The sequence below is a fragment of the Notothenia rossii genome (assembly GCF_949606895.1).
Source record: "Notothenia rossii genome assembly, chromosome: 6".
NCBI classification, from domain to species: domain Eukaryota; kingdom Metazoa; phylum Chordata; class Actinopteri; order Perciformes; family Nototheniidae; genus Notothenia; species Notothenia rossii.
The window spans coordinates 32,901,344-33,175,413 of record NC_136909.1 but is presented as its reverse complement, the minus strand read 5'-3'; the positions used below and the strand labels follow the sequence as shown (position 1 = coordinate 33,175,413).

The 274,070-nt window shown below is 41.0% G+C and overlaps 12 protein-coding genes and 2 long non-coding RNA genes across 22 annotated transcripts; 10 read left to right on the top strand and 4 right to left on the bottom strand.

The window, feature by feature from the left end:
• Nucleotides 1-57,530: 57,530 nt before the first annotated feature.
• On the bottom strand, nt 57,531-60,120 carry LOC307043399. Its single transcript, XR_013809367.1, has 4 exons — nt 59,998-60,120; nt 59,191-59,607; nt 58,891-59,014; nt 57,531-58,711 (listed from the first exon to the last, which is right to left on the bottom strand). It is a non-coding gene; the product is annotated as an uncharacterized lncRNA (long non-coding RNA).
• An 18,759-nt stretch (nt 60,121-78,879) lies between these two features.
• On the top strand, nt 78,880-82,272 carry LOC307042321 (C-X-C motif chemokine 13-like). Of its 2 annotated transcripts, none has more exons than XM_079686147.1 (4): nt 78,880-79,011; nt 79,871-79,988; nt 80,767-80,847; nt 81,604-82,272. In XM_079686147.1, the coding sequence occupies exons 1-4, from the start codon at nt 78,945-78,947 to the stop codon at nt 81,605-81,607; spliced, it is 270 nt and encodes an 89-aa protein (XP_079542273.1). In that variant the 5' UTR covers nt 78,880-78,944; the 3' UTR covers nt 81,608-82,272. The 2 variants fall into 2 exon arrangements, with proteins under 2 accessions (XP_079542273.1, XP_079542272.1); XM_079686146.1 differs by having other exon boundaries at nt 81,146-82,272.
• A 20,095-nt stretch (nt 82,273-102,367) lies between these two features.
• eeig1a (estrogen-induced osteoclastogenesis regulator 1a) lies at nt 102,368-135,115 on the bottom strand. The gene is made up of 12 exons (XM_079690203.1): nt 134,971-135,115; nt 134,573-134,850; nt 115,867-115,987; nt 115,064-115,093; nt 112,427-112,543; nt 110,600-110,646; nt 109,744-109,895; nt 109,080-109,184; nt 107,167-107,362; nt 106,942-107,063; nt 106,326-106,395; nt 102,368-105,389 (listed from the first exon to the last, which is right to left on the bottom strand). Exons 2-12 carry the CDS (start codon nt 134,713-134,715, stop codon nt 105,344-105,346), a joined length of 1,149 nt encoding a protein of 382 aa, XP_079546329.1. The 5' UTR covers nt 134,716-134,850; nt 134,971-135,115; the 3' UTR covers nt 102,368-105,343.
• A 1,994-nt stretch (nt 135,116-137,109) lies between these two features.
• Nucleotides 137,110-140,584, top strand: LOC307044812. The gene is made up of 2 exons (XR_013809695.1): nt 137,110-138,478; nt 140,235-140,584. It is a non-coding gene; the product is annotated as an uncharacterized lncRNA (long non-coding RNA).
• Nucleotides 140,585-142,261: 1,677 nt separating this feature from the next.
• On the top strand, nt 142,262-151,579 carry LOC307044811 (uncharacterized protein). Its single transcript, XM_079690204.1, has 2 exons — nt 142,262-148,018; nt 148,461-151,579. The coding sequence occupies exon 1, from the start codon at nt 142,359-142,361 to the stop codon at nt 142,896-142,898; it is 540 nt and encodes a 179-aa protein (XP_079546330.1). The 5' UTR covers nt 142,262-142,358; the 3' UTR covers nt 142,899-148,018; nt 148,461-151,579.
• Nucleotides 151,580-152,375: 796 nt separating this feature from the next.
• On the top strand, nt 152,376-161,277 carry slc25a25a (solute carrier family 25 member 25a). Of its 2 annotated transcripts, none has more exons than XM_079689210.1 (10): nt 152,376-153,689; nt 155,289-155,415; nt 155,543-155,630; nt 155,714-155,825; nt 157,090-157,248; nt 158,654-158,806; nt 158,903-159,010; nt 159,123-159,290; nt 159,454-159,604; nt 159,898-161,277. In XM_079689210.1, exons 1-10 carry the CDS (start codon nt 153,528-153,530, stop codon nt 160,077-160,079), a joined length of 1,410 nt encoding a protein of 469 aa, XP_079545336.1. In that variant the 5' UTR covers nt 152,376-153,527; the 3' UTR covers nt 160,080-161,277. The 2 variants fall into 2 exon arrangements, with proteins under 2 accessions (XP_079545336.1, XP_079545335.1); XM_079689209.1 differs by having other exon boundaries at nt 152,382-153,689; nt 159,895-161,277.
• Nucleotides 161,278-161,649: 372 nt separating this feature from the next.
• Nucleotides 161,650-176,185, top strand: LOC307043396 (palmitoyltransferase ZDHHC12-A-like). Of its 2 annotated transcripts, none has more exons than XM_079687827.1 (5): nt 161,650-161,998; nt 171,980-172,113; nt 172,508-172,588; nt 173,364-173,530; nt 174,238-176,185. In XM_079687827.1, exons 1-5 carry the CDS (start codon nt 161,902-161,904, stop codon nt 174,551-174,553), a joined length of 795 nt encoding a protein of 264 aa, XP_079543953.1. In that variant the 5' UTR covers nt 161,650-161,901; the 3' UTR covers nt 174,554-176,185. The 2 variants fall into 2 exon arrangements, with proteins under 2 accessions (XP_079543953.1, XP_079543952.1); XM_079687826.1 differs by having other exon boundaries at nt 173,361-173,530.
• A 5,264-nt stretch (nt 176,186-181,449) lies between these two features.
• On the top strand, nt 181,450-182,539 carry LOC307043397 (zinc finger BED domain-containing protein 5-like; the record flags this gene model as incomplete). Its single annotated transcript, XM_079687828.1, has 2 exons — nt 181,450-181,623; nt 181,862-182,539. The coding sequence occupies 2 exons, from the start codon at nt 181,450-181,452 to the stop codon at nt 182,252-182,254; spliced, it is 567 nt and encodes a 188-aa protein (XP_079543954.1). The 3' UTR covers nt 182,255-182,539.
• Nucleotides 182,540-182,676: 137 nt separating this feature from the next.
• LOC307043391 (serine/threonine-protein kinase N2-like) lies at nt 182,677-204,559 on the bottom strand. Of its 2 annotated transcripts, none has more exons than XM_079687822.1 (20): nt 202,924-204,559; nt 202,510-202,715; nt 199,839-199,984; nt 197,686-197,887; nt 196,647-196,763; nt 195,229-195,338; nt 192,313-192,456; nt 190,489-190,564; nt 190,196-190,388; nt 189,975-190,110; nt 188,924-188,976; nt 188,783-188,840; nt 188,600-188,691; nt 187,749-187,925; nt 187,369-187,431; nt 187,208-187,284; nt 186,520-186,662; nt 185,881-185,988; nt 185,492-185,572; nt 182,677-184,647 (listed from the first exon to the last, which is right to left on the bottom strand). In XM_079687822.1, the coding sequence occupies exons 2-20, from the start codon at nt 202,646-202,648 to the stop codon at nt 184,444-184,446; spliced, it is 2,319 nt and encodes a 772-aa protein (XP_079543948.1). In that variant the 5' UTR covers nt 202,649-202,715; nt 202,924-204,559; the 3' UTR covers nt 182,677-184,443. The 2 variants fall into 2 exon arrangements, with proteins under 2 accessions (XP_079543948.1, XP_079543947.1); XM_079687821.1 differs by having other exon boundaries at nt 202,510-202,654.
• Nucleotides 204,560-204,763: 204 nt separating this feature from the next.
• Nucleotides 204,764-207,939, top strand: LOC307043393 (protein SET-like). The gene is made up of 8 exons (XM_079687825.1): nt 204,764-204,990; nt 206,053-206,110; nt 206,317-206,459; nt 206,584-206,687; nt 206,767-206,880; nt 207,057-207,227; nt 207,398-207,529; nt 207,613-207,939. Exons 1-8 carry the CDS (start codon nt 204,918-204,920, stop codon nt 207,634-207,636), a joined length of 819 nt encoding a protein of 272 aa, XP_079543951.1. The 5' UTR covers nt 204,764-204,917; the 3' UTR covers nt 207,637-207,939.
• A 1,760-nt stretch (nt 207,940-209,699) lies between these two features.
• Nucleotides 209,700-227,341, top strand: LOC307043392 (outer dense fiber protein 2-like). 3 transcript variants are annotated; one of them, XM_079687824.1, is made up of 18 exons: nt 209,700-209,838; nt 211,035-211,137; nt 211,760-211,876; nt 212,039-212,178; nt 213,189-213,318; nt 213,403-213,534; nt 213,633-213,707; nt 213,782-213,853; nt 214,955-215,071; nt 216,479-216,685; nt 217,638-217,747; nt 218,302-218,437; nt 220,590-220,700; nt 221,551-221,814; nt 223,170-223,270; nt 226,003-226,165; nt 226,895-227,020; nt 227,097-227,341. In XM_079687824.1, the coding sequence occupies exons 2-18, from the start codon at nt 211,036-211,038 to the stop codon at nt 227,241-227,243; spliced, it is 2,250 nt and encodes a 749-aa protein (XP_079543950.1). In that variant the 5' UTR covers nt 209,700-209,838; nt 211,035; the 3' UTR covers nt 227,244-227,341. The 3 variants fall into 3 exon arrangements, 2 of the variants coding, with proteins under 2 accessions (XP_079543950.1, XP_079543949.1); XR_013809362.1 differs by lacking the exon at nt 227,097-227,341 and adding an exon at nt 225,301-225,313 and having other exon boundaries at nt 209,729-209,861; XM_079687823.1 differs by having other exon boundaries at nt 209,729-209,861.
• Nucleotides 227,342-227,459: 118 nt separating this feature from the next.
• On the bottom strand, nt 227,460-232,611 carry LOC307043753 (uncharacterized protein). Of its 2 annotated transcripts, none has more exons than XM_079688536.1 (3): nt 231,756-232,611; nt 228,547-229,385; nt 227,460-228,402 (listed from the first exon to the last, which is right to left on the bottom strand). In XM_079688536.1, the coding sequence occupies exons 1-3, from the start codon at nt 231,866-231,868 to the stop codon at nt 228,320-228,322; spliced, it is 1,035 nt and encodes a 344-aa protein (XP_079544662.1). In that variant the 5' UTR covers nt 231,869-232,611; the 3' UTR covers nt 227,460-228,319. The 2 variants fall into 2 exon arrangements, with proteins under 2 accessions (XP_079544662.1, XP_079544663.1); XM_079688537.1 differs by lacking the exon at nt 227,460-228,402 and adding an exon at nt 228,435-228,454.
• A 526-nt stretch (nt 232,612-233,137) lies between these two features.
• LOC307043752 (STAM-binding protein-like A) lies at nt 233,138-245,406 on the top strand. Of its 2 annotated transcripts, none has more exons than XM_079688534.1 (10): nt 233,138-233,287; nt 235,360-235,584; nt 236,928-237,003; nt 237,095-237,190; nt 238,801-239,200; nt 239,401-239,525; nt 240,035-240,172; nt 241,589-241,701; nt 242,573-242,672; nt 244,431-245,406. In XM_079688534.1, the coding sequence occupies exons 2-10, from the start codon at nt 235,382-235,384 to the stop codon at nt 244,485-244,487; spliced, it is 1,308 nt and encodes a 435-aa protein (XP_079544660.1). In that variant the 5' UTR covers nt 233,138-233,287; nt 235,360-235,381; the 3' UTR covers nt 244,488-245,406. The 2 variants fall into 2 exon arrangements, with proteins under 2 accessions (XP_079544660.1, XP_079544661.1); XM_079688535.1 differs by lacking the exon at nt 233,138-233,287 and adding an exon at nt 233,300-233,458.
• A 1,205-nt stretch (nt 245,407-246,611) lies between these two features.
• On the top strand, nt 246,612-272,167 carry ppil2 (peptidylprolyl isomerase (cyclophilin)-like 2). The gene is made up of 14 exons (XM_079688137.1): nt 246,612-246,775; nt 246,966-247,015; nt 248,133-248,178; nt 248,556-248,618; nt 248,866-248,917; nt 249,675-249,726; nt 249,955-250,046; nt 250,853-250,942; nt 253,795-253,870; nt 254,018-254,178; nt 256,474-256,549; nt 259,199-259,305; nt 263,057-263,146; nt 267,834-272,167. Exons 1-14 carry the CDS (start codon nt 246,744-246,746, stop codon nt 267,933-267,935), a joined length of 1,089 nt encoding a protein of 362 aa, XP_079544263.1. The 5' UTR covers nt 246,612-246,743; the 3' UTR covers nt 267,936-272,167.
• Nucleotides 272,168-274,070: the final 1,903 nt, after the last annotated feature.

Below are 274,070 nucleotides of genomic sequence, written 5' to 3'. Positions count from 1 at the left end.
AAACCACGAGAAGCAGGGAAATGAGTTTTAAGGGCAATGGGACGTCCTTTCCTCCGGAGCGTCACGTGAAGCGACATCCGTTTGCGATGACGCTGCACAGCTGATCGTCTGACAGCAGCCAGCTCTGTCCCCGTTATTTCCACACACACCCCAGCCTCTGTTAGTACACATTTACTGACACAAACATTTGTATCATCTGTTGTAGACCCAAATAAATAAAATAAAATAAGAACAAATTCTCAAAAAAGATAAGCGCCATTCTTAAAATGTACAAACGAACAATAGTTTGATTCATATTGATTAGAGTGCACAAAATAAATAAAATAATTGAGAGAAGAAAAAGAGATATGTTATCTATCAAAACCCAGTTCGATTAACATTATTTGGATTGCACACTTTGTTTGTTTGTTTGGATATGTAGCAAATTAACATTTTAAATAGCACTTAATGACTGACTGAATGGAAATGACAATAAATGAAAATGTAAAACGAAAAAAGCGTTCATGAAAATGTTTCCAAAAAATGAATAAAATGATTTTTGACCACTTTTTTGTTCAGATATATCACATATTTGTAACTAAATGATACATTAATTGAAACAAAACACGGTATAAACTGAGGAGTGACTCCCATGAGGTTCATGTATTTTCTTCACTCCGCGGGGAAACTACTCTCATGTCAAGAAACATCAGATCAGTGCATGCACTGCATCGTCCAATCAGTGAGCGATACACAGTAAGGGGGCGGGGCGAGTGTCTGAGGATTTCATTGAAGGATGGTCTGGTGCAGCGCCGTATAGATAGAAGAGTTACGACAGCGGAAGTCCAAAAACGGTTATCGTCACGTGGTTCATGTAGACGAGAATCGTTCCCCGGAAGTTCATGGCGGGCAATGTGAATGCATTGATAACAGGAGATGGAACTTCGACTTTTGGTAATTATTAGTGAATAAAGGTTTTGATTTGCAATATTTATACAACAAACCGATATGTGTATGTATTTACATCAATATGTTTTAAAAAATAAAATAGAATTTGCTAATATTAAGTGATAATATTAGAATTAGTGTGAACAACTAGTTTACATGTTAGGCTAACAGTGCCTTGGTTAAAGAGCCTGTTGCTGTTTATTTATAGCTTTGAATTCTTTCAAACCAATATTATCTTCTTAAACTTGTATAGTAGTCAGGAGCATCACTTTCTAATGTTTATTGATATATTTAGAGGGAGGGGATCTAAAGGAATGCTTCAAAATTCAGATTAGATTAATTTCTACCATTTTCTTAAATTCATGGTAGTTTCAGTAATCCCATGGTAATTGAGGACACAAGTTATCTAAATGACTAATGTCATCTTTATGGCTTTCAGAAAGGACAGGAGACCGACAGGTGACTATCAAAGGACTAGCAGCAGCAGCAGCAGCAGCAGCAGCAGCAGCAGCAGCAGCAGCAGCAGCAGCAGCAGCAGCAGCAGCATGATGATGATGATGATGATGTTACATTTGTTGTTTTAGGAACATCCATTGCAAATACATGGAATTCGATAAACATTGAATAGCATATCATGCAGTTTGTCCGTGCCTTTTCCTCCGTGTTGTCCTGGTTTGCTGTGCTGCCTCCTAGTCGCCACCATGGTTTGCTGTGCTGCCTGGGGATGCTCAAATCGCTCTGAGAAAGGAGTACGAATGTACGGCTTCCCCACTGACACAGAGCGGAGGAAAAAATGGCTGGCACAAGTCAGCAGGAGCAATTTCACGACCAACAGCAAAAAAAATATGTGAGGTTAGGTTATTGTATACAAACACTGCATTTGCACTTTTTCACAAAACGAAAACCACACCATTGGGAAAGCTTAATGTTTTGTTTAATACAAAAAAACAGGGAAAGGCTTGAAAAACACAGAGCTGAGACTCAGGGTGCAGGGTGAGGGTCTCAGTGCAGGTATTCAGGCTCCATTGAATCCCCCTGTGGTTCTTGTGCTGAAAGAGGGAGTAACAGACAGGAGAAAGGGTTATACACACCTATATAGCACACCTATTGGATGGGAAATTGACTTGGGGAGATAAGGTGTGGTCTTTGTTCCCAACTGAAGTTATGGAACTTTATTATTTGTGAGTTTAACAAAGTATGACAAATGGCATCAGTAACAGATGTGATATGAATTTCTATAAAGTTGTCTCACATTCTTGGTCATATTTTATATACAGTATATAATGAGTATAACATGTCCAGTAAGTATAAAGTGTTTCCTAATACTGTGTATTCAACCACTATGGTATAGTGTATGGTACTATGGTATGGTATCCTAGCTTAATCTGTTATCTGTAAACGTTCCCTAAATCTACTAATTTAGGGATAATCCACTGACATCCTTTAATACACATGTTCATTTGAATCAGATGTACTGATAATATCCACAATATAAATCTTTAAGCTTCTTCTTACCTTTAAAAGTCCGTCACGAACGGTCTATTATGCTGCAACTCTACAGCTCTGCTAGCCTTGGCGCTAACTTCCGGGGAACGATTGAGAGGCTCCACGATCCGCCATTGCTGTAAAAAAGTGGTCCATTGGAGTGAACGGAGATGACATAACTCTCAGTCTATACGGCGCTGGTCTGGTGGTTCCTCCATTATAGCTCCTCCATTATCGCTCCTTGGTTTTGTGTTATAGTCACGACATTTAATCTATTCATTCGTATTCACCAACACGATTTTCCCCTTTTTTTCGTGTCACACAGAACGATTTTAAAAGCAATGTATTTCTATTGGTAGTATGTTTCGTGCCTGCAGCACGTCTTTTTGCAATAGGGCCTGGCTCATTTCGTGGCATCTGCAGGCAGTGGCAAGTACTTCCGGCATCTGCCATAGAGGCCACTACTCTGTGGCATCTGTGGCATATGCCACAGATGCCACAACTTGCCGAGGCATCTGCTGGTGCTCAACGGGAGTTGCCACAAGATGCCTGAGTAAGAGAAGGTCAACTGTATAAATGTGTAGCTGCCACTCGCCTTCCGTGGCAAATGCTGCTATTTAAACCCGTATTTATCATGTAAAATGTCGCTGTTTAGGCATGACTTTATCGAACTGATCTGTACACAGGACTGATGTACGATCTCTATTTTTCAAAAAGATTATACATTATAATTTCTATTCAATTTTACTTGGAGCATGGTTTGCTAAAGTAAACAAACGTGCTATGTTTATGATGAAATATTGGCGAGTGAGGGTTGCAACGCCCTTGGCAATTGTCGCTTCTTGAGGGGAGTTTCCACTGCTTGCTACGATAAACCAAGTGAATTATGACTAGTAAAGACAAATAATTACAAATAAATATCTGTATTGACACAGCAACGTGTACACTGGTGTTATTAGACTTGGCTACAGACTTAGGGCAGCTGTAACTGATTGCAGTTGCCACTGCTAGTGAGATGCTAAGGTTCACTTTATAAATTAGGCAAAGGACAGTTATATTTGATTGTACACATGTATAAATGTGTTATTTTAAATGTAGGCATACTTACTTAATTAGGGCCCGAGCACGGAGCGCTAGGACCCAACGGCGTCCTAGCACGAAGTCTAGGACGTGCTAGGACACCTATCAAAATCCCATTTTGGAATAAATGTACAAAGTCGCACCGTAACTCCGAATGACCTGACATTTTGCACACATATCCGGGTGGACCTGCTCTACAAATAATCCTCTTGGAACCTTAAGCTCCGCCTACATATTTTTATTCTAAATTAGCATAATGTTCAAAACAGTTAAAGGCCCAGTGAAGTGTGCACCTGTGCATGATCTGTTATGCTAATACGTATAGTAATGACCAAAATTGTCCATTGGAACCCATATCAAAAAATGTTGGAATAGCAACAAATTTGACGAGTTTTGAATTTTCCGGGGAAATCTGCAGTCGACCTTCGCCTTCGTGGGCGTGGCTTGCGATCTACTGCGTGACGTCACGAGATGGACGCCGCTGCACTGTTTACATTCACCACCGTTCGTTTTTTCTCTTTTTCAAAGTCGAATTTCTCAACGTTTTTGAGCTAGTATTTTCCTGGAAAGTGTGTCGGAGTCGACTGGAAGTGATTTCCAATCGAGAAAACCTGACAATGGAGGCGACAGTGAAGAAAGAGGGATGAAAAACACAGGGGAAACGATGCATTGCCGCTGGCTGTAGTAATGTCAAGTCTGCCGAAGTGGCGATGTTTCTGTTCCCAAAAGATGAAGGTGAGCCTGGCTGGGGTCATTGTTTCGTAGATTCTTTGATTGATCATGATAAATAAAGGCCAGTGGTCGATTCGAGAGAGAGAGAAAGAGAGACTGACAGAGTTACAGGGTTGTTGTTAGCATCTGGTGCTAGCTCGGAGCTAACGGAGATTAGCTGTTTCAACAATAAGGAGAGGGAGAGTGCTCTCCTGTGGGACTGAGAGAGATAACGTCAGCTCAGGGAGGTAAACTGTAGCCTAAGTTATCTCAGTGGGTTTGGTCATCTATGTAAACAAATATTTCCATCTATGTAATATTAGTTGTATAAAATAGGTTAAGAAATCCTTCCAATGTTTTTTGATTATTGAAATATATGTTTCATATGAGTGTTGAGAGCTGTATCAATAAATCTCTTAATGTTGCCCTCAAAGTGCACCAGATTGATCACTTTCCTCATCTATCCTGTCCGAAAAGCTGTCCAAATCAATCATTTCTCTCACACTAGTATCACTTTCCAGAGTCTCCGCCATGTTTACAATCGCAACTGGGTACATCTTGTGACGTCACAGCCACTATCGTCTGCAACTTCCGTTAGGCTCAGACGGCAAAATTAATAATTCATTAATTCATTAATTATGAATTATTAAAAATTATTTTAGCCATGAACAGGCACAATGATATGTAAGGAATGAAACTGCCATTTCATTTTGGTGCAAAAACATGCACTTCACTGGGCCTTTAAATATTCACTTAAATTTAAATTTTCAGTTTTTCAACACCAAACTTCGTATACAGCATAGGTTGAGGGTCAGACACATTACTGCAGAAAATGAGCATGTTAGGACGATAACTATTGCCGCCGTCAATCAAAACGTTCTCGCAAAAAGGCGAGGCTTACAAATAAATGCACATAACTCATCAACAATGTATCCAAACATCACAGATTTTGGTAAATAGGTTCAGACTGTCTTGGGGAATAGGCACACCAAAGCATTTTCATTTTGAACTATAGGGGGTGCCAAAAACAGGAATTTATAACTCAATAGCGTATGGACTATTCTTTTTATTTATTTTTTATTTTTTTTACACATACTCTCGAGGTGACTACGAACTCAGATTTAAAGTGTCGCAACAAATCCAGAATGTGGGCGTGGCCTATACATTTTTTTAAAATTGTGATAGCATAAATTGAGCTTCGGACGTAAAACTTGGGACACACGTCAGAGCCCACGACCTTTTCGAGAATGTAAAAAAACACGTAATTTTTCAAAAATATGCTCACTAGCGCCCCCTAATGTGTGGTAGTCACATATAGTTTCTCAGAACTTCACAAATCTTGGCACAGACATCCCTCATGGAATTGCGGACATATTTGTGGATAGATTCCATTAGCCCCGCCCCCCAGGAAATCGGCCATTTTGAAAAATGTGCGTTTTTCATGCATTTTAAGCACATTCTTGCAAACTCCTCCTAGGGGAATGATTGGAAAAATTCCATTCCAGAACACTTTCAGCCCCTATCCAATATGATGCTAAATTGAGAAGAACATTTTTGATAGCTCAATCGTGGAGGTCGTAAGCTAACAGCGAATACACCATTTTTGACAATTTACATGTCGCAAATTACTCCAAACTACTCGGATATAGTTATTCCGATATTCACGAAACGCTGTATACATATTTCTATTATGATTGCACACAGATTTCAAATTGCCTTCCATTAGCCCCGCCCCCCAGAAAGTCGGCCATTTTGAAAAATGTGCGTTTTTCAGCCATTTTAAGCACATTCTTGCAAACTCCAACTAGGGGAATGATCGGAAAAATTCCAATGCAGCACAAGTTCAGCCCATATCCAATGTGATGCTAACTTGCGAAGGAATAGTTGATCGCTCAAACGAGGACTTCGTAAGCGAATGGAGAACTTTCAATTTTTGACGATTTACATGTCACAAATTACTCCAAATGACTCCAAACTACTCGTGTATAGTTTTTCCAATATTCACGAAACGCTGTATACACATTTCTCTTATTATTGCGGACATATTTCAAATTGGCTTTTATAAGCCCCGCCCCCGACAAAGTCGTCCATTTTCAAAAATTTTCGTTTTTCATGCATTTTAAGCACATTCTTGCCAACTCCTCCTAGGGGAATGATCGGAAAAATTCCATTCCAGGACAAGTTCAGCCCATTTCCAATGTGATGCTAAATTGCGAAGGAATAATTGATTGCGAAGGAATAATTGATCGCTCAAACGATGAGCTCGTAAGCGAACGGAGAATGTTCAATTTTTGACGATTTACATGTCACAAATTACTACAAACTACTCGCATATATTTTTTTCCGATATTCACGAAACGCTGTATACACATTGCTATTATAATTGCACACATATATAAAATTGCTTTTCATTAGCCACGCCCCCCAGAAAGTCGGCCATTTGGAAAAATGTGCGTTTTTCAGCCATTTTAAGGACATTTTTGCAAACTCCTCCTAGGGGTATGATCGGAAAAATTCCAATCCAGGACAAATTCAACCCCTATCCAAGATGATGCTAAATTGCGAAGAAAATATTTGTTAGCTGAAACGGGGAGCTCGTAAGCTAACGGAGAATGTACCATTTTTGACAATTTATATGTCAGATAACCTACTGACACCTTCCTGTCTGCCTGCAACATTAACTCACACACACGCACGCACGCACGCACACACACACACACACACACACACACACACGCACACACACACGCACACACACACGCACACACACACACACACACACACACACACACACACACACACACACAGAGTTAGTCCAACAACGCCCTTTGCTGGGGGCATATTCATTACAACAGACAACTATACATTCCCTAACCCTACTGTTTATTTGTAGATATCTCCTAAAGCCTACAAATAAAGTGTGAAATGTGGGCTGCCTGTTACATATATTATTGAGCGATATATATTATACACACTGTTCTGTTTCTGCACTGACCTCAGCAGCTGTTCTCACTGTAAACATTGTGTTACAATGAAAGCAGTTGTATTAAAAAAAGAAATAGCCTAACATCCAGGGGAGATGTAATTAGTGAGTAAACAAACGGAAAAGGGCAGAAAGTCTGATGCACATTTTATCATCTCAAATAACTTATAATCACAACGGGAACAGTTTGCAGAGCTGTGCTTCGTTGACATAAGTCCAGCCATGCGTCACGCCTCTTTTAAACATCACGGTTGGCTGAAATCGACTCCGGAGGATACATCCCTCGGTTATAGCTCTTCCAGAGAGACTCCTCTCTCCTCTAAATCAGTGTATCCTCGGTTAGGGCACCTCCAGACAGCCTCCTCGAATATCGATCCTCGACGAGTCTTTAGAGAAATTTGTTTTCCTTCGAGATGGCGCGCCAACATCCGTTTCCGGGTCGATGCCGGAGGACCTGGGACGCGAAAATTAGAGAAATGACAAACGGCTCATTTCCGAGGACTCGCGCGCGTCTGCTTGACGCCGGGACGACCGGCTGCCCTCCCCGACAGGCGCACGGACGCGAGGGCCAGCTCATCACTGCGCGCACAAGTGCGACCACAGTTTTAATTTGTATTATTTTCGTTGTTACTGTAATAAACAGAGTAATTTCATTGTCTCTGTTTTGTTGTTTAATATTTTAATTCTGGTTGAGCATTTTTATTTAAATGCTTCAGATTATTCTTATTTGATATTGATATCAGTGAATCCAAACAAACCATGTTATTCCATTAAGACAATCATGACAGTATAGTAAAAAAGCAAGACACAATTCATGTTTTTTTATCCAACCCTTTTATTGGGTTTCGAAACTGGCGAACAAGGTTATCTTTAAATTATCCATCATTATCTGAAACGATGTAATAACTTTTAAAACTTTTTACAGTCACTTGCCGCATGCATTCAGCAGCAGCAGGCCATTCACTTTGATTTTATCCCGTTATGAAATGTCATCATTTCGACAATAAAGAAATGCTACATAAACGTTATCTTGCACGTTTTATCGAACCATCTACGTTTCTAACTTTCAATATATTTCAAAAGAGATCTCTCTCTCTCATCTGCGTGCGGGGCGGGGCCTCACAGACATGCTGCTGCGCTGTGCACACAGTTCTGCCGGTAAAGAATATTACTTTTTGTGAGGAAACTTTTCCACCAATAATTCCAATAAGTATTCCAAAATGTATTCACTTCAGGTTTACGAAAGTAACTGTAATCAGATTAGTTGTTTTTCAAATGTAACGCGAGCTGAATACAGTTAGGCTACTTGATTTTTGTATTCTGATTACGTAACGCCATTACATGTATTCCGTTACAATCCAACCCTGTGTACAGATCATCAGTCCCAGGGCCGTCCCTGGCCAACATGAGGCCCCACGCAAAGTTATATGATGAGGCCCTCTGTTTCGCGAGCGGGGGGGGGGGGGAGTGCTAGTGGAGCGAAGCAGCGGATCCTCGCGGCTGAACTGCGTGGCTGAACTGCGCGGAAAACGCGGAGAGCTGAGGCCCTCTGGGCGGGGCCCCCTCGGCAAGGCGGTGCCCCATGCAGCCTGCGTGATTGGCCTGTAGGGAGGGGCGGCCCTGATCAGTCCTGTGTACAGATCAGTTCGATAAAGTCATGCCTAAACAGCGACATTTTACACGATAAATACGGGTTTAAATAGCTCAAACATCTTGTGGCAACTCCCGTTCAGCAGCGGCAGATGCCTCGGCAAGTTGTGGCATCTGTGGCATATGCCAGAAATACTTGCCACAGATGCCACAGAGTAATGGGTTGCGTTCGAATAGTCCATTTAGCTTAGGAACCTAACTAACCGAGTGAAATGACCCGGAATTCCCTCAGTGGCAGCCATGATAAGTGCCATTTGAATTCTCTAGAACGATAGGAAAGGAGGTTTCAAACTTCCTTTATAACCTCCTTTAGCTTAGGAACCACTGGACCTCCCTAACCGAAAGGAGAGGAGAAAATGCTGCCCCACAATGCCTTGCAGCCGCAGCATTTCACATCACACAACAGTCGGCCGTTCACGGACACAAACGATTATGACGGAGAAATTATATCATGGAAGTTACGGTGCTTATTAAGCATTTTAAAACGTATGTGGTAAGTTGCCAAAGGGCTTTGTTTTGAACGTTCATCAGTATTATAATCAAAAAGAGAAATATGAACGTTAGTTTACTGAAATGATCAAATGAAGTCAACATTTCACTGAGCTGTGTGGGGTTTGTTCAACTTTTAAAAGATGTTTCAATGGTGATATACACAGTGATAGGTGTTAAAGACTAATGTTTATAATAAATACATTTGAATTGATTTTAAGATATTTTCATAGTTCATACAATCATACGTATTGGGATCATTTGTATTAATGTGGACCGGAGGGAGAGGGTGACGAGCATAAGTTTCACTTTCATTTTTTATTTCAATTCCAATTTTGGTAATGAAGAATATGTTTCTCTGTTGTTCATAAACTATAAAGCAACAGAATCAGAGCACGGTGCAGAGTCTCTAGATGAGTCCGCCGTTCTTATTAAACATCCATGTTGGAGTCCGTTGTATAGAAAACTGTAGTTTCCATAGTTTCCCCACAGCAGCAGACGCACACAATGACGTCCGCTGGCGCATCATAAACACGTCGGATAGTGAAAGTGCATTCGGATTCTCTAAAGTACCGCAGTGTCTTCTCCTAAGTCCGTTTGAATTCTCCTATCCACTATCCCTTAACCATGCGACTTTTCACTCAGAGGTCAAGGAATAGGAGATAGGGTTAGAACTTAGGAGCTGATTTTTAAACTATCCGAACGCAACCATGGCCTCTGTGGCAGATGCCGGTGTCGGTACCAGATGTGTTCGGGGTACCATATGTGTTCGGGGGCCGTCTCTTACCAATGACGTCACGCATTGTACGCATTGTGATTGGCTGTACGGTAATTTACCCAGGGGGGCTCGGGGGCAAATCACATCTACAGATCATGACGAACCGAATTGAATTATTCCTATGCTCCTAGCGTGTGAAAATGTTTGTGAAAAACATGTTAAAAAAACATGAAAACGGAGCAATGGCTGTACGCCATTGGCTGTACGGCAACTCAAGAGGACCATCATACACGGTCAAATTCCGAACATTTAAACATAGCCTACACTTCATTCTTTACTTTGTCCGTTATTATATGTAGAAGATGAACTACCTCTCTGAAAGGTCCCAATGTGTTCATTTTGATGGGCTGTCTTCTGAGTGGTTAAACATCACTAAAGTTTTTCTGACTTCTGACTGCTTTGGATATATAATTACACCACAATAAGGTTTTACTATCACAGTGCACTGAGATTTGTGACAAACTGTAAAGCACTTACGCATCACTGTACACTGTAAACCAAGGCGGTTTTGCCATCACTTACTGTACTGAGGCTCAGTCACTGGTACATTTTCATTTAGAAAAGCCATGTTGGATAAAGTACCATCTTATATCTGCTCCCTGATCTCTCGGCAAATTGAAAGTACTTATTGCCTGAGATCTCATGCTGTGGTTTTATTAAATGTGCCAGGTGCTAGGACTGTCTTAGGGAAGAAAGCTTTTAGATGTGCAGCTCCACTAACTTGGAACAGTCTGCAAAAAGAATGTAAAATTACCAAGCTGGTACCACTACATGTTTTTAAAGCTCGGTTGGATGCTCCACAGTCAGATGCTGTTGGTACCTGTACATGTGGATAGATATGTAAATTGTAATCCCTGTATTTTTTGCTGTATGATGTCCTTTTGTTGTTCTGTTGTTTATGTTTTTATGTCTTCATGTGGAACCTACTGCTGCAGGTCTCCCTTGAAAAATAGATCATTGATCTCAATAGGATTTTACCTGGATAAATAAAGGTTTTGAATTGAATGTCGAGCATTAACTGCAAGTCACTCAAATGCATAAACTGGAGAATAATTATGTTACAAGTGTTACAGAAAACATATCCAAGTGTAACAAACATCCAGTATTAACCTTACTGTTTTTTTACTAACAGTAACCAACTAATAATTTTCATGAAGTGCATATTTATTCCAAACTCAAAATATATATATATATATATATATATATATATATATATATATATATATATATATATATATATATATGTATATGTAATAAAACCTAATGCACAATGGTACACAGTATCCAAACTCTTTAGGCACTGGTCAGAGGCATTCATGTAAAGCAGATCACCAGAATCCAATACTGGTAAAAACGTTGCAGAGATCAAATGTTTCCTTGTCTGAAAGGAGAAACCTAATTTTAAAACAACATTTTCAGTGTGTGACTTGAAAGATAAGTTCTGATCAATAATAAAACCTAGATATGTGTATGTAGTGACCCTTTCAATGTCAATGTCAGTCCCTTGAACAGTACAAATGCTGGGGAGAAAATAAGTTAACTTTTTGCGATTTGAGAATATCATGAGTTTGGAGTTGTCTGCATTTAATACTAACTTGAGTTGAGATAAATGGGATGGAATAACATCAAAGGCAGACTGGAGGAAATCAAGACTTGCTCTATAGAAGAGGATGAACAATAAATAACAGTATCATCTGCATAAAAATGGAAAGCAGCATTTGAAAGATTATTAGAGATTATTTACATACAGTATATGGTGAAATTATTGGTCCTAATATGGAACCTTGGCGCACACCCTTTCAAATCAAATCAATCAAATCAAGTTTTATTTATATAGCACATTTATAAACGATTTTTGGTCGAGCCAAAGTGCTGTACAAATAATAAAAAATACCCTACAGTAAAGACATTTTACAGCTAATACAACAGCAGTTTGTTCAGAATATCAGTATGAGAAGAAAACGACACCCTTTGTCCTTAGACCCTCAAATCGTACAAGGAAAAACTTCCAGAGAAAACCCACAGTTTAAAGGGGAAAATGGGAGAAACCTCGGGGAGAGCAACAGAAGAGGGATCCCTCTCCCAGGACGGACAGACGTGCAATAGATGCCGTGTGTAAATCGAGGAGATAATACATTATACAACATAGGTAGACCGAATGTTAGGAAATGCATGCGTCTATAATAATAGGATGAATCCACGAAGATGTCAACAATCCTGTGGGAGCCTTCAGGGAGGCAGCACAACGAGACCCAGGCAGGACCGCAGAGACAGGTTCAGCCACGACCCGAAGTCCACGACTTAATCCAGAACTCAGGATAGAGGATCCAGGATGCGGGACCACAGCAAGAGGATCAGCCTCGACTCAAGATCACATCAAGACACAAAAGAAGAAAAATTTGGCTGGGTTAATCGGAACATGAGAATACACAGATTCAGACAGACAGAAGGAAGAACAAGCACTCCCTTTGGAGTGATTTTTTTTAAATATTGAAGTTAAATGCATCAATCTGGTGCACTTTGAGAGCAAAATGAAGAGATATATGGATACCTCTCAAAATACATATGAAACAACTGTAAACAGATTTACTTTGTCTTTATGGATTCGATTGTGGACTTGATTGTGATTGCTGCACATTATCCCTTACTTAATAAATACTTTTTTTGATAATCTATTATATAGAAAAGTATATCATATTGATATATAATATATAATTTATTGATAATATATAATATAATCAAATATAACAATCAAAACGAAATAAGTAGTATTAAGTATTAGGGCTAAGAAAATATTGTACATATGAAATAGTTGTATGTATTGATTTAAATTGACATGCATACGCTAAGAAAAATAGTCCGTTGTTACTGTTTGAACTAACGTACCAACGGCACTGAACATATTACATATTACCTACCATATTACGTTTTATACTTCTTACCTTCGATTTCTCTTGTTCTTCTCCTCATTCGTCTTTGTTTTTCTTCAAGTTCTATTGTATTTCTTCAAGTTTTTATCTTGTTGGTCGAATGCACTTAAGCGTCAGCTAAATGTAATGTAATGATCAAAAAACCCCTCTATACTCTAGACAGCGTGGGTAAATTACCGTAGAGCCAATCACAATGCGTGACGTCATTACGTCGTGACGTCACTGGTAAGAGACGGACCCCGAACACATATGGTACCCCGAACACATCTGGTACCGACACCGGAAGTACTTGCCACTGCCTGCAGATGCCACGAAATGCGCTTGCCGTCCCTCTCTTTTTGTCCGTTCGGGTCTTAGAAGACCGGAAGCTGTTGGGTTCATATAAAATATCAAGCCATGTTTATTATTTTGATTTTGATTCGTATAATGTCTGACTTTTTTTGTCGTCTGTGAGGAAAACAAATGGGCCTCAGAATACTGAAATCTGTATTTTTAAAAAATCTTTTTTTCCTTCTAATTTGTTATTCTTTTCTAAATAACACACTTTTATTTACTCACCAATAACACACAATTATACTTGTTTGTATTTATTTTTTTCATTCCATAATCTCGGGCTTGTTTGGCGTCCGTCAGGAACTGAATTTCAAAATAAAAATAACCGGAAACAGACGTAGAATTTCGAGCGATTACCCACGATCCTCAGCTATTGTTTAAGCTCGCTGTTTGGATGTTTTAGCCGCAATGCATGTTGGGATTTGGTGTTTATATGATAGGAAATCGGAAAAACATAAAAAATAATAATAATAATACTTAATTCCGAGTGTTCTTGCTTTTCTCTTTGAAAGTCATCACATAACGGCATTGTAATACACAGTTTGGCAGCATTACATGTTACAGATATGCCGTAGTTCTTTATTTATAGAGCCCTGATGAGAAGACCTTTGGAAAAACTGGAAGAAATGCCGCCGAAACTGAATACTTCACGTGGATCATAAATATATCAACAATAAAACAACATCTTAAATTTCTCTTCACAAAATACGTCTCCTCGCAGTATCAACACTAATTCGGCTGATTTTTACATTTCATCTAATTCGTAGATACAGTATACACCGAACTATGACCACATTTCCTACTTTCCACTATTCTCAGTTATTAGTCAAGTTAACAGTATTACAATCTGTTATGTGTTAGAGTACACTCCTGACACTGGAAACAGTCGATTGACAAAAATCATAACTCACGGTTCAGTTACTTTGAGCCTTGCTCTTTGCTTTTCCCGGAGCTTTCAACTTCACCTTGGGTTTTTTTCTCAGCCAAAGGAATTTGAGTAATTCCTTTTATCAAATGAAAAGTGAACCTGAGCAAACTTTGTCCTCTCAGGAAGAAAGTGAGATGCTCTTCATAGCTCTAGAAAGATCTACCAACAAGAAGTGCCTTGAGTTTGAGCTTTTGTGTCAAAAACTATTTCAAGGTTGAGAATGGCGTTGACCCTTAACATCATTTTTGTTTCAACAATAAAACCAAAAGTTTAAAAAAGTGTCTCTATTGACACAGATGAAGCAGTATTCACATTTCATTCAGATTTTCAGAGGTTTCTCAGGGGTAAAACTTGTGTTCCATCTCCCAGTTTTTCCGAGGGAGCGCTGTATGTGCATCCGGACCATCTCTTCTCCCATGCCTGTCCGAGTCATCAAGAGAATCGAGGTGATTCCCATTTCAGGACTCTGCCGACGGACTGAAATCATGTGAGTAGTCAAGATTAATTTCAAAAACTGCGGAACCTTATTTATGGTAAAACATGTGCAAATATATTTTATATTTATGATTGATTATGAAAAAAAGAGTCCAGAGTTCAATTTTGTTTACATCACACAAATACTGTTAGAAGCCAAACAGCAGTGTTGGAAAAATTGCGTAAGCTGTTTTTTAAGAGGCAGTTTATTGTAAACACTCTCAATTACAATAAGTCTAAATTGTGTCTACTAAAAGCAAGTTATACAAGCATATACAGTCATTTAAGTAAGTATTTTTATTGCAACATAAAAATACAACCTTTGGAGAGAGTCTCTTGGGGGAATTCAAAACAACATATTTTCCAAAATGTTCTGCTATTGCTTAAAGAACAGTATTTGAGTACTTCAAAGTAACTGAACTTATGTGTTTGTGTCAATCGAGTGTTTCCAGTGTCAGGAATGTACTTTAACGCATAACAGATTGTATCACTGTTAACTTGACTAATAAGTACTTATAAAAGTGAAAGTACTGGAGAAGTACAAAGTTACACAGAATGGAAAAAACTAAAGCGTGCAACTTCAAAATAAACATCTACAGCACTTCAGGAAAGGTACTACATTTACCACTTTTGTTTAACTGAGACTTCTGCATCTGCATTCTGCTTCACCGAACGGGAGCAACATCCAAATACCAACTAGTAAACTCTAATTTTCTCTCCTGTCAATAATAAAAGTCCAACTCCTCCTCTCTGCAGAGTTACCAGAAGGGATGGCTCTAAAGTTTGTGTGAACCCAGTGGCAAACTGGGTCTACATACTGATCAGCAATCTGAAAAGGTAATGATAGGCTTATTTTAATTAATGACTGCAAAAAAACCAATTACAATATCTACTGTATAAACACAATAGTACTTTTTTCCATTGTAAACTGATATCTCTGAATTTTGGACTCTAGATTGGTAGAAATCCATTAGACTAGTTTCTGACTTTTAATAGACAAACAATTATGCTACAGTAAAGTGTCAGTTTACAGTTTATGGTAATGCTTATGGAGATGTGTTTTCTTTTGTTTTTCTTCCTTAAATGTATAATACATTCTATACAAAAACTACAAAAAAAATCTACAAATGTTGGAAACAGAAGATCTTCAACTCCCTGAATGATTCTTCAGTTCACTGTTTACAGCTTTCTAATCCTCGTTTAGCTTTACATGTCAACAGAGAAATTGACAAATGTTTGTGAGTGAGAGGCATTGTTACCTTTTTTCTGTCTTTATTGACATGGGAATGTGTCTATTGTCTCCCTCTGTCCCTGAAAACAAATACAAACAAATGAAGCCATTATTTTCTCGGCCCCATGCCATGGCAAAGTGTCTTAACTGATATTTCAATTCCCAAAATAAACCTGAAAATAAACAAAATAGCGCCCCATTTAATGGGGCGAAGCCTGCGAGCTAGTTCAGGCAGTCAACTCGAGCACTTATGCTGCATTCATACATAACGCCCCTTACAACTCTACAACCAACCAAACAGAGTCTCCTTAATATGCCATTCTATTTAACCTGCCAGATCTCTCTCTATGCATTGCTTGCTGCTGCTATTGCTGCAGCTACTTCCACGTCGCTGCTGCGTGCCTGCCCCACCACCACCCCAGCTTCCACCCCAGCTTCCACCTGTAGGCTCGGGGGTTAGTTATTCGATCATCACTCATCGTGCTATGTATATCTATGGAGTGATGATGCCCGAGCCTAGTCGCCAAACTATATGCTGCTTCTAATAAACATGTTAAAGAAACACGTGAGTTGTCTGACTGAAATAGGATAATGGTAATAAAAACTTAACTTGCATCATATAACGCTGAATATTTCCCCACTGGGGTATCATGTCCACCCTGATCACAATACAACATTTAGCCACTGGGTTTTATTGCCTTCTGTATAATTGTATTTAGTTATTTTGCTTGTCTTGTTTTAATTACAGTCAAGATAGGAACTCTGGCTCAACAACTGTGTCACCCAACGCTTCCACAAACAACTTCTGATCACAATCTGTGGCAACATGTGACATAACAATGGCTTCAATTAAATGTATCAAGCTGTGAATTAAGGTGGGAGGGCTGAGATATGTCCAGCTTTAAAAACGACCTAATGAATCAAATGATTCAACACTTTAATTAAAAATTCTTGTTTTGCCTTCCTTGTTTTGCCTTTTTCGGAAAATGTAAATAAACAATCTGTCTTGCTTATTTCTCAGATGCCTGAAGTACTGACAGTTGATAGTACTTCACTTTAACGGGGCTGCTTTACTCCCATGTTATATACATTTTAATATGGACTTCATTATTGCTGTATGGATACTCAGATTCTAAAATATATAAATGTTGCTTCTTTTTTTTTTAAAGCCATAACTCTGTACTGTGAAGTAATTATGTGATGGTTTTATTACAAAATCAATAGAATGCAAAGAATGCTTTTCCTGTATGTGAATACATAATGATGCTGGGCTGGTACTGTAACCTGTCATTGTAGTGTTGTGTCATGATTACTTGTCTTCTTATAAAGAATAAAAGAAGAGAAAAAGGCCATGTTTTTTGTCAAGGAGTGAACTCTGAGGCATGAACTCAATTGCACGACTCAAAACTCAGACTCGGATAGTGTTTCAAAATAAAGACTTTACTGGGATTTGCACAGTAATGAAAACAAAGAAAACAAGGAAAACAAAACACTCTTTCGAGGAAAACTAGAACAGTGATCAAAAACATAGATCCGTGAGAAGTCCGTGAGGTAAGCAGGAACGTAGGTCATAGAGAGACAACGAACTGACAATGAACAGGAGGGAGCTAACACCATATATACACAGGTAAAGGGGACACAGGTGGAAACAATCAGGGCGGGGGAAATAATCAAGGACGCAGGAGACAGAAGGAGTCGGGGAGCGTGGAGGCCTGAAATGAGATGGAGAATTAATTAAGGGAATAAACATAAAGCACAGGACAAAGGGACATGACAAAACTAACATAAAGAATAAACTTTCACTATAAGTTTCTTAGACATACCCCCCCTTCTAGGGACGGCTCCTGACGGCCCAGGCTCCTCTGAGTTGAGGCGGTCAAAATCCTCAATGAGGCTTTTATCTATGATGAAGCGGGAAGGAATCCATGCCCGCTCCTCAGGACCATAACCCTTCTAGTCAACCAGTAGCTGTCGCCCTCTACCCCTTTTCCGACTAGCCAATAGTGTCTTGACTGTGTAAACCGGACCTCCATCGATCATCCGGGGGGACGGGGGGGGTTTGGCGGTGGGAACCATAGCGCTCTCCTTCAATTGTTTTAGTTTCCCTACATGGAAGGTGGGATGTACCTTCATGGCCCTGGGAAGCCGTAGTCTCACTGAAACCGGGTTGATGACCTTGGTGATGGGAAAAGGACCCACAAACCGGGGAGCCAATTTACGGGAGAGTACGTGGAGTGGAAGGTCTCGTGTAGAAAGCCAGACTTTTTGGCCTGGCTTGTATACAGGGGCTGGTCGGCGTTTTTGGTCTGCTGCTCTTTTAACCAGTTGTGAATTCCTGCAGAGGATCTTCCTAGCCACAGCCCACACACGCCGACAACGCCTGACCAGAGCGTGGGCAGACAGGACCGTGACCTCTCTCTCCGTGGCTGGGAACAGTGGCCGCTGGTAGCCATAAACACAGTGAAACGGGGACAGGCCCGTGGCAGAAGTAGGGAGGATGTTGTGCGCATACTCAACCCAGGTGAGGTGCTCGCTCCAGGAGGATGGATTCTGGGACACAAGGCAGCGCAGGCAGGTCTCCAGTTCTTGATTTAGGCGCTCTGTCTGGCCGTTAGACTCCGGATAGTATCCAGACGAGAGACTGACAGTGGCACCGATGAGGCTGCAGAACTCCTTCCAGAAGCGTGACACAAACTGGGGGCCCCGGTCGGAGAAAATATCCTTAGGGAAACCATGAAGCCGAAACACATTCTGCATCATGACCTCAGCCGTTTCCTTAGCTGAGGGCATCTTGGGCAGAGCAATGAAATGTGTCATTTTAGAAAACCGGTCCACTACCGTGAGAACTGTGGTTTTACCTCTAGAGAGGGGCAGGCCAGTGACGAAGTCCATGGAGATCTCTGACCAGGGTCTGTTGGGAATAGGGAGTGGTTGTAATAGTCCTATTCGCGCCCTGGAAGAGGTCTTGTTTCGAGCGCAGACAGGGCACGCCTCCACATACTCCCTCACCTCCTTCTCCATGGATGTCCACCAGAAACGTTGTTTTATAATGAACATAGTTCTCTTGACTTCGGGGTGACAGGTGAGCAGCGAAGTGTGAGCCCAGTGAATCACCTGTGGTCGCTCGGCCTCCTGAACGAAAAGCCGGTTAGGCGGGCAACCCCTTGGTGCAGGAGCTCCAGCATTGGCTCGTATTACCTCCTTCTCTACTGACCAAGTCAGCGCTCCTACCACCCGGTTTAATGGGATGATGGGTTCCGGCTCCTTGACTGCAGGCAGAGGGTCAAACAGACGGGACAGAGCATCAGGCTTGACATTCTGAGACCACGGCCTGTAGGAAATAACAAAGTCAAAACGCTTTAAAAACAAGGTCCACCTAGCCTGGCGGGAGTTCAGTCTTTTGGCTTTTCTTATATACTCCAGGTTTTTGCGATCGGTCCATACCACAAAAGGATGCTCGGCTCCCTCCAACCAATGCCTCCACTCTTCTAGTGCCAGCTTCACGGCCAGCAACTCACGGTTTCCCACGTCGTAATTTCTCTCTGCTGGGGAGAGCTTCCTGGAAAGGAAAGCGCAGGGGTGAAGTTTGTTGTCCTTCTGTGGTCGCTGGGAGAGGACCACTCCCACCCCTTCGTTGGAGGCATCCACTTCTACCACAAACTGACGAGTGGTGTCCGGCAGGCTGAGTATGGGAGCAGAGGTGAACATTCCTTTAAGCCGAGAAAAAGCCTCCTCAGCCTGAGGAGACCACAAAAAAGGCACTTGAGGGGACGTGAGGACATGAAGAGGGGCTGCAATAGCACTGAAACTCCGCAGAAAACGTCTGTAAAAATTTGCACTGCCTAAAAACTGCTGCACTTTCTTACAAGAGTCAGGGCTAGGCCAACAAGCTACTGCGCTAACCTTCTCTGGGTCCATCGTAACCTGACCTGGAGAAATGATGAAGCCCAAAAAAGTGACTGTCTCTGCATGGAATTTGCATTTTTCTGCTTTGACAAACAACCTATTCTGGAGCAGCCCTTGTAGGACCTGGCGGACATGTTGTTTATGGGTGTCAAGGTCAGGGGAGTAGATCAGAATGTCGTCAAGATAGACAAAAACGAAACGGTTCAGAAACTCCCTCAACACGTCGTTGATCATAGCCTGGAGAACAGCAGGAGCGTTTGATAATCCAAATGGCATTACAAGATATTCATAGTGGCCTGAAGGGGTGTTAAAACCTGTCTTCCATTAATCGCCCTCCCTGATCCTGACCAAATGATAAGCGTTACACAGGTCTAACTTGGTGAAAACCTTGGCCTCCTGAAGCTGCTCGAATGCTGACGAGATGAGAGGAAGGGGGTACCGGTTTTTAACCATAATGTCATTGAGAGGTGAGTAGTCAATACATGGCCTAAGAGATCCATCCTTTTTGCCAACAAAAAAACCCCCCACTCCTGGTGGTGATGAGGAAGGGTGAATAAGGCCTGTTTTGAGGGAGGCATCAATATAGTCCTTCATGGCCTCTTTCTCAGGTGCTGAAATAGCATATAGTCAACCCTTAGGAATTGGAGACCCAGCAATCAGGTCAATAGCACAGTCATAGGGGCGGTGAGGAGGAAGAGTCAGAGCCTTGGATCTACTGAATACTTCACTTAAATCGTGGTAGCAGGAAGGGACTGAAAGTACATCAGGAAAATATATTTCTGGGATAGTTCTCTGCCTAACACTCCCAGTGTTACCTCTCCTGTCAATCTCCGCTACCTGCTTAACACAGTGATCTATGCAATTCTTTCCCCACCCCTCCACCCTCCCAGATTGCCAATCTATGTGAGGGTTATGAAGTTTCAACTAGGGAAACCCCAAAATGAGTGGATGTTGGGCTGAGTTAAATAAGTGAAATTACATTGTCTCGTGATGGTTATCATTACATCTTATTTCTAAAGGCTCTGTTTGGTGAGTCACTTTAAACAACAGCCGCCCATCGAGAGCACTCGCTTCAAGAGGCTGGGGTAGAGGTTTAGTTTTTATGTCAAATTTTGTAACTAAACTCCAATCCATAAGACTTCCGTCTGCCCCTGAGTCAATGAGAGCACCCTGAGTAACCACATTGTCTCTGATTTTTTTATTTTTTTAAACAATATGTTTATTCATTTTCATTCTTACAAATACTTACGACAACAAAACATTAAAATAAAACAAATGATGTGAAAAACAGAGACAAAGACAAGACAGGACATCATTACAAACATTTAATTAAATTGAAATATAAAATATATAATAAAAATAAGAGACATTAAATAAAATGACATTTTACAATAAAATAAAATTGGGCAGTAGCAACATTATCCTGAGAAGTGTACACAGTCACATCAGTTTAAGAAGTACTTTACTTTTCCATTCAACCAGATCGCTTTCATGGATTTCCGTTATTATTCCTTCGCATGTTTGACACATTAACATCGGCCAACAGTTGAGTAAACGGGCCCCAAACCCTATCGTAGGTTTCATTTGTCCTTTTCAGAATATACGTTATCTTCTCCATAGAACAGCAATTACTCATTTCCCTCAGCCATTGGCCCACATGTGGCCTCTGAGTGTTCTTCCATGACAAGGCAATCGAGCGTTTTGCTTGGAGTAAACACATGTTTACAGTATGAAATTCTTTTTATTCTTTGTTATGACCGGGGTGGAGGGGTAAAGTCCCAAAATAAACAATTTAGGATCAAGAGGTATCTTAACATCTAGCATTTTGTGAATTATTTGTGAGATCTCGCACCAGAAAGTTGCAATCTCTTTGCACTCCCACATGCAATGAAAAAGTGTCCCTTTAGACTGTTCACACTTAGTACATATATCTGGAATGTTATTATTAAACTGATGTAATCTCACAGGTGTTATGTACGTGCGCATCAGCCAGTTGTGTTGTAGTAATCTTAATCTTGTATTCGCAGTTTGTCTATGTGCCTCAGTACATATCACACCCCAGTCATCCAAGGAAATATCCTCCTGTATATCTTCCCTCCAGGCGTTAAGCCGGTTGGTAGAGGATTCAGTGGAGTTAAAAACAAACAAGTTATATAGCACTGAAATAAGCCTTTTCCCATGACAATTATCAGAGATCACTCGTTCCAGTTCAGAAAGTGGTGGGGGAGTTAATAACTGGTTGCGGGATGCAGTTACAAAGCTTCGTACCGGTAAGTATTTATAAAAATTGCTATTTGAAAGGCCAAATTTAGTATGCAACTGTTCAAATGACATCAACGTTTCATCTTGAAACATATCTCCTATTTTTGTTAGACCTTTCGTTGCCCAACGATGGAAACCTTGGTCCATTCTTCCTGGTTTGAATTTGTCATTTCCCCAGATTGGGCTAAAACGGGACATTGATGATTTTTCCCCGAGCACATCTTGAATTTTATACCAAACATTGATCATATTCAATACAAATGGGTTAGATGTTTGTTCCCTGAGCTTTTTAAGATTGGCAGAATACATGTATAAGTTAAGTGGCAATTTAGGGGTAAGTGAAAAGGCTTCAATGTCTACCCACGCTGGGACTGGGTCGGGGGAGAAGTAATACATTATGCTGCGTAATTGGGCAGCCCAGTAATACCACTGGAAGTTAGGAAGTTTGAGTCCTCCTCTGTCATACGTTAAGTATAATAACGTCAAACATAGCCTGTGTCTTCTATTATTCCAAATGAAATTCGAACAAGTTTTCCTCAATTTAGTGAAAAGCGATAGTGGCAAGGGTAAAGGTATGTTTTGAAACAGGTACAATAGTTTTGGAAGGATATTCATTTTCAGTTTATTTATTCGCCCTATTAAAGAAATTGGCATATTAGACCATCTTTCCAGTGATTTATAAATTGATTCAAGAGCAGGATCATAATTGGTTTTTACAATTTTTCCCACATCAGGCATTATATGTATACCTAGGTAGGTAAAAGAGTCTGTTGAGTTGAAAGAGGACACATGGTCCATAGGATTGCATCTTTCTTTTCCATTCAATAACATTACGGAGGATTTTGCATTATTCACCTTATAACCTGCAAATAATCCAAACGTCTTAATTACATTTAGTAAAGCTGGAATTGAATTAGCTAAATCCTTGAGGAACAAAATGACGTCGTCCGCGAAAAGAGCTATGCAATGTTCTAGCTGTCCCAACCTGACACCTGAAATATTCTTGTGTGTCCTGACTGCTATGGCGAAGGGCTCTATGGCGAGTGTAAATAGGAGGGGTGACAAAGGGCACCCCTGTCTAACCCCCCTATTAATATTGAATGGTTGAGAAATAACATTGTTAGTCAGAATTTCAGCTGTGGGTTGAGTGTACAATAACCTTACCCAATTGCAGAAAGCAGTCCAAAATCCAAAACGGTCTAGTGTTGCAAATAGAAAAGGCCATTCTATTCTATCAAACGCCTTTTCGGCATCGATTGATAGCAGAGCAGTGTCTGGCGAATCTTTCCTCTCGTGAAGTATATTTAACACTCTCTGTACGTTATGAAAGCCTTGTCTCCCTTTAACAAATCCATTTTGATCCATATCTATAATGACAGGGAGAACAGAGTCCAATCTACGTGCTAATACTTTGCAGAGAATTTTAATGTCCGAATTTAGAAGTGAGATTGGACGGAAAGATTGGCATTTATGGGCTGGTTTGTTTGGTTTTAAAATTAAAATGATCATGGCACCTCTCAATGAGGGAGGGAGTGACCCGTTTTTATAGGATTCCTGAAGCATTTCTATAATTGGAGTTAAAAGTTTCCTCTTGAATTTCTTATAAATATCGATTGGTAATCCATCAGGACCAGCTGCTTTTCCAGAATTCATGGCATCAATTGCTTCTATAATTTTCTCTGTTGATAAATCAGAATCCAGGTTGATTTTTTCTTCATTTGAGACACTTGGGAATTTTAAATTATCCAAAAATGAAGTTTGAGCATCCGAATTAGGTGGATATTCTGAGGAGTATAACGTTTCATAGAATTGTCTAAAGGTTACATTTATTTCTTCAACATCCACAGTCACATCTCCCTTAGAATTTTCGATTGCATTAATAGATCTTTCTGATTGTAGCTGTTTGATTCTCCAGGCCAGAAATCTACCTGGTTTTTCTCCCTGATCATAAAAATTATGTTTAAGCTTCAACAAGCCATTCGCAGCCCTCTCAGCAGATATTTTATTGTATTCAGCCTTCAGAAGTAATAGTTCCTTATGTGGGTTTTCTGAGCTATCCATAAACTTGTCTTTCTCTAGCACTTTAATTTTATAATCCAGCTCTTCCAGTTTTTGACGGATGCGTTTTAATTTAGGAGACGTAAAACTTATAATCTGTCCTCTCAAGAAGGCTTTAAAAGCTTCCCATCTGATACAAGCCGAGGTCTGACTTGTGTTCATTTAAAAAAATATATCTATTTGTTTCCCAATAAAGTCTATAAAAGCCGGGTCCTGTAGCCAGTTTATATGAAAACGCCATCTCGGAGGGCTATTAACCAGTTTAGAATCTACATATGTAAAAGATATCGGGGCATGATCAGATAACACTATGGCATCATAGTTGCAGTCTTTAATTTTATATCTTATCTGTGTTGATATTAGAAAGTAATCTATCCATGAATAGGTTTTATGTGTGCTAGAGTGACAAGAATATTCTATATTGTTTGGGTTCAGATCCCGCCAGATTTCTGATAAGCTCAAATCCTTCATAAAATGTAATATAGATGTTCTAGCTCTAATATGGGACGTGTCCGATCCAGTAGATTTGTCTATTTGTGGGTTCAGGGCCACATTAAAATCGCCTCCTACAATGAAATGACCTGGGAGCGTTGATAAGGTCAAGAATAAATTATCAAAAAATGCGGGGTCATCTTCGTTGGGGCCGTAAACATTCACTAAATTAAGTTTCTCGTACAGTAATATGCCCTGAAGTATAATGTACCTGCCCTTGGGATCAATTATTGAATTGACTACTTGAAATGGGATTGACTTGTGAATTAGGGTTAAAACTCCTCTGGCATGTGAACTATAGGAGGCTGAAAACACTTGGCCTTGCCATCTTTTTTTGACTTTAGACAAATCACACTGCATCATATGAGATTCCTGCAGGAAAACTATGTGTGAGTGTTTTTGTTTTAGTCTACCAAGTACCTGCTTCACTTTAGTTAATTTACCCAAGCCCCTGCAATTCCAAGATGTAACCTTAACCTTCATAGATTTAGACATACCTCAATCGAACATATATTGTGTTATATAGGTTGTTCAGTGAATGTAATAGTGAGTGGATAAACGATGCTGCCCTAACAAAATACGTGTAAAAAGACATATATTCGAACACATAAGTACACATAAAACCCCAACCCTCTAACATACATTTCCCCCTGAGATCTACAGAAAAATCTCCCCTCCCTCTTACCACCTCCGACATGGCCAACCTACCACCAGACCTGCACACTGTGGTGGGCTGTCCTTTGTCCCCTCTTTTACCCTCCCCCTGCAACGTGTTACAGATTCCCCTTAAGTTAACACTTTCAGAACCCACACAAATACATCCCCCCTCCCATCTCTTTCCCAAACTCCAAAAGTGCCATTCGTTCACGATAACAGCAACATTACCCTACTCCTAACTTTTGCAAGAACAAATATTGTAAACTTTGAACATTAAGGTGAATAGCTTGAATTCAAATAAGAATTATATTCCAACCAATGGAAGCGTTGTATAATTTACCAATCAAAAAATAAACAAACTGAGCCTCCATTCTAGGGGGCATCGCCTTTCGCTGCCCACTTGACTCCCAAAGCAAAGAGAGAGAAACATTGAAAAAATGAAGAGCTTGCCTATGTTGCCTTGTAAACTGGCAATCATAAAAACGTAAATTATTATTGGGGCATCCGCTCCGAAATTCACATATATATATATAAGCGGTGTTCACGTGGTTAATTTCAAACTCGGTTTAGACAAAACAGCCATTAAAACTATTTATCAGGACTAATATAGGTAAGGTAGGGGCAAGCCGCCCTGTCATCTCCCACCTGTGTATGTCTCATTGCCGGCTGTCCGCCTGTATTTGCCCGGCCGCTTCCGAGGTATTAGTCAAACGCTTCTCCTTTTAACATATTTTGATTTACGTCCGTAAATCATGTTCAGTTAGCGTTCACGCCGTCTTATTTCTTCTGTATGTCCTTGATGAAGTTCTCCGTGTCCGAGGGGTTGTCAAAAAAGTAAGGCCGGCCGCCGTGTGTGACCCTCAGTCGCGCCGGGAAAACTATTCCATATTGGACGTCCATCTCCAGCAGCCTCCGTTTAATTCCATCAAATCTCCTCCGTTGTTTATGCAGCTCTGCAGAGACGTCCGGGAACAGCATCACTTGGCGATCTTTGTAGAATATTTTACCCATTTGTCTTGCAGCATTCTGAACGAGGACTTTATCCTTGTAATTAAGGAACTTCATGATCAGTGGTCTAGGCGGGCCACCAGCCAGTTTAGGGCCAGAGAGCCGATGGGCTCGCTCGATAACAATAGGAGAGGCTGGCGGCGCTAGTCTCAAGGCTTCAGGGAGCCAGGATTCCAGGAATGCGCAAATATCCTTCCCTTCTGCCGCTTCAGGTAAATTCACCAATCGTAAATTGGATATTCTGCTCCTGTTCTCAGAGCTGTCCAGTTTCGAGGTAAGCTTGGCAACTTGTTCTTCTAGGCTCACGGCTCTCCTCTGCAGGGAGACAACGTCATCTTCGGCGTTTGATATTCGCTCCTCCGTCTCGGATATTCTCTTCTGACAACTGGTCAGCTCACTTTTAACGCTGTTGACTGCTGTAAGTAGCCCATCCAGTTTAGATGAAAAATCTGTCTTCAGGCCATTTATTGCTTGTAGGATAGCATTGTCGGTGTTGTCAGTGGTAGCGTTAGCTTCTGAACTACCCTTGCACTCCTTGCTAGCTGAGTTGTCGCCTTGTAGAGTGGCCATGTCGTCCTCACTTGCTCCGTCTTCTGTTGAGTTTTCCGCCTTTTTTGTTTTTCTTGACGGTTTCTGTGTCATAACGGATGTTGCGGGGGTTTGGAAGCAAATACCATGCAGTTTTAGGTGGGTTCCGATTAATTAGAATAGGATTTTAGTAGGAATAGCAACCGTGCCGGGGAGTGTCAGCCTCTCAGCTCAGCGCCATAACCGGAAGTCCTTGTCTCTGATTTTTACCTGGATGCGGGTCAGGGTGCGAGGAGGAAAGTCAGAGGAAGAGATCCGGATTACCAACGTACTCCTCTTTATTGGTTAGCCTCCTCTTTTACCGGACAAGCCGCTTGTGGATGTCCGCGCTGCCCGCAGTAGAAGCACAGACCCTCCTTTAATCGACGCTGACGTTCTGCCATCGAAAGCTTGGCGCGGCCCAACTGCATTGGCTCCTCCACGGAGCCAGGGGGCGGTGTTGTCCGGAACGCAGGTGGTGAGGGGTGACGGGGCCTCCAAGAAGAAGTAGTATCCAGCGGCGAGCGTCTCCTCTGGAGAGGCGGATCAACCGCATCCTTGGATTTATTCCTTCTCCTCTCCGTCAAACGATTGTCTATCCTGATTGCCATGGATATGACAGAGTCCAAGTCAGCGGGCAGATCGAGAGGCGCCAGCTGGTCTTGTAGAGGATCCGAGAGACCGCTGACGAAAGCGTCAAACAATGCAACGGAGTTCCAGCCGCTGTCGGCTGCCATAGTCCGGAACTCGATGGCGTAGTCAGCCACACTCCGCTGATGTTGTCGCAGCTTGATCAGAGCCCGAGCTGCTTCCCTGCCCGACGTGGTTTGATCGAAGATCTTTCTCATAGTGTCTATGAAGTTTTCCAGAGACCCGCAGATAGGGGAGCCTTGGGACCACTCTGCCGTAGTCCACGTTGCTGCTCGGCTGGAGAGATGGGAGATCATGAAAGCCACTTTGGAATTGTCCGTGGGAAAAGCAGCCGGTTGGTGGTGGTAGTGTAGCTCACACTGCACGATTAACGGCCGGCAGCCTTCCGAGTCTCCGGAGTACTTTTCGGGTGGAGCCAGGCGCATGGAAGTACTGTGCGGCTCAGTAGCCCGGTTGGGATCGAATCCGGTCACCGCTGGAACCGGAGAAGTCGTAGGAGGAGAAACAGCCTGCAGGTGAGTGAGCACACGCTGAACCTCTGCTGCCAGTAGATTTACTTGGGTCGTCACCGATGTTTGTAGTTCCCCATGGCTGTTGGTTAGATTCTGCACTCCCTGCTGCATGGTGGCCATATGCTCCTCTTGTTGCCCAAGACGTTGGCCCTGAGAGCGGATAGCGTTCTTAATCTGATCTGAGTCGGCTGAGTTCATTTTGTTGGTCAGTTCGTACTGTCAAGGGGTGAACACTGAGGCATGAACTCAATTGCACGACTCAAAACTCAGACTCAGATAGCGTTTCAAAATAAAGACTTTACTGGAATTTTGCACAGTAATAAAAATAAGGAAAACAAAACACTCTTTCGAGGAAAACTAGAATGGTGATCTATATCATAGATCCGTGAAAGGTCCGTGAGGTAAGCCGATACGTAGGTCATCACACAAGACAAAGGGACATGACAACTCTAACATAAAGAATAAACTTTCACTATAAGTGTCTTGGACATGACAATATATCCATTATTACAGCTCCGTGGGATGGCAGTAAGACGATATGGGTCCGTTCTTATTGTGCATCCATGGGTAAAGATAAACGCAACTCACATTGGTTTCTCATACAGCATCTCTGTAAACTACGTGTATTTAAATGATTGATTTGGCTTTTCGGACAGGATAGATGAGGAAAGTGATCAATTTGGTGCACTTTGAGGGCAACATCAAGAGATTTATGGATACAGCTCTCAACACTCATATGAAAAATATATTTCAATAATCAAAAAACATTGGAATGATTTCTTAACCTATTTTATACAACTAATATTACATAGATGGAAATATTTGTTTACATAGATGACCAAACCCACTGAGATAACTTAGGCTACAGTTTACCTCCCTGAGCTGACGTTATCTCTCTCAGTCCCACAGGAGAGCACTCTCCCTCTCCTTATTGTTGAAACAGCTAATCTCCGTTAGCTCCGAGCTAGCACCAGATGCTAACAACAACCCTGTAACTCTGTCAGTCTCTCTTTCTCTCTCTCTCGAATCGACCACTGGCCTTTATTTATCATGATCAATACAAAAATCTACGAAACAATGACACCAGCCAGGCTCACCTTCATCTTTTGGGAACAGAAACATCGCCACTTCGGCAGACTTGACATTACTACAGCCAGCGGCAATGCATCGTTTCCCCTGTGTTTTTCATCCCTCTTTCTTCACTGTCGCCTCCATTGTCAGGTTTTGTCGATTGGCAATCACTTCCAGTCGACTCCGACACACTTTCCAGGAAAATACTAGCTCAAAAACGTTGAGAAATTCGACTTTGAAAAAGAGAAAAAACGAACGGTGGTGAATGTAAACAGTGCAGCGGCGTCCATCTCGTGACGTCACGCAGTAGATCGCAAGCCACGCCCACGAAGGCGAAGGTCGACTGCAGATTTCCCCGGAAAATTCAAAACTCGTCAAATTTGTTGCTATTCCAACATTTTTTGATATGGGTTCCAATGGACAATTTTGGTCATTACTATACGTATTAGCATAACAGATCATGCACAGGTGCACACTTCACTGGGCCTTTAATGACTGACTGAATGGAAATGACAGTAAATGAAAATATAAAACGAAAAAAGCGATCATGAAAATGTTTCCAATAAATGAATAAAATGATTTTTGACCACTTTGTTGTTCAGATATATCACATATTTGTAACTAAATGATACATGAATTGAAACAAAACGCAGTTTAAACTGAGGAGTGACTCTCGTGAGTTTCATTTATTTTTCTTCACTCCGCTGGGGTACTGCTCTCATGTCAAGAACAAGAAGCATGAGATCACTGCATGCACTGCATCGTCCAATCAGTGAGCGGTACACAGTAAGGGGGCGGGGCGAGTATCTGAGGATTTAATCGGAGGATGGACTGGTGGTTCCTCCATTATCGCTCCTCCATTATCGCTCCTCGCTCCTCAATCCTCGGTCTTCCGGCAGAAATAAGAGCCATGGGACGGTACTCAAGATGGGGCAGACAAATCAACTTCCGGTGAGACCGAGGACCGAGGAGCGAGGAAATGAAAATAGTCGACCTGAGACAGGGCCAGAGAGTGAAATTCAGTGAATACATCTGAGCGGATCACTGTTTACCACAGCTCTCCATGCTGCGTTGGAGATGGGTGTAAACAACTCAGACAGACTGTATGTTTCACTAACAGACGGTATGAAAGTATAAACGGGTCTCAAATCAACTCGACATCATATTAATAACGATATATGATACACATATAAGACTGACAACAAGAACAAGCCACAGAAGTCGTATCACAGCCCCACAGCTGAAGACTTCTCCACGCTGCTTTCAAACTGTGAGTAAACAACGTGTGCTTCACTTGTAGGCTGTCTGAAGGTATACACAGGTCTCAGATGGACTTGGTATCACATTAAGAATGATATTCAGTAATAAGTCTGGAAAAAATAAATGGTTAAGTGATTTATTCAAGCTATCAATGTTTTGAACACACATACATTCACCTCATGTGTCTTTTTGTAGTCCTCGCTGTACGCGTCCGCATATCGGCATCGCAACCACAACCTCACACACTGTTACTGAATGTGCATCAAAGTGTTCCTATGGAGCCAAATATACCAAAAGATGTATGTAAACGACAGAAGAAGCGATCGAAATGTGTATTTCTTGGTTATTCGACAAAGGCCACGCCCCTGATACATCTGCCTATACCGTTATAGAATATCACCAGTTGTTCGGCCCACATCTTATTCGGTAACACCGGTAGCGGAGGTAAGGCACACACACCAAGTGTTCAGGACATTGTTAATACAACGAAAATCAAAGCTGACGATCTCTTGGTTTGATATGTTTTCTCCCCCAGACAACATGGACATAAGAACATTTTTTTCAAAGAGGAGGAAAGTAAGTAATCAGCTGGCAGCAGTTAATCAGTTAACAGTGATGGCGGCGGCAAAAACGTCTCACTTCTGGAGAGGAGTTTCGTCTTTATGTCATGATAGAGAGATACAAATACTGAATAGTTTAGATGAGAAAAGACATCGAAATGCCAGGTTACTAGTATTTATCATGTAAACAGGGAACATGAATAACCCGATCTCTCTGTGCTCATGTAAACACCATGATGTCCATGATGCAGTCAGTGTGTTTTACTGGAGCCTCAGTTCGATAAGAGATTATTTTCTGAGTTAACTATTTATTTTCTGTGCACATTACATAGACTAGCTAATATTCTACCTACTGCTTGGGACTTTGAGTCTTCAAAATGCCCAATGTCACAGACTGGGACTTATTTTAGAGTCAGTTGTATTTACATTCAGTATGGCTTGTTATGATTCAATGCGAAAGAGTATACTGCTCAATAAATAATGATCACTTCACCACCTCTCTTGACATCTAGGCGCTTGAGAGTGAGTCAGAGGCAGAATACAGGGACAGTGGAGAGAGGTCCATTGCTGAGGTGAGTGATGAAAGGGAAATTACAGTTTAGAGTAAATTGTGATGTGGACTCTCATCCCAGAATTTTAAGGAAATCAGTGGGGATATTGAACAGGAAACATTTCAGTCAAGGGGCATCATATGACCAATATAGACAGAAGAGCAACATTTATTTGAACATTTAAGTCAATGATACCATTCCTAGGTGAACTTAACATCCGTATGGAGTCAGATCACAGAAGGATTCACAAATGTATTTTGCGATTTATATATACATGACTCTCCACAACAATATCTCTCAATGCACTCACAAATATTTATTGTTGTATATAAATGTACAAAAAATGGGCATTTAAACTGCTTCTTATTAATTCAAAGACAGCTCTGAATTAATCATCAAATATGTTTCCTTTCTTTACGACTGGATGAAATTACAAAATGTACCCATCATTTCCCTCATGCTAGTATAGCCACATAAAAGTATCAAACCACCTGTTAAAATGCAGCAGAATACAGGTAATCTATTTTTTTTTTCGTGGGGGGGATCCCCAAACCCCCCATTAAAAATATCACCCACACATTCAGGATGCTTCCTACGCCCATAATTAGATCTATTTCAGAAACTTTTGCTCATAACTATTATCTTGAGTCAAAACATTATTAGGATCTGTGTAGCTCTGCAATGTATTTCATAATTCATTACATTTATTTATTTTCAATTCTGGTCTACTTAAAGAAACATTTCATCCTTTTAACCACGGATTAATGTGTGGAAGTGGAAATATGGGAAGTTTGAACATGTCACAATTATTCCTTTCCTTGTATGGTTTCCTGTTCGTGTGGCTAATTATATTTTACATGGTCTGTAGTCGAATTAAGGAGTTTCTCACTATGGCAGGTATGTATTAATAAATACCATATTTGAGATCAGCCCACAATTTGGGCGTAACATCTTCTAAACTGTAACAATAGTAACAAGTTACTTTACTTTAAAAATAATAACAATAAAAATATAAGTTTTTGTGTTGTTTTTTGCTGACTAGTTCTCTGAAGGCATGCAACAGACTCGACCGTTGCGATGGGCATCATGTCCTCAACAACATACCTGTCAATCAATCTGTTTAGTTGACTCTGGATGACATGTGACATTGTTTTTTGGCTGTTTAGATGGTGTTGCTCCATCTGGCTCACTGCCGGTGGTTGAGACGGTGGGGTCTTTGGCGACTAGTTTTATAGCCCCATGTACATTAGTTAAGTGCTTCAGGAGATTGGCATTGCTGTTTTTCGATGTGGACAATGCTTTCTGTCCTGCACACAGTTTACATTTTACCGTAATATTTTGTGCGTCCTTTATCCCCACAAATTGAAAATAGTGGTTATATTTCCAAATTGCAAATGCGCTGCTGTTCTCGCTGATACTTGCATCTGCCATTGTGTGTGTGTGTGCGCTGGTGGTGAGCGTTGCCGTGTGTGTGACGTTAGCATTAGCAAGTGTTTGTGTGTGTATTTTCCCCATAAGGGAAGACCCGCCCAACTCTGTCTCTGATTAGCTTACCCTGAAATGTTACCCCGCGTTAACCAATCATCACTCCTCTCTGGTTACTTTCACTTTTTCATGGTACTGTGAGAGGACATCATTGTATTCGCCTGTAGATTACATCCGCAGGGAGATCCGGTTCAGTTAAATCACATAATGTAACGCAGTAACGCACCCATTTAAATCACAGTAACTACAATGGCGTTACTTAATGGAAATAGGTAACTGGTAACGCTATTAGTTACCGCAAAAAAGGAGTTGCGTTACTGTGTTACTTTGTAACGCGTTCGTCCCAACACTGCCAGGGACACAACGACATGCTAACTGCAGTGGGGCTTGAACCTGATCCCTTGATTCGAACACCAACGCTCTATCCACTGCGCCACACCTGTGTAACACATGGTTCCTCTTGTCTGAACCATTTTTTAAGCGATTTGTAATCTATTCTTGTCGACTTGCAGCCTAAATACAAATATAACTCCACTCTCCTACCACTTACCTCTAATGAGCCTTGGTAGAACTAGGGTCCGAGTCATGGAGTCCAGGATTGACTGAAGACATGTGGAACAGAGGACAGGCATGGTTCGATGTACAGGAAACTGGAACTTTGAACAGGTGCTTTCATCTTTTCTGTCTGAAGATTCACAACTTCTTGATCAGGTGTTTGATGTGGGCTGGCATGATCCTTTCTGCAGCCATAAATAAAGAAAACAAAGAAAATCTTATTAATAATAGTAATGATGGTAACAACAATAATATTAGTATAACTATTTATATAGCACTTACATAATTGCAAAGTGATTCTCACAACAAAAATAAAGAACAAAACAATATCAACAATAAAAAAACAAATGATTATAGGAATGTTAAGACACAAAGAAATCATAAACATTCTGAGAGGCCGACTACAAAAGCTAGACTCAATGGCTTTTGATGACATCAAGGAGCAGTCCCAATACATGCTGTTGTATAAAAACAAATAGAATAGGTCCAGATTTCTTCTATTTCGTGTTGGATGATTTGTTTTATTGATTGCTGATGGATGTATATATATAGGGTTTATTCAACAGCAGTAAAGCATTGAGTTGCTAAATTAACGTACACTGAACTGTGAAACAACTTACCACTATTTAGGAAAGGCTCTGATCAGGAGGGTTGACTAGTAGGACAGCAAAGAGGTGGAGGAGGTCTATGTCATGTACAACCATTGGTAGATGTTACACCTGAAAGAAAGATAAGGAAATAAGAGAAGACAGGAGGACAAACATCTTCTTAAGTAAAAGACCAAATCATGTCAAGCTTTAACCTGAGCCTGTTTTTTCAGTCTTTACAATGCACTGTTGGAAAATACATTCCAAAGGCTAAATTCAAACTCAATACCATAAATAACTGGGTACCAAAGTGCTTTACCTGAGAGAACACGTTCCACACTGAGCAGCAACCATCCGGCTCCGCCTTTTGCTGCATATCATCTCCTGCCTCTCCATTGTTTCCAGTAGATCTCTACTATCCAATAAAACTGAAATTCCCCAAAAAATCATATTAAAAAAGTTAAAAACAATAACTTGCTTTTGGCATTGAAATGGATTAGAATCTCACCTTTTTCCTGGATGTCAGGAAGGCCAGGAAGTCGTTCCCTTCAAGTCTGCAACCAGTCATAGGAGTTCAAATGCAAAGCCTGACTGTTGGCAAGAGTGGGAGACTTTCATTTTACAATTATATTTGTAATTAATACCAGAGCAGTGTGTACATAGGCCCTGTACGACATGCAGAGAACAGATCTAATCCCCTGACCGATTCACACACTTTGGTGATGTCCTCATCTGATAATGTTTCATTTTTGGCCATCTATCCACAAAAACTCTCACTGGGTCTGATCTGACTCTGTTTCTGAGGACCAAATAACCATACACCTTTAAATTAAAAAGTTGGTTACTTAGTAATCTAAATAATTGTTAGATCAGTTTTTAAGGGAGTGGGTAAATTAAACGTTTTGTTCAAGCAAAAAAAGAATAATAAGCAGTGATCATCGGCTTGGAATAGGCTTGATCTTATTCCATTTAATACTATGTTTTTATTTTTGTTTGTTTTAAATTTCATTTGTATGTTTTGTTTTATTGTGTTTTTATTGTGTCTTAAAATATGCTCTGGTGCTTTTATGACTTCTTAACATGTGGGTTCATTGATCATTGTACGCCTCCTATATGGATGTCTTATTGTTTTGTCTGTGAAAAGCGCTTTATAAATAAACTTTACTTACTCACTTACTTACTATGTTATCAGATATGTTCTACAGTAGTTCTGACTGGACACACCTGTTGCGACCGAGGTAAATATCTTTTCAGCTGAGTCTCAGCCATTTTCAGCTGCTCTCCGGTCAGTTCCATGGTCACTTCTGGTAAAGTCTTTCCAGTCAGGAATATCAATGAACCCGTACAGAAGTGCAGTAAACAGACCGGGAACACATGGAAGTGTGTAGAGCGTGCCAGTAAAAAGCAAAGCTAAAGTTGGCTTCCGAGCATAGACTGGATATCCGAGTCGCACTTTCGACACGTGACTAAAAAAGGTAGTAAAAATCATGTGACGTGACAGATCTGTTTTACTTGTTTTACTTATGTGCTATATTGCTATTCGTTTGACATTACTGTTTCATAATTTCACCTCATACAATTTATGAGATAATGTTTAATATCCGACTTCAGTGTTGTAGCTAGAAAATGTTGTGGTAATTTAAACACTGCATTTACTGAGGAGCATCTTAATCCAAAATGATACATAATAATTTATTAGGTGATATACATTTCGTAAAATAATATAAATCTGCATAAAAATGTTTAGTCAAAAGTAATAGATTGGCCTGCAAAATGGTTGAGTTATAGTATTCAATAGCATATCATGTGAATACTCATGTAAAGTACAAGTACTTCAAATGTGTAGTTAAGTACAGTACTTGTGTACATTTACTAAGTTACTTTTATAGCACTGATGTCCAGTGTATTATTTAATGTGTTTGTAGACCATCTGTCTAGTATAACTAGACTGATACAACAAAGATGTTTTAAGCTTGTTTCCGAAGTGTGAATATTTGTTTTATTGTATTGAAAAAATCCTCTGGACTGACCTGTCAGTGGGAAGCTGCTGAAGCTTTGATGCAGGTACTGTGAAAAGAAGAACATACTTTTTAACAAAACATTACTACAACACGTATGCATGACATGTCTTTATTTAGGGGAACCATTGTTACCAAACAGGTTTTGTTGCATTGTTTTGGAGAGCCTTTAACATTTGTAAAATGAATAGTTTGCTCTCATATTAATTCACTGAGAAAAACAATGTTTCCTTGATATTATGTCAGCTATAAACTCAATCACAATGAGTACAAAATCAAAAGTTAAATTCCAACCATGCCGCCCTGTAAGAGGGTTCCTCAATGAAACCCAGATTTTGAAAGAGCTTGTAGGAGGTGTCATTCTCCTCCTCTATGAAGCATTACTCCAGATAGCCCTGAGAGTGGAGTCTCTTGGCCATGGCGCTGACCAGGACTTTTGCCGAAGCCTTTCCTTCTGTGCTCTGGCGGAGTGTACAACAAGCCCAATGCACAGTAATCATACACCAGGATCCAGGACAGCGGCTGACCCTGGCCGTCAGTGATGCAGCATGATGGGAAGTTGCTGATGAGGTTTTCAATGTTCCTGTAACCCTGCTTATTCCCTCCAAACTTCCAGGCTGTATTCACCAAGTCAACATGGGAAAGGTTAAGAGATGAAATCCTTGACTCAAGCTCACTGCAGAGAAACTGATTATGATAACCGTCATCTTCAACATTATTTTGCTTTTTACAGATATGAGTGAAATGTGCACACATATCCTTAAAAGTACATTGTAATGATCTGACTGTACCTGTAAGCTGCTGGCTTGAGCAGATGGGTGATGTCTGGCAAATACAGAATGCGCACTGCAGTATAGCATTGTTTGTTGATTCCTCTGTTAGAAGACACTTATTTGAGGATGGGGGCATGAGAAATGTCAAATCCTGCAGGACAAAGAGTAACCACATGTTTACATCATTCTGAAATTTTTCTTTGCAAGAGTTTCACCATGAGTAAATGATGTAGTTTATCACCCCTTCGACTGAGGAAAAAATGTAAAACCCCATTGTAAAATTACTTAATTACAGTTGTAAGGATTGCAATCAAAATGAAGGTTCTAAGGATCATATAAGTGATGTTTTAATATCTAACAACCGTGTTACTGTTACGGTTGTTACGGCCTAGATGGAGTTCAAGTAAACTGTTTGGTATTTCATAATAATGTATATTAACTGTTGTCATACTGTACGTTTCCTGGGTAAAATTGTTTTCATAAAGTTGTAACTATTATAATAGTATTTAGATATATATGTTGAAACACTCTCCTCTCAAGAAAAGCCATGCATTCAACATTTTTCTCAAGTATTGTCACCAAAATATACATAATTTACCGAAAGTAAAAGTTTTCACCATGCAGAATGGCCCATTTCATAATAATATACATTATATTACGGTCACGTGGAGGTAATATAATAATAATCTAGTCACTTAATATTTTAGAGTTCAAAGTAGGCTACATGTGTATAAAAATGTGGACTGAGAAAATATGGTTCCTTCACAAAATGCAAATAAAACATGTCAAATATAGTGAAATAAAATGTACAAATATAGAGTAACTTTGAATTGTAGTATTGCTAAAAGCCATAAGTGACCAGTGAAATATTACGGTTACCTACGTAGGCCTAAAGTATTTGATTTAATGAAGGGTTACTTACCTGTAGTTATATTCAGTGTTGTGCTAGTTACTGAAAACCAGTAACTAGTTACATTACTAGTTACTTCATTTCAAAAGTAACTCAGATACTTTACTAATCACTTACACCCAAAAGTAATGCGTTACTGTGAAAAGTAACGTTTTAGTTACTTAAAAAAAGGGCTCCCAAAAAAAAAAAACTCCCATTAATGCCCTTATAGCCTTCATTTAAGTACTGTTATTGCATTGGAGAATAATACAATCTGTTGATCAACTTGACATGCATTTGCATCACTGAACTCTGCTAAGCAATGTGGTCTATACTGTAGCGATCTGCATTTATTGTTCAAGTGTTCTGTTAACTGTTTGTGTCAGGCTTCTGTGAGGAGAGCAGGTAGGGGCGGGGTTGGGGAGCAGAGGGTTTGGTGTGTGTGTGTCTGTGTGGGCGCGTGGAGGTGAGTGAGAGGTTGGCGCGAGAGGAGAGAGAGTGAGAAAGGACGGATGAGAGCCGTTGGTTGTTAATAAACCTGTTTAACTTGAGAACGCTTCACTCGTCATTCCGACACGTCCGGGTGGACGTTACATTGGTGTCAGAAGTAAAAAAAACAACAAAAAAAACAGAGTTTTATCCGCTAATCGCCGGTAGCCGCAGCTAGCACTGACTCGGCTAACGTTAGCTCTGCTTCATCGGCCGGTAAATAATGGAAGCACAGATGAACCGGACCGGAGCTCGTCCGAAAGTCAAGGAGGAGATGGATGGCTTATGGCGTGACTCAGAAGACAATTTATGGCGTGAATTAAATGCTGCTGCCGGTTTCGACTCGGCCGGCGGGAAGCGGCACGTCGGCGCAGGGACCTCCCCCGGGAGTGGCGCGGCGCCGGTTGTAAACAATGATGGCGGCGCCCGGCTCCAAGTTAAAACACCGAAATACAACGGTAAAGCCGACTGGGAAGCCTTCCATGCCCAATTTGAACTGTTATCACGGGCTGTGGGCTGGTCTGAGGACAATAAGGCGCTCCAGCTGGCCCTGTGTATTACAGATGAAGCTTTATCCTGTTTGCTACTGCTCAGCCCGGCTGAAAGAACTGACTATGGGGCCTTGGTTGGGGCTCTGAAGCGGCGGTTTGGACAATGCAGCCAGCCTGGGGTGCTGCGTTCGGAGCTGTCAAGCAGACAGAGACAGCCGGGTGAGCCGCTCCGCATATTGGCTAATGACATTGAAACCCTGGCGAGAAGGGCATACAGCCACATGTCCCCTGAGGTGCAGAGCGAGCTGGCTAGGGACCAGTTTATCCGGGCCATAACCCCCAGGGAGCTGCGCGTCCAGACACAACTGGCACATCCCCGCTCTCTGCAGGAAGCACTGGAGCTGGCGTTGGAGAGAGAGGTTGTAGGAGGGGCGGCAGAGAGCACGCACACGGGAGGCGGCCCGGTTGTGAGAACGGTGAGACAGGAGGAGCCAGGACAAGAGAAACCAGCATGGGCGGCTGAGTTGACTGAGCTAATCCGTGCTATGGCACTGCAATCGCCGCAGGGCAGCAACCGTCCTCGTCGGGGTCCTCTGGTGTGTTGGGGGTGCGGCCAGGTCGGCCATATTAGCACAAGGTGCCCCATGAATGCTGATATTCAGGGAAACGCCCCCGGGTCTGTGTAAATGGGACGTCACAGACCCCCGCCGTTGGGTCCCATCCTGCCTGGTCTCCAGTGGACAGAGCCCAGCTGCACGGAGGGGGGAGCGGGGCTCCGCTTCCCCCAGAAGCAAACGACATCGCAGAGTCTGTGAGGGTGGTGGGCTGGACTCACGCGGGGGATTTCTGCCATGTCCCCGTCACCCTGGCAGGGGCCCCATGGACGGCCCTTGTTGACACCGGCTCCACAGCGACACTGATGAGACCGGACGTGGTCCCAGCGGGGACACGGTTGACACCCACTCTGGTGAAACTGCGAACAGTAACCGGTGAGCTAGCCCCTATGCTTGGGAGAGGGGTGGTGGTTATACAGGTGGGGGGGCTGTCAGTGTCTGTTAAGGTGTGGGTTGCGGCAGTACAGGACTCCTGCATATTAGGACTTGACTTTCTGCGGGTTGCACGCTGTGTGCTAGACCTGGGGAGGAACACGCTGGCCTTTCCAGGGGGTCCCACAGTTGAAATGGTGCACCCCACACTTGCCACGACACCACACCCACCTACATCAAGAGTGACTGAAACACTTCCCCCACCCCAAACCCCCCCCCCCTGCAGCCATGCCCCCTGTCATCAATGCTAACCCCAGCCCCAACCCCACACCCCGTACTCCAGTTGATGTACGGCCCCCGGCCCCGGAACAACAACCTGCAGCTCTAAAGGGGGACAGACGGGCGGCAGTGAAGGAGGTGTGGAAACGCAGCTGTGATGACTTAAAACCCGAGCAGCGGGAGGAACTGTGGCAAGTGCTGTGGGAGTTTAAGGACATTTTTGCTCTGACAGAAGAGGAAGTGGGCCTGACACACCTGGTGCAGCACGATATCGACACGGGCGACGCACGGCCCGTCAAGACACGCCCCCGCCGCCTTCCCCTGGCCCATCAGACAGCAGCAGACAGCGCTATTGATGAGATGCTGTCAGCTGGCATTATTGAGCCCTCTGACAGCCCCTGGGCCTCGGGGGTTGTGATGGTCAATAAGAAGAAGAGTTCAAAGATGAGGTTTTGTGTGGACTACAGACCGCTGAACAGTGTGACCAAGAAAGACTCATACCCGCTGCCCCGCATAGATGAGTGTTTGGACTTGGTGTCTGGCTCATCCTGGTTCTCCTCTTTAGACCTTCGCAGCGGGTATTGGCAAGTTCCCCTCAGCCCAGAAGCCAGACCAAAGACAGCTTTTTGCACTGGGAGGGGGCTGTGGCAGTTTCGAGTCCTCTCCTTCGGCCTGTGCAACGCTCCGGCCACGTTTGAGCGGCTGATGGAAAGGGTGCTCGCTGACGTTCCCCGACAGGAGTGCCTGGTCTACCTGGACGATATCCTGGTCCATGGTAGCTCCTTCCAGGCGGCTTTAGGAGCCCTGCGGCGGGTTCTACAGAGGATAGCAGCAGCGGGGTTGAAGCTCCACCCCGACAAGTGCTGTTTCTTGAGGAGAGAGTTGGAGTTCCTGGGGCACCGAGTCGGAGGAGAGGGCATCAGCACGCTGGAGGAGAAGGTGCGGGCAGTAAAGGACTGGCCAGCCCCCATCAATCTGCGGGAGCTGAAGAGCTTCATTGGGTTAGCGTCGTACTACAGGCGGTTCGTGCGTGGCTTCTCTTGCATAGCTGCACCCCTGTTCCGCCTGCAACAGAAAGACTGTGATTTTGCTTGGACTCCAGAGTGTGAGCTGGCCTTCAGCTCTTTAAAGAAGGCCTTGACGGAGTCTCCCATCCTCACTCCCCCAGACCTCAGCCTACCGTTCGTCCTGGATACGGACGCCAGTGACGTCGGGATGGGGGCGGTGTTGAGCCAGGTGGGGCCTGGGGGGGAAAAAGTGGTGGCGTATTTCAGCAAAACCTTCAACAAAGCTGAACGGCGCTATTGTGTGACACGCAGAGAGTTGCTGGCAATTGTGAGAGCAATCAGCCATTTCAGGTACTACCTGTGTGGCCTGTCCTTCACAGTGAGGACTGACCACGCAGCCCTCCAGTGGCTGATGTCCTTCAAGGAGCCCGAGGGACAGATTGCACGCTGGCTAGAAGGACTGGCGCCGTACGTCTTCACAGTGGAGCACAGGGCGGGGGTTCGCCATACCAACGCTGACGCCCTGTCCCGGCGCCCCTGTGCTCCCAGCGGCTGTCGGTACTGTGAAAAGAGAGAGGACCAAGAAAAGGAGCTCTGTGCAGAGGAGGAGCGAGACCACAGGCATAAACCAGCCGAGCCGGTCTGCAGAGGTGCACGGATCATCGACTCACCCGAATGGAGAGCGCGGCAGGAAGAGGATGCTGACCTACAGCCAGTGCTGAGGTGGGTGGAGTCAGGACAAAAGCCACTGTGGAATGAAGTTGCTGGGTGCTCGCTTGCCACCAAAGGACTGGTTGCAAAGTTTGAGGCTCTCCGGACGAAGGATGGAGTGCTGCAGAGAGCCTGGAAAGAGCCTGCAACGGGGGAGGAGAGGTGGCAGGTGGTGGTCCCCAGGGCGCTGAGGGAAGAAGTGCTTAAGGCCTCCCATGGAACTACTGGGGCAGGACACTTTGGGGTCTCCAAAACCTTGCGTCGACTCCGCCAAAGCTGTTACTGGGGCCAGCTCAGGAGAGATGTTGAGGACTTCTGCCGCCGCTGCGACCTTTGTACGGCGTACAAAGGTCCCACTGATCAGTCACGTGCCCAGCTTCAGCAGCTAGCGGTGGGGGCCCCGATGGAGAGGGTGGCGGTGGACATAATGGGCCCATTCCCGTGCACAGAGAAGGGGAACCGTTACGTCCTGGCCGCCATGGACTATTTTACAAAATGGCCAGAGGCGTATGCTATACCAGACCAGGAGGCGGTGACCGTTGCAGGTGCCCTGGTGGAGGGCATGTTTGCCAGATTTGGAGCGGCCGAGGTCATTCACAGCGACCAAGGAAGAAACTTTGAGTCGAGGGTGTTCGCCGCTATGTGTGACCGGCTGGGCATGCAAAAGACGCGGACTACTCCTCTGCACCCGCAGAGTGACGGACTGGTCGAACGGTTCAATAGGACTCTGGGAAAACAACTCGCTATCCTCACCGCGGAGCATCAGCGTGATTGGGACATGCACCTCCCTCTTGTTCTTTGGGCCTACAGATCGGCTGTGCAGGAGTCCACCTCATGCACACCGGCCCTGCTCATGCTGGGGCGAGAGCTGCGGACACCAGCAGAAATGGCTTTTGGCCGACCCCCCGACACACCAGCGGTTCCTCCGGGACCGGAATATGCCAGGAGGCTCCAGGATAGAATGGAGTCAGCACATGCCTTTACCCGCGATCAGCTGCAGAAGGCGGGCATGAGACAGAAAAGAAACTATGACACGAGGGCTAGAGGGGGGCCGGGGACCTGGTGTGGGTGTATAGTCCAAGAAGAAAGAAGGGCCGGTGCCCTAAGTTGGACTGTCACTGGGTGGGCCCTTGTGAGGTGCTGGAAAAGCTGGGAGAGGTGGTCTATAGGGTCCAGCTGCCGCCTAGAGGGAGACGGGTGGCCCTCCACAGGGACCGGCTGGCCCCATACAGAGGCGATGCACATCCGCGGCCTAGACCCCCAGCATCGTCTAGGAGAAACCAGACAGTCACTTCCCCCGATTCACTGACTGTGTCCCCTGCTGACCCCCCACATTCACCCCCACCCCCAAACTCACCCCCTGTTCCGGGACAGGATGTTCCAAGCCGGCAAGCGCAGCCGCCTGTGTTCACTCCAAGGCGGCCTCAGAGACCAAGAAGAGCCCCGGGCCACCTCAGAGACTTTTTATGCATTCCCTCGGGGCGAGGGACTTAGTAAGGGGGGGGCAATGTAGCGATCTGCATTTATTGTTCAAGTGTTCTGTTAACTGTTTGTGTCAGGCTTCTGTGAGGAGAGCAGGTAGGGGCGGGGTTGGGGAGCAGAGGGTTTGGTGTGTGTGTGTCTGTGTGGGCGCGTGGAGGTGAGTGAGAGGTTGGCGCGAGAGGAGAGAGAGTGAGAAAGGACGGATGAGAGCCGTTGGTTGTTAATAAACCTGTTTAACTTGAGAACGCTTCACTCGTCATTCCGACACGTCCGGGTGGACGTTACAATACAAACACAAACACAAAGATATGTTTCAAAGTGCCAATTTATCGTCGTCAGAGAGCGATTCCGGTTGATACATGGCAAAGGCTTTCACAAAGTTAGAGCCGTTATCAGTAACCGTGGAGGTAACTTTTGTTGACACTCCATACAAAGAGTGAATGTGTTCAATCTCACTAGCAATAAGATCGTACGTGTGCCTACCCTTTATCCTCTTACAGGCCAACGCAGCTTTCTGGCGTTGTAAAGTGGTGGGGTTTATCCAGTGAGATGTTATCCAGAGGAAGCTTCTGTTGTGGACAGACCAAATGTCTGCGGTGGTCGAGATGTATTCCAGCCCCTCAAATGTTTTCTTTAGCTCGCTATCCATTTTGGTATATTCTTTCTCCAGGTAGTTGGAAAACGTTTTGCGTCCCATATGCCGTGTGCCGCCCGGACATGGTATCATGCTTACTAGCTCCCTGAAAGCGGGTGACTCCACTGTAGAAATAGCCTGCACGTGTTCAACAACATACCGTGCAATGGCTTTATCCACTTTCACCTGACTAGCAGTCCCTCGGTTGAAATCCAGCCGCTGTTGCTTGGGTGGAGGTGGGGTGGCGTCGGATGGCTCTGGGTCTGGGGTCTTAACTAATAGCTTCGTCCCAGCATGTTGTTTTTGCAGATGTTTTAACAGATTGGAATTGCTGTTTTGAGCAGTAGATCTTTGACCCGCCAAGACACAACTTACACTTAACTAACACATTATTTTCTTTATGCTCAAGAAAAGTAAAATAGTGAGCATATCTCCATGCGGAGAAACTCGACTTGTGCTCCGCCGTCGCCATGATAGTATTGTTAGTAGGCTAACTAAACACAAACACGCCCACAAAGCGTCTCCGCATGTGACACAGGAAGTATCTAAGTACATTTACTCAAGTACTGTACTTAAGTACAGTTCTCATCTCTGTTCGCCTCGCTGTTGGCGCCGCTCACCAACGTCTGGGAGCCGAGACTATATAAAAAAAATAACGGAGTAACGCACCATGTAGTAACGGTAACTGAGTTACTGAATCTAAAAAATAACGCGTTAGAGTACTAGTTACTGCCAAAAATAACGGCGTTACATTAACGCGTTACTTTGTAACGCGTTAGTCCCAACAATGGTTATATTACACCAATGACATAAACCTGCACTACCTGTGGAATGATAAGCACTGATATAAACGTAATCTCTATCTTTGAACTCACCTTTGGGTCGGGTCTACAAATGATGATGTTAAAATTAGGCCATGTATTAACGATTACCTCCAGTGTGCTTGGTTTATTCCTGTTTATGCCATAGAGGAAACCGTATACCTGAAAACAAGAGTTGTTTAGAGCAATAATAACCTGTATTAGGATGAAAGACACTGCGAGTACGCTGACATATTGGCTGGTGTCGTATACCTTTAAACTCCTGGGTAAGTGCTTCAGGAGAACTCCTTCTGCAACCTTTAGTTCGTCTTTGTTAAGGATCTTTATGTTTCGGGAGTGAAGATTCTTTAATGATGCAGTTTCCCTGTGTTCATTTTTAATAGGCAAATGTAGAATGATCTGTTAAGCTTTGTCGTCTAGTTAAAATGGAGGAGGCAGTTCTCCTCCCTGACTTCTCTTTTGCAGACAGCATCAAACAAAACCAGATGACTCATGTAGGGGAAGTAAGTACCAAATTATTTCAAAATCTGATAGTTTGTGGTCTATTGTTGAAGATAGCAATACAAGTGTACTGTATGGAATTTAAACATTACGTCTTAAAGCTTCCAATTAATAAATAAAATTGGGGTTTATTTCTTCATGAAGCTGAGATTGGAGCCTCTTAATAAAGTCCTTACCAGAGCTTGGACTGGGTCTTGGTGAATGGGACACACTTCGTTTGCAGTGCCCTTTCCGCAGGGGGTCTTCCCCATTCTCACGGTTATGACGTATTTCAAGCCAGCAACCAACTGTAAAAATAACTGGTTGTTAGACAAACAAATCGTTGAAAACCTTTATGATAAAGCCCTTTAGCAATGCAGAATCAAGGCAAAACTGTCAGCTATTACATCCCATCAAAGTTTAAAAGATCACAACAATTGTCATGATCAGATTCTTAATGTCTCATTTATGCATTTTTAAAAGCTTGGGTGGTCTTCCATGACATCTTATAGTGACAAACATTCAGACTTCATATAACAGGGTTTGATTTGATTAGGGGTGTCTGTGCTCAAAGGGTCAACATGTTGTTTGAGTCCAAATCCATTATTTACTTTCAGTATCCGTGCATAAATAAAGAGATTATCACTCAAGTACTGTACTAAAGTACAATTTGAGACACTGAGTGAGTACACTTTGAAACACTAAAATTCAGAGGTAAATGGTGTACTCTTACACATTTAGGCTACATTTATTGTGTAGGCTACCTTTAGTTACTTTGCAGACTTGGAGTAATGATGAGAAAAATAAACATCAATTAAATAATACTTAAATTACATCTGGAGTAACATTCAGTAACTACCCTACAGTATACAAAGTAATTAAAACTAGCAGCACCTTTACCAGCTTTGATAAACACATTAATGCATCATTAATTATAATCAAATCTGGTACTTTTACTTAAGTACAAGATTTGAGTACTTCTACCCCCGCTGCTGTTGTGTGTGCCTTTATGTGGATAAGGAGTGACAAGGAAACATTTAGCCTGACGGGCGCAGGCGTAAAAGCAGGCCCAAGACAATGGTTGCATATAAACAAAGTATCTTGATTTTACCATGTCTGTAAAGTCAAATGTTAAGACATTCAAAAGCCCAGCTTAAAGGTTACTAACCTGTCTCTTCACCCCCACCACTTCTGCCATCTGGCTGAGGAACATGCTGTTGGATTGCTTGTTGTGTTCGACGACAGCAAAGTTGAGGGCATTTTGAGCCCCTTCGTCATTGACATCTATGTTTGTATACCCCCCGACATTTTTTGATGATGAGCCGACGGCAAAAACCGCTGCAAGAACAGGGAGGACAATCTTCCACATCATGTCTCTTACGTCTTACAAGCAATACCACAAAACAACAGCTCGAGGTCTTTCTTCCCTTTTATATAAACAACAAGAAAAACTGCTGTTTTGTTCACGGGGATTGACACCTCTCGCAGCCAATCATCAACCTCTGCAACACAAACGAATGTCGTGAATGTGTTCGATTTGTTCATCGCCAACTCCCGTAGTGGCCTTTTCCACTACCACTTGAACACATTCCTACATTATCTGAAGGGAAAACTTAAGAGGAGGCAACCAAGGTATTTTGAAACGCATGTGATTTCGGATTTTTTGCTTTGCACAAAATTTGATGAGCGGTGCGGAAAATGAAACTTTGTAACTCTGCCCTACAAGTGCAGGCTAAAAAAAACTCATCTTTGGAACTGCGCAATGGAGAGGACAGGGTCGGCGGGATAGTCACCGGTGTTCCCGGGACAGGTGTTCCCGACGAAATAAGGGCTGGTGTCGGCAGGACCCTCAACGTAGCACGTGTCGACGGGACCTCCAACAGGAAAGGACATGGTGTCGGCAGGACCCTCAGCGGAACCCCCAACAAAACAAGACATGGAGTTGGGAGGACCCCCGACGAAACAGGTGTCGGCTGGAACCTCAATGGAACAGGACGTGGAAGTTGGCAGGACCCCCGACGAAACAGGTTTCGGCTGGACCCCCAACGGCACAGGACATGGAGTTGGCAGGACAGTAGACCACACAGGGCCTTAAAGAAAAAACTAGAAAGTCTCATTTTATTGTTGTGTATCATCATAACATTATCATAACTTTTTCCAATCACTGTTTAACGAGCAATCATTGAAGGAGAAAAATAATAACTGTCACGATTCTTATGTCATGTCACGGTTTTAGTTTTGTGTGTATGGTAATGAGTTTTGTTTTGCTGTTTTTTTTCTCCCTGTGTTTTCCTCCCTGTCGTTAGTTTCCCTGGTGTGTCTGATTGTCTGATTGTGTTCACCTGTTGCCCTTATGTTTCTCCTTCTCTACCCGGCTGTTTCTCGTCTCGTGATTACCCCTCCCTGTATTTAGTCTTGTCTCTTCCTGTGTTCGGTGTCGGTTCATTGTTTGTCTTTCCCTTCATGTCACGCTCCATGTTTGTCCTTGAAGTTTTGGTCCTGGATTATTTACTCGTGCTCCCCTGTTTTGGTAATGCTAAGTCTGTCTCTTGTTTTCTTTGGTCATTGGCTTTCTTTTTTGTAAATTAAAGCTTTCTTTTTGTTAATACTGCATTTGGGTCCTACCTTTTCCACGCACCCTGACAGAATGAACCGACCAGTAATGGACTCAGCAGTTTCTTTTTCGTTGGCTTAACAGGCGGATCACCTCAAGTACGCCCTAGAGTACATTTTTTACACTTGGTTGGCAGCCTCATCCAGACAGGCTAAAGAGGCTGCTTTGAAGGAGGCACGCCGGGAGGTTGCTCGCAAGCCCTGGCTCAGGAGCACGTTGCCTGAGTGGCTTAAAACTTTTACAAGCAGCCCTGAAAGCTTGTTTCGAGCCTCTGACCCTTTCTTGGGGTCTGGCCTGGCGTTTGGAGGTCCACGGAGCCTCCAAAGGACCTCTAAAAAACACAAGGTCAGGAAGCCAGCTCGTACTTCTGTTCCGTGCCCAGCAGCCATGATCCAGGCTTCAGTTCCGGTTCCCACAGCCATGGTTCCGGCCCCAGCAGCCATGGTTCCGGCTCCAGAACCGGCCCACAAAGCCATGGATCCGTGCACCAGTACCGGCCCACACAGCCATGCTTCCGTGCTCCATTACCTGGCTTATACAGCCAGGTTCCAGGCTTCTGTTCCGTGCCCAACAGCAATGGTTCCGGCTCCAGAACTGTCCCCAGCAGCCATGGTTTCGGCTCCAGTACTGGCTCTCCGGCCGACGCCAGCTCCCTTGTCCTGTCGGCAGACTGGCCGACTCCAGCTCCTCGTCTCCTGTTGGCTCTTTGGCCGGTGCCAGCTCCCCGTGTCCTGTCGGCGTACCGGCCGACGCCAGCTCCCCGTGTCCACTCGACATTCCGGCCGACTCCAATCCCCTGTGTTCTGTCGGCGAACCGACCGTCTCAAGTTCCTTCTCAAGTCCCCTCTCAAGTTCCCTCTTGAGTCTCCTCTCGAATCCCCTCTCCAGTCACCTCTCAAGTCCCCTCTCGAGTCCCCTCTCGAGTCCCCTCTTAAGTCCCCTCTCGAGTCCCCTGTCCAGTCACCTCTCAAGTCTCCTCTCGTTTCCCCTCTCAGGTCCCCTCTCGAGTCTCTTCTCAAGTCCCCTCTCGAGTCTCTTCTCGAGTCCCCTCTCAAGCCACATCTCAAGTTCCCTCTCGAGTCCCCGCTCAAGATCCCTCTCGAGTCCCCTCTCGAGTCTCTTCTCAAGTCACCTCTCGACTTCCCTCTCAAGTCCCCTCTCTAGTCCCCTCTCGAGTCCCCTCTCTAGTCACCTCTCGAGTCCCCTCTCGAGTCCCCTCTCGAGTCCCCTCTCAAGTTCCCTCTCGAGTCTCCTTTCAAGTCACCTCTCGAGTTCCCTTTCGAGTCCCTCTCAAGTCAACTCTCGAGTTCCCTCTCAAGTCTCCTTTCGAGTCACCTCTCGAGTTCCCTCTCGAGTTCCCTCTCAAGTCCCCTCTCAAGCCTTCTCTCGAGTCCCCTCTCGGGTCCCCTCTCAAGTCCCCTCTCCAGTCCCTACTCAAGTTCCTTCTCTAGTCCCTATTCAAGTCCCTGCTCAAGTGCCATTGGAGGTTCTGCTGGGGGTCCTGCCAACTCCATGTCCTGTCCCGTTGGGGGTCCCGCCGACTACTCTACTGCCGGGGGTCCTGCTAACCCTATGTCCTGTGCCGTTGGAGGCCCCGCCGACTACTCTTCTGCCGTGGGTCCTGCCAACCCTATGTCCTGTGCCGTTGGAGGCCCCGCCGACTACTCTTCTGCCGGGGGTCCTTCCAACCCTATATCCTGTCCCGTTGGGGGTCCCGCCGACTACTCTTCTGCCGGGGGTCCTGCCAACCCTATGTCCTGTGCCGTTGGAGGCCCCGCCGACTACTCTTCTGCCGGGGGTCCTGCCAACCCTATGTCCTGTGCCGTTGGAGGTCCAGCCGAAACCTGTTTCGTTGGGGGTCCTGCTAACTCCATGTCCTGTGTCGTTGGGGGCTCCGCTGAGGTTCCTGCCAACTCCATGTCCTGTTTCGTTGGGGGTTCTGCCGGATTTCCTGCCAACACCTGATCCGCCGGGTTTCCTGCCAATACCATATCCTGTCCTGTTAGAGGTCCCGCTGATACGTGCTCCGCCGGGTTTCCTGCCAAAACCATGTCCTGTCCTGTTGGGGGTCCCACCGACACCTGCTCCACCGGATTTCCTGCCAACACCATGTCCTGTCCTGTTTGGGGTCCCGTCGACTCCAGCCCTTGCTCCGTCGGGGGTCCCACTGACACCAGCCCATGTTCTTTCCAGGGTCCCGTTCACGCCTAACCCGCCAGGGGTTCCACCAGCTCCTGCCCATCCTTGTGCCCGGTCCCCTGAGTTCCCTAGCTGCTGTCTTCGCCCTCGAGCCCGGCCCCCTGAGTGCCGTGTTCTTCGTCCTCGAGTCCGGCCCCCTGACTTTCCCGGCCGCGGCCCTCGCCCTCGGGTCCGGCCCCCTGACTCTTCCAGCCGCTGCATTCACCCTCATGCCCGGCCCCCTGAGTTCGCCCGCTGTGGCCTTCACCCCTTTATGAACTCTGCCTTGCCCCCGGGCCGTCCGCCTGAGACCACCACCACGAACTCTGCCTTGCTCCCGAGCCGTCCGCCCGAGAGCCGTCCTCCGGACCCCCTCTGCCCACCCTTTTCGAAGTTTGGACTTTGTTAGTGTGTTATGGACGTCTGGGATCCGTCTCTTGAGGGGGGGGGGGGCTCTGTCACGATTCTTATGTCATGTCACGGTTTTAGTTTTGTGTGTCTGGTAATGGGTTTTGTTTTGCTGTTCTTTTTCTCCCTGTGTTTTCCTCCCTGTCGTTAGTTTCCCTGGTGTGTCTGATTGTCTGATTGTGTTCACCTGTTGCCCTTATGTTTCTCCTTCTCTACCCGGCTGTTTCTCGTCTCGTGATTACCCCTCCCTGTATTTAGTCTTGTCTCTTCCTGTGTTCGGTGTCGGTTCATTGTTTGTCTTTCCCTTCATGTCACGCTCCATGTTTGTCCTTGAAGTTTTGGTCCTGGATTATTTACTCGTGCTCCCCTGTTTTGGTAATGCTACGTTTGTCTCTTGTTTTCTTTTGTCGTCAGCTTTTTTTTTGTAAATTAAAGCTTGCTTTTGTTAATACTGCATTTGGGTCCTACCTTTTCCACGAACCCTGACAATAACATCAATATCAGAGATGATTCCAAACTCAATGTCGGTATAAATGCTTGTTTTCTCCGTCTTAAGGAAGCCAATAATACCAGAATGAGACACTGTGCATCAAAACGTGGTGAATGGATACTCAACAGCGCCATCTGGACGGTGTAGGGTGAATCAGTGACTGAGTCACCAGGTAAGAGAGCAGGAAATGAATAATGAAGCCTAAAGGCCCTGACACACCAAGTAGTCATCAGAGAACTCGCCGACTGTTGCGTCGTCGTGTTCTCCTGCGTCTTGGCCATGTGTCGCACTGGAACACACCGCAAAGACTTCAGCCGAGCACGTACAAACTGCTCATGCGTGAGTGGTAATAACTCTCCTTACCAGCAGGCGGCGGTAGTGTGTATTTGTCATTCAAAAGAGGAAACAACTGGAAGAGAGAGAAGAAGAGCAGAATGCGTGATATAAACAAACAACAAATAGCGTGTGCGTTCCATTTTCATTCTCGTCCATCGAAAACATGTTTCGTGCGGTACTGGAGGTATCAGCCATTGGAGTGTTGCTTGTGGAAGACATTCTCAAGCAACAGTCTCTCAAGAGGCGGAAGCGATCAGAGTGAATTCTTTGGCCGACTGCCTGTGGCCGACGCCATGAAAGGCCAAATAAGGCGTGTCACGGCCGACGGTGCGGGACACACCAAATTGAGTTTGGGCGACAGGGCGCTTCGCCGTCCGACTAAGGAAAACGGCCGATTTCGGCCTGGTGTGTCAGGGGCTTAACACTTTGAAAGATTTGGATTTGAAAAAATATTCTCTACGTTTTTTTTTTTTTAAATGCACTTTTTTTTTTCTTTGCAAAGACTGGAGGTGCCCAGTTTATGTGGCTGAAGTAACTTTCATTATTTGATGAAACTGGGGAACTGTGGTGAACGGTGGTTAGTTTCTTTCTATAATGCAGGTAAAGTTGTAGGGGTAGTGAGTCTTACTTGTCCCGTTGTGACTCGTAAACTCAATCTGGTGCGGGCACCATCAAACAATAAGGCTTGGAGTCACAGTGTTCTAACAGCAGTGATACAATTATATATTTAATCCTACAATATACATTGATTTTTTGGTCGATTAGGGGCAGCACAACCTGCTGTAAAAACAAAACAGACATGTAATCACATCCAACAGATACCGAGCAAAACATCAGCCTTCATTTGATGTTGTATTGTTTCAGCATATTGATTAGAAATCCAACAAGATAGGACAAGTCACACAAGATTGAAAGCCCTATGCATAAGAACACATAATAAAAAATGGTAAAAAATGCAAGATTAATTCAAGAGTAGCGTGTGGCGTAGTGGGTTGTCCGTAGGTGTTCGGATCAGGGGGTCACAGGTTCAAACCCCACTGCAGTTAGCATGTCGTTGTGTCCCTAGGCAAGACACTTCACCCCAAATGGCTTCTGTGGGGATTGCCCACAGTACTGAGTACTATATGTACGTCGCTTTGGATAAAAGCGTCTAACAAGTGACATGTAATGTAGAAGAGTATGCAATAAAGTTGTCATTTAGCTCTGATTTCATCTTTAATAAAAATACGTTTGATTAAGAGCAACAGTACCACTTGCAAACCACTTGATCAAATAATATACAAGTGTAACTCTGCATTTTCAAGTAGGCCCACATTAAGGTTCTAATACCTCTGTACTTCAATTTAAGTATACTTTTGAATTCCGGACTTGAATTGATTATTTGTATAATGTGCTATTGATGCTTCACCTCTTAAGTGAACGATCCAAATACTGTTCCACAAGTAAAAAAATACCTCATTCTGTTAGGTAGTTTGTTGTTTTTGTTGTTGTTGTTGTTGTTTTTTTAAAATATATTTTGGGCCAGACAGTGCCTTTATTGAAAGATTGCATATGGGCAGAACCAAAAAGAAACTGTCAAATATTTTAAAATCAAGCAATCACCTTTTTATTGTTCATTCACTACATTACATGTTAGCTATATTGCGACCCTCAGCAGACAACTCATAAGGCTGCTTTACAAATGAATATATCCAGATTAGCAAAAGGCCAACTATACTGAACAGATTTGTGTGATGGAGAGAAAGTGATTTTTTCTCATTTATTGCAATCAATTCACAAATGTCAGGAAATGATAGTTTATCCTTAGCAAAAAGTAGAATTTTTAAATGATTTGCTTTAATCAACAGGTAACAAGATCCCTGGTATCTCAATCACTGTTTAGAGCGAATCTAAACAGTCTTTAAAATTCAGCACATTATTACACAATCTGGCTGAGTTCAGCAGGTTTCCAGTACACTCTTACTCAGCACTATTTCTAACCTTTCTATTCTGATGCAGAACGCCGGGAAATTGATGTTCGGTGGTTTCTTTTGTTGGTAGACAGATGTGTTCCTCATTAAGAGGTAGTACCTCAATATGCCAACAGACTGCAGAGTGTTTTATTTGGCTGGCTGCACTGCCAGTCATGAGGAAGTAGTTGAGGATGTTTAGTTTTTAGTTTTCTCTGCAGAGTCCTGTAGTTTCGCTTCTGCAGCAACACAGAGCCTTCACAGTAATGCTTTAAGTTCTGTCTTCACTTGAAGATGAGGACAAATAAAGCAAATTCTGGGAGTTTCTTAGTGTGAAAGAAAGTCCAAGGTTCACACAGTACATAGCAGAGGTGTGGACTCGAGTCACATGAGTTGGACTAAAGGGAGGGCATATGATTTTCATGGGAGGGCACACAAAACCGTCATGTGCTGCGGGCCTGCGGCACAATATATATCAAACAGCAAGGCCAACAGCCAGTGGTGGCGCCAGAGTATTTTTGTTGGGTAATCTATGGTAGGGCTAACCCAGGGGTCGGCAACCCGTGGCCCACGGGCCGCATGCGGCCCTTTAAGCCCTCTGCTTTGGCTCCCTTGAGCTTAGACAAAAATAAGAAGGAAATAAAATATAGTACTTTTAGGACTATTTATATTTTGTTGCACGGTTGAAAATGTTTTGTATCTTGTATTTTGAGGTGATACTGTGACACATAAATAAAAAACAAAACGGTTTTAATTAGGTCAACTAAAATATGCGTCACATCCTGCTACGGTCCCGCGCGAGCGCCTTTTCTTGGAGGCACTCGCGCGGGGACCCCCGGCTCGATGAGCGAACTATGGATAAATCAAAGAAAAATACCGGAGGAACACAGGATTTAATTCTGTGTGGACAGAGTTATATGCTTTCACAGCAAACGATGCTGGTTTACCGGTATGTCTGATATCTAGAGAGAAGTTGTCAAAGGTGCCGCAGCCTTTACGTATCGAGGAACAACATGGGAGAGGAAGACAGCTAACGATCTTCAGTCATAATTCAATGGGGTATGTAATTTATTTCAGAAAACACTTTTTGTTATATTCCATGGAATGCTCTTAACGTCCCGATAGCAATGAATATATTAAATGCTTTGACAATAAATACATACAAAAATTCATCTCTGGAAGCCGTAGCGCTGTAAAAAGCACAACCAATCATTTTAGCCGACCCGGCTAAAATAACTGGATGGCCTACCATCTCTGTTCCATCTGTGCACAAACTTATCTCGTGGCCTCATTGATGATGCGCGTTCGTATGTGTTGGAGGAGGGACTCTGTAAGAAAGTCTGAAGAAAGAGGCCTATTTTTTCCGGTTGTGTATTTTCAAATTCTAGCGCACTCAAGCTGGTTTCTCCATTCTTACCTACCCTACCTTTAACTCTTTTTAGGGTGCAGCTATATGTTTTATTTATTTCAAAGTGGGCCCATTTTAATAATATTTTTTTTTTCCTTCAAATGTTCAAGTGCTGTGTTTAATTTATTTTAAAGTAGGCCTGTGTATTATTTGTAATTCTCATTATAGGAGTTATTTGTTTCTTATTAGAGGTTAACAGTTGTATATAATGTAATAAATAGCCTAATAAATGCAAAAAAAACTGTAGTTTTTGTCTGATATAACAATAAATACAACTTTATTAGCTATCAAGCTATGAAATATGTTTTGCGGCTCCAGACAAAAAAATTGGGGGAAAAAGGAGCAAAATGGCTCTTTTGGTCAAAAAGGTTGCAGACCCCTGTTCTAGGCGGACGGCATGGGAGGTCCTCTGGGTCACTCGGTAGGGGCCGGAAAACCTGGGGTTGAGCCACTTAGGCCTGATGACTTTCAGCCAGACGAACTCTGCTGTGTTGGCCTCGTGCTTCTCGGGTCCCCCTTTGGCGTCAGTAACCTGTGTGGAGAAGTCTGATACCAAGCCCTTAAGTTGCCGGTAGTATGGTTTTGAACACATGACCTCTACTTCCTTTCCTACGCTCAAGGCTCCTGGGCCCGGGAATTGGTGCCCATGTGTCAACTCAAATGGGGAGAAACCTGTTCCTCTGTTAATGGAGCTTCTGATTGAAATGAGGGCTAGAGGCAAGGCATCTAGCCAGTTCATGCCTGTCTCCTCACATGCTTTGCTGAGTTTCTGTTTGATGTTCTGGTTCATTCTTTCTACCTTTCCCTGTGACTGTGGATGGTAGACTGCTCCAAAACTGTGTCTTAGTCCTAAGGACTGTTCTACTGTATGTAGGTCATTGTTCTTGAAATGGCTGCCATTGTCTGACCTCACTTTCCTAGGAAACCCATGTAGTAGAATGTAATGCGTGACTAGGAATTTGATCACTGAGTCTGCATCTTCTCTCCTGCATGGCATAGCTTCTGGCCAACCTGTGTATGCATCTACCACAACTAGTAAGTACCTGAACCCTCTTACTTTGTCAATCATGTCAGTGTAGTCAATGATGATTTCTTCTCCTGCCATCTTAGGTAAAGGGAACTTTCCCTGGTGTGGTTTTACAGTAGCTCTGATGTTGTGGATTAAGCAAATTACACATTCTTCCAGGTGATTAGCTATCATGTCAGGTAGGTAAGGGTGCCACCAGTGAGTCAGGTGTCTGCTCATTTGAGTTTTACCGCAATGTGTTGGGCCGTGTGCTTCTTTAAGCATTGATCTTACCCATCCTGGGGGTATCACTGGTCTCCCATCTGGGGAGTACCATATCCCCTCTTTGTTGGTAGATCCTCTGTCTAACCATACTGTTTTATCTTGAGGCGACCCTGCTGATGAGCTTCTTTGAGAGTATCATCTGTTACTGCGGGCAGTAAGTCAGCAGATTTTGCAACAAGCATTTGAAACCAGGATGTATACCCTGCTTTGGCTTTAGCTGCTTTGTCTGCTGCATTTTGAAGTATTATTTGAATTATTTGAAGGATTAAAGTAACGTGTTATGGAACGAAAGTTCAATCTGGTATATTCATTTTAATGTCACCTTATATAGAATGTGTGTTAAACTTGTGATTTCTGCATTGAGTGACTTCTGCCTAGCAGATACCAAGAAGAGGCCCCTAGGGTCTCTCTGTTAATTATCAATAGTCCTTGCAATTTACAGGGGAATTCCCAGATACATTTTCAGATAATGCAGTTAAAGTCCAGTTAATGAGTGATTCATGTCCAGCATGCATTAGTTAAGAAACGATAAGGGTGTGTGTTTTGTTTGATTTCTTTGTTTTGTTCTTTCATGTGTGGGTACTGAATTGCTACAACATTTGTGCAGTGGTTAGCTAAAACCAGCGCCGTATAGATAGAAGAGTTACGACAGCGGAAGTCCAAAAACGGTTATCGTCATGTGGTTCATGCAGACGAGGATCGTTCCCCGGAAGTTCATGGCAGGCAATGTGAATGCATTGATAACAGGAGATAGAACTACGATTTTTGGAAATTCGTAGTGAATAAAGGTTTTGATTTGCAATATTTATAAAACAAATCGATATGTGTATGTATTTACATCAATATGTTTTAAAAAATAAAATAGAATTTGCTAATATTAAGTGATAATATTAGGATTAGTGTGAACAACTAGTTTACATGTTAGGCTAACAGTGCCTTGGTTAAAGAGCCTGTTGCTGTTTATAGCTTTGAATTCTTTAAAACCAATATTATCTTCTTAAACTTGTATGGTAGTCAGGAGCATCACTTTCTAATGTTTGATATATTTAGAGGGAGGGGATCTAAAGGAATGCTTCAAAATTCAGATTAGATTAATTTCTACCATTTTCTTAAATTCATGGTAGTTTCAGTAATCCCATGGTAATTGAGGACACAAGTTATCTAAATGACTAATGTCATCTTTATGGCTTTCAGAAAGGACAGGAGACCGACAGGTGACTATCAAAGGACTAGCAGCAGCAGCAGCAGCAGCAGCAGCATGATGATGATGTTAAATGTGTTGTTTTAGGAACATCCATTGCAAATACATGGAATTCAATAAACATTGAATAGCATATCATGCAGTTTGTCTGTGCCTTTTCCTCCGTGTTGTCCTGGTTTGCTGTGCTGCCTCCTAGTCGCCACCATGGTTTGCTGTGCTGCCTGGGGATGCTCAAATCGCTCCGAGAAAGGAGTACGAATGTACGGCTTCCCCACTGACACAGAGCGGAGGAAAAAATGGCTTGCTCAAGTCAGGAGGAGCAATTTCACGACCAACAGCAAAAAAATATGTGAGGATATTATATACAAACACTGCATTTGCACTTATTCAAAAAACGAAAACCACACCATTGGGAAAGCTTAATGTTTTGTTTAATACAAAAAAACAGGGAAAGGCTTGAAAAACACAGAGCTGAGACTCAGGGTGCAGGGTGAGGGTCTCAATGCAGGTATTCAGGCTCCATTGAATCCCCCTCTGGTTCTTGTGCTGAAAGAGGGAGTAACAGACAGGAGAAAGGGTTATACACACCTATATAGCACACCTATTGGATGGGAAATTGCCTTGGGGAGATAAGGTGTGGTCTTTGTTCCCAACTGAAGTTATGGAACTTTATTATTTGTGAGTTTAAAAAAGTATGACAAATGGCATCAGTAAAAGATGTGATATGAATTTCTATAAAGTTGTCTCACATTCTTGGTCATATTTTATATACAGTATGTAATGAGTATAACATGTCCAGTAAGTATAAAGTGTTTCCTAATACTGTGTATTCAACCACTATGGAATATGTATGTGGGCAGACAAAACTGAGTTGTTCTGTTTGTGAAGTAACCTCAAGTCACTCCGCAGGCACATTTTGATGCAGACCAGTTTGTCAAGACAAAAAAGGGCAAGACTAGGCTGAGAGCAGAGGCTATACCCGCCATCTTCGTGCATCGCCCTGTGGTCAAAAAGAGAAGGGCCCCTGCACCACGATTCACCCCGGGACCTGTATCTACAAAGCCCATAGCTCATGATCACAGCTATAGTGTGAAAGGTGACACAGGTATAATAAGTATGAACTCTTAGTAACAAAAGTCATATTTCTTATTTTTAAGTGGTATAATATTTTAAATGTTCGAAAATCTACAGTGCCATGTCTTCTACTTACATTAGTCTCAAAGATTGAGGGAAGAAGGGATGAGGAGACTGAGAGAAAGGAAAGTGAGGGTGAAGAAAGAAAGGACATGGCTAGTGAGGAGAGACAGGGAGGGTGGACACCACCCACTCAGCCAGCAGCCAGTCAGCATACGAGGGAACCAGCAGCCATTCAGCATACGAGGGAACCAGCAGCCAGTCAGCATACGAGGGAACCAGCAGCCAGTCAGCATACGAGGGAACCAGCAGCCAGTCAGCATACGAGGGAACCAGCAGCCAGTCAGCATACGAGGGAACCAGCAGCCAGTCAGCATACGAGGGAACCAGCAGCCAGTCAGCATACGAGGGAACCAGCAGCCAGTCAGCATACAAGGGAACCAGCAGCCAGTCAAACAGATCTATTAAAAAAATTAAAGAGAAAATTAAAGAGCCAAGAAGGAATCACCAAAAAAGCAAAGTCTGCACTAAGAAAAATCAGGAAGGAAAATGCAGCTCTCAAGAAAACAATGAAAATTAGGGACAACAAATATAAGAAAACGTTTTAAAAAGACCAACCTAAGGCATTAGGCAGACTCACCACAAAGGGGATGAAATGGAGCAATGAGACAATTAAGAAGGCTTTAAAAATTCGCTTTGCGTGCGGACCAACGGGTTAAAAAACTCTGCAGGAATTGCAGATTCCCCTTCCAGGATTAAGGACACTGCAAAGAAGGATGCAATGTGTTAAGTTTGAGCCTGGTGTGTAACAGCTAACATCAATGCCCCTCCACCCGTAACATCACTGCCCTCCACCTGCCAACATCACTGCCCTCCACCTGCCAGCACCCAGCCAGAGGAGCGCAAACAACAAAAACAAGCAAGGTGTTCCGTCATGTACCTGGACATTTGGGTTGGCAAAATGGAGTAAGAGATGGACTTGAAAAACCTTGGTGGCTCTCTACTCATGTTGTTACAGTTGTCTTGGTTGCAGCTCTCAAGTTTTTTTTTGTTGCCATTTCCACATCTTTAGAAAATATGAAATAAATGAAGTGAAATCAACCTCTTCTCTGGAGAACAAACTTTGATTTCTCTGTCTTGTGAGTTTGCAGTCTTGCAGTTTTGCTCCTCCACCTGTAACATCACTGCCCCTCCACCTGCCATACAGTAGGTTACTAACAAGATGACTTATATAATACAGTGATAGAATACATGTTTAGTATGCTTACTTATATAAAACAGTAGTATTAAACTTACCTTGTGTTTTCACTCTCACTTAAGTCCCTCTCCCTTTGCCATCAATCCAAAATCAGCTGAGCTGCAACATTATACAGACAGGTAATAATCAACATAATCACAAGGACACAATATGGCTCTGCTAAAAACACTCACTCTTACACGCACCAAAGTTATATTTATCTAATAATTAACTCCCTCCACCCCCGCATACAATCACTTTTAGAAGACCCTCTTCTCTAATTCAACAACGTTGGACGAAATGACATTAAGAGAATGGAATTTACAATTAAAAGGCTGTTCAACGTGTGTTGCTAACTTGATCCGGAATCCTAGCTTTATCTGTTATCTGTAAACGTTCCCTAAATCTACTAATTTAGGGGTAATCCACTGACATCCTTTAATACACATGTTAATTTGAATCAGATGTACTGATAATATCCGCAATATAAATCTTTAAACTTCTTCTTACCTTTAAAAGTCCGTCACGAACGGTCTATTATGCTGCAACTCTACAGCTCTGCTAGCCTTGGCGCTAACTTCCGGGGAACGATTGAGAGGCTCCACGATCCGCCATTGCTGTAAGAAAGTGGTCCATTGGAGTGAACGGAGATGACGTAACTCTCAGTCTATACGGCGCTGGCTAAAAGATGTTTTATTACTCTGAATGAACAGAGAGCAGTTCTGCATTCCAGTAGATTGGAAGAGCTGGGGGAGGGGACATTCTTCTTAAAAGATCTCCAGCATGTCAAATATTAGGGAAGTCTACATGATAAATATATGTGTGTGTTTAATTACTTTGTATCAAGAATAGCAGTAATGTTTTCCTCGGTATTGTGGATATTAAGGTAACTCACATGTGATATTTGTATAATCCAACTATATCTTAAAAGATGCCAAGAGTAGGTGAAACGAAAGGTGCTTTAACAACTGAGGGGGGGAAGATGGCCACAGAGACCAAGAGCCATAAAGGGGAATATGTGTGTGTGCTGGCTGCAAGATGTGAAATAAGATAAGGAAACTTGTTATTTATAGCAGGTTCGTTCCAGACACCAAAAGGTATCTGGTTTTCGTCAAACTGAAAGAGACTTTTTGTTTCCGGGTTTCTTCTGTTGCGTCGCGCTGATTGGGTACGACAGGCCATAAGTTGGTCTCTCCCAATGAGATGACCTCTGGGGGAAGCATCCACACACCTCCTCCTGTGTTTTTAGTATGAAAGCCTGTGTTTTCCTTTGGTTCGCTCTCTTCTTTTCTTCATACGGCCGAGGGGTAAGACCTCTCCCAGGAGAGGACCAGAGCAGGGGCACCCGAAGGGGGGCCCCTTTTGAATTGTTTTGTGATGTATTGTATGTTCCACTATTATCCTGGTGCTTTGACTTTTCCTTCTTGTAAAACAAACTCATAGAGGAACGCGCGAAACAGAGATTCCGCCTCAACAATTGTTACCCCAAGTCAAGTAGTTGTCTGCCTTGCTGTGACCTTTGCACTTGAGTAAAGCTAGCTTGTTAGGTAACATTACTGCTTCTGCAAGCCTTTTGATCTCTTTCTCGTGTTTGATGGGGGTATTGGTGGATGTTACAAATCCTGCTCTCATCCACTTTCGCATTTTCACATGTATGACACCATGGACATATGCTGAATCAGTATAGATGTTTACATCTTTTTCTTTTGATAGTTCTAATGCTGTAATGACTCCCATCACTGCTGCCAATTGTGCTGAGACTTTCCCTGTTACTTTTCCTGCTGCTCTTTCCTCAAACTCTCCCTCAGCTGTTTGACCCACCACTACGTAGGCCGCTTGGAGCCCGTTGATGGGGTGTCTAAAACAACAGCCATCTGTGAACAGGTTTTCTGCATTTTGCATAGGCTCGTCTCTGAGATCTATTCTTAGCTTCACATCCTGGATGATTCTTTCCTCACACCTATGGGGTTCTCTGCTAACCATGGTGTCTGCGCTGTTAACTCCCTCATGTGTGTAGGTAATGTGTGCTTTTGTCAGAGTTTTCTCTAGCCTGGTCTGTCTTGTGGAAGTCATTGTGAATGCACTTGAGTTCACAAAAGAGACAATGCTATGTGTTGTCAGTACTGTCAAAGGGTGGTTCATCACAATGTGTGAAATCTTGTTTAAGATACGTGCTGTACCTGCTGCATGTCTCGTACATGGAGGTTCTCTGTTCTCCACTCTGTCCAGTGTGATACTAATGTACATCAGTATTGACCTGCATCCCTCTTTTTTCTGAAATAGAATACCATTTACTTTGTTTTCACTTTCAGAAATGTCAAGGAAAAATGGCAATGCATAGGATGCATTGGCGAGAGAGGTGACCTGAGACATGGATTGTTTGAGAGAAATGAACGCAGCTTCTGCAGCTTGTGTCCAGTTCAGTGTGGCAGTGAGATTGTGCATGCCTTTCTTATTGATCAGTGTTCTGAGTTCAGCTGTTCTTGGGTTATACTCTGGGATGTAGTGTCTGCTGTAGCCTGTGAGACCCAGAAAAGATAGCATGTCTTTGACTGTCTTGGGTTTGGGGTGGTTTAAAATGTGTTCCTGATGTGCTGCTGACATGCCCGTACCTGCTGGAGAGATCACTCTGCCCAAAGATGTCACCTCTTTACGGGTGCATTGTAGCTTTTTCTTAGGGACCTTGAACCCTGTTGTGTGGAGGCGAACCAGTAGGTTCCTGGTGGCCTCTAAACAAGAGGCTGCGGAGGGTGCTGCAATGAGAAGGTCATCTACATACTGTATCAATACCACCACCTCTGGCAATGAAACGCCGTCTAGCTGTTCCCTGAATATTCTGTTAAATATTCCTGGAGACAGACTGAAGCCTTGTGGTAGTCTTGTGTACTGCAGTTTTTCTCCGCCCATTGTAAATGAAAAAATAGGTCTCATACTCTCTGCTAGAGGTATGCAGAAAAAAAGCGTTGGCCAGGTCAATACAGGTGAACCATGTATGTTCAGGTTAGATATTACAGATAGCTGTGTATGGGTTAGGAACTGGTATCAGAGCTGTAGTCGTGATAGCATTAATGGTCCTCAAATCATGAGCCATTCTGTACTCCTCGCTAGGTTTTGATACCGGGAGTATTGGAGTGTTCCACTCGCTTTGTGAGGGTTCCAACACCCCTGCTCTCTTTAGTCCCTCAACTGCCTTGCTGATACCCCCTTTGGCCTGTGGTTTAACAGGGTACTTTGATAGGTTTATAGGCATAAAGCTGCTCACCTCAAATGTTATTGGTACAGCCTTTGAGCAGAAACCTACGTCATGAGAGTCAGATGACCACAGGTCAGGCGGGGGGTCACGCAACATGTCATCAGTGAATGCATGGTCAGTCTTCTCCCTACCATGATGCCTATCCACTTCGTGTTTTTCCATGAAGATGCGTTCTTGTGTGCAGATTTTTAGAGCATAAGCTTTGTTTGAGGGAGAGTATGTGAGGGCTGCTATCTGAGTTGGTTCCCAATTTTCGACTTCTAGCAGTGTTTTTACCATTGGATCAAGTTCTTTAGCTTCATAGCCCTTTCTGATAGCTAATGAAATGTGTGGTGTAGCTTCAGCTGACACACGGTACCAATAGAGTTGTTCATCAGTGAGGTCAGCAGATGCAGCCACCCCCGCTTGTCCCACAAATAAATTGGTTGTGGTTACATCCCAAACGGACATAGACACCTCTGCGTCATACGCATATTCATAACTTTGGTCGTCTTTTCTATCATAATTTAGCGTCAGATGGGGAGGGTCTGGAGGGGAACCATAAGGCCTGAGGAGGTTAATCCACGGCTTCCATTGTTGAAAAATGGAAAATAGTCCTGGTATATTATCTCGGGGCCGGTCGAGCAGCCTCCAGTATATAGTGGCATACTGAGTTGCTTCTGCTTCAGTGGATTGGACCAACATCATTTGAGAACCTGACTTTATGTTGAATAATGAACAATTGAGGCGAGTGCCATCTGTGAACGATATTATTAGTCCGTCGGGGGAACAGAGGATGGAGGCATTAGCTTTGACAAGAACATCCCTTCCCATGAGGTTAGCCGGGCTTTGGGGTGCCAGAATGTACTGATGAAAAAATATCTGGCCTGCTATTCTGGTGTTTAATGGCGTAGTGAGCGGTACTTGCTCTATTTCTCCCGAAAACCCTATGACTGAGACTGTATTCCTCGAAATGCACGTGTTGAAGATGGGGGAGTTGATAGTTGAATATCTAGCTCCTGAATCAACAAGGAATGGTAGCTTCGAGTTTTTTACAGTCATGTCCATGTACGGATCCGCTAAGCCCATACATTCAGAGTTCTCTGGGCGACCTCATTGTGGTTGGTTATAGTCTTGTTTGTTCTGGACAAACTGGCCATAGGGGGCAGCCATTTCGTTGGGTGCAATGTGACCTTGGTCTTGGTGTTGGGCCTGTGGGGCGGCGTCATGGTGCTTCTGGAAATATTGCATGTCTGATCGGTTCTCTTGTCCATGCCCTCTCTGTCCCTCTTTTTTCCGCCCTCTCTCTGGTGGGGGTCCCTGTGGGCACTGCCTGTACCAGTGGTCGGTCTATCCACAGGTGAAGCACACCTTCTGCTGATTTTGGTTCACTCCTGGAGCTGTTCCAAATGCTCCTCTACCTCCAGCTGTGCCTCTGAACCCGCCCCTCTGTTGCTGAAAACCAATATTGTAGCCATATTGGGCCTGGTTATATGACGGACCTGGGTGGGGAAAACCCCCTTGTGGGTTTTGCGGCCCCGGTGCTTGCTCTGCTGGCGCCACCGGATGAACAATCAGCTGTCTGGCACTCTTTTTCTCATTTTGGACTGTTTTACGGGCTATTTCTAGCTGAGTACGGAGTAGTTGCACTCTCAACTCTTCTTCCTCGGTTTTATTCTTTGTGAGTTGTTTGTTAAATTTGCCTAAATGATGGACCAAATGACGCTCCCTTGTCTGTGTGTTTATGTGATCTATTTCTGGGTTGTCCTCCTTAAGAGTTTTAATCTCGGCAGGTACTGCTGCCATTATTGCTTTACGGAACATCTGCATATGTTGGTCATTATTATCGGGACTACAGTCAGTAGTCACTGTGTATTGTTGGCGTGACCTGAGCAACATGGTTGCTGCGGCCTCTCCAGGTGTGAATGTGAAGGACAGTGAACAGTAACCTCCTCCTGTCTGTGGGAAATGTTCTCTCATTAATAATAATAATAATAATAAATGGGATTTATATAGCGCTTTTCTAGACCCAAAGACGCTTTACAATATGAGTCAGGTCGACAAACAAAACAAGAACAAAAACACAAACAAAAACAAAACAAAAACAGAAAAGCAGTCAGGAGGATGTTGGTTCAGAGGGGGGAGGGGCGGGTTTAAGGATAATTGCCATTGCCATGCTCAGCAAGCTGTGTATGTTGTTGGAAGAGATGGGCTTGTCGTCGTTCAATCTTCCTGTTCCTGCTCTTTTCTCAACTCTCTCTCCCTCATAGTGGGAAGTCTGTTGTGCTAATATCCTCCTGAAATCTCCAAGGCAGATTGTTTGTCCTACTGCCATATCAGCAAACGTACTCATCCAACGTCTCCCTCCCTCAGTAGGTAGGGGCATTTTGTCAACTATAGAATGTATGTCTCCTAGTGTGAAAGGGTTGTAAGCGATATTCCCACTGGGGAGAACCACTAAAGGCGCCTGTAATGCTGCGCCCATAAAGGCATGAGACGTGGGGTTTTCTGAGGTGTGTTGGGATCTTAAAATTTTACGGGGGAGTGTAAGAACCTGTTCTTCAGGCAGTTCAGTGATTGTTCCTGTCAGAGATATATTCTTAACCTTGCTCCTACGCTTTCTGCAGTTGTCTTCTTCCTGTTCTATTAGCCCTTGCTGAACAGTGTCCTGATAGCTATCTCTGTGTCCTGTGTCTTCTGCTCCAGAGTAACACTTATCACTTTCATCTCCAGCTGCTCCTCCTGTACTGACTGGGTAATAGTGGGTCTGGGCTCCTCTACTTCTGAAAGGGTCACTTGACCCCCCCTCCCTCAGAGCATCTGTCTTCTGTTCTGCCCTGGCTGTCTTGTCTATCTATGCTTCTCCTCTGTTTCACAGGCTCCCTCTCAGCACCCTCCATTCCTCCTATTTGTTCACAGGCTTTTATATAAGCTATTGCTCCAGGGCTTCTACCCTCTCTGTCGCTTCCTACTCCTGTCTGCTTTCCCTGTTTTTGTCTAATTTGCCTCCCTTGTTCTTCATAATCCTGCTTGTTTTGTCTTTCCCTTTCTTCTAATTTTTCTGCCATGTGGAGTACTTCTTCCTGTGTGGGGTCTGCGTGGCTTCTTGTAATATTTTTCAGAATGGAAACAAACCGCTCCCTCTCTATATCTGCTTTTCTTTTGTCTGATGGGCTTTCCTCGGAGGAGGAGGAGAAGAGCATCTGTTCTGGGCAAGCTGTCTGTAGTAGAGATGTTAAGATTCACCGATTCGCATCGGTGCACCGGCATAAACGTTCAAGATGCGAGTGCACCGGTTGAAAGAGTGCACATCGGCTACAGTTTGGGTTGAACTCGCGATGCATCGATTGCGTAGCGTCTTTGCATCGGTAAAAAACCGATTCATTCATATAAAATCCCCTTATCTTGTCAACGTTCAGCAGAGACGATCTTTGATATTTGCTTCGCCACTACGGAGAACGAGAGTCTCAGTTATCAACACACACGGAAGTTGAGGAGAAAGAGAAACACAGCACTGCGAAAAATACCTACAAATCAAACGTTTGGCAACACTTCGGATTGTTCAAGAAAGACGGTGTAATAGTCATTTATGCTATATAGTTGACCGCAGGTCATGGAGAGTAATAAGGTATCCGTAGACCTTTGTATGAGGTATCTTTATTACTTAACAGGTCTACAGCCATGATACATAGATCCGTCCTAGATGCGGACTTGCATACACACAGTATCACTCCGCAGCCGCACCCCATCAGTAACGTCCTGATGGTATATGTGCGCGGCACTATTACTACAGACGGTCAACTTGAAAAATCACTCGCAAATTGTTAACGATGCCGAGCCGCTTTAAAGTACACAAGTAGTACGAGGAACTTAGCGACGCACATAAAGAGGCGACATGGGGTCTGCGGCTGAAAAGAGAAACCTGAAAGTGAGACATATGAGTTAAATCACTCAGTGAGGTGTTCTGTCAGAGAGAGGTGTTTAGCTTACAGCAGCCTGTGACGGCCAATAATAATTTAAATGTCTTCCTTACTGTAAGCAGTTATGAAATACCTGTTTGTGAAAGGTTATTTGTTTTCTTTATTGTTCAGATAGAAACCAATGCTTTCTGCTCACTGGTGTGTTAGCCTCTGAGTGTTCAGCACATCAGGCTGGCAGCTGTATGGGCATTGCTCTATGGTAGCTGTTATTTGCACATTGTTAATCATGACTAATGCATCCTTACATTGTTTAACTGTGAGGTGTTATACAATTGTACTCTGGAGAGCTTTTAAAGGTAAAAAAATAAACGGCATGATGGGATGTGCAGTACCAAATATGTAAAGCACTTTTTTGTTAATGTATGATTTGCTGCATATAAGGAATAAAACAAAAATCCTCTGTCGTACCATATTGAAGTATCATTATTTTTGCATCGTGTTGAATCGCATCGTATCGCCCCGAATCGCATAATGTTGAATCAAATCGTATCGAACTGTATCGCAACAGGGGTGAATCGTATCGTATCGCATCGCCTGGTGTTTCAAAGGTATCGTTAATGTATCGTATCGTGGTAACGTATCGAGATGCGCATCGCATCGGCCTCAGTGATGGAGATGCACATCCCTAGTCTGTAGGGTTTCATTTATTTCCTCCCTTTGTCCTTCATTCCCTCCAAGTGAGGCAGAGTTACTCTTACCTTCTGATCTTGTCTTTGGAGTGGGAGTGTTCCTTAAAGGAGTCAATGCTACATTTCCCACTATTTTCAAATGTCCCCCTCTTATAGCAGCTATTTCCTGTTCTGAATCAGATGATGTGCCTGCTACCATCATTTGTAAATTAGTCACGGGTGGCGCGCTTGGGGTAGGGAGAGAATAAGGGGGGAGGGGGGGTGTTTAGATAGATCGGCTAGGTCCGAGTAAATGAGGGGGAAAAGGATGGGAGCAGACGGGTCCCCTAGGTCCTGCTGGAGACCTCTCCTCTGACCTAGCCTTCTGTGCCGTGCACTCCTCATTTACAGCACTGCGGATAGTTTGCCTCCCTATGTCTTCTCTATCAGAGGCAGAGGTTTCCTCTTTATTTATATCCCTAAAAAATGTGACGCATTTTGCAATAAAGTCAAATATTTCTCCATCAGTAGGTGCATGTGTTGACACTGGTGTTTCTTTAATGTCCTGAGGGAACAGGAGAGTGCCAACGTCACTAAAGCGTTGAAACTCCCCTCCCCGTGTTTGGGCTGCTATCATGGTTGAGGGATTTTTGTCTGGGAGGAGAGTAATAGTTGTTCCTTTCATGGCGAGTTCTGCGTTATGGCAAATCCTCCTTAATTTATCTACCACCTCTTTTTCTTCGTTTAGTTTCTTACGGCCAAATAATACACGTTTAGGTTTCCAAGTTTCTTTAAAAGCTGTCGCTCATAAACATTTAGCGCTGATCTTAAACTTCCAAAAGTCTCATCTCCTCCTACCCTGTCCTCTTCCATCATTTTATTTTTTAGGAACCTCAGATCTGCACAAGCCTTTTTCTTGTCTCTCTGTTTGATTCCACTGAGAATCAATATCTCAGTCTGTCGCCATTGTTCGCGGAAGCTTCCGGGAATTGGAACGCCTAAATCACTCTTTTCAAACTCTCCTTCCATGATTGACTTCGTATCTATTATCTGACTAGGTTGATATGTGTTCACTTGTATTTATTAATATACTGGACAATTCTTGTCGTTACTCTTAATGTCCTTATTCTATTTATTTGAATGCCCTGTCCTTAATTCAGACGTGCACACAGTCTGAATCCAAAATTCAAAGTTTCCAGCGTGAAACAACACAGAATATTGTTATACACCCTGTTCGCCACCAGAGGGCAGCAGCTGACCACGAATAAGCTTCCTCTGTCTGATGAAGCTCTCAGCTCTGCAAACTTTGTCTCCTGTCGACACTAAACTATACTTCTGCTCTTTCCTCTCAATTATTACACAGATTCGACACACAGAGTTTATTCCCTTATACATTCTGTCCGGCTTTTTTTGTGCGATGTATATTTCAACAGATAATTGCGGCTTCTGAGAGCGCTTCTACACCCCTCTTTAGAGATGCGACCCTCACATGGAGTTTAACCCAAGCCACAAAAATCCTTTATCGTCACGTTTAGCCTTCCAGATTAACCCCACAGCAAGAGTTTGCGAGATGCGGTCGTTTCAAATTGATTTTGAAAGTTGCGTATCTCCTCTTGGAATACCCACTTATTAAATCGACTTCAGCTTTTTATTAGCCTATAGTCTACAGAATTTCTCCGGCGAGTCAGCCGTGCAGGACTAGACTACCTCACGGGGACCTCGCTGGTTCACTTTACTTTCTTTAGTGAGTTAAGGTACGGGAATGCACTACCCGACTCTTACAAACACTTATAACTTATAACTCTCTTGGTGCCTTAGGTACAGGAATGCTCTACCTGACTCTAAGCACTTTCTTTAGTGAGTTAAGCAGTGGCGGCCGGTCCATAGCGGCGCTAGGGGCGCCGCCCCCCCTCTTCTCACATGTTTGATTGTCATTAAAAATAAAAAATTCATAAAAAAATATATTTCCCAAGAATATATATTTTTTATTTTTATTTTTAAAGAACAAGGTAAATATTATATAGTTGGTATCAGTAAAATGTATAATCTACAATAAAATCTTGTTTAAAATTGTTTTACGATGTCTAAAGTTACTGATAAGTCACATGTTTCCTGCCTGGCCGCAGCGTGTATCCTTACCCTCTCTCGTCCGGGCAGTAGAAAAGAGCCCTCAGCCAGAGCAGCTGCAACCAACAAGCTGACTGTTGCTATCTGTAAACTATGCCGCCGAAACATAATTTCAGCCAATCAGCGTCGTCAGATCTGATACTCAAAGGGCGCCCTTTCAGCGCCCTGGCCTGTGTGTCTGTTTAGACTCGTATCCAAGGTGACGCTACAGTAGGGGATGGCTGCGTCTGCAGTTGTAGACTCCGGTGCTAGTGCATCGCCGGAGCTGTAGATTAACATTTGCATGCTTATTGTAGTTGTAACGGCAAGGCCTGTGGCACCATGGAGCATATGTGTGGGCTGACCTGTATTTTACAGGAAAGGAGTGATCAGAGGGTCGAGTTGTCGATTCTTGTTCAGTTTTCATCTTCCTCACCCTCTCAGACTTTGAATTGCGCGCGCTGCTAAAGAGACGCGCTACCATGGAAACCAAACAATGGTGTACCTGTATTAAAGTCCGAGTGGAAACAGTCGTGAGTAAAAATCTAATTTTGTCAGAAATCGGGAGAAATGCGGGTGTCTCCCGCGAAAATCGGGAGGGTTGGCAAGTATGACACACACACACACACACACACACACACACACACACACACACACACACACACACACAATGTTCGTATTTAGTCTCCTGATTTTAAATGCCCTAGTATGGTTTTGTCACCATTTCCATAGCCCCACCAAAAATATTTTCCACCAGCCGCCACTGGAGTTAAGGTACGGGTATGCAGTACCCGACTCTTACAAACACGTATAACTTATAACTCTCTTGGTGCCTTAGGTACAGGAATTCTCTACCTGACTCTAAGCACTTTCTTTAGTGAGTTAAGGTACGGGAATGCACTACCCGACTCTTACAAACACTTATAACTTATAACTCTCTTGGTGCCTTAGGTACAGGACTGCTCTACCTGACTCTAAGCACTTTCTTACTTAACTAAAATATGTAATGTATTTTTTACCGTGACTAAGAACACTGAGAACGCCACTGACAATTCTAACATTTTGTAGTATAGCCAAATCACAGATTTTGATAATCAACAGGTATCTGCTTACCTTTGTATTTATGTAGGGCGCCCTGGTTTGGTTGTCAGTGGTATCGAAGTGTCCTCCCCTGGACTGAATTCCGTCTGCTGGCTGTCGGTGGTCCTTCTACAGACCTGCACTCATCACGTCGGGGTTCACCAGAATTGTAGGAGCAAACACAGTGGTGGTGGCTTAAAGCCCACCTCTGCTCTCTCAGATTAATAAAAGAAGGAGTTCAAAACACCGGAATAAAAGTCATAACAATAATCTGATTTTATTCTACTGCCGTACGATACAGATATTGGGACCAGCCAGTCAGAAACAGGGGGCATCGTGAGAGCTTCGGGAGTAAACAAGGACAGAGTCAATCTTTATCTTGCACCTGAATTCACTCCTTTACTTTCCCAAGGAATATTTCACACAAAGTATTCTTTCCCAGACAATCAAACATTGTACACAGATATATTGGTGCCTGAGAATATATTGGCACCAGAAAGAACCTTGAAAAGAATATGTGTGTGTGCTGGGATCTGGGTCAGTGAGTGTAAGTGAGAAGGTTATATATATAGGATTACTTGAAAACAGTCTAAAATAATACATGTTCACTTCAATACAGTTTAAAATAATACATGTTTACTTTAATACAGTATAGAACAATATCTGTTGACTTTACCGTTCAAGACCGGATGCCCCCTCCCCCGGGGGCAGACATGCTAACGCTAACCCTACATTAGCATCGGCGATCTTTTCTACTTCATGCTATCTGCACAAATGGTTAACATTGAACATTAAAAAGATCAGGCAGTTCAGGGAGAATCGAAGGAAGGCAGGCAGGCAGGCAGGCAGGCAGGCAGGCAGGCAGGCAGGCAGGCAGCGTTGCATGACATTCTTTGGACGTTTTTCATTGTGGTGATAGTGAGTCAATCCCTTTTTTGGCAAGACAGTACTACTTACGGCCATCTTGGTGTTGGTGACGTGTGTTGTGCAAGACCAGAGATGTAGTTCATTGAGGGGTTTCACACAGACAAGTGTTACTTAACAATTTTACGGCAAAACATTTATTTTTTTACATGCAAAATTATCTTTTTTAAATTGACAAACATCATATGTGTAATTCGTGGCACAATTCAAACGGAATCTAAAGATAATATTTCTCTGACCCTTGACTTCAATACATAATTGTTCCGAAATAAGGTCCCATGGAGGTCCACTGGAAAGGGAGGGACTTCGGCTCTCTATTCAGCTGTTTCTGCACAAATGTTAAACCGAGTTGGAAAGAAGAGATGGAAATCTCAAGGAAATATTTTAACAACGGATATAAATATGATGTTATCCTCGACATGCTGTCAACCCATCACCACATCAACATGTCCCAAAACATCAGCCGTTAGCTGTTAGCACACAGAGCTCACAGCTCCTCATATCTGTTCAGAAACTGGAGAAAGTTATGAATATACAAACCACAGACTGTCTGTGTAATGGTGAATAGAGTCGCTGCTTTATTTCTGTCTGTATGACGTTGTTGTGAGTTTGGACGGAGCAGCTACAGGTTAGTTTAGCCTGATCGATCCAATCTCCATTCAGAAAACACGCATTTTAAAAGGTTTTTCGCCCGCCGTCTTGTCTGCACACTTGTCAACTTATAATTCGTTTTTTACTAACCGGTTGTCACGATTCTTATGTTATGTCACGTTTTTAGTTTTGTATGTCTAGGTTTGAGTTTATTTTGCGTTTCTGTTCTCCCTGTTTCTTGTCTGGTCCTTCTCCCTGTGTTTTCCTCCCTGTCGTTAGTTTTCCTTGTGTGTCTCCTGTGCTCATCAGCACCAGCCCCGCCCCTGATTGTTTTCACCTGTGTCTTGTTGTCGTGTGTTTAAATTCCCCAGTCTCCCAGTGTTCATTGTCAGTTCGTCTTGTCTCATGCCATAGTCAGGTCTATGCTCTCTTTGTGCTCAAGAAAAGTTTTGTTCCTCACTACGTGAGCGATTTCCTTTTGTTCTCATTTTTTGTCATCTCATCCTGAGATTAGATAGTGAACACTTTTTTGTTCATCTTGTTTTGGAAAAATAAAGTATCTTACCAATACTTTACCTCTGTCTCCCGGGTCGTGCAATTGGGTCCTATATCCTGAGTAGGGATGGGTATCGTTAGGATTTTATCGATACCGATACCGGTACTGCTTATGAAGCAACTAATTGAGTACATAGATTGCACCTTGCACTATCGACACTACATTTTTAAAAGTGCACCCAGACCTTCGATCGCCTCGCTCTGTCCGCCATGCCTGCGGGAGTCTCACAACAATAATAAGAGCGCTGTTGAGAGAGATGACGAGTGGCATTTACAGTGGCCAATCAGAGGGGTCTCAAACCGGATACATCACACGGGATGGTTTAAAGTTAAACTAAGGAAGTAGACGTAACACATATACCGATAGCAGCACCGTTTGTCCAGCGGTTTAACGGTATACCGATACCGTCCAATCAGGTACCGGTATTGACTTATGGCACATTTCCACTGCAGTGGGGAAGCCCCGTTTAAGCGTCCCTAAGCGTCCTTGCTCAGGCCTCAGGCTGCCTCGCTGGCCGTCCGAGGCCGTGGCGCATTCCCATTACAGTTTAGGACCTGGGGCAGCCTCTCAAGTTCCTTCTCAGGTCCCATCTCAAGTCTCCTCTCGAGTTCCCTCTCAAGTTCCCTCTGGAGTCCTCTTTCAAGTCATCTCTTGAGTTCCCTATCAAGTCACCACTCAAGTCTCCTCTCGAGTTCCCTCTTGAGTCTCCTCTCGAGTCCCCTTTCAAGTCACCTCTCGAGTCCCCTCTCAAGTCCCTACCTACTCTTCTGCCGGGGGTCCTGCCAGCCCTATGTCCTGTCCAGTTGGGGGTCCCGCCGTCTACTCTTCTGCCGGGGGTCCTGCCAACCCTATGTCCTGTGCCGTTGGAGGTTCCACTGGGGGTCCTGCCAACTCCATGTCCCGTCGGGGGTCCCGCGAACTACTCTTCTGCCGGGGGTCCTGCCAACCCTATGTCCTGTGCCGTTGGAGGTACCGCCGACTACTCTTCCGTAGTTCCGTCTACGCCTGTCCCGCCAGGGGTCCCACCAGTTTCTGCTTTCGATCCCAGTGCTCCGGCGATCCAGCTGACACTGGAGGAGTCCCGTTGTGGCGTGCGTCGAAAAATAAAGTATCTTACCAATACTTTACCTCTGTCTCCCGGGTCGTGCAATTGGGTCCTATATCCTGATCAAGGCCGTGGGAAGTAGGGGTGCTGAGGGTGCTGCAGCACCCCCTGGTGGAGGACAGGGGATCTGCACTTCCACAAGATTAAATACAAATATAATACAAAAAAAATGAATTTTCAGCCTTGATGTAACAACATTCATAATTAAGTAAAGATAACAACCTTTTCACCCCGGTTACATTTTCCATTTGCCCTGTACGATGGGCGCTGTAAGTGATGAAAGTGGGGGATGTTGGCTTATCAGGCGCCCGCAGCTCACAGCCAGCGCGAGAGAGAGAGATAGATAGATAGAGAGAGGGGGTGCACCGGTACCGGCGGGAATTGTTGTTAGCTTCTGCTGCGCTAACGGATATAAGAAGATGTTTCTACAGTAATGTGGAGGGAGAGCTCTCCTGTCAGACTGAGAGGTTCAGTGAGGTAAAGGACTCTGAGTGTTTAGATAGTTCACTTTAGTCTAAGTCAGGGGTGGCAAACTCATTTCAGTTAAGGGGCCACATACTGCCCACTTTGATCTAAAATGGGCCGGACCAGTAACATCATAGCATAATAACCCACAGGCCCTACATAACGACAATATTTCTGTTTAAGTGCAAATAAATAGCTACAAGTACATTCGGAAAATGTCCACATGTAATGAGACGCAAAACGTTATGAACAAACTGAAATGTATTAAGACAAACAAGTGCAATTTCAAGTGCTACACACGTTCTTTACAAAAGATCACATTTTCCACCTGAACTGACTCACCACAAAATACAAATAAAAACGTGGGAGCTATTAAGTGAGGAGTTTGAGTTACCTCCCTTGCCTTGAAAATATAGAATTTTTATATTGGCAGTGCAGCCACAGTGTCACATCAAATCAAACTATTTTTTGCCTAATGAAGCTGCTGATTGACATTATAATACACAATGTTCAGTGACAGAATAATATAACATTTTCAAATATTTCAGTAGGTTCTTATTTTCACAGAACTGAGGTCACAGAACTGATTAATTTGCTCCTGAAACTTGACATCTTTTAGCCCTCACAAGGGCATCAATATCAGGCTTAAAATCCTGACTAGCAGCCAATTTAATTATTTCATTCAGGCACTTTTGTGTGAGTCTTGAGCGCAGCTTTTTTTTAGTTATGTTCATTACAGAGAAAACCTGTTCACAAAGGTAGGTGGTCCCAAACATGCTCAAAACCTTTGCTGCCAGGGCTGTCAATTTGGGGTATCCTGGCAAAAGATACCGATAAAATGTGCCCAAGTCCGACGAGGCAAATGTGTCCTTTAAATCCTGATCACATTGTAAGTCGATTATCTCAAGTTGTATGTCGACGGGTAGATCCGCAGCCTTAACTGCAAATGGCGAGCGAAAAACTGCAAACTCTGTCTCAAGCTCACCAAAGACCTGAAACCGCCGCTCAAACTCCCGCAGCAATTCCGTAATTTTGTCTTTGTTCCGTCTCATGTCAGCAGTAACTCCGGTCATATGCACATTTCTTAGATGAGGGAAATGAGCAGGGTCACCACTTGACAGCTGTGTCTCCCACAAAGCCAGCTTCAACTTAAATGCGCGTATGCTGTCATAATATTCTGTGACAATTTGTTTGCGACCTTGCATCGTTATGTTCAGATTATTCAAGTGCTCTGAAATATCCACCATAAATGCAAGGTCCTGCAGCCATTCTGGTTTTTTTTATTCATGCACTGGCTTACCCTTTTTCTCCATGAACTGTCCAATTTCCTCGCGTAGATCAGAAAAACGTTTCAGCACGGCACCTCGGCTCAACCACCTTACATCAGTGTGATATGGTAGGCTACAGGTGATGTCTTTATCACTGAGGAGGAGGAGGCTGTCGAACTGACAGTGATTCAGCCCTCTGGCTCGGATGAAATTAACCATTTGGACAACCACTTTAATGACGTGATCCATTTTTAACGACTTGCATCTCATCGATTGCAACTGAAAATGCTACGAATGACTTGACTTTTGTTTTTTTCTGGCTATCCAAATCTGCTGAAAGATCGGCAATCCTATCCTTCACTGTATTCCTCGTTAGACTAATGTTGGCAAAAGCCTGTCACTTCTCAGGGCACACAATTTCTGCAGCCTTCAGCATGTATGTTTTCACAAACTCACCCTCAGAGTATGGCTTTGAGGCTGATGCTATTTCGTTAGCGATGAGATAGCTGGCTTTCACTGCTGCGTCACTTATATCTCGGCTCCGGGTAAAAACGGCCTGTTGTTTCTTTAGACCTGATAGCAGGTCATTTATCTTTTCTTTTCTCCGTTGTCCTTGCAAGCAGTCGTATTTCTCTCCATGGTGAGTCTCATAATGACGGCGAATATTATATTCTTTGAGCACAGCAACTTGCTGCGAACACACCAAGCATACAGGTTTTCCATTTACCTCTGTAAAAAAATAGGATGTAGTCCATTTTTCTTGGAAAACTCAGCACTCCGTGTCCACTTTTCTGTCTTTTGACAGAGACATTTGGGGATGAGGGTGTCAGAGGTTATTGACTGCAATCACTACTCTTACTCATCACTTGTTTTACAGTCTGGCTGCGCTCTCACTGGTACCGGTGCGGTAGTGCGCCCACTAGTGGAAGGATTCAAAATAGCAGTTTTTTATTCCTCCTCTCATAGCCTACTTAGCAAAGTCCTTCAGCTCCGTGGGCCAAGCTGAAAGGCCTCGAGGGCCGGATCCGGCCCGCGGGCAGTATGTTTGCCATCCCTGGTCTAAGTTATCTCAGTGGGTCTCAAACGTTTTGATCACAATTTATGTAAACAAATATTTCCAAGGCACTCCTTTATAATTATTAGGATGAATAAAAACATGTTTGAAATCATTCCAATGTATACTATAGGACAGTAAACCAAAAATATTGTTTAAAACTGGAGATATTTAAAAATATGCCTAAATAAATACATGTTAACTGCTAAAATAAGATATAAATGAACCACAAAGATAAAACAAGTTAGCCTACATTTATTTGTTATTGGCTATGGTAGGTTATCGGTTATGTTCACATACTTATTTGATTATTAAAATGCAAACCGAACTTTTTCATATGGGGGTTTAGAGTTGTATCCCCTATATCAGTCTCTAGTAATTGGGCGCTCAAAGTGCACCAGGTTGAAGCATTTTACTTTAAAATGTTAAAATAAATCTTCCCGGGGGGGCACCCCCCAAGATGATGTGAACTTCACCCCCCAATTAAAACATGTTCATGCAATACTAAATACATTTGAAGCCTTTCTATATAAGCTGTCCACCATGTCAATATGTTTCTCTTTTTGTTGTGTATTGGTCTTTTGTAGAGGTTTTTCATTGCCAGCTAAAATCTTGCCTAGGGCAGCAAATTGGTCAAAACCGGCCCTGGTTTCATCCCCACAGCACCCCCCATTTGAAACATGTTCCCACGGCTATGATCCTGAGTGTCTGAGTTCATAACACCGGTATCAGTATGTTGTTACTTCGGCATCAGTTTGAAACGTGTATTACAATTAAATCACAGTCAAATATGTTCATTTTGTTGTAGTTGGTATCTATTTGCATGGATATAAGCCCTGCCCCCTCTCCAGCACGTCCTGTTTGAATGACAGGAGTAAACACAGCTGACAGCCGCGGTGAACTCGAACATTTAGAGCGATGCGAATATTCGGGGCTTATCTCCATAAATACTACAACAAAATGAACATATTTTACCGTGAGACAAGACGGCAGGCGAAAAACCTTTTAAAATGTGTGTTTTCTGAATGGAGATTGGATCAATCAACCTTGATTGATCTGTAGCTGCTCCGTCCAAACTCACAACAATGAACAATAAACTCAATACATGTAAATATATATGTATACTGGAAATATATACGTTTAATATGCATATGGATGTAAAAAGTAGTCTTAAGCTAATGAAGATGAAACTTTTATTTCTCTTTCTCTTTTTTTAGACCCAGTTGTAACCCTCTCGTGTTAGTTTGGGAGTCCCCAACTTGATTCCTGCAGATTTCTGTATTTACAGTACATGACTGAGCTTATTCAAAATTGACATTAAAATATACATCTTATTTTCATAAATGGGAACTAAAGTCTAATTTCGTGATACAAGTCCACTTTGATTAGTTACTTACCAGAAAAAGGAATGTGGTTATCAGTCTGTGGTAAAATACAGAAGTACAGCTCTGTTTGAGTTGGTTCTTGGTACTGATTCCGGGTTATCACAAACTGGTGCCTAAACACATTCTATCAGTCTGCTTTGGCACAAATTTTCCAAATGAAAATATGTATTTTTGAATGCAGCCTGACTGCTTATGTATCTTTTTAAATGAACAGCTGAAAGTAAAATGCTGAATCAATTAATATCATATTCACGTGTCACCTCTGTAGGTAACTGTTGTAAATCATCTTTGGAGTAGAACACTTAAATTAAGCAGACCCATAAACCAATGAGATGCATCCTCTTGTGACTAGATTGCATGTTTGTTTATATGGGGTATTATATCACTTTAGTCCGGGTTGGGAAGGTTACTTTAAAAATGTAATCCGTAGTAACATTAATTTAAAAAAACCTAATCTAAGTATCAAAATATAAAAGTAATGTAACCTGATTGCTTTCCGATACTTTTGGATGACCTCAATATCAAATGCAATGCAAATTATAAACAAGAATAAATAAATATCATTCAAAAATGTTTTACTTAAGTGTATGTCAATAAGTGTATGTCAGAATGTAACCTTAGAAAAGAAAAAACCAAAAATATTTCACAACAAAAATGTAGTTACAGTAATAGTTTACAAATGCTGCAAAAGCTCAATATATTTATAATCAAACATAATTTCTGACTCTTACAGTATACTTTATGTCTATATGTTTACGTAAACATCCAATGGTAATTGCATTTATTGTTACCAAAGTCAATGCAATACAATTGTTCCATGGTGTCAATGTGGATTTAGTTTGCTTGATAGATCAGTAAAAATAAAGACCTTCAGAAATAAACTCCAAACTCATTTAGCAGAAACCCCCCTAAAAAATTAAGATGCCACCATTTTTACATTGTATGTGTCAAGACAGGAAAGGTGTGGCATGCTTCCTTGTTTGCTACTGTATAAAGCCAGACTCCAGCACATTGACCCACAGAGCACTCTCACACCACTCTCACATCACTTTCACACTACTCTCACATCCTCATCGGTGCTGAAAGATCAAAGAACCGCCAAGATGATGACTAAAGCCACGCTCCTCCTGTCCACTCTGACGCTCTGCTGCTGCATCGCCTCTCTGCAAGGTAACACATTTATTTTTATTTTTTAGTGTTCTTAACTGTGTAATCCAGTATGTTGGAATGCTTCCTCTTACTTTATTTTGTAATTTGTGAATCCTAATTTAGCCAAACACTAAACTGCCATCTGCATCTAATGATAGTTTACCTATATTGAAGCTGTACATTTTTAAGAACTTTATGTTACTGTAATTTAAGACTATCATGGTATAACACCAATTTCATTTTGATGATTTGCTATAGGCAGGCAATTTGACAAAAACACAAGAATTATGTTTCAACGAGGATGGTTTCATTGTTTTATTTTTTTTTCTATTTTTGATTTATTGTTCCTTTTCATTTCGAGTATAATTATTATCTTGTTTTCTTTGACCACATTTCCTACTTTCCACTATTCTCAGTTATTAGTCAAGTTAACAGTGTTACAATCTGTTATGTGTTAGAGTACACTCCTGACACTGGAAACAGTCGATTGACAAAAATCATAACTCACGGTTCAGTTACTTTGAACCTTACTCTTTGCTTTTCCCGGAGCTTTCAACTTCACCGTGGGTTTTTTCCTCAGCCAAAGGAATTTGAGTAATTCCTTTTATCAAATGAAAAGTGAACCTGAGCAAACTTTGTCCTCTCAGGAAGAAAGTGAGATGCTGTTCAAAGCTCTAGAAAGATCTACCAACAAAAGAAGTGCCTTGAGTTTGAGCTTTTGTGTCAAAAAACATGACAGTGACCCTTAACATCATTTTTGTTTCAACAGTAAAACCAAAAGTTTAAAAAGTGTCTCTATTGACACAAATGAAGCAGTATTCACATTTCATTCAGATTTTCAGAGGTTTCTCAGGGGTAAAACTTGTGTTCCATCTCCCAGCTTTTCCGAGGGAGCGCTGTATGTGCATCCGGACCATCTCCTCTCCCATGCCTCTCCGAGTCATTAAGAGAATCGAGGTGAATCCCATTTCAGGACTCTGCCGACGGACTGAAATCATGTGAGTAGTCAAGATTAATTTCAAAAACTGCGGAACCTTATGTATGGTAAAACATGTGCAAATATATTTTATATTTATGATTGATTATGAAAAAAAGAGTCCAGAGTTCAGCTTTTTTTTTACATCACACAAATACTGTTATAGAAGCCAAACAGCAGTGTTGGAAAAATTGCGTAAGCTGTTTTTTAAGAGGCAGTTTATTGTAAACATTGTCAATTACAATAAGTCTAAATTGTGTCTACTAAAAGCAAGTTATACAAGCATATACAGTCATTTAAGTAAGTATTTGTATTGCAACATAAAAATACAACCTTTGGAGAGAGTCAGAATGCTTTCAGTTTTTATGCTACATGGCCTCTAACATATCGTCTCTTGGGGGAAATCAAAACAACATATTTACCAAAATGTTCTGCTGTTGCTTAAAGAACAGTATTTGAGTACTTCAAAGTAACTGAACTTATGTGTTTGTGTCAATCGAGTGTTTCCATTGTCAGGAATGTACTTTAACGCATAACAGATTGTATCACTGTTAACTTGACTAATAAGTACTTATAATAGTGAAAGTACTGGAGAAGTACAAAGTTACACAGAATGGAAAAAACTAAAGCGTGCAACTTCAAAATAAGGTAAGGTACTGCATTTACCACTTTTGTTTAACTGAGACTACTGCATCTGCATTCTGCTTCACCGAAGGGGAGCAACATCCAAATACCAACTAGTAAACTCTCATTTTCTCTCCTGTCAATAATAAAAGTCCAACTCCTCCTCCTCTCCGCAGAGTCACCAGAAGGGATGGCTCTAAAGTTTGTGTGAACCCAGCGGCGAACTGGGTCTACGTACAGATCAGCAATCTGCAAAGGTAAGGATAGGCTTATTTTAATTAATGACTGCAAAAAACCAATTACAATATCTACAGTATAAACAGAATAGTACTTTTTTCCATTGTAAACTGATATCTCTGAATTTTGGACTCTAGATTGGTAGAAATCCATTAGACTAGTTTCTGACATTTAATGGACGAACAATTATGCTACAGTAAAGTGTCAGTTTACAGTTTATGGTAATGTTTATGGAGATGTGTTTTCTTTTGTTTTTCTTCCTTAAATGTATAATATATTTTATACAAAAATTTACAAATGTTGTTTTTTTGGAAACAGAAGATCTTCAACTCCCTGAATGATTCTTCAGCTCACTATTGACAGCTTTCTAATCCTTGTTTAGCTTTACATGTCAACAGAGAAATTGACAAATGTTTGTGATTGAGAGGCATTGTTACCTTTTTTCTGTCTTTATTGACATGGGAATGTGTCTATTGTCTCCCTCTGTCCCTGAAAACAAATACAAACAAATGAAGCCATTATTTTCTCGGCCCCATGCCATGGCAAAGTGTCTTAACTGATATTTCAATACAAAAATAAACCTAAAAATAAACAAAATAGGGCCCCATTTAATAGGGTAATGGTAATAAAAACCTAACTTGCATCATATAACGCTGTATATTTCCCCACTCGGGTATCATATCCACCCTGATAACAATACAACATTTAGCCACTGGGTATTATTGCCTTCTGAATAATTGTATTTAGTTATTTCGCTTGTCTTGTTTTAATTACAGTTAAGATGGGAACTCCGGTTCAACCACTGTGTCACCCAACGATTCCACAAACAACTTCTGATCACAATCTGTGGCAACATGTGACATAACAATGGCTTCAATTAAATGTATCAAGCTGTGAATTAAGGTGGGAGGGCTGAGATATGTCCAGCTTTAAAAACTACCTAATGAATCAAATGATTCAACACTTTAATTAAAAATTCTTCTTTTGCCTTTCTTGTGTTGCCTTTTTCGGAAAATGTCAATAAACAATCTATCTTACTTATTTCTCAGATGCCTGAAGTACTGACAGTTGATAGTACTTCACTTTAACAGGGCTGCTTTACTCCCATGTTATATACATTTTAATATGGACTTCATTATTACTGTATGGATACTCAGATTCTAAAATACATAAATGTTGCTATTTCTTTTTTTTAAAGCCATAACTCTGTACTGTGAAGTAATTCTGTGTGGTTTTATTACAAAATCAATAGAATGCAAAGAATGCTTTCCTGTAAATGTGAATACACAATGATGCTGGGCTGGTACTGTAACCTGTCATTGTAGTGTTGTGTTATGATTACTTGTCTTCTTATAAAGAATAAAAGAAGAGAAAAAGGCAGTCCTCCACTCATTCATGTAAAAATTATACAAGTGTGTTTGGAAAAACATTATACTGAATTGCTTTTTTTGGGGCCACTCACTTTATTAATAAACCCCCAAAAGTCTCATTGTTTGTTTTCATTTTCATTTGCCGGGGATTTAGTGTTTGTTTCCCCTTGTAAAGCACTTTATAACTTTGTTAAAAGTCGTCCTCTAGTATGTTAATTCAGCAAAACGCAACATAATTTAAAAAATGTTGCTATGGAGAGGATTTTAAATTATATGTAATGTATGAAAAATCCCCAAATTAAGTGAGAAGGTGTTCATAGCAACATGATTAAAGTTCCGATACTCACCAATGATGGAAGGTAACTAAGTTCATTTACTCATGTGCTGCACCAATTGAGTATTTTCACATTATGCTGTCTTTTTACTCCAATACATTTATTATTCAGTTGTTGTTACTAGCTAATTATGATATATTATTATAAGTTTAGCTTCCCAGCAGTAAATAAAGTAAATAAACCCCACCTTTACAAAGTGCAACACAATAATGCAACAATAATTATCACACAATAATTTAAAGCTCACCAATTATGCTATATTTGAACAATATATTATAGGGCCATATCTATACAAAACATGTCTCTGAAGTGTTTTACTCCACATACCAAACAGATCACCCATTGTAGCCATGCCTCTCTATTTCAGCCCTGTTACGAAAGTGCTGATTTTGGGTCCGTAGCTTCAAATGTTACCAGGCTGCAGCATACATGCCAACCTTTCCAAATCCAAAAGAGGTAGGTCTGGGCGCAGAAAATGTGTACGCTCAAATGAGGTAATCAGAAGAAATGGAACCCCAGTAATTACATGTATAAACCATGTATTTAACATATATTGCATCATTTTATGCATTTTTCAGAAAAAGTGGTAGTTTGGTAAACAGGGACATCAATGACATGTCTGGTCTGTAAAATGCCCGAAAAGTAAAAGAATGGGAGATAAATATCCCAAAGTCTCCACATTTTATCATATTTTTAATGTGCTTCTGGTCTTCTTTCAGTTGAGACAGTGTAGATGAAGAATGTGTCAGGATGTAGAACTCTTGTGTGAACATTGGATAAACAAGCCAGGTTCATATTCTTGTTTCATGTTGTTGACATATTAGAGTCAAAGGTTTGCACAGAGCGAAATGTCTTTGTGTTGCACCATAAATCAGAAAATATCAGCCCCATCAGCCCCGGGGGTGCAGAGGAAAGGCAGCGCTACCCCCGGTCTGCACTTTGTTTCTCTTTCAGAAACACAGAGGACTGTTTGTATGATGCGATCACAGACACGCTGCAAATGGTCTCCGCCAAAAGTCGAGTCCAGTGTCTATGGAGTGTCATTTTTATTTGTTATAGTTTGGGAAGATTGAAAATCTGTAGGAAAACTCAGCTAAGTCGTTAGGCGGTAGAAACATGTCAAAAGCGGTAGACTAACGCCCAAATCGGTAGGGTTGGCAGGTATGCTGCTGCTGGCCAAGCCCCTTTGGAGCGCATGCAAGTGGTGAGCTCTGTGTAAAGAAGAGTGTCTACCGGCAGAAACTCAGTTTAACGCTGCCGTGATTAAACGCCATCTTATGTTCCAAACCACATCAAGCATTATTTCTGAAATGGTATGGAGCTCAAACGCTTTTTCTCTTGCGGGTTTACCACAAGGACAGTACATCCGTCTTCTTGACACATGTTCTCTCCCAACCCAGTCTCATGACATTTTGAGTTAGAGTCACGACATTTAATCTATTGATTCGTGTTCACCATCACGATTTTCCCCTTTTTTTCGTGTCTCACAGAACGATTTTAAAAGCAATGTATTTCTATTGGTAGTATGTTTCGTGCCTGCAGCACGTCTTTTTGTCCGTTAGGGTCTTGGAAGACCGAAAAACATGTTTTTACTCAATATCAAGCCACGATTAATGTTTTTATTTAAAATCGTATAATGTCGGACTTTTTTTGTCGTCTGTGAGGAAAAGAAATGGGGCTCAGAGCCTCAGAATACTGAAATCTGTTTTTGTTTTATCTTTTTTTCCTTCTAATTTGTTTTGTTTTTCTAAATAACACACTGTTATTTACTCACCAATAACACACAATTATCCTTGTTTTTATTTATTTGTTTAATTCCATAATCTCTGGCTTTTTTGGCGTCCGTCAGGAACTGAATTTCAAAATAAAAATAATCGGAAACAGACGTACACTACCCATAATCCCCAGCTATCGTTTAGGACTACTGTCCCCGTGATTAATCTTCAAACTCTGGGATTGGATGTTGGAGTGGCAGTGCGCCAAGGTTACGCTGAGCGTGCTGTTTGAAATGGAACGAAACCACGCCAGACTATTCAAAACTGGAATCGAACGCCCCCCCAGAACTACACATGCTGGCTATTGTGTTTTGCAAAATGTTCTATGGGACGTCTCTACTGAACGTTTTCTTTTTTACCCACAATTAGAAGTTGCCAGTATTAAAAACATTGGTGTTATCATATGTAAAACATATAATTAATAAATGGGTGACAATCGCTTGTGTCCATAATGCGCAGCATTAATATATCCACATGACAGCTCATTGTTACTTTGTAATTCTACTCCACTACAATTCAGAGGTTAACCTGGTATTTTTTACTACATTTATTTGGGTTACTTTGCAGATTCTGATTAATGATGTGAAATATAAACAACCCTTAAATCAGACTTTAGTTACACCTGAGTAAAATTCAGGTAAGGTGATTGTCAAGTGCCAACAATCAGGAGAGATATTTGATAGTTGGTGCTTGAGAAAACTAAACATTTATCTGCAATTGACATGAATGGAAACGAGTAATAAAGTATATTCATTACTCGTTATTCTCTACTAATAGTTAATTAAAGACTGTATATTATGGCTACTTTGCACATCCCTTTCAAGATTTCAAGATTTTCTAAGGTTTATTGACATATCATATACACAACTATGGTGTAGTTATGCAATGAATGAAAAACTTGTCGCAGCTGAGGTTCCTCAACAGCGCATTACAAGACATCTATCAATATGTGTGTATACCTCCACCATTAAACTGTCATATTCTGCACATTTCTTATACTATCTACAAACATAAGAGTATAATTCATGTATAATATCAGTTAAAATAAGTGCTTCAACATAGTTAACATTGCAGGAAAGCAATATATTAGACGTTAAAGACCCTGTGAAGTGTGCACCTGTGCATTATCTGTTATGCTAATATGTATAGTAATGACCAAAATTGTCCATTGGAACCCATATCAAAAGATGTTGGAATAGCAACGAATTTGACGAGTTTTGAATTTTCCGGGGAAATCTGCAGTCGACCTTCACTTTCGTGGGCGTGGCTTGCGATCTACTGCGTGACGTCACGAGATGGAAGCCGCCGCACTGTTTACATTCACCACCGTTCATTTTTTCTCTTTTTCAAAGTCGAATTTCTCAACGTTTTTGAGCTAGTATTTTCCTGGAAAGTGTGTCGGAGTCGACTGGAAGTGATTGCCAATCGAGAAAACCTGACAATGGAGGCGACAGTGAAGAAAGAGGGATAAAAAACACAGGGGAAACGATGCATTGCCGCTGGCTGTAGTAATGTCAAGTCTGCCGAAGTGGCGATGTTTCTGTTCCCAAAAGATGAAGGTGAGCCTGGCTGGTGTCATTGTTTCGTAGATTCTTTGATTGATCATGATAAATAAAGGCCACTGGTCGATTCGAGAGAGAGAGAAAGAGAGACTGAGAGAGTTACAGGGTTGTTGTTAGCATCTATCTGGTGCTAGCTCGGAGCTAAAGGAGATTAGCTGTTTCAACAATAAGGAGAGGGAGAGTGCTCTCCTGTGGGACTGAGAGAGATAACGCAGCTCAGGGAGGTAAACTGTAGCCTAAGTTATCTCAGTGGGTTTGGTCATCTATGTAAACAAATATTTCCATCTATGTAATATTAGTTGTATAAAATAGGTTAAGAAATCCTTCCAATGTTTTTTGATTATTGAAATATATGTTTCATATGAGTGTTGAGAGCTGTATCCATAAATCTCTTAATGTTGCCCTCAAAGTGCACCAGATTGATCACTTTCCTCATCTATCCTGTCCGAAAAGCTGTCCAAATCAATCATTTCTCTCACACTAGTATCACTTTCCAGAGTCTCCGCCATGTTTACAATCGCAACTGGGTACATCTTGTGACGTCACAGCCACTATCGTCTGCAACTTCCTTTAGGCTCAGACGGCAAAATTAATAATTCATTAATTCATTAATTATGAATTATTACAAATTATTTTAGCCATGAACAGGCACAATGATATGTAAGGAATGAAACTGCCATTTCATTTTGGTGCAAAAACATGCACTTCACTGGGCCTTTAAGTACTTTGTCAGGCTTAATATGTATCTTTTGATACCCCCAACGCTTTTTTCTTATTTAAAAGAAGACTTTAATCTAAAGTATTATTTAATGTTTAAATAAAGGTTAATTCGTTTTTCTGTTTTGCACCTCCTCATATTAATATCTTTGTACATCCTGCACTAAACTGTTTTATTGTAGAGATCACTTATAGTATCTTCTTGATTTTTTATATTCTATATTTCTATCATTGACCTTCTACTTTCCCCCTATGAAAGTATGTACTCTTAATATGTTTTTAATCAAATATAACACATAAAAACCATAATTCAATAACGTGCTTTAACCACTAGGCGGTGCACACAAGGTACACACAGCTATAATAACTTTGTATTATTAGTGTAAGACACTTATGTCTGTACAACATCTGAAGATGTGTAGTTTTATTGATGTTTTCACATAATTTTACAGCATATTGCTACTATTTCAGACTCAGTATTTACATTCTTATATTCAAAGAAAATCAGTAATATCTTTAAAAACTACAAGTCCTTTTATATCAGATGTGCACTGTTATAGTGTAAATATAACCTACTGTAGTTTGATACTTATTTATATATATGATATGTATATATTTTATTAAGTTTATGATAATGTTTATTTTATGTTAAAACTCATTTAGAGTGTTATACTGCACCTTACTTACTTGTATGGGTTGTTTTACATTTTATTAAGTTGAACTACTTTAAAATAAAGGTTTTGTTCTATCAAGTACGTGACCGTCCAATAATTGAGTGGAGTGCTATGTTTAGAAATTCTATAGGTTTTCTCTTTGTTTGTTAAAAGAAATACATTATAACACCAATACCTTCTTAGTTCATATTAAATGTAATGGTTACATTTAAGTATTTATCCACAGCACACAAACCATGAGCTTCAATACAGGTCCATATTGGTTACTTCAAAACTATCCCTGATAAAGAAAATAATAATAATTGTATGTAATAAACTTGAAAGAAGTAGATACGTTTTACTTAATATTTATTAGAAATATATCATATTTAATAGAAATGTGTTAATAGTTAACTGCATAACAAACGCATACGTTGTTGGTCTTTATTAAAGTGCTTCTGTATATATGTAAAATACTTTTACATGCTACAGAAGGGAAACAGGGAGCAAGAGAATATTTTTTTCTCCTCTTTTTCCTCTCTTTCTCCCTCTTTTTTCTTCTTCCCCCTTCTTCCCCCTTCTTCTCCTTTCTTCCCCCCCCCCTTGCAAGACTATTGTTCCCCAGCTTCCTCTTAATGGAGGAACACATCTGTCTACCAACAAAAGAAACCACCGGACATCAATTTCCCAGATTTCTGTATCAGAATAGAAAGGTTAGAAATAGTGCTGAGTAAGAGTGTACTGGAAACCTGCTGAACTCAGCCAGATTGTGTAATAATGTGCTGAATTTTAAAGACTGTTTAGATTCGCTCCTTAAAGTGCATAATTCATGAGTGATTGAGATACCAGGGATCTTGTTACCTGTTGATTAAAGCAAATCATTTTAAAATCCTACTTTTTGCTAAGGATAAACTATCATTTCCTGACATTTGTGAATTGATTGTAATAACTGTGAAAAAATCACTTTCAGTATAGTTGGCCTTTTGCTAATCTGGATATATTCATTTGTAAAGCAGCCTTATGAGTTGTCTGCTGAGGGTCGCAATATAGCTAACATGTGCTGTAGTGAATGAACAATAAAAAGGTGATTGCTTGATTTGAAAATATTTGACAGTTTCTTTTTGATTACCCATATGCAGTCTTTCAATATTGGCACTGTCTGGCCCAAAATATATTTAAAAAACAACAACAACAACAACAACAACAAAACTACCCAACAGATCGAAGTATTTTTTACTTGTGGAACAGTATTTGGATCATTCACTTAATAGGTGAAGCAGCAATAGCACATTATACAAATAATCAATTCAAGTCCGGAATTCAAAAGTATACTTAAATTGAAGTACAGAGGTATTAGAACCTTAATGTGGGCCTACTTGAAAATGCAGAGTTACAATTGTATATTATTTGATCATTATTATTGATGAATTATTATGCACGTGGTATTGTTGCTCTTAATCAAGTGTATTTTAGTAAAGATGAAATCAGAGCTAAATTACGACTTTATTGTATACTGTAGAGCCGATGAAAGGGAGTCAGAGGCAGTGTGTTCAGTATAGAATTCCATACTTTCTTTCTTTCTGCTGCTCTCAAGCAAGCATAACCACCACACAGTGCTCTCACTAACTTGTCCGTGGTGCAACACACACTATAACACACAGTGAATTATGTCCCGTAACTGTCACCACACAAGCCCCCCTAGAATTCACTCGTACACAAAGTCTGTGCGGCGGGGAGGAACGACAAGCCGACCACCCCGACTCCGAAGAATGGGAGCCGGGGAGGCGACCTGTGAAAGGGCGACCGCTGAAAGAAATGGGACCGGAGCCGCAGGCCCCAATTCCGTGACAGGGGTCGAGGCCGGGGGGCAGCCCCATCGCGGAGGTCGAGCCAGCACCACCGGCTGGTCCAAGTCCAGGTGAGCAGACTTCACCCGGTCCACCGAGACGTGCTCGGCTCTGCCACCCAGGTCTACCACCAAGTGCTTGGCCCCGTGTTCCAAGACCCGGAAAGGCCCATTGTAAGGGGGCTGCAGGGGGCCTCTGTGCGCGTCGTGTCGGATAAACACATGCCCTGCCGAGCGGAGCTCCACGGGAACCCGGGACACCTGAGTTCCGTGCCGAGCAGTGGGGATCGGAGCAAAGGCCTCAGCGGCGTCCTGCAGTAAAGCCCGCTGGGCCGTCGCCGACCAAGGAGCCAATGCGTCGGGGAGTAAATCCCCCGGAAACCTAAGCAGCTGGCCATAAATCACCTCGGCCGTGGAGCACTGCAGATCCTCTTTAGGCACAGTCCTCAGGCCCAGCATCACCCAAGGCAGCTTGTCGACCCAATTACCGTCCATAAGGCCGGCCTTGAGGGCCGCCTTCATGGAACGATGGAACCGCTCACAGAGGCCGTTAGCCTGAGGGTGGTAAGCGGTAGTCCTGTGCAGCTTAACCCCCAAACCACTCGCCACGGCGTTCCAGAGCGCGGACGTGAACTGTGATCCCCTGTCCGAGGAAATGTCTAACAGGGTGCTAAAAAAAGACACACCCACGTCGCAATGAAAGCCCGGGCAATGTCTGCGGCTGGTGTTGACACGAGAGGAACCGCCTCCGGCCAACGGGTCGTCCTGTCCACCATGGTGAGGAGGTAGGAAAAGCCCTGAGAGGAGGCACCAGGAAACGCTCCAAAGGGGCCTTTGTGTGTCGGTGCACCTTAGCGCGCTGACAAGCCACGCACTCACCAGCCCAAGTCCTATCGTCCTTTTTCAGCCCATGCCAGACGAAATTCGCGGCCACCAAGCGCACCGAAGGCTTAACGCCGGGGTGTGACAGTCCGTGCACTGCCTCGAACACAGAGCGCCTCCAGCTGGCGGGAACGATTGGCCGCGACAGGCCCGTGGAGACGTCACACAGGAGGGTAATGCCCGCGTCGCCCAACACCACGTCCTCCAAGCGCAGCCCCGCACCCTCCACCTTTAGAGCCTGGACGCCGGGGTCGGTGACCTGGTCCGCCGCCATGCGAGTATAGTCCAGGCCCAACTGGACGGCTCCGATGACGACTCTGGAGAGGCAATCTGCAACCAGGTTGGACTTGCCAGCCACGTGCTTAATGCCTGTAGTGAACTCCGAGATGTAGGAAAGCTGCCGCTACTGACGTGCCGACCAAGGCTCCGCCACTTTAGACATGGCGAAAGTGAGCGGCTTGTGGTCGACAAACGCCGTAAATTCACGGCCTTCCAGCAAAAAACAGAAGTGAATACCTACCTGAATGCGCGCAAGACACACCGGCATAGGCGGAGTTTGACATTTGCGCTTGGGGGGGCAAACCTTTTTTACTGACGTCACTCAGTACACAGTCCCACCGCTCACCGCACTGAGTATGACTTTTCCACATGCGAACACAACTCGTCCCGTCATGCACGCCTCATGCCCGCCGTACACACACACTCATATGGAATGGGCGGTCACTCCCCCCAACAACAGTGCATTACATAACTGTAAAAAACGTATCAAAACTGTGCTTATCTTATACTTATTTGATAACTACTATATCCCTTGGTGTCCTACCTTAGTTCAGAAGTAGACGCCGTTTTTTACGTTCCGCATATACGTCCACTATCCCCTCAGGTGACAGCTGTGCGGTTATGTCATCCTCAATGTGAAGAACCGCAAGTGAGGAAAATCTTGTTCCTCCCATCGTTGACCGCAGCCAGTTCCGAATTCTCCTCATTGCAGAAAAACTTCTCTCAGAGGTGGCAGATCCGATAGGCAGAGTCAGTGCCAACTGGAGCATCTTGTATAGATTTGGATAGCTCTCCTTTTTAACAGTCTTTCGGAGATGCTCAAGTGCAACAGGTGCGACAGCAGAGGCTTTAACAAGGTCCATCTCTGCTCCAAGAAGGAGAGGGTGAATTTTGAGCAGCTGTGCGTATTTTTGTACGAGAGGTTCAATTCCTTTTTTCTGACATTTAAACACTGCTCCACATGCTCGTGCCAGCTCTATGGACTCTCCCGTGAATCGTCTGTCTAGTTCGTTGATGAGGGTGTCCAGCACAGGGAGATAGAGGTGCTGCTGATATCCAGCTGTATCACTCTGTGACATTTGTGCGCCACTTTCATCAGTTTCTCTTTGGCCCAAAGTAGTTGTAACCAGGAAACTGTCGAGGGAGGTCGGGGTTTTGTAACCCGTTTTCTTTTGGGTGCAAGGGGACCCGGAGTCTGACACTCAACATCTGCATCCCCAGGTACTGGCACGTTGTTGTCCCGGCAGAACTGTTTCACTGATCCCCACATATTGCTCCACGTATCTGCTTGTCTCTGAGATTTGAAGTGCGCCTTCAGGTTGTCGGTAAGCGCTGCAGCTTCGGAGTGTGCAGCTGGAGGACTGTAGGGCCTTGTGCGTAACATGAATCACACGCAGTATGTCTTCCAATACAATAACACATGTAATGAAAGACATTCTGGTCATGTGGGCATAAAGGCCACTGGCCTCCACAGACCACTTGTCTCCCTCGTCACTCATTTCTCTCAGGCACCCTATAATTGCAGAGTAGTGAGTTTTAACGGAATTCACAGATCGCCACTATTATTTCAGTTTGTTTCAGATTCAGTGATTTCTGCATTTCAATGAATCGATGATGGTTTGACGGCTCTGCAAATACAGAGTAGAGTTTGTCAATGACGTTCAGGAATGTTTTCACGCTGCGGTTGACAGCACAACACTCCATAAGCACCAGATTTAGTTTGTGTGCCATGCAGTGCACGTACACTGCTTATGGGTGGGTCTCTTTGATGCGCTGCTGCACACCAGAAACGTGACCAGACATGACGGAGGCACCATCGTAACTCTGGGCAACAACTGGGATATGTTTCAGTCCACACATCTCAAGTCCTTTGTTTATTGCTTCCACAATCCCAGCCGCGTTGCGAGATGCTGAGCAATCAATAAAACACAAAAAACGCTCCTTGATTTCAAGCTGCTCTGCATATCTGATACATACTGATAATTGTTCCGTTTTGCAAGACCTGGCCTCATCTGCAATTATAGAAAAAAATCCAGTATCCTGCACTTTCTCTTCAATTTCTGCACGAACTAAGTTAGCGCATATGTCAATGACTTCGTTCTGGAAATCCGGGCTAGTAGCATTGAAATAGTTGGACTGCATGTTTTTAAAAGCAGAATCATACTTGGAGAAAAATCCACAAACCTCAAGAAAATTTCCACGCGACTCTGACTCGCTTCCCTCCCGATGCCCACGAAAAGGCAATCCGAGTTTGGACAACAGCCTCACAATATCAACAATTTTGCACAAATAAGATCTGTTCTTCTCAACAGAATCTTTGTGGCTTCGGGAAAGTTTCGCTGCAATAGATCCAGAAGATGCAGTCACTTTATAGTTATCCCATTTAACCATGCAGTTCAGATGGGCCTGGGATTGTGCATGTTTCTCCAGTTTGCTGCTTAGTTTTTTCCAGTCACTCAGGCCCTTTCTAAAGGAATCCTCCACACCGCTGTCAGTCTGGAAGTGGCGGCATGAAAAACAGAAGACGGCATCAATTCGTACTGAATATTCCAGCCAGGAATAGTTCTTGTAATAGTACATGGAAAATGATCGTTTCGTTTTCCCAAACATTTTTGAGGGGAAATCGGATAAAGTAGGCTGCTTGGGACAGCTGTGCTTTTCCCCAAGATCATCATGACCCACTGACGGCCCCGGTGCCGGTGGTCTCCCTGCTGTGGGGTTAATGTTAGCTGGTCCTGCTAATCCAGAGCTCTACGCTGTGGGGCTAACATTAGCTAATCCAGAGCTGCTCGTTTGCGTGTCTGCCACTTGACATTGTGACGGCTGCTGGTTGGTAAAGTTAGGCTCAGTCGGTGGCTCTTCTGTTGTTGAAGCTGAAGACGAAATTGGACGTTTTAAAAATCGCCGAATATCCATTACTGCTAATTCAATAGCTGAATCACTTGGATACAAAAAAAAGTGAGGGAACTTTTGTCCTTAACTTCACACGTCACACACACACACACACGTCACAACCCTTTATATATAGTCTATGGTCACAACATGCGACTGCTCAAAAATGAAATTATTTCAAACAAAAGATGATATTATTCAGATTTGTATTGTAACAATCATTTTATTACATCTATTAAAATATTTATATATACAAAATATTTGTATTGGAACAGTTTTAGATTTAGTAATGATATAACATATTTCAGCCACCAGGGGGGCAATGCCCCCCCTGCCCCCCCGCAAAATCCGCCTATGCACACCGGGCACCAGGGTGTCCCGCTGCCCCGGGACAGAGACACCCTGGAATATCTGGATAAGATGTTCAAGCTTGGTAGACCGATGACGGCTGCGGTCAAAAATCTTGGCGTGTTGGGCGTCTCCCTGATCACCCCTCAGGCAGACGCCCCCCCCCCCCCTCTCGCCTCAGGGCGGGACCGATTATTCGGACCGCGCTGTTGGTCAGATGAATAATCTGATTTATGGCATGGCCACCGCAGCAGGGCAGATTATTTCCCTGTCCACAGTGGCGTCTCGTCACGTGTGGCTGGGACTCACCGCGCTGTCCAAGAAGGACCGAGAGGATCTCCTCGGAGCCCCCATATCTTCGGAGGGGCTCTTTGGGTCGATCTCCTCGGTCACGCAGCCTTTCAGTTGCATGGAGGAAGAGAAAATCCAGCTTAGCCGCATGCTACCGCTGGGCTCTCCTCAGACCCGATACGCGCTCCTCCATGGGTTTCCATGCAGGTGAGGGAGCGCAGTGCGACAGTTAAATGGAGGGAGAGGCGCCGGATGGCAGTCACAGGCCCCTCCACTTCTACGGCCCGCCCCGTGGAACCGGCGTACCATCAGTCACGGGGAAGGGCTGCCCGACCGAGGCAGGCTCCGCAGCAGCAGAGAGCACCCGGGTGGAGAGCTCCATCTTCCCGGAGTTGACTAGCAGGGGGACCCGACCAATTTACTCATTGGCCCACCCTGAGATTTTTTTTATTATTATTATTAAAAACATTACTCACCCATTGAGAATATCCAAGCATTCAAAGTGAAAATCAAGTGAACAAATATCGAGTTTAGTTAATGTTGTATGTGTTTTGTCCTCTGAACCAAACTCATTTACGGTAAAAACTGATTGTTGGTTCCGGCGCGCGCCATACTAACGTGAGAGAGGCAGAGGGCTGCCTGCAAAATAAATGATGGCTGAAAGTTCACTAATGAACTTTGTTTTTTTTTTAAAAAGCCAGACTCCAAGAAGAGCCCCCACTGCCCTCATCTAGCAGTGATCTATTCGATCATTTTCTGATAACGATGAAATAGCCCCGCCTCCCTCTCCCCACCACTCCCCACCTCTCCTGCTGCTGGGCTGTCCGAAGAAAGAAAAATGTTAACTGAAACTCTGCCGCACGGTTCCCTCGTTCCTTGGAAGAGGCGGAGAGGTGGGTGTTTTTCATCTGCTGGTGGAACGCCGGAGAGATATACACAGGGTTGGGTTGTAACGGAATACATGTAACGGCGTTACGTAATCAGAATACAAAAAGCAAGTGTATTCAGCTAGCGTTACATTTGAAAAACGAGTAATCTAATTACAGTTACTTTCGTAAACCTGAAGTGACTACATTTTGGAATACTTATTGGAATTATTGGTGGAAAAGTTTCCTCACAAAATGTAATATTCATTACCGATTATATTCATTTGCGAGTGACTGGAAAACGTTTTAAAAGTTATTACATCGTTTCAGATAATAATAATAAATAATAATGATAATTCATTCTATTTAGGGGCGCCTTTCAAAGCACCCAAGGACACCTTACAATTCATAACATATTCTAAGGAAAGGTTTTAAGACAGTACAAAGAATGCAGTCCGGGTGAAAAAACACCCGGACTGTAAAATACGTGTCTCCTGTTCACCAAAACATACCCATCTGTTATGGAAAAATAAAGTATTCTAAAAGTAATCTGCCATCGGTACCGGCGGGGATTGTTGTTAGCTTCTGATGCGCAGAAGAAAAATCTGGCCCACCCTATTTTTTACAGGCCCACCCTAAAGGCCCAGATACACCGGCCCGAAATCGGCAGTAAATGGGAGTCAGGCCGAACATGAGCGTGGGCACGCCCTATTCGGAGTGGTGTGCGCCGCACCGTCGAGTCGGGTCTTTTCTGCCGACCTGACGCCATCGCGTCGAGAACACCACCGGAAGTCGGACAAAGGGATAACACTGATTGGCTGTTCAGCTAGCGAATCAGTGCATGAGAAGCGTTAACGGAAGTGAGGGAGGTAAAAAAATGATTTAACACAAGCGTGAGTCCAAGGGCTGCTAGCTCCAGTACCTCCCGTTCGTCCTGCTCCTGTTCGTTCATGTTTTCAATGGACGAGAGTGAAAATGGAAAGAAAAACGCTATTTGTTGTTTGTTTATATCACGGAGTCTGTTCTTCTTCTCTGTCTTCCGGTTGTTGCCTCTTTTGAATGATGAATACACACTACCGCCGCCTGCTGGTAAGGAGAGTTATTGCCACTCACGCATAAGCAGTTCATACGTGCTCGGCTCGGATTTGCGGTGTGTTCCAGTGCGCGAAGTTGGCAAATACGCAGGAGAGTCCGGCGACGCAACAGTCGGTGTCGGCGACTTCTCAGGTGACTGGCTGGTGTATCTGGGCCTTTAAGTACATTTCTGTCTACGCGACCCCCGACGGGGGAATCTTCCCTTCACGGGGAGTTTTGCGGTGGAGCGGGTCATCGAAGAGTATCACAGCTTTATAGCTGCGGCCCCACAGCTTAGGGCTTGCCCATTAACACAATGTTACGGGGAATGGGAACTCAGCTGGGTACTAACAAAGTGGATGGACAGGACGCTGAAACGGGGCTATTCACTCCAGTTTTGCAGCATCCCACCTCCTTTTATGGGCATCAAAACGCATTTCAATGGCCAAACTAACCTTAAAATAGGCATTTTCCATCGAGATTAAAACGAAGTTCGGCCATGTTTTAGTGGATCGCCGAAGCTGTATTAGATTAACATTAACATGCTTATTGTAGTTGTAGGTACACTGTCTTGCGGCCTGTAGCACCATCCTTGATGGAGCATATGTGTGGGCTGGACCTGTATTTTACAGGAAAGGAGTGAGCAGATCTTCCCTTACGAAAATGAACTATAGTATTACTATAGTATACTATAAGAGTTGTATAGTATCCTATAGTAAGTTTGTAGAGTTCTATAGTATTTTTTCACCAGCTATCGTATTACTATAGTTTTTTCTGTAGTGCCATTGTATTAGCTATAGTAGCCCTATAATATTTCAATAGTAATACTATGTATTTAGATCTTTATAGTATTCCTATATTATTTTAAATAGTATAACTATAGTATAATATATAGTGTTTCTGTAGTTGTTTTTTGAACACACTATAGACCACTCCTAAAGTAATAGCATGATATTGTCATAGTGAATGCATATTATTGTATAGTGTTTGTAAAAGTATTACTATAGTGTTTTTTTTTGGTGTTTCCATATTAAGACTATATTATTTTAAATAGTACTACTATAGTATAATATTTAGTGTTTCTGTAGTTGTTTTTTGAACACACTCCTAAAGTAATAGTATGATATTGTCATAATGAATGCATATTATTATTATAGTATTTGTATAGAATTAATGTCATTTTTTTTTAACACACTGCTGTGTCAAAGGCAATTCAACACATTCAGTATCATTTCTGAACTATTTTACACACACATGTGTGTACATAGAAAAAAAAATGCACATAGTCAACACATTAGTGCAGGGGTACTCAAATACAAATGTTAAAGGTCCAAAAAAAAGTTTTTAATAAGACAAAGGTCCGATTATTACGGTCATTCAACATTTAAAAGAATTGCAACAAGATTCTTAACACGAGGTTGCAAAAACAAAAATAATCTGTATGCAGCAGTTTTCATTGTTATTGCGTCTGTGCTTGATCCCTCAGAGTCGCAGAGCTGCACAGTTATGAATAAAGGCAGCCGCACCCTCTTTCATCCAGCATTCCCATCATTGCTTTATAAGTGTCTTGCCCCCTTGTGTGTCCACTGAGGTTCGTCAGGCCCAACACATCTTCAACAAACTCCCCCTTTGCCTCATCATAAAAACTCACAAACACCAGCAACTGAGCATTGTCAGTGGTGCCAGTGGACTCATCCACAGCTAAGGAAATGCACTGTGCATTTTGTATTCCATCACAAAGCTGATTAATCAAATCACCAGCCAGTATGTATGTTCTTCTGGTTGCTGTGGAATCTGAGAGGGGGATTTGCTTTATTTGACCTCTTTGCTTTATTTGACCTGTTATTTCCTCTTTTTGTTTGCCTTCAAACATGGTCTCCATCACTTCAGTCATGCATTATTTTATACTTCAGTTATTATCGAGTGGAAAGTCCTTACCTACTGGCCTAGTGGTCACTTTTTTTTGACTGGGCAGTGTAGTTTTACACACCGTCTTATTTGACTTTCTCAGGACTTAGAACAGTTTTTGGGGGAAAGACCCCCACAAAGAAAAAACACGTAAGGTCATCATCTTAACAGTTTTGTATGCTCATCCCGTGAACAGAGCATCATGTCTATTACAGCTGAATGCGGCGATTACCATTTTGTTCAGCAAAACGCCTCACAAAATTAGTAAGATCCAAAGCTTTAGTGCGTTTTGATTCAATGCTGAGTACAGCCAAACTTGAAAGTCTCTTCTCTGTCATTGTAGACCGCAAATAACTCATTCCTTCAGTACTTGGGTCCGAATCAGTCTATGGTCCGAATGCTTCTCGTTTTGCGCCGTACCGTTCAAATGAAATCGCCGCCAATCATATTTCAACGCTCGCGCCATGGGTTGACGTGCGTTACAAGACGTGTGTCTTGTGCTGCATTCACTTGCACTCGGACATTAGAGACGTTCTCTCATAAATGTCTGATGAGCCACAACTTTTCTTTCAAAACAAAGCTGCCAACTGGGGTGGCAGCTGGGGTGGCAAGGCCTATTTTTAGGGTGGCAGTTGCCACGCCATGCCGCCCCGGGGTCCCAGGTAGGTGAAACTAGGCTGCTAGCTACAGTACAGATGCAACTAGATGAGCTGTTAACTCTCGCTCTGACTTATTTTTTTTTAAACACACATTTTTCCCACCCGCATTCCTTGAAGACCCGCCCTACTGTGCCTCTGATTCGCAGACTGTTGGAGGGGGGGAAAAAACGCTGATGGGATGCTGAATGTGATTGGACCAATGCGTTGACAGACACACACAGACACACACAGACAGACAGACAGATAGAGCGCTGTTTGTACACAACGGAGAATTTTTACTCGTTGCGTTGTCTCAAAAATAACACAGATAATACAGATAATACATATGAAAAGTATAATTTCGCTCAGAGTCCAGAGACAGTTGTCGTTCGGTCCGGATCCGGACCGGAGTCCGGACTTTGAGGATGCCTGCATTAGTGTATCCAGACCGATCCAGACCTATGATCCAGACCCAGTCTATGATCCAGACTCTGAGTGTATCCACTGTCCTGCCCAATCACGGTTGAGTTATTTCAAATGTATCATTTTTCAACTGTCCAACTGTCCATCAAATGTCCCAACTGCCATTTCACCTCTGGCTGCTGAGGATGGATGTCAGCGGAGTAGAGTCTAACTCTAGGTAAGTTATACAGAAACAAAACGTTTTTAGCAAAGTGAGCAAATATATTGTCATAATGTGAGCAAGCTAGGGGTCTAAATAAATATTTTTTAGCTTAAATAAATATGATTTGCCAATGTTGAACAGCTAACTATTGTTTGAGTTTAGCTGCCTGGATGACAATTATTTTCCTTCAGGCCGTTCTTCTTTTTTTATTATATTTATTTTTATCTTAACTTAATGTAGCTTACACTCTTTTCTGTGACCATCATTCTTCAATCGACATTATATTGATAGCATTAGCAGCTATATGTTTAATGCTATCTAGCTACTTTGGCTAGGTTTCATTGTTCGGCCAGATGTGGCGAGAAAGTGCGAGTGAGCAGACCGACAGATGCTGCGTTGATATACAGTCTCTTACAGTGCAAATAAGTAACTTACTCGCACTAAAGTTATTTATTTGTAGTAAGTTTACACTGCAGTTTACCTGTTTCTGACTAAAACATCAGCCACTACTCTATACTTGCAAATATTATATTGTGTAGAAGGGAGATTTCTGCCTCTTGTCGCTAAGCAACTTGTATGTGAGACGCAGCGTCATGCACGGCAGGTCAGGCACGATTTGATTGGTCGGAAGGAAAGCCCGCCGGCCCTTCCCTTCCGATTATTTGATTGGTCGGAAGGGAAGGGCCGGCGGGCTTTCCTTCCGACCAATTAAATCGTTGGAAGGGAAGGCCGCCGGGCTTTCCTTGACATGTCCCTGCCACAGCGGACTGCGGGTGTAGTATAGAGTGAGTGTAGCGTGCAATACTGTGTTTCACCACACATTAATTAAGAGGGGCGCTGTTTCAGTCTTTGTAAAATACTCACTGACAACAGCGGAGAGATGTTTTTTAATACAAATAAAAAATATAAAGAAATACCCAGCTTCCAGGAGAAAACGCCACTGGAGGCTGAGCAGAATCTCCCCTGTGCTTCTCTAGAAGTTGTCTTTATGGGTGAATATAATTACCTTAAAATTACCATACTGCTTATAATTTATATAAGGTGTGTATTAATGGGTTTAACTAGAAGATGATAGATGATGGCATTTAATTTAATCTGGCATAATATGATTAGTCAACATGAGGATGAATTTGCCTTTTTCTTATAATTACAGGAAGCGGGAATGAGCAGCAGGAATTTGTTAAAGTCCTAGCAATTTCATTTAAGAATGGAAAGGAAATTAAAAGAAAAATCTACAGTGTCCACTCTCCAAAGCACAAACCATCTCCTGGAAGTAACAGGTGAATTTGAATTTGTCCTTGATAGGATTTTTAAATACAGCACAGACTTCCAAGAGTTTATAGATATTGATAGAAGTGAGAACGTCAGTAACTTTGACAGATTCCAAGTGTACTTTTCTGAAGCACCGGATCTTCAGCCTGTCCTAAGAGAAGTCTGTCAAACTCAGGTATACATGTACCAGGCGTGTTAAATTGTGTTTCAAAAAATCACACAGGCCAGAACTTTACTTTGTGCTGTGCTTGCTCTTATTGTTTTGTTCAGCCTACACAATAACCAGTTCTTCTGAATGGCCTAACTGATCTACTTAAGAAGAAAATTCCAGAAGTATTTCATGAACTGCAAACTAATGGCATTCTTACCGAGAAGACCAGGCTCAAACTTGTCAAAGTTTGCATCTCTGACTTGGTAGAGAGGCATGGATTGTAAGTATATGAATGTGAAATGTGTTTATATATAGGGGTTGGGACACTTTTTCCCTTAATTTCATTGCCCAACCATTTCTGTTTCGGGCCTGAAATTGTTCTTGTAAATGTTTTACATTTAAGTTATTCATATTCTTATTCTGTGAACAATGTATTTTATTTTGTTAATAAAGTCCCTATCTTTCAAATCGAAACTGCTCTGCTTGCTGACTTTTATTTGTTGATACGATACTTACTATAGGGATGACTACATCATTATTAAAGCTAATTAACTATAAATTCACTATAAGATCACCATAGCCAATTCTATAGTATTACTATAGTAATTTTCTATAGTGTGTTCCAAAAGACCATAGAAATAATATAGAAAGCACTATAGTGATACTACATAAAACTCAATAGTATAACTATAGTAATTTCCTATATTGGCCGAAAAACCATAGAAATACTACAGGAAACACTATAGTATAACTGTAACTTCACTATAAGATCACCATAGCCAACTCTATAGTAAGTAATTCTCTATAGTGTGTCCCAAAACACCTTAGAAATACTATAGCAGTTTTTTGTGGTATTTCTATAGTAATTCTTAATAGTAGCCTAATACTATAGTGTTTTTTCGTAAGAGGGTAGAATAGTCGATTCTTGTTCTGTGTTTTCTGTGATGCCTCTCACCCTCAGCCTTTCAGTTGCGCTCGCTGCTAAAGAGACGCGCTACCATGGAAACCAAACAATGGTGTAGCTATATTAAAGTCAGAGTGCAAACAGTTGTGACAAAATCTGATTTTGTCAGAAATCGGAAGAAATGGGGGAGACATGACCCCGGGAGGAAACCGGGAGAGGTTAATGCAATCGGGAGTCTCCCGCGAAAATCGGGAGGGTTGGCAAGTATCGGGGATCCCATTGACACCAGGCCATTTTTGGATCTTGGCTCGCTCCTATTTTGACTGTCCTTTGTCATAAGTGTCTTTCAAGTCCACTGCTGGAAATGTTATCAAACAGGGAGCATTATTGTATGCCTCTGATAAATATTTGTGAGATTAAGACCATAGAAACTAAAGATCAAAAGGTTCTACTACCTACATTTCCTCTAGTTTTCAGTATATTTAAATGATTTCATTTCAAGGGTTTCCCTGCCCTGAATTAATAATGTTGAGCAGAGCGCCCTCTTCTGGGGAAACGAAAATTATTTAATAATGTCTGGGAATTCTTATCAATATTATCAGAATTTGGCCTCACAGATTTGTATTTCTGTCATCTAAATTATAATGTAAAAGAAAAGCAATTTAGGTTCTTCGTGTTTGACAACAATATAATAAAGTTAGTTAAATAACTTCCATTGCCCAAGGAAGTATAATCCATTATTTTCCAAAGAAAGCCAAAACTTGATCCAAGAAATTAAAGCTTTGTTTTCTCTTCTTTTAATAATACTATGACCTCACAGATTTATCTTTTGACCTTTGGAAGGGCCCGACCCCTTGATTGACCCCTTAAACCTGGACTAAATAAACTGTTCATAAAGAAGTTCAAACTGGCTAATATTTATAGGTATCAGTTGTTTTTCAATACAATGCTTATAGTACATTTAGCTGCTCTAAATTATAAAACATAAATGAAGAAGTTACTTAATATATGGAAACAAATTCCTGAGGAACATTGTGTATTTTTGTAGAAAGCTCATCTTCATGTCATTGTGGAAACACATGATGCCTTCAGTTACTGTGATACAGGAGCTAGAACAACACTGATGATTAAAAACACAACACAGAAACAAACTCTAATTAGCTTTTTATTGTTTAAAAGTCAATTAAGCAGAAATACACAAAGAAAAACTTGATTCTCTATAAAATAAGGTTATACTAGCTTTGTAGGAATAGAATAATTTGTTAGAATTACTAATTGTAAAAATAAAAGACTCAGGGAGGTGAGTTGTGTGCATAGCTTGTTAACAACCTCCAGACAATGAGAAATATAAAGATTAAAAAGGGGAAAAAATATATAAATAAATGCTTTAAAACGAATACTAAAGGCTGTGGTGATGTAAACCCAATTTCAGACTATACAGTCAGTGACTCACCCCGAAAATTGTGAGAAACCACGTGATTAATAAACAAAAATACAAACAGGTGTAAAGAAAAGTGATTCAACTTGTATATAATGAGCTGGATTCAACCAGTGTAGAAGTGTGAAGAAGAATGAGAATCAGAATACCTTTATTAGTCCCACAGAGGGGAAATTTGCAAATAAGATGTGGAAGGTGGAAAACTAAAGCTTCACCGTAAAAAATATTGTGCTTTAGTATGTTTTCAGATGAAGAACAGAGTCTTAAAAGCCGATTTTCTTTGAAAACAAGGCCAAAATGATTATTTTATTTGTTTCGGATGCAATTAAGCAATGTTTCGATTTGTCGTTTGAAAGGAAACAAGTTGTAATAAAAGTTGTTTTTTTTAAAAAGCTTAAAAGACAATCATTTGCTGGTTTCAAAATGTGCTGATTATCCCTATTTTTGATTGTAGAATATCCTTAGTTGGAGCCAAATCTTGGCAAATAACATCTGTGTCATTCAACTAAATTCAAGTGGACTTAACCTGCATTTGAAAATAAAGACTTATTCCTTTTTTAATCTTTTTACAAAAGACATTTTTGGATTTTAAGACTCTTGAGAATAAAATGTTGTTCTTTATGTGGAAAAGTATCTGGAGTACAAACCCAAATGGAAAAACTCTTTGATAAAAAATAACCCATCAACCAGCCAGCTGTGTGTGTGTGTGTGTGTGTGTGTGTGTGTGTGTGTGTGTGTGTGTGTGTGTGTGTGTGTGTGTGTGTGTGTGTGTGTGTGTGTGTGTGTGTGTGTGTGTGTGTGTGTGTGTGTGTGTGTGTGTGTGTGTGTGTGTGTGTGTGTGTGTGTGTGTGTGTGTGATCTACACAACTTTAGTGTTTGTTCATCCGAAGACAGCTGTAAACAAACTAACTAAACATCCATGCGAACACCAAATGAGCACAGACTCGTTGCTCCACCAGGGGGCAACAAAGACTTTTAGAGTCTGCAGAAATCCCTCTTCATGGATTAAACTCTGTCTTTCAAAATAAAACCAGAACAGTTTGTACCACAAAACTGTGTTTCTCAGATCGACCTCACATTCAGTTTGAACTTCGGATGGCGAAGAGAACTAAATGATAAACAAGTCATCCTTCACGGAGATGGAGCAGCAACATGCAAGTGAGTATAGGCTGGGATTCCTCGGCACGTTACAACATAGAACACAATTAAAACAAAGAACAAGAAAAAAATATTTCTCTCCTCTCCATCACTAGCACTCACAGATTTCCTGGTGCTTCAGGATCATTCAAGAGAAACTTTACAGGCACAAAGTGGTTCCACTGCTTTCCCCCGATCAACAGGGAATAGCAACAACTAAAAAAAGACAAAAAAATAAGCGGTTCAGAGTTTTTGCATCTTTGTAGTGGTTTTCTAAACTTTTACTTTAAGCTTTAACAAAAATGACTTCTGATGAACATATCAACACTGCAAGTGTTGGGGGAAGAACACAGTTTATGACAGAAGAATAAATCAAGTAGTCAATTGGCCAGGTTTCTACCGTTGGAAAACAAACAAAGCAAATCAGAAAGTCACTCAGGGCTAGCCGGCAATGACTTCCTGTCTCTTTCAGCTCTAATGTAATGTCATTACTGTCACTTCGCACACACATGTTCAACACAGATGGTCTCTGGCAGTCAGTCTTAAAATATCCTTTTGAAATTAAATGTACCATAACCACCTAGACGTGGAAAGGTAAAGTGGATCGAGCTAAGTACGATGTAAACGTGTCAAAATAAATCTGTAAAAGAAATGGAATTGAGTAATGAATTTATAATGAAATTGGCTTGAATTTGACTGAAGTTGGACACCATGTGGATTTAACTCTAGTCTGTCCTATTCAATCATTTGTTTTTGAGCAGTGACATAATATTCTTGACAGTAACTGAAAAGGAAATGGCTTTAAACATTTTTACCTAAATTAACGCAGGCCCTGACAAGACACCAATATTTTTTGATCTAACATTATCAGCTTGAAAGCAGGCTCCATTTTAAACAGATAAGATACTAAAACTGAGCAGATGTTTGTTCTGTAGTGACTTTACATTGTTTAATTGACTAAATGATTCATACTCAAAGAATGAAATGAAATAGAGGAATGGCTCAAAGTAAGAACAAATATTTCAGAGTCTTACATTTTTAGAAATAAAAAAAAGTGTTTTTCGTTTTGTTGATTTGTATACTAACTGCATAAAAAGTATACGACAAATAAGTATACTGTACTTCAAGCAGTTGGTATTAAAAAGGGGAAATATCAGTCATCTCAGACGTAATTTTTAGCCGTTTCCCTCCTTTTACGCTACAGTTAGCATAGAGCATCAGTCAGAAAAATAAAACCAGGGACAAATGTATGATGTTACTGCCTGTATCTGTTATCACCTTACAGGTAAAACAGATTTACCATCAAGTGTTATCTCTTTAAATCTCCAGGCTTCTTTGGATATAAATCCCATCCAAAGTCTAGTTAGGTAAACACACCACAAGGCAGTACAAGAAAAACATTTGTGCAGAGAAACAGCTGAACGGAGTGCAGACAAACTTCACATAAAGTGCAAACTGACGAGGTTTCTCCCCCTCGCAGCATCAGACCGGCTGAAGCTCCGGGGAAACCAGCGAGACAGGAGACGAGACGATCCACCGCTCCTGCTCCAGGTCTAATGGATCTCTATCACCACAGGCTCGTACCCGCCGGCAGACACCCTGCAGACACCGAACACACAAGAACCAGAGTCAGAGTGTGTGTGTGGACAAGTTCATTAGTGTGTTTGATGTGCTGGAGGGTTATCACAGTTACATCACTTTAATCCTTACTTTAATTGGTACCATGGACATTTATGAACAGTTTATTGTGTAGTGGCAAACAGATCTCAGTCATAAAAAAAGGGGGTAGGCTTTCAAATTAAGTCTTTTTGAAAGATCTGAAACATTTCGTTTATTGCAAGTTTTTGTTTTTCCAAACTAATGCTTGAAAGTGAATATAGTTTGTTAAAGTCTGTTGATGTGGTCAATTTGTTTCCGTAAACCAGGAAGTTTATGTACTGCATTTCTTTGCAATTTGTTTGAATTGTACCCACCAAGGATAAGAGTGCCGGCTAAATAAATGCTATGTAAAAGTCAAGTCAAGTAAAATCTATAAATCATGAATTTGCCTCTAAAGGACTTCCGAATCGTCCCTAACCATCTATGACAGCCAATCATTACATTTATCACACTGTATTTGAGTCTAAAGCAAAGAGCTGCGCCAAGAACTGTAAACATTTAATCCAATCTTAGATCAGCAAAAAGTATTTAATCAGGAACAACCAAATTAAATTGAAAAGGACATATTATGCTCATTTTCAGGTTCAGATCAATAACATGCACAAAAACCTATAAAAACACATAACAGGGAAGGGAAAAGCACAATAGGGCCCCTTTAAACTAATTCTGACCAGATATGTGTTTCTAAACTTCAACACTTTTTAAAAACGTTATGGGGTTTTGCTCAAATTCTTGACAAGGAAACTGTTTAGCGCCACAAACTGACAACAATAGAAAATGTCTCTATAGCTAAAACTCCAATCTGGAAGGAAGAAACAAAGAGCGGAGGAAGTGTTTAAAAAAACCTCAATAATAGAAAGTCAACCGAGCTCTCACCTGTTCCCGAGCCTGATGCCGCTGAGCGCAGTCGTTCCGTCTCTGCTTACAAACAGTCGCAGGTTGCTGTCTGAAAGCCAGAGACACAGAAACACAGTGAGCTGCTGCTGAAGGAACCAGAAGGCATCGACCCGCAGACAAAACACAGAGCTGAGTGTGTGGGAACGAAACTCCATCCCACTCAGGGATTTTAGCCTTTGCAGACCATTTACATTCACAAAAACCTACTTTATATAAACACACTACAGGGAAGGGAAAACTCTAAAAAGCATAATAAGGCCCCATTAAATCTAGTTCTCTTTAGTGTGCACGGGCTGTAATCAACCCCTTTTAGCAGTATACAGTATAGCCACTGCTTTCCTAAAAAAAGGAACATTTGTTCTGGACTCCATCCTGCAGTTCCGCATACATGTACATATACAAACATAGTGGGACATTAAGAGACATACACATATCATCAGTGATACAACCTTTAAAGCAATCACTACTGAGATACAAATGTGCAGCTGTTGTTTTAAGTACTGTTTTTGTCCTTTTGAAACTCACAATAAAGGGAAAACATACAGAAAAGGTTGACACAGAGCTGCGCTATTGATGTTAGATTACTCCATAGTACCTTCAGTGTTGTTGACATCTGCAAAGTTTTGGCTTTGAACAATTTTCTCCACAATATCATCTGCGTCCATGCGGGTGTCGTTTACCCAAGAGGGGTGACTCTCCACCGAGTCCTGCTTCCTCCTGAACCAATACAGTAAATGAAAAATGCATGTGTAGTTAGAAGAGGCCAAACCATAGTACTCTCCTGAGCAGAGGACTTATGCACTGTACTCTGTGTTCGTACCTAGACGGCCTGTTGGGGAGTAAGATGGGCCGCGGAGGTCGAGGGGGTCTCTCCGGACGTCCGGCGTCCTTGTCGCCCTCTGCAGGGGTGTCAGCAGGGGAGGCCACGCCCCCAGAGGCGCTGCTTCCTGTCGAGGTGTTCCTGCGGTGTGTGAGGTCCGACAGGCTGGAGGAGCAGGAGTGCTCAGTGCTGTAACCTGCAGGGACACAGGCTTTTAACACAACGCTTTTATCCTCTTTACAGTGGCTTCTAGTCAGTTTAGAATAGATTTCATGGTTCTTTTGATTATTAACAGAGCACTCCATGGTGTAGTTCCGATCTTGTATCTCAGTATTTCCCTGCTGGCACTTTGATATGGTCAGGCAGAGGCCTTCAGTCTATTCCAGTCAGGACAGCTCTCGAGATAACGGGCTCTGGAACACCATGCCCAGGCTTATACTAGATTATATATCCTTTATTATTCCAAAATGGAATACAACAATATTTTATATATATATATATTTTTAGGTAGAATACAAAATAGCAGGCCAACCTACCACTAACAAATATAAACATAGAATATTGTATTGCGTACGTTATTGCAAAGGGAAAACTGAGCGTAGTCCAATTAAGAAATAAAATAAAAACATAAGAAACTACAAAGCTTTGAGCGATTTATTTTATTTTAAAGAGGACATACTGTATAATGCTCATCTTCAGGTTCATAAATGTATTCTGTGCCTCTACTGTGACATGTTTATATGATTTAATACAAGCTACATGTGACTACATAGAAAACCTAGGGACATGAGTACTCAAAACAATGTATATAGTTTGCAGGTGAACTACTCCTTTAAATGACACTTATTACGCCATGGACACTATTAGCTACATTTATTCTCTTTTCATAAAAAAAGAACACGATTGAGTACACATTTTGATTGTAATTCTGGCTACTTTCTATTTTATATACAGTATCTTATCTTGACTCTTTTCCTTATGCACCAAAACACTAAGACAAATTCCCATATAGGATATATATAGTGCACTTAACACTGGAATGTATGCTTTTCAGTAGCCTTAAGGGTTCCCCACGTGACATAAATATAATCATCTGTCAACAGGTTCGCCAAATAGACATGTGTGGACCATGTGACCATGCATTATCACCCAGTGGGATAAGCGCAAATGAAGGGTTCCAGAAATTGTGTATAGGACACAAAGTGACAGCAAGAGACCTTTAGGCGATTGTCATCACTCTTTCTCTACCAATGTACCTGTATCTCTACATTTAAAAGTGCAACAACAGAAAATGCCATGACAATGGTAGATTTAAAGAGGACATATTTTGCCCTTTTTCAGGTTCATATTTGAATTGTGTGCCTCTACTGAGAATGTTTACATGCTTTAATGTCCCACCCCTAAGCCTATCATGTAAAACGTATTGGAGCGCTAGCCAATAGAAGTGATGTCAAATAGAAGGGATGTCACTATGTTATGTAAGTAAACAAAGAGTCCAATGGAGGCGTTTCAGGCGGGGGGAATGTGTGTGAGAGAAACTCCCTCAGGGGATTTTAGCCTTTGCAGACCATTTACAAGCACAAAAACCTATATAACACACTACAGGAAAGGGAAAAGCCCCAAAAGCATAACAAGGCCTCTTTAAATCTAAGCTCAAAATGCTTTTATTGCACTGCCTGCCTACCCTAGTTTGACTTGATTATGGGTTATGTGCTATTAAAAGTATAATTAAGTATAATATTATTATTAAAAAGAAATCAGATGAGACCTTAAAAATATTACAGATTATCAACGCGATATTTTGGCGAGGTTACTTCCTACAGGAGTATTGGAAACTACAGGTCTTGTATAATAAAGAGTTTAATCCCCCACAAAAAAGGGCTACATGAGACATTTGTTAGTGAGTCTTGTACCTGAGATTTTGCTGTGCTGGCTGGCATAGCTGGAGTTACGAGAGTGACCAGAGAGAAAACCTTCTGCAGGGCCGGAGTGGCTGGCTTCTGATTCATTAAGGAGACCTGAAGGCACCAAAACAAGAAAAAACAAAATGGTTACCACCTCACATATATTTATTTCATGTCAAAATGTTTATTTAGTTGCTTCCTCTGCAGGATCAGACATCAAGCAGTCTTTGTTTACTTCTGTTTCTGTAAATGCAAACTGTTTTTCCGCAACTGCAATTGTAAACTACCTTTTGTTGAAATAAAACCTGTTGTTTTTCAAGTATTTTATTTCAAAATGAAGAAGTCTTAAACATTGCCAGCAAGGACAATGATTCTTTTTTTGTTTACTTCTTCCAGGAAGTTATGTTTCTGATTGAAAAACTCTTATCGCTGAGGGGCTTAGCCAAGATCTAAGACTCAAGACTGTGTCAGATGTTTTTGTACTACTTCTTACTTCTTTGTCTTTTTGACACCATTTTACTGAGATTTACCTTTTACTACCACAGTTTGGGAACCAATGGTTTAAGATAAACGTGTAGTTTAAGGACCAGATTCAAAATGTAACCTGGTCTCGGAGTACAATACAGACTAAAATAATCCTCTTTAAATGTTTCAGCTGAGACCTGAGCTGTACCTGAGCTGATGATGGAGGGTCGAGGCTTGGAGGCTCGGCCCAGAGAGACCCCCCCAGCAGGCCCGGGCTCGGCCGTTCCCTCCCCCTTACAGTCCAGCTGCAGGGTGTGCTCTTGTCCCGGGATGGAGATGGATTTGGCTGCGCAGGGAGGCCTGCAGGAAAAAAGTAAACACAAGTTATCAGTCTGGAAAAGATTAAATGAGCACAGAGCTGCTTAGCTTGGCAGCCTCTTCACATTCATTGGATTGCCTGCGGGGGAACTGAGTCATTGCAGCAATAAAGGACGGACGAGTGGAAATATGATGTTCAACAATCTGGTTAAAAGGTAAAAAATGTCCTTAAAACACAAGGAAACCAATTATAATGTATGCAGAACTCCATCAACAGAAAAACAATGTAACTTTACAGATTCACTATTACAAATATCTTCAGTTAATCAAGTGGAGAATGTATGGCTTGGTTTAAATTGATCAGCTTTAATTCAGTGTTACTAACTTTTCCATTGTTAATGTTTCCAACAACAACAGAGGGAAAAGAACCCACACAACCTTGGCGTATAAAGTTAACAAAGCTACAATAAAGTACCCTGAAATGAGTGGGTATAGAAAGAACTGTAATTAAGATACAACTGCATATTAATGTATATACAAACACAATACTTCTACACACTTCTAATACTGCAGTTCCAGTCTGATCTCCATCAGATAACAATGTTAAAATGGTAAGCAAACTAATATTGAGAGCAACAGGCTGATGTGATAGACGCTCTGTGATGAACTTTGTGTACTATACATTGAGAAATGACTGAGACATGAATAAAGCACATCGTATATCTCAAACTCTTTCAAATACTCACGTCTTAAAACACGGATCTCCAGACAGGAGGGTCATCCCAATGATCACCTTTAAAAAAGAAATACAAATACATTTTACCACACAATTTAATTTCAGTTCCTATTGATTAACCTATATGTTTGCTATTAAGAAGAGTCAAAGTGCATGTTTTGACCCAAATGTCTGTTAAGGAACTGTAAAAGTGTGGAGTGCTTTCCCAGTAAGCTCACTGACGTACGAGTTAACAGTATGTCTTCCAGAGGAATGAGATGACAGAGTTACTCGTGACTGTCTTGGCTTTGTTTTACAGCGCAGTGTACCCTGACGGCCTCTGGGTGGTGCTGCAGAGAGAATGATCCAGAAGCTCCTTTACCCACAGAGACATTAAACTGTTCAGCTGTGTGTGAAGATGACTGCTTTTCGTTTGGTGTTGATGTTGACTTTTGGGTTTAGATGTCTTCAAAGTGATTTTATTTTGTTTAGCCAATAGTCAAAAAGCACTAAATCATTTAGCAAACATGGGGCCCTATTTTCCCATTTGTAAGGAGGATTTCCCAACAACCCGAGATTAAGGTTTTGTCTCCTTTAGATCGGTAAAGACATTGGACTTATTGTGGTGAGGAGGAAGTGCAGTAGCTTTATTATTCTTTATTTAATCTTTTTTTTTTTCTTAGGTCATCTTTACGAAAAATACATCCTAATAGTTGCATCCCAAGTTATTAGTATTCTAAAATGTTAACTTTAGAATATATATAAAATCCTAAGTTTATATTTTTAGAGAGATTGTGTTTATATTAAAGAACCTTTTTACTTATAGAGTGGTGCAGGGATGACGTTTTTAGCCGGAATTAAGCTGCGCATGGGTTCCCTCGAGAAAAAAGCAATGGGATTTCTCCATATGATTTGGGAAAATAGTTCGAAATAAGGTCTGTGGAAAACGAACCTGTTAGATAAATTCACGTTTTGTTCAGCCGGATAATATCTACATGTCTACACTACTTTTGTCATTTTCAAATCATAGATCTAGTCGCCAGAAGCAAAATGCTAACGTTATGCTATAAACGAACTACAGCAGGGTCGCTGCTTCAACGTCACGCCATCTTAAGATCCATATTCAAAAATACAGATTCAAAATTGTACAAGTTGAAGCTTTTGTTTTAACAGTTTGCAGGAGGCAGGTACTTGCTTTCAAGCAGAACAGGGCAAACAAACTTAGCAGGAGTGTTTACGTGTTCGGTGTAATGACGTACAACGTCCTCAACTTCTGTAGTCCTATTCAGCCACTTGTTAACAACCATCGTTTTTCAGACACGTAAACTCTTCAGAAATCACCAGTGGGGTCACTGCTGATGTATTTAATGTCGTAGAACAAAACGTGATCTTTCTCTTAAATTTGTGTCAACCACAGACCTTATTTCAAGGTATTTTCCAAAATCCTATGGAGAAATCCCATTGACTGAGACGAGGGAACCGGTAGTGGTAAAATGCTAACTCACTTCCGGGTTTTAGGACTCGTCACTGCACCACTCTATTCTGTGTATTTAGAGTGTGCATCATTTAGACACCCACTGTTTGTTTGTCCTTTGGACAGAAACACCAAAGCACTTAAACAGAAGTCACCAGGTTGACATGACAAAGAGCCTATTGATCCTCTACCTTTCCAATCAGGTCCCTTCTGATTAAACTCGTGGAGTGGAAGCAATCAATGAAAAGGTCAAAGGTCAAAGTGTCAGAGTTAATGATTTAGCTTGCGTCAGGCATTAAATTTACGACACAATAAAATTCCTGTTTCTACAGTGAGGGAACAGCCTTTTTGTCTTTTTTTGTCCCAGAACACCCTTCTCCTTGCCTTCAATATAGAGTTGTCCTGCCGTGTGTTCTTGGTGTCGTATCCTTCCAGCAGACAGCAGCGCACGGTGGAGCCAGAACCCGCAAACTCTGCCATGTTGAGGTCTGTGAAGCCCAGCTGAGTGAAAAAGTAGAAAAAACAAGTTAATTCTAGATTCACTAATGGACGGGTTCATTGGCATTTTATTTTTGGCATGAGAGATCTCTGTGGCACCCATCATTTACTAAATGACCGTCGTTAAAAAAAGTCACAAGCATCTGAAGTCTTTATATGACAGGGTTTAGAAACCACATGTCACTCTTAACAGACATCAAACCTATATTTTTGTTGAATTGATGAAGAGAATTACATGTTACATTTAAAAAAAAAAGGTAGCTGGTTATATTCTCTGGATATACAGCCAGTGGGAAAATCATGAAAGGAAGGCCAGAGCAACACTGATGATAGTATCACATTTGGGAACGACTCCTTGGAATCTATGGCACACCTAAACAGTGTGCACTCTGGAAAGGTATTAGGACGGCCTCTCCCTGCATGATGCAGTCTGTTTGTAATATTTTTCTCCATTTACCCTCCCAAAAATCAAAAGATTCAGAACCTTGTTTGAAAATAAATGGGAAAATAGTCACAGAGAAAGGGGGAGTTAGGACGAGCTGTGACGGCACAAAAAGCTGAGCAAAAACAACTTTATATGGTCTATAATTGTGGTTTCTTACTAAATAAATAAAACAATTCAGTAAAGAGGAAAGAGGCCCTATTATTGTAATTTCCTAGATTTGTGTAAATTGTGTTAACCAGTTAAGCCCCAAGCCTGTTTGTTAAGGTCTCAGGCTCGAAAATGACATTCCCAGAACAAATGACAATAACTTCCCTTTTAAAAAGGGGAAAATTAATCCCAGTAGTATTATATATTATTACTCAAAGTAATGATAAACCTGTGAGTTGGATGTAGAAAAGTCAGAATCAATATAGAATTTTTTTATTTTAAAGTAAATTCAGATTGAACACAGTAAAACATTTTAAATGATAGTGTCCATCCAAAAAACAAACCATTACTTATAGTGAAAACCACCCTTGAAGGATGGGATAGTAGACTAAAAGCTTTAGGAATCCAAACGATAACATATATTAAGTACCCTGTATCAAGATTGATGCAAAACAAGTGACATTTGAACTTTTTAGAGAGATTTAGAAGAAAAAAAGCCACTTCTGGGGTAATTTGGGTGCATTTTCCATTAGAGCCAATAGAATCGAGGGGAAGTTCCTAAAATCCATCTAAACATTACCCATTGGTGAATGAGTGAAGCGCAGTCAGAATGCCCAAAACCGGAAGCTGTCATACACTCTCGTAGCTATCATAGCAGCTATATATGAAAACTCTGTTTTTTGCCATAAATATGAAGATGGATTATCAGTAATCATTTCAAAGTGACAGACACATTGGATTAACCATTGGATTAACTTTCAGCAGCGTTTTATGCGTTATATTGCCATTGAACACAACCTTTGATCAGAAAACAGCAAAGGTAAGACTTATTTTCCATTTTGGTCCCGTAAAGCTACGTTGTGTGATGTCTGGGTTTGCTTCCCCTGCCGCGAGTTTTGATGATATCTTGTTTGTGCAGATCCGATAAGTAATAAAGTATTTCTACCATGAATTCTGTGCTAAGTTTCGCTCAGGGCTAATTCAGAGGCTTGTTATTACCCTTGTGTTTTGTTTAGCGAAAAATGGTTAATATTGTCTGATAGCTGAGTTTCTTCCCGTTAAGTGGGTATGACACATTCATAGTTTGTTAAATGTTAAGAAGCCCTCAGACGCTGTTTCTTGCAAGATGTTGCATGGGGCTTAATGTTTATACAAGATTCTTAATAATATTAAGCTATCTTTGGCTCTTTACTTGGTGTAACAATGAAACTTTCCCCTCTGTGGGATGAATAAAGGTATTCTGATTCTGAAACCGGCATTAGAGATCCAGATTTAGAAGGTAACACTGAAATGGACCCTACATGCCTACATGACTGTACCTTTAAAAATAACCTCACAGCTTCTTGCCGTGTGGAAACTGCCTTTGTCTGAAGCTCATTTGGGATGTTATTTTAAATTAACTACAATTTACAGCTCCTCTCAATCTAAATGTTCCCATGCTTCATTCTCCAGGTTTCCCTTTTATTGAGGAGCTTCTGTTTTCATAGGTGTGTATTTAAAAGGAAGCCAACTTCTAAAGAGGGAAGCTGGGTATATATTTAGCAAAAAGGAAACCTAAATGGAGAATAGGGAAAACAGAGGAAACGGTTCCTGTCCGGCAACAACGTCCACGGATCAACAAAAGTTTATCGCCTTGAGGGGTTTGACCTCGTAATTTCATTGCACGAGACGTGACTCATTTGGTAGGAGCTCTTACAGTTACGGTTAGAGAAGTGTTGGCAGGATGTTCTGCAGATTCCGGGCAAAAGTGAACGTCGGGAGGATGCATTTTCTATTTATTGTCAAGCTCTGCCCTAGCAGGGCTTGACAATAAATCAAAAATGCGTACTCCCTACCAGTGCAGCGAGAAATGCTAATATTTACACAATGTGGCATTAAGGTTTACACGGAGCTCATCGGCAACTTCATGAATGTGAGACACAAGCTCTTACCTTCGTATATGCTTTTCCTCCTTTGAGTTCCTGCGGGGAAAACAGGAAGACAGTAATGAACCTGGTGATCCAACTGATCCAACTTCATATTACAGTGGCCTCCAATTACAGGGATCCCAAAGAGAGAGTAAAAAATTACAGACTGAGACCACACTCAGGGTGCCTCAGAGCATGGCATCGACGCGCCGTTCACATGGGAGATTTCAGCATCACTGAAATATCCTGGATCCTGGATATACCTCAGACTCAAAAAGTCTGTACATTTATTTTGGTTGCATCTAGTTTGTTGGTGGATGCAGTTCTTCAGGGCTGGGTATCGGTACAAGAGTTGGTTCTATATTGGTAAAGGGTCATTTATGCCTTTACAGTATTCCCACGTGCCACGCAACAAGTTTGAATCATTTGATTCTTTTTTTGGGGCAAAAGCCATTTCAATAGGGAAGAACAGCCGATTCAAAATGTTTGAACAGTAGTGTGAATCATTAATAGCTCCAGACAACCTTTTAATTACTTCTAGATCAGTGATCAATTATATTTGCAGTTAAGAGCATGGCAGTACTGGGGATTCCTGCAACTGTACCTGTTGTTAAATGACTCAAACTAACATAAACATTATCAGACATAGTGGTTCATAAAAATAGCTTATTTGTTGGTTAATCTCTTTTGTAATTCAGTACTGCTCCATGCCAAATCTTGTTAATGAATGGCTCAGATGATTATCACCTGACTACCTTTAAGTCAAAACTAATTAAAATCATAGTTTTTTTATAAACACTGATTGACCTGTTGTATAAAAGTCGTACCTTCCTGACTGACAACCTGCAGACAGAGGGATCCAGGACTCCGGTATGGGGGTTTGCGCTCATTTTGGACACAAAGGTGAACCTCTTCCTCCAGCGAACACAGTTCTCTCGAACCTCCTGTCTGTGAAGAAAAGACACACAGCAGGGGCATAAATCTCTGCGATTTACAATTTATGTACTGCACATTTCCATGAATGACTTATTTCGAAAAGCCTTTCCATTTTTGCTTACTCCTCGCTTCTAGAGTTGCAGACTTTATTCAATAAAAGTATGATTTATTGTTATATTTGCTGAGGCAATACAACTGAAAATGACACTGATGTCAAAGCAACCATAAATTATGTATTTATGCATATACCAGGACTTACTTCCTGACATGTAGGTCAAACCCAAACGTTCTCAAGGCTCGGAAAACACATAATTCTGATTTGTTATACTCAGACTTCAGAACAGCACATTCTTTACAGTTATGTTATCCCAGTCTCATAGCCTCATGACCAGTGTGCCCAACGAGGATCAGATTTGTCAGAGCAACACTGAGAAAACATGTTGTGAGCAAGTTTTTCCAAAACGACTGAATAACAGAGTGGATTCCCATGACTAATGACACCGGGTACATTTTCTTATTTCAGGAACTTAACTGATTATTTCATTGATTTTGAGGATAGGGGCAGCGTTTCGCAGTGAACTGGTGACATTTTAAACTGGTAGAGTTTTCAGGATTTCCCCTCCTCCTTTACTGATAAGAAAGCTGTCAAAGAAACCATGTGATGGTCAAAAGATTTCTGTGAAAACACAGAAAATGCCAGTGGAAAACCTTGAAGTATCCATACATCCTGGTTAAAGGCTGGGAACACAGCAGTAGGAGTGAAAACAGACCTGGTCACCGATCTTTTTGTTTCTGAAAACAAAGGCTGAAGAAAAAGTCATAGAAACACCAAAACATGGAGCAAGAGGGCAATGAATGTTGACTTGTTGTTTATTACGGTATATCACTTGTGGCATGTGTTGTGTTGCCAGAACAAGATTTCTGTACAAATGCAGCCCCACATTGTAATCTGTAAATTAGGCTTGGAGTTGAAAACAAATGTACAATAATTAGAGGATGGGATCAACAAAAAACATATCCTTTAACTATTTTTGATAACTCCAGATGTTCTTAGTCTAACATTTATGAATTAAAATGAAAACAAAGTGCAGCTGAGGCTAAAGGGAATGTCAACGCAATTGCGTGATCATAAATCAAAAGGGAATGTCACTAAATGAGAAGCTTAGTTTTATTAGAACCGTTCAATATTTGTTGGTATGGTTGATATTTCACTCAAAATCATAAAAGCTTCAAAGTCAGCAAAGACTTGTCTAAAAGCGTTTTCGCTGTAAGCAAAATGTATTCTACTGTGTAATTTGTAGTTAATTATGAGCATTGCTGCTTTTAAAACTGGAAGACGTCCGAAAAAAGACTGCACTTTTGAAGTTGTACTCTAAAATACTATAAACTAATTATGGGGTGGAAAAAAATGCATGTACATGTAGGTCTTTATTATTTCTAAGTTACGAGAATCGACACTGTTCTGTGATAGACCATCATTTTGTCAACCTAACATTTCAGTTGAATACCATCCTGTTTCTGAGCACAGTCATTTGTGTGAATGTTCGGACGATCAGCAGTAAGAGGAAAAGTTGACAACAATGTTGTTGCTGAAAAAGGAAAACGTCAAATCTTGGATAATGTCAACATGCTGAGAAGAAGCGGATCAACTTAACAGCCTACTGTTTACCGAGTCATTTAAACTGCATGACGCATTTTCATTCCCACACATGTAAATCACAGTCCATTGATGTGGGGTGTGGCTGTATTTTGAGCTAAAGTCAGCCTCTTATGGCGCATTTCCACTACAGGGCCTCGCTCGGTCTCGCTCGGTATGGCTAGGCCTCGTTAGGCCTTGTTAGGACTGGCTCACTTTATGCTGCGTTTCCATTACAGTTTAGTAACTGGGGCAGTAACTATAGAAACGCAGTGTAGGCGGAGCCGTGACGTCATCTTCAGTGAGAACCACAAAACCAACATCAGCCATTAGCTGTTAGCACTCAAGTGGAAACGCAACCAAAAACGGGCCGGCACGGCACGCTTAAAGCGAGCTCCGCGCTGTAGTGGAAATGCGCCATAAGAGATGTCCGACCCCTTAGCCTATCACATACAATGTGTTGGGGCGCTAGCCAATAGAAGCGCAAGTGTTTCATAGTGATGTCATTGTGTTACGGAGGTAAACAAAATAGTCCAATGGAGGTTTTTCAGGCAGGGGGGGTGCTTATGCAGACCATTTACAGACACAAAAAACAATATAACACTCTACAGGAAAGGGAAAAGCACAAAAAGCGTAATAGGGCCCCCAAATGATACCAAGTACTGAATATAAAGTTGCATAAGAGTGTTCTTCTGTTGGAACTCTTAAAACCTAACTATTTTTACATGCTCCACAATCTATATATGATTTACTCGATGGTAAGAAGTACGCCGAGGGAGAAAGAGATCTCTTGGCTGTATAGCTAATGTCACATTTTTGAACCCCGAAATATTAACAGTGTGCCATGGACAAAGTGAAATACCATCCATAAACCTTGGACCAGATCAGGGAACAAAAACATGCATTTTTTTAAAGTTTAATTAATGAGTATATTTGCTCGTTCAAGACCGGTCCATGTTTCATCGTCTGGATTTCCTGACACTCTACCCATTAGATTGAAGTATTTCCTGTTTACTCATTTCAGCCTGATGATAGTGCTTGAAGCAAAGTCATCAGAAAAAACATTAGGATGTATCCTCTGGGGAAACATTAATGTACACGCAGCAAATGTAATGGCAATCTGGCCAAAGGTTTACGGAGAGGTCTTCTGAAACAAAGTGTTAAAGAGATTGATTAGGGAAAAAACTGATCTTTCAAGTCCTATTGCCAAGAGAACAGAAACAATTGCGTTGACACAACTAATGGGTTCATAGACAAATTGATTTCCACTCATTTTGATTGATTTAAAAAAAAAAAAAAAGCAGTTATCATGTGACAGAAGGTGCTAATGTACAACTGACACGCATAACAAACAGCAGCTGCTCCTCACACTCCCCTCCCCCCATCACCGTATTCACCATTATCCACCATCTCTCCACAATGTGCTGTGGGGTTTCTAACATGCATCTGCTCTCTCTTACTTTAACCACTTTTGATTATTTTCACAGTTTTCTGAGCAACATTTTATTTGAGCTATGCATACACTTTTGCTTTGCTTGTACAATAAACTGTTGGCATCAATAGTAAAATGAACAATAAAATCCTCTATATGTATCATTTAAAAATGTTCCATGAGGACATCTTTTGTTATTGCCATTGCAGAATCAGTGACATCTATTAAATCACTTTGCAATTTGCTTTGTTATTAATGCTAGCACTGCTAAAATGTCTTCCATTTTATTTTTTGGGTTGATTTGATTTGTCTGTGTACAGACCCTGTATGGCATGCAGGGTCTTTTCAGTTTACATTTTTTAATTTGATTTATAATTCATCAATTTATGGCTCACTTAAAGCAGGTATATTTGCTGATTGAAACATGTCATATGAAGTTTTAATGCATGTCTATTTAATATCATGCTAATAGATATAGATAGCAATAGCATATGAATATAGCATAGATAGCTATGTTATGATGTGTTGTGTAAATCAGATATATTAACCATTAAGCCCTAGATTACTTTAACTACTTGGACACTATCTTGCTATTCCACAAATGGTGACAGTAAAACGTCAAAAGATTAAAAAAATGCCAGGAAAGCTAACAAAGAAGAAGACTGTGAGCTATAACATAGATGAAAACCATGCTGGATTAAAAACACTTCAAGCTTTTCAAATGTTTAGTAAAGTGGGAAATGAACTATTCAAGGATACACATGGTGCGTGTTGTTGAATAACACTGAATGTTAACATAACTTTTGTTTGTTTACAAGACAACTCCGCAAGGCCTCTTTAGGCTTTGTCTGCTAATGTTCATCCATCCAAACAACATGAATTCAAGGCTTATGAAGGCATAGCCCAAAATATAGCGAATGCAAGGGTGGATTCACAACTAAGAGATTTCAAAACAGACACACACAAAATACAAAACATGTATTAAATCCTGTTTAAGTTCTAATCCTACATTAACTATTAGTGTAGAGAGGTGGAAATGAGGCTTGGAAACAAGAGAGGTGGTCAGAAGAGTAAGAGAACAAAAGCACACGCACACTCTTTCTCTCAGCTCTTATCAGGACCCTCACACCATTGGTTGTCCAGTGTGTAACGGGGAGCGTTCCTAAACCACATTCCTCAGTCCAGATGGCTTTGTTCTGACTCCATGGAAACCTCACACTCTTCGAATCCAGCGACGCTCTGCCAGCAGCCCAGAGGAGGAGGAGACGCTCACATCGACACTCTGTCTTTGAGCCTCTGGACGTTTTTATAAGCCCTCCGCCATTTGTTTGTGATCTCACCTACAACCTGTGTCTTTTCTGTGACTCTTTTTATTCGCATTTGTGAAAGGGAGACTGTGGTGTAACATTTAACAGAAATGTGTCAGAGGAGGCCTTATCAGAGAGCTTTCTGGCTGAGTATCAAAACTTTGACTTTTGCCTTTCACATGAGACTAAGATGTTTTGCAATCAACAACAGAACCTTCCATAGAGTCATGCTGTTTTCTTTCTGTTTAATACAAGATTAATATCCGCTCTAACTTGCCCCACATATGACTCTAAATGTAGCTAACCATTTGTCTGGTAACACCTAACATCATACAAAAACTTTCATCTGAAGTTTAACTGACCACATGTGATCGGATCTCTCTTTAGCAGAGCCCCTGCAGAACAAATAAGGGAAACAGTGTTTCATCGTCTTACAAGCTGGTTTGGATCACCTCTCTCTGAGGAACACACACACAGTTGAGTAAGCGCTCCTTGATTTCTGCCCAGGACTCATTAGTGTACACGCTAGTGAAAGAACATGGCCATATGCGTCCCAGAGCCCGTCCAAATGTGGTCTAAGAGATCAGATCTTAACGCTTTCTTGGTGTTTCTGCTATGCTTTTACCATCTGAACTAAGAGCTGTCCACCTGTGATTGGATGACAGAAAACGCATGTTTACACCAGGCCTGAACAGGGCCTGGGTTAAAGCAGGCCACAGTAACAGCAGACAGACACTGGAGCTGCTCTCACTCCAGCTGAACAGAGCTCACATAAACAGAGGACTGAGGGCGGCATCATAACGCCTGCAAAGACTAATACAAAGGCCGTCCTTGTGCGTGTACTCTTCCATGCATTTGTCCTGCGGGCGACTACTTTGATCATGTTGAACCAAATCAGTGTTTCTGAGAAAAACTGCCTCAACCAAACATAATTTCCAACAGCTGAAAATAGAGTAAAACCTGATGTTTCCCACACACGTCATCCTGAGGATTGAGCAGACTACTCGATGTTTACAGAAAAATAAGAGACGCCGTCCTGTGTTGAAAAGACACAGCATCTAAAAAATGACCATGGGTTTATAGCTTTTAACCAAAAACAGAGATTAAAACAATAGCAAAGTCAGATGGCAGAATGATTCCCCCTCTCTTTGACAATTAATGTATTGTAATGTAGAACAGGCTCCTTCATTATCAACAAGTAAACAAAGATTAAAGTAAGGAGGCCAAGAGTCAAAGACAAGAGATGGAACATAATATTCCTGTGATTATATAATGTCCAGACTAGATTAGGAAGTAGTCGGGAAGCAAATAAGAGCCAGGGAGCTGATTTGTCATCTCTAAAAAACCTCAAAGGAGCGATAGATGAGGGTTTGATTGGGACCGCTTAAAAGCTCAAATGATTTCTTCGTATTTGTATTAGTATCTTGATATATAAAAAAATGTAAACTTCAGTCACTTGATAAGTCAATTAAATGTGAAACAAAGAAAATAGTTTGGAGGATTGCAAGTGAACTCCTACTTCTATTAATCTATCAGCTGTTTCTGCTAATGGAAGACCTTACAAAATCAATTAAAGTTAAGGCTAAAGTTACAGGAACTGGAATCAGATTAGTTTTGACCTTCTGCCTGTTGTTGTTTTGCAATCTAGTCAGATGACAGGTTATTTAAAAGTTGTCCCATAATAGAACTGTTTCTGAGTCAATGTAACTTAGGTTTAAAAGTCTTGTTTGGCTTGTTATGTAGCAAAGGCTGCAGCTAAATAAAGCAAGGAAAGAAAAAGAAGACTTCTCCAGGATGAATCAGACTGAAGAAGAGTAGCTAAAGTTCTGATTGTGAAGTCATCAGAAAGCCTTAAATGTAAACATGAAGTCCCTGATTTTAGTTGCCCCCCACAGGACCCCAGCTTGTGATGAGTCATCATGTCAGCAACGCAGCAGTATGGGATCCTTATCTCCCATCCTGGCTGCGTGGCTCCTGGGGGCCCCACAGCTCGCTTGCAGAAAGACAAACAGCAGCCGGGTCGGGTCAGGCTCAGATAAACAGCGCAGAGAGACAGAGAGTGCTGAGGAAGCAGACAGATCCTGCAGGGGACGCTGACGTAAGGACGCACCAGCAGGGGGGGCGAGGTGTCACAGAGGGGGTTACCCACAAGGTCCCAGGATCCATCAGAGCTGACGACCTTTAAACAACCATGTGTCCAGATAAAGAGAACCCAGGATAGAACACCCATACCAAAGTCGTTTTTTTGCACTGTGATAATGACTAGAGCTGCACAAACAATTGAAATGTTATCAGAATAGCAATAGAGTGGTGCAGGAATGAGTCCTCAAACCCTGAAATGAGTTAGCATTTACTCCAAGTCAAGGTTTTTTTTTTTGACAACTAAACGTCATCACCCTGAACATTAGCCATCTTTAGAGACCGTGGTGTAGTTCCTTTAGTCAAAGTCAACTTTATTGTCAATCTCAAAATATGTTTGTACACACAGAAAGATCGAAATTGTTTCCCACAGTCCCGAGGTATACAAAAAACACATTAAACACAAAATACAAGAACACTCAATAATTACAAAAAAACACAAAATAACCATTTCATTCAAGTAAGCAGGATATATATAAAAAAAGATGATGTACAGTACATAGTGAAAAAATTTCCATAGCAGCGTAAAAGTGGCTGGTGCTGGATTTGTTGTGTCTGTGTGTGTGTGGGGGTGTTAAAGTCCCGGTCCAGTGGGGGCAGGGTGGATAGGTGAGATAGAGGGGAGAGAAGGGAGAGAAGGGAGAGGTGGGAGGGGGGGGGGGGGGGGGGGGAGAGAGAGAGTTCAGCCTCCTGACAGCCTGGTGGACAAAGCTGTTTTTCAGTCTGGTTGTGCTCGACCTCGGGCTGCGGAACCTTCTCCCTGAGGGCAGGAGGGTGAAGAGGCAGTTGGAGGGATGGAAGGGGTCACCCACAATGCTGAGTGCTTTGTGGGTGAGGCGGGTGTTATAAATGTCCAGGAGTGATGGGAGTGAGGCACCGATGATCCTCTCAGCAGTGTTTACGATGCGCTGCAGTGTCTTGTGGTTAGCATAACATTAGCTTTTTACTTCTGGCAACGCATTTAGGCTTTATAAATCACAAAGTTGTGTTAATATGTGGAGATTTTCCTGCTGAGCAAAACGTGTGAGCATCATAAACATGTGTTCGCCACAGATCTTATTCTCTGCAATACTCCAAAAGCCAATGGAAAAATCCCATTGCATAGTTATCATCACATTCACACAAAAACGGGAATATCATATTGTGATTCCTATACTGACGTTACAACTTCAAAAAGACATGTTTCTAATATATTACCTTTATAAGATTATTCCTGAGATGCATTGTGGGCCCTCCGAAGTACTGGAACCGTTACAGCACAATTATAATGATTGGTTATGAGTTGTTTTTTACACTGTGAGAAAATGGACATGTGGCGTTAGAGCGTGTGAAAAGTGTCACTTAAATTCTCACAATCAAGGTGCAAGAGTTAGCAGTCCTATCACAACAAATATTAGGAGTAACCGTGCATGTAGAGCTGAGAACAACATGCACAGCTCAGGACAAGAGGCCACCTGGCTATGTTTACTAAATAACTGACAAGCAATTCATCAATTAATGAAAAACTTAATAAAAATGATAAGAAAGGTCGATCTTGAGAGAGAAGCTTGAAAAATCTATTTCACAGGAATTCCTCTGTTTTGAGAAAGAGACATTTTGATTACCTGGCCGGATACCAGGGGAATAATGTCCAAACAGCCCCCGCACCATATCCATACACACTGCTCCCCTCACATCCCACCAAAACGCTAACGGCTGGAAAAGTGAGATGAAAACAGGAAACAGCTGTCGAGAAGCTGCTCGTCCCAGTTGATTTCTAACTCTCTTCACAAACTCCTTCCTTCCTTTCACTCACCTCCTCTCACAAGCCAAATGTCAGGTCAGGTGGCAGAAATGGCACGAAAGGACTGCAGGTACATTTGGTTGAAAAGGCCCTTCTTGGGGCAGAGGTAGTTCCAGGGAGGGTTTCCGGTTTCCAATAGCCCTGGCTACAGATTCACTCGGAGCCTGATTGTATTGTGTGTTCCTAAAAACTTTCAAATCCTGAAGCAAACCAAATGATCAATAATTGGAGGATTCTTAGTAGATCAAAAGGGGTGTTGGGTGAAGAAGATGTTTTTTCTTTGTGTGGTTTGCAACCACAGTCATCAGTACTGTACTGCCAATATCAGTGGTACAATGCAACTAATAACTCTTACCGTACTAAAGTAGTTTAATTTACATATTATGATTTTAACGAAGGAATTTTACTTGGGTTTTTGTACTTTTACGTAAAGTAAATTATGTTAATACTGCCAACACCAATGGTTTTATTTTATTTATTTTTGACCAAGTCCTATGAAAGCCTACAACAAGGTATTTCTCTCGTTTTGTATGCTTGATGAAAGATTAACTGAACTGTTGATTTACTGATTACATTATTTATTCTCTCAGTAGGGTGGAAAGAGTTGTGAAATGGATTGGTATATATTTTAAAACCTTACTTTTGTAACGCTTGTTTGGTGTTTGCCATAATCACAGCCCATTATAGAGAGACACTGTTGAGGGAAATGAGGCTCTCACACATCATCATTAATACCCGAGCTGCACTATGGTTGACCAGTCTACAGCCAATAAGTTTAATGGCGTATTTCCACTGCAGGGCCTCGCTCGGCTTAGTACGGTATAGTTAGGCCTTGGTAGGCCAGGCTCACTTTATGTTGCGTTTCCATTACAGTTTAGTATCTGGGGCAGTAACTATAGTAACGCAGTGTAGGCGGAGCTGTGACGTCATCTTCAATGCGAACCACAGAAAAACAACATCAGCCGTTAGCTGTTAGCACTCAGAGCTCACAGCTCCTCATATCTGTTCAGAAACTAGACAAAAGTTAAACAAGTACAAACCGCTGACTGTCTGTGTCATGGCGAATACAGTCGCTGGTTTATTTATGTCTGTATAGGCCGTTGTTGTGAGTGTGGACGGTCGGAGCATATACTGCGTTAGCTTAGCCGGTCTCCATTCAGAAAACATGCATTTTAAAAGTTTTTTCGACTGCCGTCTGTCTGCAGACTTGTCAAAGCATTAATTCATGGTTTTTACTAACCGGTATCAGTGTGTTGTTACTTCGGCATCATTTTGAAACGTGTATTACAATTAAATCACGGTCAAATATGTTCATCTTGTTGTAGTTGTAGCCCCCTTGCCAGCGATTCTCTCTCTAGTTTAGCATACTCAGCCCGGTTGTTGGCCCGGAAAGAACCTCGATTTTATGGGGCCAGAAAAACTGTGAAATAGTACCCGCTAGCCGGTACTACGCCAAGTGGAAACGCAACCAAAAAGGGGCCCCGCACGGCTCGGCACGCTTAAAGCGAGCTCTACGCTGTAGTGGAAATGCGCCATTAGAGTATAGGGGACAAACCAGGGGACTTTACTTCCTCTTGACACCGTTGGTTATTTACAAAAAAACACCTAAACATACTTGTTATTGTGCTTCTGTCTTTCTGTGTCTTTTCATCTGTAAACTCCCTCTTCTCTTGATCGCCCTCTCACGGGAGAACATTTTACTTTCCGCTTCATTGTAGGATTTCTGCCATGTCTCTACCATTTTAAATTTGACCATCTCTGTTATTAAGTTATGGAATACTAAATAAATAAGTAATTATATACATACAATGCATTGAAACGCTAGGGAATAGAATCATGAGTATTACATAGTGATTTCCCTTCGACGTGTTACAGGCACCGCAATGTTGTGACGAAAACAGAGCTGAGCCAGAAGGCAAAGCTCTCTGTCTTCTGGGCCATTTTCGTTACTACTCTCACCTATGATCATGAAGGATGGGTCATGAGATCGCGGATACAAGCGGCCGAGATGGGTTTACTCCACAGGGTGGCTGGCGTCTCCCTTAGGGATAAGGTGAGAAGTTCAGTCATCCGGGAGGGACTCAGAGTTGAACCGCTCCTCCTTCGCGTCGAAAGGAGCCAGTTGAGGTGGTTCGGGCACCTAGTAAGGATGCCACCTGGGCGCCTCCCTAGGGAGGTGTTCCAGGCACGTCCAGCAGGGAAGAGACCAAGGGGTAGACCTAGGACCAGGTGGAGGGATTATATCTCTTCGCTGGCCTGGGAGCGCCTTGGGATCCCCCAGTCAGAGCTGGTTGATGTGGCCAGGGAAAGGAACGTTTGGGGTTCTCTGCTGGAACTGCTACCCCCGCGACCCGACCACGGATAAGTGGGAGAAGATGGATGGATGGATGGTGTTTCAGCCAGGTGGGGGTGGGGGGACGACGACTATATCAGGGAACTATTTAACGCTCTTCAGGAAAAGGAGAAACCCCAAAAAGCATAATCGGTCCCCTTTAAGAATGCTAGGGACATATTCAGATAAACAACAAATCCATGAAAGCACCAAGAGGAATCTCTTTAAAACTTCAAAACAACAATGCCATCTACAACAATTCAAACCTGTCAAGTGCTGCGTGGCGCCTAAAAACAGACAGTCAGGAAGCTCTGCCAACTCCACCCAAAGGTTTCTGGTACTTTTGAGGCTCCTAAGAACTACATCCTGAATGCTGACACATGACACGATACCGGATTACAGTACAGATTTTGCTAGTAAATTCTGACTTACTGTAAAACGTTTGGGAAACGAACACATCATCTGTCCCTGTAATACCCATGGCACTGTGTATTTGTGAAACTTGGCTCTTACTGAATGTGGTGAGTGTGTTCCTGCACTTCTGTGGTTAAATATCTTAACAGGAAACAAACATAATCTGTCCATGTTGCCACAAGACTCACGTTTTTACTTCCTCTTCTCTAGATGAACAATCTCTGAACCCCATCCGCAGGTTTATAGCTTCTTAATTCTGCAACATTCCTCTATTATATTAAACTTTAAGAAAGTAAAATCCCCTCTATCTTCTTGGCACTTAAATTGCAATACTAAAATCAAGACATAGCTGACAAAGCCTGCTCTGGAGCACCACTGAAAACCTTATTATTTTGCCAAATCCAAATGGAGACCATATGGTTACTAAAGCTGCACAGAATGATAATGGAGCGTTATCCATTATCAAATCTGACTGGCTGCATGAACTCCGAAGCTGGCTTGATGTAGTGGATGCCTGAAAGCACTAGAAATTCAACACCAGTCTGCATAGTATTCCTTTGTTATCTAATGAGGATTTAACTTAGAGCAAAGTGCAATCACAAACAAGAGAAATACATTTTAAATATGATCTCAAAGCTTTAACCAAAAACGATTTGGTTTGCATGCAGTCTTTTCATTACAGAATGTTGAAGGCGCTTTGAAGGGTGCGGTTTCTGGAGACTCTGAGCACATAATACATTTTTGGGATTTTTTTCAATAACATGATTGTGATTTTTACATTAAATGGCAGAAATGTTTGCAGTAAGCAAATGTAAGTAGAATATTAAGATTAAGTCAGTAGTCGTTTGCAGTTCTGTCCCAGTATTCATGCTATTCAGGTCCTGAGAGGAAAGCTGAAAATGCACAAAGAGTTTTATGTAATTTCTCTTTTGCCTCTGGCTCTTCTGTTTGCTGAGTCCAATAGATATAAATGCACCACATTGTTTTATGTAATATCACTAAATCTGTATAACCACAAGCCGGAGAAATCACTGAAGGCCCTATGTCTGCTCATTTAAAAGGTTCAATAATCGGAAACAGATCAGTCGCCAATCTTATCAACTTTAAAGTGGTAAAATCCTTTGTCAGGGTATTATAAACAACTTTGCTGTCTGATTAGCCTTTAAATTCACAGAGCTGTAACTTGGAAAAATAAGACGTATTGTATTTTGTTTCTTTAATCATGGTGGCTTGTTTAAACTACATTCTACTAAAAATGTACCATTTAGCCCATTGTTTTACACATGGCTTACTGGTCTGAACGTCCACTAAAACTGACGACATGTGTCCTCTTTCTACAGCTAAAATCATTCTGACAATAAATTCATTGTTAAAATCAATTATCAAAGTAAAAGAGAAACATGTGGGTTTTTTCATCTCAGATTTGACAATTTGCCGCTCTCTCTTTTCCCCTGCTTTTCTCTGACATAAACACAGAAACAGAACCCTCCCAGCACTTCTGAATTTGCAACTTGTAAAATCTAAAGGAGAGGTTGGGGTATGTTGATATAAAACTGAAAAAGATGCAGCCAGTATACTTGAGATGAGCTCCTCTGGAAAATGTTACACTCTTATTGCAGTCATTGGTCAGCTGCTGACCTTACTTCACATCCCCGTCTCCTCACTGTGCTTGCTGCAACTTGTGGTTAATTCTTCAGGAAATGCACTTTTAAAAAATGGGCTTAAGAATCCGTCAGGATGCCAAAACTGATGAGGAAACACATAAATATGTTTTTGTGCAGCAGCTGAAGCCTGAGTCATATTGAATTATATAACGAATATCAGCAAGGCCAAACTAAACAGAAGTATTGGTCACTCAAGAGTGGAATGAGCCCTAAAAACCTGGAAATTAGTTAGTATTTTACCCTTCCGGTTGCCTCGAACGTGTTTTTAAAATGTGTTTTTGGTTGGATGGCTGATATAAAGTCTGAAAAACGAGATTTCATGTTTTGTTCTATGACATAAAATACATCAATAAATACCTCACTTGGGGAATGTATTACGTTTCTATATGTCATAAAAACAGCGATTGCTATCAAGTGATTAAATGAGACTACTCATGCCATCATTAGCCGGTTTTCGTGATGAAGTTCGTTAATAGCCAGGGTTAGCTTTGAACATCTGGCGACTGCATTTACGTGTTAAACATCATATGTGGAAATGATTGTGCTTTACAAAATTGTTTAAGTATCATAAACATGTTTGGCACAGATCTTATTTTCTGCAATATTCCAAAAGTAAAGGAAAACTCCCATTACTTTTTGTCGAGTTAGCCCTTGTAATGCTTTCTTCATGGTCATCCTAAAAATATGTGATCAGCGCACCACTCTGTACGTAGCCATTGATTCTCTGTGCTAACAGTCAGACTTGGAGTAAACAGGGACTCAACATGGATGTTTTCCACGTGGTACCGCTCGGCCCGCTGCATAAACTCGCTGTTAATTCCCCCGGGTGTTCCCGACCCACAACAAAGGGAGGCTAGGCTGAGCCCGGGTACAAAGGGCGAGTTTGTCTGATCTGTGACATAACGCTAATCTCTGTCCGCCGTGGAGGGAGCCTCCCTGCGCCGTCTCCTCGTCCTCTGAGAGGGCCTTGTTGTTTGTCACAGAGATGATAACTGAGATGGGAGGGAGGGAGGGGGTCTGGGCTGTTATATAACCTCCCGAGAGGAGAGTGACCTCTGACCGAACAGAGGCCTCGCATATCACAGGCCTCACTGCTGAGGACAGGGGCTTTCACTTTGTTATTTCTGAGCAAGGCCTTCTCTCTCTCTCTGTGTCTGTGTGTGTGTGTGTGTGTGTGTGTGTGTGTGTGTGTGTGTGTGTGTGTGTGTGTGTGTGTGTGTGTGTGTGTGTGTGTGTGTGTGTGTGTGTGTGTGTGTGTGTGTGTGTGTGTGTGTGTGTGTGTGTGTGTGTGTGTGTGTGTGTGTGTGTGTGTGTGTGTGTGTGTGTGTGTGTGTGTGTGTGTGTGTGTGTGTGTCCTCATTCACACCAACGCAACTCCGGTTCAAGCTCCGTGCTAGAGCTTTTCAGGTTCAGAACCGGTTCTTCGGTTTAGCTCCGGCTCTTTCACACTGCCCAGAGTCCGACTGGTGCTGCGTCATCGTTTGCGTCATGACGTAACCGTTTGCATGCCTGCTTCATAAAGCCAAACCGCGCGGAAACCCCTCACAGCTCACACAACAACAACAATGGCCGATTGTGCTCCAGCTTCCTCTGTACCTCTTCGGAAGACCAGATTCCCAGTAGGTAGCTGGTCTCTTCAGTGGACCACTGCTGCTTGTTAAGTTTCTCCATCGTTGTGTACAAACTGGATAAAACGACGGCTTTTTGTTGTTGTTCAGGAGTTGAAAAAGAATTCGCAAACTGCTCTCCCCTCGCTGATGAAAGGTAAGAAAACGGGAACTTCCTCTGACAAGAAACCTGATCAAGAGTGTTTACTTTCGCACACACGCATACATGCAGACACGCACACACATGCACGTACAATGATCTACTTTTACAGAAAGAAAACATTCTCCAACAAACGCTTCAGTAATGGCGCATTCACACTGCAGCGCGGAGCTCGCTTTAAGCGTGCCGAGCCGTGCGGGGCCCGTTTTTGGTTAAGCTTCCACTTGGCCTAGTTTTGGCACGGGGCTACTTTTTCACCTTTTTTCTGGCCCGACTAAATCGTGGTTCTATCGAGGCCAACAAGCGGGGCCAACAACCGGGCGGAATATGCTAAACTAGTGACGACTGCTGATTGGTCAGAGAGAACCGTCACAATTCTCGCGCGACTTAATCCCTAGTGTCGCATATATTAAGGGACGCCTGCAGCATTTTTGAAAACAGTGAACCTTGCAGCATTTTTGAAAACAGTGAACCTAAGAAGAAAAAACCACATACCAAGACGCAAGGACACGATGGCTTCCACATCCTCCATTGTTGTTTTGTGTTTTGTGAGTTGTGTCGCATTGAAGATGACGTCACGGCAGTTGTATGCAGCGTCGCTCCGCCCGCCAAAAAGCCAATCGCCCCGCCTACACTGCGTTACTATAGTAACTACCCCAGTTCCTAAACTGTAATGTGAGCGCAGCATTAAAGTGAGCCGGGCCTAATAAGGCCTAACCAAACCGAGCGAGGCCGAGCGAGGCCTGCAGTGTAAATGCGCCATAAATCAGCTCTGGGGATTTAGAAGTTTAACGGCCGTGTTTGAACAAAGGTAAAAACCCTTTCGGAAAAGTCCTGATAAAAAGAATAAGTAATGGGCTTTTCCCTCTTCTTTTACACCACGAGCCATGACAAAACTTGAGTCCTTGATCGGGCATCTTTTACTGAACAAATCAGAAGTCATGGTAAACCAGCACTATGCTCTTATCCAAAAATGGGTACGCAGCAGTTCAGACATTCTCTGTCAATAAAAACCTTGACAATTTGCCGCCTCATGTTCTTTTACAAGTTGAAGGTAGTTCAGTAGATCAGAGCCAGTAGGAGAGATCTGTCATGCAGAGATGAGGCGCTTTCACACCGCAGTACTTTTCCCACAAAGGTTCATGAGAACTTAGTTCATCAGAACTCTTTAGTTCTGATGAACTAAGTACAGATCGCGTTCACACCGGAATAAGTCCCTGGGGGTGGATTAGGCAAATGAAGCCGCTGACGTCACTTCATCTTCTTCTGCTTTGGGTTTACTGGCAGGCCGCAAACAACTTCACCGTGTATACTGCCGCCCAAAATCCCCGGCCAGAAGTCCCCGGAGTTGGGGACTGGCTTCAGTAGAAGCTGCTGGGACTCCCAGCAGCTTCTACTGAAGCCTTCCGAGTAAATCGCCAGAACGCCGACACCTCCTCATCTCCACCGCTCCCATGTTTTATTTTGTGTTGCCATAAATTAGTCTCTCTGCGTTTCTGCGCTGGGCTAATGCTAATGCTAATAATGCTAATGCGAGGATAATAAAATGGTGAGTTTTACGGGGCTTGGTTTGCAATCCGCCCAGCCAATCAGAAATATAGCTCTTTTCTCACAAGAGAGCCGCATGAGAGTCCCTGCTCTCTAGCAGCGACGGAAAAGGGGGTAAAAAGGTTCTCATGAACTAATTTTAGTTCCGGCTCTTTTTGGTGTGAACGCGACATTTCAGAACTATATCGGAACTAAAGTGGGAAAAGTACTCCGGTGTGAACGCGGCTTTTGAGTACCCAAACCACTTAAAACACAAAAGACCTATACAAATCCCTATATTAAGATCAACAAAAGAACCATATAGAATAATATAAACTCTAAGTGCAAATAAAGTCAATACATTTGCTATATAGCTCTGACAAGACATGGTTAAAGTTCCTGTAAGTTTAAAGGCGCCCTATAAGGCTCTTTGGGGTTGTCCCTTTCCTGTAGTGTGTTATATAGGTTTTTGTGCAAGTAAATGGTCTGCAAGGGTTAAGGAAACACCTCGATTGGACGTTACACTCACGCTTCTTTTTGCTAGCGCTCAAAGACATTGTTAGTGATAGGCTAAAGAGCGGAACATCTCTAAATGGTTGTCCAATCGTAGCAGAGCCGGCCAGCTAACCAATCAGAGCAGACTTGACTCTGGTTTCAGACAGAGGGTTAAAAGAGGTGTTGCAGCACAAGCAGTACGAGAAAAATAAAGAGCTTTTTGAACATTAAAGCATGGAGACATCATGTCACAGTAGAGGCACAAAATACAATTATGAACCTGAAAATGAGTATAATAGAGCCCCTTCAAAATGTGACTTTAAAAAGCCTTGAGGACATTTTATTTGTATGTAGGAATTGATACCGTTTAAATGTAGAGGTAAGAATGGAGAAACCAGCTTGAGTAAGCTAGAATTTGAAAGTACACAACCAGAGAAAATCTGCCACTTCCTTCAGACTTCCTTACAGAGCCCCTCCTCCAACACACACAAACACGCACATGACCAATGAGGGCACGAGATAAATTTGTGCACAGATGGAAGGCTGACAGGCAGGTTGGCCATCCAGTTATCTGCCGCGGGCCGAGGCAGATAACTGTACATGCTTTTTACAGCGCCACAGCTTCCACAGATGAAATATTTGTATATATTTATTGTCAATGCATTTAATTTATTCATTGCGATCGGGATGTTAAGAGCATTCCATGGAATATAGCAAAAAGTGTTTTTGAAGTGAATTACATACCCTACCTTTAAGTGTCCTGATTAGTTATCTGTGAAGTTTGCTCACTCATTTAGCTCATGTAGGACACAGTGAGGCCAGTGTAACACTTGTACACCTGTAATGGACATGTCTGTTATCTGCTAAAAAAAAACGTCCTAAAATGAAGTCACAAAAGGTCAACCTGTCTCCAGACACGCACTGTGTCCCATCTTTAATCTTAAACAGAAACAAACTGGAAAGACATCTGACGAGACTTTCAAGGCCTTCTAATCTCATCTAGTGAATGAAAGACAAGGGAGGGAAAGGGGGAAAAGTTGTTGAGGTTTTCAAAGTCGAGGGAGGGAATCTTGAGTTCTGTGACGTGAGGAGGAAAAAGACAATCTCACTATCAAGTTCACCACATCCTAGTGCCATGGTCCTACAGGGCATTTGGCCCGTGCAAACTGGTTTGAGAGGTGTATGTAGATACACAGAGGCCACTTAACAGGCTACACCCTGCGTTTAAATGTGACTGAGGAAAGTAGTCTTTCATCAACCTGCCTGAGCTGGTGAAATGTGCATCTGAAGTTGTGCAACAAAGAAATAACACCAATTGTTTGGGTACAGAAATGCAACAACAACGACATCTGTTATCAAAGAAGTATGTTACAATAATAAAGGGGAAAAAATATAAACTAGAGGTTACAACATCCTATACGTATGATCACTGCAACAATCACCATATTTTCCATATAGCACACCAAAAACAAGTTAAGGAACCATAAGAAATATAACACCATGTTGGAAAAACATATAGGCCTATACTGTAAGGATATAAAATGTCACTAGAAAGTTCCATAGATGCACTTTAACCTCTTGTACGAGTTTTTAAGTGACTTGGACAGGCTAAAATGTTTGTCCTAAAATTGTATTAAAATTTACCAAAATCCTTTTTTAAATGCATTTTAAATAATGTTCGCATGAATTAAAGGGTGTTTAGAGGTGGTATGATGTGAAAACAGCAACTAATTGAATAATTTGTGATTCTAAAAAACTAAAACAAACCAACCAGCAAAAATATAATAATAATAATAATAATAATAATAATAATAATAATACATTCGAAATCACTATTTTTCGTATAGTTAACACATCGCAAAGAAAGTTTAGAAAACATTAAGAATACTATAGAAAAATATAAAATGAACAACTGGACAATTTTAATTAACATGCAAATGATGTCACTTAACAGAGCCATATGTGCACGCTTCTATAAGTGTATTAAAGTGACTTTAAACGAGGATAATCTTTGTGAAAAGCTATATGTACCACAACTTGTGCATCATTGACGGGATGTTTCAGGGTGATTTGGGGGGGGGGGGGGGGGGGGGGGGGTTACCTGGAAGAAGTAGCGACAAAGTCCCCATCCAGCAGCCTCATCTTGCAGAACAAAACTCCGTTGACAAAAGGCACAGCGGTCAGCTCCTCCAGCGTCAGTTGGGTCTGGAACTTGAATTTCTTCTTTTTCACGAAGAACGCCATTGTTTCAGTGTCTTCACTCGCATAAAACACAGCTAAAGCCACCAGACAATAGTCAAAGCTAACGCTGAAAGAAATTCCCCCTGCTGAGAACTACTTTTAGTGATTTTATTCTGTGTTTTCATGCGAGCTTCTCTTCTTCAGAGATGATTCGGCGAAGAAATAAAAAAAAAAAGAATGCAAATATTTCCGTTAATAACATGTCTAAACGTGGAGAACATATTAACGTCTCTGTTTAAGAAGTGACAAAAGACTTACCGGGAGACATTTCGGTTGCTTTAGTAGCCGCACAACAACATACATTGACACAAAAAGAGGTTTCTCATCCGTTTTCTTTCGGGACCGAGAGGAGGGACTTGGCGCAAGAAGCATCAAGCTAGCTGAGAGCGCACCTCCTGACTACTTTTCAGAATAAAAGCTCATATCTAAATACATTCTTAAAACATCAACAACAAAAACATTAAAATGTGACAATACATATCTTGTTCCTATGTTGGAAAGGTGCTGAAGACTTTTGCATAGCTGTGCCCAGGGGCTCATTGTCTCATAATGCACACAGTGGTCGTGCAAGAAGTCGTGATGGTGTGAAATGTAAAGTATGCCTAAGGTTTATTCATTTATTTAAAATGTTTAGAGTTACACTAAACATAAAGAGAAGAGAATGCATAAATAAAAACAATTGGTTAATACTTGAAAAAAGCAGAGACCACCCAAAAAAGTAAAAGTAACATGTGTTGGTAAAGCACTCAGATCATGTTTTTTAAATGTATTTGATACAGAAGACAATTTGCCTTAAAATGATCCAAGAATATTGGAAAATTGGTCCTGGGTATAAGTTTTATTTGTTTAACTTTCTTTACATAAATTATACATAACTATATAAATATATATATACTTATATTGAAACAACAAATGTAAAATAAAATAAGAATACATCAAGTTGTAAATTATATAATTTAATTGCATAGACATTTCTTTTTTTAATAAATGTTTTTCCTACTGCTTGTAATGTCCAAATTCATCAAACCATTTTGTTTAAAAAGTTATTTAGTAGGCTACATCCCAAATGTATTATGTATAATTAATTCAAACAAATTAAATCCATTAAATGTTTTTAAAGAGTTAACGAGTGCAGATGTGTATGTGCAGATCCCTTTTATATTTTATTGTTGAATGCAAGTCGCTCTCCAATCAGCTCACTCTCGTTAGCTTGACTCAGATCCGTGCAGCCTCGTTCACTGCCAGTCATTCTGCACCCTCAGCGGAGAAACAGCGCCCCCGTGTGTCAAAGGTCTGTCAGTTTAATGTTTACTTCAAGGAACTTTTGTTAATTAATTATCTTCCCTGGACATTATGTTTGAGACTTTTGGCTGTATTTTATGTAATTATTATTTTATTTCTTCCATTTTACATTGTAAAATGTAAACTTTATTTCAGGATTAAACAATTGAGCTGCTGTTTAGTTCATCAATGAATCAGTCTATGTATTCAGTAATTAATTTATATTAATATTCACTCACATAGGCTACTTAATAACACATCTATTCCCAATTTCCCATTCATGATTAGTCAATTCTACAGTCCGTCTTAAAATCAATAAATTAATAATAGTATATTATTTATAAAGACTACACTACATTAAGGTGTTTCATCCACATGACAGTAGGCATATACTAGCTTTGTGGTATCATCTCTGTAATTTGTATAGTATTACATGTCTGAATACATGTTTGTTTTTCACAAGGGGTAATAAAGTATTCAAACATTAGATTAGTAGTAAATGTCATACTTTTGTGTTGTCAACAGAGGGCAGCAGAGTACAGAAGAAAAGCAGAGCGAATATATCCAACACTTCTATTAACCAGTAAGTCCACACAGTGGATTGGTATTGTATTTTTATTTTTACTTTCCACGACTATGGCTTGACACCCTTTACAATTTCAGACACTTGCGCTCAAATATGCTTCTCATTCATCAGACATTTCTATTTTTCCCCCAGGAACAGGCTCTCATCACCGATACCACATTACTGCTGCAAAACCCAGATGAAAAAACAGTTTCTTTCATAACCAGAAACATAAGCTGTAAATTACATTTAACTCAAAACGAACTTTAGAGAAAATATGGGCATTTAAATGATGATCACACTTCAGACCGGTGCAGCATTTCTAGACGGATTTTTAAAGAAAAGGAAAAAGGGTACCGGGCTGATGGGATATACCTGACCAACCAAGAGTGGATTACTGTACTAACTGCAATTGTAAAACTATAATGTAAATAAAAATTAAAAAACTAAAGAAGGACATCCTCCATTGTAACTGAGTTTCTTCATGTCTATTGTGTCATGAAAAAAAAAAAAAAAAAGAAACTCTGTATAATGATGCTCTTTTCTCTGTGTATAAGTCATCACTATAGGCGGATTGTTATAATCAAACATTTTGTTATTGTTTCTCATGCAGGCAGTGGTTAATTTGAGCCGGATCCTGCCGGAACAGGATCCGGCACCTCTTCATTTTGGCCACCCTGTGTTCCGGCACCTATTTGGGCAGATCCGGTACCTCTCACAAAAAATAAAAATTAAAAATGGTTAAAATGAAATCAAATATGCAGATATTAATTTACAGAAAAAATCCCAAGAATTTTATGTCGTTTATTAAGATTAAGATTTGAAAGAGTCGGAGATCTGTGTTGACGCACTGAAAAGCTGGACCAACGGACAAACGTCTTTCACTTTTGAAATTCGCCACATGAGGAGCACGTCGCAGAGAGGAAGAAACGGTGATTCAATGCAAGCATGTCAAAAAGACAGTTACATTTACTGTCTTTCTTCAAAAAGAAGGAAGAGGTAATAGACACTTCAAAACGAGTCAGAAAAGCCTCCACAAGCAGCGACGAGGGCAGCTGCAGCGGTCATGTTGATGGTCAAAACCAGGAGGAGGTTAGCGCCGCAACAGCTAGCCAGCTAGCTAACCGACAGCTAGCCAAGCCCGGGCAGCGGGTCAGGTTCACCGCCAGCCGGAACAGGAGCCAGCTACCGTCAGCCAGGTGGACCCTGGCATCAACTAGCCCGGTACAACAGCCGGAGCAAGAGGCGAGCGGAACCGCGACATCAGCTGGCTTACAGCAGGAAGATTCAGTAGGAGAGGAGAGCGCATTGAGCGTAGAAGAGTGTGGGACGTCCAGCGACAGGTCAGTTTTTTCTAACTGTGGCCAAGAACTTGGAGGACCGTATGTTATCTCAAGGAGGCCGGATGCCAGATAAAACTGGATATAACAAGTTCATTGAGGAGTTGAAGGTGCTTTACGCACAATACTGGCCCGAGGACGCAGGTGCGCTGTATGGAGAGACTGAGGTCGAGTCACTGTGTCAGCGCTTCAACATTGCCAACCCGCGCGCAGTCATACGGGCCTACAGAACGTACAGAGACTCAGATGGTAAAGACACCCCCGATGAGCTGATGGAGTTACTTGTTGCTGTCAACAGCATTCCCATTGCAAGTGCTGAATGTGAGCGCGGATTTTCTCAAATGAACTTGATTTGCACTCCCAACCGTAGCTCTTTGCTCACATCCACCATGTCATCTTTACTCTTCCTAAATCTTGTTGGACCCACCCTGGCTAAATTCAATCCAGTCCCGTACGTGAGGTCCTGGGTGGCCAAAGGACACAGAACTGCCACAGACACACGCAGTAAAAGCAGAAAAAAAGAGATAGAGGACAATCCGGACATGCTCGTGATGTGGGGTGTTTTAAACAACTAAATATGGTGAGCAAACATACTGTCTATTAATAGGCCGCCGTGCCAATCTTTGAATAGGCCTAATAAATATTTTTTTTACACGTTAAACCTGTTGAGAAATTAATTTAAGTCCCACCTGTGGTGATGTGGGCATTTGCCTATGTTGTGCGTACTAGCCTAAAAAATTATAAATGATCGTCATAACATTTATACCATAGATACTATTTGAAATTGAGGCTTGTAAGTCCCACAGCGTTGCAAGTGGACATTTTCATGTTGTTTTCAGCACCTTTTCTGTATACGTTCCGGGACCTGTACGCGTCTCGTCATCCCTGAGCTGTCATATGTACTTTGCGTTCCGGCACCTTATGATTTACAAATTAAGCACTGCATGCAGGTAACATAACATTGACGTTTGTATAATTATAACAGAGTATATAGTTATGAAAGTCTTGCTATTTACAGAATGGTAGCGACTGTTTCAAACTATTTTCAGTCCGGAGTGACCAGGGATCTTGGGAACTGGAGGGTCGCCGGCTCAAGTCCGTATCTGACAAAATACAAAGTGGTAGCTGGATAGATGCCAGTTACCTCCTGGGCAATGCAGAGGTGTCCTTGAGCAAGGCACCGCCAACCATTGCAGGGCACCAGAACACTGGCAGCCCCTTTCGCTCTGACACCTCTCCGCTAATGCATGCATGTCCTGTTAAGGCATGTGCGTATTTGATCCCACGTGTGTGATGTAAATAACACCAGAGTGAAGAACTGAGTTTCCACTCAGGCATGGATAATGTGATGTCTTGTAATATAAAATAAATATATTTCATTATTTGTTGTCATGTATGCACAGACCCAAAATGGGTCCAAAATATCAAAGTACTATAAGGATATCAAAGAAGAAGAAGAGTATGACTCAGTTTGAGATATGAGATATAAATGAATGCTCTGGACACATTTAGTGTTACGATGCGTGGAAAAGGTAGGACCCAAATGCAGTATTAAAGGATAAGCGGGTTTTAAGGGATAACAAAAAGCGAGCTTTATTTAACAAAAGCCGATGACAAAAGAAACAAGAAACAAACTTAACATTAGCAACTCAGGGGAGCACGAGTAAAGAATCCAGGATCTAAACTTCAGGGACAAACATGGAGCATGACGTGAAGGGAAAGACAAACAATGAACCGACAGGGGAACACAGGGAAAGACAAGACTAAATACAGAGAGGGGTAATCACGGGACAAGAAACAGCTGGGTAAGGGATGGAGAAACACAAAGGCAACAGGTGAACACAATGAGAAAATCAAACACACCAGGGAAACTAACGACAGGAAGGCAAACACAGGAAGAAGGATCAGACAAGACACAAGGAGGAAAACATGCGACAGGGAAAACAGAACAGCAAAATAAAACCAAAACTAGACACACACAACTCAAATCCTGACAGTTAGGTTGGTACCAAAATAGTATTGTGGTCCAATTTCCCATTTAGATCTTTATTATTATAATGATATATTGTTTATATGTCCCTGTTTTAAGTGCACCGATTGGTTGACAGGCCTCTGCACAGCTGTTTCCATGATTTAATGTTCAAAAAGCTCTTTATTTCTCTACTGCCTGTGCTGCAGCACCTCTTTTCACCCTCTGTTTGAAACCAGAGCCCAGTCTGCTCTGATTGGTTAGCTGGCCGGCTGTTTTGGGATTGGTCGACCACTTAGAGATGTCCCGACCATTACTCTATCACTTACAATGCACCACCCTACTAAAAAACAGTTTTTTCCACCAGGCTGTCAGGAGGCTGAATTCTTTTCCCCCCTGCCCCCACTGGAAACACACTCAGACACTCAAATCCAGCACCAGACACTTTGTACGCTGCTATGGACAATCTTGCACTAATGCACATTTTTCAAAGTTATTGAAGTGACTGCTATTTCTTGATTGTTGTGCTTTTATTTATGTTTTAATGTGTGCTATGTGTAAATGTGTCTTTTGATTGTGTATAATAGGATATACATATTTGTATACATATTTTTATATATTTGTATTTATGTATTCGGGATTGTGAAACGGCATTTCTATCTCTCTGTCTGTACACACAAACTGGAAGATCGACAATAAAGTTGACTTTGACTTTGACTTGACTGACTACAATGTGTTAGTAGCACTGGCATGCCCGCCCCTCCCTACGCAGATCAGATCACACAGACTGCGTGGGGCCTCACCTCACGAAGGGAGCCTCATCTGATGCGCAAATGCGGCGCAATTAAACATGCCAGTTTCGCCGCGCGTGCTCCACTAGCCCCCGTAACCCCCGTCAACACTTGCGACAGAGGGCCTCATCTCATAACTTTGCATGGGGCCACAAGTTTGCCAGGGGCAGCATTGGCCAATAAAAACACGAGTGTTACATGGTGATGTCATCATGTGACATCCCTCTGGAGGTGACTTTGGGATTTTAACCTTCGCAGACCATTTACATGCAAAAAAACCTTTATAACAGACTACTGGAAAGAGTTAATCCTAAAAAGCAGAATATGGCACCTTTGAGTACAACATGCTTCCTTTTTCTTTATACTAAGGTTATTGTGACTCAAAGACCAAGTGAACCTTTGGTGATAATGAACATCCTGTTCCAGTCCCAACAACAACCTCCATAACAATCATAAAAAGAGAATGATCAATCGGTGACTCAGGAGCTAGACAACAGATCATTGTGTTGTAGCGCTGCTGTTGATAACACGTGCGCCCCCTCACCTCTCCCCTGTGTTATTCCTGCAGATATGGACTGTTTGTCTGATCCTGCCGGTTAAAGTGTCTCTGTCCCTGCACTTTATCGGTTACCTCCAGCTGAGTGACGCAGGTTATTCAACAACAGCAGCCACACCAACATGTTTTCACTCTCACTCAACTGCGCTTGCAAGCTGCTGAAAACATTGTAAACATTTCTTTAAAGCCATTGCTGGAAAAATATCATAAATACAATTAGTACAGTATAGTATTAGTAAAGTTCAGTTTTCAGGAGCAGGGTATTAAGTGTTCTATTTTTTAACTTTACTTCACAACTGTGCATTTCAGCATTAATATTCTAAAACACCATTGTGTATATTGTAATATTCATGTGATGTGCACATTTCTTTTTTTAATATTTTATTTGACATCTAACTTCTTGCGTTATAAAATGCAGTATATAAATAATTTAATTATAATAATTTATATATAATAATTTAATTTTCTATTGGAAATGTTTGACTTTAACTTCCTATTATTATTATTATTATGAGATCTTTTTTTACCATTATGTTCATATCAATATATTATTACAGTGTTTTTGTTGTTTTGTTTTTATTAATCTTTTTTTTGGACATTTTTACTCTTTTTCATATACAAATTATAAAATGATGCAACTGTCCCAAAACCTTATTTCCCTCAGGTTAAATAAAGTATTCAGATTTTGACTTATTCTGATGCACACATACACCTTGGTAAATAATGAGTGGAAGACCAACTCAGATCATTTACAAAAGTATTTATAGAAATAGCAGTCTTAATATAAGTCCGGCATTCAAAATGTTGCCAGAGCAAGGAAAGTCGTTTTGGATCGAGTTGTGGTCAACAGGGCTCTGTGCAGGGTTCTATTTCGTATATGGCTTCGCCCTCTAAGGCTATCGCTATTGGGTAATCCCCCTGCGCCCCCGCGCAGCACTGAAACACTTGTAGTCCACGCCCACCCGCAAGGTGGGCCCCACCCTCGGGCCTCCTTCCGGTATAAATAGGAAGGGGGCCCGGCAATCTCCTCCCTCTTTTTTTCAGCAAACCAGCACAGTTACTGAAGCACAGCAATTGAGAATCATCATGAGCAACAACTGCGTCCGTGATTGTCCCTCATGTGGCTCTGGGTTCATAATGAGTCATGACCTGCAGAGATAAAAGCAGTATGCGAATCCTGCCGGGGGTCAGAGCACGCCTACGTGGCTCTAAACCAGCAGGTAGCATGCACTGCGCTCGTCTCCCCTCGGGCGACAGGAAGCGGAGAGCGGACACTCTTGCTGCTGTGGCCGAGGAGGACGATTGGCCCGTCCAGGCTTACGAGCCCGCGGACGGGGCCTCGTGTCCCTGGGGCAGAGTGCCGGGCAGGAGTCGGAAGCAACTCCTGCCCCGCCTCCCTCCACGGTTCACCGTTCGGTTCTCCCCTCCCTCCTCTCCCCCGGACGGGGGAGACAGAGTCGGAGCAGGGTGCCAGCTTGGCGGCCGAACAAGCTTTCCCCCTCTCCGTCACCACAGCGCGGCGGCGTCTGTTACGGAGACGGCCAGAAAAGTGCTACTGGACGCTCCAATCAGCCCGGACGGGCTGTTCGGACCCCAGTTCCACGCCATGGTGGAGTCCATGAAGACGGCCGCGGAACAGGTGGACGGCATTCGCCAGCATGTACAGCTGGCTCCAGTCGGCTGAGCTGCCACAGCGGCACCAATGCCCGCAGCAGCCGCGGCGTCCACGCCGGCCACAGGAGGCCGCAAGCGGAGAGACGCCCACAACCACGTCTCCGCTCCCCCGCCACCCCAGAGACAGGGTCTCCTGGCGGCGAGTCAAAGGGGAGTGAGGCTCCCCCGCTCCTGGTCTGCTCCGCGAGAGCCTCCAAGGAAGCGGAGCCGGTAATTAAGCCGGCTGCCACTAATCTGTTGATTAAGTAGGCAGCAGGGCTCCCTGCAGAAGCCTGCTGGTTTTAACCTATCGGTTAATAAACCTGCAGAGCTCGCGGCATTCCCCTGTCCGAGATACGCCTCCTACACACGGTCATAATAACCCATGAGCGCCGGTATAACGCCTCATGTGGACAGCACTGCACACACCTCCACTCATCCCCTGAGCGTGTACACGCCTCATGATGACAGCCGGAGCGAAACGCAGCGTGTGGAGGTTTCCTCGCAGCCCTTTCGCCTCACGGGGAGCGGCGGCGAGGGCAATGGCGTGGCTCGTCACCATGACGACCATTACAGCACATCACAGAGAAGCCAGAACGGGGGAATGAACAGTATTCCAGGCTGAGTGCCCCCAGCGGAAGCGCCCGCAGCGCCACGGCGCCAGGGCTCGCTGCAGAAGCCTGCTGGTTTTAACCTATCGGTTAATTAACTGCAGAGCTCGCTAATTAAGCCGGATGCCACTAATCTGTTGATTACCAGCAGGGCTCGCTGCAGAAGCCTGCCCGTTTTAACCTCGGTCAATAACCTGCAGAGCTCGCGGCATAGGCCTACCTCTGTCCGAGATACGCCTCCTACACACGGTCATAATAAACCCATGAGCGCCGTTATAACGCTTCATGTGGGCAGCACTGCACACACCTCCATCCATCCCCTGAGCGTGTACGCGCCTCATGATGAGAGTCGGAGTGAGACGCAGCGTGTGGAGGCCCCCGCGCAGCCCGTTCGGTCCAAGCCCACCTGGGGTTGCCTCACGCCCTGTGTAAACCAGCTGCCTATAACCTGTCGGTTAATAGCCTGCAGGGCTCGTTGCTAAAGCCTGGTTTTAACCTGTCGGTTAATAAATTTCAGAGCGCACTAATTAAGCCGGCTGCCACTAATTTGTTGATTAGTAGACAGCAGGGCTCGCTGCAGAAGCCTGGTTTTAACCTGTTGATTAATAAACTACAGAGCTCGCGGCATTCCTCTGTCCGAGATACGCCTCGTACACACGGCCTTAATAAACCCATGAGCGCCGTTATAACGCCTCATGTGGGCAGCACTGCACACACCTCCATCCATCCCCTGAGCGTGTACGCGCCTCATGATGAGAGTCGGAGTGAAACGCAGCGTGTGGAGGCTTCCTCGCAGCCCTTTCGCCTCACAGTGGCGGCGAGGGCAATGGCATCACAGAGAAACCAGAACGGGGGAATGAGCAGTATTCCAGGCTGAGTGCCCCCAGCGGCAGCGCCACGGCGCCAGGGCTCGCTGCAAGAAGCCTGCTGGTTTTAACCTATCGGTTAATAACCTGCAGAGCTCGCTAATTAAGCCGGCTGCCACTAATCTGTTGATTAAGTAGACAGCATGGCTCGCTGCAGAAGCCTGCCGGTTTTTAACCTCGGTTAACCTGCAGAGCTCGCGGCATTCCTCTGTCCGAGATACGCCTCCTACACACGGTCATAATAACCCACGAGCACCGTTATAACGCCTCGTGTGGACAGCATGCACACACCTCTCATCCCCTGGGCGTGTACGCGATTCATGAGGAGAGACGGAGTGAAAGGCAGCGTGTGGAAACTCCCTCGCAGCCCTTTTGCCTCACGGACAGCGGCGGCGATGGCGTGGCTCGTCACCATGAAGACCATTGCGGCACTTCACAGAGAAGCCTCTCCCCCCAGCAGTTCCATGGGATACAAGAAACACTCCTGTCATCCCAGGAACAGTGTCTTGCGCGGTTTTTACCCCCGCTATTTTTCTAAATCTCCTCTGTCCTCTGCGCGCGCTGTCTTGCTAGGTGGCGCACCCGGCTGCCTTGCGCCATTCTCAGCGCCTGTTTGTGCACTATAGAGAGCGCTCGATCGGGCAACCTCTGTATGCACAACGGCTGTCACACAGGTTGTGTGAGGCTGTGTCACAGGCATGTCTCCTCGGGGGTGGAGACCCCGGAGAACATCAATGCGCACTCTACCAGAGGAATTTCCTCCTCCACGGCTTTGCACGGAGGAATGTGGAGTGGAAGATATTTGCACTGCTGCATCTTGGTCTTCCCCCTGTTCGTTTATTCATTTTTATTTGAGGGATGTCTCCCATTCCTCTCTGACACACCCTGTACTGGGTGTCCTGTCGGAGTGAGTGACGTCATGGAGCCAGCTGTGCGCCTCTCTCCTGCCTCTCGGCACGCGGAGAGCGGCCCTTTTCCCCTCTTATAGGAGGGATGTTCCTTTTTCCTCTGACACACTTTGTACGGAGTGCCTGGTCAGAGTGAGTGACGTCAGGGATCCAGCTGGGCGCTCTCCTACCTGTCTGACACGCAGAGAGCTGCTGTTCCCCCTCTATTATCGCTGCGCAAGGTGGGACCTTCGTCTCTACTTTCTCACAGCGGCCGGTATGTATTGTTCCCAGCCTTCACCCCGTCGGGAAGATAGGCATGTTTTGCTATGTTCCAGGGACGTTGATGCGCCATTACGCATGGCACAACAGGCATGGGGTGTTATTTAGCAGGTGTGTCTGTGCTTCTAGTGCCGGGCGGACCCAGTGGGGCGCAGACTACATCATGCTTCGCCCTTAACCCAATAGCGATAGCCTTAGAGGGCGAAGCCATATACGAAATAGAACTGAGGTTACCTACTGTAACCCCAGCTTCTATGAGTACATGGCGCAGCCCTCTAAGCGCTGGGCCCCACTGGCTCTACGAATAGCTGAAGAAAAGTTATTTGGTATGGGAGCAGATTGCCGGGCCTCCTTCCTATTTATACCGGAAGGAGGCCCGAGGGCGGGGCCCACCTTGCGGGTGGGCGTGGACTACAAGTGTTTCAGTGCTGCGCGGGGGCGCAGGGGGATTACCCAAAAGCGATAGCCTTAGAGGGCTGCGCCATTTACTCATAGAAGCTGGGGTTACAGTAGGTAACCTCAGTTTTTGAGTCGAGTGTGTCAACACAAAATTGTGAAAACAACATTGTCATGGGTGTCAAGTAGAGACAGAAAGGGGCTTAATTGTCTAAAATATAATATGTATTCTGCAGCAAGAATTGCATGTTTTGTGTATTCTGCCGGCGTTCCTTCAGATCCATTTTTGGCTTTTGGTTCTCATCCTTTCCCAGTTCATTTTCGGTCCGTGTACGTTTTGTCAGTTAGATTTTTCGTTTAAACCAAAAGCCAAAAAACGAAAATACCTGCCTTTTTCCCTCTTTTCGTTTTTGATTTAAAACGAAAAAACGGAAAACCAAAGCCGTTTTCCCGTTTGTGTTGTTTGAATCAAAAGACGGATAACGAGAAAACTTAATAAAAAAAAGTCTGTACGTTTTGTTAGTTAGATTTTTCGTTTGAACCAAAAAAACGAAAATACCAGCCTTTTTCGTTTTAAATCAAAAACGAAAAAACGGGAAATCAAAGCCGTTTTCTGAATCAAAAAACGCATAACAAGAAGACCTAATTAAAAAAACGGTCCGGTTTTGGTTTTTGATAACAACTTCTTTAAATTTTCCGTTTTGGGGAATGAAGAAAAAAAGTCAGGTGGACCGGAAGTTAAAGAACATATTTCAAAAATAAAAGACACGAGGCTATAATGGCAATGCTGTAAAAGTTAAATCCTGGAACCCAGAAGTCTGACGACCCTTGGCCTCCTTACTTCCGGCACCCATGCTGACGAGGATACGTTTATTTCTGTATTCACATGCAGATATGCGTTTATGGAGAATACAAGTAATCTTTGCATAACTTTATTTCGCTGACTTCCGGTTTGTACTGTGTCGGCAAATCCAGTGTCCAGCTTGTCGCTGTGTGACAACGTCATGTTTGTTGCATACCTGCAAGATTTACCTGTGACAAATGTCAGCGATGTGAACAGAACTGTCGCCCTACTTTCACCTGCACCCAGCAGCAAGCGGGAGAACGATATCTCATACAGTTCACACAGTAATGGAACAGCTGTTAAGCATTATTGTGTCCTACTAGTCTGTACATTAGGAATGTGATGTTTGTCTAAACTGCTAAGAAGCTGACAGCTGAGTTAGAATAGAAAGACATGCAGGCCATAGTCACTGCTAGACGCTCAAAAGAGGAATGTGTGTGTGTAAAGCTTACATGAACTGAATTGAAACACATTAGCTGATTAATAAACAAGACATTCAAGTCAAAGTTTTAGGCATTTTCATTTGTAGCACGCTGTAAATATGGACTATGAATGAACACATGCAATGTGGAAAAACACAAATAGTTTTATTCTCAATACTCATAACAGTATTAGACACAATTACTTTACTGAGAGTGAAGATGACATAAACATAGTTACTGTATGGTACTGAAGACAAAATACAATATATTGCATTTACCTCTTCCTCTAACTCTCTCTCCAAAAGTGGCCTCCATTGTTGTGCACAACAAAGTGTTCAAGCTCAGGTTTCTAATTTGTCACATGGCTTTTAACATGTGCATTCTGGGTGCAGGGGCTTGATAATTGAGTGTGGTATATCAATGGCAGTGTTTTGCAAACAACACACAGGCTGTCGGTTTTGAATAACGTGTCAAATGTAAATAAGAGTGTGTTGTTATTTAGTCAATCCAGTGTCCAGCTTGTCGCTGTGTGACAACGTCATGTTTGTTGCGATACCTACAAGATTTACCTGTGACAAATGTCAGCGATGTAAACAGAAATGTCGACCTACTTTCACCTGCACCCAGCAGCAAGCGGGAGAAATGTTTCAAGTTGTACTTGTGAAGTAATTGGTGAGTAATTAAGCTTTTATTTCTGTAACGTTAAACTTATTGTTTTTCTTCAACAAGTTTGACTACATTGAAAGACAGAGGAGGGACAGTATGTGCATTCTTAATGAACATACTTTGTATTTTTTATGTGTCAGGGAGGTGTTATGCTACAGGTCCATGAAGACAGGCACAGTGAGTTCAGGATGAAGTGTTGTTACTGTCTTAGTTACCGTCTGGTTCAACCATACAGTCTATGGGTTCAACATGCTCCTGGGGATTCGGCTCATTTTAGTCATGTTAGACACAGCCAATAGTAAAACATAAACTTTAATATAACTAGCACAAGGTAGCCCAGAAATGGACTGACTGGTCTGTGTGTGCTGCACAGAGGTCACAGTTGTGTTTTGTTCCTGTTCTGTTGTTAAAGTATGTTCATCGTTCATAGTATAAAAGTAAATCAATTCATATCAGTATGTATAAGAAGTTGTAAGTATAGAAAACATTTAGGAAAAAATATATGACTTCTTATTTACTCCTTAAAATAGCACACTGTTATTAAACCAAAATGTTACCATAGAAGAAATAATACAAAAAGCAAACTGAATACGTATTTATTTTGTTTCTCTTCTTACAGGTGGGCCTGAAAGACTCGACCCCCGTTGAGCTGGAGCATCATGGCTGCAGGTGTGACGTGTGTTACTCTCCTGCTCCAGTCACATGACTCCCAGTGGGTCCCCAGTACTCAGCTGTACAGAGCAGCAGTGGTACAAACCAAGAACTATGGCAAGTCTGAGAATAATGTAATTGTAATTCAAATACTAAAACTACACACTCATCATGTCTCATACACACATCATCTCATCATTTCTATATCTTGCTTAAACCCACAGTGTGTAAAACCAGGCCCGGTAGAGAACATGGCTGCATGTCCGCAATCCAAAGCAGAGAACAATGTCAGAGAAAGTAAAGTGAGAGATTAGTAGTTATGTGAAAGTAAGCTATGCACACAGAATAGTTTATGTGTTGATGTCTCAGAGAGCTGAGAGGTGCTGGATCTGTCTGCCCTCAAAGTGCCAGGGATCTACAAGGACTTCACTGCTGCTTCTGCACCATAGGTTTGCCTGTGAGGTGCCACTACTGGACTCTGCTCTCGGTAAAGTTCAAGCTGGCAGTCCTTTGTCATATGAACATCACCATGACAGCTAGAAGTCACACCGCTGCCCACCACGGCCAGATCTACCACTGTTTGGCTACAGAGTACAACCATCTGCGTTTTTTCGTTGTTGTGAACATCAACAGCTGCCCTTAAGGGGATAGTTCTGGTCTTTTGAAGTGGGGTAGTATGTCGTGTACTATATATCCATAATCAGTGTACTACCTACAGTAGTCGTGTGGAGAAACATACAGGAGCCCCGGCACTGCTGCTGAGGACGTGGGCAAAAGCAACATTTATTTTATCCACCCAAAAAAGTGATATCAGTTTAAGTGTACATTATTTAATGCTAAAAATAGCGATTTTCTTTTCAGGTGGGCCTTCATTTTTGGGTGGATAAAATTGGTCTTGCTGCTGTGTTTTTAGAAACATTTGATTATTTGTGGCCTATTACAGCTTTGTGCAATTACCAAGACACAAACTGGTACATTTGGCACAATTATTAAACTCAAGTTGCCTTTCATCTATTGAGCAGATATGCTAAATTTGATATGCTATTCAAAACCAACAGCCTGTGTGTTGTTTGCAAAACACTGCCATTGAAATACCCCACTCAATTATCAAGCCCCTGCACCCAGAATGCACATGTTAAAAGCCATGTAACCAATTAGATCACTTAGAAACCTGAGCTTGAACACTTTGTTATGCACAACAATGGAGGCCACTTTTGGAGAGAGAGTTAGAGGAAGAGGTAAATGCAATACTGTATGTTGTCTTAAGTACCATATAGTAACTATGTTCATGTCATCTTCACTCTCAGTAAAGTCATTGTGTCTGATACTGTTATGAGTATTGAGAATAAACCTATGTGTGTGTTTCCACATTGCATGTGTTCATTCATAGTCCATATTTACGGCGTGCTACAAATGAAAATGCCTAAAACTTTGACTTGAATGTCTTGTTTATTAATCAACTAATGGACAGTGATTCAATTCAGTTCATGTAAGCCTTACAAACACATTCCTCTTTTGAGCGTCTAGCAGTGATTATGGCCTGCATGTCTTTCTGTTCTAACTCAGCTGTCAGCTTCTTAGCAGTTTAGAAAAACATCAAATTCATAATGTAGACTAGTTGAACAAATTAACAACTGTTCCATTTACTGTGTGAACTGTTTTAGGGGTCGACTGTATGATATATCGTTCTCCCGCTTGCTGCTGGGTGCAGGTGAAAGTATGGCGACAGTTCTTATCTTATCTTGCAGGTATGTAACAAAAATGACGCTGTCACCAGTCTATGCTTGTCACACAGCGACAAGCTGGACACAGTGCAAACCGGAAGTCAGCAAAAATAAAGTTATGCACAGTGCTTGCATACTTGTATTGATCTCTATAAACGCATATCTGCATGTGAATGCAGAGATAAACTTATCCTCGTCAGACTTCTGGGTTCCAGGATTTAACTTTTACAGCATATCCTCGTGTCTTTTATTTTGAAATATGTTCTTTAACTTCCGGTCCACCGGGCTGCTTTTTCACCTACGTCACTTCCGGGAAAAAAATATGGCCCCGCCCACTTTTGGGGGGAAAACAACGCTGTCATTTGAATGGCGGTCAATACAAATTCTGAAGTTTTTGCCCATCCGATCAATTTTTTTTGAAAACCGTGGATTTTTGGTTTTTCAAAGAGCTCGATTACGATGGCCAGTCAGGCAAACAATTACATTCGATCATTGGTAATCGACAATCGGTGTTGATATATGGTTAAATTAAAATCAGTGGGCGAGGCTGTAATTTCTCCAGCTGTTACTCTCATGAGTGAGGCGGAACATAATAGTTTTATCATGCCAAAAAAGCTGCTGTGTCAATTATTGCACCTCAAACATTAAAACAAATCCAGAGTTACGTGTTTCTGTACTTCCTCTGAGAAGAAAGGACAGTAACAGAAGAGCTCTGTGGCTTCAGGCTCGATCGCCATTCAAATGACACTGTTGTTTCCCCCAAAAATGGGCAGGGCCGTAAAGTGACGTAGATGTTACTCTCATCTATGAAAATCGATAGCCTACTGCTATATTTAACCATATATTGAGTCCGATCGTCTATTTCTAATGGCTTAATGCAATTGTTTGCCTTTCTGGCCATTGGAATCGGGCTCTTTGAAGATCCAATAATCTCCGGTTCTTACATTTCTGATCGGATTGGCCAAAACTTCAGAATTTGTATTGACCGCCGTTCAACTGACAGCATTGTTTTCCCCCAAAAGTGGGCGGAGCCGTTATTTTTGCCCGGAAGTGACGCATTTGTTACTCTCATCTATACAAAACGGAAAATTGAACGAAGTTGTTATCAAAAACCAAAATCAGACCGTTTTTTTTTTATTAGGTCTTCTTGTTATCTGTTTTTTGATTCAGACAACATAAACAGGAAAAACGGCTTTGGTTTCAAGTTTTTTCGTTCTTGATTTAAAACGAAAAAAGGCTGGTATTTTCATTTTTTGGTTCAAACGAAAAATCAAACTAACAAAACGTACACTTACCTTTTTGAATCCGTGTATCTACCGTCCAATTGTTTCTCTTTATTAAACACGTAAACTGAAGAGCGTCTGAGAGGCCTTTTTGCTTTTTGCTTTTTACCTTACTAAATGATCTAATGGTCATTGGAGCGAGGGGCGGGGCCAAACTCACGGAAGTGATTTCAAAACAAAAGCACTCGTTGGCTAAAATCACACTTTGAATCACTAAAGTATCCTTCTGCTTACACAGTAGAAGTACTCCATTTTATTTCTGGTAGAAGTCAAACTAGAACCGAGTCCAACAGTGTCAGTTTCCTTAAGAACTTGTGGTAACAAATATTTGTATCACTTGTCAAATATAGCAGGAATAATGAAGAGCAGCTGATTTGAAAAAGCAAACTCGAGAGACGGCTGAGTGACCGCAGTGCAGAACCGCTGTACAGTTTAAATCTCCTAACAATGTTGTCCATTTTAGACATAGGCTTATTATATTTACAGCCCTTAATAACATCCATTCTCTTGGCTCAATATGTGTCTTGGCCTTTTTTGTTGTGATCGCTAAATTCACCTTGTTTATAATAATCACCGTTCCTTCAGCAGGATACTGTGGTGATTCAAAGTGTGATTTTAGCCAACGAGTGCTTTTGTTTTGAAATCACTTCCGTGAGTTTGGCCCCACCCCTCGCTCCAATGACCATTAGACCATTTAGTAAGGTAAAAAGCAAAAAGCGAAAACGCCTCTCAGACGCTCTTCCGTTTACGTGTTTAATAAAGAAAAACAATTGGAGGGGAAACAATGCTGTCCGGCGGTCAATACAAATTCTGAAGTTTTTGCCAATCCGATCAGAAATGTAAGAAAACCGGAGATTTTTGGATCTTCAAAGAGCCCGATTCCAATGGCCAGACAGGCAAACAATTACATTAAGCCATTAGAAATCGACTATCGGGTTCAATATATGGTTAAATATAGCAGCAGGATATTTATTTTCATAGATTAGACTAGAGTAACATCTACGTCACTTTACGGCCCCGCCCACTTTTGGGGGAAACAACGGCTGTCATTTGAATGGCGATCGAGCCTGAAGCCACAGAGATCTTCTGTTACTGTCCTTTCTTCTTAGAGGAAGTACAGAAACACGTAACTCTGGATTTGTTTTAATGTTTGAGGTGAAATAAATGACACAGCAGCTTGTTGGCATGATAAAACTATTATGTTCCGCCTCACTCATGAGAGTAACAGCTGGAGAAATTACAGCCTCGCCTACTGATTTTAATTTAACCATATATCAAGACCGATTGTCGATTACCAATGATCGAATCAATTGTTTGCCTGACTGGCCATCGTAATCGAGCTCTTTGAAGATCCAAAAATCCACGGTTTTCAAAAAAAATTGATCGGATGGGCAAAAACTTCAGAATTTGTATTGACCGCCATTCAAATGACAACGTTGTTTTCCCCCAAAAGTGGGCAGGGCCGTAATTTTTGCCCGGAAGTGACGTAGGTGTTACTCTCATCTATAGGAATTTACTTAATTGTACATTTTTTTTGCAATACTAAAACACATACTAAACAAAGGTTGGCCCTCCATTACTAACTTATGTTGTGGCCCTGTCTTGTAAATGTAGGGTGTAATCAAACGTATTCTTACATTCTGAATATTTATTATTTCAACAGTAGTTGGGAGATCATGGCATATATACCGCCAATTTGCCCAACTGGCCGCTTCTGCAGCTGTTTGAATGACACTAAGGACTGGATTGGACAATTGTTCACTGCACAAGAATAAGGCGGGACCAAGCCGATCCCCATCAATGGGCGGGCTCAGCGATTGGTCAATAGTAAAATTACGTTTTATGACGCAGGACAGCCAATGATGAAGAGCTATTCCGGGAAGAGGCGTGGCATAGATGATATTCTTCAGAAGCCGGGTGCTTCCTCTTTACCGGCATTTCAGTATTACCCCGTGGAGGAGTGAAACTGACAGAGCTGAGCTATTTATTTATTTATTGTAGTGTATTTTAAGATTTACGGAACCCAAGATGCTCGGCCTGTGCCTTTACGTCCCCGTTTCCAACTCAGACCCAGTTGAGGTGGAATATTTTGAGTCAAATGGACTGCCGTCGGAGTTGAAGTCTCTGTTCAACAAACTGAGCGTGTTCCTGCCTTCACAGGAATTTTCATCCTACAAAAGATGGCGAAAGGTGAGGAAAATGTCCCTGATATCGTTTCATATCTCAACACACATTCTGTGTAGCTCTACAATCAACAAGTTATTAAGATATTATTACTATGACCGTGACTAGACCTTTATTTCCGGCCGCCGGAAAAATTAGCGTGGGTTTGTGAAAAGCCTTACGACTAGGCCGCAATAGCTGACCGGCTTCAAAAAAAGCTGCGACTGAGCATTTCAAATGGAAAACTTGTCGAAAAACAATGCAATAACTATTTATATAATGCTAAACGTAGATATGTGTTATGGTAACTTGCTTTTCGCCTATCCAATGTAATTCACATTCATATGTTTTAATACTGAACTGAACCGGCGCGGGCTAAACATTTTCAGTGAAATTCCACCCTAAAAAAGGAATGTATGCTAATGCTATGCTATGACATAGGGTAAGGAAAGTCAGTATTTGCTGCCATTGCCATGTGTGCAATGTAAGTCAAACTATTCAGGTTATGCACTTCTGAACTCAATATTTGTCAAATGCAAAAAAAAAGTGTATTTCTAATATTGTATTGAAAATATATATATATGTAATCCAAACATCCACCCTGAGACCAAAAGGGACATTGGTAGTCTATATTAAATAGGTGGTTACAACTTTCCCTACATACTTGATTAAACTGTGTTCTGCTGTAAATTGCTCCTTTTTAGGGTTAAGAAACTCTTGTTACTTGCACATGAATTACAAATCTGGCACTTTGATTTTGTGATGAAAGGTTCCACTGAGCTTTGACTCATGCACCATCAGCAATCATTTGGTGGTTGACCTATTGCTAAATTGTTAGAAGTTTTAGTTCTTGGGCTCAGCTGAAGTTCACATTGTTGTGCAGCTTGCAATACAGAAACAATCAGTAAACACATTATTTGGTCTGGCAACACCATTTAGCAACATTTGCCTCCAGCAAACTCAACTGCAATCTTTGTGTTTGACTGAATTAGACTTTAGGGAAAAAGGCCCACATGTAGCAGAGGAATGGCAATACATATTTTACCTGTATGCATGTGTACAGGTAGTAAAATGTGATCTGCAGGAAAGAACAGGATGTCCTGCAGAGTGTGGTTACAGTGTGACAGTCATATGCCTGCACTGTGTGTTAGAAGCAGTGTCAGATATCAGCACTTGACTGCTGGTGTCCTCATCTTGTCTTAGGCTCAGCAGGTTAGCGCTGGATTACAACAGTTGTCTGCCTGTCGTTGATGTCAAACATAGACCAGATCTTACTATCTAATTACCCCCCCACCCCACCTGGTCCTGGGAAACGGACGTCATTCGTCATTCCAGAACACTTTGCAGCTTAGTAAAAGGCCATAGCTCTGTCCAACATGGTCATAACAAGCCACAAGCCAGACACCTTGTCGTAAGGAATGCAGGACTGGCAGTCAGACAGTACATTCCAGAACATGTGACCTGTGTGAAAATATTGTATTACCACACTTAGTTTGCGCCTTTGCCTTTTATAAAACATTTAATTCTTAACCCCCCCCCCAACAAGCCTCATTATTCAAACTGCACACTTTTATCTGAAGTTAAGTACCATGTCTCACTGTTGTTCACATATATTTTTCCTTACAGAAAACTTTAAAAAGGGAAGAAAGTAACTCAGGTGGACAGCTGGACTTTGAAGAGTTTGTTCACTATCTACAGGACTACGAGAAAGATCTAAAGCTGCTGGTGAAAAGCCTCACCAGCAAGAATACAGGTATGAGGCGCTGCCTGACATTGCAGATGTGGCCGTGCTAGCTTGGTGTCACCTTTCACCTTGATAGTAGTTCACTTACATTGTGCGAGACCTTTTCCTTATAACTTGTCTGTGTTCCCTTTTTTAGGCCACGTTGATCCTCAGGAGTTCATGCAGTCCCTCCAGGACCTTGGTGTGCATATTTCCCCGCAGCACGCGGAGAAAGCCCTTAAAAGGTAATTTCCTTCATCCGTTTCATCCACTACAATTGTTCATTGTTGGATAAAGGGACTCAATTATTATTTTTAATTTTTTAAAGCATGGATAAGAACGGAATGATAACTATCGGCAGTAAAGACTGGAGCAACTACCCCGTGGAGGAGAAAACAGAGAACATCCCTGAAATCATCCTCTACTGGAAGCACTCTACGGTAAGTTCAACCAGTTACACATTTAGCCTCCAAAATACCACAGGTAGAGACAGTTGTGCTGTGACAGGGAATATCTGAAGGAACCAGACGTTTCTGCTCTCTGTATCTGTCGTGGGTGATGCATGCATCCTCTGATGACTTATTTTCACAAATCCTTCTCCGGTAAGGCTATCAGGGCGTCCGATCATGGTATCTGGAACTAATCAAAGGGCAGTGTGTTACACCTTCCGTCTGGAAAGAAGTCAACTGAAGAGCTAATTCTCTTAAAGCTCTATCACCACAAACCGTGCGTCAGCAATTAAGCCATATTAAGCTTTGAGAGGCATTGGTTACATTCCTAATGGATTATGTCCAAAGGATTTGTCTGCAGTTATGTAACGCAGCGGTCAGTGAGAGCAGGTTGAGATGAAAGTGCTATAGCAGTGCTCCTGCTAAAGGGCAGCGTGATCCTGAGTGTTATTTCAAGGCAGGTCTGTCTAATGAGTCCAGCTGCCTCAACCCTGCAAAGAGGAGACACTGACAGGCTGAACTAGGGCCAGGAATAGGGCGGGAGTCACCCCTCCTGGGGGCCAAGCAGTGACTCGTGATTTACAGATGAAACATGAGCTGCTAGGGTCCTTTCCCTCTAAATAAATCTTATATTAAATTGGTTTTCGAGACACCTGTATAATCCCCACAGCAAAACCAGTGTGACCCTGTGTGACAGTGAGACTCCCCATCAGCTGAGTATGGGGAGGCTGTTGATGCCCTCTAATTTGAGATGTGCAATATATAGTTACAAATATAATTTAAGTCAGATTGATAAATCAAAGATACAATTTACCAAATGTATTTGTTGAAGAGGACCAGATATCTAAAGCTGCAGGTTTAATCCGAACCAATTGTGCCTTATGGACTTTACTCCTTTGCCTATGGAGCCTCATTAACATTATAGCTCAGTACAGTACATCAAAAGCAGTACAGCGGGTTCCTTATTACCCACTGCAAGCAATATATTTTGACTTCCACCTGCAGTGTCTCAATGACAGGCAAACAGGTTGAACATTATTGTGGAATGAGGATCTGTTGAATGGTGTGGTGCCAACAAAGATTGAAATTGTGTGGTTTCACTGTTTTGTTTTGTACAGTAAATGTGCAGCTTTCAGTGCAATCTGTAAAGATGAAGCAGCTACAAATGTGTCCTGTGTGGCCTGCAGTCAGTGGGGGATTAATGGTGCCATTCATCTTCTCTGTACCTAATACTTCATGTATGTTCTGTTGACAGATATTCGACGTGGGGGATAACCTGATGGTGCCCGATGAGTTCACTGTGGAGGAGAAGCAGACCGGGATTTGGTGGCGGCACCTGGTCGCCGGCGGAGGAGCTGGAGCTGTTTCAAGGACCTTCACCGCTCCACTGGATCGACTCAAAGTCATGATGCAGGTAAGACTAAACTTAATCCCAGGTTAAATCTCATTCTAGAAATGTTGACTTAATCAGAAAACTGAAGTTGGGGAAGGTGTTCTTCAATTTTCCAGGCCTTGAGAACTAGACAATTTGTGGGGAAGCTTATGAAAATCTTACCGTGAGAATTCTCAGCAGCTTGTTGGTAATTTAGCTGGCAGGTGCATCACGCTACAACCCTCAGGCCAAATGTAAAGACTTGAAAATCACTTGATAAATGAAATCAAGGCCTTGAGCCCATTATTAAGCTTATTTCATAAGTGTCCCAATTGATAAGAAACCCAATTGCGAAAGACTGAGTTTCCCAAGCGCAATAAACCAGTTAATGGTTGACACACCGTTTGTGAGGGTAGGGGTTCCACAGTCCACTGATTAACCGTCAGAGACAGAACACACCAGCGACCAATGGCTGCGCACATTCGGTCATCACACACTCGGCCACGTACACCTTGCCGAAAGCAATGGGATAAAGGTCTACTTCTGATTCAGGATCTGGGTCAATGGCCCCGTTGTGTGTCACTAATGGAAGATTGACTTTGAGCCCCTGGGCACAGGAGTTCAAAACTTTTAATCTCAATCAGATCCGATCCGATTTTGAAATCCCATTTTTTGTGATCCAGGATCAGACAAGTCGGCCAGATTTTGTCCCTGGAGTTCAAAGCAATTCAGGATAGGATCAGCCTGATCCAGATTACGATTTTTCAAGATGACTAGATCCTGAATATCAGTGCTTTAATCCTACCGATTGCCATCTAGTGGACATGAAAAATAATACAAGGAAGACAAGAGACCACATTGCAGAGACATCTATAATGTCTAATTATATTTTTTTATTTGAAAGGTGATGACAGATGATGGGACTTTTTTTTTTTTTTTGAAGATATTTTTACTTTAATCTAACAAACTTTGCCATCTTATTTAAATTGAAACATATTTTAAAAATAAATTGTACAGTACATTTTGCTCTGGTAATCCACTGGAAATCCACCCCTTTGGTGGGATCAGGATAATCCAGTTTTTTGGGATCAAACTGATCCCAATCCTGTGTTGTCGGTTTGAACTACCCATTTTGAAGATTTGATCCAGATTAAAGCTTTGATTGGATTTCCTGATCTGATCGGATATGAAAGTGATCCTAATCCTGTTTTTTGGTTTTGAACTCCCCAAAATCCAAATCTGATCTGATCAGATAGGGATTAAAAGTTTTTGAACTCCTGGGCCCTGTTGATTAGGATTGATTTGCTTTGGCCTTCTCCCAACGATTAATAGAATATGCCTAGTTTTGGACCGATACATCCCAAATAGCAATTGTCATTTTCTAAGTTCCAGTTAAATCACATCAGATCTTTTAAGGCTATAACAATTATAATTTCTTCCCCTTCAGGTTTATGGATCCCGAACCAACAACATGTGCATCATGACCGGGATGATGCAGATGATCAGAGAGGGTGGTATGAAGTCATTGTGGCGAGGAAATGGTGTGAACATCATCAAAATCGCCCCGGAGACGGCCCTAAAGTTCATGGCGTATGAGCAGGTATGATGAGTGGCTTTCGCTTTGCCTAAAATGAATAAATTATGATGCTTATGGTCCTGTATTAATGTGTCTTTCTTTCTCTATCGACTTGTGCAGATAAAAAAATTGATCTGTAACGATAAGCAGACTCTGGGGATCTTGGATCGATTTGTTGCAGGGTCTCTGGCCGGAGTGCTCGCACAGAGCACTATCTACCCAATGGAGGTGATTACCAGCTAAATTACCTCCACTCTAAAATAAAAAGCCAACTGGAAACTGTATATAGGAGTTCTCAAGACTTTATAATGAAACAGAACTGACTTTTTCTGTCCCCCAGGTCCTGAAAACCCGTCTTGCTCTGAGGAAGACCGGGCAGTACTCGAGTATCTCAGACTGTGCCAAGCAGATTTTCAGGAGAGAAGGACTCAGTGCTTTTTATAAAGGCTATATTCCCAACATGTTGGGCATCATCCCCTACGCAGGCATCGACCTGGCAGTGTACGAGGTGAGCAGTACTATAGGCACTCCAACAGTGTTAGACCTGTGGGTCTACTTCTATCCCTAAGAATGTTCCTATCTTATCGTTAACCTCTTTAACACATACCAAAGGACATTGTACTAAGAAAATGGTAGTGTCTTTTCCTCATCTCTTTCTACTCCATCCTCAGACGCTGAAGAACAGATACCTGCAGCAGTACGGCACCAACAGCAGCGACCCCGGCGTGCTGGTCCTGCTGGCCTGTGGCACTGTGTCAAGCACCTGCGGTCAGCTCGCCAGTTACCCTCTGGCTCTGGTCCGCACCCGCATGCAAGCACAAGGTGAGGCTCCTGAAAGAATGCACCTTAGTCATAGCTTTGCTCATACCAAAAAGTATTGTGCAGATAAGAATGTAGAACAGATTCCTTTTTAAATGCGTAAACAATTATCTTAAGGAAGTATCAGCTTCTTAAAGGACTACACTTACTTTTATGTTTCTCAGGTAATGAAGATGGTTCAGATAATGTCCTCATTTCAAGATCTAAAATGATCACTATCTCCCATTTATTTATTCCTCACCATTTTGTTTCTTGCATTGTGTTTAACTGTTTTCTTTTGTACCTTTTTACAGCAGCAGTGGAGGGCAGCCAGCAGATGACCATGTCCGGTCTCTTCAGGCAGATCTTGCAGACCGAGGGCCCGACGGGGCTGTACAGGGGCCTCGCCCCCAACTTCCTCAAAGTCATCCCTGCCGTTAGCATTAGCTACGTGGTGTACGAGCATTTGAAGACACAGCTTGGGGTGAAATCCCGCTGAAGCTCACCCTCTCATCGTCAGGACACTTCTGAAGATTCCTGTGACAAGTGACCCTCACCCACTCTCCCTCCCATACCGCTCCTGCTAGGGGAACCCAGGGGCCTTTTGGTTCCTGTAGCGATCTCATTCTGTGAATGTCTGTCTGAATATGAAAGACGAGAAAGGACACTTAAGTTGAAAAGGTGGAGAATATGGACTCTGTGAGCTCACGTTGTCGGTATTGTAAACTGCTGCTATTTTTATTTAATTTTTTTTAAAGAAGTTGAAAGGAGAAAAATGATGGATGTGGGTGATCAGCTATTGGAGGACCAAATGCTTATATTGTCCCTGCAGTTTGGTGCCTGTGACAGCTTTTTTTCATAGTAGTGTGATTGCAAGCTCTGGGCCGTTCACCAGCATTTGTGTTATGCAACTCTGGGGGGGGAAAACTCCAATTACGAGTAACTTTAGATGGCAGATAGCATTAATAAGCAGTTACATTATTCAACCATTCTGCCTATAGGAAGAAATGTGTTCTTGACTAAGAGAACTTTGCACACGTGAGTTTGATCTCTCCATCCCTCTGCCGAATGAATCAATGAATGGATGAGCAGATTTCCTGAATGCCAGTCTGCAATATTTATTGTTTTGAATGTCTAGGAAAGGAGGTACAATGCTGCGTGATCCTGGAGAGCCAAATGTGCGACCTTTATAAATGCAGTGATTGTATTCAGGGTGAAAACTAACAACAGAGACAGCCTTAACATGCGCCTTTGAAACGCTAAACATAGTTGTCCGGTGAAATGTGGTTTGTCTACTCATGAGTCACTGTAGCTGATGTTAGACCTGGAAAATAACTTTTGTGGTGTGTGTGTTTAAACTGTTTCAGATTATGTCTGTTAACTTGTGTAGATGTTCTTACCCGTTGTCAAGGTATAAAGGTCTTAATGTTCACCTCAGGTTATGGGCAGATTATTGTTTAATTCACAGAAAAGCACACAAAGCCAATGTTTTTTTGTTTCACTACATGTTCACTAAGAAAAACCAGGGCTTTAAAAAAAGATGGGTGAAATAATGCACTTTAATCGATGCTGGAAGGGCCTCTGAATGAATGTCATATCAATCCAGGTATTAAGATTTAATTATTCTTTTGTAAAGAATTCGTTTTAGTCTTGTTTTATTGGACAATTTTGATGCAAATAAATGCAAATTCTTGTAATACTGAGTCTGATGTCTTCATTTTTGTTGGTGCAGAATGATGTAGATTTAGGATTTGTATCACATTACTATTACAGTTTCACCTCAACAACAAGCTATATTATTCCTGCATTCAGCAGCCACTCGTACAAGTTTAATATATTAATTTGAACACAATTTAAAACATTCTTTTAGGGATATAATACAAACATATATAATTTAATAAACCAGATAATGTAGTAACTCGTCTAAGATATGAACTCGGAGAGGTTCCTTAATTTGACTAATATCCAGAGCTAGACGTATAACAATATAATTATTTTTGCAGATTTATTTGTTTATATCTGTAAAAAAAACGTTTGACTTCCTCCTTTGCGCACGGTTCGCCTATATGTCCCACGCAGGCTACCGTACAAGATGCAACAACAGGATGGATAACATAGAACCAGAGATCAATAAAATATATAAAATGCTCGTATATTACGTTCACTAGATACATTATAACTCTATGGACTGCATAGTTATTTGTCTAACATGGTTAACATGGGATTTATGATGTATGTATTGGTCTTATTATAAAATAACTATGTTCCTAAACAGGCTAGCTAGTTAGCACCAGCAGCGGTGCTAATGAAAGATATTTAAAATGGGGCAGAACATGTTCCGGACCGGGTTTCTGGTCCGGGCCACACACACCCTGCTCACCTGGGTCATTACCCTCATACTGTTCCTGCACAACACCGGTAAGTTCATTACATTTTAGACTAATACAACTTATCTGAAACTACTAGCATCGCGACTTACCACTAGGGCTTTTAACCCTCTGGTATCACTGTGGACGTTTTTGTCCATATGGGTCATTTTTCACTTTTCATTTTGCAATAACTTTGGTTGTGTTGGTGCAAATGGCCTGATTTTTTGTAACACGGCTATTTTCTCGATCTATTTTGGAATTTCAATTTTTCAAATCGGTCTTTAATTCACTGTGTAACAAATCGACTTCGCAAATTAGTCATTCGAGACAAAAACGTCCACTGCAAAATACTTTGATAAAAACATTATATTAAAAGGTTTTTTACACAACTTTTTGGGGTTCAATCTTTAAAGCAACTTCCGCCCTAATAGAAAATACCAAAAATGTAATCATTTTCAGAATTTTAACCCTTTAAATGCCATTTTGAATACTTGAAACCGCTGTTTTTTTTCATGATGAAAACAGAGAAAATGTGTTATTTTCCATATAATAAATGTTGGGGGGGGTTGGCTTTTTTTATCACAGTCTTGGATATGTCAAAGATTAGCAACAACATTGATTTTGATTGATTATTAGTTTTTGCACAAAATCAGATTAAACAAAAAAACTCACACATTAGTCATTCGGGACAAAAATGTCCACTTCCAAAAACTGCTCTAAAATGACAACAGATTAATATTTTTTAAAACTTTTTGGGGTTCAATCTTTCAATCAACTTCAGTCCTGATCAAAAATACCAAATGTTAACTTATGGTCAGGATTTTAACCCTTGAACTGCCAGTTTAAAAACATGCAGAAAAAGGCAGTTATTTTCCATACAATGAATGTTGGGGGGCTCGGCTTTTTTTTTATCACAGTCTTGGATATGTCAGAGATTAGCAACAACATTGATTTGGTGGATTATTAGTTTTTGCACAGAATCAGATTAAACAAAAAACTCACACATTAGCCACTCGTGTCCCATCCACTCCCATTATAACCACATCTTTTGATCTTTCCGCCATACCGGTATAAAATCATGTAATTTTTAATATCAGAGTTCTATATTGGAGGAAAATAGTTCAATTTGTCCTTTTCAGCTGCAGGACTCATCCTCTGAAACAGAAACACCCTGAGAAGGAGAATCTGGTGTGGATCTGAACTGTGCTTGAAAGGAGTCAGCACAAAGATAAAACACTTTTTGGCCCAACATGAGATGGAGAATCTGATGTGGAGTTTGTAGTGGAGTCTGACCCTTCTACGTCCGACCCTTCCCCTGAAAGTGGAGAGGACACAGAGGATCCCATCCCGTAGCTGCGCTACATGCCTCTGCACTATCCTATCCGGAGGATCGTGTCCATCGTGGCAGTGGGCCTGACATCAAAACATTTTTCAAATCTGGTTTCCCTCTCACGAGGAAACACCGCTACATTCCTGCTGCCAGAGGTTTGGTTTCAGGGCCCACACGTTATGCAATTATTATAATTGTATTATAATTACGAGTGGCATGAATAAGAATTGATGACGTGGAATCCTTCTTTGATTTATTCTTTACCCCTGAGATCATCAGCAGTATTGTCGACATGACACACCTGCATGGGGGACGTTCGGTGGCAAACTGGAGGGATGTTGATGCCACAGATGTTTGAGCAAACATTGGATAGGATAGTGCAGAGGAATGTAGCGCAGCTACGGGATGGGATCCTCTGTGTCCTCTCCACTTTCAGGGGAAGGGTCAGACGAAGAACGATCAGACTCCACCACAAACATCTGATTATTTCTCTAAGCATGGCTTCACGTGGCGGCGCAACGAATATTTTTGTTACTCCTGGGGCAATCTCTGGTGCTATCATCCCCTTTGTGGTGTGATTGAGGAAGAGATCACTAAGCACTTCAGGCTTTTTCCATCCAAAAGGTTTTGTAGTCCTTCATACATCTCAACCTCATCACCATCGTGTTGTTCCTCAGCAGCTCCTCAGCAGCTCCTCTGCAGCTCCTCAAACTCCTCAGCAAAGGACCTCATCGATTCCTCTGTATGTCAAAAATAAATAAAGATTCGGGACATAATTGTTCCTTCTTCTCTGCCCCCATTCGATAAATGAACTGTTAGGCAAGCTGTTTGGCAAAAAAGTGTTTTATCCTTGTGCTGACTACTTTCAAGCACAGTTCAGATCCACACCAGATTCTTCTTCTCAGGGTGTTTCTGTTTCAGAGCATGAGTCCTGCAGCTGAAGTTACGGGCTGCATGAGACCTCTTGTCCCACAGAGAAGCTCCTCTTCATCTTACTGCTTGTTGCGTATCAAAGGAATGAAATTACCATCCAGCCAAACTACACATATTTGAAGCTTTGGCTTTGCAGCCAGGTGTTTTTATTTACTTCAAGGAGTGTACGTACGGCTGTGTATGTCTGTTTGACATTATCAAAGGACTTTGAAGTTCCAAACAATTCAAAACATCGAGGTCAAGCTGGGTCAAGATCATAGACTGTTTACCTCAAAGAAACATGAAACAGCACAAGTGAAAAATAAAACTTCATGAGAGCACACTTACTCCTGTCTCATTCTCACACACAATCGCTCACACACATACAAGGTATAAGGAGGTTTCATATGTAAGAGTGTGTATGAGTTTGGGAATGAGGGAGTGAGAGAAAAAGAGAGAAAGAAAGAAAGATATGAGGCGAAAACTGCGACTTGCTGTAAACCAAATCTACTGTATATTGTTGTCTCTGTACACACACTGTACATCCACACACACACACACACACACACACACATACATACATACACACACACACACACACACACACACACACACACACACACACACACACACACACACACACACACACACACACACACACACACACACACACAGACACACATCTCAGCTGATACCACTATTCCACATCCATACCAACACACCTACATCATAATAGTTGCATACATGTATTCCAATGGCTGTCAGGGCCCCGTTATACAACAGGCAAAGAAACCAAGAAATGACAAGCATGTAATTAAATGGTCAAATGTCACATCTGGTGATATACAGTAAAAAGGACAAATTGAACTATTTTCCTCTAATATAAAACCCTGACATTACAAAATGCATGATTTTATACCGGTATGGCGGAAAGATCAAAATATGTGGTTATAATGGGAGTGGATGGGACACGAGTGGCTAATGTGTGAGTTTTTGTTTAATCTGATTCTCTGCAAAAACTAATAATCAACCAAAATTAAATTTTGTTGCTAATCTTTGACATATCCAAGACTGTGATAAAAAAAAAAGCCGACCCCCCCAACATTCATTATATGGAAAATAACTGCCTTTTTGTGCAGGTTTTTCATAGAAAACGCAATTTCATGTTTTCAAACTGGCAGTTAAAGGGTTAAAATCCTGAAAATAAGTTAACATTTAGTATTTCTGATCAGGACTGAAGTTGATTGAAAGATTGAACCCCAAAAAGTTTTTTAAAATATTAATCTGTTGTCATTTTAGAGCAGTTTTTGGAAGTGGACATTTTTGTCCCGAATGACTAATGTGTAACTTTTTTGTACAATCTGATTTTGTGCAAAAACTAATAATGCAAAAAAATCTATTTTGTTGCTAATCTTTGACATATCCAAGACTGTTATAAAAAAAAAGAGCCAGTCCCCAGATATGTATTTTTGGGGAAATAACACATTTTCTCTGTTTTCATCATGAAAAAAAACAGCGGTTTCATGTATTCAAAATGGCATTTAAAGGGTTAAAATCCTGAAAATTATTACATTTTTGGTATTTTCTATTAGGGCGGAAGATGCTTTAAAGATTGAACCCAAAAAAGTAGTGAAAAAAACCTTTTAATATAATGTTTTTATCAAAGTATTTTGCAGTGGACATTTTTGTCTCGAATGACTAATTTGCGTAGTCCAATCGAATGGTACCGGAGGGTTAAGCACACCTGGCTTCAAAAGGACGATAGTAACAGTAGTATTAGCAATAGTTAAGTAGTTAAAGAATGGCTTGTCCCAGGTCGCCCTGTCCGGTTCCAGGTTCATTAATGGCCCAAACCTTTAAATACCCTCTCAATGCATTGGGTATTATTTATGCTCCTTCTTATTTTGTATAATTGTTTTAGGAGTAAAGCAGCACTCCTGCATTGTAAATGTAAAGGTAAAAGTACAATACAGTTAAAATACGTGTATAATCAGGAACATGTACTTTAAAGGTGGGGTATGTAATTTATTTCAGAAACACTTTTTGTTATATTCCATGGAATGCTCTCAACACCCCGATAGCAATGAATATATTAAATGCTTTGACAATAAATACATAAAAAAAAGTAATCTGTGGAAGCCGTAGCTATATAAAAATTACGACCAATCATTTCAGCGGCCCGGCTAAAATAACTGGATGGCCTACCTGCCTGTCAACTTTCCATCTGTGCACAAACCATAGACTGTGGCCGTTTCTCAATCGCGAGGATGCTGGCTTGGTAGTCGCGTACTTCCAAGTCACTTCCTTCAGAAACGAAGCAGGAATACTTCCAAGCCACGGCTTCGCAAAACGAAGAAGAATGGAACAGGCTAACAAGAGTGCCAATCTCTCTAACGGTTTCAACATAAAACTGTACCGAAAATAAATACTTCACGATGTCTATCTAATTATGAACTTGCTTTACTTTCACGGAACACATTCTTGGTGATAACAAATGTTACAAAGTAACATATTTACCAACACATGTTCTACGCCACAGTACATACTTACATTTAAATGTGTGCTGCGTCGGTTCAGCCATTCTCCGCAAGGATTTTTGAAATTGGTCCGTGCGCAAAGCATTGTGGGGATTTTAAGGACGCAAAGTCTACCCATGTGCAGCCTCGAAATTACCTCCAAACCAAGGACGTGACCTCGGTGGAATTCCAAGTATGCTGAAGATTGCAGTGTGCGAAAAAGCACACGTCCCACCGTCCGGGACGTGTTATTTACAGTATCGGACAAGTAGATCTTTCAATTGACTTGTCCGGTGGACAAGTGACATTTTTCGCCCTCATTTATTTACAAATTATTGATAAATTCAGTTTAAAAAAGGCAGAACTCATTCGCAAATTGTACGTGTCCGCCATTGTTCGTTTAGAAATGTTAGTTTCGGTTCTGCTTGTCGATTCCTAGGGAAATACATCTCGCCGCTTCTAGACGGGGGCGGGGCGGGGCGGGAAGCACAGTGGCAGGGTTGGGAAGCAAAACTTGGTTCCGAGTAGGAACAAATAACAATTGTCCGGTCCCGGGATTAATAAGAGTTGTGAGGACAGGAGGTGAGGCCGAGCCCCGCGGACCGCAGCTCAGCGTCTCTCTCTCTCTTTCTACACACAGCGGATCCGCTGCCCGTTTAACAGCCTCACCTTTGTCAAACTTTCTTATGTTCTTTCTCTAACACGTAATGAAGGTTATTAAGCGTTTTAGCTCCTATGTTGTTAATATTGACCACCATTTATTTTATGAAGTGAAGCACTCTCCCTGTGTCCTCGCGCTGTCCTTACATCTCCGGACCCCCAGACTAGGAGGAGCACAGGAATGTCAGTATTGTTTATGAAGCAGGGTATAGAAAGTACGTTATTGAAATGAAAATACTATTTATTTACTTTTACAAACACTGAGCTGCTGGGCAGCTGCAGTATGTGTATTGCAGGACATGTGTAAGCGTGCAAGCGTCTTTGAGTTGTAGAAAAGCTTTAGGCCTATAGGCTATAAATATAATGTATTATTATTATTAGGCCTATGTGTTGGACATGTGTGGTTGGACTCTGTCTCACAGGCAGGTTGCAGTGTAACACCAGAGGAGACTGGGCCAATTGTACATTCTCAAACTGCACTGCTTAGAACTAACTAAACAATGCAGAGATTATTTTTATATAATTGTTTTCAATAACCGTAAGAAATTCAACAGTATGAAGTGATTTGTAAATAGGAATACAGATTTGACTTAATGTTTTCATGAATATATTTTTCTCCCAGTTTGTCATGGGACTTATTTTTACCCTCTCAAAGAACCGGAATCGAGAACCAAAAATAACCGGAATCGTAAAGCAGAACCGGAATCGTTAAAATCCAAAGGATACCCAACCCTATGTGTGATGCAGTAAAATCTTACCGTTCACTTACGTTAGCGGTGTCGTAAAAAACGTGGGAAATCTAAAATACGATGGCAAAGAAGAAGATTCCGTGGCCCCAATTTTTGTCCATTCTGGAGAAGTGAAGAATGTATTCGGACAAGTAAATTGCCAAAGTCTCTTGTCCATGGACAAGTACTCACTAAAAACTTTTTCTCACACTGGAACAGTCCTTCGGCGGCACTCAATGATGTAGCATCCTTGAAATATTAGCTTGGAAGCCAGTATCCTCGAGATTGAGAAACGGCCTGGCGAAGTCACGCCCATCTACTTCCGGTCCATTGGACCTTATTTCGGAAAAATAATGTATTGAAGTCAATGGAGAGAGAAAACTTATCTTTCGATCCCGTTTGAATTGTTCCATGAATTACACATGATGTTTGCCAATCTTAAAAAAATAATTTCCATGTCAAAAAAGTCACAGTTTGCCATAAAACTGTTGAAATATAGGACTATGAAAAATACGCAACTAGAAAGACTACAAATCCCAGAGTCGCGTAAGTGATCTCACAATTGTTTTCCTCCACTAAGAGATAGCTAAGATCAGCGCCATATAGATATAATCTATCTATTACCTCATTCACACCAACAGTGTTTCAGGGCCGGTTCGGAGCTGGAGCTTGAAAAGCACCGGGTTTTCGTGTTCACACCGCAGCGGAGCAGCCTCTTAGCTCCAGAATCCGGGTTCATTTCGAGCACCAAAAAATTGTCCAGCCAGAGCAAAAGCACCACATACGTAACGCTTACGTCGAGGCGGGGGGAGGGCCAGGGGCGGGATCAACTCCTGAACAACAACAAAAAGCCGGCGTTTTATCCAGTTTGTACACAACGATGGAGAAACTTAACAAGCAGCAGTGGTCCACTGAAGAGACCAGCTAGGAATCTGGTCTTCCGAAGAGGTACAGAGGAAGCTGGAGCAAAATCGGCCATTGTTGTTGTTGTTGGTGTCAGCTGTGAGGGGTTTCCGCGCGCTTTGGCTTTATGAAGCAGGCACGCAAACGGTTACATCATGACGCAAACGATGACACAATGACGCAGCACCAGTCGGACTCTGGGCAGTGTGAAAAGATCCGGAGCTAAACCGAAGAACCGGTTCTGAACCTGGAAAGCTCTAGCACGGAGCTTGAACCGGAGTTGCGTTGGTGTAAATGAGGTATAACACGGAGCTTGAAACGGAGTTGCGTTGGTGTGAATGAGGTATATATGGTGCTGGCTAAGATAAGATAACTTGCCTGTGTGCTTAGTACCAGGTTGTTATCATACCAGCAATGGGTCTTGCTCGTTCTTTCGCTTCCCGTCTGATGAAAGGACCAGGAGTGGCTGGATCAAGATAGCTACCTAGCTAATAGCTAGCACGTTAGTTAGCATTACAGCCTTGTCATTTTTATTAGCCTTAATATGAAGTAACATTAAGTCACCCAAAATGTTAAACAGTAAGAGTAGTCATATTTTGTGAACCCTTTGAAGAGTACTGTCACGGATGTGATCATTCTATAATACACAATTTAAGCCCGGGGGAGAAATGCTAACGCTAGCATCGGCGATCGTCGATCTTTTCTACTTCATGCTATCTGCACAAATGGTTAACATTAAACATTAAAAAGACCAGGCAGTTCAGAGAGAATCAAAGGAAGGCAGGCAGGCAGGCAGGCAGCTTTGCATGACATTCTTCTGGACGTGTTTCATTGTGGTGATATTGAGGGTAGCCAATCATTTTGTTGACAACAGTAGTGACGGCCATCTTGGTGACGTGTGTTGTTGTGAGAGTCTGCGAGACCAGAGTTGTAATTCATTAAGCGTTTCACACAAATAAATGTTTTACGACAAGTTTTTATTTTTTTACTTTTCGTAAAACTGTGAAGTAACACATTTTTTTGTGTGAAATGCTCAATGAACTACATCTCTGGTCTCGCATAACAACACACGTCACCAAGATGGCCGTCACTACTGTCTTGTCAACAAAACGATTGACTACCCTCACTAAGGGTTCACGAAATATGACTACTACTCTTACTGTTTAACATTTTTGGGTGACTTAATGTTACTTCATATTAAGGCTAATAAAAATGACAAGGCTGTAATGCTAACTAACGTGCTAGCTACTAGCTAGGTAGCTAACTTGATCCAGCCACTCCTGGTCCTTTCATCAGACGTGAAGCGAAAGAACAAGCAAGACCCATTTCTGGTATAACAACCTGGTACTAAGCACACAGGCATCTTGTTAAAGTTATCTTATCTTAGCCAGCGCCATATATACCTCATTCACACCGACGCAACTCCGGTTCAAGCTCCGCGCTAGAGCTTTTCAGGTTCAGAACCGGTTCTTCGGTTTAGCTCCGACTCTTTTCACACCGCCCAGAGTCCGACTAGTGCTGCGTCATCGTTTGCGTCATGACGTAACCGTTTGCGTGCCTGCTTCATAAAGCCAAAGCGTGCGGAAACCCCTCACAGCTGACACCGACAACAACAACAATGGCCGATTGTGCTCCAGCTTCCTCTGTACCTCTTCGGAAGACCAGATTCCCAGTAGGTAGCTGGTCTCTTCAGTGGACCACTGCTGCTTGTTAAGTTTCTCCATCGTTGTGTACAAACTGGATAAAACGCCGACTTTTTGTTGTTGTTCAGGAGTTGATCCCGCCCCTGCCCCCGCCTCGACGTAAGCGTGACGTATGCGGTGCTTTTGCTCTGGCCGCACAATATTTTGGTGCTTGAAACTAAACGGATTCCAGAGCTAAGAGGCTGTTCCACTGCGGTGTGAACAGGAAAACCCGGTGCTTTTCAAGCTCCAGCTTCGAACCGGCCCTGAAACACCGTTGGTGTGAATAAGGCAATAGATAGATTCTATCTATATGGCGCTGATCTCAACTATCTCTTAGTGGAGGAAAACAATTGTGACATCACTTATGCGACTCTGGGATATGTAGTCTTTCTAGTTACGTATTTTTCATAGTCTTATATTTCAACAGTTTTACGACAAACTGTGACTTTTTTGACATGGAAATATTTTTTTAAGATTGACAAACACCATATGTGTAATTCATGGCACAATTCAAACGGAATCAAAAGATAAGTTTTCTCTCTCCATTGACTTCAATACATAATTTTTCCGTGATAAGGTCCCATAGACCGGAAGTATATGGGCATGACTTCGCCACTCTATATATAAAGGCACAAACTTATCTCATGCCCTCATTGGTAATGTGCACGTTCGTGTGTGTTGGAGGAGGGGCTCTGTAAGGAAGTGGCAGATTTTTTCCGGCTGTGTACTTTCAAATTATAGCGCACTCAAACTGGTTTCTCCAAAATTACATACCCCACCTTTAAGTATTCAAAGTTTAAAAATTCAATGTTAGAAAGAAAATCCACATAATTTAAAATAGGTTGATATCAAACTAGATATATCTCTTCTTACATGTTGCATCGTAATATGCCACACATTCTTTTTCTGATGTTAAAGGCTCCATAATACTAAAGTGGTGTCATTTCTCTTGGCTTACTAGACTGTTCTATCTGCCCTACTGTTTGCCTTTAGCCATTTGTTTAATTAAAAAAAAGTTAAGCCCTATTTAACCGTATTAGTTTCTAAAATAAATTACATATATGCAAGAGACTACCATATATCATTGTGGTGTTTGGTTATTGTTAAATTTTTATGATTTAATGTTGTAATTTCCTGGTCTTAATTTCTATTTACAAGTTTCTGAAGTTATCAGACTGTTCTAGGTCATATAATCCAACTGTTGGTTGGATTAACTATTGCATGAAATCACTAATAGTCTTATTGCAGCACTCTATTTAGGTTATGCTAGTTTATCTCTATGGTGTGTGTTTGCAGATCTGCGGAGATGTGAGGAGCAAGGAGAGCTGCTGCTGCCGCTCCTCTTCTTCCTCCTGGTCGCGCTCTCAGTGCTCTTATACTTTGCTGTTTCTTTAATGGACCCTGGCTTCATTCTCACCGACTCTGTCAAGGTGAGTTTAACTAACACACACCTTAAAAAGCAATAATGCTTACTGTCATCATCAGACTCTCAGGTCTTAAATGGAGCTTAAAAGATCTCACATGATGATGCAATAATTATAATGCAACTCTAACAGAAAAACAAGTCAAGCTGTGCTCTATAATGGAACATCTTGTTACCTTTCACATGTTTTAAAGTCTGTGGAAATAGATTTTCTGAGCTGCGTAGATTAAAGGAGTTAATCTAGAAATCTACTGTACCTCAGAAATTGGACAGCAATGCTGTAAGGTGATTTTAGGTAAACAGGCTACGTGCAGTTAAATTACAGAAAGTCCTGTCCAGGTCAGAGTGTGCATATTTGTGTGTGTTCATGTGTGACCCACGTCATTCTGTGTTGCGTTCAGGGTTCAAATGAGGAAATGGAATCAATGATTCCTCAGTCTTTGACCCCTCGGCTGAGGCGCTGTGGATACTGCCTGCTGCAGGTAACCAGCTGACACCAACTCACACCGTTCATCAGCATCTGGAGTTCACCATCAGTTTGTTTTCTACATGTCTGAAAAGTCCCATGTTTTTATACTCTTTGTTCATCTCATTTTTAAACCTGTCTAACTCAAACACAGATTATGTATATCACCTTGCTGTGTTGAAATGCTCAAGACTTACATTTTATATTATCGTTGTCTGTTTGTATTTAAATGTTTTTTTTTGAAAGATTTGTATTGATAGTGTAACTTGGGCAAAAATTCAATCCGACAACATGTTGACTGTGATAGAACAACTAGTCAACCTTTGGCATGATGATGTGTGGAAGACCATTTCTACCAATGAGATGGGAGAACAACCCTGTTTGTCATAATGTAAAGAAGCTAAGTTATCATTTGAGATATTAAGTCAATATAAAGAAACAGTTCCTCATTATTTAGAGATATTAAGTCAATATAACGAAACGGTTTATCATTATTTTGAGAAACTGTCATTATTTACCCTAAGTGATATTTTAATATACTAAGTCAATATTTTAAGATAAGTGATTCATTATTTAATTATTCTATTTATGTTTAAGTTTTACAAAAAAATAAGTCTTACAAGCTTGAGATCAGTGCACTCAATCAGGCTTTAAAGGAGAAAAGACACTGAAATATTTTGACATGGTGCTTATATCCTTCCATACCTACATCTCCTTCTTGAATAGTGGATTGACTTCTCCCAGTTACAATACAACTTGTCTCTCTCTCTCCCTTACACATTTTTAAGCAGCAGCCAATGAGAGCGAAGCACTGTCAGATGTGTAAGCGCTGCGTCCGTCGCTTCGACCACCACTGCCCCTGGATCGAGAACTGTGTGGGAGAGAGGAACCACCGCTGGTTCATCGTCTACCTGCTGGTGCAGCTGCTCGCTCTGCTGTGGGCGCTAGACATTGCTCTGTATGTCTGCTGAACACTGAACCTACCTTGTGCTCGTTAAAGATTGCACTTTTTGGGGTTTCCCTTTGCTGTAGGGTGGTAAATAGTTATTTGTAAATGGTCTGCAACGGCTAAAGTTCCCTCCAGAGGGTGTTTTCTCTTCCACACTATGTAACACTGGCGCTTCTATTAGCTAACTACAACTAAATGTAAAGGCTAAGGGAAGGCAAATCTCTAAGTGGTTGACCAATCACAACAGAGCTGGCCAGCTAACCAATCAGAGCAGACTGGGCTCTGGTTTCAGACAGTGTGAAAAGAGGTGCTGCAGCACAGGCAGTATGAGAAAAATAAAGAGCTTTTTGAACATTAAAGCATGGAAACATGTCAAAGCAGAGGCACAAATTACAAATATGAATCTGAAAATTAGCATTATATGGCCTCTTTAGAAAAAAAAACAGCATAATTTAACAATGAAAGGACATGATGTGCATATGCATGGAAGAACACATGTATTCCATTTTAAATAAAACCTCAGTGAGTAGGGCCTGTTACGTTTAATTGAAGAAAAGGAGAGACATAACCAGTTAATTGGTTGAGGTGAATGGCAGGTACAGGATCGGTGTTGAACACAGCTTGGCAAGACACTCAGCCTGCCAGACCTTGATCAGGGCAGAGAACAACCCCAAAGACAATAGTGATTCACCTGAACATTTGTTTTTGTCCTCCAGGTCTGGCATCACCCCCACCCTCACCTGGGAGCAGTGGTTCAGAGTGAACGGGTTCCTGCTGGCGGCGCTGGGTGTGGTGGGGGTCTTTTCCATGGTGGTGATGCTGCTGTTGGGCTGCCACCTGTACCTGGTCTCCATCAGCTGCACCACCTGGGAGTTCATGTCACGCCACAGGATCTCCTACCTGAAGAACTTCAGTGACGAGGAGAACCCGTTTGACCGCGGAGTTATCTGTAACCTGTGGGACTTCTTCTGCGTTTGCAGCACGGTGGTGTGGGAGAAAATGTACACCAGAAACACTCCCAACTCTGTCTGACCTCCAACCAGACGGAACATGAGAATCTAAACCTGGGTTGGACACTACTTTCAGGGAAATAACCTTTAATCATTATTTAATTTGCCCTTTTGGGTAGGCCTTAACAACTTGAGTGGACCATGAAATATGTACTTACTACCTGCGAAAGTTGAGATACAGTGCTTATCAGGTATTTAGCAAACTAACTGCTGGTTTTGCTTATTTACTAAAATTGTACAATGTTTTTTAAACATAACAGAACATAACTCTTTGCTGGAGTAAAAACAAGGTTTTCTAAAAAAAATACGCCCTTTAAACCATGCTAGCAGTGATGCCCCAAAGATGGCAAGGTCCGTCTGAATGTCAGTTTTTATGTTGGCCCAGAACTTTAGACCTGACTGAATTCCTCAAAAACGTTTAAATGGATTGCCTTAGAATGTTGTACAGACACTCATGTCCCTCAGAGGATGGATCCTATGCAGTTTAACGGGGCAGGGCTTTCCATTTCAGCATTTCAGTCTTTTTAATAGATCCAACCACAGTTGTTTATTTATTTGTCTGTTTGTCAAGAGGGTTACGTGAAACTACTGCCCTGATTTTGTATGCAACTTTTGAGTCCTTGTAACCCATAATATTTTGGAATGGATCAGAAACAGTGGCAAATGCACACAATTTTTGCACTTACAGAAAAGGCCTTGGCAGGGGGTCCTCTCTGATTAATCCTTATAGATTATTAATACTTTTGTTCCAATCCACTTTACCTACAGAAGTCTAAAATATTATTTTCATACTGCTTTCCTGATAGTGTCAGTTGAAGCCCAAACTATACAGCGCCTATAGCAAACATGTCTCTCTTTTAAATTCTTCCTCTAAGACTTCCAAACATCAGATTTAAAATGCAGTCCAAATACAAACTGAATGCCGAGCACAATTATAGGTAAAAGCTTAATCTGATTTAAAAATAGAGAACAAGGCTAAAGATCTGACATTCTGTGCTCATTTCTGGTCCTTCTATGATCTATGATCCTACAGACAGATACAATTTCAAAACCATGATTAGTTCAGTGGATGGTTATTTTCCGTGGTGGAAGGTACACATACTAGTAATGTAGTTAAGTGCCTAATTGAGGTACTATAATCAATGTACTTTACTTGATTGTTACCATTTAATGCCACATTATAATTATAATTCAATACATTCTGGAGTCAAATACTTTTCACACAAAAAAATCTAGTTACTTTGCAAATTCCAATTATTCAAGCAAAAATATGTTCAACTTATTCTGCATAATAAGTACTTTTGGTTTTGTTACTTATGTATTTTGATACTACTACTTTTTTTAACTTTTTCTTGAGTAACATTTGACTTAACAGAAATGCATTTGAAAAGATCTCAATTGTTGAAAACCTGTGTTTTCCTCTCAGGTCTGGTCATTACTTGCTCTACTGTAAATCGTTGTTGTTGCCTTGTGAGAGTGGTGATTTTCAGATTGAACACCTTTTGCCTTTATGTCTAGGGCGATTCAGGTCTTGTGCCTTTGCTTTACAAATTGATAATCTACACAAAGTGAACCAAACATCTTTTTTTTACTGTATTTGTTTTTTGTTTTTTTTGTATTTATTGACAAGAGTACATTAAAACACTGATATGCATGTTGTTATAGAGTACATCTGTACAGACTGACATTCCCTTGTTCACATTCATACATAAATACAGTACTGACACAAAAGTAACATATAATATTCAGCAGCATGAACTTAAAGTGCTATTGCGGCTACATCAACGTTGTCTTGATAGAATTCATTCAGTTAGCTGACGGCCTTCCCCGGGGTCCAGCTTCTTGCTCAGGGGAACTTCAGCAGGACATACTGGCCACTTTTTAATTCAAGAACATTCTATTGGTTTAAAGAGCAACTTGACACTCTGTTAAAGCTCTAACAGATAATAACTCCCTTTAAATAAAGTTAAATAAATAAGTGACAAAGAACTGAGCGAGTACGAAAATTCCTGCAAGAGAGCGTGTTTCAGTTCGCCCCATAGATTTGACATTACATCTGGACTCAAATAAATGTATATCTGTCTGTATAGGTAGGTAAACAACACACAAAAAACAAAACATTTTTAGAAGGCAGACAGAAAGGAGAGGTTAGGTGCTTAAATTGATTTTGCTCTTGCATGTTGACTTGCAGACTGAACGGCGCCCACATTTGTAACTTGCTCAGTCCTTTTCTTGTATAAAGGCCCACATTTTCCCTCTCAATTGTAATCAAAGGGGGTGTTTCATTTCTTGAGTTTCACTACTATCTTTCCTACATTCTCCACCTCGTTTGAAGTTACAACTGAGGTTCTAGGAATGTATGACACCCAAAACTGCATTTACATTAATATCTTGGTTTCCAGCATCTTTGGCAGTCAGGAATAAAAAAACAGACCTCTTCAAACCGTTGGTTTCTGATTCTGCCTTGTACTTTTTGGGTGCACAGAGCACAAGACAGCAACACACATTTGTATTATTTTTGTTCTAGATTACATATTTACTCAATATTGCTCCGGAAAAAAGGATTCAAAACAGCTAACACTAAAGACAATCAATTAATAGTATGATACAATTATGCTTATTTAACTGGTTTTAGTGTTAAGTTACTCTTTAAAGTATAACTCTGTTCTAGTTCTCAATAGTTTATCCACCTCTCCCGTCAGAGTTAGGGTTTTTCTATTCAAATGTGAGTGTGATAATATCAAAAACAGATCTTAAAGGGATTCGTTTTTTTATGAATTTCAACTAAATCAAGACATGCTTCTAAAACCTTCGTCCCTGCGGCTCCTCTTCTTCCTCTTGATTTATTGCACTGACATCATGAGAGCTTCAGTATCACAGAATATTATTTGCTAAATTCAAAATACAGTTATTTTTCTTAATTTTATGGCTATATAATATTCTCTATGGCTTCCCTTTTATATATATATACATATATCACTAGTATTTATAGGATTTCTAGTGCACAAGTTCATCACGGTGCCATGCACTTCTAATGAAAAAACAGTTGGTCAGGTGAGATGGATGCATATTTGCTTTACGAGGGAATTCCTTGAAATATTTCCATGTTTTAAGAAAATGCTTGTTACCAGAAATTGGGTAAGCGTGTTTCATTTGTTTGGTCAAGGCAGTGAGCAAAGCCTGTCACAGTGATGTATATAATTGGCAGAATGTACTGTATTTCTGAAGGACAAATATTGTATAATAACCAAAGGCCAAGCTAGCAGAATCTGTCTAGAACACACGGGATGCTTAAAGAGGCTAATACTGGTTATTCATATGTAGCCTATTGTGTAATGTTTCTGACAAAGGACATGCTTGATTAGCATGAAACAAGTGCTTGTTAGCATAGGTCAAGTCAATGTGATCTAACACTTGTATTGCTGACAGCTATGGTTTTAGTTAAAAGCCTTGTAGTTAGCTTTAGTCAAGTAAAAAAAGCATTACATTACACATTTTAATTGGTTTCAGGAGGGACTAGGCAGTAAAGTCTTGTAAAAATAAAAACGAGTGTTAACAGCTAGCATACAAATATTATCATGAGTGACTTAGCGAAAGCTAGTTTAGCTAGCTCTTGCAATCGTTTAACTAAGCTAAATTGTTTTGGAGGAGTGATTTTTAACCGAACAGGCTTGGATTTGTTTAGACCGATATACAGTCTATAAACACCAGGTGAAACTAATAAATTAATGTAGTGTTTGTTTTTTTTACATAATCAAGAGTGTTAACATGCTATGTATTTAAAAAAAAATGTGAGGACATTTTCCATTCTGCTAAGTGTCCTGGTAGTTTTCCTTTGTGATATTGTGTTGTGATGATTTGTGACACATTTCCTCCTCCCCCATCACATACAACCCTGTTTTTGAACGACACACCAGCAACTGAGGCAGCTTACACTGCTACACAAGTAAGTCAGCAATACAGCACGTGTTAACCTTCAGAGATGTATGACAATCATAATTGTATACATTTATGTCGCAACACAAGGCAGCTTACATACTCTAATGCGGCTTTCACACCAGCGCTTTTCCCTTTCTAGCTCCGAGCTAGAGCTTTTCTGGTTCAGCTCCGGTTTCCCTTTTCTGCTCCTGCTCTGTTCACACCGCCCAGAGCCCGACATGTGCAGCCGCTGCTGCGTCATGACGTCAACGTTTACATCGCTGATTTGCTCCCCAACGGCGTTACGGCGCTCACAACAACAACAATGGGGGACTGCGTCAGGTCGATGATCGTGTTGCTTTTAATCACACGAAGCCAGATTAAATTAAATAAAGACTTCTCCAAGCTATACTTCTCCAGAGTGCCGTGGTTCATTGTTTATTAATGTGTTTCAGCGTTATTTACCGACCGCTGCAGTGCTGGCTGCTCTTCCACGGGAGTTTATTCTCCCGTTAGCTCTCGGTTAGCTCACACTGCAGCGGCCGCTCTAAAGTATTCACTGTCCGACTGTCACACAAGCTGATACATATCCCCCAGTGTCAGTCTGAATTGACGCTGTTTGGCATCACAACGCTGTTATGAAAGTTTCTCTGGTATAAAATGGGTGATGTTAGCTAAGCTGACTACTTGCTATTGCTATCCTATTGTGGCATAAACCGTTTTCTACAGGCACATTTTACCGGCGTATTTTTATTATGATTCTACTTGTGATAGTTGGACACGAAAACCTGTGCAGCCCATGTATTGATTCCATCCGATAGCTGCTATAATACAAAACAAAACGTCTGCCTCTCTCCACAATGATCAATAACAGTGAACGGATGGTCAAAGTAAGGTACAAATAAACAGAATCACACGAAGCCTGGTTAGTGTTGCCTGACTTTATAAAGTGTGTTTATAAGCACTACTGCTTGTAGGCAGGCATGACGAGACTCTTCAGTCGACCCATGTTCAGGGGAGGTGGGTTTAGTTTCCTGCACGCCTCGACGTAAGAGAGACGTAAGCGACGCCGCCTCTTAGCTCCGAGGCTCTTGCGTCTAGACCACTGGTTCTCAACGGGGGCGGTACCGCCCCCCAGGGGGCGTTCAGAGAACATCGGGGGGCGCTGGAAGCAATATTTTTGAAAGGGGGGCGTTGAGGTGTTCTTGGGGGGCGTTCACGCATAATGTATTTTTGTCATGAAAAACGCTGGCCACAGCGTCTTTTCCTGTACAAAAAGCAGCTGTCAGCATCTTTTGTTGCTATAGGAAACCACAACTCTGCTTGCGATTGGTCAGCTGTCAGCAGTGTTATTACGGGTACGTTCGTAAATGCACGAACGGTCAGTCCGCTCGGACAACCCGTCTGTTCCGCCAGAGCACCCAACTGTGAGCGCTCAGAGCGCAGCGCTCTGGACTGTGGAACGGGGACGCTCGGAGCGCTCTGAGCGCATTTACGAACGTACCCTACAAAAAGCAGCCGGGAGCGGACCGGAAGTCGTAGTAATTTTGGGATCGCGACTGTTAATAATCTTTGTCTCTTTGTTAAATTTTGATATGTTTTGATATGACAAATTCCACTAACAGATTCGAACTAAGTGGTCAGTTTATGAAAATAATACCCGTTTCTATGTCTGCTACGACATTGAAGAGCTGGCTAGCCAGGCTGCTCCACACAGAGCTCTGTTTGTTCAAAATTACAACGACTTCCGGTCAGCTCCCGGCACGATGTCTCGTCATGTCACCAGCTAGCCCTCTAGCGTTTGCCGCCATATCGTGACACTACCCCCCCCTAAATATTAGCATCATAAAACAACAAAAATCATATCACATCAGCAAAATGGCCGCGAAAAAGATAAAATGCAGTCAGTACTCTATTGAATTTCTTAGCTATGGCTTCATACCGTCTCCTACCAATGCACAACTCCCAATGTTTTTACTTTGCGAACATGTATTTTCGAATGAGGGAATGAAACCCTCACGTTTAAAAGGAGCACCTTACCAAGATCCACCCGGATAAGGCAGATAAGGAGCGTCCGTTCTTCCAGGCCCTCAAAGAGAAACATGGTAGGAGCACCATCAGCAGTCTCTTCGCAAGGAAGACCACCCAGACTGACAGCGGGCTAATAGCGTCATATAACATCTCCTTGCTGATAGCCAAATGTGGGCAGCCATTCAGAATCGGAGAGAAGTTGGTACTCCCTGCCATCAAAGAGGTCATATCTACTGTGATGGAGCGTGATCCCACACAGGTGCTGAAATCCATCCCACTCAGTAATGACACCGTAGCACGCAGGATTGATGAAATGGGCGATACAGAGGAGCAGCTGTGTGCCATCCTGCGGGAAACTCCATTCAGCCTTCAGCTGGATGAGACAACCACTTCTGACAACAATGTTCTGTTGATGGCCTATGTCCGCTATAGCACCTCCAACAGTCAGGAGATGACTGAGGAATTTTTATTTTCCAAATATCTGGTCACAGACACCAAGGGCCAGACCATTTTTAATGCACTGGATGCTTATCTACAGGAGAAGTCAATCCCGATCAACAACATCCTCGCATGTGCTACTGACGGTGCCCCTTCCATGGTTGGCAGGTACCGTGGCTTCACCACTCTGCTGAAGGAGCAGGTCCCGCATGTCCTCACAGTCCACTGTGTCTTGCACCGCCACAACCTTGTGGCCAAATCTAAAAGTCCACCTCTCCACGACTCTCTCAATGTTGCAGTAAAGGCAATAAACAAAATAAAAGCCCACGCCCTGAATAACAGATTGTTCCGATAGCTGTGTCAGGAAAATGATGAGACCTTTGAGCGTCTTCTTCTCCACACTGATGTCCGCTGGCTCTCAAAAGGAAACTGCCTTGCTCTTTTTGTGAGCTGTTTGACAGCATCGTGGAGTTCCTGGAGGAGGTGGATGCAGCTCTCGGGGAACAGGTGTCATCCAGCCGCTGCGACATCATGTACCTCGCAGACTTCTTTGGCAAAATGAATGAAGTCACGCTGAAGCTCCAAGGAAAAGGAGTTACTCTGATCCAGAGCAAGGCGGTCATCCACAGTCTCACCTCCAGGCTGGATCTATACCGGCAGAGCATAGGCAGGAGGCCGTTTGCTCATTTCCCGCTGTTGACCAAGGTGATCTAGCCTAGGCTACTAAATAATGATAATAATAAATAATACATGTAATAAATGTAGGCTACTCTATGCAACACTATATTTGTGTTCCTGGTTAGTATAAATAACTTATGTTCTGAATGTACTATGAGAATAAAGAAACATCAATTAGTAAACTAATTCGCAATAAAATAACCAGTTTAAAATCGGATGGTAACATTCTGCACCGATAACAATTTCCTGGTTATACTCATTGCAGGTGTCTGAGGCTCTTACCGATGAGCGCCTCCTCATTTACACAGACCACCTGAGGATGGTGAATGCCGACTTGAAGATCCGCTTCAGAGATCTTTTGGACCTTGATGTTCCCACCTGGGTGGTGCAGCCCTTTCAGGCGGACGTGGCGGAATGCGAGCCAGCAATACAGGAGCATCTCATCGAAATCCAGAGTGACGATGAGGCCCAGGCTATTTTCCGCTCCTTTGGCTGGGGCAACATGTGGGTCAAATACTCTCAGGGTTACCCGGCTCTCTGGGAGAAAGCGAGGCTGCTTCTTCTGGCTTTCCCAACCACATACCTCGTGGAGCAGGGATTCAGCCAGGTCCTCCACATGCAGTCCAAGTACCGCAATCGCTTGAACTTGACGGCCTAAGGTGCACTGCGACTGAAACTAAGTTCTCTGCAACCCGCAGTGAAGAAACTGGCGGAGAACCACCAAGCGCAGGGCTCACACTAACCTTCCCCCCCCCCCGCAATTTGGCGAAATGCAACACCTTTCCGACCTGCTAGTTCTGTAGGCCTAATGTACAGTTTTGTAGCCTACTGTTTGTTCTGCACTGGACATGTGTGAAATTGCTGCTGTTCCGTAGCAGTCTGTTTGTATTCTCTGCTCTTGTCTGAGTTTGTTTAACACTCATAAATATCATTTTTATTCACATTCACATGGCTTTTCTGCTCTCTGGTAAACTAATGATAATGATATTCCAACTGCCCAGTTAAATCAAATCTATTATTTGGCATTCAGTGACATGCTTTTTAAATGAAATAACACAGAATATTAGTCAACATTAATATTCAGGGAAGAAAATAAGTCTACTTTTTTTGATGGGGGGCGGTAAGAGACCTGGATAATGGACAGGGGGGCGCTGGCCCAAAAAAGGTTGAGAACCCCTGGTCTAGACCGACAATTTTTTGGAGCTGGAAGGGAACCGGATTACGGAGCTAAGAGGCGGCGCCGCTGCGGTGTGAACAGGAAAAAAAAGGTACTTTTCAGGCTCCAGCTCCGAGCCGTAGCTGAAAACGGACGGCAGCTGCTGCCTAAATTACTGGTGCATCAGATTCAAAATTAGAAAAAATATGTAGTGTATCAAGAGGAAAAGTGGTAAAATTATGTCAATGGACTGACAATGAACAATGGTCATCTTCATTAGGCTCACAAATAGTCATTGGAAGACATGATTTTCAACCTCAAAAATGGAAATAAATTGATCCAAGACCTTTCTTGACAGTCTTACCTGCATGGCTACAATAATTTAAGATTTAGTTTGCACTATTTTATAAACCCCCTGCATTTGTTCTGATACGGAACACATTTTCGAGCATTGAATTCATGAAATGAAACCCTAAAGATGGCGTGATAACGTTATAAACTCTTCAAGCACCCTGTTTGTAGACATTTCACCTGACCAGATCTCATAAATATACTCTTTATATCAACAGCATGTGAGTTATTATTATTACTGCATGAACAAACAGAGCAAAGCTTGATTCTCCACAGAAAATATAAAGGGTTATACTCACTTTCTTTTGCTCTGTTACAAAAACAAAATTCTGCCTCGTTTATTTTATCGACTATTGGCTGTCGATTGGATGGCGGTCAGAACAGTCAGCAAAATCAGCCATGGGATTGTATGTAGAGTTCCTGTTGTAATGATTGAGCTGCAGAATTATACAGGGTGTTAGTTCCGTTGGTGCTATCGAGACCAGGCTGGGAAACGTATAAAGGTACTAAAGAGGTACTTGTATTTAACTTCAGTATTTCCATTTTATGCTACATTGTACATTTTACTCCACTGCCTTTTAATGTGTCCTTTTAGGCAACTTTGCAGACTTTCAAATCTATCTGCCGACTATTTTCAGGTTATTCCCCCTCAATACATTTGATTTTTTTGGTTATAGTTTGGTCTATAAAATGTCCAAATATTTGTGAAAATGTTCCTTTTTTATTTCCTCAAAGGCCATGTTGATGTCTTTAAATGTCTGTTACATCAATCAAAAACCTAGGAAATGAAATAGAGAGAAGACATCTCTATATTTGAGAGCGTGAAAACAGCATTTTTTGCATTAAAAATAACCTTAGTGATCAATTGAGTTCACAAATAGTTGCCATATCATTTTCTGTCTATTGAATAATAGATTGCTTCTCTAAAACACATTATTGCACCAATAAAATATAATCCAATTATATAAAATGCATTATTCTAAAATGGGCTACACTGTTATAGTACTTTTACTCTTGGTACTTTATTTTATATTTAGATGATAATCACTTATAATAATTGTCACTTATTATGCTCATTTATGCCAATTGACTGATAATAAATGAGCTGATACAGCACATTTTAAGTGTTGTTTACAGTCATTTGGCTAAACCGCTAAACCATTAATGTTTTACAAAAAATTGTAAATGGCTCGTTAATTTATTTATTTTACTTGCAAGTATAGTGGGGTTGGATATACAAATATGTAAATGATGATGGTTGGTGACTCCTAAAGTGGACAGAGTTCCATCTGCAGACTAAAAGTTATACATTTCCCACCCTGGACCTTTCAGCTCCTCTTTTATCCGTGCAAAGCACAGAAGTCAAAGTCTGCGAAGGCTTCCTGCTGCTCAGCAGAGAGGATAAAGGGTTTGGCGGGAGGCGACAGGATTGGCTGGAGTTGAGTGAACTCGCTGTCAAAGTTTCCGACATCCATTGACTCTTTGATTGACGGCAGGAATGGTGGCTTGGCTGTCTTAGCCAGGAGGGCTTCCCAGTCGATGGTCTGAAAGACAAAGTTATATTGTCTTGTTGAATCAATATTAAATGCCGTGCACTCTTTTTTGTAATTTAGAACAAAATATAGCAGTAGTGGAAACATTTACTCAAACACTGTGCCTAAATTCCAGGTATGTACTGGAGTATTTCCATTTAATGCAGATTTAGACTTCTACACATTCCAGAGGCATATGTTTTACTCATGACTCCACTACATTTATCTGACAGTGAAAACCATATCTCCAGATGGGTTGATTAGCCTTTTTTTCTTAAAGGGGCCCTGTTATTCTCCTTTCAGGATTCATATGTATATATTGTGCCTCTACTGCAAACCGTTTCCACGCTTAAATGTTCAAAAAGCTCTTTATTGTTCTCATACTGCCTGTACTGCTGCAGCACCTCTTTTCACCCTCGTTCTGAAACCAGAGCCCAGTCTGCTCTGATTGGTTAGCTGGCCGGCACTCTAATGATTGGTCAACCGTTTAGAAATGTCCCGCCCCTTAACCTATCATTTACAATGTGTTTCAAGCGCTAGCCAATAGAAGCGCACATGTTACGTAGTGATGTCACTATGTAACGGAAGTAGACAAAGGAGTCCAATGGAGGCGTTTCAGGCTGGGGGCGGGAGTGTCTGGGAGTGAAACTCTGGAGGGAACTTTGGGGATTTCAGCCTTTGCAGACCATTAACATGCACAGAAACCTATATACTGTATATACACACTACTACTTTTAGCTAAAGAAACTGTTTTAAAAGCCTTAAATTAAGATCCTTCTAACACCCCTTTGGATTTGATTAAATACACAAAATGATTTATTTAAAGAGTACGTAAAGTTAAATAAAGGGATTTTACCTCAAAGAATTTCTCCCCTTTCACCTCATTTGCATCTCTCTCTCCAGCGCCGAGTCTTTTCAGAGGATTCCTCTTCAACAGCTACGGAAGGATGATCGAGTAATATAACATGATAGTTACAGCCATCTTAACCAAGGATCTCAAACGCTTAACATTTCTGCTATCAACATTAAACCTAAGGACCATGACAAGATAACTCGTTTTGTTATCCTTGTTTTCTGCTGGTGGTACTGTTATCATCTTCTTTTATGTCTGTCTTATGTCTACAATTATACCAAAAGATGTTAAGCTGAACTAACAAAAACATTTAGTATGAAATGAAGCTTAAACTCCTCAAGTCATTGAAATAGAATCAGGGTTTATGTGAGCCTTAGATGAGAGGCTTTTACCTTCTTGATGATGCAGACCGCATCAGGAGGAAGAGACCCTGGATAATGCACATCATCATTGACGATGCTGTCGAACACCTCCTCCTCATCCTCACCAGGAAACGGAGACTAGCAGCAGGGCAGAGTAACACATTTAAAGGGGACATATAATACAGATGTTCAAGCTTATACTTGTATTTTGTGTTTCTACTAGAACATGTTTTTCTTTCTGAATACACCTGTATTCACCCACTGTCTGAAACGCTCTGTTTTAGCATCTTTGTCTTTAAGGCTCTCCATAAAAAAGGCCAGTCTGTTCTGGTGAAAAATATGGTACACCTTTATAAGGGTAGTTTTCAAACTGTTGGTGGAGATGCAGGGCAGTTCATTCTAATACACCTGCATGTGACAAAGGAAGGGGGACCAAATCCAAATGGCTTGTTGAATCCTTGTGGGGCACTTCTTATACCAAAATATATGAGCACAAGCACTGAAAGAGTGAAGAGTAAAAATCACCTTTACCTATAGTCCATTTAGGAATTTGATAATTGATCATTTAAAGATAAATGGGTACAGTTGCAATGGATGTTAGAATTGTCATCAATGTTTTGAAAACTAACAGAAACTAATTGAAGAAACACAAAAACACGTATTAGCTACCTCTCCAACGAGCATCTCAAAGATCAGGACCCCCATCCCCCACCAGTCCACCGCCCGGGTGTAGTTGTCGTCTGTCAGGACCTCGGGAGCCAGAAACTCAGGAGTCCCACAGAAAGTGGAGGTCCGATCTCCGTGACCCATCCCTATCGAAATAAGTAAAACAAAATTATTACAACTATTTTACCCCAATTATTACAATTATTTTTAACAATCAAAATCATCCAGGAAAAATGTTAAAAGACCATAATCAATACTAACAAAGCACTTATATACTAATAAAGGAATGGCTTATCTAAAGCCCATTGAGTAGCACTTGAAATGTTTGGCTCTATGAAACCTGGTGTACTTATATGATTCTGTTTTCTTCAAGTTCGTATCTTCCTGGTCGAATGCACTTATTGTAAGTCGCTTTGGATAAAAGCGTCAGCTAAATGCAATGTAATGTAATGTAATAATCTCATACAAACACACGACATAAGGCTTTCTGTAAACCTTTAAATTGTACTGAATAAATAGGCAAAAAGAAGGAAAAAAAATACTGCAAAACAACAAAATGTTTTATAACATAGTTCTAAAAATATTATATTAAAAGTTAGATAAAAAAAAACTGTACCAAAAGTAAAAGCCCTCATTATGCGGCCCATTACTGCTGTATTCCAACTATTGATGCATTTAGCGATCAACTCACCTTCTTTACAAAGTCCGAAGTCTGTGATTTTCACAAACCCATCTGCATCCATCAACAGGTTATCCAGCTTCAGATCTCTGTGGAAAACACCCAGCGCATGTATAACCACGTCTGAAGCTACAGTACAATCAGGTGAAATCCCTTTATTCTGTATGACTTACCGATAGATGATTTTATTCAGGTGGAGAAACTCTAAACCCAGCAGGACACATGCGGAATAAAACCTGTAGAAAACAACAAATACATTAACAGTATAATACTGAATACGAGCACACTTGCTGGACTTTCTTTCTATTTCTGGTGTTTTTTTTTAATGCATTTATAGAATTTCAAGTGTTGTCATGTTGCAGCTGATCAAAGCGGAGCTCATTTAATCCCTTTTTATACTGCCGGGCGGCTTCATTTTCTATAAGATATCATAATGTTTGAGTTGATTTGCATAAAATACTTTATACAATTACCTCAGAATAATGCCTAGTAAACATACTTAGTTATATTCCACCGCTGCATTACACAAACATATAGGAGGACAAACAGGAACCTGGTCTGGGCCTCGCTGAACACATCGTTGTGGATGTGGATCATGAGGTCTCCTCCAGGTAAATACTCCATGACGAAGCAGACGTGGTCGCTGGTCTGGAAGCAGCCGTGGAGGTTCACCAGGAACGGATGTCTGGACGCGTTGATCATCTCAAAGATCCTCTTCTCGCTCATGAGGCTGCAGAATAACAACTCAGATTCAATACTCTAAACGTCATATATTCACGAGGCCTGTATAACAAATGACCATCTCTATACATTAGCTGAGTGTCTTCAATTTTGTTAGATTTTTTGTTGCTAAGTTTTAACTCGAAGTGAGTACTTTTACTGAGTTCTTAGTTACAATCTCCGAGATATCTGTTTTATGATCTTTGACTTATTTTGATATTTGCTGGTGTGTTTTTTGGAACTAACTTGCCAGGGATCCAAACAGTATTGGAACTAGTCTTTTTTTTTTTATGCTGCCAATACAAGGGCCTTTTCTCAATAATCCTACAGATTATTACTTTAAGTATAGCCTTGGTTTACTAGTCGGAAATTCACAAACAAATTAGTAAGAAGACACAAAAAATGCCCTTCAAACTTAAAGCCTGAGAAATACAATCAGCAAATTGTAGCTATTTGTTTAAACTCTGTCTTGTTTTAGCTTTAAACTATTTTAAATTACAGCAGACTTTTAATGTGTCTTTAATGGCTCTGCTAATTTCTTGAGAAACTCCCTCTAGCGTGAACTTTGGGATTTTAGCCTTTGCAGAACATTTACATGCACAAAAACTATATAACACACGACCACAGGAAAGGGAAACCTCCAAAAAGCATAAAGGGCCCCTTTAAAGCTTTCCCTTCACACACCTGTCCACTTCATCTCGTGTCACAATGTCTCTTTTCTTCAAGGCTTTGATGGCGTACAGTTTTCCTGTCTTCTTGAACTCTGCCAGCAGAACCTGAACAGAGAAGATTCACAACAAACAACTAAAGATGAACACCAGAAGAAGATCATTTAACAGTTTAAGTGAAAAGCTTTCAAACTTTTACCTTCCCAAAGTGTCCTCTGCCCAGAACTGAAAAGTATTTGAAATCATCCATCTGCATCCTTGTGAAAGAAGAGCCAAAATTCACTTAAAAGTCATTAGGATTTGTTTATACATATGCGTGTGTTCGTTTGTGTGTGTTTACTTTAGAGCAGATACAGGCTGGTCTCCACTTTCTTCTTTGTTGTTTATGGAAGACTACAAACAAACAGAGACAACGTTGGGAACATTTTATCATTCAGTCACCTCAACACATGACATCCTAACATCACCATGTCTACAAGAGCTTTCTTAATGATCCACTGCATTTGGTATTATAACTATGTTAAGGACTGTTGCTTGACTCTCAATCGAGCTTGTGTTATGAAAGACTTTCTACTTTAAAGCTTCCGTTTGTGATGATCTTAGTTTTTGTGTTGAATGCTTCTGGTTTTATTTTTAAACGTATTATTCTCTTTGTGTCTTGTCTGGTTTTACTTCCTGTCTTTTTGTTTTCCAACCTGTGTGATTGTATGATTGTGTTCATCTTGTGTGTATATAGGCCTGTCTCCCCTTGTGTTTGTAGGTTTGTCGTCTTTGTTCCTGTCCGGTTCCCCGAGTACCTGCCTGTGTCTTCGGGGACATGAACACTGGTCCTGTGTTTGTTGACCTGCTGTTGGGGGAGTTTCTTGAAAATCCACACTCATTTAGACTCTAAAAGGTGCCTGGTGCGTCAGTATGAAGACGCTCTGGGACTGAGACCAACTGTATTTGAAGTAGTTAAAGCCATTTTTTTCCAGCTTCGTACCATGGCCAAAATCTATCTGTTTCTCTCTTCCAATAATCTTGAGAAAGTTATGCACGCCTCTATATCGTCCCGTCTAGGCGACTGCAACTCCCTATATACTGGGATCTGTCAGTCATCCCTGCAACTGGCCCAGGTATTTAACTGGTACTCAACTCTAACTGGTATTTATTTATTTGATGAAAGGTTGTCTTGGCCACCTGCTCTGTTATGTACAGCAGTTTGGTGAACGTGGTTTGTTTTTAAATGTGCTTTATAAATAAATGTGATTGATTGCTTGATTGCTTGATTGATTGATTGATTGATTGATTGATTGATTGATTGATTGATATGTATAATATTGGAGGTCAAACACTTTAGTATTTAGCTACTGTCTTCATTGTTTTAAAATACATTTTAAAAAACAGTGTACCAGATTTTCTTGCGAGGCAGGCACAGAGGATGTTTTGTGTGCTGTGGTGATGATGGCGGGGGGGTCTTCTCCCGGCTGGAGGCTGGTGGGAGGCGGCTGATCCTCAGTGAGGCTGAGCCTGACTTCTGGAGACTCGCTGCGAGATACAAAAACATAAAAGATGTTGGCTCACACAGTTTGGGCAGAGATTTACACCCTACTAAGTGTCAGGTGATTCTGACCTTGGCAGTGGAGTGGTAGCTAGAGGCTTCTTCTCAGTTGGAGGGGGGGGGTTGTTGGCCACGAGGTCGGGGGGCGTATAGATGGACGAGCTGAAGGTGGTGAAGGAGCTGTAGCGAGGGAGGATGTTCATCATCAGGTGACCCCATGTGGCGAAATTCATGTTCATCTGGGCCGCTCTGAGGAAGTTCTTCCCTGAGGAAGAAAAGGTTGCCATGTTACACCAGAGGAACAGAAACAAAGACGAAATCCTTTGAAAGTAAATTGTTTGATGCTTTAGGTATTTCCTCTGTACCTCTCTCTTTAGTGAAGATACATCTCTGACGCCTCAGCTTCGGCTGCCGCTCAACAACAGTGTCGATGAATTGAAGCTGAAAAAAGATAAAAGGAGAAGAATTATTTTGGACATTCACTTGTGTTATTGCTCAATTTCTCAACATCTTATATTCAAAATATATGCATGTAAATGAATGCAGCTAATGCTGGGAGAGTTGTTCTTGTTATACTTTGGTTTGTTTGGTGAATTGGCTAGTGACCTCTCTTTGTTTTGATTCATTAAAACATTATCTTTTTAATTTTGCTGATCAGTTTCTCCTTCTTTTCTCCCAGTTATTTAATCTTTTGTCCTTTCATCCCTAGACTAATAGGGAACGTAACAATATTAGTTTTTTGGAATCATTTATTTGCTATACTTCGAGTAACCCAGAATGTATATATTGCTGTACTTTTTGAGAATGTATTTAAAGGAAAGCACATATTAATGATGTAAAAAGCATTGTTTTTTCACCACATATTAGGATGTTGAGGCCTCCGATGTAGAGAGAAACAGGTTTTCAAATGTTTCCGAAAAGTACAATTGCTTTTGGATCCTTTTGTTTTGATGTGTACACCAGTAAAAGGCTCTATAGTCCAGTTGTCATTGTTTGCCTAAACAATTTCTCCATAATACACATTCCACTGAAATCACACTAGCCTCTAAAGCTCTCCACTTATACATAAAGGGAACCCCTGCTTCCCCCTAAAACACTTAACATGTCCACACTCAGGAACATTCTCACCTGAACAATGTAATAACCATTCTTCATAAAACTCCAGTACGTTCATAACCTGTGTGTCTGCTTGCAACAAGTACCTGAACATTTCATTTTGAAACTGTAGGCCTTAAAGCAGGGGGGTCAAACTCAAGGCCCGGGGGCCAAATCCGGCCCGCGACTTCATTTTATGTGGCCCCATAAGAGCTTGCAAAGAATATAATATGTTTGTTATACGGTTACATGGCGAAGCACGTTGCCCATAAACTACATGTCCCACAATGCATCTCAAATTGGACTTTTTTCTCAGAATTTGCCTTTTTTTTCAAAATATGCCTTTTTTCTTAAAATGTGCATTTTTAGCAAAATGTGATGTTTCAAAATGTTACTTTTTTTCCAAAATGTTAATTTTTGACCCAACATTTCACTTTTTTTTTTTTTTCTAGAATGTGGCTTTTCTTTTTAAATCATTTTGTGACATTCTCACTAAAGAGATTTGCAATTATTTGCCCTAGACTTCTGCTTTCAGATGTAGTTAATGATGAAGTTATTACCCTATCTGATAATAATCCAATGCAGAGGCAATATTGTAATATAATACATTATTTTATATATATTAAATATTTGTATATGTATTTTTATATAGTCTTAAAGTTACAACTGGCCCTTTGAGTGCAACCATAATGCTGATGTGGCCTGTGATGAAATTGAGTTTGACACCCCTGCCTTAAAGGATTGATTTAATCATCAAAAAGATACCCTCCTCAGAAATATGATCCGTACAAAAGCCTGTTTAGAAATTATAAGACTTTTACTACCAAACACCGAGTGGTGACACAAGTATTTAAATATTTTATGTAAAGGTACTTACCACAATTTGAAAATAAGTACAAATTCTGCATTCAAAACCTGACTTAAGTAAAACTATGTTGGAAGTTATGAGGAAATATGAGCTGCTGCATTAAAGCCTCATTATACTGCTTTAGATGTTTAGAATATATATTTTGAGTCCATTTACATGTATTTAAGTAATTTTTTATTTCAGTTACATTCCAGCACTGCAAACACCAGGAAGTTGTTACATGTACCTTGGCATGGAGGAGGCCCTGTGGCTCCAGAGGGAACTCCTGGTTGTGGTCCTGGTTGTCCATCATGTCCTCCAGTCGCAGCAACTTGACGGCACACATCGCCCTCCGGTCCCGCCAGAACACAGCCACCTCCAGCTCTCGAGACTTTTCAACAATAGGAGAGCAGACAGAACAAGCACAACAGTTAATGAACACAAACAATTACTGATTATAATTGATTTACAAATGTGATCCAAAAACACATCCCCACAATATGAAAACAATTAGAAAATAACTCCCAAAGCAAAAGCCATCTTATTCTAAAATAATAGTGTCATTGCATGTAATGAATGATTGAGCTGATGAAAGAATATCTGCAGGTAGTAGATGGACACCTGCTGGTTCCAGACAAAACTACAACAATAATACATTAAAGCTTAAGAAAATGATGATACACTCTCTTGCAAGTAAGAATTCAAAAATATATCAACAGTATCATCAGGAAAATAACACAAGTTTCTATCTTCCTCGAAGCCCTCCTCCATTCCTCCACCAAATGCCCTTGGACTATTCCATCATCTGCCCTGCTGAAATTACCACGAGTGATATTATTCAACGAATAACCACCAGTAGATGGCATCACTGTGACACTGCACCATCTAGTTTGCCAAATAGGAAGAAGAAGACAGTGGCTCTGTGCTGCTTCAGTCAGCACGACCGGTAATGGGACGGGCATGACGTCAGCTTGGCGGGAGCCCCTGGGAGCAGAGAGCGCTGTTATTTTCTCCCTTTCCCTTTCTGTTCTACATACATGGAAGGAACCATGGAAGGAACCCATCCGCAGCTTACTTCTGGGTTTTAGGACGCGTCACTGCACCACTCTATATCAAGTCGGTGGTGTTTTACTTTATCACGACAGGACAGCCTATATTTAACATACAGTATAATGTTTTTTGCCTTTATGAAGGTATCAGAGGACATTTAAAACATTTCTTTTTTTATTGCGGTCCTCTATAAAAATTCCCAATCCCTAGTCAGGCTCAGGACCCCGTGGCATTTACCTATTGCCATTTAAAGACACACCAGAAAAACACAAACTGACTACAAAAAGGGGCAAAGTAAAACAAAAAAAAAAGTGATATAAAGACCAAAACTATATTTAAATTACACAAAACAACTACAAAAAGACTAAAAATGACAAAAAGTATATACTGCCAGTATGTAGGTAATTGTGGAGTATTTTTCATGATTATTCCCAGGATCCCATCGGTTCAAGTCTCAGAGGGAGTGTAAGTACACTGCAGGTTTCAGTGTCTGGGTTGGGGCATGTCAAAAAAATGCAGCCATTACCATGACATCCTGCATAATGATAAAAAAGGGCACGAGCACTTCTGCTCAGGACAGCGTGCCAGCTCCCCCTTTTCTTCAGAAGGAGAGCAGCCCAGAGAACAATCTCCTTCTCAACCCAACGGAAAGGCACAAAATATACAAAGAGGTCGGACCAGATCCAGATCCCCACTTCCAGCAAGCACGAGAGCCCACAGATTTATAACTTCATTTTTGTTTTAATTGCCTGCCTATAATATAATAAAGAAAATAAGTGTTATTAAGAGTTTACACATGTAAGTATTTAAGTTATCTAGATGCAAGAAACATTAAAAAGATTTCCTTCTCAAATATATATGTATTATTTTGTAAATGTCCCCTGTAGAGAACATTGGGTCAATCTTTTCCACAAAAGCTTTATTACATGAACATTTGATAATCAAATTCACTTCCAATAATTATATTAAAGTTCATATCAAATGTTTTTTGCTTGCTGTTAACTGGTTATGCATAGTTTTACAAGGCAAACAATCAGTCTGACTCTACCTCAATAAGTTTAAACAAATTTTTTTTTCCTCAAGGTATAGTTGAAAATGAGATGAAGTCAAACTGACTCCAAAAATATCATGAATTAAAATGTGTATTTTGAAAGGCTAAAAGTTAATATACACTACACAAACTATTCATAAATTAAACACAAAGAATATAATCTATGTTCCTATAATTGCATCACTTGTTATCTCCCTTAATGCTATTGAATATATTTATTTTAAAAAGACAAAACCCACGGGACACTAGACAAATTAAGAAAGTGCTCTAGAAAACCAGAATGAACAGTTTTTCTCATTCATCTCCCGGTGTCATGTTGAGGATAAAAAGGAATTGCTTGGTTCAACTTACAGTTTTTATACATTTTATTACTCAAGTGTATACTTCCTGTGTATTCCCTCCCTGCATGGTGCCCTTGTACACTCTGTAAGGTCCTGTGGTGGACGTATTATACAACGTGTCAGCACATGCAGCGTTACTACAGCCTGTAAGCTGCTGATCCTCTTTCTATCTGCACCAATGTCACAGAGACAAAGTCCAGTCCATCCATCATATAAGGAGAACATGCTGTCTTTGATCCTGGAGTATCTCAGTGGTGTCCTGTTTCTGTTGTTCAACTTATTTCAGGTTGAAACAGGATGTACATGCAAAGGAAGTACTGCTTGGACCTGCGTGCTTGTGATCAGAATTATAAAATTAATCACAGAAACGGGTAGCTGGACTACAGTAAAGAAGGTTTATATTATGGGATATCTGTGGTGGAGCTATTGTTTAAGTTTTCCCTCCAGTTTTGGCCAAACGTGCCACTCTAATTGACTTGGTTGAATTGAGTTGGATTCAATCATTTCATAGGGGCTAATTAGCGTACAAGGTAAAAAAGAATGTAACAATTTCCCAGAGTTAGTCGATTTTTGTACTAGCTGGCTTTCAGGAAAAATGGCCTAACTTAGATTTCTCCATGTTTAATATAGGTGTAGTAGGGGTAATAAACTCAATATGATCATCAGAACTGAGATGCTACTGGTGTAAACATGCTGGGTTGACTGCACTTCAGTGACTCACCCGCTCCAGCTGGATGCAGAACGTCTGATCCCAGGTCAGCCTGCCGACAGCAGCCAAGCGCGTCTGTCCCACCACTCTGCTGTCCAATCGGAGCACCGCACTGATCTCCACTGTGGGACAGAAACACATAAAATGAACTGAATCCACAGAATCACCACATTCTACAAAAGTGTTTCTCATCAGATTAAGGCAATAATCTGACTGTTGTAACCATCAATTGAACAGCTCTTTCTGTGGAGTTAAATACGATCTAAAATCATCCTTAACTTCTTTAGTTACTACAATATTTACAATTAAAACCTAGGTCTTGTTCCTATTGTTTATCATAGTAAGAAGTCAAAGTTCTTTTTTTATTTCAATTGTGAAAACAAGATAAAATAGATTGTAAATACTGCATTTACCATAAGCTATCAACTATGTGAATATATATATTTATAAAAACAAATACCACTCACAAAACTGAGCATGTTCAAAGTGGGAACAACACATTTGAATTAGCTTTAAAGCTGCATTTATTGTTTTGTTGGCCACATTTAAGCCCAATAACTGCCCAACAACGTTACAGAGAGAACTGTGACACACAGCAAATTGTCATAATGTCACCATACCAGAGACAGAGCAGTTATCAGAAGCTAGGCAGAAGTCATGTTTCTGTCCGCCTGATGAATGTAAGTCAACATTTCACTCTCTTTGGTTTCTGTTTTGGTCGCAATTTTCTCCAGAGAAACTAATCTGCCTCTTTAGCTGCTAGAAGCTCCACTTTCCTCAACACATGGCTTCACCTGCAGGTAGAATGTATACTTTGGCTTTATCGGGGTTCACTGTAGAGACTCAAAGAATAACACCAGGGATTCTCCTACTTCCAAAGATGCCAATGTATAACCAATTTGTACTTGTTTACCATTTATCTTAGAGAGTAAATGTCATACCATTTGACAAATGGCCTTTTATAGATGACTTCCAACATTGTTTGAAAAAAATATAATGCAATAAACTCACTGATTAGATTAACTTTAACAAACATGTTTCAGTTTTCATGAAAAATGCTTTTTAAAATCTGTTTGCTTTAAGTTCATGTTCTTGTTAGGAGAATTACAACATTGAACAATTCTATTCATTGATAAGGACCACTGGAAGCCACTGGAAGACAGTTTGAATATATACTTTAAGTTAAGATTGATATACAATTATATTAAATGTCTAAAATTGTCACACACACACTTGTAATTTACTCCCACTCATCATGAACAAAGGTTTGCATTTGCTTTCATAATTGTATTTTAGTCTATGGGGTAATAATAATTTCTAAGAATAATCTTTGGAAAGAACTTTGTTTACTTCCTTTGACAAGCTCAAGTGAAAGAGGACATGTTAAGCTCATTTTCAGTTTCATATTTGTATACAGTATGTCCACTTACCAGGTTGTTCCTGTGTCCTGTGAGCATCTGGATTGTCTTCAGAGGGAGAAAGATGGTTCTCCTGCTCTGGGTTTGTCAGTACATCCTCACATCCAAAAAGTCTGACTTCAAGTTTCCCTGAAAAGAAAGAAGATCAACATATTTTGAAAAAAAAGAAACATTTGAGATCAGCTTCCATTAAACTAAAATAGTATCAAGTGTAACAATAACTAACCAGATGTTGAAAGTGGTTTTGAGCAGAAAAAATGAACCCGTGTGTTTCAAATGCCTGGTAATGAATCTCAGTTAAGGCAGTTGAGCTAGTGCACTTCAAATTAAACCTTTAATTTATCAGCGTGAATAAATCTCTCAGACCGAAGCCTGTAATCAGTGCTGCTCTCTGGTGCTCGTACATCTAAATGTACTTAATCTAACTTTAGTGCAAATAGCTGGGTATTTACTGCTACAATTTTTTGCTACAGAATTTGTCTCCTTGTTACATCATCAAAAGGCTTTTTGTGCGGCTTACAAGTGAACTGTCCAAAACAAAAACAGATTACACATCCTGATTATCCTCTGCCAGAGGTCAGCATATGCTCACCATGTTCAAAAACTGGGCATCCATAATACTACTGAATATTTAAGTAAAGAAATGCTTACATTTAGAATTACATTTTATAGTAAGAGAAAATACTACTACTACTTTTTAATTCCGCAATTATACGAACGGCATGAAGATGAATCTTTCATAAAAAAAAAAAATTCTATTCATAACCAGTTTGAATTGGGTCATTTTAAGATATACCTTTATTAATTCCAATGGGAAATGTTACCGTTATAGCAGCTTAGAGCAAAAGCAAAGACCAAAACCACCCTTTTCAAAAATAGATAATGCCTTATAACTTAATACAAGTTTGAGAATAGCTGTATATAAACATGTATAATGCTGTGGTGTGATAAGTAAAGTAAATCCTTGTGAGATGGACTGGTAAAATAAATGAAATGTACGGATATTAACGTTTTAAGCAGTTCAGATCCGTGTCAGTATTGCAATGTGTACCAGTCAAAAAGGCAGGTCTGAAAGAGAAGATGGACGGGGACGTGGACAGGGGACATCCAGGTCTGGAGTTTTTAGGAGACTGACTTCCCTCAGAAGGAACGGCCCCCCCTGCAGGCTCCTGGTTGGTTTCCTTCCTGCACTTATCCAGAGACAGCCGCAGAAGATCCAGCTTCTGGGAGGACTCCTGCACCCGGGTCTGAGCCTGAAGGAAGATAGACAATGTGTTGTTATGATCGGTCTGCTTGACAGAGAAGAGTTAAAGACATTTCAGCCTAACCTTAGTTGATGATAATATATCAGGATATGAAATTAACCTGCAGATGTCCTGGTCCAAAATCAGACCAAACTTGTTTATGGATGATTTTCAGCTAGAATGAAGACCAAAAAAGGCTTTTGCTACTTAATAAGTTGTTGACCCTTTCAGCCTCTACCAGACGGTTCAGGGTGGTGAGCAGTCAGCAGCCAATGACGGTATAAAATAGTAATACAAAAGTTTAACATTTTTAACCCATTAGAGTTCATAAACATGCACAAGAAGTATTGGGCTGATGTGACCACAGTACCAAATTAGCTGTGGACAGACAGATACACGACGGGACACTTGATCCCCTCTAGGATTACGCCTGTTAGACAAACCTACTGCACGATGCACTTGAAAATGGTCATCAGCCATTTTATGTTAAGATTGCAAGATAGATGATTTGCAATGGCCAAGACCAGTGTTTTTCAAAGTGGGGGCCCCGACCCCCCGGGGGGCCGCCAGGGGGCGCCAGGGGGGTCCGCAAAGTTTGAGGGAAAGTGGAATTCTTTTTTTTTGTTAAAGTTACATTTTTTTTTTTTTTAGATGTTATTAATAACTGCATATCTATCAATCTATGTGTATTTCGATGCCAATCTTTTAATATTTTGTACTTATTCATATATATATATATATATATTTATTTTTTTAAATCACAAAACCGACCTTCAAGCCAATCAGAATCGAGCTGCCGCTACTGAGAGTGACACTGAGTATCTGCTCAGCTTTTGGAGCAAGTGAGAGCTAGTGAATATTTCGCTCTGCAGCCGGATGAGAGCACGGATGTAGCAACTATTGATGTTTATATATGAATATAAATATGTTTACTGTTAATATTACTGTTGAATATTATATATAATATTATTAAGACATAAGTAGCTGTCAAAAATGCTAAAAATATATGTTAATTGTTCATATTACTGTTCAAAATTATATAATATTATAAAGATAGAAATCACTTAAAAAATATATTTACTGTTGATATTACTGTTTAATATTGTCTTAAGAATGTTTATAACAGTAGACACAATGAATGTAATGAATGACAAACAAAATATAAATAAAAATATTTTTTAGAAGAATAACTGATTATTAATTATTAATACAAATATATATTAAGAAAATGTATCAAGCTGTATGATTAATTTGTCATATTCTCCATCATAATGTAGTCATCATTTAAAAAAAGGATTGCAACAGGGGGGTCCCCGCCAGACGATAATGCTATATGGGGGTCCTTGGCATGGCAAAGTTTGGGAACCCCTGGCCTAGACTATACACCAGTAAAATTAAACATTATTTAGAAATGTATTCTTCATGTTTCTGTGCTACAGTATTTTAAGGTGTTGCTAGTCATACAGTTGATATCCTTTTATGATCAGAGACATTTTGATTTAATTTTCCCATGCAAGTACTTTTTTGAACATATTAAATACATTATTATTACAATTATAATAAAAACAAATATATAATAATAATAATAATAATAATAATAATAATTAAAATAACTCATATATTGAAAATCAAAAATAATTCATAAGAATAAATCTTATTAAGTGGGGTAATAATAAGCACACTACCATTTTTAGAGTTAGATTAAAGCTGATTGCAAGGCTGTGATGTCAGAAGCTTTTACGCAACAGCAATAATTCTGTTATCAGAAAAGAAACTCAAAATATTAAATAAGATCTCTAAGCTGTCCTTCAGAAATGATTATCAAGAAAACCCACATGTTGTAAACATCTTTCTCTATAGCTCGAGGTTATTCTACAACAAGAAAGGAGTAGGAAATGTGCTGTCATGACGATATCCTTTAATATTTTTGTTTGATACCATTTTGTATAGAGAGTTCTACCTCAGTCAGTGCCTTCTGGTCCAGCGCTGAGATTCCCTCCAGCTGCTTCACCACATCTTTGGCCAGCACCAAGGCATCGGTCTCTCTCTGCATGTAATGCTGCAACTCTGCCAAACGAGCCTCCACAGCACTGACAGGAGAGATCCCTATAAGACGAGAGGGAGAGTATTTCAGTACTCGACAGGAATTCACTTCAGATGAGCGATACATCCTCATATAGCCTCTTCTCACTCCTGCATTCAATATTTATAACGCTTAGCAGAGCCCTTTTCTCTGAAATGTCTCCTCGCAAAGGTCTGTATGTTACATTTTTATGTTCCTGACATTTAGCTTACAATTATCTGAAACGTATGAAAGCTCTAAAAGGAAATATAAAAACGACACATTGGGAGAAAACCGTTTATCCTTTGCAAAGTTAATACAAGGAGACAAGGAACAATGAGTTAGGTAAAAATGACTACCTCACTTTTCTTTTAATCTTGCTGCTTTGCTAATATTGACTTCTGAATAATAATAATAGTAATAACTTGGATTTATAAAGCGCCTTTCAAGAGACCCAAGGGCGCTTTACAATAGGACGAGGGGCCGTTGTGGAAATAAACAAAGGGCTGGTCACAAAACATGTAGAGGAGAGAGATCATTGAGGCTGAAAGCCTTGACAAACAGATGTTTTTTGAGTGCTTTTTTAAAGATATCAACAGAGTCAGCGGTCCTGTATAGTCCTGTAATGTATAGTGTTAAAAATTTCATCATTGTTTTTCTAAAAGATTCTCTACAAAATCGTTGTTTTCCGTGGGGAATCGGCCTTAAATGGGCCTTATTAAGCTCAATTTAGGTTCATTTTTTTTTTACTATGCTATATAGTGATGGGAGTGAAACTCTGGAGCGGACTTTAGGATTTCAGCATTTGCAGACCATTTACATGCACAAAAACCTATGTATCACACTACAGGAAAAGGCAAACCCCCCAAAAAGCATAATAAGCCCCCTTCAATTAACATTTCCTGAACCGTGAACATGATAAAATGGTTTCTGTGTATTATGTGTATCATCTGTATGGTATACATTGAAATGCATCAATTATGTACCTTATTTCTCAAAATGTTGTATTCAAGTCCTGCGTGTTCTTTGAGGGCGTGAAAAATAATAGTTATTTATTGTGGAAAATTGTGAATACATCTATATATTCTCTTAATGACTCTTAATGTTAAGTGTTTACTTGCACTTTACTGTTTTATATTTGTAAAACTTGACTTGTTAACAACTCTGGAAGTGTGGTGTTTTGTTTTTTGCACACCATCGATTACCCTTATTGTCTATATTTTTCCTCTTTTTCCCACTCTATACTGCAACTGCTGAAAAACAATGTCCTTTGGGATGAATCCACTTTTAAGTAGCAGCAGCACAGTGTGTAAGGTGTAAAGTGCCCTACTGTCTTATCAAATATAGCTGACACTTGGATACACAGTGAATCGAGCTGCTAGTAATAACAAGGACTTAAATTCCAGACAGAACAAAACATAACAAAAGAATCAATGAGGAAAAAGGTCAGGGGTGAAGGAAATGAAACGTGAGAGGAGGTAAAAAGGTACAGTTACATGTCTCGTATTACTTTTGAGCCATGAATAATGTTGTGAGTTTCAGAGTTTTCACTCTGTAGCACATATCTACAGTTCCAAAGTACGCTAAATGTACCGTCTCTTATTAGAGGTGCAAGATTGGTTTCACTTTCCGGATTAAACAAATAATGCGCGCAAAAAGGAAGGGTGGCAGGAAGCACGGTTCAACTAATATGGGTAGTATTATATTTCAGGGCAGAAGTTTCTGACAGGCATTGTTAGCTGTCACCAAGTGTCTTTCAGCTGTATTTCTTTCCCTGGAAGGGCTTTTGAAACACAAAAACATTATCGAAAATGAAAAACTATTGTCACAGCTTGTTACAGCATGTCAACCAAAACCTGTTTAATAAAAGGAAGGTCTTGCCTAATTTACTGGCTTTACTTTTAGGTGTGTATCTGGCTTGACATCAGCAGGGGAAATAAATTGGCACGGTTTACAAAAGAAAAACAAAATCCTAAAACGTTGTTTACCCTTAATCCCCTTTCTTGAAAACAGAGTCGTGACCTCCTTCCAGAGAAGAAGGACATCCACATCTGACATCATATTGTCTCTTTTCAAAAGTATTTTTCCTGACACACAGGAACATTTATTATAACCATACAGTTTCTGCTGAAAAGTATGGAATTGTTTATCAATACCAGCGACCCTGAGGCTGAGCTTGAGATTTTGAGTTTAGAAAGTATGGTTCTCTATTACAAAATGGCATTACAGTTTGATTATCCCAGTATGTTGTTATCTATTATGTTTAGATTCCTTCTTTCTTATAGATTGCTGGTGTAACGAGCCAGCTTGCTCTACATTAAGAACATTAATGTGATTTTAAAAAATGGTGTTACAGATGTGTTTATGTTGCTCGTAGTGAGAGATGTATTGTATGACAGCAAATATGATTCCATGCCTTGTTGGAGATAGTTTACATGCTAGAAGAAGCTGTACATTTCCAGTACAAATGCCTCTAGAAATAAGCAAAATTCCAACCAATCGTGTAAACAACTAATCATCTGACATGCAGCGATCCTCTGCAATAGGGGTCATGGCCCAGGATTCTGACCTCCATGAGTGGGGTCTCCACCACCATCCTCGCCAATTCCACTGCTGCTGCCAGCCTGGGTGACTTTGATAATCTGCAGTCGGATCAGCTCGATCTTGGAGCGGCTATCCTGCAGCATCTGCTGAGCCGTGGACAACATCTGATCCTGGATAACGAAATCACATCAAGAGACAACAAGCCCCACTTCATCACCACACTTTTTTCCCCTGCATATCAGTGGGGACAGGGGAGTAAGATAGAAAACAGCCATTATTTATCAAAACAAATGGCACAACATAAAGGGAATCACCAGAGACATGCAGCTCTGCACACACCACTCATCTCCATATTGGACAAAAACAAGTGGCAAAGAAGATAAGTGAGAACAACGTGTTCACATCAGGTGGAAACAGCATGACTTTGCACTTCACTCACCTCAGGTTGATGCTCTCGCTCCTTGCTGAATAAGGACTAATTTGACATCCTCTGTGGAGGTAGAGGGGAGGACTTCTCAAGTTGCCACCTTCACTATCCTTGAAACACAAGTCCTATGATGTTATGGTGCGTTCACACACACACACACACACACACACTGACTTTGGACTCCTCTGATGCCGCTCCTACATCTTGAGACCTGGATCACACAGACTTGTTTTTGCCTCTGTGCAGCCTCTTCTAAAACGTCCCCTTCCCACTGCTTCCTCATCCTCTTCTGCTCTATTAACAAATCCTCTGTGTCTCTCCCCCTCTCTCTCTGTCTCTTTTAGAGGGGGTTGCTTTCTGCAGGGGGACGGACGGCGGAGTTCCTCTCTGGTGCCAGCACTGCTGCTGCTGCTGCTGCTGTAGTCTGACAGTGTTGATCGCCTGCTCTGGGCTTCGTATTGGCCGCTGCAGGACCACATGTTCCTGTGTTGTCACCAACCAAAAGGCAAACAGAGCTGCTGCTGCTCTCTTCGGGACAAGGCAGTGCGGTGGTTACGAGATTTGTTTATCCTGCTCTGACAAGAAGGGTTTGTGAAAGAAGTTAATAACCTTAAGTATTGTAGTCCACATCTAGGGGGTGGAGAATGGTGGAGAAGTTGCTGGTGTGCTGAACATGATGCTGAACATAAAGCTTACTGACAGCACTGTGGATGATTACAAGCATGTGCACTTCTTGTCTGCAGCAAGCATGACAGCTCTATGCTGCCCTGAGAAATTGGAACCGAGATGAATGGCTCTGTTCATTGAAATCCATTAATATGTGTAACATGTACACATGAAAGGACACCAGTGGTTAATTCAAATAGAAATACAATGGTAAAAAACCGCTTTTCAAATGTAATTTCCTGCATTCTAAATATTAGCATCAACATTTACTAAGTGTTTAGTATTTACTATGTAGTGAGAATATACTATATTTTGTCATATAAATAGACTATAATGGTTGATGAGCAAATGTAGCTAATTACTTTTAATGATATTTTGTATTATAATGTAAATCTGCAAAATAACTGCTATCAAATAGAAACAATTAAGTAGTCAAATAGAGTAATAGAAGGAAATAGAAAAAAGTACAGTATGCTGTTTTCTTTTGAGTTGCTGTGGAGTAGAACTGTATAAATATAAAGTAACGGAAATGCCAGGGTACCAGTATACCTCAACGTTTTTAAAGAGGAGAAACAGAAACATACAAAAGGGACCAAATGTTGTGACACACATTGGGCTAGTTTGAGTTATTGCCAGTATGCTTTTTATTAGAGTAATTTAATTGAATTGCATGTGCTAAATACTGTATGTAGGCCTACCTATAGAATTGCAGTCCTATTTGTATTTTAGGCTATATGACCTTTTAATTACATTTTAAATAAAGATATTTCTAAACGTCCTGTTTACTTGTCCCTTTCGTATCAAACACGAACAATTAAATCCTAAAACTGAAAAGCTCATTTGCATTGACCACCAGAACGAGGTCCCTCCTGCCTCCAATGATATACAGCATCTTTTTTTAAAGTGCGCAAGTGCGAGTCGGTCCAAATGAAGGTTTGGCCTTGTCCTAATAAAATATTTTGGGCGGCCATTAACTTCAAAATTGTTTCTGAGATCAATACTAGTACTAATTAGAAATGTAGTTCAATTTTAGTGATATTTTAAGAGGAGAAAGAGGTGTAAATCAGCAAATGTGAGCAAGGCAGTGAGACCTATTTTGAGAGGCGGAGCTCGCCCTCTTCTCCATTCGGCGAGGCGCGTCGTAATGAAAGGAGCGCGTGAGCGGCGGTTGCTGTGACTTCCTCGCTCATCGGCAGCTACATTGTGTGGAAGCAGCACGTTGTTGGCTTCTGCACGCTGTGAACTTTACGCCGAAAATTCTCCTGTTCAAGGAGAAACCAGATTTCAAAGCTACCAGCTAGTTTCTCATACGACAGTTAGTTATCCCAGCTTGAGAAATCATGTCGGCCTCGGCGGCAAAAGTGAGTAAAAAGGAGCTGAACTCGAACCATGACGGAGCGGACGAAACCTCCGGTAAGATGGGGAATCATGGCGGCCTCCCGTTCACCGCCATTTTCACTTTCTTCTTCTAACACAATTTGTATTGCTACAGGGTTAAATATTGTTGATATATACTGTGTGTATTGCTTTAATTTAGCTCCAGGACCGTATTTGTGGTGGACCGCGGCTGTTTGCTGCGTGTGTTCGTATTTCGATAACAGAAGCTAGCTCGTCAGCTAGCGCATTTATTAGCATGCCCGCTGTTGTTCAGTTCAGACCGGTGCTGAGAGGCCATGTTAGCTAGCCCTTAGCATCATCAGCGTGGCCAGTTGTGTCGTTCGCTGCCCACTAAGTGGATGTGTGCGATGCTGGATGATACCTTGCATTGGGTGCTGTTCTAAAACGAGCTTTATTTGAGCAAGTCACCATTACATCGCTTTTATTGTGATTTTGAAACGAGGAAAGTGAAAATTTCATTCAGGCGATAGCCGTTAGCCAGCTACTGTTGTTGTTGTAATGTTACCTAACGTTAGCTGACGACGTTATGTCTTGTTACTGGTCAAAATGCATCCATATTTACCAGCCTTTCTATCAGTTTAACGTGGTAAATATTATATTTATACATCTGTACGCAGAGCTCTGCCGTAAGACCACCGGTACGACTATCAGGGGGGGTTGTTCTGGCATCTGTCCTAGCTTGGTCTCACATTATCGCGGCAATGTGTGTGTGCAGACTCACATTTAAACCACGCGGCCTTGTCGGTTGCAGCCGGCAGGAAACGCAGAGTGTCTGAGCCGCTAGAGCTGCAGCTATTGGCCGCTCATATTACGTTAACCTCCGGGGGATCCTTTATTTTACCGCGCACTACCGGGCGATTAAATATTGTATCTCAAAGTCTATTTGAATGAGTAAAACTTCGAAAATCTTGAAAGTACAGTAGGGTTTCATTGTGTCAAACTCACACACATGACTTGAAATACGATAAGTTTTGCGTGCACGTAAACAAAGTTATGCATGTATCTTTTTTTGGGCAAATCTGTTTTCTCCCCGAGCTCTGTTATGCATCTTTTATAACACATTTTTTATTTTCACAGAGAAAGAGCAGCAAGAAGCTATTGAACACATCGACGAAGTTCAAAACGAAATTGACAGGTAATTTAAAAACACTTTTTTATTTTTAAGGTCGGGGTTGCTGTTTTGTAAATGTAAAAATAACTAATGAAGTCAGATGGGGCAGCCTGTTTTGTGGCATAAACAAATGCATATTCTGAACTGTTTGACTTCCTGTTACTTTTCAATTTCAAAGAATCATGTTTTTTTTTTTTTTAAACACTTCTTCAACTTTGTTCTCCCTTCAGGTTGAACGAGCAAGCCAGTGAGGAGATCCTCAAAGTAGAACAGAAATACAACAAACTCCGTCAGCCATTCTTTCAGAAGAGGTCAGAACTGATCGCCAAAATCCCCAACTTCTGGGTCACTACGTTTGTCAACCATCCACAAGGTGAGCTACTCAACATGAAGTGTTTATTTTCATAGCCTAGTCATTCGGAAGTTATTTCATTACCAGGTTAAAATGTTTTGGACAGTGGCTCAAGTTAAAGTCTTGTCTGTTCCCCCCCCCACAGTATCTGCCCTACTGGGAGAGGAAGATGAAGAAGCACTTCATTACCTCAGCCGAGTGGAGGTGACAGAGTTTGAAGACATCAAATCGGGCTACAGAATAGATTTTGTAAGTATTGACACACACGGTATGGAGGTACATGTTGTTTCATATATTCTTACTAATTTTGTAATGTTTTTGTTTTTAGTATTTTGACGAAAATCCATACTTCGAAAACAAAGTACTTTCCAAAGAGTTCCATTTGAATGAGAGCGGGGACCCATCTTCAAAGTCGACAGAAATCAAATGGAAATCAGGAAAGGTATGTGTATTTTTCCAATAATTTTTTTCTAATTTTTTTTTGCAAAATAGAGTTGATATGCTAGTTTGAATACTTGACCAAAAACAAATATCAAAGCAGTATGACCTGACAAAAGGACTTGCATATTGAACATTTTTAATCTGAATCTTTTTTGTGTATGCTCCCTCTGTTTGTAGGACCTGACCAAGCGCTCCAGCCAGACACAGAACAAAGCCGGAAGGAAGAGACAACATGAAGAGCCAGAGAGCTTCTTCACTTGGTTCACTGATCACGCTGACGCCGGTGCTGATGAGCTCGGAGAGGTCATCAAGGATGACATCTGGCCTAACCCCCTGCAGTACTACCTGGTATGTCTACAAATGGGGTTATCTATCTTTAGCTACCACTTTCCACAATAAGCAGACCTGTTTTTGACTTTATATTCATTTATTGTATTCCTTTTTGGGGGTTCGAGGCATGCTATCTTTTTTGGTATGACTTAAAAGACACAAATTCTCAAAGTGATTTTCATTACTAGGTTCCTGACATGGATGATGAAGAAGGGGAAGGTGAGGACGATGAAGAGGACGAGGAGGGTCTGGAGGACATCGACGAGGAGGGAGATGAAGATGGAGAGGAGGACGAAGAGGAAGATGGAGAAGATGGAGAGGTATAATGGATAAAGTCCAAAATGTTTCTTTAAGTGGTGTGTTTTCAACAACTCGCTAACTTTATGATATCTTGTCCTTTCAGGATGATGAGGGAGAAGACGACTAAGTAATAACTTGATCTACCCAAACCCTAAACCTTCTATTCCCTGTTTGGTTTTTCCACTCGCATTCGGGAGCAAAGGTTTTAATTTTATTTTTTTGGTTACTTTTTTTTATAAATAAATCTGTGTGCTTCATTTTCCATTCTGAAGCCTCTTCACCTTGGTGGTGCCATGTTATGTTCTCCTTTGAATCATCTTAGGACAATGGCACTTTGCCCTGAATTGTGAGTACCATCCCCAAAGTCATTTAAAAAAAAAAAAATGTATAAAAATAGAATCAGCACAGCATCCTGAGTAGAACTTTAAAAGACCATTCACAATGAATTCCTACTGTTAAAGGTTGTGTTTTTAAATTGACTTAAGTGACCCAGTGCTAGTTGACCCTTCAATTTATTTTCCATCTATTTTTTTTTTTTTCGGTTGGGGTTTGATCCCTAGAAGAAAAACTGTTGTTTTCCCTTATGTGGTTAACGAGTACCAGCTCATTCCTTTTGACTTGTAATGTTTAGTGGGAGGGGGGGTGGGGCAGGAGTATGTTGGTTATTGGGGAGAGTGGTTATTTTGACACCATTTCTATGGGACTTTTTTTTTCATTGTATTGTTTTACAGATATCCATGAGATTTGAAATGACATTTTTAATAAAGAACAAAATGGAAAAAAAACGAGCGTGTACATTTTGGCCCCCACTGCTTTTATGGGTAAAAAACAAACAAAAAAAACGACTTATAACATTGAATTTACATGAAGTCACCTTTCCTTTTCTGCTGGGGAGGGGGGGGGGGGGGTGGTAAATGAACCATTTTAAATTTGAGGTGTATAACTTTATTTGTTACAATAATAAAACATAATGTGTTAACATGTGGGTGCATAGACATTTATTGAAAATATATATTTAGGTAGTGGCAGAGGCACCTGGGTTCATTGAACAGTTGAAAGTCCCATCAACTCTTCAAGGTTTTTGGAATCATAAGCAGGCTTGAAGCAAAGTCTTCTCTTAAAAGACGATGGGTTATTAAAGCCAGGAAGGTATGCTCCGACTCCTCAAATTTGTTTTTCGTGACTGTATCCGGCCAGTCACTGGGCTGGAAGGCCCAACCTTGAGTGAGGGGAAAAAGAAAGATGATTTAAAACAGACTTAAGACTGAATAAACGGGCATTCTAATCATAAAATCTAGCACATGGCTCAAGGCAAGTGAAAAGTGTTTGAGATGGTCTCTGTGTAACTTTCCTTTAGTTGCACGCCAGATAAATAAAATGTCTACAAAATTAAAAAGTACTTGGAACCCTCTAACTTAAGGTTATCGAGACTGTCTTCATCATATCTAATTCTTGAACATAAATTATTAAGCTATCGAAATACAAAGATTTCCTCAGATTTTAGGAGTGTGCATAATTTAATGTTTTGCATTTTCCTATAAAGACTTGCTTTACAAAATCCTGATGGGAACGTGTTTATATAAGTCTTTCAAAACTACTATATAAACACAAAAGTGTGTTTAACTTGATTTCATATAATTATTACTTGTTACATTATCAAAACACTGATAAATAATATCAATATAATCATTTTAAGCAGTTAATTGGTGTAAACTTTCTTTTTGTGTGTTGCTACTTTAATTATTCAAGTTAAAGTACTACCTAACAGACCATCTATATTGTAATATAGACTTATGTGACGTTAGTGCAAGTACTACACAATTATGCCCATACAAAAAAAAAGAAGCTAAATAACAGTTTAATGTTGTAAAGTGATCTCACAGTACACCGTCTGTTACAGTTCCCACTCCCAGTATTGAAGTCTTTATATATGTATATTTTGAAACACCAAAACTGCATCTTTGCCCCGTGATGGGTACGCACCTAAATGAGTTCCACACCGTGGACAGGTAGCCAGCGTCCATGAGAAGCCCGGGAACCAGGAGAAGTGTTTATCTGCAGGCCAGCGCAGGGTAACGTCCGATTTCCTGAAAGTAATCACCTCAAACTGGTGTCCGTGGGGGTTTTCAAAAAGCTGGACGTTAACCCTTAGGCTCCTGATCGACGTATCGTTGCGGATGGAGAGCGCCATCCGGCTCTGAACATTGTGGATGTCCGTCCCGTTCGCCAGTTCGTGTCCACACGCCCTGCACAGTATCAGGGCTGCGACGGGGCTGCTGCTGGTGCCCCCTTCCTCCTCTCCGGCAGCAGCACACGCCTCACCGGGCTGGTATGCAGCAGGATAAACCAGAAGTAATAAGGAAATATACTGCATTATTATGAATATGTCCTGCATCATTCCTGCAACCCACGCACATGGAAGGCTAATCACAAACTAGCTTAAACTCTTTAGCATTTGGGTGTGTTTTTAGCTGAAGTGATCTAACACCGATGTCGCTTCCTTATCGTATACCAGTCCAAGGTGCAGCAGATTAATCATAGGAGTATTTTAAATCCGACTAAAAAAAAACTTTTAGTGTACATATACTTCTACATCATCATTCATTAATTTAAGAAGACAATAGTTTGCTAGCTCTACAGGCTAACTTATTGGCGGAAGTGCCGTCATCTCAACAATTTCCTTCTTTAACAATGGCTACATCGCAGTACAACATCAACTCTTCTATACAGTCTATTAACAACACAACTACAATTCCTGCAAATAGTCACTTGTTTTATGATGTCAAGGTCATTAAAAACTTTTGATTGTGTGAGATTTAGGCATCTCTATTTATCGAATTATCAGCTAGAGTACATTAAGTTCACACATTCATACATCCAGTGTGTTATCGTTTATTTACTTTCAAACTAGCACACGTGGATTGTTTGAACATGTTTATACATTTACCAAAAAGCTTTAGTATTAAAAGTATTAGTTTTATCGGTATAGTGTATGAATAGTCATATTTAGTCAGCAGATATGTGTTTTACTGTTTATTGATTAATATGACTGAAGCACAAGTTGTGTTGCATTTCACCGCATGAGGTTTACATAGAATACATTATGTGTTAATGGATTTAATTACTGTTCTATTTACTTTAATGTTGCTCCTAGTCAAGCTGGAATCTAATTTTAATATTTAATATAGTTTAGGAGCTTAATCTTAAACAAAACATCTAATCTGAATCTTTAAATTAAAATAATGAGTAACCACTTCTGTGGTTACCACGGACAACGTTTATCGTAAACTCGCCTCCACCAATCACAGACGAAGATACTGCAAATGAGCCAATCAGAGAGGTCGTTTGTAAATCCAAACAACCGTCTGCTTCACAGCAGACGGTAGAAGAGAGACAAACGACGAGATTTATCCTGATTGCATGTAGCTGCTAACTTAGAACGGTAACATTAAACTACCCATTAGGCTTTCTAATGACAGTTTGTTTGTGTTTCTTTTGTTGTGTTATGTTTTAACATCCTAAAAGAATGAAAACACGGGATTCACCACTGCCGCCGGTCCACGTCCATGTACCGGAGACCACACCTGTACATGTTCATATGAGGAGGAGTCCCTGCAGGACCCCTCAGGTTATTATGCTGTTTGTTCGTTATACTGGAAATACAGGTTTTTATATTGTTTAGGTTTAACTAGCTGATGTGTACAATTCACAGTGGTAATAAATAGTACTGCTTTCAAATGTTACTGAAGCAAAAGAAGAGAACAGTTTTGTTGTTAAAAGATACTTCAAGTACCAAAAGTAAAAAGTACTCATTATGCCGAGCGACCTATTTCAGGAAAAAAATTACATTATATTATTCGTGCATCCTCACTTTAAAGTTTCAGCTGGTGGGAGTGGAGCTAATTTGTATTACTTCATATACTGCTGGGTATATTGTGAATTTCCACCCAGAAGTCAATAAAGCTTGATCTTAAAATGTAGTATAACATTAACTTGTTTATAATGTTTCTGTCATTTATATTCGGAATCTGCAAAGTTGTGGCGTAAAGAGTACAATATTTACCTCAGAAATGTAGAGAAGTAGAATTAGAAAGAGGGATACAAATGTATCACCTCTGCCTGATTTGTATGTCGTTTTTTTACCTTTTCACATGCTTTTTAAAGTGTTGACAATAAATAAACTAAATTATGGTGAGAGTGAAGATGTTACAATAAGTTCAATGTGTTTTACCTGTGCATTCCCCCTGCAGATTAAAGCAAAAGACACACAGGTGAGGGGAGATGGCGGGCGGCCAAAGGTCCGTACACCGTGGATTCCTCCAGGAATCCTCTCCTGCAGAAGAGATGTGGGCTCCCTTAAGTGCCAGGTATTTTCATAGTGTTTATCTATCATTGCAATGCTTTCAACCAGAGCCAAATACAAATAAATGTGCTTGCAAATGAATGCAGTGAACGAGAGTGCAGGATATTTTGTTTTGCCCTATAGTAAAACATTTTGTAAGTTGTGTTAATTTTTGTCTCACTGGCAGAGAAGCAGAGTAGAGCATCGGTCGGGAAGTGGAATCGGACATCAGTGGGATGAAGAGGAGCAGGAAGAAGAACTTGCCGGAGTATCCACAAATCTCACTGTCCTCCTCAGAGAGCAAGACAGCATCCGTCAGTTAAAGAAGTAAGCACCGCATCAGCCGCATGCCACCTGTAAGAGGAAGCCGTCTCCAAATGACTTTAATAGTGTTCAAAACAACTTTAAATTATGTTCTTTTCATATTTTATTTAGTTAGGAATTGCCTTTTTTTGGTGGATACATTCCATTCAGATACTTTTAGTTGGCATTAGTTTTGTTGCTGTTGTCATTCCCCTCAAAATCAATATAACATCACCCAGAAGAGGTTTGCTGGCGATAAGGCCTAAATCCAGACTTTTGTCGCAACAGTCTGCACAAGTGTACTGGAAACATTTGAAGCCAATAACATTATGCTTATAATACTTATACACAATTTAAAGCTTGATAATCCTCTCAAATTCATACCACTGTTAGGATTATGGAAGCGTTAAAGGGGTTTTCCTTCCTGTAGGTTTTTGTACATGTTCATAGTCTGCAACGGCTAACATCCCATAGTTCACGCCAGAGGGAGTTTCTTGTTGGAGTAAAGATGTCGCAGCAGAGGCACAACATATAAATATGACCCTGAAAATGAGAATAATAGGGCCCCTTTAAAGCTTACATTTGAGTTGAACTACAACACCACTAAGCTTTAAGCAGGCTAGGAAGTAACACAGGAAGTAACACAGTTAACAAGTGTTTACTGACTTATATATTTAATTATATTATCTTATATACAGAACATATATAACAAAAAACACTGAGTATCATTACTTTATCATCATTTTATGTACATTTTTTAATAAGATATAGCAGACTTTCTGACTTGATGCTTTAAACCACACCATTGTCACTTTATCACTTAACATTGTCTTTCATTTGGCATGGACAAATACAAATTATATATTTACTTATTTATTTATTTACTTATTAATCATCATTATCAATTTGTTTGTATTCTATTTACTTGATTCTCTTTGTATATCTGTCGTATATCGGGCTGTTGCAACACCTGAATATCTCTTCTGGGGATCACTAACCTAATCTCACTTTGATTGTTTCCCTCTTACTCACAGGTCTGATTCCAGAAGTCAACACAGAGAGACCGACGAGCTCCTGAGGGCGCTAGTAGAGGCAGAAATCGATGGTGTAGCAGTAGCCAATCAGCTGACAGCCCTGAAAGACACTATTGACAGCCTCGCTAAGGTAAACCTGGAGGGATAGATGAAAGATGAGTGATTGGTGGGGGCTTTTTGCTGTACATGATTGTGACTTTATTTATGTTCTCAGGACAAGAGGCTGTCAAAGTTGCACGCATCTTCACTGGCACGGCAGCAGGACTTGTTGCTCGAAAAGATTGAGATGTTTGACCACACGAATCACAGCCTGCGAGAGCTCCTCAGAGACTGGAGTGTATATGAGGTACAGGAAGTAGAAAACAACTCGAGGAGATACAAATAAATGCCAACATGCAATACATGCCTACTGCCTGTCATAAGCATACTATGTTTTATCCATAGAGAGAATCCTTTGAGTTGATACAACAGAAAGATGCCATAAAGAAGAGATTGACTGCCAGTGAAGTAGAGAACATTGTGAGTGTTAATCACCCAGCATGTGCAGCGCTGCATCTGAGCAGTTGTTTCATGTTTTTCTTTTTCTCCTACAGCGACTTTTGACAAAACTCACCAACAAAGAGAATGAGGCTTCGAAGCTCGCTGAGCATTTGAACTTCGAAAAGGTTTGAAACTTAGCATGTGCTACTCAAATACAAAAGGTTTTTAAATCTTTTATTTTGTCATGACTTGGTAGAAATATGTTCATTTCTCCCACACACATTTTTACAGAAGCCCTATTATGCTTTCTGGGTTTCCCCTTTCCTGTAGTGTGGTAAATATATAGGTTTTTGTGCATGTAAATGGTCTTCAAAGGCTTCAATCCAAAAGTTCCCTCCAGAGAGAGTTTCTCTCATAATTTGACTACTTTGTTTACTTATGTAACATAGTGACATCACAATGTATCACTCACACTTATATTAGCTAGCGCCCAAACAAATTGTACATGAAAGGCTAAGCAGGGTGTCCGCGGGGTCTTTAAAAGTATTAAAAGTTGATAAATCAATTTAGTGAAAATTAAGGCTATTAAAAAGTATTAAACGGCATTTTCCAAGGTATTACATTTTGTGGCTTCTTTTCAATAAGTATATCAATTGTCCAAAGAGGTTGTATTCTACAGTGTGCCTGAATGTAATCATTGCGTAGGTGTGTAGTGTGATTCTGTGTAGTTTATTTATGGCATCCCGTTGGATTTGACGTCATCTGAACAGGACATTGTGCGCTCACTGACTGATGGTCCGTTTACGCCGGTTGTTAAACAACATCGTTATGGGGAAATGCAAATTTGCGTCAAAATGGTTGGAAGATAAGGAGGAAGGACAATCAATACTGAATACAGTAAATGTGAGGTAAAGTGTGTCGCCAATGTAACCGGTTAGAGGTTAGAGGTCTTCAAATGTATGGAAAGGGTCTTAAAAAAGGTCTTAAAAGGTATTACATTTGACTTCAGGATTCCTACATATACCCTGCTAAGGTGCAGGACATCTCTTATTGGTTGACTAATCACAACAGAGCTGGCCAGCTAACCAATCAGAGTAGACTGGGCTCTGGTTTCAGACAGAGGGTGAAAAGATGAGAATAAGGTGGTATGAGAATAATAAAGGGCTTTTGGAACATTAAAGCACGTTAACATGTCACAGTAGAGGCACTAAATACAAATATGAAACCTTTAAGGTTTAAGGTGTTTACAAATATATATTCTGCATCACCTTTCTCTGTCCTGGCAGGAAAACATGAAGCAGACGGAGGAGCTTTCAAGAATTCTGCGGTCAACCCACAGCCATCTGGAATCAGAGCTGAGCAGAGCAGAAGCGGAAAAGATCCATCTGGATGCTCAGATTCAGGTCTGTGAACATTAACAACACACTTGAACTGTTGGAGGTAGACCTGTTGGTCCAACATAAGGACTTTAATTGGGTGCTGCTGTTGATATTACAAGTAGGGCTGCACAATTTATTTATATGATATCAAAATTGAAGTATGGACTAGTGATGTTCTCCCTGCGGAGATCCGCATCATCCCCACGCTTGACGCCTTCAAAAGGGCCCTCAAGACCCATCTGTTCACCAAGGCCTTTGGCCCCTAATCTATTTGTTGTTTTTGTCTGTCTGACTGGTTGTCTGATTGCCTTTTTGTTTTGCCCTGTTCTTCCTTGTAAAAGCTATATAAATCTAAGCTATTATTATTATTATTATTATTATTAGTGCAATTTTCAAAATGCAGGAAATTAAAACATTTGTTTAAAGGTTCATTATCGCCTTCAAATCATTGTCTACAACCCTAACAAAACCTAAAGGTTTGGTATAAATCCTCTTTAAATTAATCATGATAATTGTAATATATTTTAAGATGATGTGAATAATGTTGCAAAAAAATATCTATATCGTAATTGGAATAGATCGACATTTTTTTCAGTTCATAAAAGTTATTTATAACAATTTAGTTGCCTAAAAATGTATTTTCCTGTTCTCTTGTTCAGTTGTACTTCGCTCAAGCTTACTGTTTCGTTTAGTGACTACATCCTATTCTTATATACAGTCTATGTCAAAAGATAAGAAACAAAGTGTAAAACAATCATATACACTTTGCAAACAATTCCTGTTTCATTATACACATTGATATGAAAAAGCTTCTTTGATTGAACTTGGAAGTAGCATATTAAGCAAGATGGTGACCCTACAGACTGGGGATTGATGTTTGCTAACTTTTGCTATTGATTGCTTTTATGAAATGTTACCCAGTCCTTCAGAATATAAAAATGTGGCTGCTCTTACTTGAGCCTTTTCATCGCTTTCAGACTGTTAGAGCAGCATATACGGCCTTAGATATTTAGAAAATCATTCAATAAGATGAAATAACTAAAGCTTAGGCCAGATTAAGATCCCATTTTACTTTATTTTATTTTGATTCTGACCTTTAAAGGTGAGATTTTTACGTTATCTGAAGATGGAAAGTATGACCAAACAGACTGTTTGTGTTGTTGTCCTTGCAATTTATTATATTGTTTGCTTTGTATCGTACTACTTTAACATGACACTGTCAACAATGACTGCTTTGCCATTGCTGTCAATTTGTTTGAAAAATCCATCAACAAAGATAGTTCAAATCTGTCTGAGAAATGTAGTGAATTAAAAAGTACAATATCTTTCTCTAAAATGTAGAGAAGTAGAAGAAAAAAAGTGTCATGAAAAGAAAACTCCAGTGAAGAATCGCTGGATGTGAAAGTGTGTTTCCCACTCTGTGTGGAGCAGAGGATGCAGCAGAGCCAGGAGCTGCAGCAGGAGGAGCTGCACACTCAGCAGGAGGAGCTGCAGACCCTGAGGCAGCGGAGAGGCGAGGAGCAGGAGGAGCAGGAGCGGCAGGACCAGAAGGACCAGGAGGAGCTGACCCTGCTGACCCAGAAGGCCGAGCGAGCGGAGGAGAACACCAGGCAGCTCGCAGAGAAAGTGCAGGAGAAGGTCAGCATTGAGAAGTATCATAGTGTACACAACAAGGTCTGTTTGCTTAGGTACCATGGTTTTACACAATAGGAGGAATGAAGTTGTAAAAATAAAACTACCTTAAGAGCTATTTAAAAAAACCTATAACCAAGTTAAAATATGAAAATAACTTATTAAGAATTTAAATATACAACAAAGGTCAGTACAGTACATCATATCTGTGAAATAACTTAAAAGCAGAGGTGCGAGAAGTATTCAGATATTTGACTTGAGTAAAAGTAGAAGTACCAGAGTGTAGGAATACTCTGTGACGAGTAAAAGTCCTGCATTAAAGGTCCCATCATATGGACAGAGAGTGAATACACATACTATACAGAGATGCTGTATGAGAAACCAATGTGATTTTGGAAAATTGAACAATGTAAATCTATTCTAGTACACCTCAACAATGGAATTATGATCAGTAGAAATGGCCATGACATGGGACCTTTGAAAATGTTAGTCAAGTGAAAGTACAACAGTATTAGCATCAAAATATACTTAAAGTACCAAAAGTAAAAGTACTCATTATGCAGATTGGTCTATTTCAGAATTATATATATCATATGTTTTGATTATAATGATTGAACATTAAAGTGTTCTCAAAGCTGGTAAAGGTGTAGCTAGTTTGAATGACTTTGTATACTGCAGGGTAGCTTGTGGATTTACTCCAGGTGGAACTAAAGTCTGAATTAACACTTGATTATATTTCACATCAATCATCCAGATCTGTGAAGTAACTAAAGGTTTTAAATACATAGTGGAGTAATTATACATGATTTGCCTCTGAATTGTAGTGGAGTAGAAGTACAAAGTTGCATAAAATGGAAATACTCAAGTAAAGTACAAGTCCCTCTAAATTGTACTTTAGTACAGTACTTGAGTTCATGTACTTAGTTACTTACCACCTCTACCCTGTGTTTTGTTTCAGGAATCCCAGTTGGCCCAGGCTCTGTCCACATCCAGGGACTGGAGCCTCCGCTGCTCCAGAGAGGCTGCCGCTAAAGCCCAGCTGGAGGAGCACGTCTCTGCTCTCAGATTGTGAGAACATGTCAGACACAAATGTATTCTTGTTTCTGTGAATATCAGTATGCACAGCAGAAAGCTCCTTAAAACCACTTCATATTTCTTCTTTTTTTTGAGGATTTCTCATGATAGAACTTAGATTTGTGACTTTAAAGTGAAGACAGAATTTAGGTCAGCACTTCAAGACACAGTTACAGTCTATTCACAAAATAGAACTGGTTTAATGGATTAATTAATTCTTGCTGGAACACACAAAGAAGAAGAAAATAATCCCCATGATAAAAAATCTAAATTATGCGATGTGAAAAAAATATATAATATATATATTATAAGTTATAAAAACTATATTATTATAAATATATGCAAATATGATTGTGAGTATATAAGTATATAATTAAATATCAAATCACCTTTTTTTTTTTTTTTTTTTAAAGCTGACTTTCCTAGAGGTCTTTCTGCAACCTGAAAGTGTGAAAGACCATTTAGAAATATATGATGTACCAAATCAGACTTCTTTGAAGGAGACACATAACTTTAGAACAAGATTTACAGGCCTGTTTCCCTCCCAGTCAAGTGACGGAGCTGAGCTCTCACCGTCTCGCGGTGGAGGCGGGGAGTCGGGCGGAGGAGGAGGAGTTCAGGGAGCAGCTTCATCATCTCAGTGCTGAAAACACCTCCATCAATGTGGACAACCAAAGACTCAAGGTACCTTTTAGAAATCTCCCCAGAGGATTTGAGTCTCTCACAACTTCAAATCACATAAGGCGGTGTTCAAGCATTCATCATTAAAAGCCCAGTATTCATCGCATTATTCTATTAGGAATAATAACATGTTTCTAGGTCAATGTCCTATCAATGGAGCCTTTTACTGTTTTATTTAAAGGTCTCCTACTATACTATTTTTAGGCATATACTATTGGTCTCAGAAATATAAAAACATGTCTATGAAGTGTTTTGCTCAAAATACCAAACAGATCACCCATTCTAGCCATGCCTCATACGCCTCAATCAATGTGAACAACCAAAGACTCAAGGTACCTTTTAGAAATCTCCCCAGCCCTGTTACTAAAGTGCTGATTCTGGGTCCGTAGCTTTAGAAAAAAAAAGAGAGGAGAGCTCATACATGAGAATTCTACCCATATACTCAGCTAAACGCTGCCGTGATTAAACGCCATATTATGTCAAAAAGTGCATTTTGCATAATAGGGGACCTTTTAAAGAGCAACTTGCAGCTTTTTTAAAACTACATTTATGCTTAACCTTGCCTGAAAATTACAATTAAAAATGTTAATGCAGGATTTGATATGTTTTACAAGACATAAGGGCAGGAATTCAGAGGAAAAGGAGCCGTTTTGACCTCTGCTACTAAAAACTGCTTTTTTTTAACGTCATACGTCAAACGCGTCATATTACGTCACATGGGGGAGTTAACTTTCTCGGACTCGTTCTCTGCCCAATCCGCTGTAGTAGTTTGTAGTTGGTTTGAGCGGTTGTGATTTAGTGAGCTGGTATTTTTTCGGTAATTTTACATTGCATTTCACCATTTGTAATCATGGTTAGCTTTTGTTTGTGCAGGTTGCACAAACTCAAGCCTGTCAGGGCATCGAGTCCACAGTTTCCCTCACGGGAAAAGGACCGGAGCTAGCGTTCGTTCCTGGGTGCGTTGTGCATCCACCTACCTGCAGCACATACTCTCCACAGCTTTATCAGGAAACCGTATTACTTCTCACTTCCCCCCCCCTTCGCTGCTCTCTCTCTCTCTCTCTCTCTCTCTCTCTCTCTCTCTCTCTCTCTCTCTCTCTCTCTCTCTCTCTCTCTCTCTCTCTCTCTCTCTCTCTCTCTCTCCCCTCCGGTACACGGCACCGTAAGACGTAGTGTGGAGTTACATTAGGTAACACTGTGGTGGCTGTACTGCTCTAGCCGTCTCCTTTGTGTTTGTTTGTTTCCCCCTGTCTGTGTTGTTTGTGTGTGCGTGGTGGCTGTCACTCCTGGCTCCCGGCTCAACCTCCACTCACCTGCTGCAATCAGCTGTGCACCCTCCCCGACTACACACCTGCTTTCCATCAAGCCATTTACAACGACATATCAACGGAGTCTCCACAACCTTTCTCCGCCAGATCGTCAAGTATCAACCGTATCTCGCGTCTCCCCTCCGGTACATAGCACCGTAGTGTGGAGTTGCATTAGGTAACGCGAGATACGGCTGATACTTGCGCATTAGTTTCTGTTATGGATCAGTATCAACAGTCCTGCCAGTAACGTTACTATATTATCAATACTACTTTAGTTATAGCCTGATATATGATTTCTAACTTTACAATGTTGTGATGTGACTGACGTTAGCTAACATGCTAACGCCGGTCACTCACCAAGACAGCTGCTCTGTTCTCCACTGGTTCTCCACACACCACAGCTCCATTTCTCTCCGATGGCCGTTATTTTTTCTAATCCTTGGCTGCTCCTGGTCTCTTGGACGCCTAGCAGGCTCATAATTATAATCATATGCATTCGAATATATATTTTCAACTTCTTCTGTGTCAAAACTAGCATTGTGTCCATGTTTATTCATACGTTAGACCGGCCGCTCTCCCCCTTGTTTCCCCCATGTAACGTCACACGCGGGAGGTCACGTGCGGAGGCTTTTTTATGCGGAAGTGAAAATGTCTTACTAAAACGACGCCAGATGTCAGTGTAGTGTATATTTCTGTATATTTTTGGGAAAATCTAGTGTATTCATCATTTTCCTACACATTTATTCACTGGTGTCTCTAGCCTGCAAGTTGCTCTTTAAAGCTATTATGGTTTTCAAAGTTTTGGAAAGCTTTTTACGGTTTCCTTATTTCTGTGCCGTGTTTAGGGTCACTTAACATCTGCTGAGAAGAAGCTCGGAGCGCTGCAGTCTGAAGCCCGTCGGATGAAGTCGTCAATTAAAAAGCAGGAACAACTGGTGGAGAAATACAAGAAGAAGGTAAAGTCAAGTTCTGAGTGACGAGCTCCAGAGAGATTCCAATCAGCTAACCAAATATCTGCACCATGCACAGATTCACTTTAAGGTTTTTATAAGTCCTTGGATGCAAAGTTGATGTAGAAGCAAACAGATATCTGCGAACATGCCCGGGGAACAACAAAATACTTCAGAATAAGTTTAAGAAAACGATTGGATATTAATTATTATGTTTTGTTTCTCACACAAATGTAATCCGCCAAACAATTCAAAATGCACAATACAGGAGAACAATATATCTAATTAAAGTAAGATATACAAAACATTGATTGAGAAACACTAAAATATTCGAAATAAGTAGAAATATGTATAATAATCAAAACTAAAGAAATTAAAAATTAAAAAAATACTTTAAATACATAAAAAAATACCAAAACATTCAATCTGTTCAATAGGCCTTTTCATTTGGGTTATATTATATTACAAGAAACTGTTAAATGTTTAAACATTTAGCAAGCATAGAATTATATATAATCAAAACAATATGTAAAAGGGGGTTTTAACCTTAAACAAAGTATGTTTTTCAAAACAAAAATGTCCCAATAAAGTGAAAGAAAAGTTAACCACATAGTTTAGGGATTATAAAATAAGCTATATAGACAATAAAAGTATTGAAGATTAGACAACATACAGTTCACACACAATACACAAATCATAACTAGGTTGATTGATCTTCCCCTGTCGTGTAGTCTATTAAAATATCATGGCAGAGCACGAGACTCAGTAGTGCTAACTTGGAAAGGTTGCTAAGGGTTGAAAGCTGAGTGCTTTTAAACTGCACTGTGATGAAGTGACGTCCTTCTCCTCCATGCAGGTCCAGCAGGTGCGTCTGGAGTCGGAGGAGAGCCTCCTGAAGCTGGAGACCACCCAGAGGGAGGCGCGGGAGGTGAAGCTGAGCCTGGAGAGGGGGACGGAGCAGGTGAGGAGGGGGCTGCTGGGCCGGCTCAGAGAGCTGGAGGCGCTGCCCGACAGACTGCGCAGTGCGGAGCAGCAGCTCAGAGACGCCCAGCAGGAGGCAGAGGACCAACAGCGGAGGAACGTGGAGCACAACTCCGCCCTCTCTGAAGTCAGATACAAGGTACTCCAGATCCCTTTATATACATCATTATACTAACCGGCTCTAACCGGTATATACTTATATATCCTTCCCTACCAGCAGCCGAACCCTTTTAAACTGTTCAATTCAGCACTAATATCTTATTCATACTCATACAACACTGTATATATTGTACATGTAATATATTGTAGTATAATGTGATAAATTGCACATTTTCTTTTTACATTCTTTATTTGATTTGATGTCATTATAAAATCAAGACACTGTCAAGAAACCCAATATTCCCGGGATAAATAAAATATTCTGATTCTGATAGCATGGGATGGGAGGGTAACTTTGAAAATGTATTCTTAAATAATTATTTCCCATTCAATAAAAATCATAGACCTTTTCCAAGTATTGCTATATTAGAGTCATGTTATTAATCTTCTATCTTTTTATTTGTGATAATATGTTCTGAGAAACCGAATAGCCGATAGCTCTACCAAGTGATCTAAACAGGGGCCCAAGTTATAGAGCTACTTAATACAAGTTTTTTTGTTTTAGTGTCACAGCCGAGGCGATATTTGCCTGATATGAATTTTGTTTTTGTTTTGCCATCCAATTGCATAGAGCGAAATGAATAGAATGCAGATGTTAATTTCTTCGTGTAAACGTGCCCTAAAGCATTTCTTCAGCAGAGAAAAACATTTTGGAGCAAATAGAAAGGCAAGTGTTACATAGTGATGTCACTATGTAACGGAAGTAAACAAAGGAGTTCCATGGAGGTGTTTCAAACTGCCTTTGCAGACCATTTAAATGCACAAAATCCTATATAACACACTACAGGGAAGGGAAAACCCAAAAAGCACAATAGGGCCCCTTTAACTGCAAGTGATGTCGGCTGACACAATTATTTAACCCCTAAGTTTCCTGAGTTTTTTGCAAACAAGTCTTCAGTTCCCAATTGGCATTCTTGTAAATATTAAAACAGTCGTAAAATTCTGGCTACAGGTAATATACATGTAAGAGAATCACTCGTTTAAAGGTCATGCTTGAACTGCATATTATTCTTAGTACAAACTGTAATTAAAAAGATTTACTTACTTCTCCACAGTCATTCTTTGCAAAAAAACGTTTATTTCCTGGAAGTTTCATGTAGTATGTATGCATGGATGTGTATTTATATTTTTTCCATGATTTGGGGTATTTCACCTTTATTTTAAAGCTGATAGTATAGACTCTGGGAACAGGAAATGAAACGAGAGGCCTGCAACAGAGGTGCAGGTTCGTGGCTGGAATCGAACTGTAGCAGTGCTGTTGTATTTTCAGAGATTGGCGCTTCATGGAGGGGGTTAGTATCATCAGAACTGATTATTAATTGTGTTTCTTCACAGGTGGAACAGCAAGGCGCTCAACTGGAGATGTTGCAGCAGAGGAACCTGCTTCTGCAGGAGGAGAACAATGTCCTCAAAGAAAAAACTCACAACTTTGAGAGGTACGGACATTTATAGAATGACCTTTACCAAATGAATATATACAGATAAAAAACATCTGGACATCAGTATGTAAACATCACTACCTCAGTGTAGCATCACACTTAATCCGTGACAATGGATTCATTTGCTTTAAAGCTCCCCTATTCTCCGCCTTTCAGTTTGCAGCAGCTGATAGCTGGAATATCATACAAAAAACCTTGAAGAGGGAGACCTTTATCTCCCCCCGCTCCTTCAGGGACACTATTACAAACACATGCAGCTGCTTCGCCTTTTGCTCACTACCAATAGGCGCTTTCACACCAAGTACTTTTCCCAGGAATAGTTCCCGGAACTTAATTCCCCGGAACTCTTTAATTCCTGAACTATCTAGTACAGGGGTCGGCAACCCCTGGCTTGCGCGCCAGCATTGGCACGCGGCACCGTAACCAGTGGCACACTAGGAATAAGTGGAATAATTGTGCAAAATATTTAAATTGTATTTTCGGATCCTGAACGAGACCGCCGCCAGAGCGCGTCTCCCCGTTACCTGCAGAAGGAAGCCATGCACGCAACGCAGCCCCGCTCTCTTTATCTCCAGGTGACTTTCTGCCGCTTTCCTCCGTGGTGCAGTGCTGATCGTTTCACCACGGAGGAAAGCACTTCACTAATTGCAGTACCCATAAGGAGCTGTACAAATGCAGCAGTTTTTGCGTGGCTGTGTCTTTAGTTGAAAGCCCAGTGGCGATCTGCTCATCTCTCATCGAAATAATATGCTACAAAGGGGCGGACTGGCCATGTGTGTTGAACTTTCCTGTCGGCTCCCAGACCGTAGTCGAGGAGGGCAGAAGCAACAAGCTGAAGTTCAGGTTCAATAACCCACTTTAGCTTAAATGACTGGAGAGAGGCGAGCTCTTCTTGGGAGGCCGTTGCATTTATTTAGCTGTTCTTCTGTTTCACAAAATACATCACAGACCTCTGTTTTTCTGCTTCCTCGTTTCACTTCCAGAAACATACACACGTTCCCTCACTGTCGCTCTACCGTCCACAAACACAAAGGAAAAGGCACACCCCTCTCTCTCTCTTAAAGGGACAGCGATCTCATCTCACTCTGCATGACCCTAATATCACAACATGTGTGTTCTGGAGAATCACAGAACTGACAATCGTCCTTATTATTATGCCGTTTAAACCAATTATTTAAATGTGTTTGTTAAATTCGGCATCATGTAAGTTGCGCTGACAGGTCCCCCCCCCCTTGATAATTCTCGATTGTTGGCACGCTGATAAACATTTTTTTTTTAAATGGCACTTCATATCAAAAAGGTCGCCGACCCCTGATCTAGTAGATCGCGTTCACACTGCCTGAGGGAGGATTAAACAAATGAAGCCGCTGACGTCGCTTCTTCTTCTTCTGATTTGAGTTTACTGGCAGGCCGCAAACAACTTAACGGCGTATACTGCCACCCGAAGTCCCCGGGTAAATCGCCAGAAGCGCCGACACCTCCTCATCGCTCCACCGTTCCCATGTTTTATTTTGTGTTGCCATAAGTTAGTTTCTCTCCGTTGCTGCGCTGGGCTAATGCTAATAATGCTAATGCAAGCAAATAAAATGGAGGCTTCACAAAACCTTTCAGAGCAATTTGCCCAGCCAATCAGAAATTGAAACCTTTTCCTCCCCAGGAAAGTACCACCTCTCTAGCAGGGACTGAAAAGGGGTGAAAAGGTTCCCGAGAACTAGGTTCTAGTTCCAGATCTTTTTGGTGTGAACGCAAAATCCCAGGAACTATCGGAACTATTCCTGGGAAAAGTACTCCGGTGTGAAAGTGCCTAATGTCTTGACCTCTCCTATAGTTTGCATTACCATGAAGGAATGAATGAATGATTGAATGTTCTATATTATCTTAATGACTGATTGAACTCCAGCAGTATTATTTTAGATATGTTATATGTTTAACTGCTATCTCTGCTCTGTGTCATTGTGTTGTCTCCTGGGTTCTGTAGTGCTCGGAGTCTGTCTTTTTATTTTCTTCCTCCTTTTGCCTCCTGTCAGGTCATCATTGAAAGTAAGAATTTGTTCTTAATTGATTTTCCTGGGTAAATAAAGGTTATACTACTACTACTACTACTATTTATACTCTTTTGCCTCAATATATTATAGTTTTCAGTTATATACAAAATGTCTCTGAAGTGTTTGACTCGAAATACCAAACAGATCGTGCATTGTAGCGTCCCATAATCCCCTCTGTGCCAGGCGTGTTTCCAAAGTGCTGATTCTCTGTCTTTTACTTTAGATGAAAATAAGGAGCCACTCCCGACGCCCCTCTGAGAGATATTTGGTTACAAAGAACGCAATGTTGCTCTAGGAGGAGATTCAAGGGATAAGGTTGTCGGATGTTACCTTGGTTGGTTATTGGCTAATGGTTACACAAGCCAAAATATCATTATGACATCATAAAGTGGCCAAAATCTGATCAGCTCATTTTCAGACAGGTTTTTATATAAATGGATCAGGACAAAAAGTGAGCAAATATTTTTTCCTGAATCTTTCAGAATCTCTGAGGGGACACGTATGTATGTATACAAGACATGGAAAAGTGGATTTTGCATAATATGTGACCTTTAACTTAGGTAAGAAATTGCACAGTTAGCAGACAGGGTCACCACTGTAGGAACACGGAGTACAGAGGGTCTTTATAGGGGAACAATTTTCCAAACTGCAGCTGTAGCTGCAGCATTGTGTTAATTATTGCAGGAGGCTGGAGGACTTGACGGTAGAAAACCAAGAGATGTCTGAGGCTCTGCCATCAAAGGAGGCCAGTCTTCGCAGCGTTCAGCAGCAGCTGGAGGAGAAGAGCCACGAGGTCAGCTTCCTGTCCCGACAGCTGCAGACAACTCTGGACGACGCACAGAGACAGGTCTGAGACAGACAGACCCTTTTTACACCGTCCCTACACTTGTTACAGTCCTGACTGTTGCCTATCCCGCTTTTTCAGAATCAGAAAACGTTATTTATCACAGGGGAAATTGGGTTTTGTAGCAGTTTCTCCATTATAGAATAAAAGATAATACAAAAAAATGTATTTAAATGCAAGAAGTTAAAGTAAAAATGTTCATAAAAAAGATAAAATAAACCTATATATTAAAGTAAAAGAAATACAAATATTTATATAAACAAAAGAATGTCCAAAATAGATAAAATAAATATTTATATAAAGATAAGAAGTAAGTGTACAATGAGGGATAAAATAATATAACAATGTTTATATATGCATTTCAAGCCTGGAATTACTAGTTTGGGACTATTAAGTGAATGTGGCCTTAGTAAAACTTTGACAAAGATCAATTGGGGAGGCTGTGAAATGTACAGGGACCAAGGTTTAAGTTACACCACAAAAGACCCTCCATGTTTGTGTGGTTTGATTGACTGCAATATTTGGATCTAATTCTATCTGAGCTGATGTTGTATTAAAATAAATGACATGCAATGTTCAATCCAGAGGACCCTTCCTCAAGTTTCTAAACACTTGACACATATAAAAAAAAAAGACTGCATTTGGTAGACACAAACATTTTGTTTTTTAGAATATACTGAATGTCCTTAATAAATTACAAGGGGTACACTGAACACGTTCTCCTCCCTGAAGGTGGACGCCAGCATGCAGAAGGTTCTGGTCAAAGAGAGAGCGTCTCAGTCTAAAGCTTTGGACCTGCAGAGCCAGCTGAGCCGAGCCAAAACAGAGCAGAGTCAGCTGCAGCGGAGCAAGGAGGAGGTATGTCTCCATTTCTTTGGAATTTCATGTTGGACATACAAACCGTTAGTTCTCATGTGATTCTATTTTCTTTCAGATGGAGCGTCGTTTCCAGAGTCAGCTGCAGAACATTAAGGACAGACTGGAGCAGTCCGACTCTACTAACCGCAGTCTGCAGAACTATGTACATTTTCTCAAAACCTCATATGGGAACGTGTTCGGTGACTCTTCACTTGCAAGCTGACCAGAATTCATCCATTCCCAAAGCATTGTAGTATATATAAGTGACATTATTTTTTACTTAAGAGTTTTATAGTATCAATTAAATGTTTTTAAACATCATTGTTGTCTGAAATGAATTTATATTCTTCCATTAAAAAAATGCCTTCACAATTATTGATTCTGAGGACAATTTTTTTTTTTAATGTAGAAACTCTTTCAGTTGTTTGCGTATGTGTTGCATCTACCAGCAGGTACTCTGGGACACTAGCTGAGGCGACCATCTTTGTGGTCCATCACCTCTAACGAAACATTCCAATACAATATACATTTACAGATCAATATTTCAACTGTTTTATAGCCTGTCCTGTAAAGTAAGGGTACATACTGCTAAAGTCTCACATTATGTACATAAATAACTACTTTAGGTTTGAGTTAGGCCACTTTTAGGCCAAGTGGGAACACATTGGATTTGGCATGTTGGAAACAAATGTCTTAATTATAAAATAAAAGAAGAGTCTTTTAAACATACATAGAATATACTGCAAAAAAGACATTGGAAAGACTTAAAATGCAAAATAAATAAAAGAAAAAATGGGTATTTTAATATATTTCAAAGGTGATGTAGCCTAATGAAAAGATAATTTGTTTTTGGTACAGTACATTTTTGGGGGGGAAATAGACATCCATAAGAAGATATGAACTGACGTTTACTAGGGACCGATATGGCAACATCATGAATAGAGTGTTGCAGTGATGACATATTTTTGTAGGCCGACCCGAAGTAAACTGCAAGTGTTCCCTCGACAAAAAGCAACGGGATTTCGGAATATTTTAAACCCTACGTTTATCATTTACAAATTATAAATCTAATCGCCAGAAGCAAATTGCTAACGTTATGCTATAACTGAACAACAGCTGACTACAGCAGGGTCGCACGACTTAAACGTCACGTTTTCACCTTGTATTTTGCGCGCTTGCATATTTAAAAAAAGCTTTTCCTTTTAGCCACACTGAATTTAACTGGAAGTCAGGACTTTCAATTACCAGTGTGATATCGTTTTACAAAGATGACAAACAGAGTGTAGATAGAGAGAACCACTACAAGTCAGGACACGTACAGCAGTGCAGCCTAGATGAAGGTGTACTTACCGTTTTGACAGCGCTAGCATGAGGGACAAGGTCTATAGAGTGTCGTTGAGTAGTGATAGCAAGAAAGGGAAGAGTACCGTTAACCTAGAGTTCATTTATTCACATTAGTGACATTAATTCAATCAACTAATCAATTTGATGTGTCACATGAAATCTGTATTACAATTATTACACACCAGAAAACTCATTCTGGATATCCATTTGCTTGGGCATAGCAATTGTGATGTCCGTACAATCCAATATCATTCTGCGGATGAGCCGCAATGAAGAAGGCAAGCTGGTTTTATTTTTCTCCCGGCTGGGAACAGTTATCATTGTCTCCTTAAAAAGTAATTTGTGGAGAATGTCTATAAATGTACCGATCACATTTCTGACAGTGGTTATACTGCAGTGAAAAAGTGCAGCCAGATGAAGGTGTGTGTAACTATGACGCAGTTTCATGAGGGTAATGAAAACTTGGTCTTCAAGAGTCAGTGTTTTGGGGCTCCAACCTTCTGGGTATGTAATGGAACCCTCAAAACGAGCAACATACTCACACACAGATCTGAACGTGTCTCTATCTGGCAATCCTGTCTCCATCCGAAGAACCTTTTCACTCAGCTGAGAGGCAGAATACATGTCACGGCAGTAACTCTCCTTATCTTTGAGGGTCTTCAACTCTGCCTTGGACTCCTCTAGCTGGATCTCTAACTGCATTCTGTGTCTTTGCTCAGATTGAAGTTTTTCTTCTACCGTTTCACTGGTGGTTTGCTCCTCATCATCATCATCATCCTCAGATAGTGGTCGAAGATACTCATTAGTACATGGATCTGCTTCCTCCTCAGTCATTAGACACGTAGCTCCTTCCTTTATTCCATGAATTTGAGTGTCATTCCCTCTCAGACAGTAGGAATGATCTTCTCTATTTAGTTTGACAACATTCTGGGCTACAAATAAAACAGGCATTTTTCCCTTTCCTTTAGGAAAATGACAGCTGCAGATTCGGGAATGGGCACCGGGCTTCCTGTCAGCTCGTCTGTTAGGAGAAAAATGTTCGAGATATCAAATATTAGTTTCATGGAAGTTACACCGTCACATATAAGAGCACACATCTGACAGTTGCAAACTATATAAATTATTGAAATGCTCCAACCATTAACAGTTTAAGACATACAGTACATAGGCTAAAAACAAAACATCTAAAGATATAACCTTGCACTTTGATAAGTCTCGTATACATTCAATATTTTAACATTTTTATAGATCAAAATTGAAATGAAGAAATAAATGGTAGATTAATCCATAATGAAAATAGGAGTCAGCTGCTACACTAATTATAATAGTTATATTTCTTAATTAGTTCAATATGTCAACTAATTTCCCTGACAATATTTAGTTACATGGTGAAACGTTATGCTGCTTGAACTAATTCGACTTATAAGCCACACAGGTTTTAATAGGATTTATTAATTATCTGGCTGGCAGAGAACTCACTGCTTTCTCTTGGAATAAAGCCACATTGTACATTTATATAATCTGTTCAATATTCTATCTCTATGTGTATGTCTGCATACATACGTATAACACCTTGGTAAATTCAACATGTATATTTTCTACTTTCTTGTTTATTTCTTCTCTTGAATTTTTATTGTACAATGCCATGTCTTTTTTATGGAGCCCCTAAGCCTAAAGGTTCATGGAAGAAGAAGAAAAGGTATCTCATGCCCACGATATACTTTCTCGTTCGCACAAGATACTTTGTTATGGTTAGACACATCAAACTGCCCGATTATTACGCCATTTTATTTGTTTTATGAAGAAGATGTTCGGTCGCCAGGGAATCTGTTTGTTTGTGTGTGTGGGCATTTGTTTTCAGAATACATTAGGCTTGTTTGAGATGAGCTGCGGCTCGCCTCGAAAGTAGACGAGAATAGCCGATCGCAGCCGGGGGAGGTCTCAAAAAGCTCGTCTGAAGTCGGCTTCTTCTTCTTCTCTCCGTTTTTTGGCGGATTGCAAACAACTTTAAGGTGCATACCGCCACCTCCGGAGTCGGCTTGCATTTATAAAGAATGCACAAATGTGTTTAATCGTTAATGTCAGATATGTAATAAGTAAATACATTTGTTCCTGCTCAAGATTAGATTCAACTTTATCGTTATTGCACATATTACAGGTACTGAGACAACGAAATGCAGTTTAGCTTCTAACCAGGAGTGCAAAAAGGGGTAAAGTGAAAAGTAATGTACACAATCTACAGAATAAAATATCGAATGAATTGAATGATGAATAAACAGTTAGGGGTATGAATACACTAGATATACACAGCAGCCTGTGAGCAGTATGAACAGTGTGTATGAATATGCGAAGATATATAAAGCATGAAAGCGGTAAGCAGTGCAAATATAGTATAAAATATATAGATATTAATTTCATGATGATAAACATTGTGGAACAATGATGGAAAAAGGTGAATGGAAGTGGCGACGTAAAACTGACACAAAACAACAAACTACTTTTGCCGAGCCAATTGGAGAGTTTCATCAGCAGCACGGGGTAAAAACCACCAATGAGCGCTCAGCTCGAGGATACCAGCGAGTCGTCTCCCATCAAGCATTTCGCAGCCCGTGGAGAGAAACTGCGCCGCCTCGCCGCGTCTGCGGGTATCTTTGTCCCGCGAGATTTCAACGTCTCATGTAGGCGAGTCTCCAGAGCAAGTCGGACAAAATGACTAACCATCATGCAACGCACTAGTAGCAAGACGGCGATCGCAATGGCGCAGGTCTGCGTTGGTCTCGCTCGTCTCAAACAAGCCTGTCATGGCGTTCGTTCCAGTGCACCTCGACAGGACTAAGCAAGCACTACATTAAGATTAAAAAAACTTATTTCGCATGTGTATCAAACTGCCCGATTTGATATATTTTATCAGATGTGTGTAAATTATTGTTCATGGTAATTCTCACACACGGAATAGTCGTGTGTGTGTGTGTGTGTGTGTGTGTGTGTGTGTGTGTGTGTGTGTGAGAAAAAGAAACGTAGCAGCCTCGATCTCTATTCAGCGGTTCTAATAAAGGTAAACACAGTGAAGGCGGCGCGTAAAAGGCACAGCTCTCTGCGGCAGATTTGCGAATCCAGTGCTTAAACAAATAGCTCAACACCTCTGGCCGAAATGTCCCTAAAATGAAGTCGGAGCTTGAAATATATCTAATATAATGTATGCACTGCCATCTCCCCACGCTCCACAGTCCACTTCCTACATGGCAAACGGGAAACGTGAAAGTATATCGTGCGAACGACTTTTTTTCTTCTTCTCCATGAACCTTTACGGGCTCAGTACTTTTTATGCCGCTGCAACGCAAACATTTCCCAAATTGGGATCAATAAAGGACTATCGTATCTCTTATCTTACCGTATAACACGAGTCCAGACTCTCCTTCGGACAACATCTGTCGGGAAACGATAGAACGAGCAAGTTCCATGCGAAGACTTGTGGCTGCAACCCGGAGCAAAGCAACAAACCATTGCGTAGCAATATTAGATAATCGCTAGCTAACAATCACTGCTGATGTATTTAATGTCGTCGAACAACACGTGATCCGTCTCTTACATGTGTGTTAACCACGGACTTTATCTCGAGCTATTTGTATTTTCCAAAAACATGTTCCAAAAACTGTTGACTCTGAGACGAGGGAACCGGAAGTGGTAAAATACTAACTCACTTCCGGGTTTTATGACTCGTCGTCACTGATGAACTGGATACAGCGTGGGAGGCGGGGCCTCGTTCATTCCTATGAGAGTTGCTCATTGGCGCATGAAGACAAAATGGCCCAACTTTTTAGAGAGCGAAACGTCCGTTCTTATTGTTCATCCATGGGTAAAGGTAAAACTCATAGTACTGAACACGTCACATGAACGTTGCTGGGCGGCGCGGTCCCGTGGGTAGGATCTGCGTTCATAATGCCGAGGAAAATAACTCAGAATAACGTTATTAGCACATTTTACAACTTGAGGACCGAATGTTTTTAATAAGGGCTATACAAATGTTCATACTTGGTAGTTTAAAAAAAATAATTATCCAACGATTTACAGACGTCTCTTTCCCAATGTTAGTCAATGGGGAAGGCCCAGCGACTGATACGGAAGTATAGTACCGCCGTTTGGCCACAACGAATATTTTCCTCAGAATCCGGCGCACTTCCTGTGTGCTTGACTGCACCACTAAAGAAGGCAATACAAAATTACTGTGTATTTATTTATACTACAAAAAAAACACAAACAACATTGACCTAATTCTCTCTTTGGATTAATAGTTTTACTGCATGTTGAAGAACGTAATGGGATTTTAAAAAGTACATTTGAATTTGGAAACGAAATGTGCGCAGTGATTACGCATTACCCCGCCGGAGGCGCTGTCAGTCGTACACACTGCGCGACGTGCAACAAAGGATATTTTGCTCATTTTCTCTTGATTATATTTAAAGATTTCTGACATCAAATGAAACTAAAGAAGCCAAACCAAAGAAAACACATGTTAGACGTCCCAGCAAAGGGCAGGAATTATACTCGATCCGTGCTCTTAAAAAACGGAGGGTCTACATTCTTTTGGCTTTTTTGGCTAATTGCAAGCCCATAGAGTCCAATTGTGAACCAGGAAAGACAATACATTGCAGAAATCTTCAGGCTATAACTTCTAAATGGTATCATGTAGTTACACACAACCGTACAGCAGGTGGCGGCATGCACTTGTAACGATGAAGTGTAGTCCGCTAGTAAAACCACAGAAGAAGTAGAAGGAAGTTGTTTTGATTGCGGAAGTACAGCAATAGAAGTAGGCGCTGCCGCAGCCCACTGAAGTTATTTTCTCTTGAGAGGAATACATCAATTTAATTTTGATTGAGGTGTATGTAGGTCTCTTTGAGCTTCCATTCACAGCTCGATCAGGTAAGAATGAAGCTGCGCAGCGGTGGTTAAGATAACTGTTTTAAACTGGAACTGTGCTTTGCTAATTTAGCTTGGCTAACGCGACGTCGCTGAGAAACACCTCAGTGACAGGGCTAGCTAGATATCAACAGCAGTGGAGGGTGAAACATATCTGTATGACTCCTACAGCATGTGAGTAGACAAGGTTTCTAAGTAATGTGGAAGTCATGTTGTGTCATTCAAAAGGGCCTACCGTTTCTCATTGTGTCTTATCTCAAACTGACCCTTTAAAACGGATTCTGACACTAAATGAACTTGACATGATAAAAAAAGAAACTATAGATGATAATGAAAACAGGAAGTATGGTGATAAGCTGTGGTTACATTCTGAAAGTATGTATGTCATTTACTTAAGTCAAAGTATCAATACTACACTGTAAAAACACTACTACACTAGTCCTGCTTCAAAAACATATTATAAGAGTAGATACCACATTAAAGTACACTTAACATGTACATACATAAAGTTTACACACTTATTTATACTAGTAAAAGGGTCCCTGTCATTTCTTCTATAATTCATCATGTTTTTGCATTAATATTACTGCTTCGTTAATGTTTATGTTGCATATTTTTTTGTAAAAGTTGAGCACATGAACTACTTTATACTGTTGGGTAGTTTAAATATACAGCAATGAATGGTACTCATCATCATATGTTTGTGTATTTTATAAAAATATTTTCATCACTCAAATTAACAGTGATACATTGACAGCCTCTGACTATTGTTCTTGTTATGGAACAGAGAGGGAGAATATGCTGGAAAAACAATATTATTTTCTGTAGACTTCAAGGAAAGTATATACACTATTTGAAGTACCTCCACCTTTCCCTTTTTATTAGAGCCCCACCTCTTGATAACAACTTGTCCCTCCTGACTTCCTGTGTTTCTGTACCAGCTAGCCAAGATGTCACAATCAATACAAGCTACCTCACTATTATTAAGCATGCTGATGGAGCACCTCACATTTGATCAATACAGAGTAGAAAAGCCCAAGTCATGGACCCTCAATGCAGAGTCATTGCTTTATTTTCGAGATTTATTCAGCCAGTTGTGGCCAGAATACAGGGTGTGAAGAAAGGCCTCTTTGTTCTCGTTTATACAGCATATTGTTTCATCTTTCAAGGAAGGAAGCTTAAGACATCAAATCATAACACCATAGCCATATTAAGTTTACAATATTTAAGAACCAAAATGACGGTATGTTTAATTCGATTTACAGATGTAAAATTGTGAATTATAATACATTTTATTTTATGTTGAAGTCAAATCCACTCTAAATATTGTGCATTAACTTCCAATTGAACATTAGTTAAATAATTTTAAAATGTAATTGATTAAACAGCTATAGAAGGAAATGGAATACAGCAAGTCAGATTTAACTAACCTGGTTAGCAGAATTAAGTTCAAAGCCTTTATAAAGGAGCCTTTTCCAGAAAACTGTCAAAATGCTGTCGCTTGAAGAAAATGTTTCCAAATCACAGTGTTTGACATAAACTGCAAGGCAAATATAATGTTGTTTGCTGCAGCTGCTGAAAGGGTCGGTTTATATTATGGGTTTCCATATAGCTCAGTTGGTAGAGTTGGCCCATGTGCAGGGGCTTGGTCCCCATGGATGGAGACCATCTGCGGGGTGTCGTTCCCCCTTTCTTCACCTTTCAACACTGTCAGTGAAATAAAGGCACTGGTTTCCTAAAAAAAACAAGAACATCTCAATATTATTCCTTGAAAGAAATGTTATTGTGGTATTAAATGTCATTTTAGCTGAAAACTGAAACTACAGTATCTGCATGGAGCTAAGTATGCAGTAAGTCTGAAAGTATAAAACACATTTTCTTGTGATTCCGATGAAAATACATTTAGTTATGAAATTATTCAAATCTAGAAATCTTTTAAAGTAATGATTGAACCAATAATCACAATAATAAGAACAGGTGTGCAAATCTTCTTGAATGTCAGTGTAGAAAGTTATCAGCTCAGGGTAAGTCGCTGGTTCCACTTGCTGTTTTACATGTTCTGTTATTCTTCCCAGTGTTGCAGGTTGAGCTGTCAGGATGGCGGACCACAACGACGTCAGTCTGCAGCCGGAGGAGCGAGTCCGCGCTCTCACCAAGAAGGGAAGCTCGGTGGAGGTGAATGACGACGTGCCCCCACGCCGCTACTTCCGCTCTGGCATGGAGATGATCCGCATGGCTAACATCTACGCAGAGGAAGGCAACATCGAGCATGCCTTCGTCCTTTTCAATAAATATATCACGTGAGTGTTTACAGCGATAAGGCTGTATCATTGTGTGTATAAGCTATTATTTGTTTGATTGTGTTTCATACACTAAGTTCTTTATTTTTTTGTAGCCTTTATTTATACAGGTGTAAAATCTCATTGAGACACAAGGTCTCATTTTCAAGAGAGACCTGTCAGTGTTAACACTACCACACAAAGTTACAGACAGACAGGACACTAAACACATACTTATAGTATACATTTATACTTTGATCGTCATTGTAATGGATTTGTTGGTTTACAGAAATGAATACATTAGATGGTGTGGGTTAAAGTTGAAAAAAAACAAGCCGGGAGCACAGGACAGTTTAAACCAAGATCTTTCTCAATTCCTTTAATTCACAATCAGACACTTAAAGGTGGGGTAGGTAATTTTGGAGAAACCAGCTCGAGTGCGCAAGAATTTGAAAATACACAGCCGGAGAATATCTGCCACTTCCTTACAGAGCCCCTCCTCCAACACACACGAACACGCACATGACCAATGAGGGCATGAGATAAGTTTGTGCACAGATGGAAGGCTGATAGGCAGGTAGGCCATCATGCTTTTTACAGCGCCACGGCGTCCACAGATGAATTGTTGTTATGTATTTATTGTCAAAGAATTTCATGTATTCATTGCTGTCGGGATGTTAAGAGCATTCCATGGAATATAACAAAAAGTGTTTCTGAAGTGAATGATCTACCCCACCTTTAACAGGAAGTATTTATAAAATATATCACCATTATATCAGCATTTAGAATACGAAAGAGCTCATATATTATAAAGAAACATTTACAAGCTATAAAATACCTGTCACTAACCAAATACCCCAAAACAAACTAATATAAAAGGGATACAAATTGTACAAATTAAATGCATTTAAAAAATAAAGTAAACAGCCATTTAGTAAAGTCAAGCTTTTTTAAAAAACAGACACTTTTAGGGACATTTTTATAGTGTTATCAATCTTATTCCTTACATGTGGACCTCCGCAAACCACACTGGGATAAGGTCACATAGTCTTTCATTAGGCGCGTTCACAACTCAGTACTTTTCCGATATAGTTCCGAAATGTTGCGTTCACAGTCACACCAAAAAAATCTAAAAAAGTATTGTGAAAGATATTAGAGACTTATGCTGTGTAAAAAAGGGTCAGTGGGAGTATTGATCTTGGACCATGATATGGCACAAATTAATTAAGTCTATAAATCTGTCATTTTTAGGAACTGCAGTCTCACTGTTCCTATTTTTATATACTTTTGTATCGAATATTTAAACAAGTATTATCAGTGCATGCAAAATCACTAGTTAATAACAACAATTTGTTTTTACCCAGTCTCTTTATAGAAAAACTTCCCAAACATCGGGATTACAAAACCGCTAACATTCCTGAGAAGAAAGACACATTAAAGGTACTTGTATTGTTCATACTTTCCTTTATAAGACATTTGAACTGTTCTAAGGAAATGTTGAAGCAAAACCTTGTTTTTCTTTCTTCCACAGAAACTAAAGGACGTTGCCTTTCCTCAAGCAGAAATCCTGAAAAAAGCTCTTTTGCGGAGATTTGAACAAGAGCATGAACAGTATCTTGTCAAAAAGGTAAACTTTCAAATACTGACACACTGAAATGGATCTGTCTGTGATAGTCATTGCTGTTTTAATGAATGACTCACAAATAAAGATGAATTACCATCTCAAACATGTAATAAACACAAATATCTAAAGCTCATTTACAATACGACAAGCATTGTAAACTGATTTTACAATGGGTTGTGTAAACTTTTATTTGGGGGAAAGACTAATCTGCAGCGTCATTTCACCTTGTTATCAAAGGAAGCGTTTGTTCATTAACAGAATAAATAGAGAGAATCAATGACATCGACCTTGAATAGTCACATTTAATGATTCAGTGATCCAAAGAGATATTTAATGTATAATGCGTAACATTTTTGTATTAAAATGTCTAAAAATGACTAGATATATGTTATATATGTGGTTGTTCAGCTTTGTAAAAAAAGTTTCCAAACATTTAAAACCTGGAGAAATGTCATTTTAAGCTAAGTATTTGCCCATTTTATTTGCCTATTATGGCAACAGATCCTTCGCAATTATACCTTTGATCCAATTTAACCAATACACTTTCCAGTTCTTCGTGGTTATATGATATATATTTCAACCAGACGTTACTATATTAAGTTAACAGCAAAATAAGCCAAGCAAAAACTGTTTTGGTGTTTTTTTAACCGGTTTAACTTATCTGTATGATTGTTTTTAAGAATATGAGAGCTCTCTGGATAAATAGGCTCCGAGTAAAAACATCCTGAACCTCTGGATCTTAAAGGTCCCATGTCATGGCCATTTCTACTGATCATAATTCCATTGTTGAGGTCTACTAGAATAGATTTATATTGTTCAATGTTCCAAACTCACATTGGTTTCTCATATAGCATCTCTGTATAGTATGTGTATTCACTCTCTGTCCTAAACGGCTTGTTGGAGCTCCTGCCCCCCCTCCCTGTGAGCCTAGTGGCCGTCTGCGAGACAGCGAAACCCAGCCCGAAACCAGCCCGAGCACACACACACCTGCAGCCTGGCTGGGAGTTTGTGCGTGTGCTCACACACAGACTCACAACCTCGCCGCGTCCCGCCGTCTCAGGGAGGAGAAATTGGCGGAGCTGCAGCTGAGAAAAGATTGAGTGTGAGGAACGTAACGGCTCCGTGGATTGGTCCATTTGGGTATAGTCACGTCACTGTACCCAGGAAGAAAACAATGGAAAAAGACAAATCTCCAACGAGGCGTTCTGGGGCAGCATAGACAGGTCTTTTCTTTGTTAGAGTTTTACTCGCTACAGGGTGTACTTTCAGGTTTTGTGACTGCAGACCGTTTACATGCAGAAAAAGCTACATAACACACAAGGGGATGGGTAATAACCAGAAAAGCATGACATGGGACCTTTAAGTTATCAGAAAAAAGTTATCATGAAGAATTCTTCATAGCGCAACTCCAATGAGTCTTGCTATTTCATGACGGCACAAAACTCTTTCCTTTGTTATTGTTCTGATCTAGAGACCCCTTTTGGCAAAGAATTACATATTGTCAGAATTAGCGAAGACCTCACATGAATTACAGTTCAACCAAACCTCTGTTGTAGAAGAGCAAAAGACCACCTGCTTTTTAACGTGCTTGAACATGTTTCCTATATGTTCAGAAAGCGGAGCAGGAGGCGTTGGCGCAGGAACAGTCCAAGCAGCGAGCACTGGACGCCGAGCGGGAGCGCGTGGTGGAGATGCAGCGGCGGCAGCGGGAGCAGGAGCAGTTCAGTGCCTTCGAGGAGATGATCCGCCGCCAGGAGCTGGAGAAGGAGCGCCAGCGCGTGCTCTTGGAGTTCGCCCAGCCTGCCGCTCCTTCCCCCAACACGCCCCTCCTCCCGGGCATCAAGGGTCCCGCGGCGGTCTCCCCCAGCGCCCCTCAGAGCCAAGGGGACCTGTCTGGCGGCACCAACCACCAATACAACGGCCCCCCCGCCTACATCGGCCCACCTGCCCCCGCCCCGCCCACCTTTGACAGGGCGCTCAAGCCCGGGACTCTGGTCAGCCCGGGTAACAACAGTGAGTTCATATTTTGTTCTGAAAATAGGGGGTCTGGCTTGCAGAGGATTTAAATACCGCCCTACTCCTGCTTTAAAGTACTTAAACATCTGAGCTGATTTGTTTCCCCCCGGCCTTCTTCATTTCCTGCTTTCACCATGCCTTGTCCCAGCACATCACATGAATCTAACTCTGTCTTTTCTGCTACATGGTTTTCGCAGATACAATGGTGGATGCCCTTCGGGAGTTGGCTGTTCCCGCGGAGCTGTGCCGGAGCTTTCTGAGGCTGGCCGAGGCCAACACGAGCCGAACTGTAGAAACCTGTGGCATCCTATGTGGCAAACTGGTAAGACTGCTGGGACCAGCAGCACTGACTGCAATCTGTCACAGAAGCACAACAACTTGTATATGGTAGATGTTCATGAAATGTTTTCTCATTGTGTCTTTAAATAAGGAACTACAAGCAATTCCCTTTTCCCATGTTAAATACAAGGGAGGTTTTCTGTAATGGATATTTATCATGCTTTTAATGTGTAAAGAATGTAGATTTTGAAACGGAGACATTAGCTGACCTCCCACCCCAGAGGGAAACATAATGTAACACTCCCCTTACTGTCCCCATCTGCTCACCCATCTGCTCAGGCTTTAGTTTGAATGAATCATTTGCTGATCGGGTAAACTTAAAGCTCCTTATATTTTGTTACGATCATGCCTTCTTTTTTCAAATGGCAAACCTTTCAGCGCTCTGTTAATTGTGTCCTTATTTAGCTCTTTGGCAGGCAGTTGCACTGCTTAATTCAAAGGGTTGTAATAGAGTGACCGTGATGCTTTTTTTAAAATGTGTGTTTGCTGCAGACGAGAAACGCGTTTACCGTGACCCACGTCATCGTACCAAAGCAGACTGGTGGACCGGATTATTGTGACACAGAAAATGAGGAGGAGCTCTTCCTCATACAGGACCAGTACGATCTCATCACCCTGGGCTGGATTCATGTGAGCAAAGAATAAAGGACATTTCTAGAGGGACAAATAAACCCATTCTTACACTTGATCATCCCCCACATCATATAAAGAAGGAACATAATCAATGAAATCATTCTCATTAGAACTGAGCTTTGTGTTATGCAAAGTAACTAATATCAAACGCAGGTTGCAGCGTTGCAGTGAATTCTAAATAAAGTAGACTTAGAGCTCTGAGAATTTTGTGACTGAAAGAAATGTGGCACATTATAACATGGCATAGTATAACATTACATTACTTTACATTGCATTTAGCTGACGCTTTTATCCAATGTGACTTCCAATAAGTGTGTTCGACCAAGAAGATACAACCTTGAAGAAAACAGAATCATATAAGTACATCAGGTTTCATAGAGCCAAACTATTTCAAGTGCTACTCAACTGGCTTTAGATAAGCCAGTCCTTTATTAGTATATAAGTGCTTTGTTAGTCATTTGATTGCTCGAAGTGGTATAACTATTAATATTATTCAAATACACTTCCACAAAAGTTAATATAGTATACAAAAATATTGAACAGTTAACCCTAATCACCCAGGTTCAGTAAGCACTTCGCTTGAGTTATTGTGAAATTGAATTCACAATATTCCCTTGTTTAACTTTAATCTGCACAAGTGCTTATTTCTATCTCTTACTGGATTCTGATTGGTTACAGCATTCTACAGTTATGTCTTTATAACAGACCGTTGCTATGGATTCCGTTTGATATCCGAATACAGCACGCAGACTATTTATTTTAGCAGATGCAATCGAGTTATATTTATGGCCCTACACTTGTGTTCAATTATTATTTATTTATTTTTAAGTAGCCATCCATCTTATAAGCCTGATAATGTACGCTGAGTTTGTATCAGGGTCATGCTAACCGTCCCGGGGTGTATTTTAACTTGCATTATCCCTTACTTACATATATAAAATCACTTTTCCTCTTAAGCTCTGCCAACTGTGGAGGACATTGTTATCATGGACATTGTTATCATGGACAAAGTTTGTCTTTTGTTATATTTAATAAAGTAATACAAAAAAGTCAATATACAAGTAAGATAGATCTCAAATGCAGGAACAGAGCCACTTCATCTTCAGAGGATAAAGAAGTTCTGCACCCCGAACACAGCTTACAGTCCCACTATATATTCATGAAAGGAAACCGCCAACTGTTCCTACATCCCATCCTCAAACCATAAACCCCCCTCGTCTTTAACCATTTGCAAATCCCCCTTTTACTCTTCCATTTGCCCTCCTGAAATTTAAATCCTTAACATACTGTATGTGTTTAACCGTGTAAAAGGCAGTCAGTATAAGACTATATGTTTTAAATGATTATATGATCATTTGACACGACACCAACAACCAGTAAATAAACTGAGCTGTGTCGCTGTGTGTTTCTCAGACTCACCCCACACAGACGGCCTTCCTGTCCAGCGTGGACCTCCACACACACTGCTCCTACCAGATGATGATGCCTGAGGCCATCGCCATCGTCTGCTCGCCTAAGTTTAATGAGTGAGTTAGAAAAAAAACACTGATGTCCTGTCATTCCTCAATCTAAGTTATAATGTTTTCATGATGTGTCACAGGGATATGAAGTAGGCAGCCAGAGGGGGGAGCAGCAATCTAGGGGCACGGCATATTGTAATGCCACTATTTCTTCACACTGATGTTAATTATTCCATATTTCAACCAGGTGCCTACCAGATTCTGAGCATGCTGTGAATTATTGTAAAGGGGAATTAGGCTCTGATCTGTTTTTTTGCTCTTTGTAAAACATGAGGCCCATCACACTGTCTTTAGTTGTTACAGATGACCTGATCAGATAAAGCGTTTATTTGCTGTGTCTAGTTTTCATTGTAGCTAGGCAACAACCACATTTGTGCTAATGTTAACACAAACCAGGAACTGTATGCTCCTAGTAAACATTATCTGAAGTACTGCGCTAATTTACCTCCAGGCTGATTTCTGGTTAGTTAATGTGGGATACAGTTGGTAAAGTCATAAAGCTCCATGTGTCTGGCAATAGTTACCACAGAGGGCCCACCTTTCAATTAATCCAATTTAACGGTGGTAAAACACAAATTTCTTTCAATTCAGGGTACTTCAGACATACATATTCAATTACAAAAAAGTGCTGTCTGATCGGTCTTCTTATTAGTTTTAGCCCACAAAGTCTGTCTTAATATTCAAGCCTTACTTCAACTACCTTGCCATTTATGTGTAATTGTAGCGTGTCTAGGAGATCGCCCTAAATAAAGGGTTTTAATAATAATGTCTGTAGAGGGGCCGTAGAGGAAGTTGTTAAAGCCTACTTTACAAGTTGCTTGCAGTCTCTCTCTGTCTGTTTATGCTGTGTGTGACTTAATTTGATTGTTTGTCCCAGGATCGGTTACTTCAACTTGACGGATCGAGGAACAAATGAGATCTCCACATGTAAACAGAAAGGCTTTCACCCTCACAGCAAAGACCCCCCTCTATTTACAGTGAGTACACCTCTGCTTTCAGTTTTTCCCTGTACTGAATATTGTTCTCCTCGAACATTTAGGGAAAAATGTATCGATATGACGTTTGTGTTTTCCGTTTCAATACAAATGGGTTATTCCTTGATACAGGAAATCTAATTTCCATCTCATCTTGATTTAAAGGGGACCTATCATGCAAAATGCACTTTTGTACATCTTTTATACATGAATATGTGTCCCCGGTGTGTCAGGGAACTCACCAAGTGTCAGAAAACACAACCCTCTCTCTTTTCCTCAATACCCAAATCTCTAAAAACGGGGCTGCAACGGATCTGATCCAAATTTGGAATTGTTCTGACTTCAGAAACGAGGAGCTCCGCCTATATGGGCAACTCTCCACGAATCAGGGGAATGAGAGGTTGCCGTGGCATGGTAACAGCATGGTAACAGCATGGTAACAGCATGGTAACAGCATGGTAACAGCATGGTAACAGCATGGTAACATGACGCTCGTGCCTCGCCCCCCTCCTTTGCAGGGGGGCGTGGTCAGCTGCAGCTCATTTGCCACAGAATCAGCCCTTGTGAAGACAGGGCTGGAATAGAGCAAATAGAGTGAAATGAGGCATGGCTAAAATGCATGATCTGTTTGGTATTTTGAAAAAAAAGCTTCACAAACATGTTTTATATAGTTATGGCCCTACAATATATGTTTCAAATATAGCATGATGGGTCCACTTTAATACATAAAATCACAAAAAGCTATAACTAGAAATTGAAATTGTATTAATATCTAAGTTTTTCAACATTGAAGCACAGTAGTAACTGTTAAAAAGGAGCATGATACAGTATGTCTCCTTTTTAATAAAAAAAAAAGTAATTAGGGTAGACCTACCCTTTTAATGTTGAAGTTAAAAGCATCAATCTGGTGCACTTTGAGAGCAACATTAGGAGATCTATGGATACATCTCTCAACACCCATATGAAACAGAACTGTAAACAGATTGTCTTTTTCTTTATGGATATTTTACAAATCACTCCCCTTTCAAACTGTATTTTTGTTTATTAATAACAACTTTGTGTTACTCTCATATAGTATTTTATACCTGTTTGCTTTATTCTCTTATTTTTTTAGAACTATAATGATCATATAAATATGTGCCTTTACCTCACTGGTTGGAGAAAAAGCTTCTTATATTCGTTAGCATAGCTAGCTAACCAGATGCTAATAACAACAAAGTTATTGACTGTATGATCAGTATGACAGATGAACAGATCACCACTGGGCTTTCAACTAAAGACACAGCCACGCAAAAAGTGTGGCATGTGTACGGCTCCTTATGGGTGCTGCAATTTCTGAAGTGCCGGAGTGGCGTTCTGGTGCTCTCCGTAAGAACTACAACCCTTTCAGACGAGACATATACCACGTTAGGTACACACGTTAGGCTCCTGTTGTGTTCAAGGACCCTGAAATTGGCCAGGAAAAACAGGCACTCACTTGTTTAATTATTTCGAGGTCTAGATTTCTTAAATGTTTTTCTTTTTTGCATGTGTTTATAAATTACCTCGAGGGCCGTACCAAATGGTCTCGTGGTCCGTATTTGGCCCGGAGGCCGGAGGTTCCCCACCCCTGCAGTAGAGGCACAAAATACAAATATGAACCTGAAAATGGCTATAATAGGGCCTTTTAATTCATCAAATGTACCTTTTGCAAAATGTAATTGTAGTTTATCTGTTTTCCATGTTAACCGAATCCAACTCAAATCTGTTTTTCCTTCTCAGCACGCGGGACATGTCAACATCACCGACGACACTGTGTCCATGATGGATTTGCGGTGATTTCCTTTTAAAAAGAAAAAAACCCAGAACTCTCATAGACTGTTTTATCAAACTGCAGACATTTTACTGGAGAAAACACCATTTATTTACAGGGCAGTACTGAGCAAATACTGGCCACGATTTGACCATTTATATGGACTTCAAAAAAAGAGGAAACGACCTAATGAATTCCACAAATAATTGCACTTTCCAGTCAAACAACTACCATCCACTTAACTGAGCGACTCTTCAACCCCCCTGTTGTTTTTCACTCTGTGCACTACTTCCTAACTGTTCAACTTTAGTTTTTGTCATTAATAAAAATGTATGTCTGTCAGTGTCTGGTAACCAAACCTTTGTTTCATGATTGTCATCAAAGTTTGATTCTGCCCGACAGATAAAGTGCCAAGGACGACAACATTAAACGGCTGTTGAGTTGTTTACTCTGCAACATGAAGTTCTGCGTGAAGTCTTAAGTTTGTTTATCTGACTCGATGTGTGTTTCTGTTGAAGTGCTTAGAGTAATGGGAAAGAAAACTAAAAACGGTTGTATCTCAGGTAAGCAGGCTGTGTTGCTGTTATGTATTATTATATTTTTATATACACCCAACATCACTCCACAGTATCCTTTTATTTCTTTATCAAAAAAAGGATTTGTTTATTTCCTTCTTATGATGGAGCACCCTTTATTCTTATTTTTTGTTTATGTTATTGGGGAAATTGTTTTTAGCACACGTACAGTGTGTCCGTGCTTCAGACATGTGTGAATGTACCTTCTGCTACACATTACTAACCTCTTGGTCATGGATCATGACTCTACCCACTTGTGTTTACCGCCTTTGCTTCTTTGAAAAAAAACTAAATGATTAACAATAATTATAAGATTACCTTGAATACATTAAATGCCAAGTCAAAAATAAACTCATTGTACATGAATTTATTTCTGCATTGTTTTGTTTGTCATTTTTGTCAAGTTAGTAACATGGTTCACATTTAAAGCTGAAATAAAGACTGGAAATGTAGATTTTCTGTGAGAGAAAATAAACAGTAGTAAATATAAAAGGGAGAGAGATGGTGAATGCATTAACAAGTGAAAGAGTAGAACACGTGTTTAACCTTTCCTATACTCAAGGAAACATCCTGCGTAGGTAGATTTAATGGAAAGCGGTAATGTACTGTATTTTTGGGAATTGGCTATCCTCAGATGATAATTGTCATGACAACATTGATTGGAGCATTGCTTAAAATGTGTTTCAGTTTTGGGGTTTGCTTTTACAGAAAAGTGGAAGAAAAGAGGATATTTATAGATATATTGTCAGTAGGGAGCATACATTTCATATAATTCAAAAATCATACAGATGATGTATGGATTTGGTCTTCACAGAAAGAGTTTAACATGCAGAGAATGTTCCTCTATACCAGGGGTGTCAAACTCAAATACACAGTGGGCCAAAATTAAAAAATGGGTAGTCGAGGGCCGGACTGGTTCAATGTTTATTGCAAAACGTATTGAAATGAACTTATTGCACATATTAAACCTAGAACTAACGAAGCTTAAATTGTTGTCGTGAGAAAAAAAGTGCAAAAGGAAACATCCATGTAAACTCAGTGTGCTGCTCTGTGATGATAGCTCAAGCCATATACTTGGCATCTCATCTTGGGTGCAAGTTCATCAATGTTTGGGATCAGACTCTGAGCTGAGGAAATCCTCAGGATTGAGTGAAGGTGTGCGTGCAATATACCGGCGGGCCAGATCTAATAGTAATTAGAAATGTACCTGCGGGCCGAAATTAAATCCACCAAGGGCCTGATTTGGCCCCCGGGCCTTGAGTTTGACACTCTTGACGCTCTCTAGGCCCTTTTAACAGCAGTTCATCTTTTCCTTATTTGTAAAGTGTATTTCCTGTGTTATTTTTTCTGTGATAGTATAGAAAGGCTTTGGAACATCTTGGTCGGGGACTACTACTTCTGTGTATGCTTATTAATTGACAGTGTCCCTTTGCTCTAATTAACCTAACAGTACAAATAAGTATTCAAGAAAAAATGGAAACGGGAGAACAGTTTATTTCATGTTATTGTTGTATTATCCATTCTTCCGGTGGGGGCGTAGTGTAGTGTCATTGCCATAAGTGTTACGCAGTTAGAGAGTTAGAGTAGAGACGTCCACGAAGAAGAACGTAAACAGGAAGTCACACGAAGCGAATGTTGGGTCTTGTTGACGATAAAGTCTATCGTTTTTATTCTTAATATTTTTTGGGATCCACAAAAAAACTCAAAATGGGGAAGCGACAGCACCAAAAAGATAAAATGTGAGTATCTGAGGTTTTCCTGAACATACATCGCACGACGTGTGTTGTTGTTGCTAGCTTAGCTAGCTTATATGCTTTGCTAACGAGTTAGCTAACTTATAGCCCTTTTTCTGGCAGTATGTTAGGCTCAACTGTATTCAAGATTCATAGTCTTTCCTGCTATTTATATGTGTTTTATCTGCATAACAAGGTACATCACATGTTCTGAGTACACACACTTCTACGGAGGGAAGAAATCAGGTGAGTTGTATTTCTTGGCTAAATTACCTTTCAATATACCTTTGTCAAAACAAACGGTAGACGCTAACAGTAACGGTTATAAGTAACTGCATGATTGTTGTCTTTTATATTTTACTATATTGTTTCCCCGTGTTGGAAAACTGCTAAAATAACGTCACTGAAAAGTCAAGCTTTCAAAACATAACTTAAACAAGGAAAAAACAATAATGATGTAGTGTGTGTGAAAATGAATTATAGTTATGTATTATGATTTAATTTGTTTATCACTTAATGTGGCAGCTGGTTATAATAATACATCGAAATATTAGCTAATTTGTATTTACAATGGCTGCAACCATTTTTTAAATATTGGTTTCTTTGCCCGTTTAAAAAAAAAATCCATGCTTGTGTAGTCTATAATTCGTCAAAGAAATTGTCCAATTAACTTCTCAAATAAACACTTAAAAGTCTTCAAATGTCCTTTTTGTTGACCAAAAGTCCACATACCCAGGATACTCTCTCTTTTGAGACAGCCAATACTGACATCATTTCACAATTTCTGCCATATGTCTACGGTATTTAAATGTATGTAAGCATCAGCTTAATAACATGTAATGTAAGCGTTCATAATATCATATGCAATCATATTTTTTTTAAAACATGCTATACAAAGACTTCCCCTTGTAACTTCAGAGTAGAGGGGAAAAAACGAGGTTCAAGGTTCTTTATTTGTCATACGAACATAGCTACAGAGTAGTTATGGCAATGAAAATCTTAGGTCACAGGTTTCTCCAACAGTGCAACACAATAATACAGAAAAATATAGTATAAGTAAATATTAAAAAGTAAATAGAAACAACTTATGTTATTAGATTAACAAGTTGGGAGTCACTATTTGACTGAATGAGTAGCTCACCTGATAAGTGCATGCCTATATACTAATGACAAGTCCTTAAAAAGGACCCAGGTTTGAATCCGACTCGTGGCCCTTTGCTTCATGTCATCCCCTCTGTCTCCAGTCTGTTTTAAGCTTTACAATCTTATAACTTGATGTTAGCTGCAGTAGTTGGACTTATCTGACAATTCCATGTATACTGCCACACTGATATTAATGCCATTTAATGCTTTTACTTTTCAGAAATCCCACAAGCAAACTTTAGAAGGCTTCCATTTGACCACTGCAGGTAAGAGATTCCTCAGAACTGTTTTAGTTGTATGCTGCCCAGTAAGGTTGCGATTAGACCAGTAACACATTCTGTCCACACTCTTCACCAGCATCGAGTATAAATGACAGCAATATACTGTAATGCTCAGACGGGGACATTTTAATTTCTAAAGATGATTTCTGGGTCAGTTAAGCCTTTATTCATGACATTGAAAGGAGGAGATGGAGGGGATGATGCGTAAAGGGTTCACAGGCTGGATTCCAGCGGCTCTATATTTAGCTTTAACAATAAAATCTATTAACACCTGGTTATATGTGCATTTTGGCTCACTAACTGTAAGTTAAACAACGTTTATCAATGTATACATTTTGACTGTTTTCTCTGAAACCTTTCAGCTTGTCCCTGCAGCCGTTTGAGTATCCTGTCTGTACTGACGAGGGGGTCGTCTTTGACCTGCTGTAAGTAGGATATGGTTCATACGTGTATGTCAGCCACTGTTGCAAGGAGCTCTTAGTAAACCTCCTTTAAGATTTGTTATTCCATTGTTGGTGTCAAACTAAACACAAGTGGAAAGGAAATGGCAAAGATCTAAAAACAAGATGAGAAAAAAGGACGTTTGTTGGTAGACCATTAAATGCAAATATGTTGTGGTTGTGTCTTGTTTGACCCTAAATGAATATCCCTTCCTGCTACCTTGTGTTTCAGGAGCATCATCCCGTGGATCAAGAGGTATGGCACTAATCCAATCTCTGGAGAGGTAAGAAATCAATGCACATTAAGCAGCTTCTTGGTGATTAAAAGGTTCACTTGCATACCCTAGTTATTAGTCAGGTTCAGTGACACATAAACATGAATCTGCTAATAAGGAAAGAAAAGCATTGTTCCAAATGCAGCTACTAGCTACTGTTCTTGGGTAGGTAGAGAAACACACAACTTTTAAATTGGATACCAATATAATTAGAAAATACAATACTTGACACATTTCTTTAATTTAGAGTAGTGCTTTTTAAGAAAAAGAATACAAAAACAACAACAATATTTTTTATTTATGTAGTGATCTATGTAAAGATCATCATGATTCACGCTTTTCAAATGTTTTACTCCTTTTCAAACACCTCGATCGTAAATGTTATATGTTTTGGTTTTCGTCGGTCCGACAGATGTTTAAGATTTTCTGACATTTTATTGAAAGTAAACAGATTATTTGAAAGATTCACACTTCAGAGGTTTTTATTTTCATTTCCCAAATATGTATTTTTCAAGCTGTCTAAATGTGACTGCTGTGACTCTCGTAGTGTAGTCTCGACAGTTCAATGAATGAACTATTGACAGCTCTTTATAAACATTAGCCCTTAACACTCTCAAGAGAAGTCTACACAGCAGTCAAATGTCCTCATTGTTTTTTAAGGAAAATGGGAATTTGTTTTTTCAATTCGGTTTTGTGAAAATTCCTTTTTGATCACATTATTTGTATGATTACACACTAACACCTCAGTATTTCTTCTTCCCCACAGAAACTGGAAGTGAAGTCCCTCATCAAACTTACGATTGCTAAGAACACCGATGGTAAATCTGCATGTTTCCAGTATACTTTAACCTTAAAGGGTACACAGGGGGATAATCGGTTGATATTTAGATTTCCGCTTCATTTCCTGATCACTCAAATCAGCCAGTCATTTGGAAAATAAAGGTCAAAGCCCTTAGCTCTTGTCTTTATCTTAAAGGGTTGACTTTCTTTTCCGCCTGTGGCAACAGGTTGAGACTCTGCTTCTGATTCTTCTTCTCTTGTTCCAGGAAAGTATCACTGCCCCGTTCTGTACAACGTCTTCACAAATAACTCTCACATCGTGACCAACAAGGTTACCGGCAATGTGTTCTCCAATGAGGTGGGTGAAATCACACAAATCTTTTAGTAACGCACATCAATATCTAAAGTTACACACACACACACACACACACACGCACACGCACACGCACACACACGTTATTGATCGACTGTGTAATAGAGTACAGAGGCACAGCCCACATGATCGCACAAGACGCTGCCTTACATTACACTGAGTTCATTGTATAAAAATGTTTTTCAAAAATAATTAGGGATAAACAAATGTACACATTTGATCTGATTTTACAGAAACATTACAAAAAGTAGAATTCAACTTTGTTTTTATTATTGTCTGATCAAAACAAAACAAACAAACCGGTCATATTGTTAAATGAGAATTAAAAAGAAAGTGCAACTCGCTAGTTTATATGTTCTTCTTCATCTATTGGTGTATCTGCAGATACTCTATAGATATATCGTTCCACTGTTGAGATTTACATTTGAACTGTTTATACCTACTGTATATTTTTTAAATATTTGCCTAACTCATGTGCAATGTCTTGTTAATATTCTGCTGTAGTAAAACCATTTCCCAATTTGGTATCAATAATGTATATCTAAGCTAATCAATAAAAACAAAAACACAAAAATGAATTAATTATCTCTTTAACCTAAATTATGTAAATGTCCAATCAGGGTTGTCTATCGAAGCAATCCAATTCCTTAGTGTGTGCTATTGAGCAAGTTCCCCCTTCAGCACTGATCCTAGATCAATATAAAGGGTGGAGAATATTCCCTTAAGTCCGTACAAAGAGAAGCTTTTATTTCTTTATTTCTTTATTTCTTTACATTTCTGTTTCCACTCAGGCTGTTGAGCAACTCAACATCAAGACCAAAAGTTTTAAAGACCTGCTGACCGACGAACCCTTCACAAGAAAGGACATCATAGTACTTCAGGTGGGTTGTTGCTTTACTTCGGTTTGCAAAAAAGTAGGGATGCACCGAATATTCGGCCGCCGAAAATTATCGGCCGAAAATGGTTAAAAAGGCCCTTTCGGCCGAATATTTTAGCACCGAAAAATGTCACCGAATCTCAGGGAACAGGGTTACGTTGGTAAGCTAACGTGTTGTTGTGATGACGTAATCAAAACGCGGCGACAATCACGGCGCGCGACCATGCTCGCGACCATGCTCGCGGCTGGCTCACAGCCAACATGTCTGGCGCTTGGAGATATTTCAAAATATCAGAGAAAGAGGCGCGGAATGCGATTTGTAAAACGTGTTCAGCTGACATTTCTCAAGGGGGTGTAACTGCAAAGACTTTCACCACTTCGGGATTACTCCACCACTTGAAATCAAAACACCCGGACAAATATGCGGAGTATGATCAAATCACAAGCACTGACAGCGAGAGACTGTTCAGCGCTGCCTCTCATGTGCTTGATGAGAAGAGGAACAGACTTATGGCTGATAAAGCAGAGAAGCTACTGTTCATTAAAAAGAACCTCCCACTTTTCCTTAATAAGTAGACAAGGCTGGCTTATCATAAGCTTATCTAGTTCTACATGTCTACTCTATACCCACTTTCCTGAACAATTTTCATTGTGAGTTATAATTCACCATCTCAGGTTATCATTAGGGGGAAATGACAGCAGCACAGTGTTCAATTGTACTTTCGTTATCTAAATGATACAATGTTGTTTACATTGCTCATGAGGACAGACCACCTTATTTGCAGATTCTTGAAATTGTAATTTAATTTGTAATTGATTGTGGATTTTGTATCCAGTTTTCACTTTATGTATCTTTATACAATGTTTACTACTTTGCTTATGAGGACAGACAGCCTTATTTACAGATTCTTGAAATTCAATTGTAATTTCATTTGTAAATAGTTACATTCATGTGGATTTATCCAGTTTGCACATTTGTATGCATGCACTTATTGGTGCATTTGTTGTTGTTGAAGGCCTGGCTGTTACAGTCTTTATTTACACTAGTTTGTTGTAGGCCTCCTGGCCTAGATGTTTATTTTAAAGCACCTTGGCTTTGTTCTGAATGCACTTTGTTGTACTTATCCTACAGAGAAAAGAAAATGCACTTGACTTGGAATTAATGTACTGTATGCATTCAAAAGTGCTGAATAAATGTTTTATGGACCCATAAGTGATTATTATTTAAGTTAAGTTTTGCCATAATCATGTCTTTTTCCATAATCAGGTAGCTGAACAACATGGGTACATACATTATATATATATATATATATTATATATATATATATATATAATATATATATATATATATATATATATATATATATATTATATATATATATATATTAGGGATGTAACGATACCAAAAACTCACGGTACGATAATATCGCGATAACAAGTTCACGGTACGGTATTTATCGCGATATTGAATAATATCATTTTTTTTTTTTCAATAAAACATTTTTTTACTCGGAAAATGTTTCTTTATTACATAATAAATCTGATTTTTACAGCCTTTTTGTAGGATAGCAGTATTTTAAAGTGTCAAAAACAAAGTGACAGTAACAGACTGGAACAAGAAAACCAGTGTTTTTGTACCTACTGGTACTACCAAACAAAGTAAGCATTTTCTTTATGCCACTGCATCTCACAAATAAACAAGGACATTTAATAATCAGACCCTGCAATAAAATAAATCAAGTTTCACTTTAGTTTTTCAAGTAACTCAACTCAAACTCACTAGTCACTCACTCAGCATCATCAGACAGGTTTTTAGGAATATGAGAATGTCCACATTTCCAGGTATTTATAAGCTGGGGTGTTTGGGCATTTACAATATCCCCTGCTCTGGAAACAACTATCTCGCTTGGTACTGATGTTGCTGGGACACCAGTGGTCGCGTTAACCGAATATTTTATTTAACAATGACAGAAAAATCTGAAAGCAGTCTGTCATTTTGACAGATTAGAACAAACTCGGAACAGCGCCAACGTTTCCCCGCAGCGAGGCTCTGGTGTTATGCCGTGTTATGCATGCCCTCCAAAAGGAAATGATATAGTTCCCAAACCGTACTTTGCCGTACAGATCAATACATGTCTGGGAGGTTTTGCTTCACGCTGTGCGCGTCCCGCGAGGTGCATGCACACACGGCATAACACCGCCCCCCCCCCCCCCCCCCCACCGTTGACAGTTCACGAGCATGCTCTATCGTGATATGTTGACGGATATTTTACGATCCTGTCTGTCAAAAAGACGGACAGCGAAAAAGTCTAACGCCAGGCTTATTGACATGGCGAGATATAAATATATGGTTGGTACTTGTCAATGTCTCTAGGTGTGTAAATGTAGCCCTGTAAATACGATGTCCTTTTGTGTTATCTGTTGTTTTATTTTCATGTTGTAACCTACTTGCTGCCATGTTGGACAGGTCTCTCTTGAAAAAGAGATCGAGGATCTCAATGGGACCACCTGGTTAAATAAAGGCTTAAAAAAAAAAAAGTGTTTAAATTTTTTTTTTTTTTTTTTTAATTATTATTTTTTAAAAATCGCGGTAGATTTTGTCAGTTTCACGATGGTATTGGCAAGTTTATTTACCGCGATACCGCGATATTCGGTATATCGTTACATCCCTAATATATATATATTTCTATTAATCATTTTCGGCCTTTCGGCATTCGGTTTTCGGCCAACTGTTTCCTATTTTCGGTATCGGTTTCGGCCAAGAATTTCCCATTCGGTGCACCCCTACAAAAAAGGCTCATTATTTAGGGAAAAGTTTCTCTTTTTATTGATACAAATAAATAAATGTCTTTGCAGGACCCAACAAACCTGGATAAATTTAACGTGTCCGACTTCTTCCACGTGAAAAACAACTTGAAGTTGTTGGATCCCGGTGAGTTTTCCAAACTATTTGGGATGGGGAGTTATGCCTTTTTTAAATGATTTTCTAATCAGGTTCAAATGTACTTGGTTTTGGAGTAGGAACTTGCTGAACTTCACATTTCTAACCCTTTGCTGTGTTTTCCCTGGCACGGGTCAGATGAAGAAAAGGCCAAGCTGCACCCGTCCTACCACCTGAAAACCACCAACATGGAGACCAGGGAGACCTTAGCGGAGCTGTACAAAGACTACAAGGGGGACACGCTCCTGGCTTCCACTATGAAGGAGCCAGTGGACAAGAAGACAGACAAACTGAACGCTGTAAGCTAAAACACTAAAGAGTGGTGCAGGAATGTGTTAGCATGTTACCCTCATCTCAAAATCAACCTTTTTTTCAAGGGTTTTTGGTCAGAGGCCTGAAATAAGGTCTGTGGTTCACACAAGCTTTTATGATATTTTAATGTTCTGTTCTGAGACATTAGCTATGTCAGTGAACACTCTCTGGTGAATGTCTGATACATCACGTCGTAAATTAGCCGCCTTTAGCTTAGCGAGGGGATACACAGCAATTTACACAGCCATCTACATTTTACAATTTATAGACCGTATACAAATGGGATGTCAAACATCATTATTTACTTCTTAGAAATGGTGATTTGGCATTCCTTACCCTATTAATTATTTTTTAATCAATCATTTCAATCTTCAGTTGTGCTGCTGTAGCGTTTCAAGAGGGCTTTCATTTTGTGTGGATGTGTCATTTTAACTTTGCCCACAGGAGGGAGCTTAACACACAGTAATGCATGGACACAGTAATGTCCGCAAACAAGAAAACAACTGCATCCAGAAACGGAACAAAGACTATTCACAGTGCTGTGAGGAAGATTTCTGATATTTCATGCCTACATTAAAGGAAGTATATTTAAATAAGAAAATACTTATGTGTTCGTCCGAAACATCAGCCTTAGAGAGAAATCGAAAAAAACAAAGCCCTTTCTTACAAATGCTGTGAGTTCATTGTCTTCAATTCAAAATCTAGTTGAGATACTTCCCGTTACCTTACCCAATAAGGTCTAACTGTAGGAGGACTCACAGATGTGTAACTAAAAAGGTTGAACGTGGCCACGTGTACCACCGTGTCCGTGTCCTTGAATGACCTGATGAGGATGGTTCAATTTGAACGGCATCAACAACTTTTCTCGTCTGCTCCCTTTTCGTTACGTTGTTTTTTTTTTTTTTTACACCTGAGCTATTCCTCAGTTGCTTTCCATCTCGAGTTCACCATCGAGGTGACGCTCCAACAGCATCTGAGAGAGCAGGGAATATAGGTCAGACGGAGCACACAAGGTAAAGTCTGGGCTTTCATGCGCCTTCACAATAACTAGAGCAGAAGAACGCCAAACCAGGACTGCAGAATAGACTTGAGCTTTTGAAATGCATTTTCATCTCTGCTTTCATCTCCCCCAGTTGTTATTCTATTGACTCAAATAACTCCATTCTCACCGTTTTATGGTATTACTGGATGCTGCATATTGCTATTGAGTTATTCTACTATCATTTTGAGATCAAAGAAGCTAAAAAACATCTCCGAAGCTTCTTGATTAGAAAGTGGTATAAATGTACAAGCTGCAGAGTCTGTCATTAGGCACCACTTAGCGTCACAACCGGCTATGCATATTTGGCTGATCATAATCTCTATAGGAATATTTCAAAACGGGGGCAAATGTACAAATTGGGGCTGAAAGTACTGGTTATTTATGATTTTATATTTTTAGACAAACTATGATATACTTAAATGTTCAGGTTTTTCAGGTTCATATTTGTGTTTTGTGCCAGAGCCCAGTCTGCTCTGATTGATTAGCTGGCCGGTTCTGTTGTGAAAAAAATATCCTGCCCCTTGGCCGATCACCTACAATTTGTTGGAAGTCTAGTCAATTAAGGTCGCTTTGATTGGTTAGCCTGAGCGTTAGCCAGTATAAGCGTGAGTGTTACGCAGTGATGTCACTATTTTACGCAAGTAAAAAAAGGAGTTCTGGGGAAAGAAACTCCCTCTGGAGGGAACTTTGGGATTTTAGCCTTTGCAGACCATTTACATGCACAACAACCTATATAACACTACAGGAAAGGAAAAACTCCAAAAAGCACAAAGGGGGCTATTTAAATCCACATGTTGAGTTTGAGGCAGTTATTTTTAAGTTTATATAAGGCAATAAAAGACACACATTTCAAGGGTAACCAAATTGAATCAAACCAGATAATAAATAATCCCGTTTTGCAGTTTTAGTGGTGGTCTGAGATCGATACACAGGTTAGTTGACAGTCACTGAGCCTGAAATGCATTTCAAAGCTCTGAAATAAAACAGATTTTTGTCAAGCAACATCAAAAACAATTCTGAGATGTCTGCATAGTTTGGTTGTATTTGAAGTGAGTTTGTTAAATGATTTATGAAAATTTGTTTTTTATTTGTACTTAATTGAAGAAGAAAAACTACCATTCAATTGACTGTCTTTTGAAGACAGTCATAACATGGTAAAGGGATACCTTAACAGTGGGAGTAGTAAGAAGAGTTTTAAAACACATCATAAAAGATGATATTTGTGTTTCTTTTTCCTCAGGCTCACTACTCTACGGGCAGAGTTTCTGCCTCCTTCACATCAACAGCCATGACTCCTGCAACAACACATGTAGCAGGCAAGTGATCATCATCATCCCCAGCAGACGGAGACATTAGCCTCTTCTTATTTAGTCTCTTTAATACTTATCATTCCAGGGGACAGTGGCTAGTCACGCCCGCTCTTTTTCAACAAAGTGCGGCTCCGTGCTCCCAGCCGAGTGTAGCTGCGTCTGGGAGCCGCTCAGTTCGCCTGTGATGTCGCTTCCTGTCATCCCCTGAGCTGCTAGGTGGGAGAGATGAGCTGTTATGCAACTTAATGTACAGCAGGTTCGGTTACCTTTTAGAAGAGGAACCTTTTGGATTTATTGTCCCCTTTTATGTTTCTGCGAAAAGGTTGGCGTGCCATTATTTCTATGGATGTGCTCCTAACAAAAAAGACAACCTAAGACAAAGGGTAATGCTGATCTTCTATTAAACACTAATTTACACTTAACCAAAAAGCTCTAAGAATTTCTCAGTGACTTCAAGGTTAAGAAGCTCAAGTTACCAAAAAATGACTATCTGCCTTTTTTTCCTTAAACTTGACAATTCATTAATTATACAATAAATTGTACACAAAACAACCCTATCAATTTGTGTAAAAAAAAGAAAAGTTAATTACTTTTACTTAATTTCGAATTTGGGGTACTTGTACTTTACTTACATTTTTCCATTTTATGCTACTTTATTTTACTTAGTTTTCTTCTTTAAATGTTTTGCAGATTTTTCTTTAGCTTTTTTAAAGGTCACTGACTGCTTTGTATCTAGGAAAACTTTGAATATAAACATTGTTTATAGGAGAATGAATGTAATCTAAAGAAACATCTGGAGAGGCTCTGGGGGACTTGCTGCATCAAGACTCGCAAACAATCAATAACATCTAAAAATAGTTTTTCAAAAATGACAGCCGCTGTCTTTCAGAATCATAGTAGTTATATATAAAATATATATATATATATATATATATATATATATATATATATATATATATACACACACAGTGGGGGAAAAAAAGTATTTAGTCAGCCACCAATTGTGCAAGTTCTCCCACTTCAAAAGATGAGAGAGGCCTGTAATTTTCATCCTAGGTATACCTCAACTATGAGAGACAGAATGGGGGGAAAGAATCCAGGAAATCACATTGTAGGATTTTTAATGAATTAATTGGTAAATTCCTCGGTAAAATAAGTATTTGGTCACCTACAAACAAACAAGATTTCTGGCTCTCACAGACCTGTAACTTCTTCTTTAAGAGCCTCCTCTGTCCTCCACTTGTTAACTGTATTAATGGCACCTGTTTGAACTCGTTATCAGTATAAAAGACACTTCTCCACAACCTCAAACAGTCACACTCCAAACTCCACTATGGCCAAGACAAAGGAGCTGTCAAAGGACACCAGAAACCAAATGTTAGACCTGCACCAGGCTGGGAAGACTGAATCTGCAATAGGTAAGCAGCTTGGTGTGAAGAAATCAACTGTGGGAGCAATTATTAGAAAATGGAAGACATACAAGACCACTGATAATCTCCCTTGATCTGGGGCTCCACGCAAGATCTCACCCCGTGGGGTCAAAATGATCACAAGAACGGTGAGCAAAAATCCCAGAACCACACGGGTCACCTAGTCAATGACCTGCAGAGAGCTGGGACCAAAGTAACAAAGGCTACCATCAGTAACACACTACGCTGCCAGGGACTCAAATCCTGCAGTGCCAGATGTGTCCCCCTGCTTAAGCCAGTACATGTCCAGGCCCCTCTGAAGTTTGCTAGAGAGCATTTAGATGATCCAGAAGAGGATTGGGAGAATGTCATATGGTCAGATGAAACCAAAATATAACTTTTTGGTAAAAACTCAACTAGACCTGTTTGGAGGAGAAAGAATGCTGAGTTGCATCCAAAGAACACCATACCTACTGTGAAACATGGGGGTGGAAACATCATGCTTTGGGGTTGTTTTTCTGCAAAGGGACCAGGACGACTGATCCGTGTAAAGGAAAGAATTAATGGGGCCATGTATCGTGAGATTTTGAGTGACAACCTCCTTCCATCAGCAAGGGAATTGAAGATGAAACGTGGCTGGGTCTTTCAGCCTGACAATGATCCCAAACACACCGCCCGGGCAACGAAGGAGTGGCTTCGTAAGAAGCATTTCAAGGTCCTGGAGTGGCCTAGCCAGTCTCCAGATCTCAACCCCATAGAAAATCTTTGGAGGGAGTTGAAAGACCGTGTTGCCCAGCGACAGCCCCAAAACATCACTGCTCTAGAGGAGATCTGCATGGGGGAATGGGCCAAAATACCAGCAACAGTGTGTGAAAACCTTGTGAAGACTTACAGAAAACGTTTGACCTCTGTCATTGCCAACAAAGTGTATATAACAAAGTATTAAGATGAACTTTTGTTATTGACCAAATACTTATTTTCCACCATCATTTGCAAATAAATTCTTTAAAAATCAGACAATGTGATTGTCTGGATTTTTTTTTTTCTCATTTTGTCTCTCATAGTAGAGGTATACCTAGGATGAAAATTACAGGCCTCTCATCTTTTTAAGTGGGAGAACTTGCACAATTGGTGGCTGACTAAATACTTTTTTGCCCCACTGTGTGTGTGTATATATATATATATATATATATATATATATATATATATATATATAAATTAGCTTCATATCACTTTTATCTTATAGATGCCATCGCAGATGACACGGTGCGTTACCAGTATGTGAAGAAGAAAGGCTACGTCCGTCTGCACACCAACAAGGGAGACCTGAACCTGGAGTTGAATTGTGATAAGGTCACACACACACACACACACACACATACACATACACATACACATACACATACACACATACACACATACACACCCACCCACACATATACATATGTGTGTATATATATATATATATATATAAAAAAAAATGCCTCAACATGCCATAGGTAGAAAAGCTTTTTTGGGAATATTTGGGGGAAATTCCTCCAGGGTTTCAGTTTCTACTTCTCCCCAACTTGAGAAGTAGTAACTGAGTTGACTGAGGCTCAGTTCTTTTTTCACATGATTGCTGCAGGATAGAACTAAAAGTGAAAAGGGGACTTTGAAGTTCTTTAAAATCATACGCCAGGTGTATGATTGCCAGGTAGAGTTGGAGGGATGTTAGAAAAGATAAAAAACATAATGAACTGATGTCATTTGTTATACTAGTAAATGTTTGAGACTAGCTGATCAAATATAAAGGTTTATGTAACTTTATAATTGAAAACTTTTTGACATTCAAGCTGTGATTCAGACTTAATAGGTATAATTTGCTTATAAAAAGGTTCTCAAATAATGCGGTTGCAAGGTAGCTTTGGCACTATGCGGCGGTTAAATGGTAGTTCAGGTGACTCATCTAAAACACTAAAGTCAGCCTCCTGAAGAGTCTCTTCCCCGGGCTGCCAAGTTGACATCTTGGCAAAGATGCATTTCCTGTGTTCTCCTTTTTTTTAGTCAGGTGTGGGGCTCCAGAGAGACAGCGTGAGTTCCAGGAATGCATTTCTGCCCTGGTAACCAGGGCGCTCCGTGCGCTCGGTTGTCATTGGCTTCTGAGCTGTCGAATCAGGGTAACGAGGGGAAAGTTGCAGCGGTTAGACAACCTGCCCTCCAACTCCCCCCCTCCAACTCCCCCCCCCCCCCCCCCTCCTCCCCAGTGGTTTCCACACAAGTCTGCAGCTCTATTCGTGGACTGCTGTTTATGAATTAATGAGTGCCGCTTCACTGTCACATACACTCTCGGTCAAACGGATCCCGAGCCCACCTCTCTGTTAAAGAGCCCATTGGCTCACACAGCTTTGGATGTCTGGGTCACCCCCCCCTCAAAATGCTACGGAGCCCCCTAGGGGACATTGAGAAGAAAAGAAAAATAATTTGAAAAAAATAAGTATTGCAAGATCTCGCAAACTTTTCATTTAGCTCAATGTACTTCCTGGTCAGTTCGGCAACACAGAAACCACAACAATGGAGTGGTTCATCGATTTGACTTACTTAAATATAAAGATATAACATCAGTGCTTGGCAATAGGCACGGGTTTCACATAAGTGAAAGACACCTCAAGAGAACACTCAGAGCGAGGGGACATGCACGTCCCTCTGAGATGAGTTATTGACAGATTCGAATTTCGCGGATCAATAACTCGTGAACATAACGTTGTAAAAATACAAACAACATGACTTTACAATCATAGTAAGGTAGACAACGAGCTACAGAGTCGTTTTTTATCAGAAAAGTTCAATATGCGCCGTCTACAAACTGCAAAGGGGTTTTGCGGGATCTCGCAAAACACTTTTTTCTTTTTTTTGTTCAAATAAAATTTGTTTTCTTCTCCATGTCCCCTAGGGGGCTCCGTAAAATACTCAAATTCATAACACTATACAGACTATTCGAAATGTCATTAATGCACACAATTATTTTAATTAACAATTAGTTTAACTAAATAATAAGATAAGTATTTTAGTTATTCAAAGAGTACATGCATGGACACAGACACACACAAAAAAACAAATGTGTATAGATGTGTGTGTATATGTGTATGTATGTATATGTATTATATATATATTATTTTAGATTAGTTTACTTATTTTTAAAAAACATTTTTTTATTTTCCTCATGATCTTATAATGTAATGTTGATGGCCTGGGATATGAAGAAGCTTTCAAACTTTGTGAATTTCCGCAAACAATGTTTTCATGTTGAAATCACTGATGATTAAAAATCTAAAAAAAAGTCTCCAAATTGCACATTTGAAACGCTCCGAGGCTCGACCTACAACACAGAAACACACAGAAAGAGGAAAGCATGCATGCAGACACGCTTCATTCATCTCAGTTAGATAAAGATCTCTGACGTGGGACATTCAGGTTAAACATATAATGGGATTCAGATGAAGAAGTAGAAACTCCAAAAAGAGTCGTTAACATTTTAAGTTTGCATGTTTTTCATTCATGTGTTAGTATCTAATGTGTAAACTGTTTTCGGTGTTCCTTTTTCGTTACAAAACATCTTCTTCTTTTTTGTCGAGGTTTAAAACAATAAGCTGCTTTGTACCAGAGTGCTTTTAAAAATCTTGGATTTATAAAAGAGGGGAAGAGGCATTGAACAGCAAACGTAAGACATGGCAGACAAGACCCAGTAGAGCTTGGACAAACCTGTCACACGGCTGAAGGCCAATTCATTAAAATAGTTTTTTACAAAAGCATCTGGTCTCTCTTGGAAACCACCAACAATTTTTGCCAAAGGGGAAAAAATTAGTCTCTCACGCAATCACACGCTGGCTGTGCTGTTGACGTTAATAGCATCAGACCGGACTGCCGTCAGCGTCGAAGCCACGCCTCCAGCTCTGGGGACACAAGCCGGCTTCTTTCACACAGTGCCACTCAGTCAAAATGAGCTTCTGTCAATGGGTGTTTTTGTTATGATTTACAAGATGCTTGAATGTTTTCATGGCCCAGGAATGACCTTTTTTAGCAAGAGGGGAAAAGATCCAAATTTCTGTGTTGTTTTCACACCCACAAAACAGTTTTTTAGAAGACTGTAAAGCCTGGCTTCCGGCAATATAGATATGTGAGGCCGCCTCAGGCAACAGATGAACTCTCCGTCATTTTTTAAAACACACTCTTCTAACAGGTTAGACACAGTAACACGTGTGTGTGTCTCTGCTTGTTGTTCATGTGAGTTCAGAGCTGTCAGCCTTAACCAGACGCTCAAATATAACCTCTCTATCGGTCACATGTCTTCTGAGAACCGTCACAAAAGGTCATTGTAGTCAAAGTAAAAATCATCCATTTGGGTACAATTCAGAAGAGCTTGCCCATCCCTTCCCTTAAAGAGTCACTACAAATTCTCACTATATTCATTTTAATCTATGCCCTTAACATCATTCTGTACATTTTGTTTTTATCTGGACAGTAGAAAGACTATCTTCTAACCTTGACTGAAAACCCACCTGCTACGACTGCACCTGGGCCAATTTAAAAATAAAATCTTTCCTCTGTACCGATCATTTTAAACATGCTCATTTGAATCCAATGCTCTAGCACTTTCAATATGTTTTTTGTGTTAATAACTGATTTACACAATTCCCAATTGTATCTCTTCATGGTTTAATACACTTTTTGTAAATGACTTTGGACAAAAGTGTCAGCTAAATGAAATCTAATTTAGTGTTGTTATACAACAATAACAAGGGATTTTTTTTGCGTTGAGTTTTAATACTTTCAATACAATATCTTGACTTGCATACTTATCCTAGGTAGTATTTGAAATACTGTTATTAAAGTAAGGTATCATCAGACAGTTATAGACATTCAGCTCAATGCCTTACCTCAACACTGATTTCAGTAAGAATGACTTTATAAAGTAGCTGATATGATTTGCTGTGGAGAGCCCACTCAGTGTGTCTGAAACTAGAACTGTGCTGATGCAAAGCTGAGAGTCGTTGGGAACATTCTATTTCATCTATTTAGTTTTACCGTGGGTGTCTAAACAGTCTTTGCTTGCTTTGTCCTCTAGGTTCCTAAAGCTGGAGAGAACTTCATCGGTCTGTGTAAGAAAGGCTACTATGATGGGACGGTCTTCCACAGGTCCATCAGGAACTTCATGGTAAGGACTTTGACCAGATACAAATGCTTTTCTGTGTTTTGCATACCACCAAAGCCATCTTAAAAACTTGCCGCTTTAAAGTACGTAGTACGAGGAAACCTGAAAGTTAGACATATGAGTTCAATCACTCAGTGAGGTGTTATGTCAGAGAGAGTGGTGTTTAGTTTACAGCAGCCTCTGACGGCCAATCATAATTTAAATGTCTTCCTTACAATTGTAAGCAGTTATGAAATACCTGTTTGTGAAAGGTTCTTTGTATTCTTTATTGTTCAAATAGAAACCACTGCTTTCTGCTCACTGGTGCGTTAGCCTATGAGTGTTAAGCACATCAGTCTTTGCAGCTGTATGGGCATTGCACTATGGCATTTGTTATTTGCACATTGTTAATCATGCGCAATGTATCAACAATTTGTTTAACTGTGAGGTGTTATACAATTGTACTGTAACCTACTCTGGAGAGTTTTTTAAGGTAAAAAAGAAACAGCATGATGGGATGCGCAGTGCTAGTAGAGAGAACCAAATATGTAACAAACTTTTTTGTTGATTTATGATTTGCTGCATATAAGGAATAAAATCAAAACCCTCTGTCGTACCATATTGAAGTATCATTATTTTGCATCATGTTGAATCGTATCGTATCGCATAATGTTGAATCAAATCGTATCGAACTGTATCGCAACAAGGGTGAATCATATCGCATCGCCTGGTGTTTCAAATGTACACAAACCTATTTAACACACTACAGGAAAAGGAAAACCCCCACAAAGTGATAAGTAATAAACTTGATTTAGATAAGGTTTTTCCTCCAGAACATCCCCTGTTTAAATGGAATGCTAGTCACTGAAAAAAAAATGTACTGTCCACTGTTTTATAACAATTTATTTAGTTGGAATAATAATTGTCTTTAGTTTTTTTCTGCTTAAGAGATGAGTGAAACATTTTCTTGCAGAGAATATGAAACAGAGGTCTCTGACCAGCCGCTCGTCTGTGTATTCCAGAGCAGCCTCTCCCATGATTAAAGATTAAAGGGGCTCCAAGTGTAGATCAGGGGCCTCATTTGTAAACGGTGCGTACGCTCAAAAGATGGCGTACGGCAGTTTCTACGCACTGTTTGCGATTTATAAAAAACAAACTTGACAGGAAAATGTGCGGTCCTCCACGCAAACTCTGACCCATCCGTACGCGGTACGGACAAAAACAGGAGAGACGAGAAACTGCGACACCGTTGGCAGAAGGAAGAATGGAGAGAAATATGTGAAAATAATAACATAAATAAAATGTTACCTCTCATGTATCATATATATGAAGAATTCATTCGTAAAAATTGATTGAAGCCAATCTTAAAATGATTAAACAAACGCCTGTTTGAGACTCCTCAGTGCACACAAAAACGTAACTTTGAGAAATAAATAAATACAGATATATGTTATTGAAAACCACCTCGAATATGTTGTCTTAATGTTATGACATGTATTCTCATAACTGATGCGGTATGCAGAAGGACAGAATTACGTCTAAACTGAGGCCGTTTTACATTTCTATAGGTTGTATAGATACGAGCATGGTTAGATATACTATCATGTTTTATGCCGTTTTCTAAGACTTGATAAGTCACTCATAAAACACAGGAGGTATGGAAACTAAGAACACCATATATTTGGTATATCTGGCAACTAATATTACTCAACATATTAGTTTTATTTAGTTTAACTGGTGGATATAGAGTTGCTGAGGGGTGGGGGGGGTGGTTGAGACGCACAGGCTGCATTGGAGACGCTGCGCACAGCTGATCAACAGCTGGAACAGGGGGGGGGGGTCCCCTGCCCCCTGCCCCCTGCCCCTTGTCCCCGGCACAAACACACTGACACACTGCCTGAGGAAGGTTATGTGTATTTTGTCATTAACTTTTTTCGGACCACTTATTTATTTTGGTGACGATCCGACCTCCATGCTGCTACTCTGGTTCAAACTGCATCCACCAAACAATGATTTATCTCCACCTCCCCAAAAGAACCACAATCTGACACGGTGTGAGATGTTTTTTTTTAGCTGTTGTGTCGTCATTTGCTGCGATCTTCTTCATGCAGTCAGTCAAAATGAATATTAATACGGGGCGTTTCTTTGATTATTTATAGGCAAATATGGGCGTTACGTGAAGCCCGCAAAAGCTGCGCTGCATTTCGAGTTGATTGTGATTTATAAAGGGAAACCGGCGTAGGACATGCCGCACGCAAGTCCTACGCAAGTACGCAGTGTTTTATGAATCGGAAAAATGTCTGTGCATATTTATTTGCTTTGTCCTACGTAAGCAACCTTCCCACGTGAATCCTAAGCAAGGCTTAATAAATGAGGCCCCTGGTAACTTTTTTGTATTATTCTGTCCTTTGGTTTTCAAAGACAGTGGCAAGCTGTGAATTGTTTATCTATAATTACTGTGCCACTTATGCCTTGGACTCATTCTACGCGGCTGAAAATGACCAAAGGGTGGCCTGGGGGAGATTCCTTTCATAACAACAAGCAGATTAATAATGGCAAAAATAATTGTGTCCCTCACTTTCCCTTTTTAAAGTAGTTTATCAGGACCTAGTGAGAGTACTTTCGACTCCACTTCGAGCGATAGAATTACTAACAAAGAATTGCTAACAAAGCACTTATATACTAAAAAAGGACTGGCTTATCTAAAGCCAGTTGAGTAGCACTTGAAATGTTTTAGCTCTATGAAACCTGATGTACTATGATTCTGGTTTCTTCAAGTTTGTATCTTGTTGGTCGAATGTACTTATTGTAAGTCGCTTTGGATAAAAGCGTCAGCTAAATGCAATGTAATGTAATGTAAGTACAGAACATCCTCAGGTGATTCTTCTCAAGTGTTTACTATGAAATGTGAGAGGGCTGCCACCCTTCAGTTGCATCATAGTCTCTAGACCCTTTCTTTGAGCCTGTTTCACACGTGACTCTTCTTGGGTACCACGTTGGAGTGAATCTTGCATTTTGCAACCTACTGTCTGTCTCCATTCGCTTTGATTAGGCTGATACAAACAACAAATATAATCAAAAGTAAATGTTTTCCGATTATGTAGTTTGAGTCGGTAGTGAAAGAACTGCTTTTTATTTTTTGTAACCTTTTTAAAGTATGAAAATAAATAAAATACAAATGTTCAGAGACCTTGAATGGCTATTTAACTTGTTTCGAGGCCATGTGTGTTTGACCCTTAAGGCCCGGACACACCAGGCCAATTATCGGCGTCGGTGTTAGTCGCCCAAACTCAATTTGGTGTGTCCCGCACCGTCGGCCGTGACACAGCTTATTTGGCCTTTCATGGCCGACGCATGGCCAATTCAACATGTTGAATCGGCCATGCGTCGGGTCGGGCCAAATAAATCACTCTGATTGGCTGTTCAGCTAGCGAATCAGTGCATGAGAAGCGAAACGGAGGTGAGGGACGTAAACAAACGCTTTAAGAAGGCACGAAGAATGTCTTCCGCAAGCAACACTCCAATGGCTGATAGCTCCAGTACCGCACAAGACATGTTTTCGATGGACGAGAGTGAAAATGGAACGCACACGCTATTTGTTGTTTGTTTATTTATATCACGCAGTCTGTTCCTCTTCTCTGTCTTCCGGTTGTTGCCTCCTTTGAATGATGAATACACACTACCGCCGCCTGCTGGTAAGGAGAATTATTGCTACTCACACATGCGCAGTTCGTACGTGCTACTTGGCCATCGGCTGAAGTCTTTGCGGCTTGTTCCAGTGCGACTGTTGGCCAAGACGCAGGAGACGTGAGGCGACACAACAGTCGTGTTCCGTCGGGACGTGTTCTTTGGTGTCAGTTTGTTGTGTCAGGGCCTTTAGAGTGAAAACCATGTTGAATGCATTTCTTTACTACCTTTGTTTGCATTTTTTTAAAACCCTCATTGCTACATTTCTGGTTCAATTCAATTTCACAGTCTTAAAGTCTTTATGCAGTTAGAGTTCGTGGGAGTGAAACTCCGTCTGGAGGGAACTTCGGGACTTTTGTCTTTGCGGAAACACCTATATAACACACAACAGGAAAGTGAAAACCCCGAAAAGCATAATAGGGCCCCTTTAATCACTTACAGGAACTTCTAACTGGTTATAACAACATTAATTCCTCTAAATGACCTACGTAAGCAAATGAGACCATTAGCGTGAAGATCCATGTTCACCAGGAACTCCTTCAGATCCAGAAGGACCTCTGGCAGTGGAGGACCATCAGTATAATGAGACGTTTTCACAAGGGACTTTTTACCACTTCTGTCCACAAGCACAACGTGTCCACTGTAACAGCACAGCCCCTCATCAAACCTTTGCTCCACAGTAGTGTTATTGGTGTTATTGGTCATAACCCCCCCCCCCCCCCCCCCCCCAGTGTTTCTTTACTAAAGAAACGCACAGAGCAGTTACTCTCCAATACAAGCTGTAATAGGAAAGTTGAGCCTGAACAATAGAGACCTGTATCCTGCGTCAGTGACTGCTAACACTTACAAAGAACAGGCCACCATGTTGGATTTGTGTCAAAGGAAATACTTACTAATATGGTTTATTTAAAGACCACTTTACAGAAAATGAGACATTTTACTATTTTAAGTAATGGGAACAACTTTAATGTGCAGCAGCTAACGTCATTCAAACCTAACAGTTTTTATTTTTAAATGTTTCCAGATTCAAGGAGGGGACCCCACTGGCACCGGTACAGGTAAGATGAGGACTGCACCCAAAACACATTTTGAATTGCGTGACACGTCTCTGTTGAAATATTTATAGCTTTTTTTTGGAAGCTTTGTGTAAATACAGCTTGCAATTCCTGATGCAAGTCAAAAGTGTTTCTAAATATACTGTTAAGGCACAGGGGAGTGAAGACCACACTTTAGCACACACAGATGGTGCAGATGGAAGAAGGCTGAATTTATGGTGTTTTATAGCATTCAGTGTTGTTTTCCTGTCTTTAAAACCCAGTTTAAAAGGCTCCTCAGTGTAATAGACTGAAGGCCTAATACAGTTAAGTTACAGAGTTTGAAGCACAAAGGTGTGCCTTGTGTCTGTCAGCGTCTCTCCTAACGCTAGGCAAAACTAGTCAACAATGACAGATTTATGAAGGTGCTAAGTCCCTGGCTTGTGGGTAAAAGCTCTCGACAGCACCTAGATGGAACAACATGTGAACACAACCCATAAATAGACATTTGGCTGGACTTAAAAGATGGATTTCCCCGGTTTAACAGTCATTTAACATTCAGTAGTGACTTGCATTCAATGTGTGTGTATCATCAAAGATAATAGTACACAGGAGACTGCTTTAAAACTTTGGACTATCGCCAATCATTTGTTGTTTTCATTCTGTATCTTTTATAAGAACAGGTGTTAAAGGGGCCCTATCATTCTCATTTTCAGGTTCATATTTATATATTGTGCCCCTACTGTGATGTGTTTACATGCTTTAATGTTCAAAAGGTCTTTATTTGTCTCATACTGCCTGTGCTGCAGCACCACCAGAGCCCAGTCTGTTTTGATTGGTTAGCTGGCCAGTTTGGTTGTGATTGGTCAACCTCTTAGAGATGTCCCGTCCTTGTTGGAGCGCTAGCAAATAGAAGTACAATGTACAAGTAATGCAGATAAAGTAAACTATATACATGTCAGAAGAATGTATGAATACAATAAGCTAAATAATGCAGTTAATGTTGAAAGTGACTAAGTAAATGCAGGAGACTATATATGTAAATAGAATAAGATATACGAGAACAGAATGTAAAACGAAATATTGTACTGTAAAATAAAATACTGTTTATTGTAAATTGTAAGATGCTGACAGATTATTGCTTTATGTTATGGAGGCACTTAACAGAGCTCAGGCGTTTAGCAGTCTTATTGCAGCTGTGGGATAAAACTGTCTGCAATTTAATATTTTCTTTGGTATTCTGCTTTTTGGTGATACAGAAAAATCATTTATTGTCCTTCTGCTTAACGGGTTTGCAAAACATAATGCAGTTGTAATTATTTTATGCTGATGAAACAAAACTAAAAAGGCTGTGCATTCCGGGTGTTTTTAGAATTTGCATTATTGGGAAAATGCAGGTACAAAGTGTTTTGATGCAGGGGATAGAGATAGAAAAATAAGATATTGAATTTCTTTTGATTCAAGTAAATCCTAAAAAAATTGCCCCCTACGTTTTAGAGCGGATCCCTCACACATGCGGGTGACTGCTCACTGTAGCGTTAACACTTCCTTTAAACTTCCGTAGAGCCTCATTTATCTAAAACCCTTCAGAAAAAGATTCTTCCTAGAAAATGTTTTAAACATTGACTTTCCACAAGAGCCTTTAAAATATGAAACAAGAAGCATACGCTGGCACTTTTTGAAATGCCGAATAATGCATTCGTTATCGCAGATGCATCTCAGTCGCTGGAGGATATTGTACTGAAAGCATTCAATGAGTCTTTTAAAGAACATTAAAAGAAATTCAGTTTGATTTAGTGCTTAACTCTTTGGTGAGAATTCATTTTCCTCTCTGGCTCCCCCTTCATTTATGATCCAGTGTTACTCTAAGATATCAGCCAGTTGATAAATTATGCAAAAGTGTCACCAGTGGAAGTTGACGGCTGCACAAGCCGGGTTGATTTTTGGTAGTATGCACCAACACTCAGTGTACATACAGCACATACTGTAGTTATATATACTGTATGCACACACTGTTCCATGCCTGTACACCAGCTGGCAGCACAGTGAAACACACCTCAAGGCGACAAATCCTCTCACCCTGTCGGGTGCCAATAAGCTCATGCAGTGTGTATTCCTGTATTCTCATCGTGATGACTCATAATGATGAAGTCAATCTCAATGAATGATTCACTGCTGAAGGCGAACAACATGGCTCCATGTTCAAGGGCAAAGAGGTCTCCTGAAAATACATTGTGCCTTATATCTGTTTCTCTATTTTGAATATGTACTACAGTGTTTCCCCTATATACAAATAGTGGCGGCGCAGCGCCGCTGCTGAAATATGCGCGCCGCTGCTAGGGCGGTGCCAGCCTAGGTACTTTTACTTTTTTATTAAAATAATAATAATAAGTGGCGACCCTTTTTCATTTTGATTGTTTATGTGGATTTGTAGTATTTGTGTTACTGTATGTTCAATAAAGGTGTATTTTTGCTAAATCTTGAGACATTGCCACTGTATGTACTGGCAGGGCCGATTTCTGGCATAGGCGACACAGGCAGTTGCCTAGGGCGCCAGATCTGGGGGGTGCTGCGCTGGTAGCTCTGGGAGGGGAAAAAACATTTTTGACCGTTGGTGCTCTCATCCTAATTTTCGGCCTTGATGTAACAACATTCATAATTAAGTAAATGTAACACCCTTTTCATTCCGGTTGCACTTTTCATTTGCCCTGTACGATGGGCGCTAGGCATGGGCGGTATCATTTTTTTCATACCGTCATACCTTGCTGACATCATACCGTGGTATACGGTATGTGACGGTATCAGTCCCAATTTAAGGGGTAATTTCTCCCCAAACATTTTTTTTTACTCACTATATCAACAGCCCCACCAAAAATATTTTCCACCAGCCGCCACTGACGGTATGACTTGGGTCGACTTGAGTGAGGTGGCGTTCGGCGGCAAATAAATGTTTAGAACGGTATATTATATGTTCGGTGTAAAATGCAGCCCGAGCCGGTAGACGCCCGCAAAGTGCCGCGACGTGCGCGCAAGGGCTGCATACATGACACATTGTGCAAATGGCACATTTTGAGATCGGATACAGGACGCGTTTGTAGATGTCTGACGTTGTTTCCATAGTGAGCTAAGTTAACAATATATCATCGTACATAAACATTTTCCGGGAGTAAATACTTGACTTATTGAATAAAGTTTGCTATATTCACTAACTAGTTTGGCAATATTATTCCGTGCATGTGTTAAAAACCTTATTTCCATTTGATTAATTGGATTACTCACGTGAATGTTTAGCACGTAAATGCTATCATTTTTAAAACCGTCCGACCTCGATTACAAAACCATCAACCAGTTGCATAGGATTAAAAAATGTCAACACTCACTCACCCCGTCTTAAACATTCCCAAAGAAGTGCCTCTGTCTCTCGTTGTGCTGGATGAAGTCACTGGCGACGAGTAAACCCAAAATAGTCCCAAACAGGCGCAGAGGTATTTTTCTTTTTTACTAGTTGTCCGAGTTCGGGGCCGGCAAATGCTGCCGCCATCTTGCTCAGCTCAGCTCTGTGCTGAGCTCTGAGAGCGGGAAAGACGGATTGCCCTCCCCTGCCCTCTGCTGGCGCGTGCTGTGCATTACAACCAATGTCGTCCCTGTCAAAACTCCGTGTCAGTGTAATAGAATGAAACGCATCTGTGATTTGGCACACAGTCTGTGACGTCACGGTATTGAAAATCATACCGACGGTATTTCGAAATACCCTGGTATACCGTAATACCGTCATACCGCCCAAGCCTAATGGGCGCTGTAAGTGATGAAAGTGGGGGATGTCGGCTTATCAGGCGCCCGCAGCTCACAGCCAAAGTGCGAGTGAGAGAGAGAGCGAGGGATAGAGAGAGGGCGCACCGGTACCGGCGCTGTTGTTATTAGAATCTGGTGCTAACGGATATAAGAAGTAGATGTTTCTACAACCAGGGTGGAGGAGAGCTCTCCTGTCAGACTGAGAGGTTCAGTGAGGTAAAGGACTCTGAGTGTTTAGATAGTTCACTTTAGTCTAAGTCAGGGGTGGGGAACCTTTTTCCTCTCAAGGGCCATTTCAATTTTTACAACATCCTTCGAGGACAAATTATTGAACTCAACGTCTGCTTAAAAAACTCAAATCACAGCCCATTCATTTCGCCTTTCTTTCATGCTGTGCAAAGAAAAAGCAACCTCTTAATCCAGATATTTGACCATGACCCGTGCATTCATGCACCGTGGCATGACCACCAAAACAGAAAGATATGGACACAAGATGTGTGCAAATGTATTTAGTTTCATATCCATGTGGACATGATTTAAGTGTGGGGGGGGGGCGGATCTAACCTCATCTAGGGGGGTTTGGGGGCATGCACCACCAGGAAGATTTTTTTTAAATGTTGAAGTTAAAAGCATCAATCTGGTGCACTTTGAGAGCAACATGAAAAGATCTATGGATACATCTCTCAACACCCATATGAAACAGAACTGCAAGCAGATTTTTTTCTTTATGGATATTTTACAAATCACTTCCCTTTTAAACTGTATTCTTGTTTATTAATAACAACTTTTTTTTACTGTCATATTAGTATTGTATACCTGTTTACTTTATTCTCTTATTTTTCTATAACTATAATGATCATATAAACATGTGCCTTTACCTCACTGGTTGGAGAAAAAGCTTCTTATATTCGTTAGCATAGCTAGCTAACCAGATGCTAATAACAACAAAGTTATTAACTGTATGATCAGTATGACAGATGAACAGATCGCCCACTGGGCTTTCAACTAAAGGCACAGCCACACAAAAACTGCGGCATGTGTACAGCTCCTTATGGGTATTGCAATTTGTGAAGTCCCGGCCCGGAGCCGCGTTCTGGTGCTCTCCGTTAGAACTACACTCCTGTCAGACGAGACATATACCACGTGATGACACGTTAGGCTCGTGTTGTGTTCAAGGACCCTGACCTTGGCCAGGAAGAACAAACTTGTTTAATTATTTTGCGGTCTAGATTTCTTGAATTTTTTTCTTTTTTGCGTGTGTTTATAAATTACCTCGAGGGCCGTACCAAATGGTCTCGCGGGCCGTATACAGCCCGGAGGCCGGAGGTTCCCCACCCTGGTCTAAGTCATCTCAGTGGGTCTCAAACGTTTTGACCACAAATGATGTAAACACATATTTCCAAGGCACTCCTTTATAATTATTAGGATAAATTAAAAACAGGTTTGAAATCATTCCAATGTATACTATAGGACAGTAATCAAAAATATCGTTTAAAGTTGGAGAGATACAAAAACATGCATAAATAAATCAATGTTAACTGGTAAAATAAGATATAAATGAACAACAAAAATAAATAGTTAAATGTATTTGTTATTGGCCATGGTAGGTTATTGGTTATGTTCATATACTTATTTGATTATTAAAATGTAAACCGATCCTTTTATATGGGTGTTTTAGAGTTGTACCCCCTTGATCAGGTCTCTAGTAATTGTGTGCTCAAAGTGCACCAGATTGAAGCATTTTACTTTAAAATGTTCAAAAATATCTTCCCGGGGGGGGTATACCCCCGGACCCCCCTAGAGGATGTGACGTCCACCCCCCAATTCAAACATGTTCATACAATAATGAATACATTTGAAGTCATTTTGACGTATATTACCTATGTCAATAAGTTTCTGTTTTTATAGTGCATTTGTCTTTTGTAGAGATTTTTCATTTATTCTTTACATATAAAATCTCGCCTAGGGCAGCAAATTGGCTAGGTACTATGCCTCAAGAGCCTTTCTTGTGCTGGCAGACACATAGAAACAAATTGGCGGGGCGCACTTCGCACGCGCACACACTAAAAAATCCACGCGCTCCGCACTCACATTATGCTAGGCCCACTAGCCTTAGCACCGCTGCTATGACTCCATCCTAGGGGAAACACTGCTTCGTACAGCCTGCAATTTGTTTCCTTTTTATGCAAACTATGTAAAATGGGTTTAATCGTGTCACAATGGCAACCCTCTTGTCTGACAGCCAATGTGTAAATGCATAAAGGGGCCCTTATTTAGCTTTTGGGGTTTTTCCCTTTCCTGTGGTGTGTTATATACAGCAGGTCGTTGGGCTGTATATGATCTGCAAAGGCTAACATCCCAAATTTCCTTCCAGAGGGAGTTTCTCTCCCACAATCCATTGGACCCCTTTGTAACATAGTGACATCACTATGTAC

Excerpts from the sequence above, each read along its gene's own strand:
- LOC307042321 (XM_079686146.1), top strand. The coding sequence starts at position 78,945 with ATGATGACTAAAGCCACGCTCCTCCTGTCCACTCTGACGCTCTGCTGC. Across the intron at positions 79,012-79,870 it reads CTGCATCGCCTCTCTGCAAG|CTTTTCCGAGGGAGCGCTGT; the intron begins GTAACACATTTA and ends TCCATCTCCCAG. Across the intron at positions 79,989-80,766 it reads TGCCGACGGACTGAAATCAT|AGTCACCAGAAGGGATGGCT; the intron begins GTGAGTAGTCAA and ends TCCTCTCCGCAG.
- eeig1a (XM_079690203.1), bottom strand. The coding sequence starts at position 134,715 with ATGGCGTTCTTCGTGAAAAAGAAGAAATTCAAGTTCCAGACCCAACTG. Across the intron at positions 115,094-115,866 it reads GCAGGTTGTCAGTCAGGAAG|GAACTCAAAGGAGGAAAAGC; the intron begins GTACGACTTTTA and ends TTTTCCCCGCAG. Across the intron at positions 112,544-115,063 it reads GAGGAAAAGCATATACGAAG|CTGGGCTTCACAGACCTCAA; the intron begins GTAAGAGCTTGT and ends TTTTTCACTCAG.
- LOC307044811 (XM_079690204.1), top strand. The coding sequence starts at position 142,359 with ATGACCTGCAGAGATAAAAGCAGTATGCGAATCCTGCCGGGGGTCAGA.
- slc25a25a (XM_079689209.1), top strand. The coding sequence starts at position 153,528 with ATGCTCGGCCTGTGCCTTTACGTCCCCGTTTCCAACTCAGACCCAGTT. Across the intron at positions 155,631-155,713 it reads GCGGAGAAAGCCCTTAAAAG|CATGGATAAGAACGGAATGA; the intron begins GTAATTTCCTTC and ends AATTTTTTAAAG. Across the intron at positions 158,807-158,902 it reads AGTTCATGGCGTATGAGCAG|ATAAAAAAATTGATCTGTAA; the intron begins GTATGATGAGTG and ends CGACTTGTGCAG.
- LOC307043396 (XM_079687826.1), top strand. The coding sequence starts at position 161,902 with ATGGGGCAGAACATGTTCCGGACCGGGTTTCTGGTCCGGGCCACACAC. Across the intron at positions 161,999-171,979 it reads ACTGTTCCTGCACAACACCG|ATCTGCGGAGATGTGAGGAG; the intron begins GTAAGTTCATTA and ends GTGTGTTTGCAG. Across the intron at positions 172,589-173,360 it reads GTGGATACTGCCTGCTGCAG|CAGCAGCCAATGAGAGCGAA; the intron begins GTAACCAGCTGA and ends CACATTTTTAAG.
- LOC307043391 (XM_079687822.1), bottom strand. The coding sequence starts at position 202,648 with ATGTTGTCCACGGCTCAGCAGATGCTGCAGGATAGCCGCTCCAAGATC. Across the intron at positions 199,985-202,509 it reads TGGAGACCCCACTCATGGAG|GGATCTCTCCTGTCAGTGCT; the intron begins GTCAGAATCCTG and ends CTCGTCTTATAG. Across the intron at positions 187,926-188,599 it reads ACACGAGATGAAGTGGACAG|CCTCATGAGCGAGAAGAGGA; the intron begins GTGTGTGAAGGG and ends GTTATTCTGCAG.
- LOC307043393 (XM_079687825.1), top strand. The coding sequence starts at position 204,918 with ATGTCGGCCTCGGCGGCAAAAGTGAGTAAAAAGGAGCTGAACTCGAAC. Across the intron at positions 206,460-206,583 it reads GTTTGTCAACCATCCACAAG|TATCTGCCCTACTGGGAGAG; the intron begins GTGAGCTACTCA and ends CCCCCCCCACAG. Across the intron at positions 206,688-206,766 it reads CGGGCTACAGAATAGATTTT|TATTTTGACGAAAATCCATA; the intron begins GTAAGTATTGAC and ends TTTTGTTTTTAG.
- LOC307043392 (XM_079687824.1), top strand. The coding sequence starts at position 211,036 with ATGAAAACACGGGATTCACCACTGCCGCCGGTCCACGTCCATGTACCG. Across the intron at positions 211,138-211,759 it reads GTCCCTGCAGGACCCCTCAG|ATTAAAGCAAAAGACACACA; the intron begins GTTATTATGCTG and ends TTCCCCCTGCAG. Across the intron at positions 213,319-213,402 it reads CTATTGACAGCCTCGCTAAG|GACAAGAGGCTGTCAAAGTT; the intron begins GTAAACCTGGAG and ends TTATGTTCTCAG.
- LOC307043753 (XM_079688536.1), bottom strand. The coding sequence starts at position 231,868 with ATGGTTTGTTGCTTTGCTCCGGGTTGCAGCCACAAGTCTTCGCATGGA. Across the intron at positions 229,386-231,755 it reads GTCTGGACTCGTGTTATACG|ACGAGCTGACAGGAAGCCCG; the intron begins GTAAGATAAGAG and ends TTCTCCTAACAG. Across the intron at positions 228,403-228,546 it reads TATCCAGAATGAGTTTTCTG|ACCTTGTCCCTCATGCTAGC; the intron begins GTGTGTAATAAT and ends GACACTCTATAG.
- LOC307043752 (XM_079688534.1), top strand. The coding sequence starts at position 235,382 with ATGGCGGACCACAACGACGTCAGTCTGCAGCCGGAGGAGCGAGTCCGC. Across the intron at positions 237,191-238,800 it reads AACAGTATCTTGTCAAAAAG|AAAGCGGAGCAGGAGGCGTT; the intron begins GTAAACTTTCAA and ends CTATATGTTCAG. Across the intron at positions 240,173-241,588 it reads TCACCCTGGGCTGGATTCAT|ACTCACCCCACACAGACGGC; the intron begins GTGAGCAAAGAA and ends TGTGTTTCTCAG.
- ppil2 (XM_079688137.1), top strand. The coding sequence starts at position 246,744 with ATGGGGAAGCGACAGCACCAAAAAGATAAAAT. Across the intron at positions 247,016-248,132 it reads CTACGGAGGGAAGAAATCAG|AAATCCCACAAGCAAACTTT; the intron begins GTGAGTTGTATT and ends TTTACTTTTCAG. Across the intron at positions 249,727-249,954 it reads GATTGCTAAGAACACCGATG|GAAAGTATCACTGCCCCGTT; the intron begins GTAAATCTGCAT and ends CTCTTGTTCCAG.